Source organism: Carcharodon carcharias, chromosome 8, assembly GCF_017639515.1.
Source record: "Carcharodon carcharias isolate sCarCar2 chromosome 8, sCarCar2.pri, whole genome shotgun sequence".
NCBI classification, from domain to species: domain Eukaryota; kingdom Metazoa; phylum Chordata; class Chondrichthyes; order Lamniformes; family Lamnidae; genus Carcharodon; species Carcharodon carcharias.
This window is the reverse complement of record NC_054474.1, coordinates 99,575,635-99,863,992: the sequence shown is the minus strand read 5'-3', so window position 1 is coordinate 99,863,992 and position 288,358 is coordinate 99,575,635. Positions and strand designations below refer to the sequence as shown.

Sequence of the window (288,358 nt, the reverse complement as noted above, 5' to 3'; positions counted from 1 at the left end):
TGATAGTCCCTGTGTTAGAACCTTTTTTAGAACTGCACAATCTGTTTTAGAACTATAGAACCTGTGTAGAACCTTATTTAGAACTATAGAACCTGTGTTATAACCTGTTTTAGGACTATAGAACCTGTGTTTGAACAATAGAAGCTGTGTTAGAACTCTAGAACCTGTGTTGGAACCTGTCATAGAACAATAAAACCTGTGTTAGAACCTGTGTTGTAACCTGTGTTAGAACTGTAGAACCTGGATCGAACCTGTGGTAGAACTATAGAACCAGTGGTAGATCTGTAGAACCTGTATTAGAACCTGTTTTAGAACTAAAGAACCTGTGTTAGGACCTTTGTTAGAACTATAGAACCTGTGTTAGAACTATAGAACCTATGTTAGAACTATAGATCCGGTGTTAGAACCTTTGTTAGATCTTTAGAACCTGTGTTAGAACCTGTTTTAGATCTTTAGAACCTGTGTTAGAACCTGTGTTAGAACTATAGAATCTGTGTTAGAACCTGTGTTAGAACTATAGAACCTGTGATAGAACCGTTGTTAGAACTATAGAACCTGTGTTACAACCTGTGTTAGAATCTTTTTTAGAACTATAGAACCTGTGTTAGAACTATAGAACCTGTGTTAGAACCTGTTTCAGAACTATGTCACCTGTGTTAGAACCTGTTTTAGTCCATGGAACCAGTGTTAGAACTATAGAATCTGTGTAAGAACCTGTGTTAGAACTGCAGAACCTGTGTTACAACCTGTGTTAGAACTATAGCACTTTGTTAGAACCTGTGTTAGAACTATCGAACCTTTGTCAGAACCTGTTTTAGAACTATAGAACCTGTGTTATAACTATAGATCCTGTTTTAGAAATTGTGATAGTACCTGTGTTAGAACCTTTTTTAGAACTATACAACCTGTGTTAGAACTATAGAACCTGTGTTAGAACCTGTTTTAGAACTATAGAACCTGTTTTAGCACCTGTGTTAGATCCTGTTTTGTAACTATAGAACCTGTGTTAGACCCTGTGTTTGAACTATAGAACCTGTGTTAGAACCTGTTTCAGAACTATGTCACCTGTGTTATAACCTGTTTTAGTCCATAGAACCAGTGTTAGTACTATCGAACCTGTTTTAGTACCTGTTTCAGAAATATAGAACGTGTGTTGGAACCTGTGTTAGAACCTGTTTCAGTACTATGGAACCTGTGTTATAACCTGTTTTAGTCCATAGAACCAGTGTTAGAACTATAGAACCTGTGTTAGAACCTGTGTTTGAACTATAGAACCTGTGTTAGAACCTGCTTCAGAAATATGGAACCTGTGTTAGAACCTGTTTTAGTCCATAGAACCAGTGTTAGAACTATCGAACCTGTGTTAGAACCTGTTTCAGAAATTTAGAACGTGTGTTGCAACCTGTGTTAGAACTATGGAAATTGTGTTAGAACTATAGAATCTGTGCTGAACCTGTTTTAGAACTTTAGTACGTCTGTTAGAACCTTTGTTAGAACATGTGTTAGAACTATAGAATCTGTGTTACAACCTGTGTTAGAACAATAGAACCTGTGATAGAACCTGTGTTAGAACTACAGAACCTCTGTTAGAACCTGTGTTACAACTACAGAACCTGTGTTAGAACGTGTGTTAGAACCTGTGTTACAACAATACAACCTGTGTTAGAACTATAGAACCGGCATTAGAACCTGTGTTAGAACTATAGAACCAGTGTTAGACCCTGTGTTAGAATCTTTGTTACCACTATAGAACCTGTGTTAGAATTATAGAACCTGTGTCAGAACCTGTTTTAGAACTATGGAACCTGTGTTAGAACTATAGATCCTGTTTTAGAAACTGTGATAGTACCTGCGTAAGAACCTTTTTTAGAAATATACAACCTGTGTTAGAACTATAGAACCTGTGTTAGAACCTGTTTTAGAACTATAGAACCTGTGTTAGAACCTGTTTTAGGACTATAGAACCTGTGTTTGAACAATAGAACCTGTGTTAGAATTCTAGAACCGGTGTTGGAACCTGTCATAGAACAATAAAACCTGTGTTAGAACCTGTGTTAGATCCTGTGTTAGAACTATAGAACCTGTGTTAGAACTATAGAACCTGTTTTAGAAACTGTTTCAGAACCATGGAACCTGTGTTAGAACCTGTTTTAGTCCCTAGAACCTGTGTTAGAACTATAGAACCTGTGTTAGAACCTCTGTTAGAACTATAGCACTGTGTTAGAAACTGTGTTTGAACTATAGAAGCTGTGTCAGAACCTGTTTTAGAACTGTAGAACCTGTGTTATAACTATAGATCCTGTTTTAGAAACTGTGATAGTACCTGTGTAAGAACCTTATTTAGAACTATACAACCTGTGTTAGAACTATAGAAACTGTGTTAGAACCTGTTTTAGAACTATAGAACCTGTTTTAGCACCTGTGCTAGATCCTGTTTTGGACCTATATAACCTGTGTTAGAACCTGTGTTTGAACTATAGAACCTGTGTTAGAACCTGTTTCAGGACAATGGAACCTGTGTTATAACCTGTTTTAGTCCATAGAACCAGTGTTAGAACTATGGAATCTGTGTTAGAACCTGTGTTAGAACTATAGAACCTGTGTTGTAACCTGTGTTTGAACTGTAGAACCTGGATCGAACCTGTGGTAGAACTATAGAACCTGTGGTAGAACTGTAGAACCTGTATTAGAACCGGTTTTAGAACTATAGAACCTGTGTCAGTAACTTTGTTAGAACCAAAGAACCTGTGTTAGAACTATAGAACCTATGTTAGAACTATAGATCCGGTGATAGAACCTTTGTTAGATTATAGAACCTGTGTTAGATCCTGTTTTAGATCTTTAGAACCTGTGTTAGAACATGTGTTAGAACTATAGAATCTGTGTTAGAACCTGTGTTAGAACTATAGAACCTGTGATAGAACCGTTGTTAGAACTATAGAACCTGTGTTACGACCTGTGTTAGAATCTTTTTAAGAACTATAGAAACTGCGGTAGAACTATAGAACCTGTGTTAGATCCTGTTTCAGAACTATGTCACCTGTGTTAGAACCTGTTTTAGTCCATAGAACCAGTGTTAGAACTATAGAACCTGGGTAAGAACCAGTGTTAGAACTATCGAACCTGTTTTAGTACCTGTTTCAGAAATATAGAACATGTGTTGGAACCTGTGTTAGAACCTGTTTTAGGACTATAGAACCTGTGTTTGAACAATAGAACCTGTGTTAGAATTCTAGAACCGGTGTTGGAACCTGTCATAGAACAATAAAACCTGTGTTAGAACCTGTGTTAGATCCTGTGTTAGAACTATAGAACCTGTGTTAGAACTATAGAACCTGTTTTAGAAACTGTTTCAGAACCATGGAACCTGTGTTAGAACCTGTTTTAGTCCCTAGAACCTGTGTTAGAACTATAGAACCTGTGTTAGAACCTCTGTTAGAACTATAGCACTGTGTTAGAAACTGTGTTTGAACTATAGAAGCTGTGTCAGAACCTGTTTTAGAACTGTAGAACCTGTGTTATAACTATAGATCCTGTTTTAGAAACTGTGATAGTACCTGTGTAAGAACCTTATTTAGAACTATACAACCTGTGTTAGAACTATAGAAACTGTGTTAGAACCTGTTTTAGAACTATAGAACCTGTTTTAGCACCTGTGTTAGATCCTGTTTTGGACCTATATAACCTGTGTTAGAACCTGTGTTTGAACTATAGAACCTGTGTTAGAACCTGTTTCAGGACAATGGAACCTGTGTTATAACCTGTTTTAGTCCATAGAACCAGTGTTAGAACTATGGAATCTGTGTTAGAACCTGTGTTAGAACTATAGAACCTGTGTTGTAACCTGTGTTTGAACTGTAGAACCTGGATCGAACCTGTGGTAGAACTATAGAACCTGTGGTAGAACTGTAGAACCTGTATTAGAACCTGTTTTAGAACTATAGAACCTGTGTCAGTAACTTTGTTAGAACCAAAGAACCTGTGTTAGAACTATAGAACCTATGTTAGAACTATAGATCCGGTGATAGAACCTTTGTTAGATCTATAGAACCTGTGTTAGATCCTGTTTTAGATCTTTAGAACCTGTGTTAGAACATGTGTTAGAACTATAGAATCTGTGTTAGAACCTGTGTTAGAACTATAGAACCTGTGATAGAACCGTTGTTAGAACTATAGAACCTGTGTTAGAACCTGTGTTTGAACTATAGAACCTGTGTTAGAACCTGCTTCAGAAATATGGAACCTGTGTTAGAACCTGTTTTAGTCCATAGAAGCAGTGTAAAAACTATCGAACCTGTGTTAGAACCTGTTTCAAAAATTTAGAAAGTGTGTTGGAACCTGTGTTAGAACTATGGAAATTGTGTTAGAACTATAGAATCTGTGCTGAACCTGTTTTAGAACTTTAATACATCTGTTAGAACCTTTGTTAGAACATGTGTTAGAACTATAGAATCTGTGTTACAACCTGTGTTAGAACAATGGAACCTGTGATAGAACCTGTGTTAGAACTACAGAACCTCTGTTAGAACCTGTGTTACAACTACAGAACCTGTGTTAGAACGTGTGTTAGAACCTGTGTTACAACAATAGAACCTGTGTTAGAACTATAGAACCTGTGTTAGAACCTGTGTTAGAACTATAGAACCAGTGTTAGACCCTGGGTTAGAATCTTTGTTACCTCTATAGAACCTGTGTTAGAACTATAGAAACTGTGTCAGAACCTGTTTTAGATCTATAGAACCTGTGTTAGAACTATAGATCCTGTTTTAGAAACTGTGATAGTCCCTGTGTTAGAACCTTTTTTAGAACTGCACAATCTGTTTTAGAACTATAGAACCTGTGTAGAACCTTATTTAGAACTATAGAACCTGTGTTATAACCTGTTTTAGGACTATAGAACCTGTGTTTGAACAATAGAAGCTGTGTTAGAACTCTAGAACCTGTGTTGGAACCTGTCATAGAACAATAAAACCTGTGTTAGAACCTGTGTTGCAACCTGTGTTAGAACTGTAGAACCTGGATCGAACCTGTGGTAGAACTATAGAACCAGTGGTAGAACTGTAGAACCTGTATTAGAACCTGTTTTAGAACTAAAGAACCTGTGTTAGGACCTTTGTTAGAACTATAGAACCTGTGTTAGAACTATAGAACCTATGTTAGAACTATAGATCCGGTGTTAGAACCTTTGTTAGATCTTTAGAACCTGTGTTAGAACCTGTTTTAGATCTTTAGAACCTGTGTTAGAACCTGTGTTAGAACTATAGAATCTGTGTTAGAACCTGTGTTAGAACTATAGAACCTGTGATAGAACCGTTGTTAGAACTATAGAACCTGTGTTACAACCTGTGTTAGAATCTTTTTTAGAACTATAGAACCTGTGTTAGAACTATAGAACCTGTGTTAGAACCTGTTTCAGAACTATGTCACCTGTGTTAGAACCTGTTTTAGTCCATGGAACCAGTGTTAGAACGATAGAATCTGTGTAAGAACCTGTGTTAGAACTGCAGAACCTGTGTTACAACCTGTGTTAGAACTATAGCACTTTGTTAGAACCTGTGTTAGAACTATCGAACCTTTGTCAGAACCTGTTTTAGAACTATAGAACCTGTGTTATAACTATATATCCTGTTTTAGAAATTGTGATAGTACCTGTGTTAGAACCTTTTTTAGAACTATACAACCTGTGTTAGAACTATAGAACCTGTGTTAGAACCTGTTTTAGAACTATAGAACCTGTTTTAGCACCTGTGTTAGATCCTGTTTTGTAACTATAGAACCTGTGTTAGACCCTGTGTTTGAACTATAGAACCTGTGTTAGAACCTGTTTCAGAACTATGTCACCTGTGTTATAACCTGTTTTAGTCCATAGAACCAGTGTTAGTACTATCGAACCTGTTTTAGTACCTGTTTCAGAAATATAGAACGTGTGTTGGAAGCTGTGTTAGAACCTGTTTCAGTACTATGGAACCTGCGTTATAACCTGTTTTAGTCCATAGAACCAGTGTTAGAACTATAGGACCTGTGTTAGAACCTGTGTTTGAACTATAGAACCTGTATTAGAACCTGCTTCAGAAATATGGAACCTGTGTTAGAACCTGTTTTAGTCCATAGAACCAGTGTTAGAACTATCGAACCTGTGTTAGAACCTGTTTCAGAAATTTAGAACGTGTGTTGGAACCTGTGTTAGAACTATGGAAATTGTGTTAGAACTATAGAATCTGTGCTGAACCTGTTTTAGAACTTTAGTACGTCTGTTAGAACCTTTGTTAGAACATGTGTTAGAACTATAGAATCTGTGTTACAACCTGTGTTAGAACAATAGAACCTGTGTTAGAACTACAGAACCTCTGTTAGAACCTGTGTTACAACTACAGAACCTGTGTTAGAACGTCTGTTAGAACCTGTGTTACAACAATACAACCTGTGTTAGAACTATAGAACCGGCATTAGAACCTGTGTTAGAACTATAGAACCAGTGTTAGACCCTGTGTTAGAATCTTTGTTACCACTATAGAACCTGTGTTAGAATTATAGAACCTGTGTCAGAACCTGTTTTAGAACTATGGAACCTGTGTTAGAACTATAGATCATGTTTTAGAAACTGTGATAGTACCTGTGTAAGAACATTTTTTAGAAATATACAAGCTGTGTTAGAACTATAGAACCTGTGTTAGAACCTGTTTTAGAACTATAGAACCTGTGTTAGAACCTGTTTTAGGACTATAGAACCTGTGTTTGAACAATAGAACCTGTGTTAGAATTCTAGAACCGGTGTTGGAACCTGTCATAGAACAATAAAACCTGTGTTAGAACCTGTGTTAGATCCTGTGTTAGAACTATAGAACCTGTGTTAGAACTATAGAACCTGTTTTAGAAACTGTTTCAGAACCATGGAACCTGTGTTAGAACCTGTTTTAGTCCCTAGAACCTGTGTTAGAACTATAGAACCTGTGTTAGAACCTCTGTTAGAACTATAGCACTGTGTTAGAAACTGTGTTTGAACTATGGAAGCTGTGTCAGAACCTGTTTTAGAACTGTAGAACCTGTGTTATAACTATAGATCCTGTTTTAGAAACTGTGATAGTACCTGTGTAAGAACCTTATTTAGAACTATACAACCTGTGTTAGAACTATAGAAACTGTGTTAGAACCTGTTTTAGAACTATAGAACCTGTTTTAGCACCTGTGTTAGATCCTGTTTTGGACCTATATAACCTGTGTTAGAACCTGTGTTTGAACTATAGAACCTGTGTTAGAACCTGTTTCAGGACAATGGAACCTGTGTTATAACCTGTTTTAGTCCATAGAACCAGTGTTAGAACTATGGAATCTGTGTTAGAACCTGTGTTAGAACTATAGAACCTGTGTTGTAACCTGTGTTTGAACTGTAGAACCTGGATCGAACCTGTGGTAGAACTATAGAACCTGTGGTAGAACTGTAGAACCTGTATTAGAACCTGTTTTAGAACTATAGAACCTGTGTCAGTAACTTTGTTAGAACCAAAGAACCTGTGTTAGAACTATAGAACCTATGTTAGAACTATAGATCCGGTGATAGAACCTTTGTTAGATCTATAGAACCTGTGTTAGATCCTGTTTTAGATCTTTAGAACCTGTGTTAGAACATGTGTTAGAACTATAAAATCTGTGTTAGAACCTGTGTTAGAACTATAGAACCTGTGATAGAACCGTTGTTAGAACTATAGAACCTGTGTTACGACCTGTGTTAGAATCTTTTTTAGAACTATACAACCTGCGGTAGAACTATAGAACCTGTGTTAGATCCTGTTTCAGAACTATGTCACCTGTGTTAGAACCTGTTTTAGTCCATAGAACCAGTGTTAGAACTATTGAACCTGTGTTACAACCTGTGTTAGAACTATAGCACTTTGTTAGAACCTGTGTTAGAACTATCGAACCTTTGTCAGAACCAGTTTTAGAACTATAGAACCTGTGTTAGAACCTGTTTTAGGACTATAGAACCTGTGTTTGAACAATAGAACCTGTGTTAGAATTCTAGAACCGGTGTTGGAACCTGTCATAGAACAATAAAACCTGTGTTAGAACCTGTGTTAGATCCTGTGTTAGAACTATAGAACCTGTGTTAGAACTATAGAACCTGTTTTAGAAACTGTTTCAGAACCATGGAACCTGTATTAGAACCTGTTTTAGTCCCTAGAACCTGTGTTAGAACTATAGAACCTGTGTTAGAACCTCTGTTAGAACTATAGCACTGTGTTAGAAACTGTGTTTGAACTATAGAAGCTGTGTCAGAACCTGTTTTAGAACTGTAGAACCTGTGTTATAACTATAGATCCTGTTTTAGAAACTGTGATAGTACCTGTGTAAGAACCTTATTTAGAACTATACAACCTGTGTTAGAACTATAGAAACTGTGTTAGAACCTGTTTTAGAACTATAGAACCTGTTTTAGCACCTGTGTTAGATCCTGTTTTGGACCTATATAACCTGTGTTAGAACCTGTGTTTGAACTATAGAACCTGTGTTTAAACCTGTTTCAGGACAATGGAACCTGTGTTATAAGCTGTTTTAGTCCATAGAACCAGTGTTAGAACTATAGAATCTGTGTTAGAACCTGTGCTAGAACTATAGAACCTGTGTTAGAACCTGTGTTAGAACTATAGAACCTGTGTTAGTACCTGTGTTAGAAATTTAGAACCTGTGTTAGAACCTGTGTTAGAACTATAGAACCTCTGTTAGAACCTGTGCAAGATCCTGGATTAGAACTATAGAACATCTTATAGAACCTGTTTTAGAACTATAGAACCTGTGTGAGAACTGTTCAACATGTGTTAGAACCTGTGTTGTAACCTGTGTTTGAACTGTAGAACCTGGATCGAACCTGTGGTAGAACTATAGAACCTGTGGTAGAACTGTAGAACCTGTATTAGAACCTGTTTTAGAACTATAGAACCTGTGTCAGTAACTTTGTTAGAACTATAGAACCTGTGTTAGAACTATAGATCCTATGTTAGAACTATAGATCCGGTGTTAGAACCTTTGTTAGATCTATAGAACCTGTGTTAGATCCTGTTTTAGATCTTTAGAACCTGTGTTAGAACATGTGTTAGAACTATAGAATCTCTGTTAGAACCTGTGTTAGAACTATAGAACCTGTGATAGAACCGTTGTTAGAACTGTAGAACCTGTGTTACAACCTGTGTTAGATTTTTTGTTAGAACTATAGTACCTGCGGTAGAACTATAGAAACTGTGTTAGATCCTGTTTCAGAACTATGTCACCTGTGTTAGAACCTGTTTTAGTCCATAGAACCAGTGTTAGAACTATAGAACCTGTGTTAGAACCTGTGTTAGAACTGTAGAACCTGTGTTACAACCTGTGTTAGAACTATAGCACTTTGTTAGAAACTGTGTTAGAACTATCGAACCTTTGTCAGAACCAGTTTTAGAACTATAGAACCTGTGTTAGAACTATAGATCCTGTTTTAGAAACTGTGATAGTACCTGTGTTAGAACCTTTTTTAGAACTATACAACCTGTGTTAGAACTATAGAACCTTTGTTGGAACCTGTTTTAGAACTATAGAACCTGTTTTAGCACCTGTGTTAGATCCTGTTTTGTAACTAAAGAAACTGTGTTAGAACCTGTGTTAGAACTATATAACCTGTGTTAGAACCTGTTTCAGAACTATGTCACCTGTGTTAGAACCTGTTTTAGACCATAGAACCAGTGTTAGAACTATCGAACCTGTTTTAGTACCTGTTTCAGAAATGTAGAACGTGTGTTGGAACCTGTGTTAGAACCTGTTTCAGAACTATGGAACCTGTGTTAGAACATGTTTTAGTCAATAGAACCAGTGTTACAACTATAGAACCTGTGTTAGAACCTGTGTTTGAACTATACAACCTGTGTTAGAACCTGCTTCAGAAATATGGAACCTGTGTTAGAACCTGTTTTAGTCCATAGAAGCAGTGTAAAAACTATCGAACCTGTGTTAGAACCTGTTTCAAAAATTTAGAAAGTGTGTTGGAACCTGTGTTAGAACTATGGAAATTGTGTTAGAACTATAGAATCTGTGCTGAACCTGTTTTAGAACTTTAGTACGTCTGTTAGAACCTTTGTTAGAACATGTGTTAGAATTATAGAATCTGTGTTACAACCTGTGTTAGAACAATGGAACCTGTGATAGAACCTGTGTTAGAACTACAGAACCTCTGTTAGAACCTGTGTTACAACTACAGAACCTGTGTTAGAACGTGTGTTAGAACCTGTGTTACAACAATAGAACCTGTGTTAGAACTATAGAACCTGTGTTAGAACCTGTGTTAGAACTATAGAACCAGTGTTAGACCCTGTGTTAGAATCTTTGTTACCTCTATAGAACCTGTGTTAGAACTATACAAACTATGTCAGAACCTGTTTTAGAACTATAGAACCTTTGTCAGAACTATAGATCCTGTTTTAGAAACTGTGATAGTCCCTGTGTTAGAACCTTTTTTAGAACTACACAATCTGTTTTAGAACTATAGAACCTGTGTAGAACCTTATTTAGAACTATAGAACCTGTGTTATAACCTGTTTTAGGACTATAGAACCTGTGTTTGAACAATAGAAGCTGTGTTAGAACTCTAGAACCTGTGTTGGAACCTGTCATAGAACAATAAAACCTGTGTTAGAACCTGTGTTGTAACCTGTGTTAGAACTGTAGAACCTGGATGGAACCTGTGGTAGGACTATAGAACCTGTGGTAGAACTGTAGAACCTGTATTAGAACCTGTTTTAGAACTAAAGAACCTGTGTTAGGACCTTTGTTAGAACTATAGATCCTGTGTTAGAACTATAGAACCTGTGTTAGAACCTGTTTCAGAACTATGTCACCTGTGTTAGAACCTGTTTTGGTCCATGGAACCAGTGTTAGAACTATAGAATATGTGTAAGAACCTGTGTTAGAACTGCAGAACCTGTGTTACAACCTGTAACAGAACTATAGCACTTTGTTAGAATCTGTGTTAGAACTATCGAACCTTTGTCAGAACCTGTTTTAGAACTTTAGAACCTGTGTTATAACTATAGATCCTGTTTTAGAAATTGTGATAGTACCTGTGTTAGAACCTTTTTTAGAACTATACGACCTGTGTTAGAACTATAGAACCTGTGTTAGAACCTGTTTTAGAACTATAGAACCTGTTTTAGCACCTGTGTTAGATCCTGTTTTGTAACTATAGAACCTGTGTTAGACCCTGTGTTTGAACTATAGAACCTGTGTTAGAACCTGTTTCAGAACTATGCCACCTGTGTTATAACCTGTTTTAGTCCATAGAACCAGTGTTAGTACTATCGAACCTGTTTTAGTACCTGTTTCAGAAATATAGAACGTGTGTTGGAACCTGTGTTAGAACCTGTTTCAGTACGATGGAACCTGTGTTATAACCTGTTTTAGTCCATAGAACCAGTGTTAGAACTATAGAACCTGTGTTAGAACCTGTGTTTGAACTATAGAACCTGTGTTAGAACCTGCTTCAGAAATATGGAACCTGTGTTAGAACCTGTTTTAGTCCATAGAACCAGTGTTAGAACTATCGAACCTGTGTTAGAACCTGTTTCAGAAATTTAGAACGTGTGTTGGAACCTGTGTTAGAACTATGGAAATTGTGTTAGAACTATAGAATCTGTGCTGAACCTGTTTTAGAACTTTAGTACGTCTGTTAGAACCTTTGTTAGAACATGTGTTAGAACTATAGAATCTGTGTTACAACCTGTGTTAGAACAATAGAACCTGTGATAGAACCTGTGTTAGAACTACAGAACCTCTGTTAGAACCTGTGTTACAACTACAGAACCTGTGTTAGAACGTGTGTTAGAACCTGTGTTACAACAATACAACCTGTGTTAGAACTATAGAACCGGCATTAGAACCTGTGTTAGAACTATAGAACCAGTGTTAGACCCTGTGTTAGAATCTTTGTTACCACTATAGAACCTGTGTTAGAATTATAGAACCTGTGTCAGAACCTGTTTTAGAACTATGGAACCTGTGTTAGAACTATAGATCCTGTTTTAGAAACTGTGATAGTACCTGTGTAAGAACCATTTTTTAGAAATATACAAGCTGTGTTAGAACTATAGAACCTGTGTTAGAACCTGTTTTAGAACTATAGAACCTGTGTTATAACCTGTTTTAGGACTATAGAACCTGTGTTAGAACTATAGATCCTGTTTTAGAAACTGTGATAGTACCTGTGTTAGAACCTTTTTTAGAACTATACAACCTGTGTTAGAACTATAGAACCTGTGTTAGAACCTGGTTTAGAACTATAGAACCTGTTTTAGCACCTGTGTTAGATCCTGTTTTGTAACTATAGAACCTGTGTTAGACCCTGTGTTTGAACTATAGAACCTGTGTTAGAACCTGTTTCAGAACTATGTCACCTGTGTTATAACCTGTTTTAGTCCATAGAACCAGTGTTAGTACTATCGAACCTGTTTTAGTACCTGTTTCAGAAATATAGAACGTGTGTTGGAACCTGTGTTAGAACCTGTTTCAGTACTATGGAACCTGTGTTATAACCTGTTTTAGTCCATAGAACCAGTGTTAGAACTATAGAACCTGTGTTAGAACCTGTGTTTGAACTATAGAACCTGTGTTAGAACCTGCTTCAGAAATATGGAACCTGTGTTAGAACCTGTTTTAGTCCATAGAACCAGTGTTAGAACTATCGAACCTGTGTTAGAACCTGTTTCAGAAATTTAGAACGTGTGTTGGAACCTGTGTTAGAACTATGGAAATTGTGTTAGAACTATAGAATCTGTGCTGAACCTGTTTTAGAACTTTAGTACGTCTGTTAGAACCTTTGTTAGAACATGTGTTAGAACTATAGAATCTGTGTTACAACCTGTGTTAGAACAATAGAACCTGTGATAGAACCTGTGTTAGAACTACAGAACCTCTGTTAGAACCTGTGTTACAACTACAGAACCTGTGTTAGAACGTGTGTTAGAACCTGTGTTACAACAATAGAACCTGTGTTAGAACTATAGAAACGGCATTAGAACCTGTGTTAGAACTATAGAACCAGTGTTAGACCCTGTGTTAGAATCTTTGTTTTACACTATAGAACCTGTGTTAGAATTATAGAACCTGTGTCAGAACCTGTTTTAGAACTATGGAACCTGTGTTATAACTATAGATCCTGTTTTAGAAACTGTGATAGTACCTGTGTAAGAACCTTTTTTAGAAATATACAACCTGTGTTAGAACTATAGAACCTGTGTTAGAACCTGTTTTAGAACTATAGAACCTGTGTTAGAACCTGTTTTAGGACTATAGAACCTGTGTTTGAACAATAGAACCTGTGTTAGAATTCTAGAACCGGTGTTGGAACCTGTCATAGAACAATAAAACCTGTGTTAGAACCTGTGTTAGATCCTGTGTTAGAACTATAGAACCTGTGTTAGAACTATAGAACCTGTTTTAGAAACTGTTTCAGAACCATGGAACCTGTGTTAGAACCTGTTTTAGCCCCTAGAACCTGTGTTAGAACTATAGAACCTGTGTTAGAACCTCTGTTAGAACTATAGCACTGTGTTAGAAACTGTGTTTGAACTATAGAAGCTGTGTCAGAACCTGTCTTAGAACTGTAGAACCTGTGTTATAACTATAGATCCTGTTTTAGAAACTGTGATAGTACCTGTGTAAGAACCTTATTTAGAACTATACAACCTGTGTTAGAACTATAGAAACTGTGTTAGAACCTGTTTTAGAACTATAGAACCTGTTTTAGCACCTGTGTTAGATCCTGTTTTGGACCTATATAACCTGTGTTAGAACCTGTGTTTGAACTATAGAACCTGTGTTAGAACCTGTTTCAGGACAATGGAACCTGTGTTATAAGCTGTTTTAGTCCATAGAACCAGTGTTAGAACTATAGAATCTGTGTTAGAACCTGTGCTAGAACTATAGAACCTGTGTTAGAACCTGTGTTAGAACTATAGAACCTGTGTTAGAACCTGTGTTAGAACTATAGCACTGTGTTAGAACCTGTGTTAGAACTATAGAACCTGTGTTAGAACCTGTGTTAGAACTATAGCACTGTGTTAGAACCTGTGTTAGAACTATAGAACCTCTGTTAGAACCTGTTCAAGATCCTGGATTAGAACTATAGAACATCTTATAGAACCTGTTTTAGAACTATAGAACCTGTGTGAGAACTGTTCAACATGTGTTAGAACCTGTGTTGTAACCTGTGTTTGAACTGTAGAACCTGGATCGAACCTGTGGTAGAACTATAGAACCTGTGGTAGAACTGTAGAACCTGTATTAGAACCTGTTTTAGAACTATAGAACCTGTGTCAGTAACTTTGTTAGAACTATAGAACCTGTGTTAGAACTATAGAACCTATGTTAGAACTATAGATCCGGTGTTAGAACCTTTGTTAGATCGATAGAACCTGTGTTAGATCCTGTTTTAGATCTTTAGAACCTGTGTTAGAACATGTGTTAGAACTATAGAATCTGTGTTAGAACCTGTGTTAGAACTATAGAACCTGTGATAGAACCGTTGTTAGAACTATAGAACCTGTGTTACAACCTGTGTTAGATTTTTTTTTAGAACTATAGTACCTGCGGTAGAACTATAGAAACTGTGTTAGATCCTGTTTCAGAACTATGTCACCTGTGTTAGAACCTGTTTTAGTCCATAGAACCAGTGTTAGAACTATAGAACCTGTGTTAGAACCTGTGTTAGAACTGTAGAACCTGTGTTACAACCTGTGTTAGAACTATAGCACTTTGTTAGAAACTGTGTTAGAACTATCGAACCTTTGTCAGAACCAGTTTTAGAACTATAGAACCTGTGTTAGAACTATAGATCCTGTTTTAGAAACTGTGATAGTACCTGTGTTAGAACCTTTTTTAGAACTATACAACCTGTGTTAGAACTATAGAACCTTTGTTGGAACCTGTTTTAGAACTATAGAACCTGTTTTAGCACCTGTGTTAGATCCTGTTTTGTAACTAAAGAAACTGTGTTAGAACCTGTGTTAGAACTATATAACCTGTGTTAGAACCTGTTTCAGAACTATGTCACCTGTGTTAGAACCTGTTTTAGACCATAGAACCAGTGTTAGAACTATCGAACCTGTTTTAGTACCTGTTTCAGAAATGTAGAACGTGTGTTGGAACCTGTGTTAGAACCTGTTTCAGAACTATGGAACCTGTGTTAGAACATGTTTTAGTCAATAGAACCAGTGTTACAACTATAGAACCTGTTTTAGAACCTGTGTTTGAACTATAGAACCTGTGTTAGAACCTGCTTCAGAAATATGGAACCTGTGTTAGAACCTGTTTTAGTCCATAGAAGCAGTGTAAAAACTATCGAACCTGTGTTAGAACCTGTTTCAAAAATTTAGAAAGTGTGTTGGAACCTGTGTTAGAACTATGGAAATTGTGTTAGAACTATAGAATCTGTGCTGAACCTGTTTTAGAATTTTAGTACGTCTGTTAGAACCTTTGTTAGAACATGTGTTAGAATTATAGAATCTGTGTTACAACCTGTGTTAGAACAATGGAACCTGTGATAGAACCTGTGTTAGAACTACAGAACCTCTGTTAGAACCTGTGTTACAACTACAGAACCTGTGTTAGAACGTGTGTTAGAACCTGTGTTACAACAATAGAACCTGTGTTAGAACTATAGAACCTGTGTTAGAACCTGTGTTAGAACTATAGAACCAGTGTTAGACCCTGTGTTAGAATCTTTGTTACCTCTATAGAACCTGTGTTAGAACTATACAAACTATGTCAGAACCTGTTTTAGAACTATAGAACCTTTGTCAGAACTATAGATCCTGTTTTAGAAACTGTGATAGTCCCTGTGTTAGAACCTTTTTTAGAACTACACAATCTGTTTTAGAACTATAGAACCTGTGTAGAACCTTATTTAGAACTATAGAACCTGTGTTATAACCTGTTTTAGGACTATAGAACCTGTGTTTGAACAATAGAAGCTGTGTTAGAACTCTAGAACCTGTGTTGGAACCTGTCATAGAACAATAAAACCTGTGTTAGAACCTGTGTTGTAACCTGTGTTAGAACTGTAGAACCTGGATGGAACCTGTGGTAGGACTATAGAACCTGTGGTAGAACTGTAGAACCTGTATTAGAACCTGTTTTAGAACTAAAGAACCTGTGTTAGGACCTTTGTTAGAACTATAGAACCTGTGTTAGAACTATAGAACCTGTGTTAGAACCTGTTTCAGAACTATGTCACCTGTGTTAGAACCTGTTTTGGTCCATGGAACCAGTGTTAGAACTATAGAATATGTGTAAGAACCAGTGTTAGAACTGCAGAACCTGTGTTACAACCTGTGTTAGAACTATAGAACTTTGTTAGAATCTGTGTTAGAACTATCGAACCTTTGTCAGAACCTGTTTTAGAACTATAGAACCTGTGTTATAACTATAGATCCTGTTTTAGAAATTGTGATAGTACCTGTGTTAGAACCTTTTTTAGAACTATACAACCTGTGTTAGAACTATAGAACCTGTGTTAGAACCTGTTTTAGAACTATAGAACCTGTTTTAGCACCTGTGTTAGATCCTGTTTTGTAACTATAGAACCTGTGTTAGACCCTGTGTTTGAACTATAGAACCTGTGTTAGAACCTGTTTCAGAACTATGCCACCTGTGTTATAACCTGTTTTAGTCCATAGAACCAGTGTTAGTACTATCGAACCTGTTTTAGTACCTGTTTCAGAAATATAGAACGTGTGTTGGAACCTGTGTTAGAACCTGTTTCAGTACGATGGAACCTGTGTTATAACCTGTTTTAGTCCATAGAACCAATGTTAGAACTATAGAACCTGTGTTAGAACCTGTGTTTGAACTATAGAACCTGTGTTAGAACCTGCTTCAGAAATATGGAACCTGTGTTAGAACCTGTTTTAGTCCATAGAACCAGTGTTAGAACTATCGAACCTGTGTTAGAACCTGTTTCAGAAATTTAGAACGTGTGTTGGAACCTGTGTTAGAACTATGGAATTTGTGTTAGAACTATAGAATCTGTGCTGAACCTGTTTTAGAACTTTAGTACGTCTGTTAGAACCTTTGTTAGAACATGTGTTAGAACTATAGAATCTGTGTTACAACCTGTGTTAGAACAATAGAACCTGTGATAGAACCTGTGTTAGAACTACAGAACCTCTGTTAGAACCTGTGTTACAACAATACAACCTGTGTTAGAAGTATAGAACCGGCATTAGAACCTGTGTTAGAACTATAGAACCAGTGTTAGACCCTGTGTTAGAATCTTTGTTACCACTATAGAACCTGTGTTAGAATTATAGAACCTGTGTCAGAACCTGTTTTAGAACTATGGAACCTGTGTTAGAACTATAGATCCTGTTTTAGAAACTGTGATAGTACCTGTGTAAGAACCTTTTTTAGAAATATACAAGCTGTGTTAGAACTATAGAACCTGTGTTAGAACCTGTTTTAGAACTATAGAACCTGTGTTATAACCTGTTTTAGGACTATAGAACCTGTGTTAGAACTATAGATCCTGTTTTAGAAACTGTGATAGTACCTGTGTTAGAACCTTTTTTAGAACTATACAACCTGTGTTAGAACTATAGAACCTGTGTTAGAACCTGTTTTAGAACTATAGAACCTGTTTTAGCACCTGTGTTAGATCCTGTTTTGTAACTATAGAACCTGTGTTAGACCCTGTGTTTGAACTATAGAACCTGTGTTAGAACCTGTTTCAGAACTATGTCACCTGTGTTATAACCTGTTTTAGTCCATAGAACCAGTGTTAGTACTATCGAACCTGTTTTAGTACCTGTTTCAGAAATATAGAACGTGTGTTGGAACCTGTGTTAGAACCTGTTTCAGTACTATGGAACCTGTGTTATAACCTGTTTTAGTCCATAGAACCAGTGTTAGAACTATAGAACCTGTGTTAGAACCTGTGTTTGAACTATAGAACCTGTGTTAGAACCTGCTTCAGAAATATGGAACCTGTGTTAGAACCTGTTTTAGTCCATAGAACCAGTGTTAGAACTATCGAACCTGTGTTAGAACCTGTTTCAGAAATTTAGAACGTGTGTTGGAACCTGTGTTAGAACTATGGAAATTGTGTTAGAACTATAGAATCTGTGCTGAACCTGTTTTAGAACTTTAGTACGTCTGTTAGAACCTTTGTTAGAACATGTGTTAGAACTATAGAATCTGTGTTACAACCTGTGTTAGAACAATAGAACCTGTGATAGAACCTGTGTTAGAACTACAGAACCTCTGTTAGAACCTGTGTTACAACTACAGAACCTGTGTTAGAACGTGTGTTAGAACCTGTGTTACAACAATAGAACCTGTGTTAGAACTATAGAAACGGCATTAGAACCTGTGTTAGAACTATAGAACCAGTGTTAGACCCTGTGTTAGAATCTTTGTTACCACTATAGAACCTGTGTTAGAATTATAGAACCTGTGTCAGAACCTGTTTTAGAACTATGGAACCTGTGTTATAACTATAGATCCTGTTTTAGAAACTGTGATAGTACCTGTGTAAGAACCTTTTTTAGAAATATACAAGCTGTGTTAGAACTATAGAACCTGTGTTAGAACCTGTTTTAGAACTATAGAACCTGTGTTAGAACCTGTTTTAGGACTATAGAACCTGTGTTTGAACAATAGAACCTGTGTTAGAATTCTAGAACCGGTGTTGGAACCTGTCATAGAACAATAAAACCTGTGTTAGAACCTGTGTTAGATCCTGTGTTAGAACTATAGAACCTGTGTTAGAACTATAGAACCTGTTTTAGAAACTGTTTCAGAACCATGGAACCTGTGTTAGAACCTGTTTTAGCCCCTAGAACCTGTGTTAGAACTATAGAACCTGTGTTAGAACCTCTGTTAGAACTATAGCACTGTGTTAGAAACTGTGTTTGAACTATAGAAGCTGTGTCAGAACCTGTTTTAGAACTGTAGAACCTGTGTTATAACTATAGATCCTGTTTTAGAAACTGTGATAGTACCTGTGTAAGAACCTTATTTAGAACTATACAACCTGTGTTAGAACTATAGAAACTGTGTTAGAACCTGTTTTAGAACTATAGAACCTGTTTTAGCACCTGTGTTAGATCCTGTTTTGGACCTATATAACCTGTGTTAGAACCTGTGTTTGAACTATAGAACCTGTGTTAGAACCTGTTTCAGGACAATGGAACCTGTGTTATAAGCTGTTTTAGTCCATAGAACCAGTGTTAGAACTATAGAATCTGTGTTAGAACCTGTGTTAGAACTATAGCACTGTGTTAGAACCTGTGTTAGAACTATAGAACCTCTGTTAGAACCTGTGCAAGATCCTGGATTAGAACTATAGAACATCTTATAGAACCTGTTTTAGAACTATAGAACCTGTGTGAGAACTGTTCAACATGTGTTAGAACCTGTGTTGTAACCTGTGTTTGAACTGTAGAACCTGGTTCGAACCTGTGGTAGAACTATAGAACCTGTGGTAGAACTGTAGAACCTGTATTAGAACCTGTTTTAGAACTATAGAACCTGTGTCAGTAACTTTGTTAGAACTATAGAACCTGTGTTAGAACTATAGAACCTGTGTTAGAACCTGTGTTTGAACTATAGAACCTGTGTTAGAACCTGCTTCAGAAATATGGAACCTGTGTTAGAACCTGTTTTAGTCCATAGAACCAGTGTTAGAACTATCGAACCTGTGTTAGAACCTGTTTCAGAAATTTAGAACGTGTGTTGGAACCTGTGTTAGAACTATGGAAATTGTGTTAGAACTATAGAATCTGTGCTGAACCTGTTTTAGAACTTTAGTACGTCTGTTAGAACCTTTGTTAGAACATGTGTTAGAACTATAGAATCTGTGTTACAACCTGTGTTAGAACAATAGAACCTGTGATAGAACCTGTGTTAGAACTACAGAACCTCTGTTAGAACCTGTGTTACAACTACAGAACCTGTGTTAGAACGTGTGTTAGAACCTGTGTTACAACAATACAACCTGTGTTAGAACTATAGAACCGGCATTAGAACCTGTGTTAGAACTATAGAACCAGTGTTAGACCCTGTGTTAGAATCTTTGTTACCACTATAGAACCTGTGTTAGAATTATAGAACCTGTGTCAGAACCTGTTTTAGAACTATGGAACCTGTGTTAGAACTATAGATCCTGTTTTAGAAACTGTGATAGTACCTGTGTAAGAACCTTTTTTAGAAATATACAAGCTGTGTTAGAACTATAGAACCTGTGTTAGAACCTGTTTTAGAACTATAGAACCTGTGTTATAACCTGTTTTAGGACTATAGAACCTGTGTTAGAACTATAGATCCTGTTTTAGAAACTGTGATAGTACCTGTGTTAGAACCTTTTTTAGAACTATACAACCTGTGTTAGAACTATAGAACCTGTGTTAGAAACTGTTTTAGAACTATAGAACCTGTTTTAGCACCTGTGTTAGATCCTGTTTTGTAACTATAGAATCTGTGTTAGACCCTGTGTTTGAACTATAGAACCTGTGTTAGAACCTGGTTCAGAACTATGTCACCTTTGTTATAACCTGTTTTAGTCCATAGAACCAGTGTTAGTACTATCGAACCTGTTTTAGTACCTGTTTCAGAAATATAGAACGTGTGTTGGAACCTGTGTTAGAACCTGTTTCAGTACTATGGAACCTGTGTTATAACCTGTTTTAGTCCATAGAACCAGTGTTAGAACTATAGAACCTGTGTTAGAACCTGTGTTTGAACTATAGAACCTGTGTTAGAACCTGCTTCAGAAATATGGAACCTGTGTTAGAACCTGTTTTAGTCCATAGAACCAGTGTTAGAACTATCGAACCTGTGTTAGAACCTGTTTCAGAAATTTAGAACGTGTGTTGGAACCTGTGTTAGAACTATGGAAATTGTGTTAGAACTATAGAATCTGTGCTGAACCTGTTTTAGAACTTTAGTACGTCTGTTAGAACCTTTGTTAGAACATGTGTTAGAACTATAGAATCTGTGTTACAACCTGTTTCAGAACTATGTCACCTGTGTTATAACCTGTTTTAGTCCATAGAACCAGTGTTAGTACTATCGAACCTGTTTTAGTACCTGTTTCAGAACTATAGAACGTGTGTTGGAACCTGTGTTAGAACCTGTTTCAGTACTATGGAACCTGTGTTATAACCTGTTTTAGTCCATAGAACCAGTGTTAGAACTATAGAACCTGTGTTAGAACCTGTGTTTGAACTATAGAACCTGTGTTAGAACCTGCTTCAGAAATATGGAACCTGTGTTAGAACCTGTTTTAGTCCATAGAACCAGTGTTAGAACTATCGAACCTGTGTTAGAACCTGTTTCAGAAATTTAGAACGTGTGTTGGAACCTGTGTTAGAACTATGGAAATTGTGTTAGAACTATAGAATCTGTGCTGAACCTGTTTTAGAACTTTAGTACGTCTGTTAGAACCTTTGTTAGAACATGTGTTAGAACTATAGAATCTGTGTTACAACCTGTGTTAGAACAATAGAACCTGTGATAGAACCTGTGTTAGAACTACAGAACCTCTGTTAGAACCTGTGTTACAACTACAGAACCTGTGTTAGAACGTGTGTTAGAACCTGTGTTACAACAATACAACCTGTGTTAGAACTATAGAACCGGCATTAGAACCTGTGTTAGAACTATAGAACCAGTGTTAGACCCTGTGTTAGAATCTTTGTTACCACTATAGAACCTGTGTTAGAATTATAGAACCTGTGTCAGAACCTGTTTTAGAACTATGGAACCTGTGTTAGAACTATAGATCCTGTTTTAGAAACTGTGATAGTACCTGTGTAAGAACCTTTTTTAGAAATATACAAGCTGTGTTAGAACTATAGAACCTGTGTTAGAACCTGTTTTAGAACTATAGAACCTGTGTTATAACCTGTTTTAGGACTATAGAACCTGTGTTAGAACTATAGATCCTGTTTTAGAAACTGTGATAGTACCTGTGTTAGAACCTTTTTTAGAACTATACAACCTGTGTTAGAACTATAGAACCTGTGTTAGAAACTGTTTTAGAACTATAGAACCTGTTTTAGCACCTGTGTTAGATCCTGTTTTGTAACTATAGAATCTGTGTTAGACCCTGTGTTTGAACTATAGAACCTGTGTTAGAACCTGGTTCAGAACTATGTCACCTTTGTTATAACCTGTTTTAGTCCATAGAACCAGTGTTAGTACTATCGAACCTGTTTTAGTACCTGTTTCAGAAATATAGAACGTGTGTTGGAACCTGTGTTAGAACCTGTTTCAGTACTATGGAACCTGTGTTATAACCTGTTTTAGTCCATAGAACCAGTGTTAGAACTATAGAACCTGTGTTAGAACCTGTGTTTGAACTATAGAACCTGTGTTAGAACCTGCTTCAGAAATATGGAACCTGTGTTAGAACCTGTTTTAGTCCATAGAACCAGTGTTAGAACTATCGAACCTGTGTTAGAACCTGTTTCAGAAATTTAGAACGTGTGTTGGAACCTGTGTTAGAACTATGGAAATTGTGTTAGAACTATAGAATCTGTGCTGAACCTGTTTTAGAACTTTAGTACGTCTGTTAGAACCTTTGTTAGAACATGTGTTAGAACTATAGAATCTGTGTTACAACCTGTTTCAGAACTATGTCACCTGTGTTATAACCTGTTTTAGTCCATAGAACCAGTGTTAGTACTATCGAACCTGTTTTAGTACCTGTTTCAGAACTATAGAACGTGTGTTGGAACCTGTGTTAGAACCTGTTTCAGTACTATGGAACCTGTGTTATAACCTGTTTTAGTCCATAGAACCAGTGTTAGAACTATAGAACCTGTGTTAGAACCTGTGTTTGAACTATAGAACCTGTGTTAGAACCTGCTTCAGAAATATGGAACCTGTGTTAGAACCTGTTTTAGTCCATAGAACCAGTGTTAGAACTATCGAACCTGTGTTAGAACCTGTTTCAGAAATTTAGAACGTGTGTTGGAACCTGTGTTAGAACTATGGAAATTGTGTTAGAACTATAGAATCTGTGCTGAACCTGTTTTAGAACTTTAGTACGTCTGTTAGAACCTTTGTTAGAACATGTGTTAGAACTATAGAATCTGTGTTACAACCTGTGTTAGAACAATAGAACCTGTGATAGAACCTGTGTTAGAACTACAGAACCTCTGTTAGAACCTGTGTTACAACTACAGAACCTGTGTTAGAACGTGTGATAGAACCTGTGTTACAACAATACAACCTGTGTTAGAACTATAGAACCGGCATTAGAACCTGTGTTAGAACTATAGAACCAGTGTTAGACCCTGTGTTAGAATCTTTGTTACCACTATAGAACCTGTGTTAGAATTATAGAACCTGTGTCAGAACCTGTTTTAGAACTATGGAACCTGTGTTAGAACTATAGATCCTGTTTTAGAAACTGTGATAGTACCTGTGTAAGAACCTTTTTTAGAAATATACAAGCTGTGTTAGAACTATAGAACCTGTGTTAGAACCTGTGTTAGAACTATAGAACCTGTGTCAGAAAATGTTTTAGAACGATAGAACCTGTGTTAGAACTATAGATCCTGTTTTAGAAACTGTGATAGTACCTGTGTTAGAACCTTTTTTTAGTACTATACAACCTGTGTTAGAACTATAGAACCTGTGTTAGAACCTGTTTTAGAACTATAGAACCTGTTTTAGCACCTGTGTTAGATCCTGTTTTGTAACTATAGAACCTGTGTTAGAACCTGTGTTTGAACTATAGAACCTGTGTTAGAACCTGTTTCAGAACTATGTCACCTGTGTTAGAACCTGTTTTAGTCCATAGAACCAGTGTTAGTACTATCGAACCTGTTTTAGTACCTGTTTCAGAAATATAGAACGTGTGTTGGAAGCTGTGTTAGAACCTGTTTCAGTACTATGGAACCTGTGTTATAACCTGTTTTAGTCCATAGAACCAGTGTTAGAACTATAGAACCTGTGTTAGAACCTGTGTTTGAACTATAGAACCTGTGTTAGAACCTGCTTCAGAAATATGGAACCTGTGTTAGAACCTGTTTTAGTCCATAGAACCAGTGTTAGAACTATCGAACCTGTGTTAGAACCTGTTTCAGAAATTTAGAACGTGTGTTGGAACCTGTGTTAGAACTATGGAACTTGTGTTAGAACTATAGAACCTGCGTTAGAACCTGTTTTAGAACTTTAGTACGTCTGTTAGAACCTTTGTTAGAACATGTGTTAGAACTATAGAATCTGTGTTACAACCTGTGTTAGAACAATAGAACCTGTGATAGAACCTGTGTTAGAACTACAGAACCTCTGTTAGAACCTGTGTTACAACTACAGAACCTGTTTTAGAACGTGTGTTAGAACCTGTGTTACAACAATAGAACCTGTGTTAGAACTATAGAAACGGCATTAGAACCTGTGTTAGAACTATAGAACCAGTGTTAGACCCTGTGTTAGAATCTTTGTTACCACTATAGAACCTGTGTTAGAATTATAGAACCTGTGTCAGAACCTGTTTTAGAACTATGGAACCTGTGTTATAACTATAGATCCTGTTTTAGAAACTGTGATAGTACCTGTGTAAGAACCTTTTTTAGAAATATACAAGCTGTGTTAGAACTATAGAACCTGTGTTAGAACCTGTTTTAGAACTATAGAACCTGTGTTATAACCTGTTTTAGGACTATAGAACCTGTGTTAGAACTATAGATCCTGTTTTAGAAACTGTGATAGTACCTGTGTTAGAACCTTTTTTAGAACTATACAACCTGTGTTAGAACTATAGAACCTGTGTTAGAACCTGTTTTAGAACTATAGAACCTGTTTTAGCACCTGTGTTAGATCCTGTTTTGTAACTATAGAACCTGTGTTAGACCCTGTGTTTGAACTATAGAACCTGTGTTAGAACCTGTTTCAGAACTATGTCACCTGTGTTATAACCTGTTTTAGTCCATAGAACCAGTGTTAGTACTATCGAACCTGTTTTAGTACCTGTTTCAGAAATATAGAACGTGTGTTGGAAGCTGTGTTAGAACCTGTTTCAGTACTATGGAACCTGTGTTATAACCTGTTTTAGTCCATAGAACCAGTGTTAGAACTATAGAACCTGTGTTAGAACCTGTGTTTGAACTATAGAACCTGTGTTAGAACCTGCTTCAGAAATATGGAACCTGTGTTAGAACCTGTTTTAGTCCATAGAACCAGTGTTAGAACTATCGAACCTGTGTTAGAACCTGTTTCAGAAATTTAGAACGTGTGTTGGAACCTGTGTTAGAACTATGGAAATTGTGTTAGAACTATAGAATCTGTGCTGAACCTGTTTTAGAACTTTAGTACGTCTGTTAGAACCTTTGTTAGAACATGTGTTAGAACTATAGAATCTGTGTTACAACCTGTGTTAGAACAATAGAACCTGTGATAGAACCTGTGTTAGAACTACAGAACCTCTGTTAGAACCTGTGTTACAACTACAGAACCTGTTTTAGAACGTGTGTTAGAACCTGTGTTACAACAATAGAACCTGTGTTAGAACTATAGAAACGGCATTAGAACCTGTGTTAGAACTATAGAACCAGTGTTAGACCCTGTGTTAGAATCTTTGTTACCACTATAGAACCTGTGTTAGAATTATAGAACCTGTGTCAGAACCTGTTTTAGAACTATGGAACCTGTGTTATAACTATAGATCCTGTTTTAGAAACTGTGATAGTACCTGTGTAAGAACCTTTTTTAGAAATATACAAGCTGTGTTAGAACTATAGAACCTGTGTTAGAACCTGTTTTAGAACTATAGAACCTGTGTTAGAACCTGTTTTAGGACTATAGAACCTGTGTTTGAACAATAGAACCTGTGTTAGAATTCTAGAACCGGTGTTGGAACCTGTCATAGAACAATAAAACCTGTGTTAGAACCTGTGTTAGATCCTGTGTTAGAACTATAGAACCTGTGTTAGAACTATAGAACCTGTTTTAGAAACTGTTTCAGAACCATGGAACCTGTGTTAGAACCTGTTTTAGCCCCTAGAACCTGTGTTAGAACTATAGAACCTGTGTTAGAACCTCTGTTAGAACTATAGCACTGTGTTAGAAACTGTGTTTGAACTATAGAAGCTGTGTCAGAACCTGTTTTAGAACTGTAGAACCTGTGTTATAACTATAGATCCTGTTTTAGAAACTGTGATAGTACCTGTGTAAGAACCTTATTTAGAACTATACAACCTGTGTTAGAACTATAGAAACTGTGTTAGAACCTGTTTTAGAACTATAGAACCTGTTTTAGCACCTGTGTTAGATCCTGTTTTGGACCTATATAACCTGTGTTAGAACCTGTGTTTGAACTATAGAACCTGTGTTAGAACCTGTTTCAGGAAAATGGAACCTGTGTTATAAGCTGTTTTAGTCCATAGAACCAGTGTTAGAACTATAGAATCTGTGTTAGAACCTGTGCTAGAACTATAGAACCTGTGTTAGAACCTGTGTTAGAACTATAGAACCTGTGTTAGAACCTGTGTTAGAACTATAGCACTGTGTTAGAACCTGTGTTAGAACTATAGAACCTCTGTTAGAACCTGTGCAAGATCCTGGATTAGAACTATAGAACATCTTATAGAACCTGTTTTAGAACTATAGAACCTGTGTGAGAACTGTTCAACATGTGTTAGAACCTGTGTTGTAACCTGTGTTTGAACTGTAGAACCTGGATCGAACCTGTGGTAGAACTATAGAACCTGTGGTAGAACTGTAGAACCTGTATTAGAACCTGTTTTAGAACTATAGAACCTGTGTCAGTAACTTTGTTAGAACTATAGAACCTGTGTTAGAACTATAGAACCTGTGTTAGAACCTGTGTTTGAACTATAGAACCTGTGTTAGAACCTGCTTCAGAAATATGGAACCTGTGTTAGAACCTGTTTTAGTCCATAGAACCAGTGTTAGAACTATCGAACCTGTGTTAGAACCTGTTTCAGAAATTTAGAACGTGTGTTGGAACCTGTGTTAGAACTATGGAAATTGTGTTAGAACTATAGAATCTGTGCTGAACCTGTTTTAGAACTTTAGTACGTCTGTTAGAACCTTTGTTAGAACATGTGTTAGAACTATAGAATCTGTGTTACAACCTGTGTTAGAACAATAGAACCTGTGATAGAACCTGTGTTAGAACTACAGAACCTCTGTTAGAACCTGTGTTACAACTACAGAACCTGTGTTAGAACGTGTGTTAGAACCTGTGTTACAACAATAGAACCTGTGTTAGAACTATAGAACCGGCATTAGAACCTGTGTTAGAACTATAGAACCAGTGTTAGACCCTGTGTTAGAATCTTTGTTACCACTATAGAACCTGTGTTAGAATTATAGAACCTGTGTCAGAACCTGTTTTAGAACTATGGAACCTGTGTTAGAACTATAGATCCTGTTTTAGAAACTGTGATAGTACCTGTGTAAGAACCTTTTTTAGAAATATACAAGCTGTGTTAGAACTATAGAACCTGTGTTAGAACCTGTTTTAGAACTATAGAACCTGTGTTATAACCTGTTTTAGGACTATAGAACCTGTGTTAGAACTATAGATCCTGTTTTAGAAACTGTGATAGTACCTGTGTAAGAACCTTTTTTAGAAATATACAAGCTGTGTTAGAACTATAGAACCTGTGTTAGAACCTGTTTTAGAACTATAGAACCTGTGTTAGAACCTGTTTTAGGACTATAGAACCTGTGTTTGAACAATAGAACCTGTGTTAGAATTCTAGAACCGGTGTTGGAACCTGTCATAGAACAATAAAACCTGTGTTAGAACCTGTGTTAGATCCTGTGTTAGAACTATAGAACCTGTGTTAGAACTATAGAACCTGTTTTAGAAACTGTTTCAGAACCATGGAACCTGTGTTAGAACCTGTTTTAGCCCATAGAACCTGTGTTAGAACTATAGAACCTGTGTTAGAACCTCTGTTAGAACTATAGCACTGTGTTAGAAACTGTGTTTGAACTATAGAAGCTGTGTCAGAACCTGTTTTAGAACTGTAGAACCTGTGTTATAACTATAGATCCTGTTTTAGAAACTGTGATAGTACCTGTGTAAGAACCTTATTTAGAACTATACAACCTGTGTTAGAACTATAGAAACTGTGTTAGAACCTGTTTTAGAACTATAGAACCTGTTTTAGCACCTGTGTTAGATCCTGTTTTGGACCTATATAACCTGTGTTAGAACCTGTGTTTGAACTATAGAACCTGTGTTAGAACCTGTTTCAGGAAAATGGAACCTGTGTTATAAGCTGTTTTAGTCCATAGAACCAGTGTTAGAACTATAGAATCTGTGTTAGAACCTGTGCTAGAACTATAGAACCTGTGTTAGAACCTGTGTTAGAACTATAGAACCTGTGTTATAACCTGTTTTAGGACTATAGAACCTGTGTTTGAACAATAGAACCTGTGTTAGAATTCTAGAACCGGTGTTGGAACCTGTCATAGAACAATAAAACCTGTGTTAGAACCTGTGTTAGATCCTGTGTTAGAAATATAGAACCTGTGTTAGAACTATAGAACCTGTTTTAGAAACTGTTTCAGAACCATGGAACCTGTGTTAGAACCTGTTTTAGTCCCTAGAACCTGTGTTAGAACTATAGAACCTGTGTTAGAACCTCTGTTAGAACTAAAGCACTGTGTTAGAAACTGTGTTTGAACTATAGAAGCTGTGTCAGAACCTGTTTTAGAATTGTAGAACCTGTGTTATAACTATGGATCCTGTTTTAGAAACTGTGATAGTACCTGTGTAAGACCCTTATTTAGAACTATACAACCTGTGTTAGAACTATAGAAACTGTGTTAGAACCTGTTTTAGAACTATAGAACCTGTTTTAGCACCTGTGTTAGATCCTGTTTTGGACCTATATAACCTGTGTTAGAACCTGTGATTGAACTATAGAACCTGTGTTAGAACCTGTTTCAGGACAATGGAACCTGTGTTATAACCTGTTTTAGTCCATAGAACCAGTGTTAGAACTATAGAATCTGTGTTAGAACCTGTGCTAGAACTATAGAACCTGTGTTAGAACCTGTGTTAGAACTATAGAACATCTGTTAGAACCTGTTTTAGAACTATAGAACCTGTTTTAGCACCTGTGTTAGATCCTGTTTTGGAACTATTGAACCTGTGTTATAACCTGTTTTAGTCTACAGAACCAGTGTTAGAACTATAGAATCTGTGTTAGAACCTGTGCTAGAACTATAGAACCTGTGTTAGAACCTGTGTTAGAACTATAGAACCTGTGTTAGAACCTGTGTTAGAACTATAGCACTGTGTTAGAACCTGTGTTAGAACTATAGTACCTCTGTGAGAACCTGTGCAAGATCCTGGATTAGAACTATAGAACATCTTATAGAACCTGTTTTAGAACTATAGAGCCTGTGTGAGAACTGTTCAACATGTGTTAGAACCTCTGTTGTAACCTGTTTTAGAACTGTTGAATCTGTGATCGAACCTGTGCTAGAACTATAGAACCTGTGGTAGAACTGTAGAACCTGTGTTAGAACCTGTTTTAGAACTATAGAACCTGTGTTAGGACCTTTGTTAGAACTATAGAACCTGTGTTAGAAGCTGTGTTAGAACTATAGAACCTGTGTTAGAACCTCTGTTAGAACTATAGCACTGTGTCAGAACCTGTTTTACAACTGTAGAACCTGTGTTATAACTATAGATCCAGTTTTAGAAACTGTGATAGTACCTGTGTAAGAACCTTATTTAGAACTATACAACCTGTGTTAGAACTATAGAAACTGTGTTAGAACCTGTTTTAGAACTATAGAACCTGTTTTAGCACCTGTGTTAGATCCTGTTTTGGACCTATATAACCTGTGTTAGAACCTGTGTTTGAACTATAGAACCTGTGTTAGAACCTGTTTCAGAACAATGGAACCTGTGTTATAATCTGTTTTAGTCCATAGAAACAGTGTTAGAACTATAGAATCTGTGTTAGAACCTGTGCTCGAACTATAGAACCTGTGTTAGAACCTGTGTTAGAACTATAGAACTGTGTTAGAACCTGTGTTAGAACCTGTGTTAGAATCTTTTTTAGAACTATAGAACCTGCGGTAGAACTATAGAAACTGTGTTAGATCCTGTTTCAGAACTATGTCACCTGTGTTAGAACCTGTTTTAGTCCATAGAACCAGTGTTAGAACTATAGAACCTGTGTTAGAACCTGTTTTAGTCCATAGAACCAGTGTTAGAACTATAGAACCTGTGTTAGAACCTGTGTTAGAACTGTAGAACCTGTGTTACAACCTGTGTTAGAACTATAGCACTTTGTTAGAAACTGTGTTAGAACTATCGAACCTTTGTCAGAACCAGTTTTAGAACTATAGAACCTGTGTTAGAACTATAGACCCTGTTTTAGAAACTGTGATAGTACCTGTGTTAGAACATTTTTTAGAACTATACAACCTGTGTTAGAACTATAGAACCTGTGTTGGAACCTGTTTTAGAACTATAGAACCTGTTTTAGCACCTGTGTTAGATCCTGTTTTGTAACTAAAGAAACTGTGTTAGAACCTGTGTTAGAACTATATAACCTGTGTTAGAACCTGTTTCAGAACTATGTCACCTGTGTTAGAACCTGTTTTAGACCATAGAACCAGTGTTAGAACTATCGAACCTGTTTTAGTACCTGTTTCAGAAATGTAGAACGTGTGTTGGAACCTGTGTTAGAACCTGTTTCAGAACTATGGAACCTGTGTTAGAACATGTTTTAGTCAATAGAACCAGTGTTACAACTATGGAACCTGTGTTAGAACCTGTGTTTGAACTATAGAACCTGTGTTAGAACCTGCTTCAGAAATATGGAACCTGTGTTAGAACCTGTTTTAGTCCATAGAAGCAGTGTAAAAACTATCGAACCTGTGTTAGAACCTGTTTCAAAAATTTAGAAAGTGTGTTGGAACCTGTGTTAGAACTATGGAAATTGTGTTAGAACTACAGAATCTGTGCTGAACCTGTTTTAGAACTTTAGTACGTCTGTTAGAACCTTTGTTAGAACATGTGTTAGAATTATAGAATCCGTGTTACAACCTGTGTTAGAACAATGGAACCTGTGATAGAACCTGTGTTAGAACTACAGAACCTCTGTTAGAACCTGTGTTACAACTACAGAACCTGTGTTAGAACGTGTGTTAGAACCTGTGTTACAACAATAGAACCTGTGTTAGAACTATAGAACCTGTGTTAGAACCTGTGTTAGAACTATAGAACCAGTGTTAGACCCTGTGTTAGAATCTTTGTTACCTCTATAGAACCTGTGTTAGAACTATAGAAACTGTGTCAGAACCTGTTTTAGAATTATAGAACCTTTGTCAGAACTATAGATCCTGTTTTAGAAACTGTGATAGTACCTGTGTTAGAACCTTTTTTAGAACTACACAATCTGTTTTAGAACTATAGAACCTGTGTTAGAACCTGTTTTAGAACTATAGAACCTGTTTTAGCACCTGTGTTAGATCCTGTTTTGTAACTATAGAACCTGTGTTAGACCCTGTGTTTGAACTATAGAACCTGTGTTAGAAACTGTTTCAGAACTATGTCACCTGTGTTATAACCTGTTTTAGTCCATAGAACCAGTGTTAGAACTATCGAACCTGTTTTAGTACCTGTTTCAGAAATATAGAACGTGTGTTGGAACCTGTGTTAGAACCTGTTTCAGAACTATGGAACCTGTGTTATAACCTGTTTTAGTCCATAGAACCAGTGTTAGAACTATAGAACCTGTGTTAGAACCTGTGTTTGAACTATAGAACCTGTGTTAGAACCTGCTTCAGAAATATGGAACCTGTGTTAGAACCTGTTTTAGTCCATAGAACCAGTGTTAGAACTATTGAACCTGTGTTAGAACCTGTTTCAGAAATTTAGAACGTGTGTTGGAACCTGTGTTAGAACTATGGAAATTGTGTTAGAACTATAGAATCTGTGCTGAACCTGTTTTAGAACTTTAGTACGTCTGTTAGAACCTTTGTTAGAACATGTGTTAGAACTATAGAATCTGTGTTACAACCTGTGTTAGAACAATAGAACCTGTGATAGAACCTGTGTTAGAACTACAGAACCTCTGTTAGAACCTGTGTTACAACTACAGAACCTGTGTTAGAATGTGTGTTAGAACCTGTGTTACAACAATAGAACCTGTGTTAGAACTATAGAACCGGCATTAGAACCTGTGTTAGAACTATAGAACCAGTGTTAGACCCTGTGTTAGAATCTTTGTTACCACTATAGAACCTGTGTTAGAATTATAGAACCTGTGTCAGAACCTGTTTTAGAACTATGGAACCTGTGTTAGAACTATAGATCCTGTTTTAGAAACTGTGATAGTACCTGTGTAAGAACCTTTTTTAGAAATATACAACCTGTGTTAGAACTATAGAACCTATGTCAGAACCTGTGTTACAACAATAGAACCTGTGTTATAACCTGTTTTAGGACTATAGAACCTGTGTTAGAACTAAAGAACCTGTGATAGAACTCTAGAACCTGTGTTAGAACAGTCATAGAACAATAAATCCTGTGTTAGAACCTCTGTTAGATCCTGTGTTAGAAATATAGAACCTGTGGTAAAACTGTAGAACCTGTTTTAGAAACTGTTTCAGAACCATGGAACCTGTGTTAGAACCTGTTTTAGTCCCTAGAACCTGTGTTAGAACTATAGAACCTGTGTTAGAACCTCTGTTAGAACTATAGCACTGTGTTAGAAACTGTGTTTGAACTATAGAAGCTGTGTCAGAACCTGTTTTAGAATTGTAGAACCTGTGTTATAACTATAGATCCTGTTTTAGAAACTGTGATAGTACCTGTGTAAGACCCTTATTTAGAACTATACAACCTGTGTTAGAACTATAGAAACTGTGTTAGAACCTGTTTTAGAACTATAGAACCTGTTTTAGCACCTGTGTTAGATCCTGTTTTGGACCTATATAACCTGTGTTAGAACCTGTGATTGAACTATAGAACCTGTGTTAGAACCTGTTTCAGGACAATGGAACCTGTGTTATAACCTGTTTTAGTCCATAGAACCAGTGTTAGAACTATAGAATCTGTGTTAGAACCTGTGCCAGAACTATAGAACCTGTGTTAGAACCTGTGTTAGAACTATAGAACCTGTGTTAGAACCTGTGTTAGAACTATAGCACTGTGTTAGAACCTGTGTTAGAACTATAGTACCTCTGTGAGAACCTGTGCAAGATCCTGGATTAGAACTATAGAACATCTTATAGAACCTGTTTTAGAACTATAGAACCTGTGTGAGAACTGTTCAACATGTGTTAGAACCTCTGTTGTAACCTGTTTTAGAACTGTTGAATCTGTGATCGAACCTGTGCTAGAACTATAGAACCTGTGGTAGAACTGTAGAACCTGTGTTAGAACCTGTTTTAGAACTATAGAACCTGTGTTAGGACCTTTGTTAGAACTATAGAACCTGTGTTAGAAGCTGTGTTACAACTATAGAACCTGTGTTAGAACCTCTGTTAGAACTATAGCACTGTGTAAGAACCTGTTTTACAACTGTAGAACCTGTGTTATAACTATAGATCCAGTTTTAGAAACTGTGATAGTACCTGTGTAAGAACCTTATTTAGAACTATACAACCTGTGTTAGAACTATAGAAACTGTGTTAGAACCTGTTTTAGAACTATAGAACCTGTTTTAGCACCTGTGTTAGATCCTGTTTTGGACCTATATAACCTGTGTTAGAACCTGTGTTTGAACTATAGAACCTGTGTTAGAACCTGTTTCAGAACAATGGAACCTGTGTTATAATCTGTTTTAGTCCATAGAAACAGTGTTAGAACTATAGAATCTGTGTTAGAACCTGTGCTCGAACTATAGAACCTGTGTTAGAACCTGTGTTAGAACTATAGAACTGTGTTAGAACCTGTGTTAGAACTATAGCAATGTGTTAGAACCTGTGTTAGAACTATAGAACCTCTGTTAGAACCTGTGCTAGATCCTGGATCAGAACTATAGAAACTGTTATAGAACCTGTTTTAGAACTATAGAACCTGTGTGAGAACTGTTCAACATGTGTAAGAACCTTTGTTGTAACATGTATTAGAACTGTAGAACCTGGATCGAACCTGTGGTAGAACTATAGAACCTGTGGTAGAACTGTAGAACCTGTGTTAGGACCTGTTTTAAACTATAGAACCTGTGTTAGGACCTTTGTTAGAACTATAGAACCTGTGTTAGAACTATCGAACCTTTGTCAGAACCAGTTTTAGAACTATAGAACCTGTGTTAGAACTATAGATCCTGTTTTAGAAACTGTGATAGTACCTGTGTTAGAACCTTTTTTAGAACTATACAACCTGTGTTAGAACTATAGAACCTGTGTTGGAACCTGTTTTAGAACTATAGAACCTGTTTTAGCACCTGTGTTAGATCCTGTTTTGTAACTAAAGAAACTGTGTTAGAACCTGTGTTAGAACTATATAACCTGTGTTAGAACCTGTTTCAGAACTATGTCACCTGTGTTAGAACCTGTTTTAGACCATAGAACCAGTGTTAGAACTATCGAACCTGTTTTAGTACCTGTTTCAGAAATGTAGAACGTGTGTTGGAACCTGTGTTAGAACCTGTTTCAGAACTATGGAACCTGTGTTAGAACATGTTTTAGTCAATAGAACCAGTGTTACAACTATAGAACCTGTGTTAGAACCTGTGTTTGAACTATACAACCTGTGTTAGAACCTGCTTCAGAAATATGGAACCTGTGTTAGAACCTGTTTTAGTCCATAGAAGCAGTGTAAAAACTATCGAACCTGTGTTAGAACCTGTTTCAAAAATTTAGAAAGTGTGTTGGAACCTGTGTTAGAACTATGGAAATTGTGTTAGAACTATAGAATCTGTGCTGAACCTGTTTTAGAACTTTAGTACGTCTGTTAGAACCTTTGTTAGAACATGTGTTAGAATTATAGAATCTGTGTTACAACCTGTGTTAGAACAATGGAACCTGTGATAGAACCTGTGTTAGAACTACAGAACCTCTGTTAGAACCTGTGTTACAACTACAGAACCTGTGTTAGAACGTGTGTTAGAACCTGTGTTACAACAATAGAACCTGTGTTAGAACTATAGAACCTGTGTTAGAACCTGTGTTAGAACTATAGAACCAGTGTTAGACCCTGTGTTAGAATCTTTGTTACTTCTATAGAACCTGTGTTAGAACTATACAAACTGTGTCAGAACCTGTTTTAGAATTATAGAACCTTTGTCAGAACTATAGATCCTGTTTTAGAAACTGTGATAGTCCCTGTGTTAGAACCTTTTTTAGAACTACACAATCTGTTTTAGAACTATAGAACCTGTGTAGAATCTTATTTAGAACTATAGAACCTGTGTTATAACCTGTTTTAGGACTATAGAACCTGTGTTTGAACAATAGAAGCTGTGTTAGAACTCTAGAACCTGTGTTGGAACCTGTCATAGAACAATAAAACCTGTGTTAGAACGTGTGTTGTAACCTGTGTTAGAACTGTAGAACCTGGATCGAACCTGTGGTAGGACTATAGAACCTGTGGTAGAACTGTAGAACCTGTATTAGAACCTGTTTAAGAACTAAAGAACCTGTGTTAGGACCTTTGTTAGAACTATAGAACCTGTGTTAGAACTATAGAACCTATGTTAGAACTATAGATCCGGTGTTAGAACCTTTGTTAGATCTTTAGAACCTGTGTTAGAACCTGTTTTAGATCTTTAGAACCTGTGTTAGAACCTGTGTTAGAACTATAGAATCTGTGTTAGAACCTGTGTTAGAACTATAGAACCTGTAATAGAACCGTTGTTAGAACTATAGAACCTGTGTTACAACCTGTGTTAGAATCTTTTTTAGAACTATAGAACCTGTGTTAGAACTATAGAACCTGTGTTAGAACCTGTTTCAGAACTATGTCACCTGTGTTAGAACCTTGTTTTAGTCCATGGAACCAGTGTTAGAACTATAGAATCTGTGTAAGAACCTGTGTTAGAACTGCAGAACCTGTGTTACAACCTGTGTTAGAACTATAGCACTTTGTTAGAACCTGTGTTAGAACTATAGAACCTGTGTTAGAACCTGTTTTAGAACTATAGAACCTGTTTTAGCACCTGTGTTAGATCCTGTTTTGTAACTATAGAACCTGTGTTAGACCCTGTGTTTGAACTATAGAACCTGTGTTAGAACCTGTTTCAGAACTATGTCACCTGTGTTATAACCTGTTTTAGTCCATAGAACCAGTGTTAGTACTATCGAACCTGTTTTAGTACCTGTTTCAGAACTATAGAACGTGTGTTGGAACCTGTGTTAGAACCTGTTTCAGTACTATGGAACCTGTGTTATAACCTGTTTTAGTCCATAGAACCAGTGTTAGAACTATAGAACCTGTGTTAGAACCTGTGTTTGAACTATAGAACCTGTGTTAGAACCTGCTTCAGAAATATGGAACCTGTGTTAGAACCTGTTTTAGTCCATAGAACCAGTGTTAGAACTATCGAACCTGTGTTAGAACCTGTTTCAGAAATTTAGAACGTGTGTTGGAACCTGTGTTAGAACTATGGAAATTGTGTTAGAACTATAGAATCTGTGCTGAACCTGTTTTAGAACTTTAGTACGTCTGTTAGAACCTTTGTTAGAACATGTGTTAGAACTATAGAATCTGTGTTACAACCTGTGTTAGAACAATAGAACCTGTAATAGAACCTGTGTTAGAACTACAGAACCTCTGTTAGAACCTGTGTTACAACTACAGAACCTGTGTTAGAACGTGTGTTAGAACCTGTGTTACAACAATACAACCTGTGTTAGAACTATAGAACCGGCATTAGAACCTGTGTTAGAACTATAGAACCAGTGTTAGACCCTGTGTTAGAATCTTTGTTACCACTATAGAACCTGTGTTAGAATTATAGAACCTGTGTCAGAACCTGTTTTAGAACTATGGAACCTGTGTTAGAACTATAGATCCTGTTTTAGAAACTGTGATAGTACCTGTGTAAGAACCTTTTTTAGAAATATACAACCTGTGTTAGAACTATAGAACCTGTGTTAGAACCTGTTTTAGAACTATAGAACCTGTGTTATAACCTGTTTTAGGACTATAGAACCTGTGTTTGAACAATAGAACCTGTGTTAGAATTCTAGAACCGGTGTTGGAACCTGTCATAGAACAATAAAAGCTGTGTTAGAACCTGTGTTAGATCCTGTGTTAGAAATATAGAACCTGTGTTAGAACTATAGAACCTGTTTTAGAAACTGTTTCAGAACCATGGAACCTGTGTTAGAACCTGTTTTAGTCCCTAGAACCTGTGTTAGAACTATAGAACCTGTGTTAGAACCTCTGTTAGAACTATAGCACTGTGTTAGAAACTGTGTTTGAACTATAGAAGCTGTGTCAGAACCTGTTTTAGAATTGTAGAACCTGTGTTATAACTATAGATCCTGTTTTAGAAACTGTGATAGTACCTGTGTAAGACCCTTATTTAGAACTATACAACCTGTGTTAGAACTATAGAAACTGTGTTAGAACCTGTTTTAGAACTATAGAACCTGTTTTAGCACCTGTGTTAGATCCTGTTTTGGACCTATATAACCTGTGTTAGAACCTGTGATTGAACTATAGAACCTGTGTTAGAACCTGTTTCAGAACAATGGAACCTGTGTTATAACCTGTTTTAGTCCATAGAACCAGTGTTAGAACTATAGAATCTGTGTTAGAACCTGTGCTAGAACTATAGAACCTGTGTTAGAACCTGTGTTAGAACTATAGAACCTGTGTTAGAACCTGTGTTAGAACTATAGCACTGTGTTAGAACCTGTGTTAGAACTATAGTACCTCTGTGAGAACCTGTGCAAGATCCTGGATTAGAACTATAGAACATCTTATAGAACCTGTTTTAGAACTATAGAACCTGTGTGAGAACTGTTCAACATGTGTTAGAACCTCTGTTGTAACCTGTTTTAGAACTGTTGAATCTGTGATCGAACCTGTGCTAGAACTATAGAACCTGTGGTAGAACTGTAGAACCTGTGTTAGAACCTGTTTTAGAACTATAGAACCTGTGTTAGGACCTTTGTTAGAACTATAGAACCTGTGTTAGAAGCTGTGTTAGAACTATAGAACCTGTGTTAGAACCTCTGTTAGAACTATAGCACTGTGTCAGAACCTGTTTTACAACTGTAGAACCTGTGTTATAACTATAGATCCAGTTTTAGAAACTGTGATAGTACCTGTGTAAGAACCTTATTTAGAACTATACAACCTGTGTTAGAACTATAGAAACTGTGTTAGAACCTGTTTTAGAACTATAGAACCTTTTTTAGCACCTGTGTTAGATCCTGTTTTGGACCTATATAACCTGTGTTAGAACCTGTGTTTGAACTATAGAACCTGTGTTAGAACCTGTTTCAGAACAATGGAACCTGTGTTATAATCTGTTTTAGTCCATAGAAACAGTGTTAGAACTATAGAATCTGTGTTAGAACCTGTGCTCGAACTATAGAACCTGTGTTAGAACCTGTGTTAGAACTATAGAACTGTGTTAGAACCTTTGTTAGAACTATAGCAATGTGTTAGAACCTGTGTTTGAACTATAGAACCTCTGTTAGAACCTGTGCTAGATCCTGGATCAGAACTATAGAAACTGTTATAGAACCTGTTTTAGAACTATAGAACCTGTGTGAGAACTGTTCAACATGTGTAGGAACCTCTGTTGTAACATGTATTAGAACTGTAGAACCTGGATCGAACCTGTGGTAGAACTATAGAACCTGTGGTAGAACTGTAGAACCTGTGTTAGGACCTGTTTTAAACTATAGAACCTGTGTTAGGACCTTTGTTAGAACTATAGAACCTTTGTTAGATCTATAGAACCTATGTTAGAACTACAGATCCGGTGTTAGAACCTTTGTTGGATCGATGGAACCTGTGTTAGAACCTGTTTTAGATCTTTAGAACTTGTGTTAGAACCTGTGTTTGAACTATAGAATCTGTGTTAGAACCTGTGTTAGAACTATAGAACCTGTGATAGATCCGTTCTTAGAACTATAGAACCTGTGTTACAACCTGTGTTGGAATCTTTTTTAGAACTATGGAACCTGTGTTAGAACTATAGAACCTGTGTTAGAACCTGTTTCAGAACTATGTCACCTGTGTTAGAACCTGTTTTAATCCATAGAACCAGTGTTAGAACTATAGAACCTGTGTTAGAACCTGTGTTAGAACTGTAGAACCTGTGTTACAACCTTTGTTGGAACTATAGCACTTTGTTAGAACTTGTGTTAGAACTTTCGAACCTTTGTCAGAACCTGTTTTAGAACTATAGAACCTGTGTTATAACTATAGATCCTGTTTTAGAAACTGTGATAGTACCTGTGTTAGATCCTTTTTTAGAACTATACAACCTGTGTTAGAACTATAGAACCTGTGTTTGAACCTGTTTTAGAAATATAGAACCTGTTTTAGCACCTGTGTTAGATCCTGTTTTGTAACTATAGAACCTGTGTTAGAACCTGTGTTTGAACTATAGAACCTGTGTTAGAACCTGCTTCAGAAATATGGAACCTGCGTTAGAACCTGTTTTAGTCCATAGAACTAGTGTTAGAACTATCGAACCTGTGTTAGAACCTGTTTCAGAAATTTAGAACGTGTGTTGGAACCTGTGTTAGAACTATGGAAATTGTGTTAGAACTATAGAATCTGTGCTGAACCTGTTTTAGAACTTTAGTACGTCTGTTAGAACCTTTTTTAGAACATGTGTTAGAACTATAGAATCTGTGTTACAACCTGTGTTAGAACAATAGAACCTGTGATAGAACCTGTGTTAGAACTACAGAACCTCTGTTAGAACCTGTGTTACAACTACAGAACCTGTGTTAGAACGTGTGTTAGAACCTGTGTTACAACAATAGAACCTGTGTTAGAACTATAGAACCTGTGTTAGAACCTGTGTTAGAACTATAGAACCTGTGTTAGAACTATAGATCCTGTTTTAGAAACTGTGATAGTCCCTGTGTTAGAACCTTTTTTGGAACTATACAACCTGTGTTAGAACTATAGAACCTGTGTAGAACCTTATTTAGAACTATAGAACCTGTATTATAACCTGTTTTAGGACTATAGAACCTATGTTTGAAAAATAGAACCTGTGTTAGAACTCTAGAACCTATGTTGGAACCTGTCATAGAACAATAAAACCTGTGTTAGAACCTGTGTTAGATCCTGTGTTAGAACTATAGAACCTGTGGAAGAACTGTAGAACCTGTGTTAGAACGTGTTTTAGTACTATAGAACCTGTGTTAGGACCTGTGTTAAAACAATAGAACCTGTGTTAGAACTATAGAACCTATTTTATAACCTGTTTCAGAACTATGGAACCTGTGTTAGAAGCTGATCTAGTCCATAGAACCTGTGTTAGAACTATAGAACCTGTGTTAGAAGATGTGTTAGAACTGTAGAACCTGTGTTATAACTATAGATCCTGTTTTAGAAACTGTGATAGTACCTGTGTAAGAACCTTATTTAGAACTATACAACCTGTGTTAGAACTATAGAAACTGTGTTAGAACCTGTTTTAGAACTATAGAACCTGTTTTAGCACCTGTGTTAGATCCTGTTTTGGACCAATATAACCTGTGTTAGAAACTGTGTTTGAACTATAGAACCTGTGTTAGAAACTGTTTCAGAACCATGGAACCTGTGCTAGAACCTGTTTTAGTCCATAGAACCAGTGTTAGAACTATAGAACCTGTGTTAGAAGCTGTGTTAGAACTATAGAACCTGTGTTAGAACCTGTGTTAGAACTATAGCACTGTGTTAGAACCTGTGTTAGAACTATAGAACCTGTGTTAGACCCTGTGTTAGAATCTTTGTTACCACTAAAGAACCTGTGTTAGAATTATAGAACCTGTGTCAGAACCTGTTTTACAACTTTACAACCTGTGTTAGAACTATAGATCCTGTTTTAGAAACTGTGATAGTACCTGTGTAAGAACCTTTTTTAGAAATATACAACCTGTGTTAGAACTATAGAACCAGTGTTAGAACCAGTTTTAGAACTATAGAACCTTTGTTAGAACCTGTTTTAGAACTATAGAACCTGTGTTGGAACAATGGAACCTGTGTTAGAACTCTAGAACCTGTGTTGGAACCTGTCATAGAACAATAAAACCTGTGTTAGAACCTGTGTTAGATCCTGTGTTAGAACTATAGAACCTGTGTTAGAACTATAGAACCTGTTTTAGAATCTGTTTCAGAACCATGGAACCTGTGTTAGAACCTGTTTTAGTCCATAGAACCAGTGTTAGAACTATAGAACCTGTGTTAGAAGCTGTGTTAGAACTATAGAACCTGTGTTAGAACCTCTGTTAGAACTATGGCACTGTGTTAGAACCTGTGTTAGAGCTATAGAACCTGCATTGGAACCTGTGTTAGAACCTGTGTTAGATCCTGTGTTAGAACTATAGAACCTGTGTTAGAACTATAGAACCTGTTTTAGAAACTGTTTCAGAACCATGGAACCTGTGTTAGAACCTGTTTTAGTCCCTAGAACCTGTGTTAGAACTATAGAACCTGTGTTAGAACCTCTGTTAGAACTATAGCACTGTGTTAGAAACTGTGTTTGAACTATAGAAGTTGTGTCAGAACCTGTTTTAGAACTGTAGAACCTGTGTTATAACTATAGATCCTGTTTTAGAAACTGTGATAGTACCTGTGTAAGAACCTTATTTAGAACTATACAACCTGTGTTAGAACTATAGAAACTGTGTTAGAACCTGTTTTAGAACTATAGAACCTGTTTTAGCACCTGTGTTAGATCCTGTTTTGGACCTATATAACCTGTGTTAGAACCTGTGTTTGAACTATAGAACCTGTGTTAGAACCTGTTTCAGGACAATGGAACCTGTGTTATAACCTGTTTTAGTCCATAGAACCAGTGTTAGAACTATAGAATCTGTGTTAGAACCTGTGCTAGAACTATAGAACCTGTGTTAGAACCTGTGTTAGAACTATAGAACCTGTGTTAGAACCTGTGTCAGAATTACAACACTGTGTTAGAACCTGTGTTAGAACTATAGAACATCTGTTAGAACCTGTGCTAGATCCTGGATTAGAACTATAGAACCTCTTATAGAACCTGTTTTAGAACTATAGAACCTGTGTGAGAACTGTTCAACATTTGTTAGAACCTGTGTTGTAACCTGTGTTAGAACCGTAGAACCTTTGATCGAAACTTGTGGTAGAACTATAGAACCTGTGGTAGAACTGTAGAACCTGTGTTAGAACTATAGAACCTGTGTTTGAACCTGTGTTAGAACTATAAAACCTGTGTTAGAACCTGTTTTAGAACTATAGAACCTGTGTTAGGACCTTTGTTTGAACTATGGAACGTGTGTTAGATCTATAGAACGTGTGTTAGAACTACAGATCCGGTGTTAGAACCTTTGTTAGATCTATAGAACCTGTGTTAGAACCTGTGTTAGAACTATAGAATCTGTGTTAGAACCTGTGTCAGAACTATAGAACCTGTGATAGAACCTTTGTTAGAACTATAGAACCTGTGTTACAACCTGTGTTAGAATCATTTTTAGAACTATAGAACCTGTGTTAGAACTATAGAACCTGTGTCAGAACCTGTTTTAGATCTATAGAACCTGTGTTAGAACTATAGATCCTGTTATAGAAACTGTGATAGTACCATATGTTAGAACCTTTTTTTGAACTATATAACCTGTGTTAGAACTATAGAACCTGTGTTTGAACCTGTGTTAGAACTATAGAACCTGTGTTAGAACCTGTTTTAGAACTATAGAACCTGTGTTAGGACCTTTGTTAGAACTATGGAACGTGTGTTAGATCTATAGAACCTGTGTTACAACTACAGATCCAGTGTTAGAACCTTTGTTAGATCTATAGAACCTGTGTTAGAACCTGTTTTATTTCTTTGGAACCTGTGTTAGAACGTGTGTTAGAACTATAGAACCTGTGTTAGAACCTGTGTTAGAACTATCGAACCTGTGTCAGAACCTGTTTTAGAACTATAGAACCTGTGTTATAACTATAGATCCTGTTTTAGAAACTGTGATAGTACCTGTGTTAGAACATTTTTAGAACTATACAACGTGTGTTAGAACTATAGAACCTGTGTTAGAACCTTATTTAGAACTATAGAACCTGTATTATAACCTGTTTTAGGACTATAGAACCTGTGTTTGAAAAATAGAACCTGTGTTAGAACTCTAGAACCTATGTTGGAACCTGTCATAGAACAATAAAACCTGTGTTAGAACCTGTGTTAGATCCTGTGTTAGAACTATAGAACCTGTGGAAGAACTGTAGAACCTGTGTTAGAACGTGTTTTAGTACTATAGAACCTGTGTTAGGACCTGTGTTAAAACAATAGAACCTGTGTTAGAACTATAGAACCTATTTTATAACCTGTTTCAGAACTATGGAACCTGTGTTAGAAGCTGATCTAGTCCATAGAACCTGTGTTAGAACTATAGAACCTGTGTTAGAAGATGTGTTAGAACTGTAGAACCTGTGTTATAACTATAGATCCTGTTTTAGAAACTGTGATAGTACCTGTGTAAGAACCTTATTTAGAACTATACAACCTGTGTTAGAACTATAGAAACTGTGTTAGAACCTGTTTTAGAACTATAGAACCTGTTTTAGCACCTGTGTTAGATCCTGTTTTGGACCAATATAACCTGTGTTAGAAACTGTGTTTGAACTATAGAACCTGTGTTAGAAACTGTTTCAGAACCATGGAACCTGTGCTAGAACCTGTTTTAGTCCATAGAACCAGTGTTAGAACTATAGAACCTGTGTTAGAAGCTGTGTTAGAACTATAGAACCTGTGTTAGAACCTGTGTTAGAACTATAGCACTGTGTTAGAACCTGTGTTAGAACTATAGAACCTGTGTTAGACCCTGTGTTAGAATCTTTGTTACCACTAAAGAACCTGTGTTAGAATTATAGAACCTGTGTCAGAACCTGTTTTACAACTTTACAACCTGTGTTAGAACTATAGATCCTGTTTTAGAAACTGTGATAGTACCTGTGTAAGAACCTTTTTTAGAAATATACAACCTGTGTTAGAACTATAGAACCTGTGTTAGAACCTGTTTTAGAACTATAGAACCTTTGTTATAACCTGTTTTAGGACTATAGAACCTGTGTTGGAACAATGGAACCTGTGTTAGAACTCTAGAACCTGTGTTGGAACCTGTCATAGAACAATAAAACCTGTGTTAGAACCTGTGTTAGATCCTGTGTTAGAACTATAGAACCTGTGTTAGAACTATAGAACCTGTTTTAGAATCTGTTTCAGAACCATGGAACCTGTGTTAGAACCTGTTTTAGTCCATAGAACCAGTGTTAGAACTATAGAACCTGTGTTAGAAGCTGTGTTAGAACTATAGAACCTGTGTTAGAACCTCTGTTAGAACTATGGCACTGTGTTAGAACCTGTGTTAGAGCTATAGAACCTGCATTGGAACCTGTGTTAGAACCTGTGTTAGATCCTGTGTTAGAACTATAGAACCTGTGTTAGAACTATAGAACCTGTTTTAGAAACTGTTTCAGAACCATGGAACCTGTGTTAGAACCTGTTTTAGTCCCTAGAACCTGTGTTAGAACTATAGAACCTGTGTTAGAACCTCTGTTAGAACTATAGCACTGTGTTAGAAACTGTGTTTGAACTATAGAAGTTGTGTCAGAACCTGTTTTAGAACTGTAGAACCTGTGTTATAACTATAGATCCTGTTTTAGAAACTGTGATAGTACCTGTGTAAGAACCTTATTTAGAACTATACAACCTGTGTTAGAACTATAGAAACTGTGTTAGAACCTGTTTTAGAACTATAGAACCTGTTTTAGCACCTGTGTTAGATCCTGTTTTGGACCTATATAACCTGTGTTAGAACCTGTGTTTGAACTATAGAACCTGTGTTAGAACCTGTTTCAGGACAATGGAACCTGTGTTATAACCTGTTTTAGTCCATAGAACCAGTGTTAGAACTATAGAATCTGTGTTAGAACCTGTGCTAGAACTATAGAACCTGTGTTAGAACCTGTGTTAGAACTATAGAACCTGTGTTAGAACCTGTGTCAGAATTACAACACTGTGTTAGAACCTGTGTTAGAACTATAGAACATCTGTTAGAACCTGTGCTAGATCCTGGATTAGAACTATAGAACCTCTTATAGAACCTGTTTTAGAACTATAGAACCTGTGTGAGAACTGTTCAACATTTGTTAGAACCTGTGTTGTAACCTGTGTTAGAACCGTAGAACCTTTGATCGAAACTTGTGGTAGAACTATAGAACCTGTGGTAGAACTGTAGAACCTGTGTTAGAACTATAGAACCTGTGTTTGAACCTGTGTTAGAACTATAAAACCTGTGTTAGAACCTGTTTTAGAACTATAGAACCTGTGTTAGGACCTTTGTTTGAACTATGGAACGTGTGTTAGATCTATAGAACGTGTGTTAGAACTACAGATCCGGTGTTAGAACCTTTGTTAGATCTATAGAACCTGTGTTAGAACCTGTGTTAGAACTATAGAATCTGTGTTAGAACCTGTGTCAGAACTATAGAACCTGTGATAGAACCTTTGTTAGAACTATAGAACCTGTGTTACAACCTGTGTTAGAATCATTTTTAGAACTATAGAACCTGTGTTAGAACTATAGAACCTGTGTCAGAACCTGTTTTAGATCTATAGAACCTGTGTTAGAACTATAGATCCTGTTATAGAAACTGTGATAGTACCATATGTTAGAACCTTTTTTTGAACTATATAACCTGTGTTAGAACTATAGAACCTGTGTTTGAACCTGTGTTAGAACTATAGAACCTGTGTTAGAACCTGTTTTAGAACTATAGAACCTGTGTTAGGACCTTTGTTAGAACTATGGAACGTGTGTTAGATCTATAGAACCTGTGTTACAACTACAGATCCAGTGTTAGAACCTTTGTTAGATCTATAGAACCTGTGTTAGAACCTGTTTTATTTCTTTGGAACCTGTGTTAGAACGTGTGTTAGAACTATAGAACCTGTGTTAGAACCTGTGTTAGAACTATCGAACCTGTGTCAGAACCTGTTTTAGAACTATAGAACCTGTGTTATAACTATAGATCCTGTTTTAGAAACTGTGATAGTACCTGTGTTAGAACATTTTTAGAACTATACAACGTGTGTTAGAACTATAGAACCTGTGTTAGAACCTTATTTAGAACTATAGAACCTGTATTATAACCTGTTTTAGGACTATAGAACCTGTGTTTGAAAAATAGAACCTGTGTTAGAACTCTAGAACCTATGTTGGAACCTGTCATAGAACAATAAAACCTGTGTTAGAACCTGTGTTAGATCCTGTGTTAGAACTATAGAACCTGTGGAAGAACTGTAGAACCTGTGTTAGAACGTGTTTTAGTACTATAGAACCTGTGTTAGGACCTGTGTTAAAACAATAGAACCTGTGTTAGAACTATAGAACCTATTTTATAACCTGTTTCAGAACTATGGAACCTGTGTTAGAAGCTGATCTAGTCCATAGAACCTGTGTTAGAACTATAGAACCTGTGTTAGAAGATGTGTTAGAACTGTAGAACCTGTGTTATAACTATAGATCCTGTTTTAGAAACTGTGATAGTACCTGTGTAAGAACCTTATTTAGAACTATACAACCTGTGTTAGAACTATAGAAACTGTGTTAGAACCTGTTTTAGAACTATAGAACCTGTTTTAGCACCTGTGTTAGATCCTGTTTTGGACCAATATAACCTGTGTTAGAAACTGTGTTTGAACTATAGAACCTGTGTTAGAAACTGTTTCAGAACCATGGAACCTGTGCTAGAACCTGTTTTAGTATATAGAACCAGTGTTAGAACTATAGAATCTGTGTAAGATCCTGTGTTAGAACTATAGAACCTGTGTTAGAACCTGTGTTAGAACTATAGCACTGTGTTAGAACCTGTGTTAGAACTATAGAACCTGTGTTAGACCCTGTGTTAGAATCTTTGTTACCACTAAAGAACCTATGTTAGAATTATAGAACCTGTGTCAGAACCTGTTTTACAACTTTACAACCTGTGTTAGAACTATAGATCCTGTTTTAGAAACTGTGATAGTACCTGTGTTAGAACCTTTGTTATAAATACAGAACCTGTGTTAGAACTATAGAACCTGTGTTAAAACCTGTTTTAGAACTATAGAACCTGTGTTCTAACCTTTTTTAGCATTATAGAACCTGTGTTAGAACGACAGAACCTGTGATAGAACTCTAGAACCTGTGTTAGAACCAGTCATAGAACAATAAATCCTGTTTAGAACCTCTGTTAGATCCTTTGTTAGAACTATAGAACCTGTGGTAGAACTGTAGAACCTGTGTTAGAATCTGTGTTAGAACTATAGAACCTGTGTTAGAACCTGTTTTAGTCCATAGAACCAGTGTTAGAACTATAGAATCTGTGTTAGAACCTGTGTTAGAACTATAGATCCTGTGTTAGAACCTTTGTTAGAACTATGGCACTGTGTTAGAACCTGTGTTAGAGCTATAGAACCTGCATTGGAACCTATGTTAGAACCTGTGTTAGATCCTGTGTTAGAACTATAGAACCTGTGTTAGAACTATAGAACCTGTTTTAGAAACTGTTTCAGAACCATGGAACCTGTGTTAGAACCTGTTTTAGTCCCTAGAACCTGTGTTAGAACTATAGAACCTGTGTTAGAACCTCTGTTAGAACTATAGCACTGTGTTAGAAACTGTGTTTGAACTATAGAAGTTGTGTCAGAACCTGTTTTAGAACTGTAGAACCTGTGTTATAACTATAGATCCTGTTTTAGAAACTGTGATAGTACCTGTGTAAGAACCTTATTTAGAACTATACAACCTGTGTTAGAACTATAGAAACTGTGTTAGAACCTGTTTTAGAACTATAGAACCTGTTTTAGCACCTGTGTTAGATCCTGTTTTGGACCTATATAACCTGTGTTAGAACCTGTGTTTGAACTATAGAACCTGTGTTAGAACCTGTTTCAGGACAATGGAACCTGTGTTATAACCTGTTTTAGTCCATAGAACCAGTGTTAGAACTATAGAATCTGTGTTAGAACCTGTGCTAGAACTATAGAACCTGTGTTAGAACCTGTGTTAGAACTATAGAACCTGTGTTAGAACCTGTGTCAGAATTACAACACTGTGTTAGAACCTGTGTTAGAACTATAGAACATCTGTTAGAACCTGTGCTAGATCCTGGATTAGAACTATAGAACCTCTTATAGAACCTGTTTTAGAACTATAGAACCTGTGTGAGAACTGTTCAACATTTGTTAGAACCTGTGTTGTAACCTGTGTTAGAACCGTAGAACCTTTGATCGAAACTTGTGGTAGAACTATAGAACCTGTGGTAGAACTGTAGAACCTGTGTTAGAACTATAGAACCTGTGTTTGAACCTGTGTTAGAACTATAAAACCTGTGTTAGAACCTGTTTTAGAACTATAGAACCTGTGTTAGGACCTTTGTTTGAACTATGGAACGTGTGTTAGATCTATAGAACGTGTGTTAGAACTACAGATCCGGTGTTAGAACCTTTGTTAGATCTATAGAACCTGTGTTAGAACCTGTGTTAGAACTATAGAATCTGTGTTAGAACCTGTGTCAGAACTATAGAACCTGTGATAGAACCTTTGTTAGAACTATAGAACCTGTGTTACAACCTGTGTTAGAATCATTTTTAGAACTATAGAACCTGTGTTAGAACTATAGAACCTGTGTCAGAACCTGTTTTAGATCTATAGAACCTGTGTTAGAACTATAGATCCTGTTATAGAAACTGTGATAGTACCATATGTTAGAACCTTTTTTTGAACTATATAACCTGTGTTAGAACTATAGAACCTGTGTTTGAACCTGTGTTAGAACTATAGAACCTGTGTTAGAACCTGTTTTAGAACTATAGAACCTGTGTTAGGACCTTTGTTAGAACTATGGAACGTGTGTTAGATCTATAGAACCTGTGTTACAACTACAGATCCAGTGTTAGAACCTTTGTTAGATCTATAGAACCTGTGTTAGAACCTGTTTTATTTCTTTGGAACCTGTGTTAGAACGTGTGTTAGAACTATAGAACCTGTGTTAGAACCTGTGTTAGAACTATCGAACCTGTGTCAGAACCTGTTTTAGAACTATAGAACCTGTGTTATAACTATAGATCCTGTTTTAGAAACTGTGATAGTACCTGTGTTAGAACATTTTTAGAACTATACAACGTGTGTTAGAACTATAGAACCTGTGTTAGAACCTTATTTAGAACTATAGAACCTGTATTATAACCTGTTTTAGGACTATAGAACCTGTGTTTGAAAAATAGAACCTGTGTTAGAACTCTAGAACCTATGTTGGAACCTGTCATAGAACAATAAAACCTGTGTTAGAACCTGTGTTAGATCCTGTGTTAGAACTATAGAACCTGTGGAAGAACTGTAGAACCTGTGTTAGAACGTGTTTTAGTACTATAGAACCTGTGTTAGGACCTGTGTTAAAACAATAGAACCTGTGTTAGAACTATAGAACCTATTTTATAACCTGTTTCAGAACTATGGAACCTGTGTTAGAAGCTGATCTAGTCCATAGAACCTGTGTTAGAACTATAGAACCTGTGTTAGAAGATGTGTTAGAACTGTAGAACCTGTGTTATAACTATAGATCCTGTTTTAGAAACTGTGATAGTACCTGTGTAAGAACCTTATTTAGAACTATACAACCTGTGTTAGAACTATAGAAACTGTGTTAGAACCTGTTTTAGAACTATAGAACCTGTTTTAGCACCTGTGTTAGATCCTGTTTTGGACCAATATAACCTGTGTTAGAAACTGTGTTTGAACTATAGAACCTGTGTTAGAAACTGTTTCAGAACCATGGAACCTGTGCTAGAACCTGTTTTAGTCCATAGAACCAGTGTTAGAACTATAGAACCTGTGTTAGAAGCTGTGTTAGAACTATAGAACCTGTGTTAGAACCTGTGTTAGAACTATAGCACTGTGTTAGAACCTGTGTTAGAACTATAGAACCTGTGTTAGACCCTGTGTTAGAATCTTTGTTACCACTAAAGAACCTGTGTTAGAATTATAGAACCTGTGTCAGAACCTGTTTTACAACTTTACAACCTGTGTTAGAACTATAGATCCTGTTTTAGAAACTGTGATAGTACCTGTGTAAGAACCTTTTTTAGAAATATACAACCTGTGTTAGAACTATAGAACCTGTGTTAGAACCTGTTTTAGAACTATAGAACCTTTGTTATAACCTGTTTTAGGACTATAGAACCTGTGTTGGAACAATGGAACCTGTGTTAGAACTCTAGAACCTGTGTTGGAACCTGTCATAGAACAATAAAACCTGTGTTAGAACCTGTGTTAGATCCTGTGTTAGAACTATAGAACCTGTGTTAGAACTATAGAACCTGTTTTAGAATCTGTTTCAGAACCATGGAACCTGTGTTAGAACCTGTTTTAGTCCATAGAACCAGTGTTAGAACTATAGAACCTGTGTTAGAAGCTGTGTTAGAACTATAGAACCTGTGTTAGAACCTCTGTTAGAACTATGGCACTGTGTTAGAACCTGTGTTAGAGCTATAGAACCTGCATTGGAACCTGTGTTAGAACCTGTGTTAGATCCTGTGTTAGAACTATAGAACCTGTGTTAGAACTATAGAACCTGTTTTAGAAACTGTTTCAGAACCATGGAACCTGTGTTAGAACCTGTTTTAGTCCCTAGAACCTGTGTTAGAACTATAGAACCTGTGTTAGAACCTCTGTTAGAACTATAGCACTGTGTTAGAAACTGTGTTTGAACTATAGAAGTTGTGTCAGAACCTGTTTTAGAACTGTAGAACCTGTGTTATAACTATAGATCCTGTTTTAGAAACTGTGATAGTACCTGTGTAAGAACCTTATTTAGAACTATACAACCTGTGTTAGAACTATAGAAACTGTGTTAGAACCTGTTTTAGAACTATAGAACCTGTTTTAGCACCTGTGTTAGATCCTGTTTTGGACCTATATAACCTGTGTTAGAACCTGTGTTTGAACTATAGAACCTGTGTTAGAACCTGTTTCAGGACAATGGAACCTGTGTTATAACCTGTTTTAGTCCATAGAACCAGTGTTAGAACTATAGAATCTGTGTTAGAACCTGTGCTAGAACTATAGAACCTGTGTTAGAACCTGTGTTAGAACTATAGAACCTGTGTTAGAACCTGTGTCAGAATTACAACACTGTGTTAGAACCTGTGTTAGAACTATAGAACATCTGTTAGAACCTGTGCTAGATCCTGGATTAGAACTATAGAACCTCTTATAGAACCTGTTTTAGAACTATAGAACCTGTGTGAGAACTGTTCAACATTTGTTAGAACCTGTGTTGTAACCTGTGTTAGAACCGTAGAACCTTTGATCGAAACTTGTGGTAGAACTATAGAACCTGTGGTAGAACTGTAGAACCTGTGTTAGAACTATAGAACCTGTGTTTGAACCTGTGTTAGAACTATAAAACCTGTGTTAGAACCTGTTTTAGAACTATAGAACCTGTGTTAGGACCTTTGTTTGAACTATGGAACGTGTGTTAGATCTATAGAACGTGTGTTAGAACTACAGATCCGGTGTTAGAACCTTTGTTAGATCTATAGAACCTGTGTTAGAACCTGTGTTAGAACTATAGAATCTGTGTTAGAACCTGTGTCAGAACTATAGAACCTGTGATAGAACCTTTGTTAGAACTATAGAACCTGTGTTACAACCTGTGTTAGAATCATTTTTAGAACTATAGAACCTGTGTTAGAACTATAGAACCTGTGTCAGAACCTGTTTTAGATCTATAGAACCTGTGTTAGAACTATAGATCCTGTTATAGAAACTGTGATAGTACCATATGTTAGAACCTTTTTTTGAACTATATAACCTGTGTTAGAACTATAGAACCTGTGTTTGAACCTGTGTTAGAACTATAGAACCTGTGTTAGAACCTGTTTTAGAACTATAGAACCTGTGTTAGGACCTTTGTTAGAACTATGGAACGTGTGTTAGATCTATAGAACCTGTGTTACAACTACAGATCCAGTGTTAGAACCTTTGTTAGATCTATAGAACCTGTGTTAGAACCTGTTTTATTTCTTTGGAACCTGTGTTAGAACGTGTGTTAGAACTATAGAACCTGTGTTAGAACCTGTGTTAGAACTATCGAACCTGTGTCAGAACCTGTTTTAGAACTATAGAACCTGTGTTATAACTATAGATCCTGTTTTAGAAACTGTGATAGTACCTGTGTTAGAACATTTTTAGAACTATACAACGTGTGTTAGAACTATAGAACCTGTGTTAGAACCTTATTTAGAACTATAGAACCTGTATTATAACCTGTTTTAGGACTATAGAACCTGTGTTTGAAAAATAGAACCTGTGTTAGAACTCTAGAACCTATGTTGGAACCTGTCATAGAACAATAAAACCTGTGTTAGAACCTGTGTTAGATCCTGTGTTAGAACTATAGAACCTGTGGAAGAACTGTAGAACCTGTGTTAGAACGTGTTTTAGTACTATAGAACCTGTGTTAGGACCTGTGTTAAAACAATAGAACCTGTGTTAGAACTATAGAACCTATTTTATAACCTGTTTCAGAACTATGGAACCTGTGTTAGAAGCTGATCTAGTCCATAGAACCTGTGTTAGAACTATAGAACCTGTGTTAGAAGATGTGTTAGAACTGTAGAACCTGTGTTATAACTATAGATCCTGTTTTAGAAACTGTGATAGTACCTGTGTAAGAACCTTATTTAGAACTATACAACCTGTGTTAGAACTATAGAAACTGTGTTAGAACCTGTTTTAGAACTATAGAACCTGTTTTAGCACCTGTGTTAGATCCTGTTTTGGACCAATATAACCTGTGTTAGAAACTGTGTTTGAACTATAGAACCTGTGTTAGAAACTGTTTCAGAACCATGGAACCTGTGCTAGAACCTGTTTTAGTCCATAGAACCAGTGTTAGAACTATAAAACCTGTGTTAGAAGCTGTGTTAGAACTATAGAACCTGTGTTAGAACCTGTGTTAGAACTATAGCACTGTGTTAGAACCTGTGTTAGAACTATAGAACCTGTGTTAGACCCTGTGTTAGAATCTTTGTTACCACTAAAGAACCTATGTTAGAATTATAGAACCTGTGTCAGAACCTGTTTTACAACTTTACAACCTGTGTTAGAACTATAGATCCTGTTTTAGAAACTGTGATAGTACCTGTGTAAGAACCTTTTTTAGAAATATACAACCTGTGTTAGAACTATAGAACCTGTGTTAGAACCTGTTTTAGAACTATAGAACCTGTGTTATAACCTGTTTTAGGACTATAGAACCTGTGTTGGAACAATGGAACCTGTGTTAGAACTCTAGAACCTGTGTTGGAACCTGTCATAGAACAATAAAACCTGTGTTAGAACCTGTGTTAGATCCTGTGTTAGAACTATAGAACCTGTGTTAGAACTATAGAACCTGTTTTAGAATCTGTTTCAGAACCATGGAACCTGTGTTAGAACCTGTTTTAGTCCATAGAACCAGTGTTAGAACTATAGAACCTGTGTTAGAAGCTGTGTTAGAACTATAGAACCTGTGTTAGAACCTCTGTTAGAACTATGGCACTGTGTTAGAACCTGTGTTAGAGCTATAGAACCTGCATTGGAACCTATGTTAGAACCTGTGTTAGATCCTGTGTTAGAACTATAGAACCTGTGTTAGAACTATAGAACCTGTTTTAGAAACTGTTTCAGAACCATGGAACCTGTGTTAGAACCTGTTTTAGTCCCTAGAACCTGTGTTAGAACTATAGAACCTGTGTTAGAACCTCTGTTAGAACTATAGCACTGTGTTAGAAACTGTGTTTGAACTATAGAAGTTGTGTCAGAACCTGTTTTAGAACTGTAGAACCTGTGTTATAACTATAGATCCTGTTTTAGAAACTGTGATAGTACCTGTGTAAGAACCTTATTTAGAACTATACAACCTGTGTTAGAACTATAGAAACTGTGTTAGAACCTGTTTTAGAACTATAGAACCTGTTTTAGCACCTGTGTTAGATCCTGTTTTGGACCTATATAACCTGTGTTAGAACCTGTGTTTGAACTATAGAACCTGTGTTAGAACCTGTTTCAGGACAATGGAACCTGTGTTATAACCTGTTTTAGTCCATAGAACCAGTGTTAGAACTATAGAATCTGTGTTAGAACCTGTGCTAGAACTATAGAACCTGTGTTAGAACCTGTGTTAGAACTATAGAACCTGTGTTAGAACCTGTGTCAGAATTACAACACTGTGTTAGAACCTGTGTTAGAACTATAGAACATCTGTTAGAACCTGTGCTAGATCCTGGATTAGAACTATAGAACCTCTTATAGAACCTGTTTTAGAACTATAGAACCTGTGTGAGAACTGTTCAACATTTGTTAGAACCTGTGTTGTAACCTGTGTTAGAACCGTAGAACCTTTGATCGAAACTTGTGGTAGAACTATAGAACCTGTGGTAGAACTGTAGAACCTGTGTTAGAACTATAGAACCTGTGTTTGAACCTGTGTTAGAACTATAAAACCTGTGTTAGAACCTGTTTTAGAACTATAGAACCTGTGTTAGGACCTTTGTTTGAACTATGGAACGTGTGTTAGATCTATAGAACGTGTGTTAGAACTACAGATCCGGTGTTAGAACCTTTGTTAGATCTATAGAACCTGTGTTAGAACCTGTGTTAGAACTATAGAATCTGTGTTAGAACCTGTGTCAGAACTATAGAACCTGTGATAGAACCTTTGTTAGAACTATAGAACCTGTGTTACAACCTGTGTTAGAATCATTTTTAGAACTATAGAACCTGTGTTAGAACTATAGAACCTGTGTCAGAACCTGTTTTAGATCTATAGAACCTGTGTTAGAACTATAGATCCTGTTATAGAAACTGTGATAGTACCATATGTTAGAACCTTTTTTTGAACTATATAACCTGTGTTAGAACTATAGAACCTGTGTTTGAACCTGTGTTAGAACTATAGAACCTGTGTTAGAACCTGTTTTAGAACTATAGAACCTGTGTTAGGACCTTTGTTAGAACTATGGAACGTGTGTTAGATCTATAGAACCTGTGTTACAACTACAGATCCAGTGTTAGAACCTTTGTTAGATCTATAGAACCTGTGTTAGAACTTGTTTTATTTCTTTGGAACCTGTGTTAGAACCTGTGTTAGAACTATAGAACCTGTGTTAGAACCTGTGTTAGAACTATCGAACCTGTGTCAGAACCTGTTTTAGAACTATAGAACCTGTGTTATAACTATAGATCCTGTTTTAGAAACTGTGATAGTACCTGTGTTAGAACATTTTTAGAACTATACAACGTGTGTTAGAACTATAGAACCTATCTTAGAACCTGTGTTTGAACTATGGAACCTGTGTTAGAACCTGCTTCAGAAATATGGAACCTGTGTTAGAACCAGTTTTAGTCCATAGAACCAGTGTTAGCACTATCGACCCTGTGTTAGAACCTGTTTCAGAAATTTAGAACGTGTGTTGGAACCTGTGTTAGAACAATAGAACCTGTGTTAGAACTATAGAACCTGTGTCAGAACCTGTTTTAGAACTATAGAACCTATGTTACAACTATAGATCCTGTTTTAGAAACTGTGATAGTACCTGTGTTAGAACCTTTTTTAGAACTATACAACCTTTGTTAGAACTATAGAACCTGTGTTAGAACCTGTTTTAGAACTATAGAACCTTTGTTATAACCTGTTTAAGGACTATAGAACCAGTGTTTGAACAATAGAACCTGTGTTAGAACTCTAGAACCTGTGTTGGAACCTGTCATAGAACAATAAAACCTCTGTTAGAACCTGTGTTAGATCCTGTGTCAGAACTATAGAACCTGTGTTAGAACCTGTGTTTGAACTATGGAACCTGTGTTAGAACTTGCTTCAGAAATATGGAACCTGTGTTAGAACCAGTTTTAGTCCATAGAACCAGTGTTAGAACTATCGAACTTGTTTTAGTACCTGTTTCAGAAATTTAGAACGTGTGTTGGAACCTGTGTTAGAACCTGTTTCAGAACTATGGAACCTATGTTATAACCTGTTTTAGTCCATAGAACCAGTGTTAGAACTATAGAATCTGTGTTAGAACCTGTGCTAGAACTATAGAACCTGTGTTAAAACCTGTGTTAGAACTATAGATCCTGTGTTAGATCCTGTGTTAGAACTATAGCACTGTGTTAGAACCTGTGTTAGAACTATAGAACCTCTGTTAGAACCTGTGCTAGATCCTGGATTAGAACTATAGAACCTGTTATAGAACCTGTTTTAGAAACATAGAATCTGTGTTAGAACTGTTCAACATGTGTTACAACCTGTGTTGTAACCTGTGTTAGAACTGTAGAACCTGTGATCGAACCTTTGTTAGAACTATAGAACCTGTGTTAGAACCTTTGTTAAAACCTGTTTTAGAACCATAGAACCTGTGTTATAACCTGTTTTCGGACTATAGAACCTGTGTTTGAACAATAGAACTTCTGTTAGAACTCTAGAACCTTTGTTGGAACCTGTCATAGAACAATAAAACCTGTGTTAGCTCTTGTGTTAGAACTATAGAACCGGTGGTAGAACTGTAGAACCTGTGTTAGAACCTGTTTTAGAACTATAGAACCTGTGTTAGGACCTGTGTTAGAACAATAGAACCTGTGTTAGAACTATAGAACCTGTGTTAGAACTATGGATCCGGTGTTAGAACCTTTGTTAGAACTATAGAACCTGTGTTAGAACCTGTTTTAGATCTTTAGAACCTGTGTTAGAACCTGCGTTAGAACTGTAGAATCTATGATAGAACCTTTGTTAGAACTATAGAACCTGTGTTAGAATCTTTGTTAAAACCTGTTTTAGAACTATAGAACCTGTGTTATAACCTGCTTTAGGACTATAGAACCTGTGTTAGAACAATAAAACCTGTGTAAGAACCTATGTTAGATCCTGTGTTAGAACTATAGAACCTGTGGTAGAACTGTAGAATCTGTGTTAGAACCTGTTTTAGAACTATAGAACCTGTGTTAGGACATGTGTTAGAACTATAGAACCTGTGTTAGAACTATAGATCCAGTGTTAGAACCTTTGTTAGAACTACAGAACCTGTGTTAGAACCTGTTTTAGATCTTTAGAACCGGTGTTAGAACCTGTGTTAGAACGATAGAATCTGTGTTAGAATCTGTGTTAGAATCTTTGTTAAAACCTTTTTAAGAACCATAGATCCTGTGTTATAACCTGTTTTAGGACTATAGAACCTGTGTTTGAACAATAGAACCTTTGTTAGAACTCTAGAACCTGTGTTGGAACCTGTCATAGAACAATAAAACCTGTGTTAGAACCTATGTTAGCTCCTGTGTTAGATCTATAGAACCAGTGGTAGAACTGTGGAACCTGTGTTAGAACCTGTTTTAGAACTATAGAACCTATGTTAGGAGCTGTGTTAGAACAATAGAACCTGTGTTAGAACTATAGAACCTGTGTTAGAACTATAGTTCCGGTGTTAGAACCTTTGTTAAAACTATAGAACCTGTGTTAGAACCTGTTTTAGAACTTTAGAACCAGTGTTAGAACCTGTGTTAGAACTACAGAATCTGTGTTAGAACCTGGGTTAGAACTATAGAACCTGTGATAGAACCTTTGTTAGAACTATAGAACCTGTGTTAGAATCTTTGTTAAAAACTGTTTTAGAACTATAGAACCTGCGTTATAACCTGTTTTAGGACTATAGAACCTGTGTTAGAACAATAGAACCTGTGTTAGAACTATAGAACCTGTGTTAGAACTATAGATACTGTGTTATAACCTTTGTTAGAACTATAGAACCTGTGTTAGAACCTGTTTTAGATCTTTAGAACCTGTGTTAGAACCTTTGTTAGAACTATAGAATCTGTTAGAACCTCTGTTAGAACTATAGAAACTGTGATAGATCCTTTGTTAGAACTATAGAACCTGTGTTAGAATCTTTGTTAAAACCTGTTTTAGAACTATAGAACCTGTGTTATAACCTGGTTTAGAACTCTAGAACCTGTGTTAGAACCCGTCATAGAACAATAAAACCTGTGTTAGAACCTTTGTTAGATCCTCTGTTACAACTATAGAACCTGTGGTAGAACTGTAGAACCTGTGTTAGAACCTGTGTTAGAACTAGAGAACCTGTGTTAGATCTATAGATCCACTGTTAGAACCTTTGTTAGAACTATAGAACCTCTGTTAGAACCTGTTTTAGATCTTTAGAACCTGTGTTAGAACCTGTGTTAGATCTATAGAATCTGTGTTAGAACCTGTGTTAGAACTATAGAACCTGTGATAGAACCTTTGTTAGAACTATAGAACCTGTGTTAGAACCTGTGTTACAACAACAGAACCTGTGTTAGAACTTGTGTTACTACTATAGAACCTCTGTTAGAACCTGTGCTAGATCCTGGGTTGGAACTATATAACCTGTGTTAGAAGACTTTTTTGAACTCTAGAACCTGTGTTAGAACCCGTCATAGAACAATAAAACCTGTGTTAGAACCTTTGTTAGATCCTCTGTTACAACTATAGAACCTGTGGTAGAACTGTAGAACCTGTGTTAGAACCTGTTTTAGAACAATAGAACCTGTGTTTGGACCTGTGTTAGAACTAGAGAACCTTTGTTAGAACTACAGATCCAGTGTTAGAACATTTGTTAGAACTATAGAACCTGTGTTAGAACCTGTTTTAGATCTTTAGAACCTGTGTTAGAACCTGTGTTAGAACTATAGAATCTGTGTTAGAACCTGTGTTAGAACTATAGGACCTGTGATAGAACCTTTGTTAGAACTATAGAACCTGTGTTAGAACCTGTGTTACAACAACAGAACCTGTGTTAGAACCTGTGTTACTACTATAGAACCTCTGTTAGAACCTGCGCTAAATCCTGGGTTAGAACTATATAACCTGTGTTAGAAGCCTTTTTTGAACTATAGAACCTGTGTTAGAACTGTTCAACCTGTGTTAGAACCTGTGTTAGAACTATGGAACCTGTGTTAGAGCCTTTGTTAAAACCTGTTTTAGAACTATAGAACCAGTGTTAGAACCTGTGTTAGAACTATAGAACCTGTGTTAGAACCTGTCATAGAACAATAGAACCTGTATTAGAACCTCTGTTAGATCCTGTGTTAGATCTATAGAACCTGTGGTAGAACTGTAGATCCTGTGTTTGAACCTGTTTTAGAACTATAGAACGTGTGTTAGAACCTGTGTTAGAACTATAGAACCTGTGTTAGAACTATAGAACCTGTGTTAGAACTATAGAACCTGTTTTAGAACCGGTGTTAGAACTATAGATCCGTTGTTAGAACCTTTTTTAGAACTATAGAACCTGTGTTAGAACTTGTTTTAGATCTTTGGAACCTGTGTTAGCACTATAGAATCTCTGTTAGAGCCTGTGTTTGAACGATAGAACCTGTCTTAGAACCTCTGTTAGAACTATAGAACCTGTGTTAGAACCTATGTTGGAACTATAGATCCGGTGTTAGAACCTGTGTTAGAACAATAGAACCTGTGTTAGAACCTGTTTTAGAACTTTAGAACCTGTGTTAGAACCTGTGTTAGAACTATAGATTCTGTGTTAGAACCTGTATTTGAACTATAAAACCTGAGTTAGAACCTGTGTTAGAACTATGGAACCTCTGTTAGAACCTTTGTTAGAACTCTAGAACCAGTGTTGGAATCTGTGTTAGAATTACAGAACCTGTGTTAGAACCTGTGTTAGAACTATAAAACCTGTGTTAGAACCTGTGTTAGAGCTATAGAACCTGTGTTAGAACTATAGAACCTCTGTTAGAATCTTTGTTAGAACTCTAGAACCTGTGTTAGAACCTGTGTTCGAATTACAGAACCTGTGTTAGAACTTGTGTTAGAACTATAGAACCTGTGTTAGAACCTGTGTTAGAGCTATAGAACCTGTGTTAGAACCTGTGTTAGAATCTTTGTTAGAACTATAGAACCTGTGTTAGAACTATAGATCCTGTGTCAGAACCTATTTTAGAACTATAGAACCTGTGTTAGAACTATAGATCCTGTTTCAGAACCTGTGTTAGAACCTGTGTCAGAACCTTTTTTAGAACTATACTACCTGTGTTAGAACTATAGAACCTGTGTTAGAACCTGTGTTAGAACTATAGTACCTGTGTTATCACCTTTGTTAGATCCTGTTTTAGAACTGTAGAACCTGTGTTAGAATCTGTGTTTGAACTATAGAACCTGTGTTAGAACCTGTTTTAGAACTATAGAACCTGTGTTAGAACCTGTTTTAGTCTATAGAACCAGTGTTAGAACTATAGAATCTGTTTTAGAACCTGTGTTAGAACTGTAGAACCTTTGTTAGAACCTATGTTAGAACTATAGAACCTGTGTTAGAACCTGTGTTAGAGCTATAGAACCTGCATTGGAACCTGTGTTAGAATCTTTGTTAGAACTATAGAACCTGTGTTAGAACTATAGTACCTGTGTCAGAACCTGTTTTAGAACTGTAGAACCTGTGTTAGAACTATAGATCCTGTTTTAGAACCTGTGTTAGAACCTGTGTTAGAGCCTTTTTTAGAACTATACAACCTGTGTTAGAACTGTAGAACCTGTGTTAGAACCTGTGTTAGAACTATAGTACCTGTGTTATCACCTTTGTTAGATCCTGTTTTGGAACTATAGAACCTGTGTTTGAACTGTAGAACCTGTTTTAGAACCTGTTTTAGAACTATAGATCCTGTGTTAGAACCTGTTTTAGTCTATGGAACCAGTGTTAGCCCTATAGAATCTGTGTTAGAACCTGTGTTCGAACTATAGAACCTGTGTTAGAACCTGTGTTAGAACTGTAGCACTGTGTTAGAACCTGTGTTGGAACTATAGAACTTGTGTTAGAACCTGTGTTAGAACTATAGGACCTCTCTTAGAACCTGTGCTAGATCCTGTATTAGAACTATAGAACCTGTGTTAGAACCTGTTCTACAACTATAGAACCGATGTTTGAACTATAGAACCTGTTTTAGAACCTGTTTTAGAGCTATAGATCCTGTGTTAGAACCGGTTTTAGTCTATGGAACCAGTGTTAGCCCTATAGAATCTGTGTTAGAACCTGTGTTCGAACTATAGAACCTGTGTTAGAACCTGTGTTAGAACTGTAGCACTGTGTTAGAACCTGTGTTGGAACTATAGAACTTGTGTTAGAACCTGTGTTAGAACTATAGGACTTCTCTTAGAACCTGTGCTAGATCCTGTATTAGAACTATAGAACCTGTGTTAGAACCTGTTTTAGAACTATAGAACCTGTGTTAGAACTGTTCAACCTTTAGGAGAACCTGTGTTATAACCTGTGTTAGAACTATAGTACCTGTGTTATCACCTTTGTTAGATCCTGTTTTGGAACTATAGAACCTGTGTTTGAACTATAGAACCTGTTTTAGAACCTGTGTTAGAGCTATAGAACCTGCATTGGAACCTGTGTTAGAATCTTTGTTAGAACTATAGAACCTGTGTTAGAACTATAGAACCTGTGTTAGAACCTATGTTCGAACTATAGATCCGGTGTTAGAACCTGTGTTAGAACAATAGAACCTGTGTTAGAACCTGTTTTAGAATTTTAGAACCTGTGTTAGAACCTGTGTTAGAACTATCGATTCTGTGTTAGAACCTGTGTTTGAACTATAGAACCTGAGTTAGAACCTGTGTTAGAACTATAGAACCTCTGTTAGAACCTTTGTTAGAACTCTAGAACCAGTGTTGGAATCGGTGTTAGAATTACAGAACCTGTGTTAGAACCTGTGTTAGAACTATAAAACCTGTGTTAGAACCTGTGTTAGAGCTATAGAACCTGTGTTAGAACTATAGAACCTCTGTTAGAACCTTTGTTAGAACTCTAGAACCTGTGTTAGAACCTGTGTTTGAAATATAGAACCTGTGTTAGAACTTGTGTTAGAACTATAGAACCTGTGTTAGAATCTTTGTTAGAACTATAGAACCTGTGTTAGAACTATAGCACCTGTGTCAGAACCTATTTTAGAACTATAGAACCTGTGTTAGAACTATAGATCCTGTTTTAGAACCTGTGTTAGAACCTGTGTCAGAACCTTTTTTAGAACTATACTACCTGTGTTAGAACTATAGAACCTGTGTTAGAACCTGTGTTAGAACTATAGTACCTGTGTTATCACCTTTGTTAGATCCTGTTTTAGAACTGTAGAACCTGTGTTAGAATCTGTGTTTGAACTATAGAACCTGTGTTAGAACCTGTTTTAGAACTATAGAACCTGTGTTAGAACCTGTTTTAGTCTATAGAACCAGTGTTAGAACTATAGAATCTGTTTTAGAACCTGTCTTAGAACTATAGAACCTTTGTTAGAACCTATGTTAGAACTATAGAACCTGTGTTAGAACCTGTGTTAGAGCTATAGAACCTGCATTGGAACCTGTGTTAGAATCTTTGTTAGAACTATAGAACCTGTGTTAGAACTATAGTACCTGTGTCAGAACCTGTTTTAGAACTGTAGAACCTGTGTTAGAACTATAGATCCTGTTTTAGAACCTGTGTTAGAGCCTTTTTTAGAACTATACAACCTGTGTTAGAACTGTAGAACCTGTGTTAGAACCTGTGTTAGAACTATAGTACCTGTGTTATCACCTTTGTTAGATCCTGTTTTGGAACTATAGAACCTGTGTTTGAACTGTAGAACCTGTTTTAGAACCTGTTTTAGAACTATAGATCCTGTGTTAGAACCTGTTTTAGTCTATGGAACCAGTGTTAGCCCTATAGAATCTGTGTTAGAACCTGTGTTCGAACTATAGAACCTGTGTTAGAACCTGTGTTAGAACTGTAGCACTGTGTTAGAACCTGTGTTGGAACTATAGAACTTGTGTTAGAACCTGTGTTAGAACTATAGGACCTCTCTTAGAACCTGTGCTAGATCCTGTATTAGAACTATAGAACCTGTGTTAGAACCTGTTTTAGAACTATAGAACCGATGTTTGAACTATAGAACCTGTTTTAGAACCTGTTTTAGAGCTATAGATCCTGTGTTAGAACCGGTTTTAGTCTATGGAACCAGTGTTAGCCCTATAGAATCTGTGTTAGAACCTGTGTTCGAACTATAGAACCTGTGTTAGAACCTGTGTTAGAACTGTAGCACTGTGTTAGAACCTGTGTTGGAACTATAGAACTTGTGTTAGAACCTGTGTTAGAACTATAGGACTTCTCTTAGAACCTGTGCTAGATCCTGTATTAGAACTATAGAACCTGTGTTAGAACCTGTTTTAGAACTATAGAACCTGTGTTAGAACTGTTCAACCTTTAGGAGAACCTGTGTTATAACCTGTGTTAGAACTATAGTACCTGTGTTATCACCTTTGTTAGATCCTGTTTTGGAACTATAGAACCTGTGTTTGAACTATAGAACCTGTTTTAGAACCTGTGTTAGAGCTGTAGAACCTGTTCTGGACCCTGTGTTAGAACATTTGTTAGAATTATAGAACCTGTGATAGAACTATAGAACCTGTGTTATTACCAGTTTTAGAACTATAGATCCGGTGTTAGAACCTGTGTTAGAACTATAGAACCTGTGTTAGAACCTGTTTTAGAACTTAAGAACCTGTGTTAGAACCTGTGTTAGAACTATGAACTCTGTGTTAGAACCTCTGTTTGAACTATAGAACCTGTGTTAGAACCTGTGTTAGAACTATAGAACCTGTGTTAGAACCTTTGTTAGAACTCTAGAACCAGTGTTGGAATCGGTGTTAGAATTACAGAACCTGTGTTAGAACCTGTGTTAGAACTATAGAACCTGTGTTAGAACCTGTGTTAGAACTATAGAACCTGTGTTAGAACTATAGAACCTGTGTTAGAACCTTTGTTAGAACTCTAGAACCTGTGTTAGAACCTGTGTTCGAAGTACAGAACCTGTGTTAGAACATGTGTTAGAACTATAGAACCTGTGTTAGAATCTTTGTTAGAACTATAGAACCTGTGTTAGAACTATAGCACCTGTGTCAGAACCTATTTTAGAACTATAGAACCTGTGTTAGAACTATAGATCCTGTTTTAGAACCTGTGTTAGAACCTGTGTCAGAACCTTTTTTAGAACTATACTACCTGTGTTAGAACTATAGAACCTGTGTTAGAACCTGTGTTAGAACTATAGTACCTGTGTTATCACCTTTGTTAGATCCTGTTTTAGAACTGTAGAACCTGTGTTAGAATCTGTGTTTGAACTATAGAACCTGTGTTAGAACCTGTGTTAGAACTATAGAACCTGTGTCAGAAATTGTTTTAGTCTATAGAACCAGTGTTAGAACTATAGAATCTGTGTAAGATCCTGTGTTAGAACTATAGAACCTTTGTTAGAACCTATGTTAGAACAATAGAACCTGTGTTAGAACCTGTGTTAGAGCTATAGAACCTGCATTGGAACCTGTGTTAGAATCTTTGTTAGAACTATAGAACCTGTGTTAGAACTATAGTACCTGTGTCAGAACCTGTTTTAGAACTGTAGAACCTGTGTTAGAACTATAGATCCTGTTTTAGAACCTGTGTTAGAGCCTTTTTTAGAACTATACAACCTGTGTTAGAACTGTAGAACCTGTGTTAGAACCTGTGTTAGAACTATAGTACCTGTGTTATCACCTTTGTTAGATCCTGTTTTGGAACTATAGAACCTGTGTTTGAACTGTAGAACCTGTTTTAGAACCTGTTTTAGAACTATAGATCCTGTGTTAGAACCTGTTTTAGTCTATGGAACCAGTGTTAGCCCTATAGAATCTGTGTTAGAACCTGTGTTCGAACTATAGAACCTGTGTTAGAACCTGTGTTAGAACTGTAGCACTGTGTTAGAACCTGTGTTGGAACTATAGAACTTGTGTTAGAACCTGTTAGAACTATAGGACCTCTCTTAGAACCTGTGCTAGATCCTGTATTAGAACTATAGAACCTGTGTTAGAACCTGTTTTAGAACTATAGAACCTGTGTTAGAACTGTTCAACCTTTATGAGAACCTGTGTTATAACCTGTGGTAGAACTGTAGAACCTGTGTTAGAACCTGTGTTAGAACTATACAACCTTTGTTAGAACCTTTGTTAGAACCTGCTTTAGAACTATAGAACCTGTGTTAGAACCTGTTTTAGAACTATAGAACCTGTGTTAGAACCTGTGTTAGAACCTGTGTTCAAACTATAGAACCTCTGTTGGAACTATAGAACCTGTGTTAGAACCTGTCATAGAACAATAGAACCTGTGTTAGAACCTGTGTTAGATCCTGTGTTAGAACGATAGGACCTGTGGTAGAACCTGTTTTAGAACTATAGAACCTGTGTTAGAACCCTTGTTAGAACTATAGAACCTGTGTTAGATCTTGTTTTAGAACTATAAAACCTGTGTTAGAACCTGTGTTAGAACTATAGAACCTGTGTTATAACCTGTTTTTGAACAATAGAACCTCTGTTAGAACTATAGAACCTGTCTTAGAACCTTTGTTAGAACCTGTGTTTGGAGTATCTGTAATAACAATGTAATGCACTGAAGCACAAAGTGGGAAGGCAAGGGCTGAGCAGAAAAATAAACACTTGAAAGGACAGCTAACTGTCCTTCAAGATCAAATTCATAAACAATACATTGTCCTTCAGTAGCATGAAGCATTGTAAAGACTACCTTGAACAGCAGAATGGAGGAACAGCGGAACAAACTTGATGAGACTCTGCTAAATTACTAGAAAACTCAAGATGAAGTAATTGAGCTTTGTAAAGAACAGGAAAACCTGCTAAAGGACCTCTGTTTACTGCAAAGACCTCCAGGTCAAAGTGTGTTCCTCTGGAAAATTACAAAGTAAAGCCAAATGATTTAATGTCATTCTGAAAGAACTGAAGAACCAGTTGGCCAAGACTCAGCAATGTTCTATATTCCAGGAGAGCTGAAGAAAACGGTTAGATATTTGGAAGCAAACTTGGAAAAACATTACATTTCCGAAGAGATATACGAAGAAATGGAAATCAAGAACCTAGGATGCCAAGAAAAATGTAGAAGCTCTCACAAAAGGGTATAAAGAGTTTCAGAAACAATTGACAGAAGTGCAGTTACAGATTGTGAGCTTGAAGGATAGTGTATACTGTGGCAGGTGGGACCGGAAAATCCCAAACGTGGGAGGGTTATAAGGCTTCCAGACTGTTTGAACTTTTGATATGGGTAGATGGGTAATGATAATGTAGTAATAATAATGTAAAATTATGTTAGTAATAACAATGTAAGACATAAGAAAATCCATAATCACTTAAAATAAATTGGCTAAAGACTTGGGGATGTGTAGTATAGGATCTGGCACATAAGGGGTTAATATAGAGTGAGTATAGTACTGTCCACACAATAATGTAAGAGACCACATGACATGCACCCAGAGTTAGTTAAGTGTTGGACAGAGCCATGTATATGACAAGCATGGAAAGAGCTCCTAGCTTGTACCCTTTACTGTATATTTGTAAACAGTTCTAAGAGTCTAACTTGGAATATTGTGTGCAATTCTGGTCGCCACATTACCAGAAGGATATGGAGGCGTTGGAGAGGGTGCAGAGGTTTACCAGGATGTTGCCTGGTCTGAAGGTTATGCACTTCCAAGTATTCTGAAATCTCATCCTTAATAATGGACTCTAAAATCTTACCAACGACCGAGGTCAGGCTAATCAGCTTGTAATTTCCTGTCTTTTGCCTCACTCCCTTCTTAAACAGGGGGGTTACATTAGCAATTTTCCGGTCCTCTGGGACCCTCCCTGACTCAAGTGATTCCTGAAAGATTACTACTAACGCCTCCACTATCTATTCAGCTATCTTCTTCAGAACTCTGGGGTGTAATCCATCTGGTCCAGGTGATTTATCCACCTTCAGACCTTTCAGTTTTCCTAGCACCTTCTCCTTGGTAATGGCCACCATACTTACAACACGGCACTGCTGACAGTGCAGCACCTCCTAGGTTTGTCAGCTTGGATTTTCGTGTTCAAGTCGCTGGTGTGGGATTTAACCACACAATCTTTTTTTTATTCATTTCCGGGATGTGGGCATCACTGGCTGGGCCAGCAATTATTGCCCATCCCTAGTTGCCCTTGAGAAGGTGGTGGGGAGCTGTCTTCCTGAGCCACTGCAGTCCATGTGTTAGGTATATGCACTGTGCTGTTGGGGAGGGAGTCCCGGGATTTTGACACAGTGGCAGTGAAGGAACAGCGATATATTTCCAAATCAGGATGATGAGTGACTGGAGGGGAACTTGGTGATGGTGTTCCCATCTATCTGCTCATGGATTTCTTTGTCACTAAGATTTTTTTTTTTATTATTCATTTCATGGGATGTGGGCTTTACTGACTGAGCCATCAGGACTATCCAATCATTACCTCTGCTGTGTCACTAGCCTACAGGGACAAACTTCCCCTAAAGTTATCTCCTGCCCTAGCCCTGAACTCGCATGTTTCTCTAGTTTCTCCCTTCACTCCATCTCCAATCTCATCTTGTCCTGTTCCTCAGTCCTATTCCCACTAAACTCCTGTCCACCCAACATCTCCTCCTGACCTACATGTTAGCCAACGTTATTGATGGTTCTGCCTCTTTAGCCATTGTCTCTCTCCTTTAAATCTGCCATCATCACCCAATTCTCAAAAAAAAACCCTTGACCCCACCATTCTCGCAAATTGCCATCCTATCTCCAACCTCCCTTTCCTCTCCAAAGTCCTTGAAAACATTGTCACCTCCCAAATCCACTCCCATTTTTCCTGGAACTCCATGTTTGAATGCCTCCAGTTAGGTTTCCACCCCTCCCACCAGACCAAACCAGCTCTTAACACAGTCACAAATGACATCCTGTGTGACTGTGGCAAAGGGAAACTTTCCCTCCTCATCCTTCTCGACCTGTCTGCAGCCTTTGACACAGTGACCACCCCATCCTCCTCCAACATCTCTCCACTGTCGTCCGGCTGGGTAGGACTGCTCTCACCTGGTTCCAATCTTATCTCTCTAATCATAGCCAGGGAATCAATTGCAATGTCTTCTCTCCCTGTTCCCAAAATGTTACCGCTGGGGTCCACCAGGGATCTATCCCTGGCCCCTCCTATTTCTCATCTACAAGCTGTCCCTTGGCGATAGCATCCAAAGGCACAGCCTTCGTTTTCACACTGACAACAGTTCTAGCTCTACCTCACCAGCAACACTCTCTCTCGACTCCTCCACTGTATCTAAATTATCAGGCTCTTTATCCAACATCCAGTACTGGATGAGCAGAAATTTCCTCTAATTGGGAAGGCTGAAACTATTGTTATCAGCCACTATTTCAAACTTCATTTCCTAGCTACTGACTTCGTGCGTCTCCGGTGTAACAGTCTGAGTTTACGCCGGTCTTTTCGGAAACTTGGTTTTACATTCGATCCTGAGATTAGCTTCTGCCCTCATATTTATGCCACCACTAAGACTACCTATTTCCACCTGTTATGAACAATGTGTCATTTTTAAGTTGAATAAATACATGTGTGTGTATGTGGGTGTGTGAAGAAAGGTAACATGGTTTTAGTTTCCTTTAAGTTGTTTGTGAGTCTTGGTGCCTGGGGGTCTGGATAGACTCCTGAGTGAAAGGTCAGTTTTTTGGGTTTGTTTGTATACATACATTTTCAATGAGGTTTTACAACCTCTGAATTTAAAGATTTGGGTTAAAAGTTTAATGATTCTGGGGGCAGAATCTTGTCCTTGTCAGGCAGGCTTGGCAGGGGCGGTCAGGAAGCGGACCACTGTCCGCGACCAAGGCCGGAAGGCGATTTGTCCCCTTATGTGACAGAGTCACATGAACAGGGACATGTTATTAACTAAATTTTAAATTTTTTATTTTATTTTTATTTGCTTTAGGAAACATCATCCAGCCCATGGATGAGATTTCCTAAAAAGTGCAAAGGCCGTTTGGCCTTTTCGCCTGCGCGCCATCCGTAAGGTTTGCTGGGCAACGAAAAATTCAAGTTAATTGATCCTTTAATGGCCTTAACAGGCCTTTTAATTGTCGGTGGCACACTGCCAACTCTGGCGCATGCCTCCCAAACAAAATATCGCATGACTGTACATTGACGTTGGGACGCTCGTCTAGTGTCAATGCGTGTCATTTTACACTCGAACAGATCGAGCACACGCTTGCCCGCCGAGCAAAAACTTTTGCCCGGGGAAAATCACGAAGCATAGAGAAACATTACTGTTGTGTAGCGATAGGGACGCAGGGACACAGAGACAGAAAAAGACAGAAGTTGAGAGGGGGAAGAGTTCAGCATGCATCAGAGAGAGAAGACAGGAATTTTCAGCTCTCTGATAAGAAGAACTACAAGGGACAGTAGTTAACTGAATAGTCAGTTATCGAACTCAATAAAGTGATCAGTTTAGCAGAGGTACTACTGGAAGACTAAGTTTAGGGAACTCATTTTGTTTGCTCTGTAAGTGAAAAAACAGGGGGCTGAATTTTCACCTCAGCATACCGACGTGCAGCCAACATGCACGAGCGTGAAACTGCGCGCAATGATGTCAGGCGAGCATCCCAATGCAATCGCGCACTCATGCAATATTTCAGTTGGCGGGCACATGCGGAAGTCAGCAGAACACCCGCTGACAATTAAGAGGCTGTTAAGCCCTTTAATCGACCAATCAAATAGAACTTTTCCCAGCTCGTCCAACGTGTTGGTCGGCGGGCAGGCGAGAAGGCCAAGTGGCCTTTTGATTTTTGAGGAAACCTCATCGTTGGGTGGGATGTGGTTTCTGATGTTAATTAAAAATAAAATAAAGGTTTTCAGAATTCATTTGCAACATGTCCCTGCTCATTTGACAGAGTCACAGAGACAGAGACAGAGTCAGAGTTTTAATGTGAAATATTTTTAGCTCCCTGAGACAGCTCTGTGCCTTCAGGAAGCTTTCTGTGGGTGCACCCATGCACAAGCACAAACTTCCATGTTCGCCCTCCTCCACCCACCACCCCCCCCACCCCAGGCAGCACTGAGCATTTCAGTGTACAAGTCATTCTGGTTGGCCGGTAATTGGATCTGAGAGAACGGAGTCCAGCAAGTTCAGAAAGAGACAGGTTAGAGTGGGTGAGAGGAGCAGAGAAGTTGAGACAACTGATGTCACGCCGACAGTTCTCAATGAAAAGATCAAGAGCAGGTAAAAATCCAGAGGGAGGGGACCAGGTGGAGGGAGAATATTGGAGGCGGGTAAAAGGATTTGTTGAATGGGGAGAGGACTCCTGCCCAAAGAAGTGAGCATGGAGTGTGGATCTCAGGATGCGACGAGAACAGCAGTCTGAGGAGCGTTATTGGTCCCGGAGATACCCGTAATCCTGGGTGGGTTCGAAACATGACTGCCGCCTCTCTTCAAGGAATGTCTACCTTGAAGAAGTATTGCTATTCTCTCCGACAGGATTTCCGCCTTTCTCTTTTGCCCTGTTCACCTTCATTGCTTTCCATTTCTCTCCTGGTGTTTGGCAAGGTGATTACTAAAACTCGCTTTCACAGCCATATCTCCTTTCTCAGAGACTGTCTCCGTCTCCGACTTACCCCACGTGGATTCCAACTGAAGTTCCATCCCTCATGTTTCAAACCCACCCAAGATTACAGGTATCTCCGGGACATACAACACCCCTCGGACTGCTGTTCCCATCACTTTCTGAGATCCACACTCAGTGCCATGCGCCGCCATATGAACACACTCGACCTCTCCCTCCAGCAGCACCACCATACCCTATCTCTAAGCTGTCCTTGCCCCAGTTTCATTTTATTCTTCGTCTCATTTGACGCCTCAACAAGAAACTTTGTCTCTTTCTTTTAGGTGCAAAGGAACGCAAGCTCCAACAACTCAACACCAATGCCCTTCCAGGACCCTCCACCCCTGCCTGTCCCTCCGTCCCCATCCCATCTTCCAATCCCAGCCCCAGCCGTGTATTCACCATACCCTCTGACCTTCCCCTCTCTGACGCTGAATGTTCAGTGCTCAGCAAAGGACTTAGTTTCATACCCTTACACCCTCACCTCAATGAATTTCAGGCTCGACATGATGCTGAACTCTACTTCCGCCCCCTTCGTCTCCGTGCTCACTCCTTTGGGCAGGATTCCTCCCCCCCCGTTCAACGGATCCTTTCACCCACCTCCAATATTCTCCCTCCACCTGGACCCCTCCCTCTGGATTCTTACCTTCTCTTGATCTTTTCATTGAGAACTTTCGGCATGACATCAGTCATCTCAATTTCTCTGCTCCTCTCACCTACTCTAACCTGTCTCCTTCTGAACATGCCACACTCCGTTCACTCGGGTCCAACCCTCACATTGTCATCAAACCCCTGGTGGTGCTGTTGTTGCCTGGCACACTGACCTCTACCTCGCAGAGGCTCAGCGCCAGCTCACAGACACTTCCTCCTACCTCTCCCTGGACCATGACCCCACCACTCGACATCAAGCCATTGTTTTCAGGACAGTCACTGACCTCATCTCCTCTGGAGATCTTCACTCCACAGCTTCCAACCTCAGTCTCCCAACCTTGGACAGCCCGCTTCTACCTCCTACACAATATCCACAAACAGGACTGTCCCGGCAGACCATTCATGTCAGCCTGTTCCTGCCCCACGGAACTCATTTCTTGCTATCTTGACTCTTTTCTCTCTCTTCTTGTCCAGTCTCTTCCCACCTACATCCGTGGTTCCTCTCACGTCCTCCATCATATCAATAATTTCCAGTTCCCTGGCCCCAACCACCTCCTCTTCACCATGGATGTCCAATCCCTCTACACCTCCATCACCCAACGGGATGGTCTGAGCGCTCTCCACTTCTTCCTCGAACAGAGGCCTGAACAATCCCCATCCACCACTACTCTCCTCCGTCTGGCTGAAGTTGTTCTCACATTGAACAATTTCTCCTTAAACTCATCTCACTTCCACCAAGTAAAAGGTGTGGCTATGGGTACCCGCATAGGCCCCAGTTATGCCTGTCTCTTTATGGGGTATGTGGAACATTCCTCATTCCAGTTGTACTCAGGCCCCCTCCCACAACTCTTTCTGCGGTACATCGATGATTACTTCGGTGCTGCTTCATGCTCTCGTCTGGATCTGGAAAAATTTATTAATGTCACTTCTAATTTCCTCCGGTCCATCATTTTCACATGGTCCATCACTGACACTTCCTTGACCTCTCTGTCTCAATTTCTGGTGATAGAATGTCCACCAATACTCATTACAAGCCCACCAACTCTCACAGTGACCTCGATTACAGTTCCTCACACCCCGCTTCTTGTAAGGACTCCATCCCATTCTCTCAGTTCCTTTGCCTCCGTTGCATCTGTTCTGAAGATGCCACTTTCCAAAACAGTTCCTCTGACATGTCTTCCTTCTTCCTTAACAGAGGTTTTCCACCCACGGTGGTCGACAGGGCCCTCAACTGTGTCCAGCCCATCTCCTGCGCATCCGCGTTCACACCTTTGTCTCCCTCCCAGAACCATGATAGTGTCCCTATTGTCCTCACTTATCACCCCACCAGCCTCCGGGTTCAGAGGATCATCCTCCGCCATTTCCGCCTACTCCAGCATGATGCCACCACCAAACACATCTTCACTTCACCCCCCACCCCCCCCACCCCCCCCCACACCCCCCCCCCCCACACCCCCCCCCCCCCCCCCCCCCCCCACACACCCCCCCCCCCCCCCACCCCCGCCACGGCGGCATTCAGCAGGGATCATTCCCTCCGGGACACTCTGGTTCACTCCTCCATCATCATCTACACCTCAGCGCCTCCCACCTTCCATGCAACCGCAGAAGGTGCAACACCTGCCTGTTTACTTCCCCTCTCCTCAAAGTCCAAGGGCCAAAACACTCCTTTCAAGTGAAGCAGCATTTCACTTGCATTTCCCTCAATTTAGTCTACTGCATTCGTTGCTCCCAATGCGGTCTCCTCTACATTGGAGAGACCAACACAGACTGGGTGACTGCTTTGCGGAACACCTTCGGTCTGTCCACAAGCATGACCCAGACCTCCCTGTCGCTTGCCATTTCAACACATCACCCTGCTCTCATGCCCATTTGTCCGTCCTTGGCTTGCTGCATTGTTCCAGTGAAGCTCAACGCAAACTGGAGGAACAGCACCTCATCTTCCGACTAGGCACTTTACAGCCTTCCAGACTTAATACTGAGTTCAACAATTTCAGATCATGAACTCTCTCCTCCATCTCCACCCCCTTTCTGATCCCCATTTTTCCAATAATTTATAATTTTAAAAAAATATATATCTTTCTTTTCCCACCTATTTTTAAATTTATTTCGATCTATTGTTTCATCTTCACCTTTTAGCCCATTTCGATCCCTTCCCCCCACCCATGCCCACTAGGGCCATCTGCCACTAGCTTGTCCTGCTTGCTACCCTTAATGTCCCCATTAGCAAATTCCTTAGATAATATCACCACCCGTCAACACCCCTTTGTCCTTTTGTCTCTTCTTGGCCTCCACCTATCACTGGCCCCCTATCCAGCTTTACCTGTCCCATCCCCCTCTACCAGCTTATATTTCACCTCATTTCTCCATTTCCTTAGTTCTGATGAAGAGCCATACGGACTCGAAATGTCAACTATATTCTTCTCCGCAGATGCTGTCAGTCCTGTTGAGTTTTTCCAGGTACTTTTGTTTTCGTTCCAGTGGAAACAAGTCCAGTCTGCCCAACCTTTCCTTATAAGATAACCTGCTCATTCCAGGTATCAGTCCAATAAGCCTCCTCTGAACCATGTGGAACACATTTACATCCCTCCTTAAATAAAGAGACCAAAGCTGTACACTGTCTCACCAATGCCCTGTATACCTGAAGCATAACATCCTTACTCTTATAAAAGCAGAAAACTGCGGATGCTGGAAATCCAAAACAAAAACAAAAATACCTGGAAAAACTCAGCAGGTCTGGCAGCATCGGTGGAGAGGAACACAGTTAATGTTTCGAGTCCGAATGACCCTTCAACAGAACTAAGTAAAAGTAGAAGAGAGGTGAACTATAAGCTAACTTAAGGGGTGGGGGGGGGGGTGGTGGTAGGACAAGTAGAGCTGGATAGAGGGCCAGTGATAGGTGGAGATAACCAAAAGATGTCACAGACAAAGGACAAAGAGGTGTCGAAGGTGGTGATATTATCTAAGGAATGTGCTAATTAAGGGTAGAAAGCAAGACAAGCAAGGTACAGATAGCCCTAGTGGGGGTGGGGTGGGGTGAAGGGATCAAAAAAGGCTAAAAGGTAGAGATAAAACAGTGGATGGAAATACATTTAAAAATAATGGAAATAGGTGAGAAAAGAAAAATCTATATAAATTATTGGAAAAAAAGGAGGAGGGAATCGGAAAGGGCGTGGGGATGGAGGAAAGAGTTCATGATCTAAAATTGTTGAACTCAATGTTCAGTCCAGAAGGCTGTAAAGTGCCTAGTCAGAAGATGAATTGCTGTTCCTCCAATTTGCGCTGAGCTTCACTGGAACAATGCAGCAAGCCAAGGACGGACATGTGGGCATGAGAGCAGGGTGGGGTGTTGAAATGGCAAGCGACAGGGAGGTCTGGGTCATGCTTGTGGACAGACTGAAGGTGTTCTGCAAAGCGGTCACCCAATCTGCGTTTGGTCTCTCCAACATAGAGGAAACCACATTGGGAGCAACAAAAGCAGTAGACTAAATTGAGGGAAGTGCAAGTGAAATGCTGCTTCACTTGAAAGAAGTGTTTGGGCCCTTGGACGGTGAGGAGAGAAGTGAAGGGGCAGGTGTTGCACCTTCTGCAGTTGCATGGGAAGGTGCTGTGGGAGGGGGTTGAGGTGTAGGGGGTGATGGAGGAGTGGACCAGGGTATCCCGAAGGGAATGATCCCTGTGGAATACCGCCGGGGCGGGGGGGCGGGGTTGAAGGGAAGGTGTGTTTGGTGGTGGCATCATGCTGGAGTAGGCAGAAATGGCGGAGGATGATCCTTTGAATGTTGAGGCTGGTGGGGTGATAAGTGAGGACAATCCTTATTTATATGTTTGATTCCTCTGGCAATAAAGGATAGAATTCCATTGGCCTTCATAATTACTTGCTGTACCTGCATACTAACTTTTTTTGACTCATGCACCTATATCCCTCTGCAACTTGGAATTCTGCAGTTATTCTCCATTTAAGTAATACTCTGCTTTTTTCATTCTTTCTACCAAAGTGAACAACTTCACATTCTCCAACATTTTACTCCATCTGCCAGATTTTTTCCCATCCAATCAACCTATCTATATCCATCTGCAACCTCCTTGTCTTCTTCACAACCTATCTTTGTGTCATCTGCAAATTTAACTACCATGTCTTCACTCCCCTCATCTAAGTCATTGACGTAAATTGTAAAAAGTTTAAGCCCCAGCACAGACCCCTGTGGGACTCCACTTGTCACATCCTGCCAATCAGAAAAAGACCCATTCATGCATAATCTTTGTCTTCTGTCAACCAGCCAATCTTCTATCCATCCTAATATGTTACCCCCAACACCATGTGCTTTTATTTTCCGCAATAACCTTTGATATGACACCTTATCAAATGCCTCCTCAGAATCCAAGTACATCTACTGGCTCGCCTAATCCACAGCGCATGTTACTCCTTCAAAGAATTCTAATAAATTGGCTAAACATACTTTCCCTTTCATAAAACCATGCTGACTCTTCCCAATTACTTTGAGTTTTTCTAAGTGCCTAGCTATACCCTCTTTAATGATCATTTCTAACATCTTCCCCATGATAGACTTCTGGCTAACTGGCCTATAATTTCTTATTTTCTGCCTCCCTCTCTCCTTGAATAGAGGGGTTATATTTGATCCTTTCCAATCTGATGGAACCTTTCCAGAATCTAGAGAATTTTGGAAAATTAACACCAATACATCTACCTCAATAGCCACCTCTTTTAAGACCCTAGGGTGAAGTCCATCAGGAGCCTGAGACTTGTCAGCCCACAGCTTCAGCAATTTGCTTAGTACTGCTTCCCTAGTGTTTGTAATTTCACCAAGTTCCTCTCTCCCCTCCACCTCCTGATTTACAGCTATTACTGGAATGTTTTTTGTATCCTCTATAGTGAAGACAGAAGCAAAAACGTGTTCTTTTCAACTGCTATTTTTTATTATTTACGATTAACTCCCCATTCTCACTCTCTAGAGGATCAACACTGACTTTACCTACCGTTATCCTGTTTAAATACCTGTAGAAACTCTTGCTATCCACTTTTACATTTCTAGTTAGCTTCCTCTCATACTCTAATTTCTTTCTCTTGATTAACCTTTTCTTCATTCTCTGCTGTTCTTTATATTCTGACCAGTCAACTGACCTGCCACTCATCTTTGTGAATGTGAAGGGGCGATGGTTGGATTCTCTCATGTTGGAGATGGTCATTGCCTGACACTTCTGTGGTGCAAATGTTACTTGCCACTTGTCAGCCCAAGCCTGGATATTGAACAGGTCTTGCTGCATTCGGACATGGACAGATTCAGTATCTGAGGAATTGTGAATGGGGTTGAACATTGTGCAATCATCAGCAAACATCCCCACTTCTGACATTATGATGAAGGGAAGGTCATTGATGAAGCAGCTGAAGATGGTTGGGCCTAGGACACTACCCTGAGGAACTGCTGCAGTGAAGTCTGGGACTGAGGTGATTGACTTCCAACAACCACGGCCATCTCCCTTTGGGCTTGGTATGACTTCAACGGTGGAGAGCTTTCCCCTGATTCTGAATCCAATGTGAGAGGGCTATTAACTGAGCCATGGGAGACACCAGGAAGTAATGTCCTCCAATCACACTTATTCTGACACACATTGGGAACATATAAGATTTTCAACTGGGCACCTTTCTATTATTATTAAATGGCCTTTCCTTTATTTCCGGAACATGCCAGGTCCAGAATTCACTGCCATTCCAGCCTCAGTTTCAGTATCACCAGACAAACCTGTCTCCACCAAACAGACAAATCTGGCTCCACCAAACGGACAAATCTGGCTCCACCAAAAGGTCTTTGACTTGGGACGTTATCCCCAACTTCCTCTCTTTTCAGCCTGAACCTGCTCCTTGTTTCCAGGGTCCATTCTAATTTACATCCACTCCTTTGCGTTCCTCCACTCCAGACATGGTACAATTGACCTGAAACCTCTCTCCTCCAATTTAACAGCAGTTAAATACCCTTGCTGTGAATTTTTTGGCTATGTCCCAAATGCAGCCCCTCCCCGCCCAGTCACTTGGACTTTTGCACTAGGCACCGTACACCTCGGTGTCCACATCCCCATTGGGTTTTGCCCATTGAAGGAAACAGAAGCTGCTCCAGATTTGATTCTGAATGTTACTGGTGTTGCTAATTCAATTCCACCAAAACCAACCCATTTAAATAGAAAGTGTAAAGCCCCTTGAAATGAATTCCTTCTTCAAGCTAAACTAATCACTCCTTTGAGCTGCTAGGAACACACAGCAAGCTGTTAAAACCCCACTCTGTCTTAACAGTTAAGATGATTTGATAATATCCCTTGAAAATTGATAACTGCTATGTTGTCAATGATAATAACGTAAGGGCGGGCATGCTCAATATTCATAGTAGAGGAAGGAGTCAGCATGCCAGACATCCCAAGGAAATTATTACTGAATTAAGGACTGGGACTCAACACAATGAATGTAATTGCCATGATAATGAAGAAAGGCACTGAATTGTGTCCAGAAATATAGGACTTTAAAAATAAGAACTGAGTTTTTAAAAATGCACACAAGCCACTGGCTGGAATGCTGCAGGGTGACTCCTTAAGAGGTAATGGAATCCCACCCTGTTACCAGACATTGTACTGATAAAGACATCCAGAAACTAATTCCTCTCTCTGGTAGAGACAATGGGATATAATGGAAGATGAATATCACTTCATCAAGAAATCCAGTGAGCAATGACCAGGCAGATTTGTGAATTTGCTTCCCACTTGGAATATACAAAGGAGGGGTTAAAAGTGAGCTGAAAAGCTGCCCTGGTGTCTGTTGGTGAGTGTTCTGAGAGAGAGCAAGTTTGACTCAGAAGTAACAGTCACACACAGTACCCCTGCAAATCGCCATTTTGCAGGTATCCCTATCTCGCTCCCTCTCCACCAAATTCAACACTACCGGAGCCTCGAAACCAATTATTCATCTACCAAAATCAGCTCTACTGGAACTTCAAAACTGACTATTCATCTGCCAGAGTCAATTCTACTGGAATCTCGAATCACAATGGTCGCAACGCTCAATCACCTACTCCTCATGAGCCAAGAACTGTTCCATATACTTATTTTTTATACATATATATGTATTCATTTACAGCAAGCTAAATTCTTACTGTTAACCCAAATGACCATATATGCATGTGTTCATCCTTTCTTTCCTTTAATAGTTAATAAACTTACTCTTACCTTTAACTCAAGAAAATCTGATCAAATTGGCTCCTTCAAAATCAGAATGACTGGGTCTGGGAAAAGAGCATTCGCAAAAGGGATCCTTTTTAGATTAAATCTTGTGACCAACAGAAGGGGCGGCTGAATAAAGACAGGGAGCCAGTTCATCCCTCCTCACCCGGGGCATAACAATTTGGGGGCATCCCAGCCAGTCGGTGACAAATTGAGGGGTCTCGCCTGGATCAACAACTTTGGGGAACCTCACCTGGGAGTGGGTCATAACAAATTGGAGTGCTTGTCCAAGATTTGAACAAATTTGGGGTTTGGAGTCTGGAAAGTTTTTCCTACAGATGAAATAAATGAATTAGAGTGGGGAAAGTAAATTGTCCTTTTGAAATCAATTTTTTTGAAATTGCAAAACAACTTTCTTGAGTCTATACGACTGAAGTGTTAAAATGTCCACTTTCTAGCAGAACCAGAAGCAGTTATCTTTGAGGATCTAAAAGTTCTGTCCCTCAAAGTTAACGAGGCATTTAGGGTTAGGTATTTCGGCTGAAAGCCAGATAACCTGAAATTTTAAAAAGAGTGGCCAACGGTCGACAGGTGGAAATTGAGGACGATGAAATGTAATTGCAGTAGAGAGATTAAATTCGGAGAAGTGGAATTAGAATTTCAGAAGAGAGAAAAGGAAAGGGAATTTCAGGAAAGGGCACGAAGGGAAGAGAGAGAATTTCAGGAGAGAGGAAAGAGAAAGGAAAGGGAGTTAGAACTTATGCAGCTTGAACTGAGGAGCAGATATCCCGCTAGGTCCCTTGAAGATACCACGAGCTCGGACTTAAGGATTGAGGCAGCCCGGTTTGCTCATCCTGTCCCTAAGTTTGATGAAGCAGAGGTGAAAGACTTCTTTATATCTTTCGAGCAGTTAGCACAGGAGTTAAAGAGGCCAGTCCAACAGTGGTCCCTATTACTGCAGAGTAAGCTTCCAGGGAAGGCTCACGAGATTTACTCCTTCCTGCCTGAGGGAAGAGTCACTGACTATGAGGCAGCAAAAAGGGCTATTTTAAGTGTGTACCATCAGAAATTCTGCTCCCTCAGGAAACAGCCTGACCAGATGTACCTGGAATTTAAAAGGCTTAAGAAACTTGCTTTTGACCAGTGAGGGTGAGGGTGCTTAAAACAGAAGCCACTGACAAAACTCTCGGTGAAATAATTCTCTTTGAGCAGTGTAAAAAATCCCTACCCCTTCCACTAAGAACACACCTAGAGGAGCAGCAGGCGGTCACAGGGGCCAAGCAGGCAGCCACACTGGCTGACAATTCTGAGCTCATCCGCAAGAAGAGACCCTCCCCTAAGTCGCCCCCCCAACCAACTGGGAAGGATAGAGAGGGGGAGAGTGATAGGAAACTGAGCACCCATGGGAGAGAGGGAAATGCTGGGGGCCCTCCTCAGGACACAAAGGGTGGTGCTGAGATGAAAAGTGAAGCCAAGGAACCTGTGTTTTAACTGCCGGAAGGTAGGGCACCTCCCGGCCTACTGCCGGAAGTTACAGGGAAAGCCAGTGGGATTTTTCGGGGTACATACTCCCCGTGCAGAGAATGGGAGTCAATTAGAGAATATAGCAGACCAGGCCATGGCTCTGGCCCAGCTGCGAGTCCCTGTAAGGGCACCCCTGAGAGTGTGGATTAGGTTAAATGAATCCCTGAGCTTTACCAGGATTTTGTATTCGAAGGAAGGGTAGCCACGTTTCCCCAGGGTGAGGTGTGTAGGCCTGTAGTAATACTGAGGGACACAGGAACCAGCCAGACTCTAATGCTGGGAAAAGGCATGACCTTCCCACCAGAGAGTACCATAAATGCCAAGGTGTTGGTAAAGGGGATTGAAGGAGGGTGCATGCCCATTCCCCTATACCGGGTACATCTGGAGTGCAACCTTGTATCAGGGCCAGTGACTGAGGGAGTCGTCCCAATTTGCCTATGGAAAGGGTTGACCTGCTCCTTGGCAATGACCTGGTGGGTTCAAAGGTAATAGCATCTCCGGTGGCCTCAGAGAAGCCAACTGAGGCCAAGGAGATGGAACAGCTGCAGGAGAAGGTGCCTGGCACTTTCCCTAACTGTGTGGTAACCTGATCTATGGCCAGACAAACTCCATCGATGGAGGCTGAAGTAACACTGCAGACAGAAGACCCTATGGCCTGGTTATCTGAAACCCTTTTTGGGAGTCGAGAAGACCTTAAGGAGGTGATAAATAAATCTTCCTTGGTAGCGGCCCAGCAAGCTGACCCACTGTTAAAAACATTAGCTCAGGCTGCTCACAATGAGGCTGAGGCAGAAGCAGTCCCTAAATGTTACTACATTAAAAACGAGGTGCTGATGAGGAAATGGAGAGCCCTTCACTGACCTGCAAATGAGGAGTGGACAGTTATCCACCAGGTGGTAGTGCTGCCGAGGCACCGTGGGGAAATATTGCGGCTAGCTCACAAAATTCCAATGGCTGGGCCTGTCATTAAACGCAAAACCCAAGCCCGCGTCGGTCAGTATTTTTATTGGCCACATCTCCACAGGGATGTAGCAAGGTCTTCCAGAACCTGGCACACCTGCCAGCTTGCGGGAAAACCCCAACCTGCATCTAGGATTCCCATGCCGGTTTCTAGGGAACCATTCAGCAAGGTGTTAGTGGACTGTGTGGAGAGCCTGCCCAAAACAAAAGGGGGCTACAGGTATATCCTTACCATCATGGGCGTGATTACCCGTTTCCCACAGGCAGTTCCTCTGAGAACCATATCTGCCAAAACAGTGGTGAGGGAATTGACCCAATTCTTTACCGGGTATGGTCTTCCTACTGAGATCCAGTCAGATCAGGGCTCAAATTTTATGTCCAAGATATTCCAAGGAGTCATGGGTAACCTGGCCATGACCCAACTGAAGTCTTCAGTGTATCACCCGTTGTCCCAGGAGGCACTAGAATGGTACCACCAAACTCTAAAAACAATGATCAGGACATACTGCCACATGACTGGGATAAACAGAAGTTTCCTTCTGTTCTCTACCAGGGACCTACCTAATGAGTCCACTGGGTTTACTCCATTCAAATTAGTTTACAGGCACCAGATGCGAGGGCCTCTGAAACTAATCATGGAGAGGTTTTTAGAGCAGAAGGATGAGCTCTCCATGTTGGAGAGCTACAGTTAGGGGTTACAGCCTGCACCTTGGCAGCCCTGGAGCTCTCCATGTTGGATTATGTACAATGTTCTGGGAACGGCTCATGAGAGCCTGCGAGGCGGCCCGAGAGCATTTGAACGTCTTCCAGGTGGCTATGAGAGAACAGGCCAATTGACATACCGGGCCCAAACCTTTCAGCCAAGAGATTACGTGTTAGTATACCTACCAATACCAGGTGAACTTTTGCAAGTGTGGTGCAGTGGCCCATACAATGGCAAAGCAACTCAGGGAAGTGAACTATCTAATTGAGACCCCAGATTGGGGGGAAAAGCAGAGGCTGTGTCATGTCAACATGATAAAGCGATATCATAGTCGAGAAGGGGACAAGCAGGTAACAGTCTGTCCCATTGCCACTGACTTGGAGGAGGAGGGTAGCACTGGGGATGGATTGGAGGGAGACTTGCATTGAACACCTTACTACCCGGCTAACCAACACTAGCCAACTTAGGCTCCTTGTTCTCCCACCTAAATGCAGAACAGCAAGCAGACCCAACGAAGCTGCTCACTGCATTTAAAGGCTTATGCAGAGACAAGCCCGGCTGCACCACAATAGCTCGATATGATGTGGATGTGGGAGAGGTCCCTCCAGTAAGGCAACATCCTTTCATCTAGGCTCAGAGAAGCTGGCCCAGGTTCAGGGGCAGATTAACTACATGCTGGTGCACCAACTAATACAGCCTGGCAGCGGCAGTAGCTGGAGCTCCCCAGTTGTGCCCATGCCCAAGCCAGACAGCTCCACAAGGTTCTGCATTGTCTACTGAAAAGTTAATGCAGTGACCCAAGCCAACTGCTACCTGGTACTCTGGCTGGATGCATAGATAGGGGAAGTAAAACAGCCTACATTACAAAGTTGGATTTACTCAAGGGATACTGGCAGGTTACCTCAATGGCCTGCGTGAAGGATATCCCCACCTTCGTAACTCTAGATGGGCTTTACCAGTATAGGGTTATGCCCTTCAGCCTCCAAAATGCCCCAGCTATCTTCCAAAGGTTGATGAAGCAGGTAGTGGCAGGCTTGTCCAATTCCACCGTGTACCTGGACTACCTCCTAGTGTACAGCGACACCTGGGAAAATCACCGAGAGCAACTGGAAGCCCTCTTCCAGAGAGTACAGTCAGCTGTTCTAGTGGTCAATCTCACAAAGACGGAGTTCACTAAGGCTAAAGTAACATATCTAGTAGGTCAAGGACAGATACTGCCCAGGGTTGCCAAGGTACCAGCTGTAGCTTAGTTCCCCATTCCCACCACAAAACGGGAAAACATGAGGTTCTTGGGGATGTGTGGATTCTATCGCAAGTTCGTCCCAAACTTTAGCACAGCGGCCTCCCTGCTGACAGACCTACTACAGAAAAAAGCAAAGGTAGTATGAACTGAGCAATGCCAGAGAGCCTTCGAAAAGCTGAAGGCCATTTTAATAGGTGAGCCCATGCTTGCAGGCCCATACTTTAATCAGGAATTGAGGCGAGTGACATCGGGAAAGGGGCTGTTCTCCAACAGGAGGACGAATCCAGAATCGAGTTACTAATCAGGTACTTCTCTAAAAAGCTCAACAAGCATCAGAAACGGTACTCCACAGTAGAGAAAGAGACCCTCGGTTTACTGCTGGTCCTCAGACACTTTGAGATATATATCCGAAATGGACACAGTCTATACCGACTACAATCCGTTAACTTTTTTGGAAAAGTTTAAGATCCAAAATGCCGGGTTATTCCAACTGTACCACTTAAAAATCATCCACATTCCTGGGAAATCAAATGTGATTACTGACGCCCTGTCCAGAACTTAAAGAAGCCTAGTTAGAACCAGAAACAATAAATTGACCATTGCTAAGAGAATGAATGTGTGTATGAGAGTGTTCTGTTGTTTTTAAGTTTTTCCCTCTTTCGTAATGAAATGAGAATGAATCATTCCGGGGAAGAGGGGAAGTGTCATAATAATGAAGGGAGGTTTTGAAGGAAGTGGCTGCAGAGATAGTGGAGGCATTGGTCAAAATATTCCAGAACTCACTGGATTCCTGGAGGGCCCCAGTAGATTGGAAAACTGTTAACGTGACATGCCTGTTCAAGAAGGGAGGGAGACAAAAGGCAGGAAACTATAGGCCAGTCAGCCTAACATCTGTCGTTGGGAAAATGCTAGAGTCCATTATTAAGGAAGAAATAGCAGGACATCTAGAAAAGCTTAACACATCAAACAGAGTAAACATGGTTTTGTGAAAGACAGATGGTGGAATTTGAATTCAATAAAAATCTGGAATTAAAAGTCTGATGATGACCATGAAACTACTGCCGATTGTCACAAAAACCCCATCTGGTTCGCTAATGCCCTTTGGGGAAGGAAATCTGCCATCCTTGCCGGGTCTGGCCAAAATGTGATTCCAGACTCACAGCAATGCGGTTGCTCTTAAAATGCCCTCTGAACAAGGGCAATTAGGGATTGGCAATAAATGCTGGCCTAGCCAGCGATGCCCACATCCCATGAACAAATAAACTTTAAAAAAATCATGTTTGACAAATTTGCTAGAGTTCTTTGAGGATATAACAAGCAGAGTTGATAAAGGGGAACCGGTAAATATAGTGTATTTAGATTTCCAGAAGGCATTCGATAAGGTGCCACATAAAAGGTTATTGCACAAGATAGGAGCTCTTTTCTAACTAACTTTTCAGTAGACAATGCAGAACCTTGAGGAGCTGTCCAGCTTGGGCACGGGCACAACTGGGGAGCTCCAGCTACTGCTGCCGCCAGGCTTTACTACAGAAAGCTCTGGCTGGTAAAAGTAGGGAAAATCCCAAGATATTCTGTGAGTATATCAATGGGAAGAGGATAACCACGGAAATAGTAGGGGCCATTAGGGACCAAGGGGGCAATCTATGAGTGGAGCCAGAGGGCATCGGTAGAGTGTTGAACGAATACTTCACATCCGTCTTCAACCAAGAGAATAGAATGAAGGTATGGAACTCAGGGAGAGAGACTGCGAGGTTCTTGAGAAAATTTGTAAAGGGAGTGACAAGGTATTGGAGGTGTTGGCAGGTTTAAAAGTGGGCAAATCTCCAGGTCCAGATGATTTGTGTCCCAGACTGCTGAGGGAGGCAAGGGAGGAGATTGCAGGGGCTCTGACCCAAATTTTTAATGCATCTCTGGCCATGGGGGAGGTGCCAGAGGACTGGAGAACAGCTAATGTGGTTCCACTATTTAAGAAGGGTTGTAGAGATAAGCCAGGGAACTACAGGCCAGTGAGTCTCACGTCAATGGTAGGGAGACTATTGGAGAAAATTCTGAAGGATAGAATCTATCTCCAACTGGAGAGACAAGGTTTGATCAGGGATAGTCAGCATGGCTTTGTCAGGGGGAGGTCATGCCTAACAAATTTGATAGAATTTTTTTAGGAGGTAACCAGGTGTGTAGATGAGGGTAGTGTAGTTGATGTAGATGGATGTATATGGATTTCAGCAAAGCCTTTGACAAGGTCCCACATGGGAGACTTATAAAGAAGGCAAAGGCACTTGGAATACAGGGTAATTTGATAAGGTGGATTCAAAATTGGCTTAGTTGTAGGAGACGGAGGGTGATGACAGAAGGATGCTTTAGTGACTGGAAGCCAGTGTCCAGTGGTGTACCACAGGGATCTGTGCTAGGTCCCCTATTATTCATCATTTATATAGACGACATAGATGACTACGTGGGGGACAGGATTAGTAAGTTTGCGGATGACACAAAGGTTGGCTGGGTGGTTAACAGTGAGGTTGAGTGTCTTGGGCTACAGGAAGATATGGACAGGATGGTCAAATGGGCAGATAAGTGGCAGATTGAATTTAACCCTGAAAAGTGTGAGGTGGTACACTTTGGAAGGAGTAATTTGACAAAGCAGCATTCAATGAACGGCATGACACTAAGAAGTTCTGAGGAACAAAGGAACCTGGCGTATGTGTCCATAGATCTCTGAAGGCGGAGGGGCATGTTAGTGGGGTGGTGAAAAAGGCATATGGGACACTTGCCTTTATCAATTGAGGCATAGATTACAAAAGTAGGGAGGTCATGTTGGAGTTGTATAGAACCTTGGTGAGGCCACAGCTGGAGTACTGCGTGCAGTTCTGGTCACCACATTATAGGAAGGATGTGATTGCACTGGAGGGGGTGCAGAGGAGATTCACCAGGATGTTGCCTGGGATGAATCATTTAAGTTATGAAAAGAGGTTGCATAGACTTGGGTTGTTTCCGTTGGAGCAGAGAAGACTGAGGGGCAACCTGATTGAGGTGTACAAGATTATGAGGGGCATGGATAGGGTAAATAGGGAACAACTGTTCCCCCTTAGTTGAAGGGTCAGTCACGAGGGGACACGAATTCAAGGTGTGGGGCAGAAGGTTTAGGGGGGATGTGAGGAAAAACTTTTTTACCCAGAGGGTTGTGACAGTCTGGAATGCACTGCCTGGGAGGGTGGTGGAGGCAGGTTGCCTCACATCCTTTAAAGAGTACCTGGATGGGCAATTGGCACGTCATAACATTCAAGGCTATGGGCCAAGTGCTGGTAAATGGGATTAGGTAGGTAGGTCAGGTGTTTCTCATGTGTCGGTACAGATTTGATGGGCCGAAGGGTCTCTTCTGTACTGTGTGATTCTGTGATTCTGTGATAGGCGGGAAAATATGTTGTGATGAGGACATAAGGAATCTGCAAGGGGATATAGATAGGTTGAGTGAATGGGCAAAAACTTGGCAGATGGAGTTTAATGTAGGAAAGTGTGAGGTCATGAGTTTTTGAAGGAAGAATCAAAATGCAGGCTATTACTTAAATTGAAAGAGAGTCAAAAAAAGTGCAGCACAGAGGGATCTGGGTGTTCTTGAACATGAAACATAAAAAGTTAGCATGCAGGTGCAGCAAGTAATTAAGAAAGCAAATGGAATTTGGGCCTGTATTGCTATGGGTTTGGAGTTTAAAAATAGGGAAATCTTATTACAACTGTACAGGGTGCTTTTGAGGCCACACCTCGAGTACTGTGTACAGTTTTGGTCCCCGTATTTATAAAGGATATACTGGCATTGGAGGCAGTTCAATAGAGATTCACTAGGCTGATTCCTGGGAAGAAAGGGCTGACTTATCAAGAATGGCTAAACAGGTTAAGCCTTTATTCATTAGTGTTTAGAAGGATGAGGGATGATCTTATTGAGACGTATAAGATCCTGAGGGGGCTTGACAGAGTAGAAAATGAGAAGATGTTTCTACCAGTGGCGAAATCTCGAACTGGGGTCATAGTTACAGAATAAGGGGACGCTCATTTAAAACTGAGATGTGAAGGATTTTCTTCTCTCTGAGGGCAGTGAATGTCTGGAATTCTCTACCCCAGAGTGTTGTGGAGGCTAGATCGCTGAAAGTATTAAAGAAGAGGTAGATAGATTTTTGAAATATCGGGGAGTTGAGGGCTATGAGGAGCTGGCGCGAAAGAGGAGTTGAGGCCTGGGGCAGATCAGCCATGATCTTATTGAATGGTGGAGCAGGCTTGAGGGGCCAAATGACCTACTCCTGCTCCTCCTTCTTATATTCTTATGTTCTTAAAACACTGAACTGCGTTCAGAAATATTGTACTTTAAAAATAAGACCTGAGTTTTTAGAAATACACACAAGCCAGTGGCTGCAATGCTGCAGGGTGACTCCTTAAGAGGTAATGGAACCTCACCCCGTTTTTTTTAAATTCATTCATGGGATGTAGGTGTCACTGGCTGGGCCAGCTTTTATTGCCCATCCCTAGTTGCCCTTGAGAAGGTGGCGGTGAGTTGCCTTCTTGAACCGCTGCAGTCCATGTGGTGTATGTACACACCCACAGTGCTATTAGGGAGGGAGTTCCAGGATTTTGACCCAATGACAGTGAAGGAACGGCAATATATTTCCAAGTCAGGATGATGAGTGACTTGGAGGGGAACTTCCAGGAGGTGGTGTTTCCATCTATCTGCTACCCTTGTCCTTCTAGATGGTAGTGATCACGAGTTTGGAAGGTGCTGTTGAAGGAGCCTTGGTGAGATTCTGCAGTGCATCTTATAGATGCTACACACTGCTGCCACTGTGCGTAGTTGGTGGAGGGAGTGAATGTTTGTGGATGTGGTGCCAATCAAGTGGGCTGCTTTGACCTAGGTGGTGTCAAGCTTCTTGGATGTTGTGGGAGCTGCACTCATCTAGGCAAGTGGGGAGTATTCCATCACACTCCTGACTTGTGCCTTGTAGATGGCTGACAGCTTTTGGGGAGTCAGGAGGTGAGTTACTCATTGCACGATTCCTAGCCTCTGACCTGCTCTTGTAGCCACAATATTTCTATGGTTAGTCCAGTTCAGCTTCTGGTCAATTTTAACCCCCAGGATGCTGATAGTGGGGGGTTCAGTGATGGTAATGCCATTGAACATCATGGGGCAATGGTACTTCTAAAGACATCCAGAAACTAATTGCTCCCTTCGGTAGAGACAATGGAACATAATGGAAGATGAATATCACCTCATCAAGAAATCCTGTGAGCAATGACCCGACATATTTGTGAATTTGCTTCCAACTTGGAATATACAAAGTAGGGGTTAAAAGTGAGCTGAAAAGCTGCCCTGGTGTCTGTCTGTTGGTGGGTGTTTTGAGAGAGAGCAAATGCTGGAAGTTTGAATCAGAAGTAACATCCACACACAGTACCCCTGCAAATCGCCATTTTGTGGGTATCCTGATCTCTCTCCTTCCCTACCAAATTCAATACTACTGGAACCTCAAAACTGACTATTCATCTACCAGAGTCAATTCGATTGGAATCTCGACTCGTAATGGCCACAACGCTCAATCACCTACTCCCCACCAGTCAAAGACTGTTCCGTATGCCTTTTATTATGCATATATATGTTCATTTACTTCAAGCTAATTTCTTACTTTTGACCATATGATTGTATATGCATGTGTTTTATCATTTCTTGCCTTTAGCAGTTAATAAACTTACTCTTACCTTTAACTCAAGAAAGTCTGATCAAATTGGTTCCTTCAAAACCAGAATGATTAGGTCTGGGACAAAGGTATCCGTGAAAGGGATCCATTTTAGATTAAATCTTGTTATGACTGACAGAAGGGGTCGGGGGCCGAATAAAGACAGGAGCCAGTTCATCCCTCTTCACCTGGGGTATAACGGTCCTTGAATCCGGCTGTGTGGTGCAGTTGGTGATCGGAGCAGACATGCCGGCCTTCATGCTGAACACAAACCTGAGCCGATCCGCCATCCCAGACGAGTTGGTGGAGGAGTTGACGGTGGTACTGTCCAAGGAGCTGGGCAAACCCAAGCAGTACATCACTGTGCACATTGTGCCCGACCAGATCCTTCACTTCGGGGATCGTCTGAGCCCTGCACTTTCGGGAGCCTCCCCATCAGCAAAATCAGCAACAAGCAGAACAAAAACTACTCCAAGGTGCTGCCCAATCTGGTAAAAAAGCACCTACATATTTCTCTGGACAGGGTGTTCATCGTCTTCCATGACCTGGAGGCTGTTAATCTTGGCTGGAATAGCAATACCTTTGCTTAGGTTCTGGTCCAGAACATTCCTGAATGATCACTGTGTTAAATTTGTGGCTTGTGTCTTCATTAGTATTAATGGCCACTGAGCTAGAGAGAAGACTCATGAAATGATGTCTCATTTCTGTTTTAACAATAAAGTAGATTCAACAAAAAAAACAGTTTGGTGGTGTCCCAGCCAGACAGTGACATATTGAGGGGTCTCACCTGGAACAACAACTTTGGGGAACCTCACCTGGGGATGGGTCATAACATAATCAAGGTATTAGGATTGGGGGAAATAATTCTGCAAATGGCACTTGATACTAGGTCAACTGTAAATTTCAAAACTGAGGTTGTTAGAGTTCTGTTAACCAAAGGTATTGAGGGATATGGGACAAATGTGTTTATGGAGTTATAGAGCATAAGATCATAAGAAATAGGAGCGGGAGTAGGCAATTTGGCCCCTTGAGCCTGCTCCATCATTCGATAAGTTCATGGCTGATCCGATTGTGGCCTCAACTACACTTTCCTACCTGCTCCCCGATAACCTTTGACTCCCTTGTAGATCAAAAATCTGTCTAACTCAGCCTTTAATATATGCAATGATCCAGCCTCCACTGCTTTCTAGGAAGAGAATTCTGAAGGTTAATGACCCTCAGAGAGAAGAAATTCCTCTTCATCACAGTTTTACATAGGACGCTTCTTATTTTGAAACAGGCCCCTTGTTTTGGATTCCCGCACGACTGGAAACATCTTCTCAGCATCAACCCTGTCAAGTGTCCTCAGAATCTTAAACAAAAACAAAAATACCTGGAAAAACTCAGCAGGTCTGACAGCATCTGCGGAGAGGAACACAGTTAACGTTTCACATCCGTATGACTTAAGATTTCCAGCATCTGCAGTTTTTTGCTTTCATCCTCAAAATCTTATATGTTTTAATAATATAGTCTCTCAGTCTTTAAACTCCAAAAGGTCCAACCTGCTCAACATTTCCTCACATAACAACCCTTCATACAAACCAGGAGCAGGAGCAGACCACTTGACCCCTTGAGCTTGCTCTGCCATTCAATAAGATCATGGCTGATCTGATTGTAACCCCAACCCCATATTCCTGCCTACCCTGATAACCTTTCATCCTCTGGTTAATCAAGAATCTATCTAGCTCTGCCTTAAAAATATTCAAAGACTCTGTTTCCCTTGCATTTTGAGGAAGAGAATTCCAAAGACTCACAACCCTCTGAGAGGAAAGGTTTCTCCTCATCTCTGTCTTAAATGAGTGACTCCTTATTTTTAACAAGTGACCCTTAGTTCTAGATTCTCCCACAAAAGGAAACATCCTCTCCACATCCACTCTCTCAAGACCCCTCAGGATCTTTAAGGTTTCAATTAAGTCGCCTCTTACTCTTCTAAGTTCCAGTGCATATAAACCGAGCCTGTCCAACCATTCCTTATAAGACAACCTGCCCATTCCTGCTACTAGTCTAGTAAATCTTCTAATGCATTTACATCTTTCTTTAAATAAGGAGACCAGTACTGTAGACAATACTCCAGATATGGTCTCACCAATGCCCTGTACAACTGAAACACAACCTCCCTACTTTTGTAATCAATTCCTCTCACAATAAATGATAACATTCTATTAGCTTTCCTAATTACCTGCTGTACCTGCATACGAGTCTTTTGTGATTCATTCACTAGGACACCCAGATCTCTCTGAATCTCAGAGCTCTGCAATCTCTCATTATTTAGATAATAAGCTTCTTTTTTATTCTTCCAGCCAAAATGGACAATTTCATATTTGTCCATATTATACTCCATTTGCCAGATCTTTGCCCACTCACTTCACCTATATCACTTTCTAGCCTCCTTACATCCTATCCATAATTTATTTTCCTACTTATATGTGTTGTCAGCAAATTTAGCTAACATTCCTTCAGTCCCTTCATCCAAGTCATTTATGCCAACTCTCTGCTTCTTGTTGGCTAGCCAACTTCTATCCATGCCAATATGTTACCCTCTACACCATGAGCTTTTATTTTTCACAATAAGCTTTAATGTGGCACTTTATCAAATGCCTTCTGGAAATGTAAGTACGGTACATCCACCTTTATGCACAGCACATGTGACTCCTTCAAAGAACTCCAGTAAATTGGTTGAACATGATTTCCCTTTTACAAAACCATGTTGACTCTGCCTGAATGCCTTGAATTTTTCTAAGTTCCTTGTTATAACATCTTTAGTAATAGCTTCTAACATTTTCCCTATGACAGGATGTTAGGCTAACTGACCTATAGTTTCCTGCTTTCTGTCCCCCTCCCTTTTTGAATAAAGAAGTTACATTTGCTATTTTCCAATTTAATGGAACTTTCTCTGAATCTAGGAACTTCGGAAAATTAAAACCAACTATCTCACTAGCTACTCCTTTTGAGACTTTAGGGTGAAGTCCATCTGGACCTGGTGATTTGTCAGCCTGCAGCCCCAACAAGTTGCTGAATACCACTTGCCTGGTGGCTGTAATTTTCCCGAGTTCCTCCCTCCCTCCCATTTCCTGATATACAGCTATTTTCGGGATGTTACTTGTGTCCTCTATAGTGAAGACCGAAGCAAAATATTTGTTTAATTAATTCGCTATCTCCCTACTTTCCATTATCAAGTCCCCAGATGCACTTTCCATAGGAGCAACACTCACTTTGTTAACCCTTTTCTTATTTAAATATCTATAGAAACTCTTACTCTCCGTCTTTATGTTACCAGCTAGTTTTCTCACGTGCTCTAATTTTTCCGTCCTTATTAATCTTTTTGTCATTCTTTGCTGTTCTTTATATTCTTTCCAATCCTCTGACCTGCCGCCTGCCTTTTATTCATTTATGGGATGTGAGCATCGCTGGCTGGGCCAGCGTTTATTGACCATCCCTAATTGCCCTTGAGAAGGTGGTGGTGAGCTGCCTTCTTGAATCACTGCAGTTCATGTGATGTAGGTACACCCACAGTGCTGTTAGGGAGGGAGTTCCAGGATTTCAACTCAGTGACAGTGAAGGAATGGCAATATATTTCCTAGTCAGGATGACGAGTGTCTTGGAAGGGAACTTCTAGGTGGTGATGTTCCCATCTATCTGCTGCCCTTGTCCTTCTAGGCGGTAGAGGTCGTGGGTTTGGAAGGTGCTGTCTAAGGAGACTTGGTGAGCTCCTGCAGTGCATTTTGCACATGGTACACACTGGATGGTGTCAAACTTCTTGAGTGTTGTGGGAGCTGCACTCGTCTAAACAAGTGGGGCGTATTTCGTCACAATCATAACTTGTGCCTTGTAGTTGGTGGAGAGGCTTTAGGGAGTAGGGAGGTGAGTTACTGGCTGCAGGATTCCTACCCTCTGACCTGCTCTGGTAGCCAAAGTATTTATACGTCTAGTCCTGTTCAGTTTCTGGTCAATGGTAACCCCCCAGGATGTTTTTAGTGGGGGATTCAGCAATGGTAATGCCATTGACTGCCAGTTGGCACTTGTGTGTCTTCAATGTTACTTGCCACGGGGTATTGTCCAGGTCTTGCTGAATTTGGACATGGACTGCTTCTATATCTGAGGAGTCGCAAGTGGTGCTGAACATTGTGCAATCATCAGTGAACATCCCCACTTCTGATTTTATGATGGAAGGAAGGTCATTGATGAAGCAGCTGAAGATGGTTGGGCCTAGGACACTATCCCGAGGAACTCCCACAGTGATGTCCTGGGACTGAGATGATTGACTTCCAACAACCACAACCATCTTCCTTTGTGCTAGGTATGACACCATCCAGTGGAGCATTTTTCCCCTGATTCCCATTGACTCCAGTTTTGCTAGGGCTCCTTGATGCCACACTTGGTCAAGTGCTGCCTTGATGTCAAAAGCAGTCACTCTCACCTCACCTCACCTCAGGATTTCAGCTGTCGTGTCCATGTTTGAACCAAGGCTGTAATGAGGTCAGGAGCTGAGTGACCCTGGCAGAACCTAAACTGAGCATCAGTGGGTTGGCTTTGCCCTGCTTTTTGTGTACAGGACATATCTGGGCAATTTTCCAGATGTCAGTGTTGTAGCTGTACTGGAATAGCTTGGCTAAGAGCGCAGCAAGTTCTGGAACGCAAGTCTGCTGGAATATTATCAGAGCCCATTGTGCTCTCAGCCGTTACTTGATATCACGTGGAGTGAATCGAATTGGCTGAAGACTGGCATCTGTGATGCTGGGGACCTCTGGAGGAGGCCAAGATGGATCGGCACTTCTGGCTGAAGATTGTTGTGAATGCTTTAGCCTTATCTTTTGCACTGATGTGCTGGGCTCCATCATCATTGAGGATGGGGATGTTTATGGAGCCTCCTCCTCCAGTGAGTTTTTTAAATTGTTCACCAGCTTTCATGACTGGATGTGACAGGACTGCAGAGCTGATCTGTTAGTTGTGGAATTGCTCAGTTCCATCTATCGTTTGCTGCTTATGTTGTTTGGCACGCAAGTAGTCTTGTGTTATAGCTTCATCAGGTTGACACTAGGTATGCCTGGTGCTACTCCTGGCATGCCCTCTTGCACTCTTCATTGAGCCAGTGTTGATGGTAATGGTAAAGTGGGGGATATGGCAGGCCATGAGGTTACAGATTGTGTTCGAGTACAATTCTGCTGCTGCTGCTGATAGCCCACAGTGCCTCACGGATGCCCAGTCTTTCAACTCTATCTTTCATAGTAGCTCTACACAACATGATGTTAGCCCATTGTAGGGGCAGGACTTTATCTCCCCAAGGACTGTGCCATGTTCACTCCTACCGATACTGTAATGGACAGGTGCATTTGTGGCAGAGTCATATGTAGGCCAACAAATTTCTTTCTGTAAAGGATATTAGTGAGCCAGATTTTTTTTTTACAACAATTGTCTCATGGTCACCATTAGATTTTTAATTCCAGGTTTAATTCCAGGTTTCTAATTGAATCGTCTGCCATTGTTGGATTTGAACCCAGGTCCCCAGAGGATTACCTTGGGTCTTTGGATTACCAGTCCAGTGATAACACAATTACGCCACCGCCTCCCTGTTGCATAATTTTATGCTTTTTCTTTAAGCCTGATACTATCTTTAACTATTTTAGTTAATCAAGGATGGTAGGCCCTCCCCTTGGAATTTTTGTTTCTAATTGGAGTGCATTCATTCTATTTATTCTGAAATATCCCTTTAAATGCCTGCCACTGAACCTCTATTGCCCTATCCCTTAGCCTCATTTGCCTGTTCACTTTAGCTCGCTCTGTTTTCATGCCTTCATAATTGCCCATATTTAAGTTTAAAATACTAGTTTGGGACGCATTTGTTTCTTCCTCAAACTGAATGTAAAATTCAGTCATATTATGATTGCTGCTACCTAGGTGTGTCTTCACTAGGAGGTTATCAATTAATCCTCTCTCATTGCTCGATACCAGGTCTAGTATAGCCTGCTCTCTAGTTGGCTCCAGAATGCGCTATTCGAAGAAACTGTCCTAAAAACATTTTATGAACTCCTCATCTACGCTACCTTTGCCCATCTGATTTTTCCAGTCTATATGTAGATTAAAATCCCCCATGATTATTGCTGCGCCTTTCTGGCAAGCTCACATTATCTCTTCTTTTATACTCTGTCCTACTGTGTAGTTACAATTAGGGGGCCTGTACACCACGCCCTCAAGTGATTTCTTGCCTTCATCATTCATCATTCCAACCCAAACCACTTTTATATCCTGGTTTCCTGAATTTAGGTCATCCCTCTCTAATGTGCTAATACCATCATTAATTAACAGAGCCACCCCTCCACCTTTTCCTAACTTCCTGTCCTTCCTAAATGTCACATACCCTTCAATATTCAGGTCCCAAACTATGTCATCCTGTAGCCATGTCTCTGTAATGGCTATCAGATCATATGTATTTATTTCTATTTACGCTCAGTTCATCTGTTATCTTTGGAATGCTACGTGTGTTTAGATACAGAGCCTAGTGAAGGCATCCCTAGGTAGCAGCGATCATAATATGATTGAATTTTACATTCTTACAGTTCTTTTATTATTTTTGTAGTGTCTAGCCTTATCTGCTGATTTACTCTTAGATTTGTACTCTGTCCCTTCCTATCATGGTCTTTTTTTATCATTTTCCATATTAATACCTGCCTCTCTTGCCTTGTCTCTACTCTTTGGTTTACCACATCCCCAAATTTGATCCCTTGCCTCCACTATTCAGTTTAAAACCCTCTCAACTTCCCTATTTATGTGGCATGTGAGGACACCAGCCCCAGCAGAGTTCAGGTGTAGATAATCCCAATGGTACAGATCCCACTTTCCCAAATACTGGTGCCAGTGCCCTATAAACTGAAATCTACTTCTCCCACACCTGTCTTTAAGCCACACATTCTGTTCTCTAATCTTATTCATGCTATGCCAGTTTGCATGTGGCTCAGGTAATAATCCAAAAATTATTCCCTAGAAGTTTGGCATCTTAATTTGGTGCCAAGCTCCTCATGCTGACTATGCAGGGCCTCCTTCCTCATCCTGCCTATGTTATTAGTACCTACAAGGACCACAACCCCTGTATCCTCCCCCTCTCACTGCAAGTTCCTTCCCAGGACTGAGCTGATGTCCTGAACCCTGACACCGGGCAGGCAACAAATCCGCCTGGACTCTTGCTCTTTGCTACAGAGAACAGTGTCAACCACCCTCACTATACTGTCCCCTACTACCACTACATTCCTTTTTGCTCCCTCCTACTTGAATGACTTCCTGTACCACGGTGCCATGGTCAGTTAGCTCATCCATCCTGCAGCCCCCACTGTCATCCAAACAAGCTGAGAGAAACTCAAACCTGCTGGACAATTGCAGAGGCTCACACTCCAACACTCCTGTCCTTTGGTCTCCTTACCTGCCTCACTCGCAGTCACAGCCTCCTCTCCCTGGCCACTGACCAAATCAGAAGACTCTATCCTAAGTGGTGTGACTGCCTCCTGTCTACAGTACTCCAGATGAGGTCTCACCAATGCCCTGTACAGTTGTAACAAGACTTCCTTACTTTTATATGCCATCTCCCTTGCAACATTCCATTTACCTTCCCAATCATGTGCTGTACCTGCAAATTAACTTTTTGTGATTCATGTACGAGATAACCAGATCCAGATCCTTCTATACTCCAGCATTCTGCAGTCTCACTTCACTTAAATAGCATTCTGCTTTTCTATTCTTTCTGCTGAAGTGGAGAACCTCACATTCCCACATTCTACTCCATCTGCCAAATTTTTGCACTCTCACTTAACCTAGTTATCCGGGAGAGGGGGGGGGGGGGGTGGCGGTGCAGAAAGTGCCAAACACCAAGGTCCAGGGCTAGGGGGGCCTGTGTCTTAAACAGAGTTTCTCGTTGTCCTGATTGCTGATTAGGCAGAGCCGCTGACCGGCTAAAAAAATCAGAACCGGAGAGTTGTGATCTTTCTAAAGCCGGCCTGTCAGTGTCAGTCTCAGTTTCACTCAGTTGCTGCACTGCTGCTTCTGGTCTTCGGGCAGCTTCGTGGGTCCGATTTTTGCTCTTTTTGAAAAGCCCACCAGAAAACCAAAGGTCAACAGCAGTGCAGCAACCATCAGGGGAGTGTTTTTGTTTAAAAAATGGTAAATGAAATCCCTGAAATTTGAGAACCAATTGGTTGGTTGTGTGTGATGGGGGTGTTGTGGGGAGGAGGGCTGTGGGGTTTGAAGGGGGTTGGGGAGGTTGGGAGGGGCTTGGAGGGATGTGGAAGGAGGGGGACAAGGAATGGGGGGTGTTGGGGAGAGGTTGGTGTGCACAATGGGACGGAGGTTGTTGAGGAGATTAAAGAGGGGAGTTGGACATGAGGTTAGAGAGGGGGTGGAGGGAGATTGAATTTAGAAGGGGAATGGGGAGATGTTGGAGGTGGCATGGGGAGAGTTGAGGGAGGTTGGAGAGGGGTTGGAGGGGAAGTTAGAGAAGGGATGGGGGATTGGAGGTGAGATTAGTTACAGAGTTGTTTGTAAATGTAGTGATTTTTTTGTAGCCACTTTCCTGTTTCTTTGTGATTAATTATCCTGAGAGAACCAGCCTCCAATGTCACTCTGCCTACTGCATGTAGGTGTAATGAAAGGAAGACAAAACATCCATTTATACAGAACTTTTCACAATGGCCCAAATCACTTTACAGTCAATTAAATGCTTTTGAGTTGTAGTCACTGTTATACACTAGGCAATGTCATCAAATGGCGAAGCAGGCTCGAGGGGCTGAATGGCCTACTCCTGCTCATTACACTGGGATGGATGAAACGAACTGGGCAAGAGGGCCTTTGCCATCCACTGTTGGGAGGCGGCGCCTGGGAAGAGGGGGCGGGTCTGTATGGGGCCGGGGTTTGTACAGAGGGGGCGAGTCTGTTTGGGGCCGGGGTTTGTACAGAGGGGGCGGGTTTGTATGGGGCCGGGGTTTGTACAGAGGGGGCGGGTCTGTACGGGGGCGGGGTTTGTACAGAGTGGGAGGGACTGTTTCGGGGGTGTTTCTGGGTCCAGTTCTGTTGAAGGGTCATGAGGACTCGAAACGTCAACTTGTGCTCTTCTCCGCCGATGCTGCCAGACCTGCTGAGTTTTTCCAGGTACTTCTGTTTCTGATTTTGTTTGGGAGGGTATGTGTTGGGGGTGGGGTCTGTACTGAATGGGCGGGTCTGTGTAGGGGCGGGCTCTGTAAATAGTGGGCGGTTCTGCGTGGGGGCGGTGACCGAGAGCGCGGCCATGGCTGTGGGGGCGGGGTAGGTAAAGAGCGGGACAGACCCGAAAGGTCGCTGTTACCGAACATTGACGTCAGACGCAGGTGACGTTACAATAAATAGGCGGATCCGCGCTGCAGCGTGATTGCGTCAGACGTTGGTCTAGGATCAGTTTGGATTGGGGCCGGGCCCAGGCCCGGGGGGGGGAAAGTGAAGAGAGAGCGAGAGATCGGGGGGCCTGGGGAGGGGGGAAATCAGAAGGCAGCCAACCTCACTGTGATCGATATGGAGGCGGACTCAGTGATCGAGGATAAAACTATCGAGCTGATGGTGAGTAAGGGACAGGCGGCGGGGCTGAGAGCGCGGAGCCTGGCCGGGTCGGACCGGGAGAGAGGCTGCGGGGCCCGCACTCGGCCTCTGCCGGCATCAGGCCCGGCGCTGGGGCGGCCAGGGGACCGGCACAGGCCTCAGGTCCTGCGGGAGGGGCCAAATATGTTTCCTTCTGATCTTCTCTGGTTCTCACAGACAGTAGGGAAAACTCACTGAACCTGGGAGACGGAAGGGGCGGCGGGGGTTGGGGGGGGGGGGGCGGCTTACAGGAAGGGGCAGCTGGGGTGGGGGGGGTTACAGGAAGGGGCGGCGGGGGTTGGGGGGGGGCGGCTTACAGGAAGGGGCAGCTGGGGTGGGGGGGGTTACAGGAAGGGGCGGCGGGGGTTGGGGGGGGGCGGCTTACAGGAAGGGGCAGCTGGGGTGGGGGGGGTTACAGGAAGGGGCAGCTGGGGTAGGGGGGGTTACAGGAAGGGGCAGCTGGGGTAGGGGGGGTTACAGGAAGGGGCAGCTGGGGTAGGGGGGGGGTTACAGGAAGGGGCAGCTGGGGTGGGGGGGGTTACAGGAAGGGGCAGCTGAGGTGGGGGGCTACAGGAAGGGGTAGGGGGTACAGGAAGAGATGGGGCTATAGAGGGGGTACAGAGGTTGGGGGGGCTACAGGGGGGGTGGGGTACAGGTAGCAGCTGGAGTGGGGGGGTACAGGAAGGGCAGTGGGGGTGGGGCTACAGGAAGGGGCAGCGGGGCTGGGGTGTGGGGGATACAGAAAGTGGCGGAGGGAGTGGGGCTACAGGAAGGGGCAGCGGGGCTGGGGTGGGGGGTACAGGAAGGGGCGGAGGGGGTGGGGCTACAGAAAGGGGCAGCAGGGTTGGCGTGGGGGGTACAGGAATGGGCGGCAAGGCTGGAGTGGGGGGGGTTACAGGAAGGGGCGGCAGGGCTGGAGTGGGGGGTACAAGAAGGTGCAGGGGGTACAGGATGGGGCTGTGGGGCAGGGGTGGGGGGGTACAGGAAGGAGTGGCGTGGCTGGGGTGGGGGGGATACAGGAAGCGGCAGGGCTGGTGTGGGGTAGATACAGGAAGCGGCAGGGCTGGTGTGGGGTAGATACAGGAAGCGGCAAGGCTGGTGTGGGGTAGATACAGGAAGCGGCAGGGCTGGTGTGGGGGAGGTACAGGAAGCGGCAGGGCTGGTGTGGGGGGAGGTACAGGAAGCGGCAGGGCTGGGGTGGGGGGATACAGGAAGCGGCTGGGGTGGGTGGATACAGGAAGCGGTGGCGGGGCACTGAAGGGTTGGCTGGGGCTGGGTGTACAGGAAGGGGCGGTTGAGATGGGGGGTGGGTACAGGAAGTGGCAGGGGGGTGGGGGGATACAGGAAGGGATTGCGGGGCTGTGTTGGGGTACAGGAAGGGGTGGTGGGTACAAGAAGGGAGGGGGTACAGGATGGGGTTGTGGGGCAGGGGTGGGGGTGTACAGGAATGGACGGCAGGGCTGGAGTGAGGGGTACAAGAAGGGGCGGGGGTACAGGATGGTGTTGTGGGGCGGGGGTGGGGGTTACAGGAAGGGGCGGCAGGGCTGGGGTGGGGGGAACAGGAAGGGGCGATGGGGCTGGGGTGGGGGGAACAGGAAGGGGCGACGGGGCTGGGGTGGGGGGCATATGAAGAGTTTGAACAGTGAAGAAGTTCTAGTATCCTGGTTGACTGTTTTCTCTCAACCAACACCTATTTATCTGGTCTTTATCACAGTTTGTGGGACCTTGCTGTGCAAATCGACTACTGTTTCTTATATTACCACAGTGATTAACCTTCAAAAGGCCTTAAATGTCTGTGAAGCACTTTGGGATGTCCTGAGGTATTCGTCCCTATACAAATGCAAGTTCTTTACTGGCTGTTGGGTTGCAGTTGAACAAAGTCAGCAGTGGCTCATGCTGGAGGTGCTCTTGGCTGATTTCAGGGTGCTTTTTTAGTACTAGCCAGTTGCAGGTCTCCCATTGACGTTGCTTTCTTGTGTAAGCAAGTGCAATGTTTATTGCTGTGGCTTTGTGGATGTGAAAAGCCTAGGTGCGTACCACTGTGCTGCAGGGAAAGGGGACATGGCTTTGGTTATGGACTCCTGGGGGCCTGTACTATGTGTTTCTGTGCAGAAGCAGAGCTAGCTGGCCTAAGTTGGGATGGAGGCACCTCAAACCAAATGTAAAAACAAAACTGCTGCCAAAGTATGTTTACATATCCTGTGCAAAGGTAGAAGCTTTTAATGTTCCAGTGCCGCAATTCAAACCCAGGCTAGGGTGTTGGAGGAAGGGAGGAACCCAAACGGGTTCCTGGTGGGACATATAGTCAAGTATGACCAGAATTGGGCCTGGCTGTGAAGCTTTGCGTAAAGCACTCGTGATTAAAAAGAGACATGTTGGCAAAGGAATGCTGCAGGAGTGCTTATCCTTGTGGATAAGCCAGGATCTTCAGCAATGAAGAATCTCCTCACTGACAAGCCAATGTCGCTAGGCTGATCAGTACAGACACACCATAGCCTAAAATGTAGTGAGTTAACACTCATTTTCGTTTTATCTACATTATAATGGTGAATGCAGTTTGACTAATTTATTAGGTTTCTTAGAAGAAGTACTGGGCAATGTGGATAAAGGGAACCTGTAGATGTGGCGTAATTGGATTTCCAGAAGGCATTTGTTAAGGTGCTGCGTAAAAAGTTACTGCACAAGAGCTCATGGTGTAGGGGAGTAGCATATTAGCATGGCTGGAGGATTAGTTAGCTAACAGGAGGCAGAGTAAGGATTAATGGGTCATTTTTGGGTTGGTAAGATGTGGAGTGCCACAGAGATCAGTTCTGGGGCCTCTACTATTTACAATCTATATCTATTACTTTAAGGGACTGGATGTATGGTTCCTAAATTTGCTAGTGACATAGATAGGAGAGTAAGTTGTGAAGAGGGCATAAGGAGTCTGCAAAGGGATATAGTGGGCAAAAAGTTAAGTGAGTGGGCAAAAATTTGGCAGTTGGAGTATTATGGGGGAAAAATGTGAACTTGACCAGTTTGGCAGGAAGAATAGAAAAGCAGCATGCTATTTAAATGGAGAGAGATTGCATAGCTCTGAGGGACAGAGGGATCTGGGTGCCATGGTACATGGAATGAAAAGTTAGGATGCAGGTACAGCAATAGATTAGGAAGGCAAATGCAATGTTGCCATTTATTGCAAGGGAATGGAATATAAGAGGTATGTTTTGCTACGGTTGGCCAAGGCGCTGGTGAGGCCACGCCTGCAGTACTGTGTACAGTTTTGATCTCCTTAATTAAGAAAGGATATATTTGCATTAGAAGCAGTTCAGAGAAGGTTCACTCAGCCCCTTCATCACAGGAATCAGTCATCTTACGAAGAAAGGTTGGGCCTGTATCCATTAGAGTTTAAAAGAATGAGGGGGTGATCTTATTAAAACATATATGATACTGAGGGGTCTTGACAGGGTGCATGCTGAAAGGATGCTCCCCCTAGTGGGAGAGACTAGAACAAGGGAACATAGCTTAAAAATAAGAGGTCTCCCATTTAAGAGGGAGATGAGAATTTTTCTCTGAGGCTCCATTAGTCTTTGGAATTCTCTTCACCAGAGAGCAGTGGAGGCTGAGTTAGATAGATTCTTGATTGACAAGGAAGTCAAAGGATGTAGCGGGTAAACAGGAAAGTAGAGTTGAGACCACAGTCAGATCAATCATGAGATTACCAAAGAGCAGAGCAGGCTCGAGGGGCCAAATGGCCTAGTCCTAACTTGTATGTTTGTATGACCACCTTCAATCGAACTTTATTGGCTGTAAAGCACATTGAGACATTGTGGTCATGGAAAACACTATACAAATGGAAATGCACAATACAAGTCTTTTTTTCTCTGTGGGAAGCTCAACTTGTGCTTTCTCAGAGGTTTTTCCCTCAGTGTTGGAACCTGGTAGGTTCTATCAGAAACGGTTATCCAAGTGCAAACCATAAAAAGTTTTGAAAGGGAATTGGATGATTAACGCACGTATTGGGCAAGGGTAGGGAGATGGGGCTTAAATGGATGGTTCTTTTCGAGAGTTGGTACAGATGATTTGGGCTGAATTGCCTCCTTGTCAAATGCAATGCTGGTCTCCTCTCTACTTAAAACTAAACCCTTGTTTCCTATCTCTGCACATTTTGATTTTCCATTGGTTGTTCATTTGTATTAATTCTACTAGTATAGTCTTTCCTATTTTTCTGTGAATGTTTTGAACTATTAATCTCCTAATGTGTGGTGTTGAAGGTGTCAGGTTGAGCTGAAATGACTCAATGTCCCAGGTTTGATTCCAGATCTGTGCTGAGTTTTCTGGGATGGTAATGAGTAGAGTCATTTATGGTGTCCTCACCTACAGAATCATCAGAGTTTACAGTGTGAGAGTGAGGATATTTTTGATAAATAGACACAAGAGGGTGAAGCTGGTCTATCCGGCAACCTACTTAAAGGAGAGTCCACTATTGAATGCTTGCTGCTTAAAGTTCCTGTTTTTAATGACCTGTAGTCCAGAGGCCTTAATGCCAATAATAGTCTTCCATCTAATTTGTAAAGGGCTTTTCCTGTTCTGTTCTGCACCCAAGAGGCTTAGTTACTTTCTCAGCCAGAATCTTTGGAACAACCCTATTCTGTGCCTTTAGGGCATGAGAAGAGGAAGGCAGCAAAAAAAAACCCTGAAGAGAATTCAGTTTCATGATGATTTAATTAGTGTTTCAGAAACTCTCCACCCAAGGAAAGCTGAGTATCTGGAGGGAATTGTACTGATATTGAGCTGCATATATTAATGAATCACGTCACATGATTCTGAATCTCCTCGGAACTATTGTTGGTGTTTTACAAATGTGCTCGCACTTGTACAAATGGTGTTTTTTTTCCTGAGGTATCGATTTACTATGCCTGTGGTCTTTGCGCTGTAGGGCAGGAATGCATCACAGATTAGAAATTCCTGCTTCATCTGAAGCACTTTGAATTTGGTTCAAAATGAAGAGAGAGTAGTAGAATGTTTACTGCTCATCAGTTGGGGCAAGAGGACATTTTTTGGAGAGGAAGGGAGAGTGCACAAGGAATTAGGAAAAGCATGGGATTGTACTTGCATTTTATATAGTTTCTTAACATGTCTCAATGTCTTTAAGTGCTTTGTATAATGAATCATTTCTAAGTGCATCATTGTTATGTAGGCAAATGTGGTAACCATTCTATACAAGCAATGACAGACAAGTGGCAGTGAGTTGTAGGAATTGTTACCTTTTTGGGGTGGTGATTGAGGGAGGAATGTTGGCCACGACATTGGGAGAACTCGCTGCTGTGAGCGGTGACATGAGATTTTCAAAGCCCATCACTGCAGGCAGGCTACATTTTGTATTTAATATATGGCCAGGAGGATGGTATCCTCATTTGAAGTCTTCAAAATTAGAAAAGGATTCAATAAGGTACAGAGGGCACATTCTGAAAAAAAAGCTGGGCTATTTGAATTGAACAGTGGAACATTCCAGAGACAGCATGCGTCCTGTGACAACGCAGAAACCTGTAGACACTGCATTGATAGCCAGCCAAGATTATGTACTCATGCTTGGGGCTTGAACCTACACATCTGGAGCCAGAGGCTCAGTTCCTGCCATGTTGATAGAAAGGGACATCCTGGTGGCTTTGTTTTTACATCAGCTAGTGTGGTCCTGAGCCTGACAGACCAGTGAACTCCCAGGTTTGAGTAATGGTTGTATTTCATCAGCCAGGCCAATGTGAAGGGAATGACAGTCCTCAGCCGATGGCACAGAGGCTGAGGACAGTTTGCTAGAGTTCTTTGTCCTGATTGCTATCCAGTCATCGCTGCTGGTAAGTACATAGGTAGGAAGGTATTGAATGCAGGCAGAAATTGGACTTTACTCAAGTGTACAGGGCATTAAAGCAACCTTCCATTGCTCTGTTCACACGTGGATGAGGCTGACACCATGTAAAACAGAACTCCATCCATGGGAAGTAAACTGGAAACTAAAATGCAAAGGCCTGAAGGATTTCAAGATAACAAAGTTTGCAAAAGGATATTGTGCTAGAGGATTTTTTATAAAAATGCAGGCCAGCAGTGTTACCAGTTTGCTTCCTGAGAACAGTACACACCTGTAGACTTACCTTACCCCTCTTCCAGAGCTCCCTAGGAGAACTTGGGAATATTGAAAGCTGCGAGAGAGCATCAAGAAAGATTATTTTGATCGTTACAGCTTCATACTGTGACTGCTGTTAATGGGTTAACACAGCCTGATCCTCCTCCTAACAAGCACCTTGCGACAGCAGAGATCAGATACTGTAGCATATTTACATTTCATCTCCTGATACATCTGTCATTGACACAAGCACATAGAAATAACCTCTTGTAGTCTCCAGACCCAGATAAATGCAAGACGACAGTGATGGTAGGTCACTGTAAAACCTGTTTTAAAATAACACGCTTGTATTGTAGATTAGTTCTGCCTGTTACATGTGGGAAGCTTCAGTTAATTCTTGGTGGAGCTAACTGAACTCTGGCTTGTTGCAATTGACTTTATTATCCTTGGTCACTTTCTGAGGAGACCTACTGGAACCTCCTTGTGTCTGGGCATTGGGCAAAGACAGAATCGTCACATGCTGATGCTCAAATGAACAAGGACAACTTCAAATGCTGGGGAGATGGATGTGGAACTGTACCCAATCAAGAGTCAGCACTTTGGAGAAACCGAAGGGAATGAAAGAAACCTGGGTATGCACTTAGAATGAGAATAGCACAGATGAAGGCCATTAGGCCCATCATGTCTGTGCTGGCTCTTTGATAGAGCTATCCAGTTAATCCCAGTCTTTCTTTCCCTGTAGCCATATAAATTTTTTCTGCTTTAAGTACTTAACCAACTTGCATTTGAATATTATGATTGAATCCACTTTGACCACCCTTTCTGGCAATTTATTTCTGATCACAACAACTGGCTTTGAGTTGAAAAAAAGTTTCCTTATATTGTTTCTGGTGATTTAGCAATCACCTTCAATCTTTGTCCTCTGGTAACCAACCCGCCTATCACTGGAAACAGTTTCTCTTTTTTTACTGGTTCAACATGATTCATGATTTTTAATATCTCTATCAAATGCTGCCTTAGCCCACTCTGCTGTATGGAGAGCAGCCTCAGCTTCTCCAGTCTCTCATGTATCTGCAGCCCTTCATCCTGGTAGCTTGCTGGGGATCTCTTCTCCCTATCTGAGCCCTTGCCATCCTTCTTAAGCTATGGTGTCCAGAATTAACACATTACTCCAGTTGAGGCCTAACCAGTGATTTATAAAAGCATAACTTCATGCTTTAGTACGCTATGTTTCTGCTAATAGAGCCAAGGCTGCTATATGCCTTTTAACAGTTTTATGAATAGTTCCTGCTACTATCAAGGATTTTGGTACAGACGCCGCAGGTCTGTAAGTTCACTCTCTTTAAAATTGTACCATTTAGTTCATCTTGCTGAGCTGTTTTGTTCTTACCAAAATGTATCACTTCTCTTCTCTACGTTAAATTTCAACTGCCATGTGTATGCCCAATTCACCAGAATAGGGATTGTGACTGGCACTGTCTGCTCTGTAGGTTTTGCTACTACACTGTTTTCCCATGTGGCTATCAGGGAAACTGAGACCACTGCTTTGAGGGAAGTGTTATATTTATACAATACCACATATTAAACAGCAGTTTCCACAGAAATGACCACTTTTGGCAGTTGTGTTTTTGGTGTGGCAGTTAGGGACATCAGGGGTGCTTTCTGCTCTTACTGAAATGGCTGCAACAGGATCTTTTAATGGACAGGCTGCTTTAACGTCTCATCTGAAGGATTGCATCTGTCTCAATGCAGTGCTGCCTTGGTCTCGATATTGTGTGCTCAAGTCCTGGAGCTTCCTGCTTTCTGACTGTGCCACATCTATTCCTGTCCAAAAGATGAATCCTGCAAGCAATACTATTCAGGACTGTACAGGCAATAATCACTATCTTGGAGTTGCTTCTTTTTATTCATTGTTGGGAGGTGGGCGTCACTGGCTGGGCCAGCATTTATTGCCATCCCTAATTGCCCATGAGAAGGTGGTGGTGAGCTGCCACCTTGATGTAGGTACACTCAGTTAAAGGATTTGGACCCAGCGACAGTGGAGGAATAACAATATATTTCCAAGTCAAGATGGTGAGTGGCTTGGAGGGGAACTTGCAAGTTGTGGTGTTCCTATGCATATGTTGTCCTTGTCCTCCTAGGTGGTAGAGGTTGCAGGTTTGAAAGGTGTTGTCAAAGGAAGCTTGGTGAGTTGCTGCAGTGCATTGTGTAGATGGTACATACTGCTGCCACTGTGCATCGCTAGTGGAGGGAGTGTGTGTTGAAGGTGGTGGATAGGGTGCCAGTCAGGTGGGTTGCCTTATCCTAGATGATGTTGAGCTTCTTGTGTGTTGCTGGAGCAACACTCCAGGCAAGTGGAGAGTATTCCATCATACTTCTGACTTGTGCCTTATTGATGGTGGACAGGCTGTGGAGAGTCAAGAGGTGAGTTACTCACTGTAAAACGAGAAATGAATTGAATTGGCTGAGTCTGTGATCCTGGGGATCTCAGGAGGCTGAGATGGATCATCCACTTGGCACATCTGACTGAAGATAGTGGCAAATGTGTCAGTTAGCTTTGTCTTTTGCACTGATGTGTTGGACTCTGCTATCATTTTTAATGATGATGTATGTGGATCTACTTCCTCCTGTTTCTTTAAATGTCCCCCACCATTCACAGCCAGAGGTGGCAGTACTGCAGAGCTTAGATCTCCGTTGGCTGTAGGATTGCTTGGTTTTGTCTATTGCATGCTGCTTTCTATGCTTGGTATGCAATAGTCCTGTGTTGTAGCTTCACCAGGTTGGCACTTCATTTTTAGGTATGCCTGGTGTTGCTCCTGGTATGCCCTCCTGCACTTTTCTGTCGTGGTTTGATACAACTGAGTGGCTTGCTCGGCCATTTCAGAGGCTGAATAAGAGTCAACCACATTGCTGTGGGCCTGGAGTAACAAGTAGGCCAGGCCAAGTAAGAACAGAGAGATCCTTACCTGGAGGACATTAGTGCCAGTTTGTTAATTTCATGATCGTTACTGTTCCAGATTTATTAATTAACGGAATTTAAATTTTCCCAGCTGTCCTGGTGGGATTAGAACGACTGTCTCTGGAGTATTAGTCTAGGCCTCTGGATTACTGGTTCAGTAACATTACTAAATTGCTAACATCCCCACCACACCCTGTTTCATTCTGAAATAAAAATGCTGGAAAAACTCAGGTCTGACAGCAACAGTTAACGTTTCAAATACAAATGTCTCTTCAGAGCTCTGATATTGTTTTGAATATAAAGCCATAGCATCTTGAAGAATCAGGATTTAAATGTTTTGTTAAATAGTTTTGGCTAATATTGAGTGTTTACCAGCTGAAGAAACTTCCAGCTACAGTTGCAGCTTCCATTCAGGGCATGACTGATGAACCAGATTAATTTTTGTATGCCTTGCGCACAGAAGCCATAATTCATGAAATTTTTAAAAATTCATTCAGGGGTGTGGGCGTTGCTGACTGGGCCAACATTCCCCATCCCTAGTTGCCCTTGGTGGTGGTGAGCTGCCTTCTTGAACCGCTGCAGTCCATGTGGAGTAGGTCCACCCACAGTGCTGTTAGGGAGGGAATTCCAGGATTTTGACTCTGGATTGGTGGGATATCTGCAGTCATTCCACTTGGGACACTGAGCTGAGGTTGTCGTGGGGGTAGGAGGTAGAAGATAGGGTCCAAAATTAGGGGACGTAAATATATGATAGCCACAAACCCAATAGGGAATTCAGAGAAATGTTGTTACCCAGAATGTGGGACACTGCCACAGAGTCGGTGAGACGAATCACAGATGTGTTTGGGAGAAAGGATATTCTGACAAGGTGATCCGAGGTAAATAGAGTGGAAGGAAGCTCGCGTGGAGCATATAAACAGGCGCAGACTAATTGTGCTAGATAGCCTATTTCTGATCTGTAAATTCTATGTAAACTTGGTGGAAACTGAAGATGGTGACTGTGACAATTCCATTGAGTAATTGGAGAAACTCGCCCTGAGATGTGTTTATTTGGAATGCCTGAAACTCCTCCCTCCTGTAATCCTGTAAGAACAGGAGTAATGAGCAGTAAAAGCAGGCAGATCATTGAAATAATGAAAGGATGCTGTGAATAAGAAAAGAATGTCTGTTCAAAGGCTGAAAGTAGAGGGCATGGCTGCGAGGCTGTTTGTTGTCAGTGGGTGTTATTCTGCTGCCGTTCACACATTGTCGACTGATATAACCAGGGGATCTTGTCTCATTGCGGGACATAGCCCTGTGCTTTTCAGCTGGTAAACTCCTGCTGGCAAGATCAAGCTCTGCTCAAGGCTAGGGTAAGCATCTTCTCTGGCACTCTGCTGGGCTGAGATATGGCTAACTGTGGCTTCATCATTTCTTCTTTAAACTGTTCTATTTAAAAAAAAAAGATATAATTTAATTACCCATAAAAAGGCAAGTATGTGAACCAGGCAGGTAGTCAGCAATGTCTGTAATATCAACCCTTGTATTGGCTGGGAAATAGGGGTATTTTTTGCGTGACTATATAGTGTGTATATTTTTCCAGTTAAAAGGCTTGAAATGGCAGCTTTTCACCCTTCGAAGATTTGTATAAATGACTGGGGCTCTTGTTTAAAGCAAATCACCTTGATAGATCAGGAAGGTGCCAGGTTCAGTCTTAGATGGAGGGTTGTAATAGATTTACAGAGAGGATAATTGTGATCACTCCATTGAATGCTACGCAGATAGGGATCTGGTAAGAAGCATGTCAGGTTTCACTGTCATGGTCGCACAGTTAAAGCATCTACATTTCCTCACTTTCCACAGGAAGAATGACCACTTGGGGAGTTATTGGAGGGTCACTGGGTCCACTTGAGATTGAGACCTCAATAACAAAGGATATGGCAGGGAAATGGAGTTGAGGTATAAATCAGCTGTGATTAATTGAATGGTGGAATGGGCTTTGATCTAATGGCCTACCCCTGTTCCCACGTTCCACAGAGGTGTGAAAATTGAGAATGAATTTTAAAGAAACTTTTTTTGGGAGTTGTGGGAACCTCTGTGCATTTAATTACTTTGTAATATTTTTCTGATGCTGTGCGATCTGGTGTCCATTCTCTATTTTATTTATTTTCTATTTCCACATTTTTAATTCTGTTTAATTTTATGATGCTATCTTTATTTTTGGCCCTTTGCTAGCTGACTTGGTTTAAGGTTCAAAGGGTGGAAGCAGGGTGCCACGCTTATCAACAACTTTAATCCAATGTGTCTTCCCTACTGAAAACTGCAGGCTTGAATCAGCTTTGACTGGCAGTTTACAGGAGCTGCAATTAGTCCTCAACGTAGTCCTAAAGCTCGCTATGTTTACATTGTCTCCGTGCTTGCAAATGTTTTATCTACTCCAACATGTCATGTTGTCTAGTTTTGTCTCAAAACCTTAAGCAAAATTTGTCTAATGGTCCTTCATCCAGACCAGCAGTCAGTAGACAATCTCAGAAAACCTTTAATCCAATCTTTGTGATAATTAGAATGGAGTGAGAAATGATGACTGACAAACTATTTTAACAAGATTAAAGTTATGATTAAAGACTAGAATTCAAGATTCATGTCTAACATTAAAATTATTTTTGGAGTATTGCTTACTCGTATCATTTGAAAATAAATTTACACAAACAACTTGCCCAGAATTAACGAATTCAATATTTAAAATCTACATCCTGAAAGCTTTTGAAGGAAGAACAGAAATGCACAATTTTAGATGCTGACAGATTTCTTTAGTGAAGGGTTTATTTTGGGCCTTCACTAAAGTATTTGGTAGGTTTTTATGTTGTTTTTCTTCCAAGGAGTCTTTGAATACGTTGTGCTTCAATGTCCTTTATAATAGTTGCGCAAACTACGCCTTGTCCAATTGGTTATTCTTCGTCTGAGAATCCAGACAATAGGTTCAACCCTTAAGTGCACCATAGCTGAGCCTTTTCCATTCTTGCCCAGCCTCTATGTGCAAATACTTTCCATCAGGGTCACCAGATAGCCATCAAGAGTAGGGATTCAGCCATACCCTTCAACCATTCCTCCTCAAAACAGAAGGTGCCGACTGCTGCCTTCTGAATTCATCCAGATCAGGAAAGCAGGGACAAAAACGCAGAAACCTTCTGTCTGTCAGTCTGTCTGTCTGTCAGCCTACTTCAAGAAATCTCTTTAGTCACATGATAATGATAAGTGCTCTGTATGGAAATATTTGGTGGATGTATTGGACAAGTTAGGAATCATAAGCTGTTGATTTTCTGTGCACTGTCTTGTACTGGAATCCATTGCTGTGTGATATCAGGATTGACAAGCCAGATGATGCAGAAGGAGACTTCCAAAGAGATTCTTTGTTTTGTCGCCACCAATTCTGTAAAAACTTGGGTGTGGGGACAGTGTTATTAATTGCATAGAAATACATAGAATGCAACGACATGGAATCAGGGCATTTCATCCAACCAGTCCATGTCAGAGTTCACCCTGCAAGTTAACCACCTTCCTTTTTCCTAATATCCCTTTTCTTTCCTGTTGCCACCAGCGCTGCCTAGACTTGCCTTCAGAGCATTTTGTTTTCTTCTTGTCAATGCCTCCTTATGGTGTCAAAGTTCAAGGGCTGAGATGCACACACACATGCTTGCTTTCGGGCGCGCTTTCTCTCTGTGGTGACCTAACCTGATGGCGCACTCCATCAGACATGGAGCTCTGGAAATGATCAATCAAGCTCTAGGAGCTTGCAGTAAATCATATATGAATAGTTCCAGCTCCTCTCACAGCTTATTGTGTTTTGGATTCCAACTAAGTCTCAAACTCTTTTAACCTCTTCATCTCTACCTGACTAATTGTTCTGAAATTGCCTACTTTGAATGGCTTGAATGAAAGGGAGATGGCAAGAGTTGAGGTCAATACTCACCTGTACAAACAGTTCACTTGTGCTGTTTATCTTACTGTCTGGCACCTTCTGGCACCTCCCTGACCAAACAGTCAGGTGGACTGAAAGCAGAGGTTTATTTAGTTAGTTTGAGTTGGAAGGGCAGGTATCACATCCTCCTGCAGAGATTACTCAAGTGTTGAGAAGAGGTATCTGAAAAAATTCTTGGCTTCTGGTAAGTAAAGCAAAAACTAACTTAAAGCAAACATTTATGGTGTGTTTTATAAATATTTTCCACAAGTAAGAAGTATTTTAAGTCTCTTATTTTTGTTTTTAAAAAAGCAATTTTTATTTTTCCGTTTTCTGATTAAATGCTCTGCATTATATAGTTTTGCACGCACCACAGTTTAACAGTTACCAGGCTGAGTATTAGTGAACCCTTGAACTTGGAGTCAAAAAGAAATCTTTCCTGAAAGAGATAGTTGAAGGATAGACATAGTGAGAAGGTGGGATTGAAGGGTATGGCGACCATATAGGGAGCTGGGGAGGAGGGGAGCCAGGATGGGGGAATTGTGTGGAGAACAGGAGTTTTGGGGGTGGGGGGCTGGTGGGTTCATAGAGAGCCAAAATGGGTAGGATGGGGGAGGTGGGTGAGGAATAGGGCATGAGGAGCCAAGGTGGCGGGTGGGGGCATGTGCAGTGGGACGTGGGGAGAGGGGGTGCGGGTATGTCTGGGAGGGAGCAGGCCACAGTGGGGCGTGGGGAGCCAGGGTGGTTGGGGGTGGGGAAAGGGGTAAAGTGTGGCATGGGAAGCTGGGTTTGGCAGGGGTATATGCATGGGGAGATGGGTTTCGGAAGTGCAATAAAGTGGGGTGTGGAGGGGGAAGGGTGAGGAGCTGATGGGGGAAGGGGAGTAGTGGGAAGCTGGGATGGGGTGTTGAGTGCTGGGGTGGAAGGTGGGATGGCGTGTGGGGAGCCAGTGTGGGGTATTGGGGGGGTGAGGGATAGTCAAAGTGGGTGGGAGGGGGGGATGAAAGAACCAAGGTAACTGGGAGGGGGTGGGGAACGGAACTGGGCTGGTTGAGGTCCAAGTGGGGTGTGGGGAGCTAGGGTGGTTGTGGGGGGTGGGGGGAAGGGGAGGGTGAGGCATAGGGAACTGGTGTGGTTGGGGCAGGTGCAAAGTGGGGTGTGGGGAGCTGGCGTTGGGGGGGTTGTGGGGCTTGTGGAGAATGGGGTGTGGGGAGCTGGGGAAGGGCGGGAGGGGCACATTAGAAGTGGGGCACGGTAGGCGGTGTGGTTGGTGAGGAGGGTGTAGGGGCTGGGCCTCAAGGGGAGGGGTAGCTGAAGGTTGGTGGTTGAGATTACAGAAAGCAAATGGTTAGCAATGCGAACTGGTCATGAAGTACTCAGTTGAAATGCCCCAGTGACAGCAGTTTAACTTGCTGTGTGCGAATGTCTGGTTTAAACTCAGGTTCAAAGCATTATTGAAACAGCTCTGCTTTACACCTTAAAGCCACCGCCCTATGGATGCTGTAATCTATTGCATGACCATGACAATGGAAGTGTGATTATATATCTGTTAGAAACCAGTTTCAATAGGGATAGAAATGGACATAAACTTCTCTAAGTAACAGAGTCCCAGAACAAAACTGTCCTGAGCACTGTTCTTGCTATTAACGTGCTCTGTGTATAGATTTTGCTTGAGCCACATGTTTATAGCAGTTCACTCTTCCTTGGCCTAGTGTGAGCATTAGTCAGCCTGATTTAGAAAAACATGACTGATTTTTGGTTGCTTGGATCAACTTTTAATTTGTTTGAGTACCATGGGGTAATTTGGAAATGACTAATTTCTCTGTAGTTCTCATTTTTTTTCAAAGTGAAATGTTGCATGTTCAGTGACAGTAGCAATCCTTGCATATTCGGTGGGGGGTGGGGGGTTGGGGGGTGGGTGGGGGAGTGGTAGTGTGGAGTGCCGGAGGGAGAAAATAACCATAGAAGTTTATCAAATGAAAGAGGCCTTTTCGCCCAACCAGTCTGTGTCAGCTTTTACTCATTGTGTGAGGAAATAGTTCTAATGACATTTATTCACCTTGTTCCCATACCCCAAATGCTGGAAATCAAGTGCTGTAATTACTTAGAAGGTCAGCAGCATCTGTAGAGAGAGAAAGAGTTAACGTTTCAGGTTGATGACTTTTCATCAGAACTGCAGAAAGATAAAAATGCAAGACTTTTAAGCCAGTAGAAGTGGGGAGTGGGTTGGAAGAACAAAATAGAAACTCTGTGATAAGGTTGAGGGTAGGAGAGATTAAATAACAAAAGATTTCACAATGTAAAAGCTAAAGAGTGGGTTATTGGGGTAATGGGTATAGTAAAGAAACGAAGGTTGTGTCCAGATAAGGTGTGACTGGCTACAAAGCAGCCATCTGAATGTAACATGAAGGGTTAAAGAAAGAAACAAGCCAGCAATAAGAAACATAGAGCAAGATAGAGACAGAGGTTATGATCTAAAGTTGTTGAACTCACTACTTGAGTCCTTAAGTCCGGAAGGGGAGTGCTGAGTTGAAAGATTGATGCCTCTTGAGCTTGGTTGAGCTTCATTGGAACTTTGTAGCAGGCCATGGACACAGGTCAGAGTGGGATAAGGTGGAAAATTAAAATGTCAAGCAGCCACCCAGCCTACGTTTGGTATCCCCATTGTAGAGGAGACCGTGTTGTGAACAGTGAATAAAGTTTACTAAACTAAGTATAGGTAAATCCTTCCAAGTGAAATAATGAGAGTTTTGTGGCCTTGGATGGTGAGAAGGGAGGAGTGAAAAGACAGGTGTTGCAACTCCTGTGCTTGCGCACAAAGGTGCCATTGGGAAGGGAGGGGGTGTGAGGGGTGACTGAAGAGTGGACCAGGGTATTGCAGAGGGAATGATCTCTCCAGAATGTGGGAGTGGAGGGGAAGATGTGTTTGATGGTGGCCAAAATGGTGGAGGAAATGATCCTGGTTTCAGTGAGAAATTACAGCATCTCACAATATCTGTCACCTGTGCTAATTTCATTAGATAATGCACTTTTCAGTTGTGATATGCATAATTGAGCAGACAAGCTGGCCTTGGTACTTTTGGTGCATAACAATAAATTTGCCATCTTTAAGCTGAGACTCAAGAGATGGAGGTGAGTAGAGAATGGGAACGCAAGTATAAACAGAGATTTGTTGGTCAAACTCATTAAGCACTAGAATCTCTGTCTAATACATTAAAAATTGTGTGCATGCCTTGTCATCTTTTGATTGTAAGTTCAGTTCTCTACGCATAATGTTTATCTGTATAAAATTGTCGCATTGTAATTATGTCCTCCACCATTGGCAGGAGGGTGTAATTACAGTGTAACAGATCTACTTAAGCAGTTTCTGTTTTAACAAGGATATAGTTTATAATGGAAATATTAAAATGAGGTAAAAAATGTGTGACTTTAAAATGGAGATTGAATTACATCATGCACTTTGGTCCAATTTTTGCTCCAGTTCTCCTGAAGATTATATTTGGCCTCTACACCCTGTATTACAGCATTCTGGTGGGGGCAAGACACTGGGACTTCAGCTTGCATCTCTGGACTGCTCACCTCACAATGTTCACTATTATACCTCTCCATAACAGGACAGCACATGAAATCAATAATCAAATGTGAAATGAAAAAAAATCAATGCATAAAAATAATTTGAGAAGTGATGGCTAATGCAGCTTTTTTAAAAAAAAAAGTGCATAGTTTTTTGTAGGGAGATGGGAAAAGCGGTAGGATATGCACCCCAGCTTTAAACACTTTTGATGAAGTACTGCATGATAATACAGAGACAATACACATTTGGGTAGACAGTGCTGTACTGGTAACATTACTGGACTAGTAACCCAGAGGCCCAGGTGACTGCTTTTGGGACATGGCTTCAAATTCCACCCAGGCAACTGGTGGAATTTAAATTCAATTAATAAATCTGAAATTGAAAGCTAGTCTTAGCAATAGTGACCATGAAACTATCATCGAATATTGTAAGAACTATTCTGGTTCACGAATGCCTTTTTAGGGAAGGAAATCTGCTATCCTTACCTGGTCTGGCCTGCATGCGACTCTCCACTGCCCTCTGAAATAGCCTAGCAAGCCATTCAGTTCAAGGGCATTTAGGGATGGGTAAAAACTGCTGGTCCTGGCAGTGACACCCACACCCCATGAAAGAATTTAAAAAGAATCCTGACCAGAAAAGGCTACGTACAGCGGTTGGTGCTGGTCCTTGCATTTTCCTTGAATTTGTCATGCAGTGAAGGTCATATCTGTGGTGCCTCTTGATAGGCGAAAAACAGCACTGTGACTGTAGGAGGAGGGGGCCAAGAACTTCCCTGTGGCGGATAGCAGGGAAACTCCTCTGTAGTTAATTGCAGTCAGACTTGACTCCCTTGTTTAATATATTCACGATCACAGTGTCCCCAAGACCACCCCCCTCCCCCCAAGCATGCACTCCTCTTCCCAGATGAGGGATATGGAGATTCTGTAGCTGTGCCAAACACGTATCTCCGTCATGTTTCAGAATTTCAGCAGGGATTCCATCTGCTCCAGGCGCTTTTTTGATTTTCAGCTGTCGAATGGCTTTTTTAACTTCACTCCTGGGGTAGAGCTGAGACGCTGCCTGACGGGATATTGAGGAATGGAGCCGAAGGCTTTTGAATTGAAGGCAGTGTCTCAGTCGAGGTTTTCAAAATGCATTGACTTGCCTCCCTATCCTCGATGAGCTCCCCTCCATTCTTGGCTGTGAGGTTGGCCCTTGATTGCTTGAGTAATAGATTGTTTCGACAGTGCTGAGGAAACCACGCGTGTTGTCGGTGTCCGTGAGTTGTTAGATCTTCCGTGTTCTTTCTACCCACCGTTTCTTTATCGGGTTTTAGGCTGTATCACTGCCTTCAGCCACCTGTAGGACTGCTGCTTTTCCCTTGAGCTTTTGTAAAGTTTCCATCAATGAAGGCTTTGTGCTTGTGCTCAATTAGGTCCTGTAACTCTTGGTGACTGGTTTGATAAAAACAACCATGTTTCCTGGTAGAGAGACCAAGGACCACTTTGCAGGTGCTTGTTATGGTGGACTTTATGGGACTATTGACTCCTGGTGGCTGGAGGTTGAGAGTTTGACAGTGAGGCGCTGACTGAAAAGGGCCATCTTGATAGGATCTTTGAGGTCTCTGATAATTTTTCTGCAGCATTGATTCTGTTGCCTCTGCAATTTGGGTGTCAGGCTGTCGAGGTGGTAAATCGGTTAAGACAGTGATCGGTGCAGCAGCCGTCAGTACCTGTTGTAGTGTGGATCATATGGACATCTCTGCGACCCCTTGCTCGAACGATGATGTAGTGGAGCCAATGCCAGTGTTTGGACTGTGGGTGATGCCATGAGGTCTAGTGCTTGTCTCACTGGCATAACAGGGTGTTGGTTAAGACAAGGTCATGTTCTAGATAGGAGGAGGACTCTGTTGGAGTTTGCTTTCCATACACCTTCCTTGCCTGTCACATATTTTCAGAGATTCATATCCTTCCTGACTCTGGCATGGAAATCTCCGTGGAGGATCAGTTGTTTGCTTGATGGGACGTGAGCTAGGGATTGCTCAAGGTTAGTGTAGAATCCCTTTTTGGCATCGTGGCCTTAAGTGCAAGAGCGTATGTGTTGATGACAGTGGCATGTTGATTCATCATTGGGGTGAGCTGGGCAGTCACGAGGCATTTGCTTTTCCCATGAGGAATCACTGAGTTGCCAGACAAACTTAGGTGTGTTATAAAAATAGAAAATGCTAGAAAAACTCCGGTCTGGCAGCATCTGTGGAGAGAGAAACAGAGTTAATGTTTCAAGTCCATATTACTCTTCTTCAGAGCTGGACTTGAAACATTAACTTTCTTTCTCTCCAGATGCTGCTGGAGCTGCTGAGTTTTTCCAGCATTTTCTGTTTTTATTTCAGATTTCCAGCATCTGCAGTATTTTACTTTTAAGCTTGTGTGTACGTGTTAGTTGACTTGTAAGATAGTATTCTGTTTTTTTAATTGCTATGTTAAGTTGTCAAATTAGTTGAGTTCAAATACCCAGTCTGGCTAGTCATGATAAAGCTGTAAGGTGTTTTGTTCAGCCTGTACTTGTATGTAATATTGCTTAATCCTGTTCAATGTTATAAAGGGCTATCCAGGTCTTAGAGCTGATGTAGTGATGTCATTGAAGAGATATAAACAATAGTTCTCCAGCCTCCAAGACCTCTGAGGTCATCCTAGACGCCATATAAAGTACTTTAATGTGCTAGAAAATATAAATCCAAAGCAATATGTTCAGGCATGCCAGGGCAAGAGACAGAGGTTTGGGGTTGTGACATGTAGGTTTAGAGCTGGTGCCAGGAGATACTGCTTCACAGATTGGACAGTCAACTACTGTGGTGGATTGTAAAGAGGGGTAATTAAGGTCAGCCATTGATTTCATTTAAGGCATTAGATATTTTGATAGAAAGCTGGCAGGATTGGTGCTCTGGAAAGATGAGACCAAATGAGCTAAATGGCTAATCTGTGGAAAAAGGGGACAGACTTTTTGAGTCTGATGCCCTTCTCATGTTCCTGAAAACATTACACTAATTCTAGTTTGCAAAAGTATTCCAATGACAGTTTTCATGTGAGCCTAGACAGCGTGGAGCGCTGTTCTATGGAGAATTTCAAGTCTGAGTGCACTATTCCTCCACCACGTACATGCACACTCTGCTCTCGTGCATCCTCGTGCTCTTCTTCTGCGTAATTTCTTGTCTCTTCCCTAGTCTAGAGGTGCTGAGGTCATCACAGCTGCTGCCGGTTATTTAAGTTGCTCAGCCCAGCGTGATTGAAGTGTAGGACCTCATGAAGTGTGAGATTTGATCATAGCTGCAGCAGGGGTTTTACTTATTCACTATGCCATTGGTAGACTTGACTATGTTTAATTTTTAGATAGTTGTAGCTGTTTTTAGAAGAGGAGTTTCCAACCCTGTGATGGCAGTTTTGTTTTTTTTAATCAGAACTTTATTGTGCATCTGTATAGTTATCTATATGTTCACAAATACAGGCACTTTCAAAAGGGGAGTTGATGGTATTTATATAAAGCTTGTTTTCCATATAAAGTCATTCCAGTGCAGTGCTAGTTTGTAATAAAATGATTACTATGGGGGTTATTTGGTTAAAAAAATAGAAATGAGAAGAGAAATCATTTCAAATCTTACTTGTTTAACCACGTGTGTTGAGCAGCTGTGAAATCTCGAAACTGGAATTGAAGAGCTTGAGAAATTTGGGAAGGAGGGTGCATCTCCGGAAAAGGAACACACTTGTTGGGAACGCACTTGTTGGGTTTAATGGCCTTTTGCTATTCCTAATAGTTCTGCATGATGATTCTGCTAGCACTGCACTTTTCTTAGCTAATTTGTTCCTGCATAGCTTTCAAAGAAACAATTTGAGAGTCATTGCTATTAAATTTCAACTTCTTCTCTGAATGGAACCTAAGCTTTGTGCTTATAGTTACTAACAAATTAAGCTGTCTACTTCAATATGATCGTGTCTGGCTTCTAACTGCTTCTCTTCCTTCCTTTTGTTATCCTGCAGTGTTCTGTGCCCAGGTCTTTGTGGCTAGGCTGCTCCAACCTGGTAGAGAGCATGTGCGCACTGAGATGCCTGCAGAGCATGCCCAGTGTCAGATGTCTCCAGGTGCCTTATCTTCTTTACTTACTGTGTTTTTATTTTTTGCTCCGGTTCTGTGACTGTATTTGTAACCCTCTGAGTACTGACCAATTCGACTTGCAGTCTGTCTCTGGTGAGGTTGGATAGTGTTGAGGTGGGGTGGCGGGGGGTGGGTGGGCTGGTTACTTGTATATATGCTAATGAGCTTCTTTAAAGCTTGAAACATATGTCAGCCTGTGCTGCATTAGCTATTCTCACCCACAGTGGAAATAAAGACACGACGGCTGTCTCAGCACCCTTGGCCTGGGGCCCTTAAGCACCATTCTGTTACTATTGCTGGAAAGTGGTGCTTATGTAAACCCTAGGTGACTGTATGACTGGGGGATCAGCCGTGATGCCCTCTTTGGCCACATTACGTGTTGACTCTTCCATTGTCCAGGCTCGCATGATGAATTGCCACTGTGGCGTTGTGTTGGAAGGCTGCCTGTGCCTGTCGAACTGTACCCTTTGTGCCTCCAAGGCTGAAGGGAAGAATCATGGAGCTGTGCATGCCACTGGGCTGGTTGCTGGGGTGGGGTGGACAGTCTGTGTGTGGGTGCTTCCAGGTCAGTTCCAGGAGCTATATTTGTTGTCGGGATGGTTGCCCGGTTGCTATGGGTTCTGTTGAGGTGGTTGCTGGGTTGGGGGTGGGAGAGAGATCTGTGGGTGTTGCTGGGGTTGTTGCAGGGAATCTGTGGTTGTTGCCAGGATTGTTGCTGGAGGATTTGTGGGTGTTGCCTGGGGAATCTGTGGGTGTTGCTGGGGTTGTTGGTTTTTGTGCAGCTGGGGGTGGGGGTGGGCTTGCTGTAGGTGTTGCCAGGGCGATTACGCATGGCTTTTGGGGTGGTTGCCGGGGGCTACGGGTGTTGCTGGAACTCTTGCATGTCTCATTGAGCTCCATGCTCTGAGCTGTTTGATACCTTGCTGCCTTTCCCACTGTTTCTTGTGACTGGCTGTATGAGTAGGGTAATGATCTGTGGTTTGTGACAGAGACTGTGTATCTTTTCTCTGCTTTTCCCTCCTCATCAAACTAAGGTGGAAGTGGTTTTGAATATCTTGGGGAGGGGGAAAATTATCTCCAGTACCGTTTGCAGGGGTCCTGATAGAAACCAGGGAGGAGAAGGAGCCATCTATGCTCATCTGTTCCTTAAAGAACTAGCGTAAGCTTCTCTTTCACGGACAAAGTTCACCAAAGAAAATTGTAAAGAGCGCGAGCATTCAGTTTAGGATTTGAAATACTTCACTTGCTTAGGCCATTGCATCAGGGAAGAACAAGATTGGAAAATAAATTTAGAATACAGAGAGGTTATAAGTTTACAAAGCTCTGCTGTTAAAATCCAAGGAATTGAGACTATTTAGTCTAAATTGGCATCCCATCACTTCAGCATTGAAGTCTGATTATATATGCTCACCTTTTATAGACCTGCAGCACTCAGAGGGTTAAATTTATTTTGATTAAATCCCTTTTGGTTTTGCTTGTACAGCTTAGTGTTTGTGTGTGCTAATGTAAATTTGTCATGTTCTAGAACAATATTAAATGTTAAATTTTGAATGTCTTTGCATGTGGCATGTTTTGATGTCATTCAATGTGTAGCTGGTGGCATTTAGCTTCTAGGTTGGTGCAGTGTGTACCAGTTAGCCTTTACATACTGTGTTGCCTGGAAGAATTGATATAAGCTCATTGTGCATTCTTAGACCAGTAATGTTGAGAACCTGGATTGACAAAAAATGCTATGGATCAGAAATGTTTGCTAAATTGCATCCAATTTTGGAACTAGTCTCCTTAGGGTTGTTGGAATAAGTTGGGAACTGACCAGTTTTTGTATTCTTGATCAATCAGCTAACCAGTGAACTAATTCTAGGGTGAAGCCACTTAATGTCTCAGCTGGAAAAAGCTGTGTGCAATAAACTATAAGTTGCATTTAGCTTTTTAAAAAAAAATAGTGCCTTTCACAATTTCAGGGCACCCCATAGCATTTTACAACCAGTGACGTTCTCTTGCACTGTAGTCATTGCTGTAATATGACAGGCAGTTTACACAGCAAGATCCCACAAACAGAAATGGCAAGGTAATCAGTTTGTGATGTTAGCTGAGGAACAATTATAAACCAGGACACAGAAGAATTCCCCTGCTGCTCTTCAAAGCAATGCCTTGGAATCTTTTACAGCTACGTGAGAAAGTGGGTGGGGCCTTGGTTTGATGTCTTATCTGAAAGATGGCATCCTTGACAGTGCAACACTCCTGCAATACTGCACTGGAATGTCAGTCTAGGTCTTGTCTACTAACTGAGCCATGTGGGGTGGTGGGGTTGCTGTAGGTGTTGCTGGGGCAATTATGCATGGTTTTTGGGGTGGTTGCCGGGGGCTATAGGTGTTGCAGGAACTCTTGCATGTCTCATTAAGCTCTATGCTCTGAGCTGTTTGATACCTTGCTGCCTCTCAAGTTCCCAAGTCTGTGTTGTTAACAAAGTGACTAGGGGAACTACAAATGACCTGAATGCTATGGCCATTGCATTAAGGAATAACTAGAGAGGAAAGAGAGAGAAAGAAAGAGGACCAAACACTCAGTATTCCTGCTCCTGCTAGAGTTCAGTGATTCCTTTTGGGAAGGAGTGTGAGCATATACACTGTCAGAGGACGTTATTGCTGTTGACTGCAATGCCCTTCATCGTCAAACTGATTGCTGCATTCACTCTGCTTGCACATGAATGTCTGCAGAAGCACCCCCTGCTGGGCCCACGGAGTCGTGTCCTAGTCAGAGTTAGCACCTTCAGGAGAGTAGCAGGATGGGGAGAGGAAATCTGGCCTTAAGAGTTCCCAAATGGGCTTAGTGTGCATGTAGCGTTCTTCATTCTATAAGTATGATTTGAAAGTTCCCATGTGCCTGGAAGAATAGTGTACTTCAGTTTCAAGGGGTTTCAGTTCCCCTTACTGAGCATGTGATTTCTCCCAAGCCTTTCTTTTTTTAATCAGCGGTCAGTTTAAATAGAGTGCACCAGAGCATAGTTCCTGTTCAGAAGATGTGGCGTTCAAATCTTAAAGTTTGAAGATACAATTGTAGGTTTGGTGTGGCCTTGAAGGGAACATGTTTACTTAGTCAGAAGGTTCTGATCTCACTCCTCCCTCAGCCCCCAGAAAAGGAAACGCAGAAATCAGTTCATCGACTATGTTTAGATTCCTGATGGTTTCATCCTAAGCGGTCTCCTGCCTTCCATCGCCCCTCCCAGTCAAATAGTCTTCTTCCCCCCACCTCCGCCCAATCTCCAGTATTTTTTAAATCTAATCGACAGAAGTCTTCAAAGAACAATATTTTTTTCTTCCCCAGTGCCTCTATTTTTCTTTCTCTTGGGTTGCTAGCAACAGTGTCCAGGCGGTTGATTTTTCATTTCTGGAAGCTTGGTAACCTTATCCTGACTCCTGGGTATCTCACATTGTAGCTCCCCAATGAAATGCAGATTATTGATGAAGAAATCTGCTTTTGTGTGGGTCTTGGTTAGCAGCAGTTTGAAATGAGGAAACTGGTAATGTCAACTTTCTGATGTTCTGATTTATTTTTGGAGAACTCTGGTGCTCTGAATCTCTCAATTTGAAGCTTCTATGGCACATTCCACCTTGCGGTTCCATTGTGATGTTTCATTGATGTACAGTCAGGGTGGGGAAGAATCAACTGTGTGAAAGAATAATTTATTTGAAGGTGCTCTGTTGGAAGGCTGCTGTCAAAGCAGGTTGCATAAATCAGAAGGGCTGACTTTCAGACCTCAGCCTGTGCTGAGCAGGTAGGCCTCTGTGCTCTTGGTAAAATCAGCCAGCCATTCCTGCTCCTGGTTACTGTGCAGCGACCCCTGTGGCATCTAGCTCAGCTGTGATACATAAATTGCTGACATTCACAGCCTGGGCTCAAATCTAAAGGGTGGGCACTTACCAGATTAAGCATGAAACTACCAAAGAGGAGCAGGAGAAAATGGGTACATTCTGTCCTGTGCTGGCCCTTGGCATGTTCAATTAAGTAAATAAGTTGCATAGTCTTGTACTTATGTTGGGATAGTTGTTTTGGTCAGTTCTGGAAGGTGGGCATGCTAATGTATTGTGATCAGATCACCAGTGTATATACCTTGGTCACGCAGAGAAATCAGAGTGTTTTCCAACTTTGCTTTCAGTTCTTCAAGCTGGTGCAGAGGTTTGACTTCTATTCAGACCCTGGAGTTTGTACACATGTTAAACCAGTTGGTGAAAGTGCTGCCATTAAACAGATGCTGCTAGTCTGCTTGGTTGTGCAATTTGGTGGTGGTGGTAAATGTGAAATGAGCTTCCCTGGTTCTTGGATTTAGTGTCTATTCTAAGATGGGTTTCATCTATGACTACTGAATCATGTTAGTATATCTGCAGCCTTGTACTCTGCTAACATGTTGCAAGATTTCAGATGTAATGAAAGATATATGCTGTTCTTATCAGTTTTGGTTTTCCTCTTCCTGAAGATGCTGATTCATACTGCACTGCAGCCCTGCCTATTCTGCCTGTTCCTTGCTACCAGGCCTCAGCTGGATAGGAACTCAGAATAGCGATATAAACTCTTGTTCACCAGAGCCCTGCAGGAGTCACCGGTTTGCAATCAATTGAAAAGACCCTGAGGTTTCAAACTTCTCATCCTTGTGTTTAAATCCCTTCCTGACCTTGCCTCCCTATCTCTAACCACCCACAGTCTTACAGCCCTCTGAGTCCTCTGTGTGCTTCAATTCCAGCCTCGTTTAATCCTAGGCATTAAGTTCTGGAATTCCTCACTAAGCCTCTCTGTCTCATCATCTCTTTCCTCCTTTAAGATGCTTCTTAAAATCTACTCCTGACCAAGCTTTTAGTCATTTGTCCCAAGACATATATGTGACTAGGATGTTTGTGAAACCCTGTGAAGTATTTTGGGATGTTTTCATGATATTGGAGACAATACATTATAGGATATGGTAGCATAGTGGTTAAATTCTTGGACTTGTAATCCAGAGACATGAATTGGTGATCCAGAGAGACAAGTTCAAATCCAACTATGGCACCTGGAGAATTTAAATTCAGTTAATTAAATGAATCTGCAATTAAATGAATCTGCAATTAAAAAGCTAGTATTAGTAATGATGACCCTGAAGTTACCAGATTGTCATAGAAAACCCATCTGATTCATTAATATCTAATAGGGAAGGAAGTCTGCCATCTTACCTACTAATCAGTGATGTGATTGACTCTTAACTGCACTCTGAAATGGCCTAGCAAGCCCCACACAGTTGTATCAAAACCTCTGAAAAACTATATCAAAACCTAACAGACTAACTAGCATTGACCAAGGCAGTAGATTTGGATACGACAAAGGCATAACTGGTCTGGTCAACCTTGCAAAGTCATTTTCACAAACATTTGGGGACTTGTGGTAAGATTGAGAGAGCTATCCCAGAGACATAGCCAAATTCTCAGAATAATACCTTTCAACCAATCCAAACCCCGAGTATGCCCTGTCCCATTGTGGTATATAGTCGGGAGGGAGTAACCCCAGGGGAGGCCTCAACATTCACTCCAGACCCCATGAAGTCTCATGGCACTAGGTCAAACCTGAGCAAGGAAACATCCTGCTGATTATCACCTACTCACCCTCCCCCCAGCACTCTCCCTGCCAGCTCAGTTGACGAATCAGTACTCCTCCATGTTGAACACCATTTGGAAGAAACACTGAGGATAGCAAAGGCCCAGAATGTGCTCTGGGTGGTGGTGGGGTGGGTGGTGGTTGATGTCTATCACTGAAAGTGGCTCAGTAGCACAACTACTGACTGAGCTGGCTGAGCCCTACCAGACTGGGCCTGCAGCAGATCGTGAGAGAACCAACATGAGGGAAAAACCAACTTGACCTTGTTCTAATCAATCTACTGAGTAAAACAGACCTGACACTTGACCCGGCTGCAGTGCTGAAGACTTGTGCTCTAGAAATAGCCGCACCCCTATCTAAGTTATTCCAGTACAGCTACAACATTGACACCTAAATGATAATGTGGAGAATGGCCTGTGTGTGTCCAGTCCACAAAAAGCAGGACGAATCCAATCCAGCCAATTACCGCCCTGTCGGTCTACCCTCTGCCATCAGTAGAGTGATGGGAGGAGCCCGACAGTGCTATTGACTGGCATGTACCAATGCAAATTGATGCTCAGTTTGGGTTCTGCCTGGACTACTCTGTTCTAGGCCCCATTGCAGCCTTGATGAAGCATGGGCAAAAGAGGTGAGGTGAGAGTGACTGCCCTTGACATCAAGGCAGCATTTGACCAAGTATTAGATCAAGGAGCCTTAGCAAAACTGAACCCAGTAGGAATTGGAAAAAACTTTCCACTGGTTGGCATCATATCTAGCACAAAGGGAGATGGTTGTGGTTGTTGGAGGTTAGTCATCTCAATTCCAGGATGTCATTGCAGGAGTTCCTCAGGGTAGAGTCCTTGGCCCAGCCATCTTCAGCTGCTTCATCGATGTCATTTTATCCATCATAAGGTCAGAAGTGGGGATGTTTGCTGATGTTAGCACAATGTTCAGTTTTATTCACAATTCCTCAGATACTGAAGCAGTCTGTGCCCTCATGCAGAAAGACCTGGACAACATTCCAATTTGGCCTAATAAGGGACCATATAAGTTCCTGCCACACACATGCCAGGCAATGACCATCTCAACAAGAGAGAATCTGATCATCTTTCCATGACATTCACTGGCATTACCATTGATGAATCTCCCACCATTCTGGGCTGGGGGGGGATTACCATTAACCTGCAACTTTAACTGGACCAGTGGTATAAATACTGGGGCAACAAGAGCAACTGAGGCTGGGATTTTTGTGGTAAGTGACTCCCTAAAACCTTTCCACCATCTACAAGGCACAAGTCACGAGTGTGATGGAATACTCTCTGGGAGATGGTGGTATAGTGGTATTGTCACTGGACTAGTTTTCCAGATACCCAAGGTAATGCTCTGGGGACCTGGGTTTGAATCCCACCATGGCAGATGGTGAAATTTGAACTAAAATCTGGAATTAAAAGTCTGATGATCATGAAACCATTGCCGATAGTTGTAAAAACCCAACTGGTTCAATAATGTCCTTAAGAGAAGGAATTCGGCTGTCCTTACCTTGTGTGGCCTACATGTAACTCCAGACCTGCAGCAATGTGGTTGACTCTTAAATTCCCTCTGAACATGGGCAATTAGGAATGGGCAATAAATGCTGGCCTAGCCAGCGATGCCCACATACCATGTATAAATTTAAAAAAGCTCAACACCAGCCAGGACTAAGCAGCCCATTTTTATTAGCACCCCATCCACTTCCTGCACCACCGATGCACAGTAGCAGCAGTGTGTACCATCTACAAGATGCACTGCAGCGACTCACCAAGGCTCCTTAGACAGCACCTCCCAAACCTGTGCTCTCTGCCTCAGGCAGCAGATGCACGAGAACACCAGCACCTGCAAGTTCCCCTCCCAAGTCTCTCACCTTTCTCCCTTGGAACAATGTTACTATTCTTTCACTGTCACTGGGTTAAATCCTGGAACTCTCCCTAACAGCACTCTGGGTGCACGTACACCACCTGGTTCAAAAAGACAACTCAGCACCATTACTGCCACCTCTAGGACGGTTGGAGAGGGGCAGCAAATGTTGGATTTGCTCATGATGCCAGTATTCTGTGAATAGATTTAAAAAATGTGAAAATTGTTGCCTAATTTTGAAATAAAAACAGAAAATGCTGGAAATATTCAGCAGGACAGGCAGCATCTGTGGAGAAAGAAACTGAGTTAACATCAACTTGGTGATGACCCTTCATCAGAACCTAATTTTTGTTCTTTTGCCTCATTTAAGAGTACAGGGGCCAATTGTAACATTTGAGGAGCTACTTCAGCACAAATGGGTCTGAATACCTGGAACACACTGCTCTGTGAAACTCATCCATGCAGTTCCATTGCCAACTGAGCTTTCAATCAGCATTTCCTCTTAAACTAGGGTACTATTAAAATCTTTGTCAGCTTGACTCCGAAAATGTTGCATTTGCAACTTAATTGAGCCCATTTGCACTGAAAGCCTGATCTCGTCTGACTTTTATTGGTCTGCACAATTTTTTAACAAAATATCTTCATTGCTGTTTTAATTCATTGTTTAAATATCAGATTGTACTTTCTCATAAAATAGCTGAAAGCTGTTAAGTGGTCCTTCTGTGCATTGATGATACAGGCCACAAATATTTACTTGGAAAGTGGTAATTCCCTATTCCCCAGATGTATTCCTGCTCTATTACATTGAACTACACGTTGCTTTTTAGGCAGTGGTAGAAACCAGTTGTGTTTCTTTTGTTCACATTCATGGAGCACAGTTGTGTGCTGTAGGCCATTTGTGTTAAGTTGTATCATGCACAATTCCTCCATATGGGCTTTCTGATCTAGGTAAGGCAGCGGAGTTGCTGGGAAAGATCTTCCTGAGCTCTGCATTGACGTATGTCCCAAAGGCTGGTTAAACAAAAGTGATTGTAGCAGGGGTTGCGGGAGAGTGTGTAGGTTCAAGAAGCATCATTATTGGTTAGTGTGAAATAAGAGTGCAAACAAAAAGAATGCTTTTCACTTTTTATTTGAACTAAGCATATTCTCTCTCGAGCAGTGAGTGCTTGGCTCTGAGGTACAATACACTGGGTGCCTTCTGTGTGTTCCTCATGTCTTGGGGAGAGACTCAGCCAATCATGCTTGCATGTTTGTGACAGCCATCAGAGGTCCCTGGGTAAGAGGAGAAATCCTGACGGCTTTTCCTACTAGACGAGATGATCGAGTCAGTGACCCTGAGCCACATTCCAGCACAATTATTTTGGGAGTGGCAGAGGGGTGCATATGTGTGCAGGGTTATTCTCTCTCCCATTTGCAAGGTGTGTCACTAGAATTGTAGTCCTAATGTCGCTGATAGAGGAGAGAGGAATTTCCATTTATCATTGCAACTTCCAATGTTTAAAAATGGCTCAGAGGAATGTGTAGATTTTCTTTCACTTGTTTCTCCATGCCCAGGCTTTTTCCTTTCGTCTCCTAAAATGTCTGTCCTTTCTGTGGGTATGGTTGTACATGTGCTGTAACCATTTGGACATCTTGTTCAAGTGATCATAAGTAACCTGCTGAACCATGAGGGGTGGGGGGCCTCATTCTCTGGCCTGTTCCTGTCGGCCCTCAGTGTCCCCGTACATGCACTTGCTTTTACTGGCAGCAGTTACTGGAAGGTGTTCAGCTGGCTGAAATGCAAATGTTGGAATTTGTTGTACAACTTTGCAAACACAAGCCAGATTTGATCTCATTGGCAGCCTGGCCTGTTGGGAGTTGTGTTCATGGATCAGGTGGTTTTGAAGCAGTCAGTCAGTTTGATCTCACTGGTTTAATAAGAGCTTCCTCGAATCTGCCATCTACAGGAGAAATCTTCAGCTTGTGATTCAATGACTAGTACAGTTTACATACAGTTTAACATTTGCAGTGTTCTGTCATACTCAAATTTGTGTATTGTGTATGTGAAACAAGCCAGAGTTCAAACTATCAAATGTGCTTTGTTTTTGGATACATGTGTGGAAATTAGGCAGCAGAAATAGAGTCATAGAGGGCTACAGCACAGAAAAAGGCCCTTCGGCCCATCGAGTCTACGCCAGTCAAACTAGTACCTAAATATTCTAATCCCATTTTCCTGCACTAGGCCCATAGCCTTGTAGGCCATGGCATCACAAGTGCACATCTAAATACTACTTAAATGTTATGAGGGTTTCTGCCTCTACCACCCTTTTAGGCAGTGAGTTCCAGATTCCCACCACCATAAGAGTATAATTTTTAAAAATCATGGAACCTTAACCCAAGCCAGACCCTGCCTTTGATATGCAGCTGGGCAAGAATTTTGACATTACTTAGAAACTTGGGATGTGTCTGGCGAGTGTATTTTGAAGAACTTATTAGTAGCCTATTTTGCTGCTGATAACAGTGGGAGCAATTTGAGGTGACTTGCAAATCATAAGCAAGAATGATGTGCTTGCATTTTTAAGGCCCTCTTTGTGTGTCACAGGATGTCCCAAAGATCTTGATGTATAGTAAAGTGCAGTCACTGGTGCTATGTGGATGAAACTCCAGCAGCCAGTGTGCACATTGTCAGATCCCACAAGTAACAGAAATAAATGATGATTTGCATTATATTAAGTCGCACGTCAGCAGTGCCTCAGTGGTAGCACTTTTACCACTCCAGAGACTGGAGCACATAATCCAGGCTGGCATTTCACTGCAGTACTGAAGGAGGGCTGCACTGCTGGAGGTGCTATCTTTCAGGTAAATTAAGCTGGTTAAAGTAAAAGATGCCATGGTAGTATTTTGGAGAAGAGATGTGGATTTCTGTCCAGTGTCCAGGCAAATATTTATCCCACAACAAACATCGCTAAAACAGATCATCTGGTCATTATCACGTTGCTGTTTGTGGGACATTGCAAATTGGTTGCTGAAATTCTGACATTACAATGGTGATTACCTAACAAAAGTACTGCATTGGCTGTAAAGCTCTTCGGGGCATCCTGAGGTCATGAAAGGAGTTATATAAATATAAAGCTTTCTTTATAGGTGTGTGACTTTCATGTACAGTGTAGTCCATCAGTGGAGTAAAATGTACCTAATTTTAAGCTTTTAATTTTAATGCCAGAAGGCTCAGACTTTGTAGACAGCAGCAGACCCAACCCCAAACACAAACACGTGCATGCACACACAATTTAAGATTTAGTTGCCCAGTATATGCTTTGCTACACTTATGCATACATTCTCTGAAAAGGGGGTCTTTTCTTGGGGTTTTTGGTATGGTTTCCTGTATGTAGTCTGCATCTGCTAAACTGTAAGAGTTCATGATAATCCTCTGGTCAGAGCTTTTTATTCTAGCATCGTTTCTGGATTTTATCTAAACAGAATTGGATGTGAAAGACTTTGTCCAGGAATGGATTGGGGTTAAAACCTGGTGTCTGCTTTCAGGATCACCGCTGTGTCCACTGATCAGATGTTCATTTTGGACAAGATCTCCGCTCAACACTTTGGGTTTCCTGGCAGTTGTGTGAATGTTTTGTGGCTTTAACTTTTTTAAACGGTGAGATGCAGGTTGTAAACTGGAAGCCACAACTTGAACTTGAAAAAAATACTTGCTTTATGTGAATGTTACCAAATTCAATATAAGCAGCAAAGTTTAAAATCTTTGGATGGGTGTATTCAGTTGCCTTCCATGAAGACTGACCTAGTGTTTATTTGGGTTGTGTGCGAGCTTGGAATATTGGGGTCTTTCATTTTTGTTGTCATTTGTGCTTCAGTGGATAGAAGGTTGTGGGTTCAAGCCCAGCTCAAGACCCTTGATCACATAATCCAGGCTAGCACTTCACTGCAATACTAAGGAAGTGCTGTATTGTCAAAGGCGCTCATTTCAGATGAGTGGTTAAACCTTCTTTCCTCTTGAGTGATATAAAATATTATAATGCACTATTTGACAAAGAGTAGGGGTGTTCTCCTGGTGTCCTAGCAAATATTTATCCCACAGCCGTCATCATTACAATTGTCTTGTTGCTGTTGGCAGGAGTTTGATGTGCACAAGTTGGCTGCAGCGTTCCTGTGATCCTGCAGCATGACTACATTTCCAAAGTATTCTATTAGCTGTGAAGTATTTTGAGATATACCGAGATTCTTAAATCTAGTTTAGTAGCAGTGCACTCTGAAAATTTTTTTGATGCTTTGCCCCTTAGGTATCTGGGAGTAGTTGAAGCAGGTAGCCTGATGGTGGAATTTTGTGCAAAGGAGGTTAGAAGTTGTGGATGGAATCATTTAGTCTTTGTGACCTTAGTTTAGGGTATGACTGAAATTCTCTCTTTGACAGAAGTGATATTATGGGCTTTCCTCATTTGAAAAATGCACATCCAATGAGGCAAGTGACAATTGCTGGGAAGTGTCAAGTGACGACAGGCTCAAGCTGTGGTATAATGCTTCTTCGCATTTGAATACTTTGTGCACGTTTAGTGTTTAGGCTAACAAAGGAGGAATGGGCAATACAGGAGGGCGGCTCGTCGATAGAATTGCACCCCAGCAAAAGTCCACACTTCCAGTGGACTGGAATTGAATGTTGCGGAAAGTCCACTGGAAGGAATTGATGATGTAGTCAGTTAGCATGCTCACCTCTGGGCCAAGTTTGAATCAGCCCCAACGAATGAGCTGAAAATGGCCCTTCAGCTTCAAGGAATTGTTAATTTAGATACTGAATCTAGATAAAAGACCTGAGTTTAAAGCACAAACTGCCCACAAAGGGCACTTGGTCAGAATGCTAGATGATGTTGGAAATGGTGGATGGAGGCAGCATCATTACCAGCTCCTGCTGAGTGGAAAAAATAGGAGCAGTGATGCAATCGGGAATGCTTGTTTGAGGTTGGTGTTAATCTTATTGACAGAGAATAGAAGGATCTTTGTTTCTCTGTGCAGATAGAGCTAACATTTCAGAGAGCAGGCATGGTCTGTTCTGATGTAAGACCATCGGCCTGAAACGTTAACTCTGTTTCCCCTTCACAGACACTACCAGACCTGAACATTTGCAACAAGTTTATTTTTATTTTTTCAGATTTCTAGCATCAGCAGCATTTTGCTTTTGTATTTGTCCTTATCTGATTAAGCACTCCAAAGGCACAATGCTAACACTCTTGTGGGAATTGAAAACTGTCTTCTGTTAACTCAGAACTAGCATCTTGCATTTTATAAAGGCAAAAAACTTTGGATGCTGGAAATCTCAGAAGAAAAAAAGTCATAAAGAAAATAAGAACAAAGTCCTGGAAATACTTAGCAGGTCCGATTGCATCTGTGGAGTGATAAACAGAGTTAACGTTTCAGGCTGTTTCCCTTTGGTCGCAACTGGAAAATGTTAAATTTAGTGAATTTTAAGCAAGCAAAGGCTGGAGGAGAAAGAACGGGAAGAAAGACATACCTGCATTTATATAGTGCCTTTACAACCTTGGGATATTAATGACTTGCACGCAGAGCTGGCCTCGAGCCATGTTTGCTGACGATAGAAATGTAAGTAGGATATTAAGTTGTAAAAATATAGACAGGTTATGTGAGTGGGCAAAACTTTGGCTGAGGAGTATGATTTTGGAAAATGTGAGGCTGTCCAGTTTGGCAGGAAGAATCGAAAAGTAGAATATTAACATGTAGCGAAACTGCAGAATGCTGCAGTACAGAGGGATCTGGGTGTTCTTGTACATGAATTACAAAAAGTCAGCATACAGGTACAGCAAGTAATTAGGAAGGCAAATGGAATGTTGGCCTACCTTGCAAGAGGGATGGAGCATAAAAGTAGAGATGTCTTACAACAATTGTACAGTAATGGGTGAGACCAAACCTGGTGTATTGTGTGCAGTTTTGGTCTCCTTACTTAAGGAAGGCTATATTTGTATTGGAAGCAATGCAGAGAAAGTTCACTATGCTGATTCCTAGAATGAAACGGTTGTCTTATGATGAAAGATTGAGCAGGAACTTGCAGAATGAGAGGTGATCTTACTGAAACATATAACGTTCTGAGGAGGCTTGACAAGGTAGATGCTGGGAGGATGTTTCCCCATGTTGGGGAACCTAGAACTAGGGGAGCAGAGTTTTAAAAGTATGAGGTCGCCCATTTAAAACAGATGAAGAAGCATTTCTTCTCTGAGGGTTGTTAGTCTTTGGAATTCTGCTCCATAGAGAGCAGTGGAGGCTGGATCGTTGAATATATCCAAGGCTGAGTTTCAGATTTCTGATCTACAAGGGAGTCGAGGGTTATTGGGATCAGGCAGGAGCGTGGAGTTTAGGCACAACCTGATCATCTATGATCTTATTGAATGGCGGAGCAGGTGCAAGGAGCCGAAAGGCCAGCTCCTGCTCCCAATTCATATTCTATATTCTTAGGATGTTCCAAAGTGCTTTACAGCCACAGAAACACTTGGAAGTATAGTCACTATTGTAATGTAGGGAGTGCAGCAGCCAATTTATGCATGGCAGGAATCTACAAGTTTCTACAAAGAGCAATGTGATCTTGTGATGATGACCGTCTGTGATTGGGTGGAAGGCTGGAAGGATTAAGAGAGCAGCAGAACCATTACAATACCCACTGTCGGAAAAAATAGGTGTTGTGGTTATGATCTGAAATGGTTGAACTTGGTGTTGAGGTTGGCATACTGTCTAGTGCCTAACCAAATGATGGGGCTCTGTTCCTTGAGCTTTATTTGAATAGTGTAGGATTATGAGGGCAAAGGTCAGAGTTGAGATGCAGGTGGAGAATTAAAATGGCAGGTGACTGGAGATTTATGGTGGTAGTTTGCTGAAGCTATACTGGAGAGTGTATGTAGGGTGATGGAGCCTTCAGGAAGGGAGAGAGAAGGGAAAAAGACTTGGATTTATAGTGTGTCTTTCACAAGCTCAGGATGTTCCTGAAGTGCAATAAAAGCATGAGGAATTGGGTGGTGCAGTAGGCGAGCACTTTGTCTTGTCCCTTGAGGGCTCTATTGCCATCTAAAACTAATATGGGTAAGATTGGCAGACTCATCTGGGCACTAAAAATGGGTGGTGTGAAAAGTGTGCAGTTGAAATGCTTTCTTGAGCTAGAAATTTAAGACACAGTGTGGTAACTTCGGATGTTTGAACCATTGCCATTACTTTACTGAACACTAGTGACTATTTCAAATGGCCATGCTTCATATTCAGCAGCCACTTCTGAGGAATTGGCTGTCGGCCATTTTATATGGAATGACATTCAGCCTTTGCGAGGCTCAAATGTCTAATTTCCCTAGCATAAATAAAAGCAAAATACTGTGCTGGAAATCTGAAATAAAAATAAAGTACTGGAACAACTCCATACGTATTTTATTATATAAGTGTGTGTAGAATTGACTATTGCACCTGGTACATGTGATTGGATTTCTGTTCTGCCTAAATATCAGTGGGTGGAGATGGATCTTCACCCCACCCTCCCCTTTTTTAACCACCTCCTTGGTATTCCAAGCCTGTTTCACAAAAGCTTGGAGTGGCTGAAGTAGTTTGGAATGATGCCTTTAGGAGGAGGCTTGATGTGTACTTGACGGAAAAGGGAATAGAGGAATAAGGATCAGGGTGGGGGGAGGTAATTAAAATGGGATGAGGCTGTTATGCAGTATAGACCAGTTGGCCTGTTTCCGTTCTGTAGATTGTGTAATTCAGAATTGTGCCAATTTTTCTGCAACCTATTCAGGCTATCTTTGACTCAACATTTTGGTTTACTGATATATCAGCTGTTGTTTTCTTGAGTTTTATTGGAGGAGACCATACCAGTATCCCCAAATAACTCAACGTGAACATGGAGACTTGCTGCTGCTCCTCAACACACGCACCTCATTGAAGTTCCACTCCCTGAGAAGGTCGCTGAGCTGCTGCTAACTCAGGAAGCGTAGTTACTTTGGGGGAAGAGGAAGCAGTGTCAAGCTATTTAAAGAGGGTGTGGAATTAGATACTGAAACCACCATACAACACAAGCTGCTATTTTGCTTCTCTATTCTATGGATACCAGCACTGCAGAGCGCCATATTGAAACTAGTCACCACAGTTCCTCTGTCCTGGGGTTACTATCTCATTGAAATCTTTTGGTGCTCAATACATGGGGCCAAGTGATTGCAAAAATGTTTAGCTGACCAATTTTACCGTTTTGAATCTATTTGTCAGGTTAGACTGTATGGAACTGATGGCATGATTGAATTGATCTGGTGTGAAAGTAGTCCAATGAAAAACTTCAACCTTTTGCATAAATTGAAAGAAGTTCTTGTATAGAAACTCTGTTGCATGCACTCTTGGAGTAATGTGGACACTGGGTGTGTGCAAGACCCCCCCCCCCCCCCCCCAGTGACTCTTCAGGGGAACTTGAAGGATGACACAAATCATCTTTAATCTTGTATGTAGCAATTCTTTTTGTACCTAATTTGGAAGTTTTTATGTCCTGATACTGTTCAATTTCCTTGTTGTAAATTACCATGAGCACGTGTGGCCTTTGCGGTTATAATCTGTGAATTCCTTGAATTGTCTATATTGTCCTTGAACAATATAGAAACACTTTGTCATACTGTTCTAGGCGACCTTATTTTGAAATTCTAGCTAATTACGTGAAGGCATTATCCAGTGTCTCACTAAGCCTTGTGGACCAGAAGGTTCCAGATATGATTCCTTGTCTATGTTGAACAAGCTAACTTCAGCTGGGGCAACACTTGGGCACAACATATTGCCCCAGTGTCCTTAAGCAGGGGTTGAAATGAAACCAGAGTTTCCTGTTCCTGATGAGGCTCCCTGATGGAGAGTGAAGCCAGCTTCATGTTTGTGTTGTAGCCAGCAGAGTACACGGATATTCACTGTCTATGATCCCATGTAAAAAGTGGGCAATTGGGTTAAATGGCCTTCCGCACTTTTGTAAAAATCATTTATGGGATGTGGGCATTGCTGGCTAGGCCAGCATTTATTGCCCTTCTCCGGTTGCCCTTGAGAAGGTAGTGGTGAGCTGCCATCTTGAATTGCTGCAGTCCATGTGGTGTAGGTACATCCATAGTGCTGTTAGGAAGGGAGTTCCAGGTTTTTGACCCAGCAACAGTGAAGGAATGGTGGGATATTTCCAAGTCAGGATGGTAAGCGACTTAGAGGGGAACTTCACCTGGTGGTGTTCCCATGTATCTGTTGCCCTTCTCCTTCTAGATGGTAGAGGTCTTGGGTTTGGAAGGTGCTGCCTAAGGAGCCTTGATGAGTTTCTGCACCGCATCTTGTAGATGGTACATACTGCTGCCACTGTTTGTCAGTGGTGGAGGGAGTGGATGTGGGCTGCTTTGTCCTGGATGGTGTCAAGCTTCTTGTGTTATAGAAGCTGCACTCATCCAGCCAAGTGGAGAGTATTCCGTCACACTCCTGACTTGTACCTTGGAGATGGTGGACAGGCTTTGGGGAGTCAGGAGGTGAGATACTTGCCGCACGATTCCTAGCCTCTGACCTGCTATAGCAGCCACGGTATTTATGTGGCTAGTCCAGTTCAGTTTCTGGTCAATGGTAACCCCCAGGATGTTGATAGTGGGGGATTCAGTGATAGTAATGCCTTTTGAACATCAAGAGGCAATGGTTAGTTTCTTTGTTGTTGGAGATGGCCATTGCCTGGCGCTTGTGTGGCTTGAATGTTACTTGCCACTTGTCAGCCCAAGTCTGGATATTGCCCAGGCCTTGCTGTATTTAGACATGGACTGCTTTAGTATCTCAGAATTCGCGGATGGTGCTAAACATTGTGCAATTGTTAGCGAACATCTCCACTTATGACCTTATGATGGAAGGTAGGTCATTGATGAAGCAGCTGAAGATGGTTGGGCCTAGGACACTGCCCTGAGGAACTCCTGCAGTGATGCCCTTGGTTGGAAATGATTGACTTCCAACAACCAAGTTTCCCCTCGATTCCCATTGACTCCAGTTTTGTTTGGGCTCCTTGATGCCACACTCTGATCAAATGCAGCCTTGATGTCAAGGGCAGTCACCTTCATCTCACCTCTGGAGTTCAGCTCTTTTGTCCATGTTTGAACCAAGGATGTAATACGGTCAGAATCTGAGTGACCCTGACAGAACCCAAACTGGGCATCAGTGAGCAGGTTATTGCTAAGCAAGTGGCACTTGTTAGCACTGTTGTTGACCTCTTCCATCACTTTACTGATGACTGAGAGTAGACTGATGGGACGGCAACTGGCCAGTTTGGATTTGCCCTGCTTTTTGTGTACAGGACATACCTGGGCTATTTTCCACATAGCCTGGTAGATGCCAGTGTTGTAGCTGTACTGAAACACCTTGGCTGGGGGCATGGCAAGTTCTGGAGCACAAGTCTTCAGTGCTATTGCTGGAATATTGTTAGGGCCCATAGCCTTTGCAGTATCCAGTTCCTTCAGCTGTTTCTTGATATCGAACTGGTTGAAAAACCGGCATCTATGGTGCTGGGGACCTCTGGAGGAGGCTGAGATGGATCATCCACTCGGCACTTCTGGCTGAAGATTATTGTGACTGCATTAGCCTTATTGTTTGCACGGATGTTCTGGTCTTCCCCATCATTGAGAATGGGGATACTTGTGGAGCCTCCTCATCCAGTGAGTTGTTTAATTGTCCACCACCATACAGGACTGGATGTGACAGGACTGTAGAGCTTAGATCTGATCCATGGTTGTGGAATTGCTTAGTTGTACCTATCACTTGCTGCTTCTGTTGTTTGACATGCAAGTAGTCCTGTGTTATAACTTCACCAGGTTGACATCTCATTTTTAGGTGCCCTCCTGCACTCTTCATTGAATTAGGGTTGACTTGGCTTGATGGTAATGGTAGAGTTGGGGGATATGCTGGGCCATGAGGTTACAGATTGTGTTAGAGTACAATTCTGTTACTGCTGATGGCTCACAGTGCCCCATGGGTGCCCAGTCTTGAGTTGCTAGATCTGTTCGAAATCTATCCCATTTAGCATGGTGGTAGTGCCACACAACATGATAGAGAGTATCCTCAATGTGAAGGTGGGACTTAGTCTGCACAAGGGCTGTGCGGTGGACACTCCTACCGATACTGTCATGGACTGATGCATCTGCAGCAGGCAGGTTGGTGAGGGTGAGGTAAAGTATCTTTTTCCCTCTTGTTGATTCCCTCACTACTCGGCCAGCTCAGTCTGTGATGGTGCTCCTGAGCCACTCTTGGTGATAGACATTGAAGCCCCCCAGCCAGAGTATTTTCTGCGCCCTTGATTTATTTTGTGAAAGTCTTTCCCTGGTATCACAGTAGCTTGGCACATGTTACTGTATGCATGCACATACACAGATGTGTTTAGGAATTGAACAATATTCCTGACTAAATTATGCATTGAAACAGGAAGGACTGTTTTAGCCCCTTTGGGCCTGTTTTGCCCATTCAGTGGATTCATAGCTGATTTACGAATTAACTCCATATATCCACTTCCACCCCATATCCCTTAATATCTTCTGTCAAAAAAATCCATCAATCTCAGTTTTAACGTTACCAATTGATCTAGCATCGATTGCTGCTTGTGGAAAAGAGTTCCAACTCCTTTCACCCTTTTTGTGAAGAAGTGTTTCTTAATTTCACTCCTAAAATGTTGAAATTTGCATGCAGTGTGAAGTTGGTTGTTCCCACTGTAGGATTCATAGTGCGTCTTTATATTGAGCATTGGTTGATGAGAATGGTTAAGCAGCTTCTGTGTTCTGATTTATCCCTTCTTGCCATTCCATTCATGATAGTATACAATATTTCGTATTTGCACTTACCACATCATTACATCGAATGTTCAGTTGGTAATAGCATCATCTGGTACTTCGCTTGATCCGTAGCTCGTGCAGGTTCAAGGTTTGTCCTCTGCTTTGTTCTGAGCTAGCTGCTCTCAATCAGGCAGCAGGAGGGACACTAATAGCTGACCCCTCTATCTCTGGGCAAAGGAAGGATAAAAAGAAAGTTGTGTTTAGATAGCTTATTTCATGACCACCAGCCTGAAAGCACTTTTAGCTAATGAAGTACTTTTTAAAGTGTAGTCACTGTTGTAAAATAGGAAACGGGGCAGCAAATATATACACAGCAAGCTCCCATAAACAGCAGTGTAATGATCAGATAACTTATTATCTGTAATGTTGATTGAGTGATAAATATTGGCCAGGACACCAGGGATATTCCTCCCTCCCCCACCCACTTTTCTTCAAACCAGTGCTATGGGACCTTTACATCCGAGGTTTAACATCTCATCTGAAAGGGAACACCTCTGACAGTGCAGCAGTCCCTCAGTTTGGCACTGGAGTAGTCAGCCAAATGCACCATCCTACGCTCCACTGATATCTATCAAAGTGCATTAGATGTGGGCATTGGCTGTGACGCCTTCCTTGGTCTCACAGCCTGCAGACATAGTCCATATTTACAAGTGAAGGTTGGTGACATAGGTGAGGTAACTGGAAAGCAGCTTTGAACCCATGGAGCTCTACCTGAGGACCAGCCAGAGAGGAGCTAAACAAATATGGCCTCAGCAAAAAGGAAAAGACCTTGAGAATTTTTGCTGTCCTTTGTATTGATGATCGTTCTTAGAACTTATTTTTTGCTTCATTGTTATAGTCAACTCCTGAATGAGGAGTTTTAATTCTGAGGAAATTTGTTAAATATTTTTATTTTATTTTATTAGTGGAGCTCTCTTCTATTATCCCAAGCTGGTCCCTGAATTCCTGGCAAATTTTGTGAATTCAGTCAAACATTTTGATGATGCTTGTGTGATGAAATCTAAGATGGCTGATGCGGTGATATCTGGCAAAACCTTGATGCTAGGTATAAAAAAAATGTTTTGGTTCTGCTCTATTAGATCAGTGCTTCTGTTGTTTCACTTCTGCTTTGAGGCAAATGCAAAGTAAGCAGTAAGATAACTTCTAAAGGAGAATTGAGATTTTCAAATAGATTGGAGGGTTGGTGCTATGATGGGGTAGTTTACAGTTGCTATCCAGCCTTCTAATAGCTTGTACAGAAGGTAATTTGTTTTATTTTTCCGTTCAGAGGATGTGGGTGGCGCTGGCTAGGCCAGCATTTATTGTCCATCCTTAATTGCCCTTGAGAAGGGCAATTGAATTTAGTGTACTGGAAGCCATACTTGCATTTATACAGCATCTTTAATATTTGCTGGGCATTCCAAACAGCATCACAATTAATTATAGTTTCTCAGCTGCTGCTTCCAATTCTATCACCTTTTTCAACTTGGTATTGTCAACAAATTTGATCACTTTGCATTGAGTTTGAGTTCATGCATTTATATAAACAAATAGTAGTGGCCCCAGCAGTGACCGGAACCCCCCCCCCCCCACCCCGGCACCGTGCTCCGTACTCCCTTCATAATTTAAGTCTTCTCATGCATGCTCATTGTTTTCCACCCTTCAGCGAGATTCTCATCCATTCTTTGGGGATTGCTGAGTTTGATTGATGGCCTTTTTGTGGGACTTTGTCAAATTCCTTTTGGATTTCTAGGTACACTGCCGCAGGGCTCTCCACAATCTACTTGTGATATTACTTCCTCAAGCACCATGCTTAGATGTGATCATCTCCTTCTGATTCCATGCTGACTGTTAGGCTATTATGGCACAGATGCTCCAGATTATTCCTGATGATTCCTTTATTATATATGAAATGAAGCAAATGTAATTTGTCTGCTGTTACTGTTTGCATTAACTCCCAGTTCTGAATATGAGAGTCACATTGGCCTGTTCCACTATAGTGATGTCATCTGAGTGTGCAGTGAGGCAGTGTCTCTTGTAATGTTTGTCGGTGCCTAACAAATCTTATCCCAAGTATCAAATTCAGTTTTGTGGACTTAACCACCTGTCCTGCATACGGCAGCTTGAAAAATAATTTTCAACATCCAAATTTGTTGACCACTGAATGAGCTGTAGTGACAGTGAATGGAAACAATTCCATCTAAGTGACCACAAGGTGCTCCTTGCTTGGGGACTCGACACAGCCACACAAGGATGACCTGCATCTTTTTATGGAGCAGGTGGTTGCAGTGTCCGTGTGAAGTTCTGATGCAATTTGCAGTCACCCATATTTTAGGTGGTGTGGTGAAGCCGGGTGACTGATACTCCTGGGTCCTGGTTCATCGTGAAGCCGGGTGACTGATACCCCTGGCTCCTGGTTCATGGTGAAGCCGGGTGACTGATTCCCCTGGGTCCTGGTTCATGGTGAAGCCGGGTGACTGATTCCCCTGGGTCCTGGTTCATGGTGAAGCTGGGTGACTGATCTCCAGGATTGTGGTTCGTGGTGAAACCGGGTGACTGATACCCTGTGTCCTGGTTCATGGTGAAGCTGGGTGACTGATCTCCAGGGTTGTGGTTTGTGGTGAAGCCGGGTGACTGATCCTCCTGGGCCCTGGTTCGTGGTGAAGCCGGGTGACTGATCTCCAGGGTTGTGATTCGTGGTGAAACCATGTGACTGATCTCCAGGGTTGTGGTTTGTGGTGAAGCTGGGTGACTCAAAGGCTTTCTATGGGGCACTTTACAGCCTCCTGGACTAAATATTGAGTTCAACAACTTCAGAACATAAACACTTCCATTTTTGTTTCTTTTCCTTTGCTTATATTGGAATTTCTCTTTCACTCAGTAGCACTTGGTCTTGGCACATCTTTTGTTTCTTTGTTTCTTTTCTTGCCCCATCTCCATTCCCTTGGCCTTGGATGACTAACTCTTCTGCCATTCAGTCTCTTCTGTCTTTCACCCTGTCACGGACCTTTATTTTGTCCTTGTCCCACTCACCCCTTGTTCAAAACCTATTATGTCTCTAACTTTCCCCAGTTCTGATGAAAGTCACAGACCTAAGACGTTGTCTCTGTTGCTCTTTGCACAGATGCTGTCATTACCTGCTGAGTTTTTTTTCAGCGTTATCTGCTTTTATTTCAGATTTCCAGCATCCGCCGTATTCTACTTTTCGACAAGTATTTTGGTCTAACGTTTTGACGTTGCATGTATATTAAATTTTATCTTTGAAGTATCATTTAAGCAACAATAGACCAAAATATAAACATTCAATACTCTTGACTACACATGATCACGTAATTAACTAGAATAGCTTTAGAATACTGCAGCTTTATTTTTTTCCCCAATGAGTTGGTTTGTGCAGTCATACTAATGGCTTGTATTGAATATTGTACTGAATGAAGTTTCTGGTTTATAAAGTTCATTTTGAGCTGCAAGATTAGATTAGTCTTGCTAAAGTTGCTAGAGAAAGTGGCAAGCCTGAGGATTGGGAGCAGTTTAGAATTTAGCAAAGGAGGACCAAGAGATTGATTAGGATGGGAAAAATAGAGTATGAGAGTAAACTTGCAAGGAGCAGAAAAGTGGACTGTAAAAGCTTCTATAAGTATGTAAAAAGAGGGGAAAAAAAGAGTGAAGACAAATGTAGGTCCCTTACAGCCTGAAATGGGAGAATTTATAATGGAAAACAAGGAAATGGCAGAGCAATTAAACAACTACTTCAGTTCTGTCTTCATGGAGGAAGACACAAATAACTTCCCAGAAATACTAGGGAACCAAGGGTCTAGTGAGGAGGAGGAATTGAAAGAAATTAGCATTACTAAAAAAACAGTGCTGGAGAAATTAATGGGACTGAAAGCCAATAAATCCCCAGGCCCTGATAATCTACATCCCAGTGTACTAAAGGAGGTGGCCATGGAAATAGTGGAAAAGTTGGTTACTGTCATCAAAGATTCTGTAGATTCTGGAACAGTCCCAGCAGATTGGAGGGTGGCAAATGTAATCCTGCTATTTAAAAAAGGAGGGAGGAAGAAATCAGAAATTACAGACTGCTTAGCCTAACATCAGTAGTAGCAAAAATGCTAGAGTCTATTATAAAGGATGTGATAACAGGACAGTTAGAAAATATCATTGGGATTAGAAAAAGTCAACATGGATTTATGAAAGGGAAATCATGTTTGACAAACCTACTGGAGTTTTTTGAGGATGTAACTAGCAAAATAGATGAGGGAGAACCAGTATATGTGCTGTATTTGGATTTTCAGAAAGCTTTTGATAAAGCCTCACATAAGAGTCCCATATGTAAAATTAAAGCACATGGGATTGGGGGCAATATATTGGCATGGATTGAGAATCGGTTAGCAGACAGGAAACAGGAATAAATAGGTCTTTTTTGGAGTGGATGGTGGTGACTAGTGGGTTACCGCAGGGATCAGTGCTTGGGTCCCAGCTATTCACAATATATCTCAATGATTTGGATGAGGGAACCAAATGTAATATTTTCAAGTTTGCTGACGACACAAAACTTGGTGGGAATGTGAGTGATGAGGGTGTTAAGAGGCTTCAAGGCAATTTAGAGAGGTTGAGTGAGTGGGCAAATACATGGCAGATGCAGTATAACGTGGCTAAGTGTGAAGTTATCCACTATGGTAGGAAAAACAGAACGGCAGAGTATTATTTAGATGGTGATAGATTGGAAAATGTTGATGTACAAAGGGACCTGAATGTCTCTGTACACCAATCACTGAAAGCAAGCATGCAGGTGTAGCATGTAGTTAAGGTGGCAAATGGTATGTTGGCCTTCATTGCGAGAGGACTTGAGTACAGGAGCAAGGATGTCTTAATGCAGCTATACGGGGCCTTGGTGAGACCACACCTGGAGTATTGTGTGCAGTTTGGCCTCCTTACTTAAAGGATATACTTTCCATAGAGGGAGTGCAGCGAAGGTTCACCAAACTGATTCCTGGGATGGCAAGATTGGGCCGACTTGGCCTGTATTCACTGGAGTTTAGAAGAATGAGTGATCATCTCATGAATGAGAAGAGAGAGGATGATGACGATTATGGAGACGTGGCTGCAGGAGGCAAAGATTGGGTCCTTTAATATTGAGGGGTATGTGACATTCAAGAAGAATAAGAAGCTAGGTAAAGGTGGAGTGTCGGCACTGTCAATCAAAGAGGGCATTGGCGCAATAGTTAGAGATGATCTTGGTTCAGGATATCAGGATGTAGAATTGGTTTGGGTGAAGATGAGGAATAGTAGGGGAAAAATGTCATTAGTGAGAGTGGTCTACAAGCCCCCTAACAGTAGCCACAGTGTAGGACAAAGTATTCAAGAGAAAATATTGTATGCTTGTGATAAAGGGTCGGCAATAATCATGGGTGATTTTAATCTATATGTAAACAGGGAAAAAATCAGATTGGCATGAGGAGTTCTTAGAATGTTTTCGAGAGTTTCTTAGAGCAGTGTGTTCTGGAACCAACCAGAGAGCAGATTATAATAGACTTGGTATTGTGTAATGTGACGGGATTAATTAATGACCTCAGAGTAAAGACACCCCTAGTTAGCAGTGACCACAATATGATTGAATTTTCCATCCAGTTTGAAAGGGAGAAAAGTGGGTTTAAGACTAGCATTTTAAACTTAAATAAGGGCAACAATGTGTGCATGAAAGCTGAGCTAGCTGAAGTGGCCTGGGATACTAGGCTAGGGGATAGATCAATAGAGAAGCAGTGGCAGACGTTTATGTGGATATTTGAGTATTCAGAATAAGTACGTTCCTATTATAAAGAAGAATTCTAAGGTGAGGACCCACCATCCGTGGTTAACTAAAGAAGTTAAGGAAAGCGTCAAACTTAAGGAAAAAGCATATAACTCCGCAAAGGCAGGACAGATGATTGGACAGAATATAAAGAACTTCAGAGAATGACTAAAAGGAGAAAGAAATTAGAGTGAGAGGAAGCTGGCTAGAAATGTAAAAAAAACGGATAGCAAGAGTTTTCAAGTAAAGTGAGTGTTGGTCCTCTAGAGAGTGACAGTGGGGAGTTAATAGTAGATAATAAGGAAATGGTAGAAGGAATGAACAAATATTTTGCCTCTGTGTTCACAGTAATAGCTGCAAATGAAGACACAAAGACAGGTAGGAAAGTATGTTGTGAAGAGGACATGAAGTTGCAGATGGATATAGATAGGTTGAGTGAGTGGGCAAGGATCTGGTAAATGGAGTTTAATGTGGAAAAATGTGAAGTTGTTCACTTTGGCAGGAAGAACAAAAAACAATATTACTTAAATGGAGAATGGCTGCATAATTGAGGCGCAGAGGGATCTAGGTGTTCTCGTACAAGTCACAAAATGTTAATATGCAGGTACAGCAGTATTTAAGGCAAATGGAATTCTATCCTTTATTACGAGAGGGATTGAACATAAAAATAAAGGAGTTATGCTTCAGTTATACAGGGCATTGGTGAGACTGCACCTCAAATACAGTGTGCAGTTTTGGTCTCCTTATTTAAGGAAGATGTAAATGCTTTGGAGATGGTTCAGAGGAAGTTTACTAGATTGATACCTGGATTGAGTAGGTTGTCTTATGAGGAAAGGTTGGACAGACTGGGCTTGTTTCCACTGGAGTGTAGAAGAGTGAGGGGTGATTTGATTGAAGGTATACAAGCAGAGTCATGCGGACTTGAAACGTTCACTCTGTTTCTCTCTCCACAGATGCTGCCAGACCTGCTGAGTTTTTTAGCATTTTCTGTTTTTATTTCGTATTTCCAGCATCTGCAGTATTTTGCTTTTATCTAGGTATATTAGCTATTAGCCACATGCGGCCAATTGGGAATTCAAATGTGGCAAATTGTATTTGGGTAGTGACTAAGACATGAGAAATATGCCGTTGTTGCCATGTATTCTCAATATTCATATTCACATGGTCTATTTATGTGAACTTTAATCTTGTTTGTATGTTTGTTGGTAAATAGTAAGATGAAAAGCACAGTGAGTGTTTTTTTATTTGATTAGGTGCTTTAACCTCCTTGGGGTTATGGGACAGTGGGAGCTGTTTAAGAAATATATACGTGAAGTACATTTACCGATACTGCGATTTGAAGGAACAGGTTTCTACTAAAATTAGTACATGTGGCTGAAGCAGTGTCACTGGTCACAGGTAGCTGATCAGAATTTCCACTGAAAAAAAAATGGGCTCCAGTTCACAGTGAACATAAGCACAGACCACATTTGTGTAAAAGTCACATCTAATTTTTCCCTCAATTAATTCAGTGGCACAAAATTATACAAGTAAAACCCATAGGGCAGAAAAACATTCAATCACATGGAAGCTCAGAACCAGATGTTCTTTTTTAATTGAAAGAGGAAGCCATGAAACTAAAGCCTTGCATGCGGTAATGTTATGATCAGCTTATTGTGTTGAATAACTGGAATCTTCTCCCATCATTTTGAGTGAAGTACAATGATGGGCGGGTAAAATATTTAAGTGTCTCAGGACCCCTGGAAGTACAATTATGAATTTCTTTTTGATTTTTCCAAGCTCTCGTTGTTGAATCTGGATTTCGTATTTAATCCTTGCACTCAGGTGCAGTACTGATAGGCAGCTTCAGATCCCGAATGCATTACAAATTTTAGTGTGTTTGGTCAGCAGAGTGATCGCAGAACCGAGTGCATTGTAAACGGAGCAAAAGTTGGGCATTTAGTGTAAGTGGCTATTCGAGGCAGTATGTTTCTTAAAAATTGTCCAGTGTTTTTGTTGACTAGCCACAGATAGTGTGTAGAAAAATAAAGATAATTAAAATTAAAAAGTGGATCTAAATAAACTAGATTAAGATGTGACAGAGTAGATTCTGTGTCTGGATTGCAGTATCTGGGCAGTGAGATGACCCAGAGTGTGCACACCTATGGGAGATGTCTCTATTTCACATGTGAGCTAGAGATACTCTGACATGTAAAGAGCAGTATCTGGGCAGTTTTCTCCAGATCTTCTGGCATCTTGTAGAGAATTACAGTTCAAAATGGGGTTGATGTGACCGACTAATTGAAAAGAGTAAAGGGAATCTAGGTAAGGGAGAGAACAAGGATCTGCAGAAACTGATACTCTTCAACAGGTAAAATGTACTTGGTACTTGTGAGGATATGGATGAAGGCTGTGGGCAGGACAAGTAGAGTGTGGACCATGGGACCTTGGAATAGGAGGCTATCCATAGGGGGACAAGAGGAGGGGAAGCGTACTGTGTTAGCTGCAGAGGATTCAATAATTTGGAGACAGATAGTATCCTTTGCAAGCGCTATTGAGAGTCCCACAGAGTTTTGGTGCCAGGGCGAGGGACATCCAGAGCCAGCTTGAAATAATATTGGAAAGAGGGGCTGGGTGGGGGAAAGAGGATCCAGGGGACTAGCATATGGAAGTGTAGGCAAGAGGTCCTGCTCGGAGAGTATCGGGAACTAAAAACTAAATTAAAGAATAGGATATCCAGGACTACGATCTCTGGATTATTATCCCAATCATGTGCAAATTGTCATAGGGATAAGAAGATTAGAGAGGGTGAACATGTGGCTGAAAGTGCTGTGGGAATGAGGGGTTCCATTTCATAAGGACATTGGCACCAGCATTGAGACTGGTAGGAAGTGTAACATAGGGTTGGACTCCATCTGAACCAGGCTAGGGCCCAGAATTTTCATGGAAAGGGTAAACAAGGTGGTCACAAGGACTTCAAACAAGTAAGTTGGTCAGGAGGGCGGGTGAAGAGATATTATCAGCAATTGTTCAAAAATGAAAAGAAAAAGAGTAGAGTGTCGGTCAGAAGTTGTGCTTTGTGATTCAGGTAAAAGGAAAGTTAGAAGATGTGAAGTAATTAAACCGGGGAGAGAAATAAGAAGCATGAATAAAACATTAGAGTAGAAGGACAGGTTAGGGTGTGTGGTCCAAGTAAGCTGCTTTATACAAATAGAGTATAGGGAACAAATCAAATGAATTACAGGCACAAATTCAACTTGGAGGGTATGACATTAATGAGTCATGGTTGCAAGGCAGTCAGGACTGGGAACTAAATATATCAGGTAGTAAAGTCAATAGGGAAGATGAAGATAGATGTTGAGAGGGGAGCGGGGCGAGTCACCATAATGATTATGGAGGAAATTATTTCAATGATGAGAGAGGGCGTAATGAGAGGTAAGCAGGCAGTGAGACTTTGAGTAGAATTAAGAAACAATTTAAAGTTGTATTGGGAGTTGTGCATAGGCCCCCTCAGTAACAGCTGTGAAATGGTAGAATATATAAATGCCGAGGTTAGACAAGCATGTAGCAAAGGCAGTGATTTTCTTGGAGGCTTTTAATTTTCACATAGATTGGGATAAAAAGACTAGCACATGTCAAAAAGATAATGAATTTCCTGTGCCCAACATAGTTTTCTGTAACATTATATTCTCGTACCAACATGGCATCATACCATTTTTGATTTAGTAATGAGCAATGAACCAGATTTAGGTAACAGACTAGCAGAGTGTGCAGATTTATCTAATAGCGAAGATAGTAATGAATTTAATGCAGTGTTTGAAATAGAAAAACGCAAAACAACTACAAAGATTGTAGATTAAGGACAAGTCTGTTAATGGGTAAAATAACAAAACGTCAGTGGGAATGCTCAAGAAATAACTTAATATGATAGAACCAGTTTATACACTAAAGGGACAAGACTTGCCAAAAAGAGAACCATGGACAACGAGAGAGCTAAGAGAGAACCTAAAAATAAAAGAAAATCTTATAAAAAGTGCAAAAAAACCACAGCAAATGGAAGTGTTACAAAGAACAGCAAAGAATGATAGAACAGGAGGAGCTACAGAAAGGGAGTATGAAAATAAACTTGTAAGGGGATATCAAAATCATCACACACTTTTACAATTCTACTCCGAAAGAGGATGATCAGCAGCAAATTGATGACACTGATATTGGCAATGAAAATAAGAAAATGGCTGACACTGAATAATTAGAGAAAGAGGTCAAAATGCCAAAATTCCCAAGGAAAGTAATATTAAAACAGGGACAGGGACTCACCCAAATTAACATCAAGAAGGTGACAGTAATTAAGAAAATGGCACTAAAGAGTGACATTTTGGAGACCATATAATTTCCATCCCAGAGTTTTAACATACAAACATATGAATAAGGGGCAGGAGTAGACCATTCAGCCCCTCGAGCCTGTTCTACCATTTAATAAGATCATGGCTGACCTGACAGTAACCTGAAATCTGCATCCCACCTACCGCCGATAACCTATCACTTCCCTTGCTTACCAAGAATCTATCCATCTCCGCCTTAAAAATATTTAAAGACTCCGCTTCCACCACCTTTTCAGGAAGTGAATTCCAAAGATTTACGACCCTGAGAACGAAAAAATTTCGCTGCTTCTCTGTTTTATATGGGCAACCCTTACTTTAAACAGTGACCCCTAGTTCTAGATTCTCCCACAACAGAAAACATCCTCTCCACATCCACCCTGTCAAGACCTCTCAGGATCTTGTATGTTTTAATCAAGTTGCCTCTGACTCTTCTAAAGTCCAGCAGATACGAGCCTAGTCTGTCCAGCCTTTCCTCATAAGACAACTCACCCGTTCCAGGTATTAGCCTGGTAAACCTATGAGCTGCTTCTAATGCATTTACATACTTCCTTAAATAAGATGACAAATACTGTACACAGTACTCCAAATGTGGTCTCACCAATACCCTGTACAACTGAAGCATGACCTCCCTACTTGTATTCAATTCCCCTCGTGATAAATGATATTCTAATTACTTGCTGTACCTGCATACTAGCCTTTTGTGATTCATGTACTGGGACACCCAGATCCCTTTGAATCTGAGCTCTGCAATCTCTCGCCATTTAGATAATTCTTTCCCTCTTCCTGTCAAAATGGACAATTTCACATTCTCCCACATTCTACTCTGTTTTCCAGATCTTTGCCCACTTACTTAACCTATCCCCTAAAGGAATTAGGTCAGCACATTGCAGATGCCTTGAAAGTTTTCAGTTTATCAGAGAGAACTAGTAAACATTTGTAAAGTGTAGGCCATGGCTAATGAGTCTGATTGACTTTATTTTGAAGAGGTAACTAAAGTAGTAGACGGGAATGTGAGGAGATGTTATTAATATAGACTTTCAGAAGTCCACATAAAATTTGATAAAAATCCCTGATAAGAGAATGTGAGCTAAAGTTGAACCTCATGGAACTGAAGGCAAATTGTTCACCTGATTCAGAAATTGGCTGAGCGGAAGGAGACTAGGCTTGTAGGGATAATTGGTAGGATCTGACGAGTGTCTTGCAAGGATCTGTGTTGGGACCTCAATTATCCACAATATTCATTGACTCCAATGAGATAGAAAGCGACATATCCAAATTTGCCAATGATAAAAAGATAGGTTGCATTGTAAGCCATGCAGCTGTAAAGATAAAATCACAGCGGTATTGATGGATTAAGTGAATGAGAAAAACTATGGCAAATGGATTTCAATGTAGGCAAATGTGATGTTATCCACTTGGGACCTAAAAGGGATAGAACAGAATACTTACTAAATGGTGTAAAGCTAGAAACACTGGAGGCCCACAGAGCATTGGGAATCCAGGTACACCGATCATAAAAAAATTCATGAATAGGCACAGAAAATTAATCAATGGTGTTCATGAAATGCTGGCTTTTATATCTATGGGACTAGAATACAAGGGGGCAGAATCCCTGCTTCATCTGTACAAAGCCCTGGTGAGACCATACCTGGTGTACTGAGAGCAGTTTTGGACACTTTAGGAAGAGCAAATTGGGAAGTCAGCTTGGGTTTACCAGAATGATACCTGGACTCAGAGGGCTAATTGACAAGCTGAGATTACACAAACTAGGGTTGTATTCCCTAGAATTTGAGGTTGTGGTGATTTGATTGAAGTTTTCAAGATATTAAGGGTAATTAAGCTTTATTTAAGTTTTCAAAGTATTAAGGGTAAAGATAGGATAGTTGGTGCTGAATGGGGACTGGGGACAGTATCTGAAACTTCGAGTCAAGTCTTTCAGGAGTAAAATTAGGAAGCTGTTCTACAGATGTTTGGAGCATTTTTCTGCAAAGGGCAGTTGATGAGGTGGTTATGTTCTTGTTAACCAAAGATATTAAGAGATATTGGACAAAGGCGCGTTGATGGATTTAGGGCACTGATTAGTCATGATCTGATTGAATGGCAGAACAGATTTAAGGGGCTGAATGGTCTCCTCTTGCTCCTGTTTCTAGATTGCAGCTGTTAGACCAAGTGTAGTTTTTCTTGTAGCCGATTGCACTGAACTATCACCACTGCTGGCTGCTTAAAATTCTGCAACTTTGGAAACTATTCAATTCATGTAGAAAATTTTTAAAAATGAAATGTGCTGTAAGCTTGGGTGAAATGTCAGTGATTTATATAATTTGGTAGATTGATCATGGTGTGAAGATTTTTGTGAATTTTGAAGCTTGTGATTTAAACCTCCAGTAAAAGCTAGAGATTAACTTACTGCTAATAACTCACCATCAATTATTGCTTTTATGGTGTATGCATAGATTTGTTCTAATTATTCTAATCTCACAAGCAAGATATCCAACTAGTGAGCTATTTACCAGTATGTAATAATCAGTGTTAACTGGCTCCATTTCCTCAATAGAGTGAGATGTAGCTGCCCAATATAATGGGTCAGTACTAGATTTGACAAATGTTAAATGGAAAAATGATGAATGGTTTCCCTTCATTAGTGATTAGTCTCGATAGGTATGAATGGTATAATTAAACAGACATTAGACTTGTTCACCTCTGCAACCAATCCAGTGTTCTCCTGCCTGGCTGCTGATCCTCTGAGTTTCCCTAAACTCTACTGCTGCCATCTTAATTAGAATTTGCCTATCACCTCTGTCCTTGCTGACCTATATTCACTCCTGATCCCCCAACATCTCAAATTTAACATTCTCATCCTCTTGTTTAACTCCCTTCAGACTCGCCCTTCCCTGCCTCTAACATTCTCTTACAATCTGCATCCCTCTGAGAACTGTTCCTCTGACTCTGATCTCTTGTCACCTCCCCAGCCTTGGTGACTGTGCCTCTGAAACTCTCCATCACCCTCTCCTCTGTTAACACCCTCTTTAAAACTCACCTCTTACCCAGCTTTTGGTCACCCCTCCTGATAGCTCCACCTTTCCTTTTTTTTTGTGTGGTTACCCTTTTGTAAAAAGTCGTGTGGTGTTTTCTATATTAAATGCACTATGCAGAGACAGGTTGTTGCAACCAGGATTCCATCCCACCTTTGACTTGGTAATTCTTGTCTTCCTGGCTCAGAGTCCTTAATGAAATGAATTTGTGCAATCTCAACTAACTTACTCCTAGGTGCAAGCCCACAGTCTAAACCTGTACTCTTGAGAGGATGACTGGTGTGGGAAATAGAGGGCTAAAGTATGATATGGAGGCAGAACTTTACTCTGCATCTAACTGCAGGCTGTAAGCTGGGAATGCTTGATGCCAGGTAACCCAAATAGTGTTCTCAAACACTAACTTCCCTCACCTCAAATTAGCACAAATTTTACAAAAAAAAACTTGTGCTAAAATAAGTGAAAAATATGTAACTTTTCTAAATTAGGATTGCATTTATACAGCACTTTTTAATACTTAGGAAGTCCCAAAATAGTTCACCAAGAAGTACTTAAGTGTAGTTACTGGTATCAGGTAAGCAAACATGGCCACCATTTGTACACATCAAAGTCCGACAAATAACAAAGTGACAAACATAGGTAATCTGTTTTTGGAGGTGTTCGTTGAGACATCAGTGAATGACAAAACATATATTTTTGCTCTGAAGAAGTCATACGGACTCGAAACGTTAACTCTGTTTCTCTCTCCACAGATGCTGTCAGACCTGCTGAGTTTTTCCAGCATTTTCTGTTTTTATTTCAGATTTCCAACAACCACAGTATTTTGCTTTTATTTATATATTATATATTTTTCTGTCTATTTCAAAACAGATGGCTAACTTGAAACTTGCCAAAGTCTAAGGATTGTAAATCTAAGGAAATATTTAAGGGAGGGAAGGTGTTCCACAGTTTTTGATGCTCTGGACAAGAGGGATGTACAGATTTACAGCTGTGCAGTAAACCTTGATTTCAACTTTATGGGGTATAAATAAGCAGGAGAAACAACTTGTAGGCTGGAGTGGTAGGAGTTTGAATTGAAACATGCCAGAAGTTCAGGGGGTAGTAACCTTGCCATGTTAAGATAGAAAAAGACAATTCATTGTCAGGCAGAGCAAGATTGGAGGCCGTTAGCTGAGAGAAGGATCGGACAGTTAGCTTTTTTTTTGGATGTTTAGAATAAGAACACCTTTCCAGGTGTGAAATCAGAGTTTAAGTCTCAGACTTAACTGCAGAGTTAGATACATAGGACACAAAATTGAGAATGGAGAGATTTGAAGGCAGATTTAGCAATGGAGGCTGCATGGGAGTCCCATTTGAAGATAGAAGGATAGAAAGATGTGGATTGGTGGAGAAAGATCTAAAGATGGAGCCTTGAAGGAAAAACACTCTGGCTGCCAGACACTGTCTTTTAACAATTGGAGACTTTTTCACTGGACACATGTATTTAAATGGGGCAATCACAGTGTCATGATTCAGCCATTGTTCAGTGAGAGGGCTGTAAACTGAAGTAAGTTGAATGTACACTGCAGTTGAGCAAAAACAGGGTAGGGTTGGAGGATGTTTGATGGAAATTGATGCAGGAACAGAGGAAGAAGACACAGAGACCCAGGGAATAAAGGGAGGCAGAGATAAGGCAGTTTGTAAGGCAGTAAGATGGCTTTGTTGTGAAAATACAGCAGTGCACAGTGTTAGACCTTGTCAGAATGAATTGATAACCGGATGATAAATAATTTGCTAAAGTATTAAGAACTGAATTCATTAAGTGAATCTTGGGAAGTATACTGACGGTAAAGGGTCATTAGCAAGTTATTGGCCAGGACCAGCAAAGTTGCTGAATAATGTGTGTTACTGGCACCTTTCTGGTTAGATTACTAATTGTACATTTGTTCCCTGGCTTTCAACTTTCCTGTCCCTGTGTAGACTTGTGCTAGGGACAGGGAAAGAGACCAGGTGAGATCATACCAATCTGATCTAGGCCTTACAGGTTATACAGTCTTGAGAAATCATTTATCCAGTATATGATGCATACTGGTATAAGGTTATTTGCCCATGAAATGCATGGTACAGAACAACACTTCTTCCAGCAGAGGAAGAGGCCAGATAACTGGCTGAATGATCCGACGTTGAATTAAGTCATACAGCCCCAAGGTAACAAGTTTGATTCCTGGGCAATACCCCGTTAGCTAATCTCATTCAGGGCTCTGATTAACCCCTGTGTCCCTGGGTTCTGACGGGGGAACTCAATCCGGGCTTTTGGCCTTGTTTGCTGCCAGTGATTGCTGTTGGAGTCTGGTGATGTAGTTATGGAGTTGTGACCCAGGCATTCTGTCTGAGCAGAAACAGAGAATTGTTACAGTACAGAAGGAGGCCATTTGCCCCATCCTGTCTGCACTGGCTCTGAGTGAGCAATTCATCTAGTGCCATTCTTCTGCTTTCCTCCTGTAACCTTACACATTGTTCCTTTTCAAATAACAGTCTAAATCCCTTTTGAATATCCTGATTGACCCTGCCTCCACCACATTCTCAGGCAGTGCATTCCAGAGCCTAACCACTTGCTGAGAAAACGTTTTTATCTCATATTACTTTTGCTTGTTTTGCCAATTACTTTAAACCTGTGACCCCTTGTTCTCAATCTTTGCACCAGTGGGAACAGTTTCTCTCTATCTACTCTTCCAGACCCCTTTTGGTTTTGAATACCTCTATCAGATTTCCTCTCAACATTTTCCAAGGAAAACAGTCCTAACTTCTCCAGTCTGTCTTCATAACTGAAGTTCCTCATCCCTGGAATCATTCTCGTGAATCTTTCCTACACTCTCTCCAATACCTTCACATCCTTCCTAAAGTGCGGTGCCCAGAACTGGGCATGATACTCCAGCTGAGACTAAACTAGTTCCTTATACAAGCTCAACATGACTCCTTGCTCTTGTACTCAATGCCCCTATCGATAAAGCCAAAATACCGTATGCTTTATTAACTGCTCTCTCAACCTGTTCTGCCACCCTTAATGACTTATGCACATTTACACCCAGGTCCCTCTGCTCCTGCACCCACTTTAGAGTTGTACCGTTTATTTTATGTTGTGTCTCCATGTTCTTCCTACCAACATGAATTGCCTCAGATTTCTCTGAATTGAACTTCATCTGCCACCTGTCCACCCATTACACCGACCTATCAGTGTCCTTTTTGAAGTTCTACACTATCCGTGTCTCAGTCCACAATGCTTCCAGATTTCGTATCATCCGCAAATTTTGAAATTGCCCCTTGTATACCAAGGTTGAGGTCACTTTTATAAAGCAGGAAAAGCAAGGGTCCCAATACTGACCCCTAGAGAACTCCACTACAAACCTTCCTCTCAAATCTGTTGTGCAGCACTGTATCAAATGCCTTTTGGAAGCCCATGTACACCACGTCAACAACATTACCCTCGGCAACCCTCTCTGTTACCTCTTCAAAAAATCCAGCAAGTTAGTTAAACACTATTTTCCCTTAAGAAATCCATGCTGGCTTTCTTTAATTAACTGGGATTTGTCCATGTGACTATTAATTTGGTCCCAAGTTATTGTTTCTAGAAGTGTCACCACCACTTGGAGTTAAACTGATTGACCTGTAGTTGATGGGCTTATCTTTACACCTTTTTTTGAACAAGGGACTAATGCTCGCAATTCTCCAGGCCTATGGCATCACTCCAAGTCCAAGGAAGACTGAAAAATTATAGCCATTGCCTCCACAATTTCCACCCTCACTTCCCCCAGTATCCTTGGATGCATCTCATCCAGTCCTGGTGTCTTATCAACTTTAAGTACAGGCAGCCTATCCAATACCACCACTTTTTCAGTTGTAAACCCTTCTAGTTCCTCACCATGGCCTGAGTAGCATCATCTTCCTTGGTAAAGGCAGATACAAAGTATTCATTTAATACCTCAGCTATGCCCCCTGCTTCTACTTCTTTGGTCCGTAATTGGCTCTATGCCTCCTCTTACATTCTTTTACTATTTATATGCCTGTAGAAGACTTTGGGATTCCCTTTTATGTTAGCTGCTAGTCTTTTCAGCCTCTCTCTTTGCTTCTCTTTTTCACCTCCCCTCTTTATTCAGCTTGTTCCTCTATTGTATTTTCTACCTGACAACTGTAATAAGCACATTTTTTCCTCTTAATATCTATCTCTTTTACTATCCAGGGAGCTCTAGATTTGTTAGTATATTCCCTTTCGAGGGAATATACCTTGACTGTGCCCAGACTATCTCTTCTTTGAAGGTAGTCATTGTTCAGCTACCATTTTTCCTACCAATCTTTGACTCCAATTTATTTGGCCCAGATCCATTCTTACCCCATCGAAGTTGGCTTTCCCCCAATTAATTATTCTTACTAGGATTGTTCTTTGTCCTTTCCAGAATCAGCATAAACCTTATTATACCAAGACCATTGTTCCCTAAGTGTTCTCCTACTGACACCAGATCTATTTGGCCCACCTCATTCCCAAGCACCAGGTGCAGCATTGCCTCCTTTCTTGTTGGACTGGAAACATACTGCGATAGAAAGTTTTCCTGACACACTCTAGAAATTCTTGCCCCTCTCTGCCCTTTATACTGTTGCTATCCCAGTCTATGTTTCGATAACTAAAGTCTAAGGCCTATGGCACCACCCCAAGTAAACCATTATAAGTACTCTAATTTTTGACTACTCTGTATTTCCTTTGTAAAATTGTTCATCTACATTATTCCCACTAGTTGGTGGCCTATAGACTATATTGAGCAATATAATCGCACCTTTGTTGTTTCTTAGCCTAGACAGGTTCTGTCCTTGACCCTTTGGACATCCTCTTTCTCCAGCATTGCAATGTTCTCCATAATCAGTACAGCCACCCTTTCCCCTTTTCTTTCTTTCCTGAACACCTTGTATCCAGGAATATTTAATACCCAGTCCTGCCTTTTTTTTGAGCCCAGCCCTTGTTATAGTCACCGCATCATATTTCCACATGGCAATCTATGCCACACTCTGTGCATTCATTTGCATGCAGTTACCCTGGTTTAAATATTATTACTTTTTCCCTTATGCTGACGCCACCCATTAACAATATACTGCCCCTCCCAGTATATTGTGCACCTTGGTATTCCTCCCTGATATTTCCTGGTCCCCATACCACTGCCAAGTTAGTTTAAATCCTCCCCATTAGCACAATCACAGAATCTCTCAGTGCAGAAGAGGCCCTTCGGCCCATCGAGTCTGTACCGACAAGTGAGAAACACCTGACCTACCTAACTAATCCCATTTACCTGCACTTGGCCCATAGCCTTGAATGTTATGACATGCCAAGTGCTCATCCAGGTACTTTTTAAATGATGTGAGGCAACCTGCCTCTACCACCCTCCCAGGCAGTGCATTCCAGACCGTCACCACCCTCTGGGTAAAAAAGTTTTTCCTCACATCCCCCCTAAACCTCCTGCCCCTCACCTTGAACTTGTGTCCCCTCATGACTGACCCTTCAACTAAGGGGAACAGCTGCTCCCTATCCACACTGTCCATGCCCCTCATAATCTTGTACACCTCGATCAGGTCGCCTCTCAGTCTCCTCTGCTCCAACGAAAACAACCCAAGTCTATCCAACCTCTCTTCGTAACTTAAATGTTTCATCCCAGGCAACATCCTGGGGAATCTCCTCTGCACCCCCTCCAGTACTTCACATCACTAGTAAGGAACTCAGTCCCTGCTCTGTTTAGGTGCAACCTGTCTGACCTGTACAGGCTCCATCTCCCCCAGAGCAGGTCCCAATGTCTAAGAAACTAAAGCCCTCCCTCCTGCACCATATCTCTGCCACACATTCATCTGCTTTATTCTCCTTTTCCTGTAGTTGCGTGTGGCACTGGGAGTAATCTGGAGATGAGTACTTTTGAGATCCTGCTTGCTAATTTTTTACCTAGCTCCCTAAATTCTGACTGCAGGACCACATCCCTCTTTCTACCTTGTTGATACTGATGTGGACCACAACTGCTTGCTGTTCACCCTCTTTCCACTGCCCCCCCCCCCCCCCCCAAACCCCTGCAGCTGCTCAGTGACACCTCTGGCACCAGGGAGTAGGCACACCATTCTGGATAATAGCATTTTGCCGTTAAATTGTGCAAAATTTTAGTCAAGGGCCTAGTAACATCAAGAATACATTCACTGCTCTGTATTATGAAATTAATATACTTCATATATTTTTAAAAATTGGATAAAAAGGAGAAGCCCTCCCCCAGCCCTCAGAATAAGTCCTTGTGAGGATGGTTGTATGAATGTCCATTTGTACTTTGATATTTGAGTGTGCAGAATCCTGTGTTTGAAATGAGCATTTATTCTGCAGCACAGAGGCTGCTCAAACTCTTCATAAAGATAATTGAAGATATCAAAAACTAATATCTATTAACTGTCCTTGAGTTAGATAGTATTTCTGCTTGGGGCAATAAGAGCTGTTAGCTACTGGTCTAGGACATGTATTATCCCCAGTATGTGTACATACCTATTATAGATCAGTAGTTCTCAGACGTTGGCCCTGTCTCCAGCATTAGTGAATACAGGTTTTTCACTGCCATGTTGACTCAGCCTTTTTTCTCACCTTCGATTTGCAGTTCAAGGCAGACAGCCATCAGTGTAGCAAAGCTTGGAATGAGTGCTAATCTCTCACTCTAGGTTTCCAGTGGATTGCAGTAAGTAATTGCTATATTTGTGGTAGAAGGAGATGGGAAGTTTTTTTCCTCCTTCTCGTTGCTATAGGAATAGCTTTTGCAGTACTAAGGGCAGAGAAGCCAGCCAGGAAGCAGTATTTCTGCTCAGAGGCTTTACGCCGAGCTATGTCTACTGCTGAATTACATTTAGAAGCAGAATCCTAATAAATTCAACATTGTGTAGCTGTGAAGTTCGTCATTATGGGAGAATGTATTGAAATCATTGACTTGTTACGGCACTTTCTACCAGGGTTCGTCACTGTGATGGATGCCGGATGTAAAAAATAAATCTCCCTCCTTTCCATGCACTTGTTTCTTGTAACTGAAATCTCTGGGGTACAAAGGGCAGGGTTCATTGATTAATTTTTTAGTTGACTGAAGTAAAAGGTTACAGGAAGATGATTATTGGAGGCTTGCAGCCCAGTGCTTGCAAATTCAACCATTGCAAAATCTGTTTCACAGACAGCCTGTCTAACAGTCTACCTGCCTGTACTGTCCATCAGTCTCTCTTGCTCGCTCTTTTACTTCTCTCTACCTCCCACCCTCTTTCTTTCTTACTGACTCCCTCCCCCTCTCCCTTCCCACCAATTCCTCCTCTCGCTGCCTGTCTCCAACTGTTCTTTCCTGCTCATGCTTTCTTCCCCACTGCCTCCCCCATGGCCTCCCTTGCATATGTCGTGCTCCCTCCCTCATTTTCCCTCCCCATTGCCTGCCTCACATACTCCCTTCCCCCCTCCCCACCCCCACCTCCATCCTGCAGCTCTATTGAGAAACCATTTGTGTTCAGTGTTGTCATTTGAGCCGTTTTACAGTGGGATATCCCAGAGCAGTCACTGGCAAAAGGCAATTGTCATTTTGACAATTTGATAGTAGCGAGTGTTGGCTAGCATCTCTGCCTTATAACTGAAATAGACTGGGATTTGAATTCTCCTGGAGTGTATACTGCGAGAACCATATCTTCTAAATCGAATCAACATAAAAATGCAGTGTACTTGTATCCATTTAAATAAAAACCTTGTTCCTCATGTTATCATTCAGATATCTGTCTGAGGTTCACAATATACCAGAATTCAACTGTAATCATTGTGTTGCCTTTTTTAGCCGATATACTGAATATGTAGAAATTTCAAATCTTCATTTGGTGTTATCACTTAACGTGGAAATCTCTTGGCCTGTCTCTCCTCCTGCCCCCCAAACACTTCCATTCAATAGTTATCATGTGTGTCTCCCAGAGGAATGATGTTTAGTAACTTTTTTTTAAAGAAGGTAGATTTATTAAACATAAAGTACAAAATTGGAAACCAAAAAGGCATTTGAGGTAGTGCCACAAACTTGCCAGAGGGAGCTGGAGGTTTGCTGACAGGCTATCTGATGGAGAGGGGACTGCTCACAGGTTTGATCTCCTCGCTCGATTCCCACATGTGAACACATGTGAACTTGTGACTCTGTAGGTTGCACGCTTGTCTCTGAGTGGGAAAGCTGTGTGTTCAAGTCTCACTCCAGAGACTTAGGCAAAAAAGTCTAGCCTGATGCTTACTCGAGTGCAGTACTGAGAGGGTGCCGTCATTTGGATGATATGTTAAACCAAGGCCCCATCTGCACACCCAAGTTCCATGGCACTATTTTTTAGAAGAGCAGGGAAGTTCTATCCAGTGTGCTGCCAATATTTATCCCTCAATCAACATCATTAAACTATTATCTGGTCATTATTGCATTTTTACTGTTTGTAGGAGCTTGCTGTGCAAACATTGTCTACAATTTTTTTTAACACCTCCTGCAATTCAAAAGTGCTTGACTGGTGGTAAAGTGCTTTGGGACATTCCAAGGTCCTGGAAGGAGTTTTAGAAATGCAAGTCTTTTTCCAATGGAACAAAACCTGGAAAACAGCCTATTTTCCAGTGGTTTATGATGAGGAGTGAAGAGCCCCATGCTTATATTTACCTTCCCTTGTTGTAAGATGCTAGGCCAATTTTAGCCCCAGCCGTTATTGATTAACTCTATGCTGACCAATAATTGAACTTTGGACCTTTTGGTCTGTATGGCTCAGTAATTCGCGCACACAGTGCTATTATCAATTTTCAAATCTCCTTTCTAAAATTTGAAAATTCCTGCTTCCATGCAAATCAATAATTAATCTATTAAGCACTTCAAATGCACATGGATTTCCTGTGACACAATCTAATTAGTTCATGTTCTGGCTAGAAGGAATTAAGGTAATGTTTCCTGTGTACACGCTGTAACAGTACCCCAGTCTTGGTCCAGTCAGATGCCAGTTTTCAGCCAATTTGATTCACTCCATGTGATATCAAATGGCTGAAGGCACTGGATACTGCAAAGTCTATAGGCACTGACAATATTCCGGCAATAGTACTGAAGACTTGTGCGCCTGAACTTGCCGTGCTCTGAGCAAAGCTGTTCCAGTACACAACACTGGCATCTACCCAACAATGTAGAAAATTGCCCAGGTAAGTCCTGTGAACACAAAGCAGGACAAATCCAACCTGCCAATTACCGCCCCATCAGTAAAGTGATGGAAGGTGTCATCAACAGTGCTATCATCTGGCACTTGCTTAGCAATAACCTGCTCAATGACGCTCAGTTTGGGTTCCGCCAGGGTCGCTCAACTTCTGACCTCATTACAGCCTTGGTTCAAACATGGGCAAGAGAACTGAACTCCAGAAGTGACGTGAAACTAACTGCCTTTAACATCAAGGCAGCATTTGATCGAGAGTGGCATCAAGGAGCCGTAGCAAAACTGGAGTATCAGGAAGAAAGCTCTCCACTGATTGGAGTTATATCTAGCACAAAGGAAAGTGGTTGTGGTTGTTGGAGGTCGGTCATCTCAGCTCCAGGATATTGCTGCAGGAGTTCCTCAGGGTAGTGTCCTCGGCCCAACCACCTTCAGCTGCTTCATCAATGTGACCTCCCTTCCGTCATTAAGTCAGAAGTGGGGATGTTCGCTGATGATTGCACAATGTTCAGCATCATTCATGTCTCCTCAGATACTGAAGCAGCAAGACCCGGACAATATCCAGGCTTGGGCTGACAAGTGGCAAGTAACATTTGTGTCACAAGTGCTAAGCAATGACCATCTCCAACAAGAGAGAATCTAGCCATCACCCCTTGATGTTTAATGGCATTACTATCACTGAATCCCCCACTATCAACATCCTGGGGGTTACCATTGATCATAAACTGAACTGGACTAGCCATATACATACTGTGGCTACAAGAGCAGGTTAGAAGCTAGAAATGCTGTGGCGAGTAACTCACCACCTAACTCCCCAAAGCCTGTCCACCATCTTCAAGGCACAAATTGGGAATGTGAAGGAATACTCCCCACTTGCCTGATGAGTGCAGCTTCAGAAGCTTGACACCATCGGGGCAAAGCAGCCCACTTGATTAGCACCACATCCACAAACATTCACTCCCTCCACCACCGACGTACAGAGGCAGCAGTGTGTACCATCTACAAGATGCACTGCAGGAATTCACCAAGGCTCCTTCGACAGCACCTCCCAAACCCACGACCGCTACCATCTAGAAGGATAGAGGCAGCAGATAGATGGGAACGCCACTACCTGGAAGTTCCCCTCCAAGTCACCCACCATCCTGACTTGGAAATATATCGCCGTTCCTTCACTGTCACTGGGTCAAAATTCTGGAACTCCCTCCCTAACAGCACTATGGGTGCACCTACGCCCCATGGACTGCAGCGATTGAAGAAGACAGCTCACTGCCACCTTTGCATGGGTAATTACGGATGGGCAACAAATGCTGGCCTTGTCAGCGATGCCTGCATCCCATGAAAGGATAAAGGAGGTGCGTTTACCCCAGAACCACTGGGAGAAGTGTGGGATTATCTGTTAATTTTGTAAGTTTCTAGTGTTGAGTTTGCACAGGTGGTACTGTACCTGAACAGTGACTCATGCTAAGCTGTTTTACTGCTTTGCTTTTCCTGATGTCTTTAAAGTATCCTGAGAATGTGGACGGAGGCTGCGCAGGACTTGGTGCTGTGTTACACAGCAGACCAGTGTTTAATCCTGAACGTGACAATACTGATATCTCAGCACCTGATGGAGAATATCTGTGCCATTTAAAGACTGTGTAGTTATGATCAGGAATTAGCTCCAAGCAGAATCGCAGACCCAAACCTACACCCGATGCAACCTTTGACTGATCATTACAGTTCTTATATTTTGGATTGAAATTTTTTTTTTTGTTAGATAAGACATTAATAAGCTTGTGGAATGGGTATATGATTGGAAAATGACCTTTAGTATTATAATAGTGAGGCAGTGCTTTTTGGTAGGGAGAGTAAGGTTGGGGACTCACTTAGTCCTTGGAAAGCAAGTGTCAAATTGGGCGGAGGAGCTAAGGGATTGGAGGATACAGATGCTCAAATCATTACAATTAATGGCTCTGGTTAATAAGGCCATAAAAAGACAGGTTATGCCTATCAAGAAAGACTGAACAGGCTCTTTTCTCTAGAAAAGAGAAGACTGATTGAGATCTTTAAAATTAGAAAAGAGTTGGATAGGGTAGATGTAGAGAAGATGTTTCCACTTGTGGGGGAATACTAATAAATGCAATAGGGAATTCGGGATAAAGTACTTTACTCAGACGGGGTAAAATGTGGCACTGTCTACCACAGAATATTTGAAGCAAATAGCACAGATGCATTGAAGGGGAAGTTAGATAAATTCTGGTGGAGAAAAGATTAGAAAGATATGTTGATGAGGTTAGATGATGTAGGGTGGGAGTAGACTTGTATGGAGCACAGACACTGGCATTGTCTTTTTGGGATGCACTGGAAATCCTATAATACCAGTGGCAAATGAGGCCATGTCTTTATTCCTACATAATGCTTGTACAGGCAGCGAGTATTGGACTGGGACTGTAGGATAAGTTCACAAATATATATCGCATGCACTTGCATTGTGATTTCCTCCCTTAACATGACACCAGCATATTGACTGAATGTCAAGTCCTAGGGTATCAGCTGTGGCTCAGTGGATTGCGACCTCAACTTTGGATCAGGGCTGTGGGTTCACTTCCCACTCCAGAGGCTTGAGCAGAAAATCTAATTTAGACCTAGCACTGAGGGAGTGCAGCACTGTCAGGACTGCTGCTTTTAGGATGAGACATTAAACCGAGGCTCCATCTGCCCTCAGGTGAACTTAAAAGATCCTACAACAGCATTTCGAAGAACAAGAGAGTTCTCTCTGGTGTTCTGGCCAATATTTATTCCTTAACCAATGTCACGTAGATTATCTACAGCAGACTCGGGCATGTTAATTGTATAACTATGGGTAAGTATACAAGTGGAGAGCGTTGATGGGGTGATTGCTTGAACACATATAAAGAGACACTCATTGACACTGGAGGAGTAGAGTTAAGCTTGTAATGTATGCTTGTAATATTTTACTCTGAATAAACCTAAAACTGAGTAAAGATTGGCTTCTGGTCTCCTTCACCAACTCGCTGTTGGGAGGCATGCAATGGGGGAAAACTGCCAGTGATAAAAATATTTTGGGAATTATAGGTCCTTTCACTTCAGAATGTGTTGTGCCAGAAATCTCATTAGCATTTACACGAATCAGTACTTCCGACACGTGCACACAAAAATCTCCGTCACCTCAGCATGAATGACGGCCACATGAGGGATGGGTTTTGTCAGGGTTGTACCTTGGTGCAGGGCTGTCAGTTAGTTGTGGTGAGTTCAGTTCTTGCATGAGCTGTTAAATTACTTTCTAGAAATAGAGCCTTTTGCGAAGAGATTGGAGGTGAGAAAGGAGTGTTCACCTGAAAGCTCTTTCAATCAGTTGTTGAAGACACTCGCACTAATCCCCATAGCCACAAGTCAGGCTCTGAAAATGACCTGCACTTACTTATATAGTGTTTTTCACAAACACTGGACATCTCAAAGTACTCCACAGCCAACAAAGTCTTTTCTAAAATGTAGTCAGTATTGCAATGTAGAAAATGCAGCAGCCAGTATGCACTCAGCAAACTCCCACATACAGCAAAGTGATAATGAGTGGCTAATCTGTTTTTTGTGATATTGATCGAGGGGCTAATATTGTCAGGACACCAGGGATAACTCCCCTGCTCTTTGAAAAAGTGCCATGGGATCCTTTGCTTGCACCTGAGCAGGCAGATGGGGCCTCAGTTAACATCTCATCTGAAAGGCAGCATCTTTGATGGTGTACTGCTCCCTCAGTACTGCACTGGAGTGTCAGCCTTGATTTTTGTGCTCAAGGCCTGAAGTGGGATTTGAACCTGGAACCTTGAGACTTCGAGGTCAATGTGCTATTAATTGAGCCATGGCTGACATGCTGGTTTGGAATTATTCTGTCAAATGCCTTGTGTGTATTGTTCTACTAAACTCCAGAATCCATTGAGAGGGGGCAGGGAAGAACCTTTGGAACATAGTCCGATAACCAGGATGATGTTCAAAATTGCAGTTTGCTAGCGCTCCGGTTCTAGAGGATGCTTTGAAACTACTTGTAATTTTGTAATTCTATTTCTCTTTTTTTTTCTCTCTCTCTCTCTCTCTCTGATTACTGTTATTACATGCTGAAAGCTATGCTAATAGTATAGTGCAGACACACTGATTGTATATTTGGTTGTCTCTTGGAGGAGGGGACCTTCTTACCCTAATCTCCCATTTGTGCTGTGGACAGTGACAGGCCGCAGGTTTCTCCCCATTGAGTCAGTTTTCTAAAGCCTGTAATCTGGTGGATCTTTCCTGTCTCTTACTGCTCAGTAAGTCATTAACTTCCCATTAGCAAGCTTCACAACATACACTACCAGGACTCTGTTATTCAGCACCTCCATCAGGCCTGTTAACATGGAATGAGGTTTGTACAGATTGGTTTGGATTCTGTATTGTCTGCATCTGTGGAATGCAAACGCCCCTGAAGCATTTAAACATGTTTCCCTGAGCAACTCCCTACCGTTTACACATTCTGCATCTTGTATTGCAGAATACATCTGGTATGGAGGATCAGAATGAAGACGAGTCTCCCAAGAAGAATACAGTATGGCAGGTAAGAGTGTGCAGAAAGCTGAGCACCATGGATGTGAGTAACATCAAGTAGACCAGGGACCTTGCTTTTTAATGAGCATTTTCATTGTGGCTGGCAGAAAATCAGCAGCACTCCCCATCAGTGTCACCATCAAGCTTATTTAGCCTGAGAAATGGTCATCGACCTAAAATGTTAACTCTGTTTCTCTTTCCATAGGTGCTGATTGACCTGTTGAGTACTTCCAGCAATCTCCCTTTACTTTAGGCTCATTTAGTGTTTGGTTTAAGAGCTGTCCAGCATTAAAATGTACTGGCTTAAGAATCATCAGCACTTTCCACTTGTATGGCACTGTAGGAAAAGTTGGATTCAAGGGTTCTGGCAATATGCTCTTAATTAATCTCAATTGCCCCCACTGCTGGGGCAGATCTGTTCCATGAGCACTTCATTGTAAGAGTTGTACAATTCCAGGTGTTTTTCCAGATCGGTCAGAATTTGTAGTTGTATTCTTGTCTCTTGACTATTTTACACAACCACCAGTACTGAAGTAAAAACAAAAAAACTGCGGATGCTGGAAATCCAAAACAAATACAGAATTACCTGGAAAAACTCAGCAGGTCTGGCAGCATCGGCGGAGAAGAAAAGAGTTGACGTTTCGAGTCCTCATGACCCTTCATGAGGACTCGAAACGTCAACTCTTCTCTTCTCCGCCGATGCTGCCAGACCTGCTGAGTTTTCCCAGGTAATTCTGTTTTTGTCACCAGTACTGAAATTCTATTGGCATTCGCAAGCTGGGAGACATTCTGTCTTTCTAAACTTGGTCTGTAGTTGAAGCTGTGTAACAGTTGGGTGGGATTCTGGTGGCAGCAGCAGTATTGGGAGTAATATGATGTGGTAAATTAAGAACTGAGTACTGGATTAAGTACAATTTTACCAGCAGCATTTATATAGTGCCTCCAACACGATAAAACCATTCAAGAAGACTCCAGACAAAAATAACCTGGGCACAGTGAGAGAAGAGTTAATGTTGATAGTCGAATGCATGGTCAAAATAAGGGGGCTTGAGCAGGCTTTTGAGGGAGAAGAATTTAGGAATAATATCGCACAGTATGAGGCTAAGGCAGCTGAAGGTAGAGCAGAGCCGGTGGGGGTGAAAGAAGCTAGGGGAGAGGGTAAGGCCATGGCCTTGGTGGGCCTTGCAGATGAAGGATGAGGATTCTGAAGTTGAAAGTGAAATGTGTCTAAGAAAGTAAAGCTGCAGGAAGGGGCTGTGTCTACGCCAGTGTGTCTCATGGGTAACGAGCAAGGCCAAAAGCCTGCTGGAAGAAATCTTAAAATATCACCAGGCTGCCCCTTCTCTCCCAGCACTAAGCCAAAACTATTGACAGGGAGAAAATCTCAGGATCTGATTGTATATGAAAAGATTCCAGAGTCTTATTGAAGTAGAGAAAAGCCTGAGGCCTAGTACTATTGAGACATGGCCCACAGCTTGGTTGGCTGCTTCCTAATCCAGGTAAAGACCAGGTATCTTGCTGGAGATCAAGGCCCAGAGCCAATAGTATATTGGCGGCAACACTAAATAAGCCCACTACTGGAACTGAAATGCACTTTACCATGTTAGATTTTGATAAGAGTATGCTGTAGTATGTGTTGAAAATGGACCTTCACAATAGCAACTGCAGATGGAGTGTAAACTGTTCATTTTGGATTGAATATGTAGCTTTAATTGGAGTGATTCATTCCTAATTGAGTGACGCTAACATTTTCGCTGCTTGGACTAATCACTAGTGCTGCCTGGAAGCATCTCCCTTTTGTTTGTGTTATGTGTTTAGCATTTATGTCAGACATTTGGTCTCCGTTATTTAAGCACAGTTATGCTAGTAGGTTGAAGCACTGTAACTTCAGTTCAATAATGTAAAGTGCTCAAACCATTGTGGAGTTTGATCATTTAAATGTTCCTTGGAAAATGGCTGCAAACTTAAGTGCAGTCATGTTGACAGCCGCCATGTTGTAGCAATTCAGCACTTAAAAACCTGGATTTGAATGAAAATTAACTCCATTCAAGAAGGCTTCATTCATATCTGCCAGTATGGAAATCTCAATAATATTTTTAATTAATGGTGGCATTTTTTGCTCAAGGTAAGGAATGTTGATAATTTCAGATTTCCAGCAATCACTTTTAAGTCCTGGGGGTATCAGGAGGACTAGTACTATCTGAAGAGATTAATGGCTGGGTTAGATACAGTAAAACCCCCTCTACACTTACCCACCAAACACTCCCAGGGCAGGTACAGCACAAATTAAATGCAGAGTGAAGCTCCTTCTGCATTCCAGTGTTTCATCAAACACTCCCAGCCAATGCGACATCACTCAGTTCAGTAAATAAGACCTGTGCTTCTCACTAATTGCCCTCTGTTACCTTTCCTGCTCCATTGTGCAGTTGGTGTGATGTGATAATGGCCCGTGGCTTCTTTGACAGCAGCCTCCACCAAACTTCCCAATCTCTAGCACCTAGTCAGACAAGGCCATCAAACACGTTGGAACATCAGCCCTTCCAAGTTGTTTACTGTGCTGACTTAGAAATAGATCACCATTTTTCCATCATCTCTAGATCAAAATCTAGGAACTCCCTGCTTAACAATGTGGGAGCACCTTCACCACACATTAGAGGTTCCAAAGGAAGGCCCACTGCCATCTTCAAGAACAAGTATGAATTGGTAATAAATGTTGAGCTAATCAGGGATACCCACATCCTAAGAATGAACCTCCGTTCTCTTAGTTTGTTACAGAAAATTAGCCAAGTTTTACATTGTTTGAGCTAAGTGCACCACTTCTTCCCACCTCTGTTTGCTCTTGTTTTCTTTGTACTTTAGCCTGACTTCCCCATTGGAACACCAACCACAGACCTGTCTGTCCCAAGCCTATGGTCGGTGCTGCTCTGCACTTGCTGCTAGATGTTGTTTGTGAGAGAGAGTGGGGACCTGGTGGTGCTAGAGCACATAATCTTCATTTGACGCTTACCCAGATGCTTACCATGTAGGTTCAGATTGAGATCTAAGCAGTGTTGGTGAAATGACAGCCATGTTTTTTCATTATCTGCATGGAATTGCTGATTTACCCCATAGCTGTGGGGGAGGCAGAAGCCACTTGAAGGTTCTGTTCTGTTCTGTTTAGAAATTTGCACATTCAATTGTTTGTGACCTTTTTGTGTCCCCTGCTTTTTACCTGCTCACTTCCCTGTAAACCTAGGAAGTGGGAAGTTTTCTTCTTAACTTTCTCTGTGCAGAAGGTGAGGGTTGGTGACATTGGCATAGAATTCTTCCCATTTTAGGTCCCCCAGCCTCGACTGCATCAAACTTTTTAAGGGGAGGCGGTGGCGATGGTATTGTCACTGGACTAATACTCCAGATACCCAGAGTAATGCTCTGGGGACCCAGGTTCGAATCCCACCGCAGCAGATGGTGAAATTTGAATTCAGTAAAAAAAAAAATCTGGTATTAAAAATCTGATAATGACCATGAAACTATTGTTGATTAATATAAAAACCCATCTGGTTCACTAATGCCCTTTAGGGAAGGAAATCTGCCATCCAGCTATGGGCCCCAGCTATGCCTGTCTCTTTATGGGGTATGTGGAACATTCCTTGTTCCAGTCCTACTCCGGCCCCCTCCCACAACTCTTTCTCCGGTGCATCAATGATTACTTCGGTGCTGCTTCATGCTCTTGTCGGGACTTGGAAAAATTTATTAATTTTGCTTCCAATCTCCACCCTCCATCTTTTTCACATGGTCCATCTTTGACACTTCCCTTCCCTTCCTTGACCTCTCTGCCTCAATTTCTGGTGATAGACTGTCCACCAATATCCATTACAAGCCTACCGACTCCCACAGCTACCTCAACTACAGCTGCTCACACCTCGCTTCCTGTAAGGACTCCATCACATTCTCTCAGTTCCTTCGCCTCCGTTGCATCTGTTCTGATGATGCTACCTTCAAAAGCAGTTCCTCTGACATGTCCTCCTTCTTCCTTCACCGAGGTTTTTCACCCACGGTCGTTGACAGGGCCCTCAACCGTGTCCAGCCCATCTCCTGTGCGTCCGCCCTCACGCCTTCTCCTCCCTCCCAGAAACATGATAGGGTCCCCCTTGTCCTCACTTATCACCCCACCAGCCTCCGCATTCAAAGGATCATCCTCCGCTATTTCCGCCAACTCCAGCATAATGCCACCACCAAACACATCTTCCCTTTACCCCCCCCAGCGGCATTCCGTAGGGATCGTTCCCTCCAGGACACACTGCTCCACTCCTCCATCACCCCCTACTCCTCAACCCCCTCCTATGACACCTCCCCATGCCCACGCAAAAGATGCAACACTTGCCCCTTCACTTCCTCTCTCCTCACCGTCCAAGGACCCAAACACTCCTTTCAAGTGAAGCATTTCACTCGCATTTCCCCCAACTTAGTCTACTGCATTCGTTGCTCCCAATGCGGTCTCCTCTACATTGGAGAGACCAAACGTAAACTGGGTGACCGCTTTGCAGAACACCTGCGGTCTGTCCGCAAGGATGACCCAAACCTCCCTGTCGCTTGCCATTTTAACACCTCACCCTGCTCTCTTGCCCACATGTCTGTCCTTGGCTTGCTGCATTGTTCCAGTGAAGCCCAATGCAAACTGGAGGAACAGCACCTCATCTTCCGATTAGGCACTTTACAGCCTTCCAGGCTGAATATTGAATTCAACAACTTTAGATCTTGAACTCCCTCCTCCATCCACACCCCCTTTCTGTTTCTTCCCCCTTCCTTTTGTTTTTTCCAATACTTAATATAGATTTTTCTTTCCCCACCTACTTCCATTATTTTTAAATCTTGTATGCCCTGCTAGTCCTTCCACCCCACTCCCACTAGAGCTGTACCTTGAGTGTCCTGCCATCCGTTCTTAATTAGCACATTCGTTTAAATAATATCACCACCTTCAACACTTCTTTGTTCCATTGTCTGTGACATCTTTTGATTATCTGCTCCTATCACTGCTTGCTTGTCCCTACAACCACACCACCACCACCACCACCACCACCACCACCCCCCCCACCTTAAACCAGCTTATATTTCACCCCTCTTCTAATATTCAATCAGTTCTGCTGAAGGGTCATGAGGACTCGAAACGTCAACTCTTTTCTTCTCCGCCGATGCTGCCAGACCTGCTGAGTTTTTCCAGGTAATTCTGTTTTTGTTTTGGATTTCCAGCATCCGCAGTTTTTTGTTTTAATCTGCCATCCTTACCTGGTCTGGTCTACATGTGACTCCAACCCACAGCAACGTGATTGACTCTTAAATACTCTCTGAAATGGCCTAGCAAGCCACTCAGTTCTCAAGGACAGTTAGGGATGGGCAATAGATGCTGGCCTGGGCAATAGATGCTGGCCCAGCCAGTGACGCCCACGTCCCATGAACGAATAAAAATAAACTCAGCCAAGCTGCATACCGATCTGCCTCAATGGTGTGTCTCCATCCCCAGCCTCAGTAGAGCACTACCTCCAGCCATAATTATACCACTGAGACCACTGCAACTAAACCTTCTGGTTTTCTGTTCAGTCCTTCATTATCTATAACTGGTTAAATGAGTGAGTCTGTGTTCATTGCTCAAGCTGATACACTCTGCAGGTTGGCTGTCTCTTGATAACTCTGACAATACTGATTGCAGGTTGGAGGAACCTCTATGAAAAGGGTTCCATGCAGCTCCTAGAAGATAAACTCATAACATGAGCAATCTGGTTGACCATTTTGTTCAGAGTTTGAACATGGAAAGGCAGCACCAACGGTTGTAAGATAAATGGGGGACTTGGTGTGGGCATCTTGGGAACAGAAGTAGATTGTTCAGTCCTTTGAGCCTTTCCAGCATTCATGGCCGATCTGTACCGGAACACCCTCTACCTCATTTCTCCAAATCCCTTAACTTTCTTACCTATCAAAAATTTATCTATCCCAATCTTGGGAGCTCAAATTGGCCCAGCATCAGCAGCCTTTTGAGAGGGGGGGGGGGCGGGGAGGGGCGGAGAAGGGTTCCAGATTTCCATTACCCTTTGTGAAAAGTGCTTTTTGATTTCACTCCTCAATAGCCTGGCTCTATTTTGAGATATCGCCCCCCCCGTTCTTGATACCTCCATCAGTGGAAATATTTTATCTGTATCTACTCGAATCTTTTTATCTTTATGAAGGTGAAGTAGATCATCTCACGACTTTAAGCTCTCACTGCCACCTACCCATGTAAATCCACACTGTTACTGTCTCATGTCGAACTGTTCGTTGTGGAGGAACACTCGCTGTTATTTCTTTCAATGATCTTGGTTTTCTGCCCCCTGCTCCCCCCTCCCCCCGGGGCCTGGTTCCATGAGTATGAGAAGTCCTCCATGTATGAGTGTGCCGTGTCGGCAGGTTACTAGACCAGAGTTGACTCTGACCCTGTCCTCACTTAATGTTCACACATGCACATTTGCTGCAGGGGGCAGCTGGGTAGCACTATTGCTTCTTAATGACCAGCCCCATTCCAGATGCGTGAGTGTGTTGGGATATTCTGAAGTCGTGGAGCATGTCTTTCTTTCTCTAATTCAGAAATGGATGAGATAATTATGGTGCCCTGACTGAGATTAGCTAACTCAGTGATTCTGAAATTTCAATCTCATTTTCTGTGCTGAGCTGTCCTGCCTCTCCTGCTGCTTGACCTAGTTTCCCAGTATAACACTATGGAGAGATATACATGACCAGATCAATACCATGTCGGTCTCCTTGCCTCACTTAGGATGATCTCTTTGATGATCTGCTGCTGTCATGATTTTTTTAAGTTAATACCTATAAGGCACCAAATATAAATATAGGTAGGATTTAATTTTTTTGCTTAAAGCTTATGTAGGCCAAGATAGCAGAGCTGATTTAAAAACAATTTAAGCTTCGGATATATTGCACCTATTTAATTTGTGCTGCCTCTTGTGATGTGCATGCTTTCTGTCAAGTAAATGTTTTGCAAAAAAAATTGCTGATTTATTGAGCTCAGTAGTCCTTGAGATGTCTAGAATATTTCCTAAAAGCCTGTGTGCTTTGATCTGAATGCTGCTTTCTTGCTTCTTTTCTCTTTCTCTCTCCTCCCACCCCATCACCCTTCCCAGCTTAGTGCAGAAAGTCTGCTGCAGTCTTTAAACTGTTTAGCATTGAAGCATCTGTATTGATTTGGTCTGGAACTTGAATTTAAGTGTCCATAATGTTTTTGTTTCTTTTATTTCCTTTTCTGATTAATGAACCCAGATCACTAATGGACCCCCTTCTATGATCGTCTCCAGAAAGCGACCTTCAGGAAATTACGAGAAAGAGAAGGATTTGTGTATTAAATATTTTGACCAGTGGTCTGAATCTGACCAGGTGGAATTTGTGGAGCACCTAATCTCCCGGATGTGCCATTACCAGCATGGACATATTAACTCCTATCTGAAGCCCATGTTGCAGCGAGACTTCATCACTGCTTTACCAGGTAGGGGGCGATAGCATTTGTAAATGTGAATGGTGTGAGAGCTTCCCTGGGTGTGGTCTTATTGGTCGACTTTTTAAATTAGAGAAAACAAGATGAAGGACAAAAACCCAGTGTGTGTAATGTATGATCAAAGTTGCAAAGCGTTCACTAGGAAGGCCTGGTTAAGTTAATGATCTCACAGGATGAAGTTTGGGTTTTACAAGGGAGAGGCTCATAGGAGGAAGGGCTGACAGAAGGAGGTAAGTAGGTTAATCATTTTGAGAACCTGGGAATGAATGAATTTGAGAAACAGATGGTGTAATCAGTGTTTGGAGGAAATGACAGGAAGAACAGAACGGCAATGCATGGCAAAAGCAGGAAGTGGGAAGGGGACTGTGGGAAGAATAACTTCAAGGATGAATATTACCTGGTTACTTACGAGCATTCAGATGTGTTTGCTGCTGGCACTGGAATGACACAATGGTAATATACACTTAGTTCTAGTCTGTCACATTGATAAATTGATCTAGGATGCTTTTAAAAGTATGTGTGAGCCTCATTTTTAAAAAAAAAAACAAATGGCATCTCCCCTGAAACATCCGTTATAAGATTGTGGTGGGCATAAGCTCTCTGTTAATCCTTTTTGTAATGGCTTATGATGACTACCATTTTTATGAAATTGGCAGCTATAGGATGAGGTGAATGAAGCTGTGGTTAGGTGAAGCTGCATCTTGGTTTGAAAAGTCTGAAGATTATAATGAGAGAATATTTTGTATTTCATAATATTTAAACAGTCGTGCAGACACATCATTCAGCCCATCATGCCTGTGCTGGTGCTAGCCCTTCAATTGTAGCTGTCTACTTTAGCACCATTTCACTGCTCTTTGCTGTATCTTTTTATATTCCTTTTCAAATACCTACCGTTTGAATTTTATTATAGTCTTTACCTCTAACCACTTGTGGTAAAGCTTCTAGGAATCCCCTGTGAAAGAATTCTTCCTTCTTTCTCCCATTTTGTTTTAATAATGGTGCTTAAGGATATTTACAGGTAATTAGTGATTTAAGATCAGTTTTTAATGTACCTTGTAATGCTCAACCTTGCAGTAATACCCCTCAAATTATGAGCCTGATTTGGTCTTTGCACTTTATTATTGAGTTGTCTTTCTCCATGATTGTGTTGTCTGGGGAAGATGTCCGCTCTCTGAACAGAGCTTTGTGGCATCTGATAGTTCCGGAATCATTACAAAATTACCCAGCAGTTTGTATTTTGATTGAGAAACTTTTCTCCAAGTGGTTGTGATACTAAATCCAGCAGGCTGGCAACAGACCTGCAGGCCCACTAATCTAAGCAATGACAGCATCAGTATAATAAGTGGCTTAAAGGGTTTTTTACATTACTTTCTTTTTTAAAGCTCATCAAAGTGAGTACTATCATTGCAAAGCAAGACTTTTTCCCATTCCAGATCCATTGTCAGCCCCAAGCAGTGCCAGGTCAGGTACAGTACAGGTTAAAATTTCCCAAGCACTGACCACTGTGAGATATCTCACACCTATTGTCTGCGGGCCTGTTGGGATCAGGGAGAGGTTTGTGCCCTATGTTCATGCCTATGAGAAACTGGACTGTCTCTGCGCAAACTCATTTCACGTGTAGCTAACAGGTAAGCAGATGTTCCTCCCATCAGCCTGGGTTTGATTGGCTCCAGTTTCCAGAGATGAAATGCTGCTGACTAAGCCAGCCATAGCACCACCCAGTTCCTCAAGGTTTACTTTTAACTGACTGTGGGTGTGGTTCTGATGACATGGCTGACATCAGTGCAAGATCAGTGTCATTAGATAATCTCTCAATTCCTGAAAGTTGGATTATTTTTCTGCTAAAACACTCTCCAGCAGTATCCTGTTGTGGCTGTTGTATATTTATTTAACAGTTGTGTTGTCACAGGTTATTTAAAGTATTAGTTTCAATACAAATTCCACTTTGCCTAAAATTCCTGAATGCTATACGATGTTCATCAAATGGTTCTCATAATTTAGCCCCTCAAATTGCTTCCAGTATGTGCAGTAACCACCTGCCCAGTACAGACCAGTAACCATCTGTCCTTTACTGGTCTTACACAGTTCACAATGCTCCCTCCAGTCACAATTCTGCTTTTTAATAACAATAGTTAACTCTACTGTGGGATGTTTGTACACTATCCATTGTGTGTAAATTTCATACCCCTGTTAAAGTCCCAGTGACAACTGACTGGAACTGTGGACATGATGACCAGAGAGCTTGTGCAGTGGTTGATGCATTTTGCCAAATAACCAGGAGATGGCAGCATTAGCTAAGAGTTCCCACAGAACCAGCTTTTAAAACTCCTATTCATCTCATGCCATGGAAACTGTAGTGATCTGGCAGGGCTTGAGCTTAAACTGGTATGCAAGATGGAACCTCCAAAACCCTCCAGTTTAATATTCACCGCAACACATGGGATTCCTGTACTGCAAGGAGCTCTGTCGAAATATCTTCGTTCAGAGTGTAGCGTGAGGCTAGTTAGTGCTTTGACTGGACATGGCTGGAATAACAGATGGAAGCCACATTTGAGCCGATAGTAGCACACCCACATCTGGATTCAACTGGCTTCTTTATCCCTTCCCCACCTATATGAAAACAAATTAAATCTTTCATAAAAGTGCTCTCAGCTCAGGCAGTCAGCCTCTAGAGGGTGCTGTTTACAGCATTGAAAAGGATCAAGTCCTTGATTTTAATGAGAAAAGTTGCATTTTATGAGATTAATTTCTTTGCTTGTATCTTTTTCCTCACCTCTCCTCTCCTTCCCAAAATATAAATACTTTTTAATCACCAAGGTTCTTTGCTGGTCAGTGGCATAGCGCTGATTGAGTGTGTGAAGATGCCTTCAGTTTTCTCACCTTGCAAAGGTGACTTGAGGATTTAGCATTTATCACCACATGAAACCAGGCTGCTCCTCATTAACCTCGTGTCAGCCAGACATTTTCTATTATGGGTGAGAAGTTAGCCCTATGGGCATGGGGACAGAGTACCCAGTACAAAGCAAGGTGCATTGCAGCCTGCTTATGTTCCCGAATGGCGGCGCACGCACACCTAGCAGGGATTTGTGTTTGGGCTTGTGGAACATTTATTTCAATGTGTTGGAGCATTAACATTAAACAAATATTCTTGAAGGAAAACGGGTGACCAGCCAGAATAAGCATCCACATTTGAAATATTTTGTATCAATGGAAACGTTTCTGATGTTGAATATTAAGAGTGGGACTAGAGAAACATTTAGAACCATAGAACATTTCTTAAATTGCTACATTTCCTGTATATAGAAAGTGAAATATTACTAACTGTTTTCTTGGGTAGGGGAAAGACATGCTGCTGCTGTGTCCACAGGGCTTTTCTTTAGCCTGCACATTTTTGTTCCTTAAAAAAAGAACTTTCTATTGCACCAATCAAAAATTGGGAAGTTAAGAATGAGCAAGGAAGCTGAAGGGAGTGTTTTTAACCCCCAGTGAGCTGAGGGGCAGTTATTGAAGTGGACACCATAAAATGGGTCGGGTATGACAGTGTAGTGATAATGCACTGGTAATTCAGAGGCCTGGGCTAATAATCCAAAGAACATCAATTCAGATCCCTCTGTGGTATACTGAGAACCTCAATTAAGCTATTAAAAATATAAATAAATCTGGAAATAAAAAGTTGATATCAGTAAAAGTGACACTGAAGCTCTGGATTATCATGAAAACCCCACTGGTTGAAAAAATGTCCTTTAGCGAAGGAAGCCTTCCTTTCTTTTCCAGGTCTGGCCTACATGTGACTGTCATTGCACACCAATGTAGTTGATTCTTAGCTGCCCTATGAAGTGTCATAGCAAGTCAAATTTAGAACTAGAGACAGCAATAAATGTTATCCTTGCCTGTGATGTCCACCTCCTGAGAGTAAGTGAATGGGGAGAAAAGAGGCCATTAGATGCATTTCCTGAAAGGAGAGAAATGGGATTAATCTGTTGAAAGAGAGGGAAAATTGCATTTTCCTGTTCTTAGAAATGTTTTTATTACATGCAAACTTTCCATCTAGATTAAGCTCAGGATTTTTTTGTAAAGCTTTATTCAAAGTACTTTCAGTAGCTGCCTGAGATTTTAAGAAATATGTGTGACAGTAGATGACCTTTGTAGTGAGTTGCTTTACTTAGGGGATGTTGCATCATACAGAGGCCAGACTGGATTGACAACCATCTGCTTGCATTTTTTCTGAAATGAAAACATTTTGGATTCAAGCGGGCATAGCTTAATCTGAAGCTGCCGCATAATTGGCATCAAAATTTGAGGAGCTTTATTCTGTGTGCACTATATCTAGGTTGGGAGTGCATCAGATCAACACCCAAAATAGAAAATTGTTCCACTTTCTGCTGTGGCATTTCTCTGCTTCTAGCCATAACACGGCTGTTTAATCTTCCTGACCCACGTAGCTAGGCATTTTACAGTGAGTACTGCAGTAGTGAGGATTCTCAGTCTCATTTCTTTCTGCTGACTGTGGCTTGAGTGCATCAAAGAATGCAGTGCCAGGATGAAACAATGCTTCCGCTGCAGTTCACCAGTTAATATGAGCAGCATCAGGCAAAGATATCTAAGCTGCAGTCCCATGGCTATGACATTAGTCCTCAAAACTCATGCCTTGGTCTTATTTCTTAGTTTGTCCTGTTCTTGAATTTTATGGACTTTGGGTTTTGGAAAGGACTGACTCTAGTGATAATTCATTGTTTGGATTTAGAAATTATACACCATAAAATGCTTGCAGGTGGATGTAAAAGACCCCATGGCTCTATTTCAAAGAAGAGAAAGGGGGATTTCTCTGGTGTCCTGGCCAATATTTATCCCTTAATCAACATCACCAAAAAAATTAAATTATCTGGCCTTTATCATATTGCTATTACTGGGAGCTTGCTGTGCATAAATTAACTGCTGCATTTCCAAAATTGCAACAAGAGGCTACACTTCAAAAGCACCTCATTGGCTGTAAAGCGCTTTGAGATGTCCGGTGGTCATGAAAGGCAGTACATAAATGCAAGTCTTTTTTTTCTGCTGGTGTCGGCAGCTTGAGACATCTGTTATTAATGGAAACAAGAATTTAAACTTTATATGCTGCTCTTGGGAGGATACCCATTCTTGTGGTCCATGGCAACAAAGTTTTAGGGATGCCATGTTTAAGGCAGTGGAATGTAAGCGAAGGGCTTTACATAACTTCTTAAAAAAGCATCGTGATACCTCAGTATGGTCAAAATAACATGGTTTCTGTTGGTATGTTTGTTCCCTTTGCTGCAGTACATCTGTTATCAGTTAGAGATTTGCCTTAATAGTTGGTTCCCATAATGTGGTACAGCTTATGCTATGACCTATGCAGGATTTAAAAGAAACCTTCAGTGGGTTATTGCAGATGGTGACTTTCCTACAGGTCACTAAATCATCTCCAAGGCAAGTACATCATTCCGTAGATATTGAGACTAAAACAGCAGCTACCTCTTTGGAACCTGAGGGTGTAGGCCATTGGGTCCTGGGAATTTGTCAGCTTTCAGTCCTTTAAGTTTCTCTAGTACTTTCTCTGGTAGTAATTACCTTACGTTCCTCACTCTTAGTAGCCCCTTGGTTACCACCTTTATTTGAAACCTAGCTTGCTTCCTTCAGTGTGAAAACAGGCACAAAATAATTTGTTCAATCTCTTTGCCAATGACCTTTCCTGTCTCCGCCTCTAAGGGACCATCATTTACTTCAGCTACTCTCCTTTTTATATACTTGTAAAAGCTTTTACAATCTACTTTTATGTTCCTGGCTAGTATACTGTCTTTTTCCTTTTTTTTTAAACCAACCTTTTGGCCATCTTTTACTGGTTTCCAAAACTCTCCCAATCCTCAGGCTGATGACTATTCTTTGCAATATTATAAATAAGCCTCTTTTAAGACAGTACAACCCTGAATTGCCTGGAAAGCCATGGATGAATCTTTCCTGTGGCTTTGTTTTTGAGTGGAAAGTATTCTTGTTGAACATTTTGACTTTTTTTACTGTCACATCTTTTAGTCTATTTACTCAACGACCATAGCCAGCTTTCTCCCCATACCTTTGTAATTGACTTTGTTTAAGTTTAGGATTCTTGTTTGGGACTGGAATACATCGCTCTTAATCTTAATCTGGAATTTAAGTGAAATTTTGATCACTTTTTCCCAGAGTATTGTTTACTATGAGATTACTAATTAAACCGGCTTCATTGCACAAAACTAGATCGAAAATATCTTGCCCCTAGTTTCAATGTGTTGTTCTAGAAAGCTGTCACCAAAGCATTCTACAAACACATCTTCTACGCCACCTTTGCCAATTTTATTTGTCCAGTCTATATGAAGGTTATATGATTATTGCAATACATTTGTTTCAAACTCCAATTATTTCTTGCTAATTCTCTGTCCAATGGTATAACTACTTTTAGGGGACCTATAAACTACTCCCACCAATGTGTTTGAATTCCTGCCCTCTGTATGTGATGCCTCCTGTTGTTAAATACCAATGACCTGTCCAGGCCCCACACAAGCAGTGACCATTTGGGTGAGGTGCTGCATGGTGACCTGTACTGCAATAAGAGGCAATAACTTAAGGAGTGGAGGACCATCTCATGGTCAGTTTGGACATGATCGAAGCCTGATTTACAGCATTGTTTAAGTGAGTGAATAAAGGTGCAGTAATGGAGTCAGCCTTGTTTGAAATTCAAATTCTACAGCCAGTAGATGGAGTTATTGTGATGTGATATGGTATTGTAACCTATGTAAAGAGAAGCTCTAAATGAGTGACACTTCCTTAGGGAGTTTCGGCCAATTTCTCCAGTCCCTGGTTGAGTCACTGGCCAATTATATTTATCCTTCAAACATACCTTCTGCTTGATTGACCAATGATCCACGACCCTGAACAACAGCCAATATGAAGACGCCATTGAAGATTTTTTGACTCCAATGTTTCTAAATGGGTTCCCACTGTACTTCCAGAAGTAACCTGGGGAGTTTCTGATATTCTAAATAGCCACAAACCTTTGTGACACTTCCAAAACTTGGGGGGATGGGGCCACTTGGGTCAGGAGCTAAGTAAACTCAACAGTTAGATTGTAATTAACTTGTATGTCTGCATTGTCCCTTATATAAAGAAAAATGTGCAGAAATGGTCCTTCAGCTGGAGAGTGTTTAAGTTTAAAGTTTATTTCTCTTAATTTAATAGTATAATAATAAAACAGGGCATCTCCGTCCCACATAATGCAATAGGGGATTTAATAGTTAGGAGAACAGATGAGATGTGGTTCCAGGATTATATATTTGCCTCCCTGGTGCCAGGGTTGAGAATATCACTGAGTGGCTGCACAGGTTGAGGTGGTGTCGAAAAGTCAGATGTCATGGCCCATGTTGGTGCCAGCAACATAGGTGGAAGGAGAAATGTGGTCCCACAGGTAGATTTTAGGGAGCTAGGAAAGCGACCAGCAAGTAGGACATCACTGGTAGTTAAGCCTGGGACCACACAATGAGTATACAAATCAGAGATTAGAACATATGAATACCTGGCTGGAAAGGTGGGACATTGGGACCGGTTCTAGGGGAAGTGGGACCTGTACAGGTTGAATGAATTGTATTTTAACAGAGCCAGTACTGATGCCTTTGTTACTGCTGTTGGGGAAATTTAAACTAACTAGGCTGAGGGTTGGGAACCAGGATATAGCATTGGAAAGGAGAAACAAGGTACATGGAGGATTGAAGAAGACATTAGAAATAGTAAAGTATTGTGGGATCAGACTGAGGGAATGCAGGAAGGTCTAAATTAGTTTTACAGTGCATGTTTGTGCATGCTGCAAGTATGATTAATAAGGTCGGTGAGCTGCAGACACAACCACATGGAAATATGATGTTATGGTGATATCCTGGAGGAGGCCAGGACAGAATCTGTTTGAATAGAGCTAAACGATAGAGATGCAATTACACAATGGGGTGTGTGCAAAAGCCACCAAATAGTGGAAAGGATAGAGAGGAGCAAATTTGCAGAGAAACTAGGTACAAAAACTATAAAGCAGTGATAATAGAGGGCTTTAATATACAGTTGGATAGTGAGTTCGAGGGAATATTTTTAGGAGAATTTTCTTGGGTTGGTATGTTTTTGCTGCAATGAGGAAAGTGGCATTGCTGATTCTGGTTCTGGGAAGTGAGGTGGTTCAACCATTAGGAGCACTTAGGGAACAGTGATCATAGTATCGTAACTCCTAGGTTAGCTATAGAAAAAGATAAAGCAATTGATTGGAGGAGGGCCAATTTCAGTGGTGTGGGAATGGATCCGGTCCAGGTAAATTGGAGTCAAAGATTGGCAGGCAAAGCTCGAATGGAACAATTGGCTGCCTTTAAAAAGGAGATGGTTTAGGTACCATCAAGATACATTGCTATGAGGAGAAGGCTAGAGCAACCCAAATCAGAGTGCCTGAGATGATGATTATGATAGAGAGTAAGATGAAGCAGAAAAAACAGATGTCAGGCTGATTAATAGTGAGAAGCAGGCTGAATATAGAAAGCTCAGAGGGGAACTGAAAAGGCAACGAGAGACAAATAGTGCATGAAAGAGACTGAAAGCTAAGAAATTAATCTAGAAGTCGTCTGTTGGCATATAAATAGTAAAAGGATGATAAGATGAAAGGTGGGAGCCACTTAGAGATCAAAAAGGTGACCTGTGCATTGAGGCAGAGGGCATGGCTGAGGTACTAAATGAGTATCTATTTACCATACTGCCAAACTCATGTTGGAAGGGGAGGTAGTTGAGACACTGTGCTAAAAATTGCTGAAGCAGGTGGTGTTAGAAAGGCTGGCTATACTCGCAAGTTGATAACTAACTAGGACTGCATGGGATACGTTTAGGGATGCTGTGGGAATTAAGGGTCAGGATCGCATGAGCACTGTCCTTGATCATCCATTTCTCCACAGGTATGGATGTGATGCCAGAGGACTGGAGAATTGCAAATCCACCCTTGTTCGGAAAAGGATGTAACTGTAAACCCAGGCCAGTCAGTTTAACTTCAGTGGTGGGATTTGATAGATATGTTCAAAATCATGAGGGGTCTAGACAGAGTAGATAGAAAGTGTTCCCATTCGTAGGAGGCTCAAGGACCAAAGCACACTGATTTAAGGTGATTGACAAAAGAATCAACAGTGGATCAGGAATGCCTTGCCTGAAGAGTGTGCTGGAGGCTTGCAGAAATGAATTGGATAAGCACCTCCTGAAAGAATTTGCAGAGCCAGGGAGGAAGGCTGGGGATGTGAGACTAGGGCTAGCTAAGTTGCTCTGAAGAATGGAAGGAATACGATGGCTGAATGAGAGTGGAGGGGGTTGTTGCCTTGCTCTGATGCTGAACTGGGGTTGGGTGGGTGACACCTTGCTCTGATTACTGCATCGGGGGTGTGCGATCACCCTGCTCTATAGCTGGTTTGGGGGGCCAAGGGGGTTGCTGTGCTGCTCTGACGCTGGTCTGGGCCATCGAGCGGGGGCCTCGCCCTGCTCAGCAGGCCATCGAGTGGGGGTGTGGTGTCTGCTCAGTTAAAAAGCAGACCCTCAAAGGCAATAATCTCTGGTTATTACCTGAGCCACTTGAAAATTAGCACAAGGCATATAAGATTAGGGAAATGAATGCGTGGCTCAAGGACTGATGTGGGATAAGTGAGTTCCAGTTTGTGAGGCAATTGTAGTGGGCAAAGTGGGACCTGTACCATCCAGACGGTCTACACATGAACCATGCTGGGACTGATGTTTTAGCGAGCTGCATAACTAGGGAAGTAGAGAAGACTTTAAACTAATTAGTTGGAGTAAGAGATCAAATTTGGGAAAATGTGGTAATCCAAGGAATAGAGGTAAGGAAAAAGGGAAAGGTGTTAATATGGGAAATCATAAACAGGATGTGACAGGAAGGGATAGAGAGTACAAATCTAAGAATAAATCAGTCAAGGCTAGAGGTTATAAAAATAACAAAAGGGCAAAACTAAAGGCTCCGTAGCTGAATGCAAGTAGTGTTTGAAGCAAAAGAGATGAACTGATATCATACTTATTTATTCCAATTTGCCTCTGTAATGGCTATCAGAATGCAATGCTGCAGGGTGACATAGATTGGGACCTGAATATTGAAGGGTATGTGACACTTAGGAAGGGCAGGAAAAGCTGGAGGGGCAGCTCTAGAAATTAATGATGGTGTCAGCACATCAGAGAAGGATGACCTAAGTTCAGGAAACCAGGATGTAGAAGTGGTTTGGGATGAGATGAGGAATTATAAAGGCAAGAAGTCACTTGTGGGAGTGGTGTAAAGGCCCCCTAATTGTAATTACATAGTAGGACAGAGTATAAAAGAAGAGATAATGGGAGCTTGCCAGAAAGGCACAGCAATAATCGTGGGGGATTTTAATCTACATATAGACTGGAATAATCAGATAGGCAAAGGTCGCCGAAATGAAGAGTTCAAAAAATGTTTTCTGTATAGTTTCTTAGAACGGCACGTCCTGGAACCAACTAGAGAGTAGGCTATGTTAGATCTGCTTTTGTGCAATGAGATGGGATTAATTAATCTCATAGTGAAGATGCCCCTAAATAGCAGCATATGATTGAATTTTTCATTCAGTTTGAAGGAGGGAGAATGGTTCCAAGACTAGTATTTTAAACTTAAATAAGGGCAATTATGTCGGAATGAAAGCAGAGCTAGCTCAAGTGAACTGGCAAATGAAGTCAAGGTATAGGTCATTAGAGATGCAGTGGCAAGATGTTTAAAGAGGTATTTCAGAATCTCAGAATAGATTATTTCCAATGAAGAAAAATTCCAAGAGGAAGACCCACTATCCGTTAACTAAAAAAGTTAGACAGTATCAAACTTAAGGAAAAAGCATATACTTGTGCAAAGTTGGGTGGCAGGTCAGAAGATTGGACAGACGGGTGTGTTTTTGGTGTGTGTGTGTGTGGACGCTGACGGGTGTGTTTCTGGTGTGTGTTTGTGCGCAGGCGCTGACGGGTGTGTTTCTGGTGTGTGTTTGTGCGCAGGCGCTGATGGGTGTGTTTCTGGATGCTGACAGGTGTGTTTTCGGTGTGTGTTTGTGTGCAGACGCTGACTGGTGTGTTTTTTGTGTGTGTGTGGACGCTGACGGGTGTGTTTTTGGTGTGTGTGTGTGGACGCTGACGGGTGTGTTTTTGGTGTGTGTGTGTGGACGCTGACGGGTGTGTTTTTGGTGTGTGTGTGTGGACGCTGACGGGTGTGTTTTTGGTGTGTGTGTGTGTGAACGCTGACGGGTGTGTTTTTGGTGTGTGTGTGTGAACGCTGACGGGTGTGTTTTTGGTGTGTGTGTGTGTGGACGCTGACGGGTGTCTTTTTGGTGTGTGTGTGTGGACGCTGACGGGTGTCTTTTTGGTCTGTGTGTGGGGACGCTGGCGGGTGTGTATTTGGTGTGCGTGTGCGCGGACGCTGATGGGTGTGTTTTTGGTGTGTGTGTGTGGACGCTGACGGGTGTGTTTCTGGTGTTTGTGCGCAGACGCTGACGGGTGTGTTTTTGGTGTGTGTGTGGATGCTGACTGGTGTGTTTTCGGTGTGTGTTTCTGTGCAGACACTGGGTGTGTTTTTTGTGTGTGTGTGTTGATGCTGACAGGTGTGTTTTTGGTGTGCGTGGACGCTGACGGGTGTCTTTGGTGTTTGTGTGGGGACGCTGACGGGTGTCTTTTTGGTGTGTGTGTGTGGACGCTGACGGGTGTCTTTTTGGTCTGTGTGTGGGGACGCTGGCGGGTGTCTTTTTGGTGTGTATGTGTGGACGCTGACGGGTGTGTTTGTGGTGTGTGTGTGTGTGGGTGCTGACGGGTGTGTTTTTGGTGTGTGTGTGTGGACGCTGACGGGTGTGTTTCTGGTGTTTGTGCGCAGACACTGATGGGTGTGTTTTTTGTGTGTGTGTTGATGCTGACAGGTGTGTTTTTGGTGTGTGTGGACGCTGATGGGTGTCTTTTTGGTGTTTGTGTGTGTGGACACTGACGGGTGTGTTTCTGGTGTTTGTGCGCAGACGCTGACGGGTGTGTTTCTGGTGTGTGTGTGGACGCTGACGGGTGTGTTTTTGGTGTGCGTGTGTGTGGACGCTGATGGGTGTGTTTTTGGTGTGTGTGTGTGTGGACACTGACGGGTGTGTTTCCGGTGTTTGTGTGCAGACACTGACGGGTGTGTTTCTGGTGTGTGTGTGGATGCTGACGGGTGTGTGTGGATGCTGACGGGTGTCTTTTTGATGTTTGTGTGGGGACGCTGGCAGGTGTCTTTCTGGTGTGCATGTGCGCGGACGCTGATGGGTGTGTTTTTGGTGTGTGTGTGAACGCTGGCGGGTGTGTTTTTGGTGTGCGTGTGTGCAGACGCTGATGGGTGTGTTTTTGGTGTGTGTGTGCGCAGATGCTGATGGGTGTGTTTTTGGTGAGTGTGTGGATGCTGACGGGTGTGTTTCTGGTACGTGTGCGGATGCTGACGGGTGTGTTTTCGGTGTGTGTTTGTGCGCAGACACTGACGGGTGTGTTTTTGGTGTGTGTGTTGATGCTGACAGGTGTGTTTTTGGTGTGCGTATGCGCGGACGCTGATGGGTGTGTTTTTGGTGTGTGTGGATGCTGACGGGTGTCTTTTTGATGTTTGTGTGGGGACGCTGGCAGGTGTCTTTCTGGTGTGCATGTGCGCGGACGCTGATGGGTGTGTTTTTGGTGTGTGTGTGAACGCTGGCGGGTGTGTTTTTGGTGTGCGTGTGTGCAGACGCTGATGGGTGTGTTTTTGGTGTGTGTGTGCGCAGATGCTGATGGGTGTGTTTTTGGTGAGTGTGTGGATGCTGACGGGTGTGTTTCTGGTATGTGTGCGGATGCTGACGGGTGTGTTTTCGGTGTGTGTTTGTGCGCAGACACTGACGGGTGTGTTTTTGGTGTGTGTGTTGATGCTGACAGGTGTGTTTTTGGTGTGCGTATGCGCGGACGCTGATGGGTGTGTTTTTGGTGTGCGTGTGTGTGGACGCTGACGGGTGTGTTTTTGGTGTGCGTGTGCGCGGATGCTGGCAGGTGTGTTTTTGGTGTGTGTGTGTACGCTGACTGGATTGATTTGTGTGTATTTGTGGAGGCTGACGGGTGTCTTTTTGGTGTGTGTGTGTGTGGACGCTGACGGGTGTGTTTTTGGTGAGCGTGTGCACGGACGCTGATGGGTGTGTTTTTGGTTTGTGTGTGTGTGGACGCTGATGGATGTGTTTTTGGTGTTTTCATGTGGATGCTGACGGGTGTGTTTGTTGTGTGTGTGTGGACACTGACGGGTGTGTTTCTGGTGTGTGTGTGTGTGTGGACACTGACGGGAGTGTTTCTGGTGTGTGTTTGTGCGCAGGCGCTGACTGGTGTGTTTGTGGTGTGTGTGTGTGGATGCTGACGGGTTTGTTTGTGGTGTGTATGTGGATGCTGACGGGTGTGTTTCTGGTGTGTGTGTGGATGCTGACAGCTGTGTTTTTGGTGTGTGTGTGGATGCTGACGGGTGTGTTTTCGGTGTGTGTTTGTGCGCAGACGCTGACGGGTGTGTTTTTTGTGTGTGTATTGATGCTGACAGGTGTGTTTTTGGTGTGTGTGGACACTGACGGGTGTGTTTTTGGTGTGCGTGTGCGCGGACGCTGACGGGTGTGGTTCTGGTGTGTGTGTGTGGACGCTGACAGTTGTGTTTCTGGTGTGTGTGTGGACACTGACGGGTGTGTTTCAGGTGTGTGTGTGGACACTGACGGGTATGTTTTTGGTGTGTGTGGACACTGACAGGTATGTTTTTGGTGTGTGTGGACACTGACGGGTATGTTTTTGGTGTGTGTGGACACTGACGGGTATGTTTTTGGTGTGTGTGGACACTGACAGGTATGTTTTTGGTGTGTGTGGACACTGACAGGTATGTTTTTGGTGTGTGTGGACACGGACGGGTATGTTTTTGGTGTGTGTGGACGCTGACGGGTGTGTATTTGGTGTGTGTGTGTACGCTGACAGTTGTGTTTCTGGTGTGTGTTTGTGCTCAGACACTGAAGGGATCTGTTTCTGGTGTGTGTGTGGATGCTGATGGGTGTGTTTTCGATGTGTGTTTGTGTGCAGACACTGAACGGTGTGTTTTTGGTGTGTGTGTGTGGACGCTGACGGGTGTGTTTCTGGTGTTTGTGCGCAGACGCTGACGGGTGTGTTTCTGGTGTGTGTGTGGATGCTGACTGGTGTGTTTTCGGTGTGTGTTTCTGTGCAGACACTGATGGGTGTGTTTTTTGTGTGTGTGTTGATGCTGACAGGTGTGTTTTTGGTGTGCGTGGACGCTGACGGGTGTCTTTGGTGTTTGTGTGGGGACGCTGACGGGTGTCTTTTTGGTGTGTGTGTGTGGACGCTGACGGGTGTCTTTTTGGTCTGTGTGTGGGGACGCTGGCGGGTGTCTTTTTGGTGTGTATGTGTGGACGCTGACTGGTGTGTTTGTGGTGTGTGTGTGGGTGCTGACGGGTGTGTTTTTGGTGTGTGTGTGTGGACGCTGACGGGTGTGTTTCTGGTGTTTGTGCGCAGACACTGATGGGTGTGTTTTTTGTGTGTGTGTGTTGATGCTGACAGGTGTGTTTTTGGTGTGTGTGGACGCTGATGGGTGTCTTTTTGGTGTTTGTGTGTGGACGCTGACGGGTGTGTTTTTGGTGTGCGTGTGTGTGGACGCTGATGGGTGTGTTTTTGGTGTGTGTGTGTGGACACTGACGGGTGTGTTTCTGGTGTTTGTGCGCAGACGCTGACGGGTGTGTTTCTGGTGTGTGTGTGGATGCTGACGGGTGTGTTTTCGGTGTGTATTTCTGCGCAGACACTGATGGGTGTGTTTTTTGTGTGTGTGTGTCGATGCTGGCAGGTGTGTTTTTGGTGTGTGTGGATGCTGACGGGTGTCTTTTTGGTGTTTGTGTGGGGACGCTGGCAGGTGTCTTTCTGGTGTGCATGTGCGCGGACGCTGATGGGTGTGTTTTTGGTGTGTGTGTGAACGCTGGCGGGTGTGTTTTTGGTATGCGTGTGTGCAGACGCTGATGGGTGTGTTTTTGGTGTGTGTGTGTGCGCAGACGCTGATGGGTGTGTTTTTGGTGAGTGTGTGGATGCTGACGGGTGTGTTTCTGGTGTTTGTTTGTGAGCAGACGCTGACGGGTGTGTTTCTGGTATGTGTGTGGATGCTGACGGGTGTGTTTTCGGTGTGTGTTTGTGCGCAGACACTGACGGGTGTGTTTTTGGTGTGTGTGTTGATGCTGACAGGTGTGTTTTTGGTGTGTGTATGCGCGGACGCTGATGGGTGTGTTTTTGGTGTCTGTGTGTGTGGACGCTGACGGGTGTGTTTTTGGTGTGCGTGTGCGTGGATGCTGGCAGGTGTGTTTTTGGTGTGTGTGTGTACGCTGACTGGATTGATTTGTGTGTATTTGTGGAGGCTGACGGGTGTCTTTTTGGTGTGTGTGTGTGTGGACGCTGACGGGTGTGGTTTTGGTGTGCGTGTGCACGGACGCTGATGGGTGTGTTTTTGGTTTGTGTGTGTGTGGACGCTGATGGATGTGTTTTTGGTGTTTTCATGTGGATGCTGACGGGTGTGTTTGTTGTGTGTGTGTGTGGACACTGACGGGTGTGTTTCTGGTGTGTGTGTGTGTGGACACTGACGGGTGTGTTTCTGGTGTGTGTTTGTGCGCAGGCGCTGACTGGCGTGTTTGTGGTGTGTGTGTGGATGCTGACGGGTGTGTTTCTGGTGTGTGTGTGGATGCTGATGGGTGTGTTTCTGGTGTGTGTGTGGATGCTGATGGGTGTGTTTCTGGTGTGTGTGTGGATGCTGACGGGTGTGTTTCTGGTGTGTGTGTGGATGCTGACGGGTGTGTTTCTGGTGTGTGTGTGGATGCTGACGGGTGTGTTTCTGGTGTGTGTGTGGATGCTGACGGGTGTGTTTCTGGTGTGTGTGTGGATGCTGACGGGTGTGTTTCTGGTGTGTGTGTGGATGCTGACAGCTGTGTTTTTGGTGTGTGTGTGTGGATGCTGACGGGTGTGTTTTCGGTGTGTGTTTGTGTGCAGACGCTGACGGGTGTGTTTTTTGTGTGTGTGTTGATGCTGACAGGTGTGTTTTTGGTGTGTGTGGACACTGACGGGTGTGTTTTTGGTGTGCGTGTGTGCGGACGCTGACGGGTGTGATTCTGGTGTGTGTGTGTGGACGCTGACAGTTGTGTTTCTGGTGTGTGTGTGGACACTGACGGGTGTGTTTCAGGTGTGTGTGTGGACACTGAAGGGTATGTTTTTGGTGTGTGTGGACACTGACAGGTATGTTTTTGGTGTGTGTGGACACTGACGGGTATGTTTTTGGTGTGTGTGGACACTGACGGGTATGTTTTTGGTGTGTGTGGACACTGACGGGTATGTTTTTGGTGTGTGTGGACACTGACAGGTATGTTTTTGGTGTGTGTGGACACTGACGGGTATGTTTTTGGTGCGTGTGGACACTGACGGGTATGTTTTTGGTGCGTGTGGACGCTGACGGGTGTGTGTGTGTGGACGCTGACAGTTGTGTTTCTGGTGTGTGTTTGTGCTCAGACACTGAAGGGATCTGTTTCTGGTGTGTGTGTGGATGCTGATGGGTGTGTTTTCGATGTGTGTTTGTGTGTAGACACTGAACGGTGTGTTTTTGGTGTGTGTGTGGACGCTGACTGGAGTGATTTTGGTATATGTGTGGACGTTGACGGGTGTGTTTTTGGTGTGTGTGTGTGTGGACGTTGACGGGTGTGTTTTTGGTGTGCGTGTGCGCGGACGCTGATGGGTGTGTTTTTGGTTTGTGTGTGTGTGGACGCTGATGGATGTGTTTTCGTGTGGATGCTGACGGGTGTGTTTGTTGTGTGTGTGTGGACACTGACGGGTGTGTTTCTGGTGTGTGTGTGTGTGGACACTGACGGGTGTGTTTCTGGTGTGTGTGTGTGTGGACACAGACGGGTGTGTTTCTGGTGTGTGTGTGTGTGTGTGTGGACACTGACGTGTGTGTTTCTGGTGTGTGTTTGTGCGCAGGCGCTGACTGGTGTGTTTGTGGTGTGTGTGTGGATGCTGACGGGTGTGTTTCTGGTGTGTGTTTGTGCGCAGGCACTGACGGGTGTGTTTCTGGTGTGTGTGTGTGGATGCTGACAGCTGTGTTTTTGGTTTGTGTGTGTGTGGATGCTGACGGGTGTGTTTTTGGTTTGTGTGTGTGTGGATGCTGACGGGTGTGTTTTTGGTTTGTGTGTGTGTGGATGCTGACGGGTGTGTTTTTGGTTTGTGTGTGTGTGGATGCTGACGGGTGTGTTTGTTGTATGTGTGTGGACACTGACGGGTGTGTTTCTGGTGTGTGTGTGTGTGGACACTGACGTGTGTGTTTCTGGTGTGTGTTTGTGCGCAGGCGCTGACTGGTGTGTTTCTGGTGTGTGTGTGGATGCTGACAGCTGTGTTTTTGGTGTGTGTGTGTGTGTGTGGATGCTGACAGCTGTGTTTTTGGTGTGTGTGTGTGTGGATGCTGACAGCTGTGTTTTTGGTGTGTGTGTGTGTGGATGCTGACAGCTGTGTTTTTGGGGTGTGTGTGTGTGTGGATGCTGACAGCTGTGTTTTTGGGGGGTGTGTGTGGATGCTGACAGCTGTGTTTTTGGGGTGTGTGTGGATGCTGACAGCTGTGTTTTTGGTGTGTGTGTGTGGATGCTGACGGGTGTGTTTTCGGTGTGTGTTTGTGTGCAGACGCTGACGGGTGTGTTTTTTGTGTGTGTGTTGATGCTGACAGGTGTGTTTTTGGTGTGTGTGGACACTGACGGGTGTGTTTTTGGTGTGCGTGTGCGCGGACGCTGACGGGTGTGATTCTGGTGTGTGTGTGTGGACGCTGACAGTTGTGTTTCTGGTGTGTGTGGACACTGACGGGTGTGTTTCAGGTGTGTGTGTGGACACTGAAGGGTATGTTTTTGGTGTGTGTGGACACTGACAGGTATGTTTTTGGTGTGTGTGGACACTGACGGGTATGTTTTTGGTGTGTGTGGACACTGACGGGTATGTTTTTGGTGTGTGTGGACACTGACGGGTATGTTTTTGGTGTGTGTGGACACTGACGGGTATGTTTTTGGTGTGTGTGGACACTGACGGGTATGTTTTTGGTGTGTGTGGACACTGACGGGTATGTTTTTGGTGTGTGTGGACACTGACGGGTATGTTTTTGGTGCGTGTGGACACTGACGGGTATGTTTTTGGTGCGTGTGGACGCTGACGGGTGTGTGTGTGTGGACGCTGACAGTTGTGTTTCTGGTGTGTGTTTGTGCTCAGACACTGAAGGGATCTGTTTCTGGTGTGTGTGTGGATGCTGATGGGTGTGTTTTCGATGTGTGTTTGTGTGTAGACACTGAACGGTGTGTTTTTGGTGTGTGTGTGGACGCTGACTGGAGTGATTTTGGTATATGTGTGGACGTTGACGGGTGTGTTTTTGGTGTGTGTGTGTGTGGACGTTGACGGGTGTGTTTTTGGTGTGCGTGTGCGCGGACGCTGATGGGTGTGTTTTTGGTTTGTGTGTGTGTGGACGCTGATGGATGTGTTTTCGTGTGGATGCTGACGGGTGTGTTTGTTGTGTGTGTGTGGACACTGACGGGTGTGTTTCTGGTGTGTGTGTGTGTGGACACTGACGGGTGTGTTTCTGGTGTGTGTGTGTGTGGACACAGACGGGTGTGTTTCTGGTGTGTGTGTGTGTGTGTGTGGACACTGACGTGTGTGTTTCTGGTGTGTGTTTGTGCGCAGGCGCTGACTGGTGTGTTTCTGGTGTGTGTGTGGATGCTGACGGGTGTGTTTCTGGTGTGTGTTTGTGCGCAGGCACTGACGGGTGTGTTTCTGGTATGTGTGTGTGGATGCTGACAGCTGTGTTTTTGGTGTGTGTGTGTGTGGATGCTGACGGGTGTGTTTTTGGTTTGTGTGTGTGTGGATGCTGACGGGTGTGTTTTTGGTTTGTGTGTGTGTGGATGCTGACGGGTGTGTTTGTTGTATGTGTGTGGACACTGACGTGTGTGTTTCTGGTGTGTGTTTGTGCGCAGGCGCTGACTGGTGTGTTTCTGGTGTGTGTGTGGATGCTGACAGCTGTGTTTTTGGTGTGTGTGTGTGTGTGTGTGGATGCTGACAGCTGTGTTTTTGGTGTGTGTGTGTGTGGATGCTGACAGCTGTGTTTTTGGTGTGTGTGTGTGTGGATGCTGACAGCTGTGTTTTTGGGGTGTGTGTGTGTGTGGATGCTGACAGCTGTGTTTTTGGGGGGTGTGTGTGGATGCTGACAGCTGTGTTTTTGGGGTGTGTGTGGATGCTGACGGGTGTGTTTTCAGTGTGTGTTTGTGCGCAGACGCTGACGGGTATGTTTTTGGTGTGTGTGGACACTGACGGGTGTGTTTTTGGTGTGTGTGTGTGTGGACGCTGACGGGTGTGTATTTGGTGTGTGTGTGTGGATGCTGACAGGTGTTTTCGGTGTGTGTGTGCGCGCAGTCGCTGACGGGTGTGTTTTTTGTGTGCGTGCGCAGGATACTGACTGATTTGTTTTTGGTGTGTGTTGATGCTGACAGGTGTGTTTTTGATGTGTGTGGACGCTGACGGGTGTGTTTTTGGTGTGCGTGTGCACGGACGCTGACGGGTGTGTTTTTGGTGTGTGTGTGTACGCTGACAGTTGTGTTTCTGGTGTTTGTTTGTGCTCAGACGCTGAAGGGATCTGTTTCTGGCGTGTGTGTGGATGCTGATGGGTGTGTTTTCGATGTGTGTTTGTGCGCAGACACTGACGGGTGTGTTTTTGGTGTGTGTGTGTGTGGATGTTGACGGGTATGTTTTTGGTGTGTGTGGACACTGACGGGTATGTTTTTGGTGTGTGTGGATGCTGACGGGTGTGTTTTCGGTGTATGTGTGTGCGTGCAGTCGCTGACGGGTGTGTTTTTTGTGTGCGTGCGCAGGATACTGACTGATTTGTTTTTGGTGTGTGTGTGTGTGGAGGCTGATGAGTGTGTTTTTGGTGTGTGTATGTGTGGACGCTGACGGTATCTTTTTGGTGTGTGTGTGGAGGCTGACGAATGTGTTTTTGGTGTGCGTGTGTGTGGACGCTGACAGGTGTTTTTGGTGTGTGCGCGCACGCGGACACTGACGAGTGTGTTTCTGGTGTGTGTGCGTGTGCGCGCGGATGCTGACAGGTGTGTTTTTGTTGTGTATGTGAACGCTGGTGGGTGTGTTTTTGAGGTGTGTGCGCGGATGCTGACTGATGTGTTTTTGGTGTGTGTGGACGCTGATGGATGTGTTTTTGGTGTGTGTGTGTGTGGACGCTGACGGGTGTGTTTATGGTGTGCGTGTGCGCGGACGCTGATAGGATCTGTTTCTGGTGTGCGTGGATGCTGACGGGTGTGTTTTCGGTGTGTGTTTGTGCGCAGACACTGACGGGTGTGTTTTTTGCGTGTGCGCAAGGATGCTGACGGATTTGTTTTTGGTGTGTGTGTGTGGATGCTGACGGGTATGTTTTTGGTGTGTGTGTGTGTGGACACTGACGGGTATGTTTTTGGTGTGTGTGGATGCTGACTGGTGTGTATTTGGTGTGTGTGTGGACGCTGACGGGTGTGTATTTGGTGTGTGTGTGGATGCTGAAGGATGTGTTTTCGGTGTGTGTGTGGACACTGACTTGTATGTTTTCGGTGTGTGCAGTCGCTGATGGGTGTGTTTTTGTGTGCGCGCGCGGATGCTGACTGATTTATTTTTGGTGTGTGTGTGGAAGCTGATGGGCGTTTTTTTGGTGTGTGTGTGTGGAGGCTGACGGGTGTGTTTTTGGTGTGCGTGTGCGTGGACGCTGACGGATGTGTTTTTGGTGTGTGTATGTGTGGACGCTGACGGGTATGTTTTTGGTGTGTGTGTGGACACTGACAGGTGTTTTTCTGGTGTGTGTGAGGACACTGACAGGTGTTTTTCTGGTGTGAGTGTGGACACTGACAGGTGTTTTTCTGGTGTGTGTGTGGACACTGACAGGTGTTTTTCTGGTGTGTGTGTGGACACTGACAGGTGTTTTTCTGGTGTGTGTGTGGACACTGACAGGTGTTTTTCTGGTGTGTGTGTGGACACTGACAGGTGTTTTTCTGGTGTGTGTTTGGACACTGACAGGTGTTTTTCTGGTGTGTGTGTGTGGAGGCTGACGGGTGTGTTTTTGGTGTGTGTATGTGTGGACGCTGACGGGTATGTTTTTGGTGTGTGTGTGGACACTGACAGGTGTTTTTCTGGTGTGTGTGTGGACACTGACAGGTGTTTTTCTGGTGTGTGTGTGGACACTGACAGGTGTTTTTCTGGTGTGTGTGTGGACACTGACAGGTGTTTTTCTGGTGTGTGTGTGGACACTGACAGGTGTTTTTCTGGTGTGTGTGTGGACACTGACAGGTGTTTTTCTGGTGTGTGTGTGGACACTGACAGGTGTTTTTCTGGTGTGTGTGTGGACACTGACAGGTGTTTTTCTGGTGTGTGTGTGGACACTGACAGGTGTTTTTCTGGTGTGTGTGTGGACACTGACAGGTGTTTTTCTGGTGTGTGTGTGGACACTGACAGGTGTTTTTCTGGTGTGTGTGTGTTTGGACACTGACAGGTGTTTTTCTGGTGTGTGTGTGTGGAGGCTGACGGGTGTGTTTGTGGTGTGTGTGTGCGTGGACGCTGACGGATGTGTTTGTGGTGTGTGTGTGTGTGGGTGCTGACGGGTGTGTTTTTGGTGTGTGTGTGTGGACGCTGACGGGTGCTTTTGGTGCGCGCGCGGATGCTGACAGGTGTGTTTTTGTGTATGAGGACGCTGATGGGTGTGTTTTTGCTGTTTGTGTGCGGATGCTGACTGATGTGTTTTTGGTGTGTGCACGCGCGCGGATGCTGACAAGTGTGTTTTTGGTGTGTGTGTGCGCGCGCGGATGCTGACAGGTGTGTTTTTGTTGTGTATGTGTGCGCTGATGGGTGTGTTTTTGATGTGTGTGTGCGGATGCTGACCGATGTGTTTTTGGTGTGTGTGGACACTGACGGGTGTGATTTTGGCGTGTGTATGTGGACGGTGAAGGGTGTTCTTTTGGTGTCTGTGTGTGTGGACGCTGACGGTTGTGTTTTTGGTGTGCGTGTGTGGACGCTGACGGGTGTGTTTCTCGTGTTTGTGTGCAGACGCTGACGGGTGTGTTTCTGGTGTATGTGTGGATGCTGACGGGAGTGTTTTCAGCGTGTGTGTGTGCGCTGATGCTGATGGGTGTGTTTTTTGTGTGCGTGTTGATGCTGACAGGTGTGTTTTCGGTGTGTTTGTGTGTGGACGCCGACGGGTGTCTTTTTGGTGTTTGTGTGTGGACGCTGACGGGTGTGTTTGTGGTGTGTGTGTGTGGATGCTGACGGGTGTGTTTTTGGTGTGTGTGTGCGCACGCGGATGCTGACAGGTGTGTTTTTGTTGTGTATGTGGACGCTGATGGGTGTGTTTTTGATGTGTGTGTGCGGATGCTGACTGATGTGTTTTTGGTGTGTGTGGACACTGACGGGTGTGATTTTGGTGTGTGTATGTGGACGGTGAAGGGTGTTTTTTTGGTGTTTTTGTGTGGACGCTGACAGGAGAGTTTTTGGTGTGCGTGTGCGCGGAAGCTGATGGGGGTGTTTTCGGTGTGTGTGTGTGTGTGTGCGCAGTCGCTGACGGGTGTGTTTTTTGTGTGTGCACACAGATGCTGACAGATGTGTTTTTGGTGTGTGTATGTGTGGAAGCTGACGGGTATGTTTTTGGTGTGTGTGTGGATGCTGACGGGTGTGTTTCTGGTGTGTGTGGACACTGACAGGTGTTTTTCTGCTGTGTGTGTGGACACTGGCAGGTGTTTTTCTGGTGTGTGTGTGGACACTGGCAGGTGTTTTTCTGGTGTGTGTGTGGACACTGGCAGGTGTTTTTCTGGTGTGTGTGTGGACACTGGCAGGTGTTTTTCTGGTGTGTGTGTGGACACTGACAGGTGTTTTTCTGGTGTGTGTGTGAGGACACTGACGGGTATGTTTTTGGTGTGTGTGTGTGGATGCTGATGGGTGTGTTTTCGGTGTGTGTGTGGACACTGACGTGTATGTTTTCAGTGTTTGTGTGTGCAGTCGCTGGCGGGTGTGTTTTTGGTGTGTGGACGCTGACGGGTGTCTTTTTGGTGTGTGTGTGTGGAGGCTGACAGTTGTTTTTGGTGTGTGCACGCGCGCGGACGCTGACGAGTGTGTTTTTGGTGTGTATGTGTGTGCGCGCGGATGCAGACAGGTGTGTTTTTGGTGTGTGTGTGGACGCTGACGGGTGTGTTTCTGGTGTTTGTGCGCAGACGCTGACGGGTGTGTTTCGGGTGTGTGTGGATGCTGACGGGTGTGTTTTCGGTGTGTGTTTGTGCGCAGACGCTGATGGGTGTGTTTTTGGTGTGTGTGTGGGGACGCTGACAGGTGTGTTTTTGGTGAGTGTGTGGATGCTGACGGGTGTGTTTCTGGTGTTTGTTTGTGCGCAGACGCTGACGGGTGTGTGTGGATGCTGACGGGTGTGTTTTCGGTGTGTGTTTGTGCGCAGACGCTGACAGGTGTGTTTTTTGTGTGTGTGGACTCTGACTGGTGTCTTTGGTGTGTGTGTGTGGACTCTGACGGGTGTCTTTGGTGTGTGTGTGTGGACGCTGACTGGTGTCTTTTTGGTGTGTGTGTGGGGGTGCTGGCGTGTGTCTTTTTGGTGTGTATGTGTGGACGCTGACGGGTGTGTTTGTGGTGTGTGTGTGTGGACGCTGACGGGTGTGTTTTTGGACTGTATGTTTGGACACTGACGGGTGTGTGCGCGGACGCTGACGGGTGTGTTTCTGGTGTGTGTGTGGACACTGACGGGTGTTTTTCTGGTGTGTGTGTGTGTGTGTGGACACGGACAGGTGTTTTTCTGGTGTGTGCGTGGATGCTGATGGGTGTGTTTTCGGTGTGTGTGTGCGCGCAGTCGCTGAAGGGTGTTTTTCTTGTGTGTGTGTGAGGACACTGATGGGTATATTTTTGGTGTGTGTGTGGACGCTGACGGGTGTGTTTCTGGTGTGCGTGTGGATGCTGACGGGTGTGTTATTGGTGTGTGTGTGTGTGTGTGCAGTTGCTGACGGGTGTGTTTTTTGTGTGCGCGCGCTGATGCTGACTGTTTTTGGTGTGTGTGTGTGGAAGCTGATGGGCGTTTTTTTTGGTGTGTGTGTGTGTGGAGGCTGACAAGTGTGTTATTGGTGTGTGTGTGTTTGGAGGCTGACGGGTGTGTTTTTGGTGTGCGTGTGCGTGGACGCTGACGGATGTGTTTTTGGTGTGTGTATGTGTGGATGCTGACAGGTGTCTTTTTGGTGTGTGTGTGTGGAGGCTGATGGGTGTGTTTTTGGTGTGTGTGCGTGGACGCTGACGGGTGTGTTTTTGGTGTGTGTGTGTGTGTGTGTGTGTGGACACTGACGGGTGCTTTTGGTGTGTGCACGCGCGCGGACGCTGACAAGTGTGTTTTTGGTATGTGTGTGTGCGCGCGTGGATGCTGACAGGTGTGTTTTTGTTGTGTATGTGGACGCTGATGGGTGTGTTTTTGATGTTTGTGTGCACGGTCGCTGATGGCTGTGTTTCTGGTGTGTGCGTGGATGCTGACGGGTGTGTTTTCGTTGTGTGTGTGTGTGTGTGTGCGCAGTCGCTGACGGGTGTGTTTTTTGTTGTGCGCACAGATGCTGACAGATGTGTTTTTGGTGTGTGTATATGTGGACGCTGACGGGTATGTTTTTGGTGTGTATGTGTGGATGCTGACAGGTGTTTTTCTGGTGTGTGTGTGAGGACACTGACGGGTATGTTTTTGGTGTTTGTGTGGGGACACTGATGGATGTGTTTTGGTGTGTGTATGTGTGGAGGCTGACGGGTGTGTTTTTGGTGTGCGTGTGCGTGGACGCTGACGGGTGTGTTTTTGGTGTGCGTGTGTGTGGACGCTGACGGGTGTGTTTTTGGTGTGCGTGGACGCTGACGCGTGTGTTTTTGGTGTGCGTGTGTGTGGACGCTGACGGGTGTGTTTTTGGTGTGCGTGGACGCTGATGGGTGTGTTTTTGGTGTGTGCGTGGACGCTGATAGGTGTGTTTTTGGTGTGTGTGTGGATGCTGACGGGTGTGTTTTTGGTGTGTGTGTGTGGACGCTGATGGGTGCTTTTGGTGTGTGCGCGCACGCGCGGATGCTGACAGGTGTGTTTTTGTTGTGTGTGTGTGGCGCTAACGGCTGTGTTTTTGGTGTGTTTAGGTGGACGCTGAAGGGTGTGTTTTTGGTGTGTGTGCGTGCGTGGATGCTGACAGGTGTGTTCTTGTGTATATGGACGCTGACGGGTGTGTTTCTGGTGTGTGTGTGGACGCTGACGTATGTGTTTCTGGTGTGTGTGTGGATGCTGTTGGGTGTGTTTTCGGTGTGTGTGTGCGCGCAGACGCTGACGGGTGTGTTTTTTGTGTGTGTGCGGATGCTGACTGTTTTTTTGATGTCTGTGGACACTGACGGGTGTGATTTTGCTGTGTGTGTGTATGTGGACGCTGACAGGTGTGTTTTTGGTGTGTGTGTTTGTGCGGATGCTGACTGATGTGTTTTTGGTGTGTGTGTGTGGATGCTGACGGGTGTGTTTTTGGCGTGTGTGTGTGTGGATGCTGACGCGTGTGTTTTTGGTGTGTTTGTGCGCGGACGCTGACGGGTGTGTTTCTGGTGTGTGTGTGGACGCTTGCGGGAGTGTTTTTTGTGTGTGTGTGCACGCGCATGCTGACTGGTGTGTTTTTGGTGTGTGCGTGCGGATACTGACGGGTGAGTTTTTGGTGTGTGTGTGTGCGGATGCTGACTGATGTGTTTTTGGTGTGTGTGGACACTGATGGGTATGTTTTTGGTGTGTGTGTGTGGATGCTGCGTGTATGTTTCTGGTGTGTGTGTGGATGCTGATGGCTGTGTTTTCGGTGTGTGTGTGCGCAGACGCTGACGGGTGTGTTTTTTGTGTGTGTGCGCGCGGATGCTGACGGATGTGTTTTTGGTGTGTGTGTGTGGATGCTGACAGGCATTTTCTTTGGTGGGTGTGTGTGTGTGTGTGGTCGTTGGCGGGTGTGTTTTTGGTATGTGTGCATGTGCGCCGATGGTGCTGGGTGTGTTTCTGGTGCATCTGTGTGTGGACGTTGACGGGTGTGTTTCTGGTGCGTGTGTTTGTGGACACTGACGGGTGTGTTTCTGGTGCGTGTGTGTGTGGACGCTGATGGGTATGTTTCTGGTGCGTGTGTGTGTGTGGACGCTGATGGGTGTGTTTCTGGTGCGTGTGTGGACATTGACTGATTTGCTCTGTAATTTTTGCTCTTTTATTTCTCCACGTATGAATCACCTTGAATATTTTTTATTCTCCTCAGTCACCTAAGCAGAGGGCACACTGAAAAAGGACATGTGTATATTGTAGTTTTAGTAGTTAAGTAAATGGTTACACTACTGTTGGAAGATTTAAGCCTAAGGATAATAGGCAAGCTACAAAGTGCTATTGCCAGCTGCAGAGGGGCATTAAGCCCCCTGACTCCAAGCTGCCAGACAGTACAATTTTCTCTGATTATAACAGCTGCTGAAGGTGGTATTGATCTCATCTCTGTAGTAATCAATATTTTTTCTTTTTCTCTCTCTCGCGCTCTCTCTCTCTCTCTATTCCCCTCCCCCTTGCCCGCCAGCTGACATTTTATCATTCTAGCTTTTGTAAGTAGGATTCACTGCCCACTGACCACTCAAGATAGGGCACTGAATTAAGGGATACGGTTTCATGTCACTTTCAGATTTCATGAAGTACTGTGATGATACTGTGGTTATGTCTTTGTTGAAAGGATCCAGTGCTAATTGTTGGTATGAAAGTTTGAAAAGTCTGGGGGTAGTACTTCAAATCTAATTACCACCTCAGAGGTGAAGAGGAAGTTCATGGGAAGGACATTTTTGTTCCACATTCTTTTTAGAATTTGGGCTAGGAACTCCTTATCTAACACCCCTTTGGAAGTACTTTCATCACACGTGCTGTGGCAGTTCAAGAAGGAGTCTCAGTGTAAGGCTATTCAGCCCCTCAAACCTGTTCAACCATTCCATTTGATAATGGCTAGATCGTATCTTAACTCTACCTAGCAACCTGCCTCCATCTCCCTTAATACCCTTGCCCAACAAAAACCCATCGATCTAAGTTTTGAAATGTCACTAGAACCAGAACCCACAGCCTTTTTAGAGGAGCAAATTCCAGCTGGATGAAATGTTTACTTCTTGGACATTGAGCTTATGGGTGATTTGGTGATATCGATGTGTACTGTACATACACAGCTGGTACTGTGGTTTCCTGGGGTGGGCTGGCTTTACATGGAGCTGCTCTGATCCAGAGCTGCCAGACCATTGGGAAGATATGCTGCATGCTGGGTTTACTATGTACACACCAGAGAGGCTACAGACTGACTCATCTACAAGGACATCCAACTAGAATATGTTTGACTGTTTAAAGGAGGGAATCTGTATCTTTTCTATGTGCAGTGAAGGGATAATTTGAATAAAAAATTACTCCTGCTTTGATCTTAATGAAATGTTTTTTTAAACTTTGAAAATGTATGTTTGATTTCTGTATGAGTTGATACCCCTTCGACAGATGGCTATGGGAGCATTATATAGCTCCTGGGGCACCTTCCCAGTTAACTGGTGTCATACTTTCTTTTACAGATCCCTCCCATTCCCTTTCAAATATTCTGGGACAAGCCTTCATTACAAATTTCAGTGGAGTAAGAGTCATTTCAGTGTATCCTGACTGTCATTGGTTTATTAAGGTTAATTAAAATATAGGATTTGGTGACAATAGTCACAGGGCCATTCCTCAATCCATCGACAGTGAAAGAAGTTCACAAGTTAAGGTGTGAGTGTGTCACATTGGTAGTTTGGACAACCATCTTGCTTGCTGTTGTCCAAGTGAACTGAGTCTCAGAGAATGCTCTCAGAACATACGAATTATAGGCATACCAATTAGGAACCACTGTAGGCCATTTGGACCCTCGAGCCTGCTCTGCCATTCAGTAAGATGATGGCTGATCTAATTGCGGCCTGAACTCCACTTTCCTCCCTACTCCTTATACCCTTAGATTTTTGATTGACGAGAATCAATCTAATTCAGTCTTAAGAATATTCAATGACCCTGCCTCCTCCACTCTAGGGAAGAGAGCTCCAAAGACTCGGAGAAAAAATATTCTGATCATCTCTGTCTTAAATGGGAGACCCCATAATTTTAAACTATATCCCCTGGGTCCAGTCTTTCCCACAAGGGGCAACATCCTTTCAGTATCCACGCTGGCAAGTCCTCTCAGGCTCTTATGTTTCAATAAGATCACCTCTCAATCCTCTAAACTCCAATAGATGCTGTTTGGAGCCTTTGTGCAATATGGCTATAGGCTTGCCATAGTCATGTCACCTCTGGTGTCATCCTTGGTGTGTAAAGGCTTGAGAGCAGAATCCATTTCATGCACCGCTTGGAGCATGGTGTCAACTGAAATTGAGCAGATTTTGATAACTGTAAGAAACCGAATCATTAAAATTTCAGCCTTAACTTTGTAAGGGCTAGGAAGGCAGATTTGAGAATAAATTGGAAATGCTTCCAGTCTCAATAACATAACTATGAAATTGCCACAATTAGACAAGAAAGCTGAACAAATAGAGAGTAGCATCTCTGTTATCAGTGCTGGGGAAAGAGTGCTACAAGCTGTACTGTACCCTGGACCTCACTGAGGAGCAGAAAAGCCAGGCTTGTGAAATTTCAGGGGCCTTAAAGACCCACCTTGAGCCCTCTGCTGATGTTAATTATGAATGTGACGTATTCAACACCAGAGCTCAGGAAGTGGGGGAGACCATTGATCAGTATGTGTCTGCACTGAGACGTCTAGCTGAATCTTGAGCTTGAGCAACTGAAGGATAATCTGATCAGTGATAGGATTGTCTTGGAGGCAAACGATCCTGCCGTGAGAGCATGTCTGCTGAGCAAAAAGAAACTTGTTCTCAAGAAAGCTATTGACATGTGCAGAGGCTTAATCATCAGAGTAGCTGCAGAGTGTTGATGGGAGAACTGATGAAGCTTTGCCCTCTTCTGAGAGGCAGCTCAAGCCTTACCTGCACACAATAGCGAGAAGGAAGAACTATTTGCAGAAGGGCCAGCAGAAAGATCAAGGCCAGAGTACTGGATGTTAATATTGCAGAGGACATGACATAAAAGAAAAGGAAGCATGCCAGGTGTGGGGAAAGTAGTGATCTAACTGCGGGAAGCTAAACCATTTTGCATGCAGGTGTTTTGCTGGAAAGAAGAAAAGCAAGCCTATAAAGATGGTGGCTGGAGAGATGTGGGATGTAGAACCTGAATCACTGTATACCTAGAACAAACAGGTTGGCGTCATCAAATCTCAAGGGAAAAAATGTTTTGTGAGTATTGGAATGATGACTGCAGAAGGAGAACATCAAGTTGATGGGAAAGTGACAGATGGGATGCAATGTGTAATCATGAGCTTCGTAGACCTGTGTGAAGTTGCTCAAAATAGTGATTCAAAAATGAAGCTACTGAACGTAAAGTTGAGGCTGCATGATGGAACAATGTTCGCCCCAAGAGGAGGCTAACTAAGCTGAGAGCCCAATGCAATAGGAAGAAAGATCACATACAATTCCAGATAGTAAACACTAAGTAAAATCCACTCCTCTCAGCTGAATCAAGTCAAAAGCTTGGACTGGTAACCTTCCATGTGTCAGGAGAGATTTGCAACATTTTGCACTGCACAAAACCATTGACTGTTGGACAAATCCTAAAAAAAATTCTGGGTCTTGGATGTCTTCCTGGTGAACATCATCTTGAAGTAGATGAGAGTGAGAGACCTACTCAGCATCTTCCGCGGAAAGTTCCATCTGTTCTCAAGTCCAACCTGAAAGACGAGATAGAGGAGCTTGAAAAGATGGGAGGAGTGAAGAAAGTGACAACTCCTACTGGCTGGATTAGCAGCATGGAAAACTGAGAGTCTGTATAAATCCAAAGGACCTTAATAAAGCTTTGAAGGGACCTCACTGCCACATGCCACCAATTAAATTTTGTTGCAACTTTCCAAGGTAAAGGTTTTTTAACACCCTAAATGCAAAAGATGGGTGCTGGCAAGTGAAGCTGGATGAAAGCAGCAGTTTCTGAAAGCCATTTGAGAGGTACAGATGGTTGTGTATGCTGTGTGGCATTTCTTCTGCTCCAGAACAGTATCAACACCAACAGCATGAGATAGTTAAAGGTCTTCCAGGAGTGGAAGTGATCGCGGATGATCTGCTAGTCTATGGATGTGGAGATACGATGGAAGAAGCCATTGCAGACCATGATCAGAATCCAGTAAGCCTGCTCGAAAGAGCTCGCCAGATGGACCTGAAGCTGAATAAGAAGAAACTAATGACAGAAATAAAGTACATAGGTCATGTACTGACAGAGAAAGAAGTTTGCCCTGATCCTGATGAGGGATGAGCTGTAGCAGAGATGCAGTAACCAACAGATGTGAAGGCAGTGCAATGATTTGTTGGATTTGTGAGCTACCTAGCAAAGCTCTTGCCCAATTTGTCATCGGAGTGTGAACCTCTATGCAACCTCACTGCAAAGGATGTTCAACGATATTGAGGCACAGAACAAGAAGCAACTTCACTCGCACCGGACGCCTAGTGACAACAATGCTAGTTTTGCGGTACTATGATGTCAATGATGAAGTCACTCTGCAGTGATGCCAGCAAAACAGGACTTGGAGCTATCCTCATGCAGTTGTGTTTGCATCCAGAGTGTTAATGCAAAAGGACTCTATGCACAGATTGAGAAAGTGCCTGGCTATTTTTGCTTGTGAACATTTTAATCAGTATGGGAGAGACAAAGTGATGGTAGAGTCTGACCACAAGCCACTTCAAAGCATCTTTCTCAAACTGCTATCAGTTCCAAAGCGTCTGCGAAGGATGTTATTTTGTTTGCAGAGATATAATTTGGAAGTGAAATACACTGAGGAGAAGCAGATGTACATCGCCGACGTGCTGTCAAGAGCTGCACTCCCTTTGAAGAAAGTTGCTGATGCTAAAACAAAATGTGAAAACTTCCAGATTCAACAAGAATCAACAGCACGACATGCTCTGAAAGTCATCAACCTGCCGGAGACATTGCAACTGACAGACAAGCATCTTGCTCAGATCAAGCAAACTATGCAACGAGATGCAATTCTCCAAGTGCTACAGGAAGTTGTAATGAAAAGATGGCCTGAAACCATTAAGGACAAATGTGTTGCTGGAAGAGAATATTGGACATAGAATTGAAGTCTAAGATGGCACCCTGCAAAAAGGAGTCGTCATCCCTAAGGGGATGAGGAAAGAGATGCTAAAGCATACCCATGCAAGCCAGTAAGGAATCTAATCTAGTCTGAGGAAGGCAAGAGAAATGCTCTACTGGCCAAACATGAGCAAGGAGATCAAGGATCCCAGTGCAGTGTTTGTAACGAGCATCAAGTTAAACTGCCATCATGACTCGTGACATCCCAGACAGACCATGGATAAAGCTTGGAGTAGATTTCTTCACTCTCTCTGAGGAACTGTTTATCTCGTCACTGTTGACTATTATCATACTACTGGGAGTTAGACAAGCTGATGTTAATGACCACAAGAGATTGTAGAATGCTGGAAAGCATGCTTAAGTCGCCATGGCATTCCTGACATTGTGATGAGTGACAATGGCCCTCAGTACATGAATAATGAATTCAGTGCATCATAAATGATTGCAAAATTCAGCATTACACATCTCCACACCAACCCCAGTCAAATGAAAAGGCTGAGGCAGCAGTGTAAATTGCCAAAGGGATCATCAAAAAAAATCAGTGCATCCAGCACAGATGTATACAAGGCAATCCTACAGTGGAGAAACACGCCTACTGAAGGCATGGAAAGCAGCCCAGCTCAGCATCCAATGTCACACCACACAAAAAATACTCCTCCAATAGCTAAAAACACTACTGAAGTCAGAAGTAGTAACAGGAGTGAATGACAAAATCAAAGTGAAATTTACCTGTTGTTTCACTTGGATAAAGTTGCCAAATGGTTACCAGAGCTGAGAATTGGAGAACTGGCAGAGTGCAAACATTCAACAAAAATCAGCCCACTTAGCAACTTGGGACCTGTGCTGAGAAATTGTCACCTCAGTCATACACAGTGAAAATGAATAACTAAGTTGTCATAACTGCAGACATATACATACAACTGGAGAAGCTGCTCCTTCACAGCTGATAGCTGATGAGGAAGATGAGAGTTCATCAATGGCGCAGGATCAACGGATCAGCAGCAACAACGGAGCGGCAACATCACCCCAGGAATGAGCAGACACCAGATGAATGGCCAATAACAACCCACATGTGCACCATTAGAAGACTTGAACGTTTTAAAGATTATATGCAATGTGTATGTAGGGACAGATGAAAGTGGGCCACACTAAAATGACCAGTTTTCTGTACGTGCGTGATGATTGTCATTGTTGACCATGTATGTGCCTGACCTACAACTGCAAATGATAGTGTATGCAGGTTTTTTTAAGATGAAAAGAAGGATGTTTGGAGAAGTGCCTTTATGCAATGGGGCTGTAGGTTTGCTGTAATCATGTGACCTCATGTCATTCTTGGTCTATAAAGGCTTGAGAGCAGGAGCCATTTTATGCACTACTTGGAGCAGATACAAGCTCAACCTGCCCAATCTTTCCTCATAGGATAACCCTCTCATTCCGACCTTCTCTGAACTACTTATGCAGCTATGTCCTTCCTTAAATAAGAAAACCAGGACTGTACACAGTATTCTAGACGTGGTCTCACCAATACTCTATACAACTGTAACAAAACTTCCCTTTTTATATTCCATCCCCCTTGCAATAAACAACATTCCATTTGCCTTCCTTATCACCTTCTGTGCCTGCATCCTAACTTGTTGTGATTCATGTACCAGGACACCCAGGTCATTTTGTACCTCTAAGAGTTCTGCAATCTCTCCCCATTTAAATAAAATGCTCCTTTTTTTTATTCTTCCTGACAAAGTGAACGAGTTCACATTTTCCCATATTATACAGCAAGCAAGCAGACTTCCATTTCTGTAACACTTCATCAGGTTATTTTAAGGCCACTCTGAACAGCAAGCTTACACTAACAGCAATGAGGCTTGTGACCAGTAAATATGTTTCTGATGGGGTTGGTTAATGGAGAAATCTTGACTTGAGGTCCAGCAGGTCATTTCTGAATAGTGCCATGGGATCTTTGACATCGACCTGAAAGGCAGGCAACACCACAGTTCAACATCATAACTCTGGCAAGGCAGCATTCCCTTCTGAGGGCACAGTCTCAGTTAATGAGCACGTGTTTTCCTTTTGCACTGGGCGCCCTTAAAAAAAAAACCTTTTAATTTTCTATTATTCGTTCATGGTATATGAGGGTACCTGGCAAGGCTAGCATTTTTTGTGTTTCCAGTTTCCCTTGAGAGCGTGGTGGTGAGCTACCATCTCAATCGGTGTGAAGTGGTTCCTCCCATTGTTGGGTAGGAAATTCCAAGATTTTGGCCCAAAATCTTGACTTGAGGTCCAGCAGGTCATCTCTGAATAGTGCCATGGGATCAGACAATATGTGTCCAAGTCTGGATGGTCTGTAACTTAGAGGTGGTGGTGTTTCTGCCACCCTTATCCTTCTAGATGTTAGAGGTCATGGGCTTAGAAGGTGTTAAAGGAGCCTTGGTGAGTTGCTGCAGTGTGTCTTGTAGATGGTACACATAGCTGTCACTGTGTGCCGGTGGTGGAGGGACTGAGTGTTTCAGGTAGTGAATGGGGTGCCACTCAAGTGGGCTGCTTTGTCCTGGATGGTGTCAAGCTTCTTGTGTTGCTGGATCTGCACTCATCCAGGCAAGTGGAGAGTATTCCATAACACTCCTGACTTGTGCCTTCTTGATGGTGGGCAGGCTTTGGAGAGTCAGGAGGTGTTACTCACCACAGAATATAATTCCCAGCTTCTAACCTCCCCTTGTAGCCACAGTTTTTGTGTGTCTGGTCCAGCTACATTTCTGGTCAATGGTGACCTCCAGAATATTGATGATGAGGCTTGTAATGCAATTAGACTCCTCTTGTTGGAGATGGTCATTGCCTGACACTTGTGTGGCATGAATGTTACTTGCCATTATTAGCCCAAGGCTGATTGTTGTCCACGCCTTGATGCATGTCGATACAGACTGCTTCAGTATCTGAGGTGTTACTAATGGAGCTGAACACTGTAGCTATATAATCCTCAGCAAACATTCCCTCTTCTGATCTTATGATAGAGGGAAGGTTATTGAAGGAACTGAATATGTATGGGCCTAGGGCAGCTCCCTGAGAAACTCCTGTAGTGATGTCCTGGGACAGAGATTAATGGCCTGAAGCAGCCACAACCATCTTCCTTTGAGCTCGGTATGACTCCAGCAGCGGAGAGTTTTCCCCCAGTCCATATTGATTTCAGTTTTACATTGCTGTTTGTTGCACGCTTGATCAAATACTGCCCTGATGTCAACAGCAGTCACACTCGCCTTGCCTCTTGTACCGTTGATGGTCAGGTTTCAAGTTGCAAGCTCTGCCTGGCAGCTCGGACCTCTGGACCCAGTCAGCTCACTCAGTGGTGGTGCTACTGAGCCATTCTTGGTGCTGGACATTGAAGTCTCTCATGCAGAGCACATTCTGTACCTTTGCTACACTCAGTGCTTTTTCCAAGTGCTGTTCAGAATGGGGGAGCACTGATTCATGAGTTGTGGGAGGGCAGTAGGTAGTAGTCAGCTAGAGGTTTCCTTATCTGATTGATTTGCTATGAGGCTTCATGGGGAGTCTCCCTCCCAATTGTGGCCACCTGTGGTGGGTCTATCTTGCCTGTGGTTGTGTTACACTTCAGTTATTTAAACTACACTGTATTCCTACAAATTCATCAATCCTACTCAGCTCAGAATATTCTCTCTGGGTTTCCAGGCATTGTCAATTGGTAATGGAGGATGCATTACCAATGAAACAGTAATTGTAAGATTAGAAATGTTTTTTCCAATCAGTATTACTGCTGGGGTATATGCCGTCATACCTCTGGTGATTCTGGTCACAGCAAGAGCTTGTTCCTTCATATGGATGGGGTTCCTCAATCTAGTCCACTCTGCTGGGTTCTGAATCACTCTCTTCACTGGGGTTGCTTCACTACTCGTTTGGTGCCAGTAAGACTTGTGCACCAACATCACTACAAAGTGGAGCCTGGGGGCTCCTGTTATTCTGGCTACGAATCCGCTCCCCCACCCCACGTTGGCAAGGTGACGTGCATCAGAAGTAACAAAGCTGTGTCCATGGACCAAACCTCCCCACACCACAGCCAGAGAAAGTGGAGCCTTGCATAGTCTGTCAGCGCAGCTTTGAGTGCAATGTGAAGTTTTGTTTCTGAAGCTACTTGATAGAATGCCCCATGCAAATCAAACCTGGGACTCTAGTTATGTCTGTGTGGCTGTGTTCCATAGTGGCCAGCAGTACGTTTCTTCCAGCTGAACCATTGTTTAAAGACCCAGCCTAGCAACCAAATGCCTGGTGGTTCTCCTGGCACTGAGATGAGCAGCGATAACCTAGTCAAGCTGCCTATAAGTGTAATATATCTGGTGTACACGTTCATCTGTTAAAGTGTTGTACACTTGGAGTGGCCATGAGATTCTGAGATTATCTTGAACATGAAAGAAAAACAAAAAATGCTGGAAAAACTCAGCAGTTCTGACAGCATCTGTGGAGAGAAAGACAAGAGTTAACGTTTCAAGTCCGTATGACTCTTCAGAGCTCTTGTTATTCTGGCTGCCATATTTCCTCCATTAGAACAGTCATAGAAGAGTCATACGGACTTGAAACGTTAACTTTGCCTTTTTCCCCACAGATGCTGTCAGACCTGCTGAGTTTTTCCAGTATTTTTTGATTCTGTTTCAGATTTCCAGCATCCGCAGTATTTTGCTTTTATCTTGAACATGACTGGCTATAACTATCAGTGTATTGTCAGTGGGATTTTAATGAAGTGTAGTGGTGGACGGGTTATTATTCATCATATGACCTATGAAAAATATTTGACAATATTTGGAAACTTGGCTTGCTTCTGGAGAGAGTACCTTGAGCTGAATAGGATGGAGTGCTGGTGGTGACAGGTACTGTACTGCTGTTGGAATTACAGGAATAATTCATGTTGAAATAAGTGTATTAATAATCAAAATGTTTTCATTTAATTAAAAGTTTTCTTAGAATGCATTACTGTCAACAGACGGTGCCATAACTCAAATAGAAGCTAATTAGATCAAAAAGAGTGGAAATGTTCAGCTCATAAAGCTGCCTGTTCAGTCTGTGATATACAGTGACAATCCTCACTGAGATCACTGCACAGCTTTAAAGGAAATACAAGCCCGATTAATAATTCAGGAAATTTGTTGGTGCTGGCATAACAACACAAGAGAAAAGGAGTTGCATTTATATTGCAATGTTCACAACCTCAGACCGTTCCAAAGTGCTTTACAGCCAAAAAAGTACTTTTGAAATGTAGACTCTGTTCTAATGGAGGAAATATGGCAGCCAATTTATTCACATCATGGTCCCATAAACAGCATGAGATAATGACTAGATCATCTGTTCTTTTTTAGTTCAGTATTGTTGGTTATGGTATAGTTCTTATCTAGGACACCGGGATAACTCTCCTCTTTAGTTGCGTGTTATGGGATCTTTTATGTCTGCCTGAGGGCGGACATAGCCTCGGTTAACATCTCACACAAGATGGCACTTCCAACAGTCCAACACCCCCTCAGTACTGAACAGAACATCTGTCTAGATCACATGCTCACGTTTCTGGTGTGGGTTTGAACTCACGACCTTCTGAACCCATGGCAAGAGTGGTATCACTAAACCATGACTGACACCTAAGGCAGTTGCTAATGCAATCTTAATGCATCTGGAACATTAGGGACATCCTTGTATTGCTAAACTTGTTAGACTGTGTTAAACTTAAAATTCCAACTTGCTCCATCCACATATCATTGGAACTGCTGTATCACAAAAGACAAGGCACTACTGCTGAAGTGACATGTTACAGGGAGATCAGTATTTATGCTTGATTCTATTGCATAGTATTTACAGCACAGAAACAGGCTGTTCAAATCAACAGGTCTGTGCTGATGCTTAAGGTCCACTTGAACCCATCATTAAGCCCCATCCTGCTATTCCTCTAGCTTCTCCTAAATACATTTATGCTGATCACCAACTGTTCCTTGTGATAGCAGGTTCCACATTCTAACTGCTCCCTCTCGCATTCATGTGCCCGAAGTTTCCCAGTGGTCATATATTTATGCCTCTAGTTCTGGCTTCCCCCGCAGGTGGAAACATCTTTACATCTACTCTATCAAATTTTTTCATCTTAAAGGCCTCGGGATCAAGTCACCCCTCAGTCTCCTCTTTTCTAGAGAAAAGGGCTCCAGTCTATTAAATCCTCTCAGTTCTGTTATAATTCTGGTAATTTTTTTTTTGCACCTTCTCCAGTATATCCTTTTTATAATATGGATATCATAAATGTGATTTGAACTGTGGTTCTATACAGGTTTAACGTAACCTCGACTACAGCTCCTCACACCCTGCTTCCTGTAAGGACTCCATCCCATCTTCCCAGTTCCTTCGCCTCCATTGCATTTGTTCTGAGGATGCCACTTTCAAAAACAGTTCCTCTGACATGTCTTCCTTCTTCGTTAACCGAGGTTTTCCACCCACGGTGGTTGACAGGGCCCTCAACCATGTCCGGCCCATCTCCCGCGCATCCGCCCTCACACCTTTCTCTCCCTCCCAGAACCATGATAGGGTCCCCCTTGTCCTCACTTATCACCCCACCAGCCTCCGTGTTCAAAGGATCATCCTCCGCCATTTCCGCCAACTCCAGCATGATGCCATCACCAAACACATCTTCACTTCACCCCCCCTGGCAGCTTTCCGCAGGGATCGTTCCCTCCAGGACATCCTGGTCCACTCCTCCATCATCCCCTACACCTCAACCCCCTCCCACGGCACCTTCCCATGCAACGGCAGAAGGTGCAACACCTGCCCCTTTACTTCCCCCCCCCTCCTCAACATCCAAGGGCCCAAACACTCCTTTCAAGTGAAGCAGCTCTTCACTTGCACTTCCCTCAATTTAGCCTACTGCATTCGCTGCTCCCAGTGTGTTCTCCTCTACATTGGAGAGATCAAACGTAGACTGGGTGACCGCTTTGCGGAACACCTTCAGTCTGTCCGCAAGCAGGACCCAGACCTCCCTGTCGCTTGCCATTTCAACACACCACCCTGCTCTCATGCTCACATGTCCGTCCTTGGCCTGCTGCAGTGTTCCAGTGAAGCTCAACGCAAACTGGAGGAACAGCACCTCATCTTCCGACTAGGCACTTTACAGCCTTCCGGACTTAATATTGAGTTCAACAATTTCAGATCATGAACTCTCTCCTCCTTCCCCACCCCCTTTCTGATCCCCCCTTTTCCAATAATTTATAATTTTTTTTACAAATATATTTTTCTTTACCCTCCTATTTTTAAATTTATTTCGATCTATTGTTTCATCTTCTTTTAGCTCATTTTGATCCCTTCCCCCACCCCACCCGCACTAGAACCATTTCCCACTTGCTTGTCCTGCTTGCTTCCCTTAATGTCCCCATTAGCACATCCTTTAGATAATATCACCACCATCAACGCCCCTTTGCCCTTTTGTCTATGACATATTTGGCAGTCTCTTCTTGGCCTCCACCTATCACTGGTCCCCTAACGAGCTCTACCTGTCCCACCCACCCCCCTCTACCAGCTTATATTTCATATCATTTCTATATGTCTTAGTTCTGATGAAGGATCATAAGGACTCAAACATCAACTGTATCCCTCTCCACAGATGCTGTCAGAGCTGCTAAGTTTTTCCAGGTTTTTTGTTTTTGTTTAACATAACAGCCCTGCTCTTCAATTCTACCCCTCTAGAAATGCACCTCAGTGTTTGGTTTTCTTTTTCTAATGACCTTATTTGACCCAGGCACTTTATGATTTGTGTATCTATCTCCCAGATCCCCCTGTCCCTCTGACAATTAATTTTGTAAGGAGTAAGTGCTTGCTTCCTGCCAAAATGCACCCCACACCACACCTCAGGGACATTTGGAGCACTAAGTATGATCTTGTATGAGAAGTCTGCACTTTGAACCTGTCTGGATACAGGTCCAGGCACCATCAAATTGGGAAGTGGAGGACCTCTACATGCATATAGATTTTTTTTTATATATGCAACATTGAAAGTTTATGACTAGTTTCACAAGGCTGTAAGGGAAGTGTTAGGAACTAAGACTAGGACAATTAAGTACAAGCCTCCAAACACAGTACTTGTCCTGTCCATGGCTTTGGAGTGGACACATCTAGAATACTATCCAGTTTGGATGGGTTGAGTTGTTGATGTATGTAGGCAGCACAGTGACTGGATGTGATGGGCTGGACAGACTCTTATACCAGTTCACCTTGCATGTCTGCATTATATGTAATATTATTTTTCAAGACTTTTCACTCTGCGTTAATTCAATGGTTTGTTGATAGACAAATTCTTGAATGCCCATGCGACATGCTGAACAAGCACCGCAGAATCACCAGGAACACAGGGCAGTTAAATTTTATTTTTAAATGGGCGGGTGGGGCCATTCATCCATTATTGCTGCCAAGCTGTGACTGGACCCCACAGTGAAATCTGGCAGGAACCATTTGAAGGTATAAACCAGGTAATGCCATACTCGGGGAGAATATTCATTCAAATTCACCCCAATTTAAAGAGGCAACTGATATGAATAAGGATTTGGCAACTGATGAAATACAAATGACCTAGTTTAGAGGGGCGAAGAACCACAGGCCTGAAACAGGAACAGTAAGTCCATCAACAGCTGGAAAATGCAGAAAGAAAATGCTTCACATTTGGAAAATGAAGAATTGAAAAGTATTTTAGTAGGGTTGTATGGAGAAATGAAAAAGTGGATGTGCGGAAGATCTCCTGGGAAAGGAGATTAAATAGCCTGTGAACTGCTTAATAGCAAAATAATTGAAGTTAGTTTGATTCAGAGCTTATATTGTGAGTCACAATCTCTTTTAGTTCATGTCATGCTGAAGCTTTGGAGGCTGATGTACAGTCAAAATGCAAACTCTTTTTTATACAAGTCTTTGTTCAAATTAAAAATGATACCTGCCTCCCCAACATCCACCTTCCCTAGTTGACGGTGTTCCTTGCTGACGAATTATATTCAGAGTAGTTGGTTGAAAAATGAAACAAGATTTCTCCCTTTTCTTGGGAGTCTTTTGGCAGGGACTCTTGCTTGAATGGTTACTTTCTGATCTAGGCAAGGAGCAGCAGCAGGCTGTGGTGGGAAGAGAGCAGAATCATGGTTGAGCCTGACCCCAAAGTCAAGACTTAGATGTTCCAGTAGGGCCTACTAGTTAGCGAGCTGGCACACGGGTTGACCTTTGTTCCTTGCACCAGGAATGCTGAGGTGAATTTTAGTGCTTGAGCTGGGATCAGCAAAACCCGTGCAATTCAAGGATTGAAGCTGGATATTTCTTGTCAGTGGAAGGTTGGGTGTTATGTCCCCTGCTATATTTACCCACAAGATCATCAGGGGTGGGGATAGCAGTGGAGAATAACAATGGTTTTAAAAGGAATTCACTGCTTATGTTAGATAATGGGTTACTATGTAATGCCCTGTGATGAGAGGTGTTAAGTACTGGATAACCTATTAATGGATGCACTTGTCTCAAATGTGCTTCTGTATTCACAGCCCAAGGATTGGACCACATAGCAGAGAACATCCTATCATACCTGGATGCCAAGTCACTGTGTGCTGCTGAGGTGGTGTGTAAAGAATGGCAGCGGGTGATTGGCGAGGGCATGCTGTGGAAAAAGTTGATTGAGCGGATGGTGCGCACCGACCCGCTGTGGAGGGGGCTTGCAGAGAGGAGGGGCTGGTGAGTTACATAGATGACATGGTGAATTATTTTACAGTGCATCAATTGAAATAGGCCAATCTCAATTCCCACAAGGAGTGCCTGCTATTTCTATAAAGAGAATCTCAGGTAGTCAGCTAAACTCTGGGTGCAGTGACTTCTGTAAGCTCTGGAATTCCTTCCCTAAATCTCCCTCTCCATCCCCTTTAAGATTGTTCTTAAAAGCCCACCTCATCGACAGAGCTTTTGATTACCTCTACTATTATCCCTTTCATTGGCTTATTGTCCATTTTTTTGATTGTCTCTATGAAACAATTGGGATTTTTTAACTGTAAATATGCTATATTGCATCTGAACCCTTTTGCTTTTGAAGTATGTCCCAGGTAATGAAGGGTGCTAGGGTCTCTGGGTGTTCTGTGTTGTGCTCTATCTCTGATAGCTACGTTTGAAACTGGGGCACAGATTAATTCTTCAGTCCCAACCACCACTCTCCCCTTCCTCTCCAGCCTCAGATTAACCCATCAATCTAACATCATTCCAGCTGAGAGTAACTAATCCAACTGATACTTTGGGGGCTAAGTCCAGTTTGTAGATTGAACCAGTGAATTGGTTTGTACCCTGTTGGCTCAGAGTATGTAATCTGCTTGTTCCCTTTACAGAGACTCATGTTTAAAAGGACATTTGTTCTTTCCAGAAGAACAAATGGGCTCGCCTTCTACTGTATAGGAATGCAGCAGAAATGTGAAAATATTGCATGGAAAGCTGAGGTGGTGATTGGGAGGGAAGAACAACGTATAGAGTAATATTTTGAGGCAATTTATGTCTGCCTCCCCATCAGTAATGTCATGGAGTAGCAGAGTGACAAAGATTTCACCTGCAGAGTTTAAAGATTTGAATAAGCAATTCAGTATTTGTGTAAATATTTTATCTGTAATCTTGCCTTTTATGTTTTTGTACATTGTAATTGATATGGTTTCATTGGTACTTGCAAGTTATGTGACTAGCATGGCCCAACCAGAACATAATGCTAAATGCTACAATCATTTGCTATAAATGCTACAAATTTGTATATTTGTAAAGGAAGTGAACGCACAATAATGTATATTTCTAATTAAAGTGTTTCCCATAGAATGTCCTTCAATGTTTGAGGATTGTGCTTGGCTCCTTCGGCTGTTCTTTTAGTTCCACATACCAGAGGAAAATATATTGACTAGATTAATTAGTTATCAAGGTAAGAGTCATGATGCAGTGAGGTGACACCAAATGATATCACTAGTGATGCCAAGCTGTTAAAAACATTTAAGGTGCTGTCAGCTGTCTGGTGGCATCCATATGTAATGTTTACTTCCTCTGACGCTTTGGGTTCTGGTAATGCTGAGAGTAGGGCCCGTGGGGAAGGCACAAGACTTGAGAGCTATGTTGCCAGTGTGATCAGTATAATTATTTACTCCGGCACACCTTGACTCCAAATTCCTCCTCCCTTTATTAACTGGGCAAATACTCTTAACAAGAAAAATGTTGAAGTTGGCACCAATGTTTAGTGTGTTTTCACCACTATTTACACGTATCTGTGCCCTTCCTTCCTAGGGAACAATATCTGTTTAAAAATAGGCCTGCTGATGGCCCGCCAAATTCATTTTACAGAGGATTGTACCCAAAGATTATTCAGGATATAGAGGTAAGTACAGTTTACCTAAACTCAGGATCGCATATGAAGACAGTACTGATGCCCTCAGTTTATGCATTGAATTTACAATAGGCTGCTGAATTTTGAAGTGTTTTACAATCCCTGTTTGCTTGGTTTGTTACGAGATGTCCCAGTTCTTCTCATTCTGTCACCATCCCCAACACTCTTGAGTGATATGTGTAATGTTGAAAACTTATTGCTACTGCAGGATGGCACTACTTGCCAACAGTATTACGTGTTTGACTACAAAGTATTAAGATAGCTGAACATCCATCTGTTTCAGTGTTGTACTTTTAAACATTAAAAACACAAATTTTTTAGCGCAGGAGGTCATTGTGTCCTGCCCAGCTGTAAAAGAACTGTCCATTCTAATCTCAGCTCCATAGCCCTGTAGGTTATGGCAGTGCAGTTTTTTTTTAAAAGTGTCTTCCTTTTGAGAAGTTGATTCTATTTGACTGAGAGATTTACTGTATTAAGCCTCCCGATGATTGATTGATTGGTTAAAGCTAATGTTGCATTAAGTCACCAACACCTTTTGCCATGTGGTAAAATACTCATTTTGCCAAGCAGAATATTTTTCATTAAAATGTGGCACCTTTTTTATGTATTTTTCTTCTGCAAAAAAGCTGCTGAAAATCTCTCGGAGGTGGGGGGGAAAAAGAAATCTTTTCACAAAGTAATGTAATCTTTGCTAAGCAATTACAGATCTGTTCTCAGCAAAGTTCCCAAAGGTTTCATTTTTGGCTGAAATTTTGTGGCCTTGACATTCTTCCTAAAGTGGGACACCCAAAACTAGATGCACTATTCTAACCAGTCCGGATTTTACTAAATTTACCTCAACTCAGTCTCAACACTAGGGATCAACCTCGTCATCCTTCACTGAGCAGCATTCCATGTTTCCCGCGTCCACATGGCCAGAACTGGATGCGATATCCAGCATTTATACAATTTCAGCGCAATAGCTTTGCATTGAAGCTCTACTGATTGAATGGTATTGCTCATTGTTCTACTTCACTTCTATTCTGCAATTACTGAACATCACTAGTGTGAAGTCTGTGATCGCCCATATGCCTCTTCTGGCTTCTCCCGAGCGCACAGCAATGTTCATTGAGTAACAGTGTCCCTCTCCACCTCCCTCTGCCCTTCCCTCTCATCCAGTTTTTCTTCCAACCTATTGTACCTTCCACTTAGCCTGTATGAGTTTAATTTGCCACAGCCCTAGCCCACTTGCTAATATTGTCCAAAGAAATTATGTAATGCCATAAATATCCATTTTGGTGTCACTACACAGTTTAGAGTTATCTGTAAATTTGACTTCGCATTGAGTTCCTAAATCCACTCCTTACCAGCTCTCCAGGACAATCCACTTAATATGTTTCCATCTAGCACTGATATCCAAAACTCTCCACTCAGTGCATCTCCCCAGCCCTGATACTTGAGACACTCCACCTCCCCCAACTCAGTCCATCTCCCACAGCACAGATATCTGAGACTCTCCACTCAGTCCATCTCCCACAGCACTGATATCTGAGACTCTCCACTCAGTCCATCTCCCCAGCACTGATATCCGACACTCTCCACTCAATCCATCTCCCCCAGCACTGATATCCAACATTCTCCACTCAGTCCATCTCCCCCAGCAATGATATCCGACAGTCTCCACTCAATCCATCTCCCCCAGCACTGATATCCGACACTGTCCACTCAGTCCATCTCACCCACACACAGATCTCCATGACACTATCAATGTCGCCATCAGCCACCTGGGCCAGAGAGGGATGGTTGTTGATGCCTGATTGACATTTTGTTGCTAGAGGCCCAATTAATCATTGTTTAGCCTACCTGCGTAGGGTCTTATGGTACCCTCCCCAGTTCTTCAACTGCAAAAGGAACCTTGAGAGATTCCAAGCAGTGCAGGAGTTGGTTTCAGTCAATAAAAGGCTGATAGCGGGCATTCCATAAAACCCTTCATCTCTGTTTGTCATCAGCTTGATTTTATTGTTTTAATTTTAAAAAACGGCTATAGTCTGAATTGCGACGTGGACTTTATTGTTCTGTCATAGTGAGTTGGCTTCACCATACACTTCAACAACAAGTGAACATATTTCATCCATAAAGACACACCTTGTTTAAAAAAAAACATCTTTTATGATGTGGATAAGCCCGTAAACTCTTGATGTGGTTCAGAAATATTAACTAAGGTCTTTTTGGCTGCTGAACAGACATTCCATCCGTTCAGAAGAAAAATGTATTACGTAAAGAGCTATGTTTTTCTTTTCAAAGGCAAGTTATACAATTTTTCCAGCTGCTTTGGATGTTTTTGAAGCCCAGCTGTGGGTGTGTCTGTGTATGCTAGGGTTGCATTATCAGGACTAAAGTCTATTCTTTATTTGATTAAACTCCCATCTTACATAGGCATAATTCTGTTTCTATGCATTCTCACAAAAGCTGTGCAAGCAATCTCAAATCTTTGAACAGATTGTTGTGTATCTATCTGACAATATTATGACTTTCAATATGGATCAGTGGTCATGTTCTCACCTCTGAATCAGAGATGGTGTGCTCAAGTTCCATAGCAGAAATTTGAGCACAAAACCTAGGATGACCCTTCAGTGCAGTATTGAAGGAGTGCTGCACTGTTAAAGGTGCCACCTTTCGGTTGAGATGTTAAGTACAGTCACCCTTGCCCCCTCAGTTGGACATGTGATCTCACAGTACTAGTTCATAGAGTAAGGGTATTCTCCCCGGTGTCCTGCTCAATCTTTGTCCCTCAACTAATACTGGTAAAACAGATCATAGGAGTTATCCCAGTATCCTGGCCACCCTCACTGAACCAGATATGGAATCATTTATATAATTGCTGGCTGACGGACTATTGTTTTGGAGCTGCACTGATCAGGTGCTGTCTCTCAGGCAGCATGCTAAACATCCCATGGCATGTATAATCTTCTTCAACCAACATCACACATATGTATATCAAATGGTAATTCAACTCTTTTTATTTGTGGAATTTTGCAGTGTTTTACATTTGTGTTTACAACACAACTACACTTCAGAGTAACTCATTGTATGCGAAGTGATTTCACACAGTTGTCAGTCATGATGAGCTGTTCTACACAAGGTTCAGAAAAAGCATTCTACTGCAAACCTTTTCTGGGAGATGGTAAAAATGATGAAAGCAAATAATTTTCTTTTAAAACCTCACCAATTTACATCCCTTCCCATTCATCCACAGTGTGGACTCTTGGTGATTCCAGTTTGAGGGATGCCTGAGTCCTCTAGTACTATGATCAGCTGGCCACTCTTGGTGTGTGAGCATAAGGCAGTAAATATTGGCAGGTTTTTCAACTACATGGCCTATCATAATTGGGCACAACTCTTTCCTTGCCTGACCTCCCTCCACACTTACTTCAAGCCCGTGTAATTCCACAGCTTGTTGACTGAAACCAAATCTCTATTGCTATACCGTGGTCTTGGCTTTCCTGCTGACTAGCTGTATCCTGTCAGAAGAATAACGGGCTTAGACTTTTTGACCTTGGTACCAGGAACTCCATGTGAAAGTGGCCAGTAGTTTCTGTACCTCAGGTGCAGCTCCTCTTCCATGCAGTGGAGCAATTGTTGTGTAGAGATTTACTACAATCATGAAAAGGAGTTTCTCTTTGGTTGTTTTTGGGGAAGGAGGTTTGTTTAATTGTCAGTGGACAGCTGTAATTGGGGTGTCTATGGTGAGTGTTTTCAGACTCTGTTCTCCTTTGGTGTACAAAATAAAAGATATGTCTGTCTTTTGCTCATGGATATTGAACTAATGGAAACGTCCAGGTCCTGTATTGCAGGGCATGCTTTGCACCTTTGAGCCCTTGGGTATGCCATAGAATTATTACAGCAAAAGGAATCTTGAGAGACGTCTGAGGTTTGGATGGTTGCGATCTATCCGTTTCAATCCTGCCCACCCAGGATTGATTTCTTTAACCTAAACTAATGTTATTTCTTTGTTCTAACATCTGTGTTCTTTCCCTTGCCAATCTAAATTCAGCTTGACAGAAAAAAATACTCTCTCCTCCTTTGTGAAACATGGGCTCTCTTCCCATTGCTGTGTTAATTTACAGTGCAGTGGGATTTTTTTGGTTGCGCAAAACTTCATGAAATTTCCTACAATGCTTGAAACTAAATGATGGCTAAATAGAATTACATCCAGTCATGAGATTGAAATGTGCACCTGCATCTCCCTGTTTGCAGATAATTCCTGAATATAGGAGGAGATTTATGTTATTCATTCAGTAAGCTATTACTGTCCAGTTATTTTAAAGTAGATGTGTGTGTGTGTGTGTGTGTGGGTGGGTCAAAGAGCAGTCAGTGGTATTTGGAACAGCCTGCTTCATATGCAAAAGGAAAAACAGTACAAAAACCTATTTGTTAAAACAGTTTTTGATGTCAATTTTTCAATTGCTGTACTGCCTTATCGATAACTTGCTGAATATACTAGGTTGGTCTCCATACTTCTGAAGAGTCTACATTTCATGGAATGCACTCATGCAGTCTCAGGCTGTCCTTCTGAATCTCTGGACTGGACATCTAACAAACTGAGGAGTATGACTTGGTGTTGCTTTTTACAGGCAGAAATTACTAGTGTAATTATACCAGATTGTAATATGGCTGTGGGCTGCATGGGCCACCTGCTCTGGTTGAAGTTTTTAATTCTAGCTTCAATATTCACCATAACAGCACATATAAAAAGGTGTTGATTATGGTTCAGAGAGTAGAATGGCAATGCTGCAATTGAGGTGTGGGTGTCTGTGTGTGAGAAAGAGATGGGCAGTAGTCTCATACCAACTCTTTCACTCCACTTGTGCTGCTTGATAATTGCACATAAGTGCAGCCAATACAGTGTGTTGTATTGAGAATTATAAACTGATAAGTTTAAAGATTTTAAGAGTTTTTTTTTCAAATGCAGCATGAATTTCTTCACTTTCAGTTAAAGGCAGTGACATCAATCACATTCGATAGTTTACTCCTTTGATATCTTAAGGGCCATCAGTTGGAGGTTCTTGATTAATTCTGCCTCCCAAATTCATAATACACCCTTTGAGAAGCCTGCCAAGATGGACAATGATTCCTAGTTGCAGTGTAATATGCATCCTTAGCTTCACAGTATGTCACTTAATGTGAGCATTTAGTAAAGAAAATGGTTTTCGACCAACCATCAAATGATAACAAGCAACCATTCTTAACCTTTACAACTCTTTCGCCCACCATTAATATGATGCTATAACCTTCATTACATATATAATAACAACATGGATTGCTACTTTTGAAATTATTAGATTTCTGTCTGTATAGCAGTTAAATGTGGATTAACGCATAAGCAAGTACATGGTTGTGGGATTAATGTTATCTGTGGGCATAGCCAGAATAATGGGAAACATGTAATGAGCTTGCTACAGCCCCCATGCCCCATTGAAGAGTCCTTGTTCTCAGTCTCTAATCTACCTCTAATCTGATTTCTGGTTCAACATTTTGGATTCACTTTTTCTACTCACTCTTTTAGCTGGTGTAACTTTGTTTTCTCTCTTCCATTGCCCCCTCTCCCTTTGTCCTGAAGATTTCGACTTTGCCAGAGTGTGAATGCTGCAACCCTCTGGAACCTTACCTAACTAGCCATAGATGGTGGATGTTGACCGGCTATTTGACGATGGAGAGAGGGGGATCTAGGACAATCAAGTTCGATCATCATCTTGTTCAATATTTACATGGAGAACAACCAGGGATAGTAGCCAGGCTGGTTTTTCTCTTTGCTCCCCTTCTCACCATTCCTGCACTCAGATCCTGAGGCTAAATCATTGAACCCTAGTGAGACCACATTTGGAGTACTGTGTACAGTATTGGTCACCTTATTTAAGGAAGGATGTAAATACATTGGAAGCAGTTCAGAGAAGATTTACCAGCCTAATACCTGGAGTGGGTGTGTTGTCTTATGAGGATAGTGTTGGACTGACTAGGATTGTATCCACTGGAGTTTAAAAGAGTTAAAAGCAACTCGATTGAAACATATAAGATCCTGAGGGGACCTGGCAGGGTGGATATGGAGAGGATGTTTCCTCATGTGAGAGTATATAGAATTAGGGATCATTGATTAAAAATAAGGGTTACCCATTTAAAATGGAGATGATTTTTTTCTGAGGGCCGTGAGTCTTTGGAACTCTCTTCCTGAAAAGGCGGTGGAAGCAGAGTCTTTGAATATTTTTAAGGCAGAGGTGGATCGATTCTTGGTAAGCAAGGGGTTTATAGGTTATCAGAGGTAGGTGGGATACAGATTTGAGGCTATTATCAGATCAGCCATGATTTTATTAAATGGCGGAGCAGGCTCGAGGGGCCGAATGGCCTACTCTTCCTTTTTCATATCAACCATTGACCTGGTGAGGTGATCTAGATTGGGAATCTGCTCTGACACCTTCAGAGCTTTTATAACTTGAGCTGCCTTTGGCCATCAGGAATTGTTCATTTTATATCACTGGCTGCAGAGAGCTCTGAAATTCACTTACGGACCTACCGTTCACAGTACATTCTAGGTCATGCTGCCTCTCTTTGCAATCCCAAATATGGCAATTAATGTTGATCTGACTGGCCCAAGTACCTTCATTCTAGTCCACATTGATGATCCTGTTTTATCTCAGTGTAATACTGCAAAAGAATGTCCTTGGCTAGTTAGAGCTCATTTCCCAGTGGAGACTAGTCAATGGCACACAACTGACTGCAATGTGGCACCAGATTGCTAATATTACATGATTGGCAGATGTGAGGACCAAAGGATTCTGGCCATTTATCTGATTTTTATAGTGGACAGTCTGGTTTTCAGCTGCTCTGTCCACTGTGCAGTATTTGGATGCCTTATGTCCAGTATTTTTTATTTTGGGGTCACTGACAATGCAGACGGTTGGTGCCTTGAACAGGATCGTGTCCGTCTCTGTCTCTGTCTCTGATTGCCATGCTACAATGAAGCACTGGCAGGGCCTATGCTTGTTCCTTTCCTCATTGTTATTTGCATGGTCATTGTTATTTAGTTGAGGGCTGCACACAGACTTGTGGCTGGGGGGCCAGTGATGACCATCTCTGATGATGTCTTTTCCCCTACACTTGCAGCGCTGTGGGTCTGGTGTTCGCTGTACTTGGCCTCTGTCTGTGGCCACTTTAGGGAGTGGTTAGTATCCTATATAAATACACAATTACTTTATATTCTTCATAGAGTTACTTTCATCTAACTGGTGCTGTACCTGACCCCAACTCCAATTCGGAGGTGTAAGAAAATGATTCTTTTACCCCAAGAAATAGCAGTAAAAGCCAAAAGGGAAAAGAAAATGTTTGGTTCTTCAAGCAGAGCTTCAGTCGTTAGTCAACTATGAACCTAAAACCAAATTGGGTTGGCAATCCAGATGTGATCTGCTCCCGATCCATTGCTACTTGGTTGCTTTTTTCGAATGAGTCACATTTTACTGCTGTTAAATGTCAGAATTGGAATGGTGAAATACCAGCCTCCAGTAATTTCTCAAGTCCATTCTGTAACAAGTAAATGTTTCTTTTTTAAAACATTATTGGGAGGACAGCTTAACATGCCAGGACAGTGTTCATACCTCAGTGAGAAAATTCTGGGCTACCTCTGCCAGATTAATGCCAAACCAGTGCCAAATGTTTAATGCCAACAAGTCAGTGGATCCAGAACAAAAGGAAACAAAAAATACACTTAGCCAGCATCTCAGAGGGAAAAGATAAGGTTGTGCTTTAGGTCATATGTTTGACACCTAAAATATTGATCTCTCTCCTCTTGGGTGCTGACAAATGCTTTATTTGTTCCTAGCAATTTCCCAGCTCTTTCAGGAACATAAGAAATAGGTGCAGGAATAGGCCATTCAGCCCCTCGAGCCTGCTGCACCATTCAACTTGATAATGGCTGATCATTTACCTCAATGCCATTTTCCCACACTGTCCTTATATCCCTTTGGTGTCATTATCCAGAAATCGTCCCATCTCTGTCTTGAACATACTCAATGACTGAGCTTCCACAGCCCTTTGGGGTAAAGAATTCCAAAAATTCACTGCTCTGAGAGTGAAGAAATTCCTCCTCATCTCAGTCCTAAATAGCTTGCCCCTTGTTCTTAGACTGTGTCCCCTCGTCCAGGACTTACCCCAACCATTCCGCTCCCCACCCCCCCCCCCCCCCCACCACCAACCAAGCCAGGGGAAACATCCTTTCTGCATCTAGCCCCTTAAGAATTTTGTAAGTTTCAATTAGATCACCTCATTTTTCTAAATTCTAGAGGATGCAGGCCGAATCTCCTGAATCTCTCCTCATAGGACAGTCCCGCCATCCTAGAAATTAGTCTGGTGAACTTCCACTGTACTTGCTGTATGGAAAGTATATCCTTCCTTAGGTAAGGGGACCTAAACTGTCCACAATACTCCAGGTGTGGTCTCACCGAGGTTTTATACAATTGAAGCAATACATTTTTACTCCTGTATTCAAATCTTCTTGTAGTAAAGGCCAAAATATAATTTGCCGTCCTAATTGCTTGCTGCACCTGCATGTTAGCTTTGTGACTTATGAACAAGGACACAACACTTCCCAATCTCACCATTTAAGAAATATTTTGCACCTCTGTTCCTCTGACTAAAGTGAGTAACCTCGCACTTATCCACATGATAATCCATCTGCCATGTTCTTGCCCACTCACTAAACCTGTCCAAATTTCCTTGAAGCCCCTTTCCATCCTCCTCACAACTCAGTCCAAATTAGTTTTGTGTCATCAGAAAACTTGGAAGTATTGCATTTTCCCCCCACATCCAAATCATTGATATATATTGTGAACAGCTGGCACCCAAGTACTGATCCTTGCTGTACCGCACTAGTCACAGTCTGCCAATAAGAGAATGACCCATTTATTCCTACTCTGTTTTCTGTCCATTAACTGGTCCTCATTCCATAAAAATAAAAACAAAAAAACTGCGGATGCTGGAAATCCAAAACAAAAACAGAATTACCTGGAAAAACTCAGCAGGTCTGACAGCATTGGTGGAGAAGAGAAGAGTTGACGTTTCGAGTCCTCATGACCCTTCGACAGAACTAGGTGAATCCCAGGGAGGGTTGAAATATAAGCTGGTTTAAGGTGGTTGAGGGGGGTGGGGTGGCGGGGGGAGGTTGGGTGGGGAGAGAAGTTCTCTCCCCCCACCCAACCTCCCCACCACCACCACCACCTTAAACCAGCTTATATTTCAACCCTCCTTGGGATTCACCTAGTTCTGTCAAAGGGTCATGAGGACTCGAAACGTCAACTCTTTTCTCCGCCGATGCTGCCAGACCTGCTGAGTTTTTCCAGGTAATCCTGTTTTCCTTTGTTAGCCTTGGTTGACTCATTTTTCCTAATGGCTTTCTGTGCTATAAAAGAGTGTATATTTGTGTAAACCATGTAATAGTTCTTTAAATACTAGCAACTGCCTGTCTACTGTCGTATCTTTTAGTGTGTTTTCTGAATCCACCAAGGCCAACTTGCCCCTCACACCTTTGTAGTTTCCTTTGTTTGCATTTAAGACCCTGGTTTCAGATTGAACTACATTGTGTTCAAATGTGGTGTAAAATTCTATCATATTATGGCCAGTCTTCCCCAAGGTTTTTCTTTAACATAGAGACATAGACATAGAAACTAGGAGCAGGAGTAGGCCATTCGGCCCTGCAAGCCTGCTCTGCCATTCAGTATGATCATGGCTGATCGTCTATCTCAAAGCCATATTCCCGCTTTCTCTCCATACCTCTTGATGCCCCTAATATCCAAAAATTTATCAATTTCTTTTTTGAATTACTCAGTGACCTGGCCTCCACAACCTTCTGTAAGAGAGAATTCCAGAGGTTGACCACTCTCCGAGTGAAGAAGGTTTTTCCTCATTTCAGTCCTAAATGGCCTGCCCCGTATCCTGAGACTGTGGCCTCTGGTTCTAGACTCCCCCAACCAGGGGAAACATCCTCCCTGCATCCAGTTTGTCTATCCCTGTTAGAATTTTATCCGTTTCAAACAGATCCCCTCTCATTCTTCTAAACTCTAGTGAATACAGGCCCAGTCGAACCAATCTCTCCTCACAAGATAGTCCTGCCATCCCCAGTATCAGCCCAGTGAACCTTTGCTGTGCTCCCTTGGTGGCAAGTATATCCTCTCCTATTAGGTAGGGAGATCAAAACTGCATGCAATACTCCAGGCATGGTCTCACCAAGACCCTGTATAACTGCGAGAAGACATTCTGAATTCAAATCCTCTTGCAATGAAGGCCAACATACCATTTGCCTTCCTAATTGCTTGCTGCACCTGCCTATTTACTTTCATTGACTGGTGTACAAGGACACCCAGATCCCTTTGTACATCCATATTTCCCAATATATCACCATTTAAAAAATACTCTGCCTTTCTGTTTTGCACACTGAAGTGTATAACTTCACACTTGTCTACGTTATACTGCAGCTGCCATGTGTTTGCCCACAGACACAACTTGTCTAAATCACTCTGAAGCCTTCCTGCATCCCGTTACAATCCCACCCAGTTTTTGTGTCGTCAGCAAACTTGGAAATATTGCATTTGGTTCCCACATCCAAGTCATTTATACACATCATGAATAGCTGGGACCCATACACTGATCCTTGCGGTACACCACTAGTCACCGCCTGCCACCTGGAAAAAGACCCATTTATTCCCACCTTCTGTTTCCGGTCTGTCAACCAATTCTCAACCCATGCTAGTATATTACCCCCAATCCCATGTGCTTTAATTTTGACCACTAGCCTCTTATGTGGGATCTTATCAAAAACCTTCTTGAAGTCCAAATACACCACATTCACTGGTTCTCCCTTATCTATTCTACTAGTTACGCCCTCAAAAAACTCCAGTAGATTAGTTAAGCATGATTTCATAAACCCATACTGATTTTGTCTAATCTGATTAATGCTTCCCAAGTGGTCTTTTACCACATCTTTTATAATAGACTCTAGCATTTTCCCCACTACTGATGTTAGGCTAACTGCTCTGTAATTCTCCTTTCCCTCCTTTTTTAAATAGTGGTGTTACATTTGCCATCCTCCAATCTGTAGTAGAAACTGCTCCAGAATCTATAGAATTTTGGAAGATGACCACTAATGCATCTAATATTTCCAGGGCCACTTCCTTTCATACTCTGGGGTGTAGATTATCAGGCCCTGGGGATTTTTCAGCCTTTAACCCCGTTAATTTTCCTAGCATCATTTTTTTTACTAATACTGCTTTTCTTCAATTCCTCCCTCTCACTAGACCCTTGGTCCACTGACATTTCTGGGAAATTATTTGTGTCCTCTTTTGTGAAGCCAGAATCAAAATGTGTGTTCAATTCTTCTGCCATTTCTTTGTTCCCCATTATAATTTCCCCCATTTCTGACAGGAAGGGATCTACATTTGCCTTTGCTAACCTTTTTCTCTTCACATATTTATAGAAGCTTTTACCGTCAGTTTTTATGTTCTTTGCCAGTTTACTCTCGTACTCCATTTTCCCCTTCTTGGTCAACTTTTGTCCACTTTTGCTGAATTGTAAACTGCTCCCAGTCCTCAGACTTGCTGCTTTTTTTGGGAAATTTTAGAAATCTCCTCTTTGTATCTAATACTATCGCTAATTTATTTTGTAAGCTATGGTTGAGCTACCTCTCTCGTTTTACTTTTGCGCCAGACAGGAATGAATAATTCATGCATATGTTCCTTAAATATTAGCCATAGTCTATCCACTGTCAACCCTTTTAGTAGTGTTCCCCAATCCATCATTGCCAACTTGTACCTCATACCCTCGTTCCCTTTATTGAGATTGAGGACCCTAGTTTCAGATTCAACTTCTTCGCTTTCCATCCTAATGAACAATTCTATCATTTTATGGTCATTTTTCCCCAAGGGACCCTGCACAACCAGATTGTTAATTAATCCTTTCTCATTGCACAATACCCAGTCTAGGATAGCCTGCTCTCTAGTTGGTTGCTCAATGTATTAGTTTAAAAAAACCATCACATACACACTCCAGGAAATCCTCCTCCACAGTATTATTGCTAGTTTGGTTTGTCCAAGCTGTATGTAGATTAACGTCACCCATGATTACAGTTGTACCCTTATTGAATGTGTCTCTAATTTCCTGCTTAATGCCTTCCTTTACATCTCCATTACTGTTTGGGGGCCTATAGACAATCCCCACCAATGTTTTCTGCCTCTTGGTGTTTCTTATCTCCACCCAAACAGATTCCACGTCATGATTTTCCAAACCAATATCCTTGCTCACTGTTGCATTGATTTCCTCCTATACTAGCAATGCAACTCCACCTCCTTTCCCTATTTGTCTGTCCTCCCTAAATATTGGATACCCCTAGATGTTCAGTTCCTATCCTTGGTCACCCTACAGCCATGTCTCCGTAATTGCAACCATATAACCGTTTATATCTATTTGCGCTGTTAATTCATCTACCTTATTGTGAATGCTCCATGCATTAAGATACAATGCCTTTAGACTTGTCTTTTTAACCTTGTTAGTTGTCTTAGTTTTATTTGGCACTATGACCCCATTTGTTTCTCGTCCTTGTTTTTCTGCCTTCCATTTTTGCTTCTTACTTTTCTGTCTGTCGTTTCTATCCTTGTTTCCCCCTCCTCTGCCTCCCTGCTCAGGTTCCCATCCCCCTGCCATTCTAGTTTAAACCCTCCCCAATCGCACTAGCAAACACCCCCACCCACCCACTGCCCAGGACATTGGTCCCGGTCCTGCCCAGATGCAACCTGTACTGGTTGTACTGGTCCCACGTTCTCCAGAACCGGTCCCAGTGTCCCAGGAATCTGAATCCCTCCCCCCTACACTATTTCTTCAGCCACATATTCATCTGATATATCCTGTTATTTCTACTTTCACTAAGCACGTGGCACTGGTCATAATCCTGAGATTACTACCTTTTGAGGTCCTACTCTTAATTTATGTCCTAACTCCTTATATTTAGCTTGTAGGACCTCATCCCTTTTTTAACAACAAGATTATTAATTAGTATTCCCATTGCATAATACTAGATCTAAAATAGATCTGTTCCCTAGTAGGTTCCTCCACATACTGCACTAGAAAACTATCTCGTACACATTCCAAGAATTTGTCCTCCACAGCATTAGTGCTTATTAGATTTACCCAATCTATATGTAGTTTGGAGCCTCCCATGATTAATGCATTACTTTTGTTACATGCACCTCTTTCCTGGTTTATACTGTGTCCTACATTATCTCTACTGTTTGCCTTATAAACAGCTGCCAATGTTGGCTGCCTTTGCTGTTTTTTTTGCCCCACCCAAACATATTCTACATCTTGTTCTTTCAATCCAAGGTCCTCTCTCACTAATGTATGGATCTCATCCCTTATTATCAATGCTTCCCCAAATCCTTTTCCTTTTTGCCTGTCCTTTCTAAATGTCAAATATCTTTGAATAGTTAGTCCCCAGCCTTGGTCACCCTGCAGCCATGTCTCCGTAATGGCAAGTAGATCATACCTGTGTACTTCTATTTGTGCCACCAGTTCACCTACCTTATTCCGAACGCTGCATGCATTCAGATAGAGTGCCTTTAATTCTGCCTTTTTAACATTATTCTGCATTTTGGCTCTATTTGATGCTGGCCTTTGTTTCTGCTGCCCTTCTTCTTTCCCTTACTACTTTTCTGCTTCCCATTACCAGCTTTGTTTTTCTCCTATCTGAATTCCCTCTAGGGTTCCTATTCCCTTGACAAGCTAGTGTAAACCCTTCCCAAAAGCACTAGCAAAACTCCCCGCAAGGATACTCGGCCCAGTCCTGCTAAGGTATAACCTGTCCTCCTTGCCAGGTCCCACTAGTCCCAATGCCCGAGAAACCTAAAGAATTCCCTCTTATACTATTTCTCCAGTCATGTGTCATTCGTTCAATCCTCCTATTACTGTACTTACTAGGATAATACTGAGATTATTACCTTGGAGGTCCTGCTTTTCAATTTCTTTCCTAGCTCCCTAAATCTACTTTCAGAACCTCACCCTTCTTTCCACCTACATTGCTGGTACCAGTGTGGACCATGACCCCTGGCTGTTTATCCCCCCAAAAGAATTTCCTGCAACTGCTTAGTGACATCCTTGACCCTGGCACCAGGCAGTCAAGATACCATCCTGGAGTCACATCTACGGCCGCAGAAATGCCTATCTGTTGGCCTAACTGTGGAACCTGCTACCGCTATTGCTCTTCCAGTCACCTTCCTCCCCACCTGTGCAGCTGAACCACCTGTGATGCCATGGACTTGGCTCTTGCTGCACTGCCCTGAGGAATTATTGTCCTTACCAGTACCCAAAATGGAATACTGATTTGAGAGAGATGGACTTGGGGGACTCTTGCACTACCTTCCTGGTCCCCTAGACTGTCTGGCGATCATCCATTCCCCCTCTGCCTGCATGCTTCAAACCTGCGGTGTGACCACCTCCTCAATCGTGCTATCCATGTGGATCTAAGTCCTGTGGATGCAACACAGCAACTTCAGCCGTCACTTGAGTTCTGAAATCTGATGCTGGTGATACTTCCTGCACACATGTTCATCTAGGCCACGTGAAACATCAATGACTCCCCACATGTCACAGGATGAACATTCCATGTGGCTGAGCTTCCCTGCCATGTCTTTACTTTATGGACTATTTATCATAAACTGGAGAGTAGAAAATAAAATTATTGACCAGCTACTCTCAAATCAGCTCTTTCCCCATGCCGACGTCACTTTTCAGGTCTATTCTTTTATTTCAAGTGATGAAAGCAATTTTAAATCAGATTGTGTTTGATTGAATTCACACTGACAGAACTGCTTTATTACATAAAGCACAGTTGTGTATCTGTTAAGAATGATAGTGTTTTGCACTCGTGCAACATAGTGAGTTGCACACTAAGGGCCTAATTCTTGTAATGCATTGCATTGTGTAAATAGCTGCTATTTATTTTGGACATCCTCCCTCCTCCTGATGCCTGTGCCCATAGTCTGCATGTTACCAGCCCCCACTTTCCACCCTCCATAAACTTGATCCCATCTAAAAAAAAAAATCTGTTTCTCACATCCTAACTCACACCAAGTCCAGTTCACCCATTGCCCCTTTGGTTTTAAAAATTCTCATCCTTATGTTTAAACCTCTCAATGGCCTTGCCCCTCCAAATCTCTTTAACTGCCTCTTGCCTCTGCACTCCATCCATTCTGGCTTCTTGCCCTTCTAGAAGATAGAGAAGCACTGGGGTAGCATAGTGGTAATTGTTTTGGACTGGTAATTTAGATCCACTAGATTGATATTCCAGAGAAATGATTTCTCAATCCACCATCGCAGCTGAGGGGATTTAAATTCAATTACTTTTGGAATAAAAAATCTAGTTTCAGTGGTGACGATTGTCATAAAACCCATCTGGTTCTCTAAAGCCCTTCAAGGAAGGTAATCTGGTCTCCTTACCTGGTCTGGCCTACATGTGACTCCAGACTCACAGCAATGTGGCAAACTCTCACCTGGCTTCTGAAATGGCCTAGCAAGCGACTCAGTTGCATCAAACAGTTACAGAAAAATCAAATCAGAAGGCTGGATAAATCAGTTTGCATCAACCTTGGCACCAGAAACTACAAAGGCACACTCTGCCCAGTCAACGTCCTCCTCGCTAATATCTGGGGTGTGTGCCAAAATTGGGAGAGCTGTCCCACAGACTAGTCGAGCAACAGCCTGATATTGTCATGCTCACAGAATCATACTTTACAGACAAGGTCCCAGACACCACCATCACCACTCTGATTATGTTCTGTTCCACGGACAGGACAGGCCCAACAGAAGTGGCGGCATTGTGGTATACAGTCGGGAGGGAGTTGCCCTGGGAATTCTCAACATTGACTGTGACCCCCATGACCCCATGAAGTCTAATCGCACCAGGTAAAATATAGGCAAAGAAACCTCTTGTTCATTACCACCTACCACCCTGCCTCCGGGTTGAACACTACTTGGAAGAAGTAGCAAGGGCACAGAATTTATTCTGGGTAGAGGAATTCAGTGCCCATCACAATAGTGGTTTGGTAGCACCACGACTGACCGAGCTGACCAAGTCCTGAAGGACAAAGCTCCCAGACTGGGCCTGCAGCAGGTGGTGAGAAAACCAACAAACAGAAGAACAGACTTGACCTCATCCCAAGCAATCTACCTGTCGCAGATGCACCTGTCAATGACAGTATTGATAGGAGTGACCGCTGCACAGTCCTTGAGACAAAGTTCTGTCTTCACACTGAGGATACTGTCCATCATGTTGTGTGGAACTACCGCTGTGCTAAATGGGATAGATTCAGAACCAATCTAGCAGCTCAAAACTGGGTATCCATTAGGATTGTCTTACCCACTGCATATTACCAAGGTATGTGTCATCAGTTTCGTTTGTTGGAAGATGGCCTTTTCTCGCATGTGTAGAGTCATCTGTTGTGCATTCTAATATGGCTGTGGACCTGCATGGCTCTCCACAGCGCAGACAAAGATGAATTGTCTGATTTTGTTGGGTCTGCCCAGTCTTTCTAGCTTGCCTTTTGTCCTTAGCTGCCCGTATTCTTTGCTGTTCAAAGGAAACAACACTGCTACTTGAGACAGAACCACCTGGGGAGCAATCTAGTGCATTCTTCTCAGACTTGCCACATTTCCTGAGGTTCACCTTCAAGGAACCCTTGAACCTTAATCTCTGCCTATTTCTAAGGTGGTGTCCAAGTTTAGGTTGTGAATACATGACTACCTTCGGGATTTTATCATTAGTCATCAGTACTACATGTCCCTTCCATCTGAGCTGGGCTCCAATCATGAGTGCTTCAATTCCAGACATTTCTACTCTTTGAGTTACCTCAGAGTTAGGCACTTTGTCCTTCCATTTGATCCCATGATGTTGCGATGCTTAATATGTCTGGAGTAGTTAGCCCACGTCTCACAGGCATATAGGAGGGTAGATGTTACCACACTTTTGTACACAGCAGGTTTTGTTGTAAGTTTGATACCTCGTTTCCTCAACAGTCTTTTGTGTAAACAGGCAAATGCTGAGCCTACTCTGGCAATTCTCACCTTGCTGTCAGTGCAGACCATTTTGGTGACTGTGCTTCTGAGATAGGTGAAGTAATCTGTTCTGGTAAAGAGTCATACGGACTCGAAACATTAACCGTATTCCTCCCCGCAGATGCTGTCAGACCTTCTGAGTTTTTCCAGGTATTTTTGTTTTTGTTTTGGATTTCCAGCATCTGCAGTTTTTTGCTTTTAAAAGAACAGTCCATGATCCTTTGAAGATCATGCTCACAGTGTGACACAAAGGCACAGTCATCAGCAAACAGCAGCTCCTGTATCATCATCTCTGATACCTTAAGGATTTCAGTCATCTCGGACTGAAGAGATTGCCATCTGTTCTGAGTTCGATGTATATTCCATCAACATTTCCATCAAGCGCCTCAGAAACATGGCAGCAAAGAATGTACTGAAAAGCACAGGGTCGATGAGATACCCCTACCTTCATACCACTTGTTACGTCAAAGGGTTCAGTGAAGTCGGCACAGTCAGTGACTCTGGCCATCATTCCATTGTCAAACTGCTGTATCAGATTTACAGCTCTATTAAGACATCTAAGTTTGGCTAAGACTTTCCACAAGACCTCTATATTTATTGTGTCAAAGCCTTCGTCAGGTCAACAAAGGCAAAGAAGAGTCCTGTGTGCTGATTATGGCATTTCTCGTATTTGCCGAAGGGTGAAGATTATGTTACAAGTGCCTCTGCCTTTCCTGAACCCAGTTGGACTTTCTGGCACTACCTGTTCTGCTGACCAGTTTGTTGAGTAGAACTTTTGCTAGAATCTTAGCAGCTATCACAAACAGTGAGATTCCTGTGTGGTTGTCACACACCAAATGTTGTCCTTTTCCTTGGTACAAGTGAACAAACAACCTGGAACTTCTGAGGAATGGTTAGTTGATCCCATTTTCTGTGAGAGTTTGATGGCTAGTTGGAGCCCCCTAGATTTGAAAATTTCTCCTGGGATCTTGTCCAAGTCTGGAGCTTTCCTTGAGGGTAGGGAGCTGAAGGATTTATCAGCCTCCACAACAGAGGGTTTATTGTCCAGGTTTTCACATTTGGACCAGTCCAGAAACTTGTCTATTTACCCCATTTACAGTGGATGGGTGATTCAACACCCCTAAAGTGCTTGGCACAGTGCTCTTTGATAACTGTTTGTCAGGAGAGGTTCCCTGTCAGTGCTGAGTAGCTGCATGGGGGAAGACTGTGCACAGAGCTTTGTAGAAAGTCCTAGACTTGAAACACTCAGGCTTGTTTGGCCCACAAAGCATCTTGCATCCTACACAGCTTCTGTTGCAGGTTTCATTTCCTCTGCTGAATTATTTCTTAGCAGTGGATGTATCTTTGTTTCTCTGCCATGCTGCATATGCTGCACTTTTCTCCTGTAGCAATTTCTTCATTTTGATCATTGTCTCTGTGTTACCAGGACATCATTGGCAGCTTCCAGAGCTGCTGATTTGAAGGTTGACCATGCTCCTTCAGCATCATCACTTAGATTTTCTTGAGATACCAGTTTCTGCACATCTAGCTTTCTTGGGGGTCTGGTGCACACTGTTCTTCTCAGCACGATAGTAAATTTCACCTTGGAGTGTAACATCCTGTGGTCTGTAGAGCACTCCACTCCTCTCATAACCCTGCTAATCGTCTTTTTATGTTGCACTGACAGGTGGTGATAGAGTCAGTCTGATGCCAGTGTTTAGCTCTTATGTACATCTGAGTGTTGTTTGCACTTTACCTGTGGCACTGACCTTCACACACCTGGACCGGATACTCCCCTCTCAGTGTATAGAGATACTGCGTAGTGTAATACTGATCCTGACACACCAGGACCGAACACTCTTTTTCCCCAGTGAAGGTGGGAGAAGGGAGGTACCATCCAACTCAACAGGAAGAGAGGAATCTGAGTAGATGCCAAAAATGGGTTGAATTTAATTCTTAAAATAAAAACAAAGAGCTGCATAGTTGGCTTTCGTACTATCACCCGATAGCCATGGTTTCACCCTATCCACTTGTTTGTATCCAGCTGGCTTTGCTCCTATAGGAATAAGTACAGAAATCTTCACAAAATTAAATCCATTGTTGGATTTTGTGATTCCTGGCATGGCTAATGTTGGGTAGCTGGGTCATATTAAGCTTCAAGGCACAGATAAATTAATGCCAAGCTGTTCTATAAGCCACTGCAGACTTCAGTGCTTACAATGGTCATGTTGTGATTTGTTTGCTGATTGCAGTGCAGATCATTCTGCTTTGTTGAGCCAATAAACCAAGCCTGTGAGCAGGATACAGAACAGGTAGTCCCACTTTGAACCTGTTTTGTGTAAGTTCTGCGGGGACTGGAGATTGGTGTTGATAAAACCATGTTACTTACCAATGTGGTGGTAATGTTGAGGCATTGATGATTGGCTGAAACATGTGGACGCTTTGGCAAAGTGTACTGGTGAGGATGTAGAATTTCCATTTTAAAAGGAAATACCCAGCAATGCAATGAGAGATTCTGCCCTTTTTAAGAACAGTGTCATTTTAGTTGAACTTGCAAGGTACAATGGTGTGAGTGATTTGAGGTAGCAATGAGCTATCATGTATCAGTAAGACTGCAGACTAATTGCATCCAGTGGCAGCACTGGACTCCATCTACATGTAGCGACTAAAATTCAGAGCTTCACTCAATCATTCTTGTCTGTATTCCTGGCAAAAAAAAAGCCTTATTTACTCCAAAGCTGGTTCTGCCATGAGCAGGAGCCTGTGTTCTTGAGTTTGGGATTATCTGCCAGGCCAGTGACACCCATCAACTAATTGTGATGTTTGACATAATGGCATTGATGTTGGGTACTTTGCTCTGAAAGAAGGAACCTTCCACACTATTGAGCCTAAATGTTCAGGCTACATCTGATGGGTTTCTATGCTACTCGAGCAAGACTTCACAAGATACTGAAAATACTATAAATAAAGAGAAGAATGTGCAAAGTTTTAAAAAAAAATCCTACTGGAAAGACATTCTTGCAGAAGTTAGACTGAACTGTTGCATGAAGCAGTCCTATACAGATATGAAGTTGTATAGATGGGTGGTACAAATTTCAAATTCAAACTTCAGATCTCCAAATGGAACTCAAGTGAAATAACAAGGTTTATGATGTGCCACAGGACTACTTTTGTGTTCTAACCATGCCTTGAAACCTGCACCTTGTGAAGTTGGACGTTAATGCCTTGGCGCTGCCCTTTTTCCTGCCAATTTTCACTTCTTCAGTGAATAAGCAGCCAGATTAATTAATTTATTTCCCAATCTGTTAAGCAGCATGCATTCCCATTTCAAGCAGTCCATTTCTGAACCAGCAATGACACACATGGCCAATATCCAATTAGGGTGCACATCTTCAATTGCCACGGTAACTCTGCAGTCAGTTGTTTATAAGGCCATCATTGATAAAGAAGTAATGGATTCACCCAGATTTAAAAATAGCCATTTTTATATCGTACTTTGCTGACTATTGAAAATCATATGACCACAGAAATCTCTCATTTTGGCATAATTGCCAATGCTTTTCCAACATTGATCCTGAGTAGTTTATGCTGATTTTGTTCACTCATTGTTTCTCTCTACAGACCATAGAATCCAACTGGAGGTGTGGGCGACATAACCTTCAAAGAATCCAGTGTCGATCAGAGAATAGCAAAGGAGTTTACTGTCTACAATATGACGACGAGAAAATAATCAGTGGTCTGAGAGATAACTCAATCAAAGTAAGTAATGAAAGTGACAGAATAACCTGTTTCACCATTGAGTTCTCTTGTATTGCAGAATGGTGACTCCCCACATACAAAATGGTGTGCTTGGTTCAGAATTTTCTAAATGTAATTTGTATATAAACGTTAATAAAATGCAAATTGTTATTTTGTTTTCCCCTGCATGTGCTGCACATGAACACTGTCATATACTGTCTTCATTGTGGACTTTTAATTTCATTTCAGTTGCTCACTTGAGTTGTTTTAATTGCCTGGTGTATTGAGGTGATAGAGTTTGAGTTTTAGTATAAGTCGAATTGGTTTGCACTGTGCTGTTGAGGTTTGCCCAAAGGCACAGAATCTCTTGGATGGAGATGGCGGCTGATAAGAAAAGTTATGATCGAGAGATTAGAAGCTGGAGGTGAGAGAAGGAGCATTGAGAATGCTGGATATTGGTATACTGACACATACATGCTGAAGAATTCATGTACATGCTCACACTAGAGTTGCCAACTCTGGCTGTATCAAATTCTGGAAGGTTTCATCACAAGACTTCCTGCAATTATTCTGTCGTTGATCACATGACATGTGGATCCTTGTGGCAGTCAGTAATGGTGGTTTTGGTACTCAGTCTAGAAACTGTTCCCTGCGCTGTCTGTTTGTTTCTAACTGTGTGTGGGCCTCCTGGGTTTGTGTGGCCCTGCTGTGTGCATGAAATGTTCCTATGACTTTTCCCCCAGACTACTGAGTGTTCTGGAGATTAGCCTTTCATTCTGGGAGACTTGGACAATTAGGGAGGACCCAAACCTATGCCCTGGGATCACTAGGCAGTGATGAAGAATAACACCCCGAGTCATTGTTCCCCTGACCTGGAATGCTGAAGCCAATTATATTACTGGATGGGATCAGTTAACTCAGCAATAAACTTAATCATTCTTAAAAACAAAAAATTGCGGATGCTGGAAATCCAAAACAAAAACAGAATTACCTGGAAAAACTCAGCAGGTCTGGCAGCATCGGTGGAGAAGAACAAAGTTGACGTTTCGAGTCCTCATGACCCTTCAACAGAACTGAGTAAAATTAGGAGATGGGTGAAATATAAGCTGGTTTAAGGTGGTGGTGGTGGGGGGAGACAAACCCCCCCCCCCCCCACCAACTTCTCTCCCCTCACGCACCCCCCCCCAAACCAGCTTATATTTCACCCCTCTCCTAATTTTACTTAGTTCTGTTGAAGGGTCATGAGGACTTGAAACGTCAACTTTGTTCTTCTCCGCCAATGCTGCCAGACCTGCTGATTGTTTCCAGGTAATTCTGTTTTTGTTTTTAATCATTCTTAACCTGCTCAGGAATAAATTCTCTGAGCTGTTGGTGGAGCTGATGGTTTTGTCTGGAGGAGAATATCTTAAGCTGGATAAGGTCAGATGGAAGCAATTTGAGATGGAGTTAAGAGTATGAGTGTATCATTAAAACATGTCGATTTGTGTGATTATTTTTCTGTTCCCTTTTAGTGTATGGTTGGAAAAATAAGTTGAATAGCCACAAGAGCTTTTATTATGCTGCAAGAACAGTAGTAAAGAGGATAGGTCAACTCATTTTGGTTTTGTTTGTCTGCTGTAGATTTGGGACAAACAGTCGCTGGAGTGTTTGAAGATACTAACGGGTCACACAGGCTCTGTGCTGTGTCTGCAGTATGATGAGCGAGTCATTGTTACTGGGTCTTCAGACTCTACTGTAAGGTAAGATGCAGGAACCCAGTGGCCAATTAAGGAGGTACCATCCTGATAACTAAATGTTTGGTGACCAAGAAACTACCACTGACTGTCTTAAAAACCCATCTAGTTCACTAATGTTCTTTAGGGAGGGAAATCTGCCAACCTTACATGGCCTATATATGGCTTCAGATCCACAGTAATGTGGTTGACTCTTAACTGCCGTCTGAAATGGCTGAGCAAACCACTCAGTTCAAGGGCAATCAGGGATGTGCAATAAATGCTGGTCTTGCCCTCGGCGCCCAAATCCCATGAAAGAATAAAAGAAAAAAAGCTCGGCCCGCATGATTCTGTTCCTCTTGCTAATGACTAAGAAGTAGGGTAAGTGCACTGGGCTGAAAGGTGATCCCCATTTCAATGGTAGAACAGACTGTCAACCCTTACTGCATAGCCTAACACATGAAGAATGGCCACTGAGAGGAGATAACTGACCGAACAGGTGGTGCCGGTGGAACTGTATACCATCAGGAGAAGGTGCTTTCTATAGAAGCAGAGGAAAAATCTTGATGTATTGATTTTGTTCGTTTAGACTTTTTCATGATTCAGTCCAGTGTTAGAGTATGCCCATTGTGAAATTGTAATTCAGTGACAGCCCTTAACTAGATTGATTTATTTCCTAGGGTCTGGGATGTTAATACGGCAGAGGTTTTGAACACGCTAATTCATCACAATGAGGCAGTGTTGCACCTTCGTTTCAGTAATGGACTGATGGTCACATGCTCAAAGGACAGATCTATAGCTGTGTGGGACATGGCCTCTCCGACTGACATCACTCTGCGGAGGGTGTTAGTTGGCCATCGGGCAGCAGTCAATGTGGTAGACTTCGATGACAAATACATTGTATCAGCGTCAGGTGATCGAACTATTAAAGTGAGTTTAAATTTTTCTCCTATCTCCCACTCTGTTTTAATCTCTCTCTCTCATTTGTTTGTAAGTGTGTACTTCTCACGGTATTTGTGTGTCTGCTCTATCTGGCCTCTGTGTCCCCACCATTCCTCTCCAGCTTGGAGCATTTACCACGGAATGAACTTTATTTCAGCTCTGAAAGAGGACCTACACTCCAAACATTAACTGTTTCCTCCAACAATTCTGCCTGACCTCCAGTGTTTCCAACCCTTTGTTTTTGATCTTGTTTCACATTTCCAACATCTGCAGTTTTTGCTTTTATTCTTGTAGTGTATGTTTACTGCATCACTCTGCTTTTGTGTGTGTAAATGCATGACTAATGTTCATGCTTTAAATAGCTGTAGTCTTCTGTGAAAAGAAGCCTGGATCCTTTACTACTTATAATTTATTCTATTTTTATCCCCAGGTTGCCCTCTAATTATATTTTCCCCTTGCCTGCCTGACCTGATGCAAGGTTGGTTATACAGACGCTGCCAGGATTTCTGCCGGTACCCCTTGTAGACATTAACTCAGCCGGACAACATGCAATTCTCCCTACCCACTCCTGGTTGTGCAGAACTGTCCTTGGCGCCTGTCTGGCTCAATCTGATTCAGATCAGGGGCTGAACAGTGTGAGACTGAAACCGGTGCCCTTTTGTGCCCTGGAGACCCACTAATGCCTGTTGCTTAGGGTGCCTTGACTTTTTGTCTAGATTTACTTGTTGCAGAATGCTGTTTAAATGACATGAGGCACGTATTTGTTGCAATGAAAACGGCCCTTCTCAAAATGTTTCTTTCCGATACTGATTGATCTGTTGATTATTTGCAACATCTTCTGTTTCATATTTCCTGTGGCTTTTCTTTAATCTCTCTGGAGTGTTTGAACTGTAAAGCAGCAAAACATATAGATTCTGATCACATATTCAGTCTTCATTGTACATTTAGTACCCCGAGCTTCCCAGCCTTCCATGGCTTTGTGTTGTATTCTCCAGTTTTTGTCCCTCTTTATCTCCTCGGATGGAGTGGCCTTAACAACATCTGCCCTCTGATACCTCCGCAAATGGTGATACTTTGAGTAACAGTTGTAACGGTTGTCAGTGAATGTTGGCAAGCTATGGGATGATATGGCATGTCACTAGCAAACTCCTTTCCACTAGGAGGCTCTTGATTGCAATGAGGACTGGGTCTCTTTGCTGCATTTTCCTTCCCTCTCCCCAGCCTAGCAGAGTGGAGGCCAATTTGTAGCATCCTTATGCTGAGGCAGTTTAAATTAATTTTAACAGCCCAAACTGGGGATCAAGGTGGTGTGTGAGGTCCATGTAGCTTAATAATACATTGGGCAGGGCCTATTTCCTAGTGGTTTTTTTCTGGCGTCGTTATGTTCAGAAGCTTAGGGCTTTGGCTGCTATTTTGATCAGTTTTGAGCCTTGTGGTGGAAAGTAGAGATTTTTTTTTTGAAGTTTGTTTCCTGATGTGAGACATCTTTTGTGTTTATCCTTGCAGGTGTGGAGCACAAGCACTTGTGAATTTGTACGTACTTTGAATGGCCATAAGCGTGGAATAGCGTGCCTTCAGTATCGAGACCGACTGGTTGTCAGTGGCTCCTCAGACAACACTATCAGGTCGAGTCCATGTGCTGTTGAATCTCTGCATATATCAGTATATAATGATTAACACATTACAAGACTTTAGGGATAAAACAGACAGTGGGACCATTTAGATAACTTTAAAAGAGCTGGCACAGGAACAGTGGGCCAAATGTCTGGTGTCAGGTCCTATACCATTCAAGGTATGGGATGATAACCACATAACCATTTATCATAACTCCACTCTATCCAATAGACTGGCCACTTTGTAAAAACGGATTTGTCGTTGTGTAATATTTCTGGTAGTTTTGTAATATGCTGAAACTATTAATTAAGAATCTAATGCAGTTATCTGATCTCTTCTTTCCATCCAGACCTGTATTGAGGTAACACTCCACCAGGCACTTGGCATCCCCTGGTGTCTTGTTGAGATAATTATTCTTCATTTGGGAGCTTAAGACCCAATACTGCTGAGCTATTTATTCAAGGAAGGCATCACATTTGAGCCAACTGCTCCCGCCTTCCTGGCATCCACACATGAAGGTTGTTGGTTAACGATTAGGTACCTTGGCTGTGGAAAAGTGCCCAGCCTCTACTTGGTAGTTTCCTGTAGTCATGTCACCTCTGATTCAACTTGTCCAATCCATTGTGATTGTCGTGCTTAAGAAATGGTGAGTAAGAATTATGGAGAATGGGTGAGGGGAAGATCAGTGTTTGAGGGGAAGGAAGGGTTTAGATAATGAGGAGCGGTTATGTAAATTTGGGCATGTCAGTGAAAAAGAGATTGGGAATTAATATGATGTTTTGAGAATTGTAGTAGGACTAGATCATGTAGGCAAAGTTGAGCTGTTTCATCTTAGAAATGGGACAAGGATTGCATTTCAAGGGGGGCAAACTCAAAACTAATTTGCAGAAATGTTTGGCGGTATTTTCAGCCCTGCCTCTGCTGGCATTGCTCTGTCCTGTCAAATGGTCAATGGACTTTTGGCTGGGCTGCTGAATCTCCCACAGTGGGCCCTGCTACAACAGCGGCAGGAAATCCTGGTCATTACTTCACTAAATGAGTTTTCAATTGTAAAACAGATTCCCTAGAAAGATATTAGAAGCTGTTAGCATTTTAATGAATTAATATGTATTAGATTTATTTCATAAAATAACATTTTGTGATATGGGTAGTTTGAGATAGGATGTGGTTCAGTTTAGTGTGCTTGGGAGGAACAGGTGTTTTGGACCAATGGTTCCTGAAGCTCCCTACCACTGAAGTTCCCTTTGCATTATGTTTCGGTCTGTTGCTTAAAAAAAAAATCCAGGTTGATCATGAGTGCATCATGCAACTCCTCGGATGGTAGAAGGAGAACTGGATGGACTTTGATCTTTTTTCATCTGAAAATCTTCATGTTCCTAATATGCACAAGCCATTAGGCTAAGTAAGATAAAACTCAATAGCAGGATACATGAAAGCAAGGGGCAGTGTAACTTTGCGTACATTTGTTCCTCCTGTTTTTTACTATGTCCAGTGTAAGGATACCCCTAAGTTTGACCGTGTACAAATGTCAGTTTTATTGTTGATGTGGAAACGCTCGAAGCTTTTGTGGCTTGGCTTCCTAGACATCACTGCACAGGCTCTGTAGGAAACTGTGGGGGATGCTCACTGGCTTGGACCAGCCCAAGAGCTGACCCTGAACTCTGGACTAATCGCTGGGGGGTGGGGAGGGGTTGGGGGAAGCATATTTCCTGTTACTGACTGGGTGTGATGTTGGTACTGACACTGAGGGAAGTACCAAATGGAAAATAGTTCCATTCACCACACTGACACCTTCCACCTTTTGATGAGAATAGAATTTAGAGAAACAGATCCGTTCACTGATATAGCTCAAATATCAGTCAAATTCCTTTGTAATGTAAGAATGTTGAAATTGTCTGTAATGTCAGTGTTCCCTTTTGCAGGTTGTGGGACATCGAATGTGGTGCCTGTCTGCGGGTCTTAGAAGGGCATGAGGAATTAGTCCGATGCATTCGATTTGACAACAAAAGGATTGTTAGTGGAGCTTACGATGGGTATGTGGTCCTAATTGTGGACAATACTTGGGGAATAATCTGGAAAGAAAGGCTTTGCATCTATATAGTGCATCCAATGACCATGGGGCGCCCCAAAACTCTCTACAGCCAATGAGATACTTTTGAAGTGCAGTCATTGTTGTAATGTTGGAAAACATCCCATGGGACACATACAAATCCTGCCTATTTGCTCCTGCACTTCTATTTACCTTTTTTGAATTGCACAGGCCTGGAGTTCAGCAAGTGCTGCACACTCATTGGTGGATAAATCCCAAAGGTGAATATCAAAATCTGTTGCTATTGGCAATCTACAGTGCACAGAGGAAGAACAAGTGAAAGCTATGATATGGTGAAGGCACGTGCACCACCCTTCCTCTTTTACCAGGTTACACAATTATCTGGGAAAGGCAAAAAGATCTGAGAGCAAACTCCAGGAAATTCCCCTCTAATTCTCTCATGAAATCAAATGGAGAACTAGAAACCCTGCTAATCTTTGACTCACCCTCCCCATCTGGAAATGTCATCTTCTTTCAAATCTGTCCAGCTTCTTTTTTAAAGACTGTATGGAATCCATGCTTACCACAAACATAGGTAACCTGTTCCAGAGGGAGATAGTTGCCTGGCAAAATAAATAGTTCCTAACTTCTAATCTAACTCTCTGGCACCTTATTTTGGAATCATTTTAACTATCTATCTCAAATACCCAAAATGGTGGCAAAGACTTGGGCTCAGAAGATTTATAATGGAGGTTTATAACCCTGTATTTCTCAATTTTTAAATATGTTATTTAATATAGTCCAATTTATGTTGTTATTGATGAGGATAGTTACTACATGTAGAAAATAAACAATTTGATCCAATCAGTCTGCATTGGTATTTATCCTCCACATGATGTCCTAATCAGCCCTGTTCCCACAGCCCTTTAGGCCCCTTCCTTTCTTGTGTAACCTTTAACACTGTCCCTGCATTGTAAATATATGCCCTGAAGCTTCCCAGAACCAAATGCACAAACAAGAGCTTGCATTTTGTTTAACATCTTTCGTGGCTTTATTACGTCCATGTTGTGTACAGCAACATTCCACAACCAGCAGTGAGATAAATGATACACTAATCTGTTTTGGTGATGTTGGTAGAGGGATAAATATTGGCCATGGCACCAGAGAGATCTCCCCTGCTGCTCTTCCAATGGTGCAATGAGACCTTTTACGCCTACCTGAGAGGCCAGACGTGGCCCCGGTTCAAAGTCTGATCCGAAAGACTTCAGTAGTGTCAGCCTAGATTTTGTGCTCAAGTCTCTGGAGTGGCCTTAACCCATGACCTTCTGACTCAGGGGCCGTGACTGGCATTTTACATTGTGCTTGGTACATCGGCAGGCGTCTGCCTCACCCAAGTACGTTCCACTAATTTGTGAAACTTATCCGGTGATGAGTAAATTAATGGGTAGAAGGGGTAGGTATGCACCTACGTAGCTGTCGGAATTAAAATCTTGCAGTCCTTAGTGCATTGTGGCCGAGTTTGGCACTTCATTGCTCAGTGTTCCCTAGGGCTATATAATATTTCTCAGGATAATATATATTTATTTGTGTTTCTCCCTCCAGCAAAATCAAAGTATGGGACTTGCAAGCTGCTCTCGATCCTCGAGCTCCTGCAAGTACTTTATGTCTACGCACTTTGGTGGTACGTATCCACGCTTCAGAGTTACCAACCTAGGAATATTCCGCCTATGGGGAGGCTTGCTCCAAGCTGTCAATGTTCAGTCATGGGGAAAACAATTCCTGGCACATGTGGAATAATTGAACTCTTTTTTTAGAGAAGAGTTGTTGTGATTTCGAGTACAGTGCCTAAAATGATGATGGAAACAAATTCAATTTGTGCCTTTCAAAAAGGAATTGTATAAATACTTTAAAGGGAAAAAGTTGTATGGCTCTGGGGAAAGAGTGGGGCAGTGGGACCAGACAATAGCCCTCTTGCAGGTCAGGCACAGGCGCAATGAGCAGAATGGCCAGCTCCTGTGATGTATGATTTGATGACAGTTTAAGGTTGAACAAAACCATTTGAACTGCGGAACTATGCAATCTAGATTATGGGTTGGGTAGTGCAGTGGTTATTATACTGAAATTGTAGCCCAGAGACTTGGAGTAATCATGCAGAGAATGAGTTCAAATCCCACCATTTTGAGGCTGTTTGAGAACTTGATTTCTCTTCAACAGCAAAAATAAAAAACAGTGAAAGTGACTGCGAGGCTGCCAGACAATCCCAACTGATATACTTTTGGGGAAAAAGCCCTGCCAATCTTACCCAATCTGGTCTTAATTCCAGTCCCACAGAAATGAGTGAATTTGGAACTTTCCTAGTCTACCTTGTTACTTGTATATTAATTGTCTGCAGGTGGTGGGTATTAACTGGGGATTCACTTGTGCCCCTTGGTAACTTTTCATATGAACAGCGAGGAGGTTTCCGTGGAGGCAGAGGTCGGGGCTGGGGCGGATGAGGAAATCGTAGCAGGGGACGCCTTTATTAAACCTAAAAGGCTCCTTCACCATTGTCCATTGTGCAGTGGTTACTGTGTATTATAATCTTGAGATCGCTACAGAGCATCTGCAAGAACCGTTAGGAGCCTTCAAAGGAGAATTCTGTATTTAAGCAAACCTAATTTCTAGAAGATACCTTTGTACATTTCAACTTATATTTATATGTGGGAATGTGAAGCTGTTTTCCAAACCCACACACCTGTTCCAAAATGTGCTTTTTATTTCCTTTTCTTTGTTTTATACTGTTGATCCAACATTTTATAATAATTATAGGCTGGGAAAAATTTTCAAAAACAAAAAGCACAGCAGCAATTGACATTCCAAAATCCATCTTAGCACCAGGGTAAAATTAGAACACGGTAGAGAAGTTTGAGAGTAGCTCCCACTCCCTGTGCGTTCTCCAATTGACTGTTTCCCACAAATGTGAAGTAAAACCTGCATTCAGGGCAACATTTAAAACTGGTCTTTTTGGGATCTACGGCCAGAATGGGAACTTTCAAGCCACTGTGGGTTCCCCTAGTGCCAGTGCATCATTTCAAATGAAAATGTGCCACCAGAAGAAGTAACATCACTGTAACACTGTTCATGATGGATTCTTGCAGCGCTGACACTTCCAAATTTTGGGTTTCATTCTTCCTTTATTGAAATGCGTAACCGTTTAAATTGCCTTCAATAGGTTCCTAGACTGAATAGCAGATAAGCAATGTCTTTCAAGGGATGGCATCTGGATTAACAACTGACGGGGGCCTCAACTTTTTTCCTCCACATCCCTCACTGGATAATATTTTGCCTTTTCCTAGTAGTGCACAGCTTCCCAATTGAGATTGGTAGATTTAATTGTGTGGAAATTGTGGCTAGAAATACACTTATGTAGTGGTGTATTAATGTGCAGTGTGCGACTCGGGCCAAAAGTCCCTCCTTTCTGAAGCTAGGCAAATGCGAACCAATCTCAATTCAACATATGTCCTTCAACACACTGATGGCACTATCCCTATTGATGAATATAAAGCTACATGCTGTGATAACATTTCTTAGTGCTATGCAGTATTTATGTAACCTGTTGCATTTTTATGATCTATGTAGATTAACTGTTGAGTGCTATAGTACTGTATTCGAAGAGTACTTGTAGCTTAAAAAAATGATAATTAGGAACAGACTGAAACTATGTTGGGTGAGGAGTTGCATGCTTGTGATGTGTAACTCTGTAAATAAACACTTATAAAAGTGTGTAAGGATTGGCTCTGATTCTATCCTTCTCCTGGTTTTCTGCAGTATAGCATACCTGACTTAGCTACTCAATCTATAACCCATTGAGTTGTTAGGGAAGTCATACGCACAACGTGTTATGCAAGTTAATTTGTCTCCTTACAGTGGTCCAGATTGGGCATTGTACAGTGAGATGCAGTGTAAAGGCCTTTGGTACCCCACCAATCCCGGCCTTAGAATAGCAGCCCGACTGTGACAGACTGACTTGTGTGTTTATATCTCTGGCTGTCACCTCTGAGCAAAGTTGCTCATTTAATTTGTGAATTGGTGATGATTTTGGGTGACGGTTGCACTCCTAAATAAGCTCTGATTGGCCTTACTCTTGCATGTAAGGCCCTTACACAAAGCTGAGAGAAGCAGTTTGCGTTCCTTTCGCCCGGGCTCGATTCAAACCTCAAAACCCAGCAGCAAAAAATTAGTGTCTGCATCACTCCTCTGATCGATTCTCTCCACCACTGTCGAAATAAATGTTTGTAAAAGCGAGTCATGTAGATGCAGTTTAGAATTTTAAACAAAAGCTTGCAGTATGTTTTTTTTATAAAGCCGAGAGTTGTTGGAAGTGGTGATTGCTCTTTAGCAAAATATTATAGCCATGTTGACAGGTTAAAGACTAACACTTGCTCAAGGGTTTGGAGCAATCCAAATAAATTATGATCACTGGTTGGAAGATGATGGTTTGTTTCATGCCAGAGCCTATCCAGCATTGGAACGATGTGGAGAACCCATCACTTGTTAAGAAAAGCACCACAAGAGCTGTCGGAGCTTCCTGCTAATAACAGGAGAGTTGCTGTGACTGCACCTCGCCGTTCTGTATCTAGAGAGGCTTCACACACAACTCCTGTGCAACTTTGTCCAACCATGCATCAGTACCTCTATTCCTCTCTGCTTAAATACCAGTACCCATCAAAGTAGTGAAATGCCTATTGGACCAGAGGGAAGCATCAGAATCGCATTAAGTCATCAGGAGAGCTGCATCAAGGAGAAACGCCTAACTGATGCTTGACAGTGTAGCAGTTGCCTCCACTGGGGACTGAATGGAAGGGACAAGTACGACAGACCTTGTGATCCATGAAAGTTGGTTTTGAAAAATAAGGAACTTTTTTTCGCTGTCGGGAGAGTTGGTAACCAAAGGCAACGCCTTTAAGATAATTGGCAAAACGACCTGAGGTGAGATGAGGAGAGTTGTTGTAAGCAGTGATTTCTGATGACTTGATATGCATTGTTTGAAACAGATTCAGTAGTGACTTTAAAAGAGCATTGGATATGTACTTGAAAAGGAAAATTTGCAATGCCACAGGGAAAGAGCAAGGGGGTGGGGCTATCTGGATAGACACAGGTACAAAAGTCTGCATGGCTGTCTTCTGTGCAATAAAATTCTAACCTCTGGAGCCTGCGTTTCTGTATTTACAAGTGATGTTGGCAACCTGAGTATTATCAGTGGTATATTCTCACTCTTAAAATGTCCTGAAAGGATTAGGTCACAATATCAATCAGATGTCAAGTAGAAGATAGTCCTATTTCATCAGAATATCCCTGAATACTGTATGGGAGAAACCTCTTTCATTTCCAGCAGTGATTGTTTCTGTATATTGACGTGTCATTGACTTTGATTGCAGGAGCACTCTGGCCGGGTATTTCGACTGCAGTTCGATGAGTTTCAGATCATCAGTAGTTCTCATGACGATACCATTCTGATCTGGGATTTCCTGAATGTGCCATCAAGTAACCAGAACGAAACACGTTCTCCATCGAGGACGTACACATACATCTCCAGATAACGGAATACGTGGCCACTACCTGGAGCAGGTACTCCCGATTTCAGTTTTTCACTTGCCAGATCTTTTTCACTGCTCCCTCTCTTGGTTGCCCACTGAACAGGAGCCTGCACCCCTGTCCCCCTTGTCCCAAGCAGCTGTACCTGTGTTGCTCTGGAATTAGGCAGTGTTTATGCAAGGGATGCTCCGAGATGGCTGTTTCTCAAGAATTGTGTGCACCTTATCTGAGTTCCACAGCACCCATTAACAGCTAAACTTGGGTTCACATCTGGCTATGCTGAGAATGATCCAACCTCCTCCTGACTCCCTGCCAACATTGCTGTGATAGCATTGAGTATTTCCTGTTTACTATGCACTACAGGAGTAAAATACCAATTTGAAGAATATATAAAGAAATAAACTAAGGTACTGAATATTCTCAAGTTAGAGGAACATCCTTTTTAGGATTAACGCATAAAGAAAGTATCTTCAATGTTCTGGCTAAGAATTACTGAGCCTGACTGAGAAATTAGTGAAGCCGGTAACACAGAATAGTACTGGGAGAGGTGTCTGAGAAAGCTTGGATTAACATCAGTAAAGATACAGTCAGTAACAAAGGGTGCTGGAGGAGAAGAGTTACTGAGTGACAGTGAAAGAGATTAACATCAATGGAGATACAGTCAGTAGCACAGGGCATTGGGGAGATGGGTTACTGAGTGACAGTGTGAAGGAGCTGAATTAACATCAGTAGAGATACTGTCGGTAACACAGGATACTGGGAGAGGTGTTACTGAGTGACTGAGAAAGCTTGGATTAACATCAATAGAGATACAGTCAGTAACACGGTGTAGTTGTCGGGGGGGAAGAGGGAAGAGGGGTTACTGAGTGACAGTGTGAGGGGGCCGGATTAACATCAGTAGGGATACAGTCAGTAGCACAGTGCTGAGGAGAGAGGGGTTACTAAGTGACAGTGTGAGGGAGCTGGATGAACATCAGTAGAGTATGTGCTGGGGAGGATGTTATTGCAGGGAGGGATTACTCAGTGATAGTGTGAGAATCTATATTAACACCAGTAGAATTACAGTTGGTAACATGAGGTGGGGTAGTGAGTGATAATGTGAATGAGTTGGATTAACATCAGTTGAGAGATGTTGGATCATTGATTAACTTGTGTGCTTGAGTGAGTGGTTAATTGTTGGATGGTGCAGACTGGTCTTTGAGTCTGCTCTAAAGGCATGCCCACAGCAGTAAATCTCTGCTGCTTCTTGCAGCTTGTGATCTTTTGTACCAATACAACAATTGGGTGATAAAATTTAATTGTACTGCAGCAGCTCCAAACTGAAAGGCTGGCAGCTTTGCAAGTGAAATGAGGTGGTCAACATCTGACCTTATATTTTGCAGGCATGTTTGCTACATACCTTGTTAGAAAGCTTCTGTCTTTTATTACCCTTGGGCATTATAGAGTTCCAAATAGGAAGTTGTATTGATTCTGTTTGCTGTCAGGCATACACACTGCATTTTACAAGGCTTCCTTAAACACCAAAGCAGTTTGGACCCGCTTCATACATTGGCCGAGTCTTGGGGATGTCTATCTGTAGCTTGCCTTCACAGACCCCAGAATTAACTAACCCAAAACTGAGGCAAGTCTTGTAGCTTGTTTAAGATATACAACTGCATCCCTGATGAGGTGAGCTGCAGTATGCCAGAAACACTTGCTATGAGTAAATTCATGGCATGATCTGAATGTAGAATTGCTGAAACAGGCCAACTCATGGACAAAAGCCAAATTTTGATCTTTGGGGTAGATAACAGGTTCTATATTATGCAACAATCTTGATTTCAGTATTTTTTTCATTTTTAATCTTGTTTTTGTTCATGGGATGTGGGTGTTGCTGGATGGGCCAGCATTTATTGCCCTTGAGAAGGTGGTGATGAGCTGCCTCTTGAACCATTGCAGTCCTTGTGGTGTAGGCACACCCACAGTGCTGTTAGGGAGGGAGTTCCAGCATTTTGACCCAGCGACAGTGAAGGAACGGCGATATATTTCCAAGTCAGGATGGTGAGTGTTCCCATGTGTCTGCTGCCCTTGTCCTTCTAGGTGGTAGAGGTCATGGGTTTGGAAGGTGCTGTCGAAGGAGCCTAGATGAATTGCTGCAGCATATCTTGTAGGTGGTGCATATTGCTGCAATTGTGCATCGGTGGTGAAGGGAGTGAATGTTTAACATGGTAGATGAGGTGCCAATCAATGGCTGCTTTGTCCTGGATGGTGTCGAGCTTCTTCGAGTGTTGTTGGAGCTGGACTCATTAGGCAAGTGGATAGTATTCCATCATACTCCTGACTAGTGCCTTGTAGATGGTGGACACGATTTGGGATTCAGGAGGTGAATTACGCTCTGCAGAATTCCCAGCCTCTGACCTGCTCTTGTAGCCACAGTATTTAAATGGCTGGTCCAGTTCAGTTGCTGGCCAATGGTAACCCTCGGGATGTTGATGGGGGGGATTCGGCGATGGAAATGTTATTGAATGTCAAGGGGCGATGGTTAGATTCTCTCTTGTTGGAGACGGACATTGCCTGGCACTTGTGTGGCATTAATGTTACTTGCCACTTGTCAGCCCAAGCCTGGATGTTGTTCAGGTCTTGCTGGATATGGACACGGACTGCTTCAGTATCTGAGGAGTCACGAATGGTGCCAAACGTTGTGCAATCATCAGTGAACATCCCCACTTCTGACCTTATGATGGAAGGAAGGTCATTGATGAAGTAACTGAAAATGGTCGGGCCGAGGACACTGCCCTGAGGAACTCCTGCAGTGATGTCCTGGGACTGAGATGATTGACCTCCAACAACCACAACCATCTTCCTTTGTGCTAGGTATGACTCCCAACCAGCAGAGAGGTTTCTTCCTGATTCCCATTGACTGTCAACAACCCCTTCCATCGCTTGGCTGAAGATAGAGAGTAGACAGATGGAGCAGTAATTGGCCGGATTGGATTTGTCCTGCTTTTTGGGACAGGATGTATCTGGGCAATTTTCCATATTGCTGGATAGATGACAGTGTTGTAGCTGTACTGGAACAGCTCGGCTCGGGGTGCGGCAAGTTCTGGAACACGAGCCTTCAGTACTATTGCTGGAATGTTGTCAGGACCCATAGCCTTTGCATATCCAGTGCCTTCATCAGGTTGACACCTGATTTTTGGGTATGCCTGGTTCTGCTCCTGGCATGCACTCCTGCACTCTTTATTGAACTAGGGCTGAACCTGGCTTGGTGATAATGGTAGAGTGGAGCATATGCCAGGCCATGAAGTTTCAGATTATAGTTGAATGCAATTCTGCTGCTGCTGATGGCCGTCAGCACCTCATGGATGGCCTGTTTTGAGTTGCTAGATCTGTTTGAAATCATTTAGCATGGTGGTAGTGCCATTCAACATGAGTTAGGGCATCTCCAATGTGAAAACCATAAGATGTAGGAGCAAAAGTAGGCCATTCAGCCCATTGAGTCGGCTCTGCCATTCAATGAGATCACGGCTGATCTGATAATCCTCAACTCCACTTTCCCGCCTTTTCCCCATAATCCTTGATTCCCTCACTGATTAAAAATCTGTCTATCTCAGCCTTGAATATACTTAATGACCCAGCCCCTACAGCCCTCTGTGATAAAGAATTCCACAAATTCACTACCCTCTAAGAGAAGTAATTCCTCCTAATCTTTGTTTTAAATGGGTGCCCTCTTACTCTGAGGTTATGCCCTCTGGTCCTAGACTGTCCCACAAGGGGAAACAACCTCTCAGCATTTGCCCTATCAAACCCCCTAAGAACCTTATGTGTTTCAATAAGAACGCCTCTCATTCTTCTAAACTCCAATGAGTGCAGGCCCAACCTACTCAACCTCTCCTCATAAGAAAATCCTTCCATACCTGTGATCAGCCTAGTGAGCCTTCTCTGGACTGTCTCCAATGCCAGTGTATATTTCCTTAGGTAAGGGGACCTTTGTCTCCACAAGGACTGTGTGGTGGTCACCCCTATCAATATTGTCATAGACACATGCGTCTGTGACAGGTAGATTGGTGAGGATGACATCAAGTAGGTTTTCCCCCTTGGTTCCCTCCCCACTTGCTGTTAGACCCAGTCTAGCAACTATGTCCTTTGGAATTTGGCCAACTTGATCAATAGTGGTGCTACTGAGCCACTCTCAGTGCCTCCCCCAAGTGATGTTCAACATGGAGGAGCACTGATTCATCAGCTGAGGGGTTGGGTGTTAGGGGCGGTAAGTGGTAATCAGCAGGAGGTTTCCTTGCCCATATTTGACCCAATGCCATGAAACTTCACTGGGTCCAGGGTCGATGTTGAGTCCCAGGGCTTATCCCTGCTGACTGTGTACCACTGCGCAGCCACCTCTGTTCGGTCTGTCCAACCAGTGGGACAGGACATACCGGGGGATGGCGATGGTGGTGTCTAGGACATAGTAATACCCACCAAGTCGTATCTTACAGTGAGACAGCTTTCCCACTTTTGGCAGAAGACTTCCCCGCCCCCAGTGTTAATAAGGAGGACTTTACAGGGTCGACAGGACTGGGTTTGCTTGTCGTTTCCGGTGCCTAGGTAGATGTTGGGTGGTCTGTCTGGTTTAATTCCTTTTTGACATTACTGTAGCAGATAGATTTAACTGAGTCACTTGCTAGACCGTTAAGAGTCACATATAGGTCAGACTAGAATGGCAGATTCCCTCCCCTAAAGGACATTAATGAACCAGATGAGTTTTATGATGGGCAGTTGTTTCATGATTACCATTACTGAGACTAGCTTTCTATCCCAGATTTATTAATCTGAATTTAACTTCAACTAGCTTTTGTGGTGGGATTTGAACCCATGTCACCAGCATATTATCTGGGCCTCTAGATTGCGGATCCAATGACATTACCACCAGCAACACCCCCCCGCCACCGCCACCGCCACCACCCCCACTCCCAACTGTGGTTACGTGTGTGTGGCTCTTGGGCGTTTCAGGGTGTGAACTTACACAACTCTTTAAACAAAGAACGCATCGGAGCGGGGAGGTCAGGAGGGCCATTTGGCCTTTCAAGCCTGCTCTGCCATTCAATAAGATCATGGCTGATCTGTTTGTGTTTTGAATTCCAAATTCCCATCTACTTCTAATAACCTTAGATTCTTGTTAGGCAAGGGAATCTATCTACCACCGCCTTAAAAATTTTCAATGACCCTGCCTCCACAGAACAGAGTGTTTCAAAGTTACACAACCCTCAGAGAAAATAAATTCACCTCATTCTCTGTCCTAAAAGGGGAACTCCTCGTTGTAAAACAGTGCCCCTTAGTCCTGGACTCACCCACAAGAGGAAACATCCTTTTCATGTCCACCTTGTCAAACTGTTCAGGATCTTAAATACTTCAATCAAGTCACACCTCGCTCTTTTAAACTCCATGGAAACAAGCCCAGTCTATCTAAACTTACCCCATTCCAGGTATCAGTCTAGTAAACCTCCTCTGAACTGCCTCTGACACATTTATATCCTTCCTTAAATAAGAAGAGCAAAGCTGCACACACTATTTGAGATGTGGTCTCACCAGTGCCCTGTATAACTGAAGCATAACATCCTTACTTTATGTTCAATTCCTCTCTGAATAAAGGATAGCATCCCATTAGCCTTAGTTCAATTCCTCTCTGAATAAAGGATAGCATCCCATTAGCCTTAGTTCAATTCCTCTCTGAATAAAGGATAGCATCCATTAGCCTTAGTATGCAGCTACAGCAAATATCTAATTTTTAGGACCCATGTACTAATACACCTAGATCTTGCTGCAGCTTAGAATTCTACAGTCGTCTCCATTTATGTAATGTTCTGCTTTTTTTTATTCTTCCTGCCAAAGTGAGCAACTTCACATTTTCCCACATTACACGTCATCTGCCAGATTTTTACCCACCCACTCAACCAATCTTTATCCATCTACAACCTCCCTATGTCCTCTTCACAACATGCTTTCCTACCTATCTTAGTGTCATCTGCAAATTTAGCTACCATGTCTTCACTCCCTTGATCTTAAGTCATTGATATAAATTGTAAAAAAATTGAGGTCCCAGCACAGACCCCTGTGTGATTCCACTCGTCACATCCTACCAATCCGCAAAAAATCCATTTATGTGTACATTCTATTTTCTGCTGCCTGCCAGCCAGCCAATCTTATCATTGCTAATATGTTAACCCCTACACCATGAGCTTTTATTTTCCACAATAACCTTTTCTGTGGCACCTTATCAAATGCCTTCTGGAAATCCAAGTACAGTACATCTATAGGCTCCCCTCTATCCACAACATGTTACTCCTTCAAAGCACTCCGATAAATTGGTTCAACATGATTCCCCTTTCATAAAACCATGCAGACGCTTCTCGATTATCTGGAATTTTTCTAATGCCCAGCTATGACCTCCTTAATGATCGTTTCTAACACTTGCCCCACTACTGACATTAAGCTAACTGGCCTATAGTTTCCTGTTCTCTGCCTCCCTCCCTTCTTGAATAAAGTGTTTATGTTTGCTACTATCCAGTCTGATGGAACCTTTCCAGAATCTAGCGAATTTTGAAAAATTAACACCAACGCATCTGCTACCTCATTAACCACCATTTTTAAGACCCTAGGATGAAGTCCATCAGGACCCGGAGACTTGGCAACCCACAGCTCCATCAGTTTGCTCAGTACTGCTTTCCTAGTGATTTGTAATTTCACCAAGTTCCCCTCTCCCCTCTGCCTCCTGATTTACAGCTATTACTGGAATGTTTTTTGTGTCCTCTATAATGAAGACAAGCAAAATATTTGTTCATTTAATTATTACTATTAACCCTCCATTCTCTCTCTAGAGGACCAACACTCACTCTACTTACACTTTTCCTGTTTAAATACTCTTGATACCCATTTTTATATTTCTAGCTAGCTTTCCTCTCATACTCTAATTTCTCTCTCCTGATTAACCTTTTAGTCATTCTCTGCCGTTCTTTATATTCTGACCAATCGTCTGACCTGCCACTCATCTTAAGTTTGATGCTTGAGGGGATTACCCTCATGCATTGACACTGTCCTGGTCCAGATTAAGCCAAACATCACCTGCTCAGGCCAATGGACTTCAGTTGCCTCCAGGACTTTTCTATATTTTCAAAGCAAATGCAAACCAACTACATGAAGTAGTATCTGTATAACCTGCTCTTCCTCCTTCCCAATGACACTCCAAAAGCCCTTTCCATCCTCCACTCTACTCCACCGGCCTTCAACCTCATGGAACTGAGATCCAGGGTGCCCACTGTTGTCTGCTCTGTTATGAATGTTACCTGCATTAATTCTGGTTCCTGACAGCCTAGCTCCGAAGTGATTCCAGACCTTAATTACTGCCCATCTTCTGGTCGTGTCTTCATCTATACCTTTGCTGTCTGGAGGACAGCAAGACCATGTGTGACCTATAAATTCACATGAATATAGTCACAACATACATGTTCACCTTATTCTCAGAAGAACAAAGACCTCTATAGCAAACATGTGATTGAAATGTTTGCTAACAGTAAGTAGATATATACCCTAACTGTAATTCAGTTATCCTCTTAAAATGCTTGCTCTCTAGCCCATGTGCCTGTTATTTTGGTCTTGTAAAGAAACAAAGTGGAAGAACACAACATGCCAGTCTGCATGGTACTGTTTGATGTCACCTCCTCTCCATCGACTCCAAACCACCCAGGAATGGCCCATTATTTGGTGGCACTCTCAACCTCACCCCCTTTCCCCAAGCGCATACCACCCCCATAGATCTCTATCAGGAAACCAAACTTATACTGAGGCCCTGAAACTCCCTAAGCAGCAGGACTACAAGCAGCCTGGGCTGCTACATGTATTTCAGTGAATGGAGATATGGGCACTAGAATCCCCTGTGCATCCTCACAGTCCTATAGTGGCACACAAGTGAATTCAGGACCTGGAGCAGGAAGGATACCACTGCAAGCTGATAGAGGTTCTAAGGATACTCTCGCATCACTTGGGATATAAACTCTGCCAATACTATCTGTACCCAATGGAGCAACTCCACTTTATTCATTTGCCTCCTTCCAAGAAGTTGCCATAGTATTGTACAACGATGTATATTAATGCATAAGAACAGCTCAAGTTTTACTTGATACAAGATGTATGTTTTTAAAGAGTTCAATGCTTTTTCATATCTTCACAGACCTCAAACTGAATTTTGGCCTATAGAATGTTCTGAAATTTCTTAATCTTATATGCTAACAAACCAAGCTTCTGAGCGTAGTGCCTCATAGTGATAGGCAAACTAAAGCAGATTGGAAATCAAAAAATAACAATTACAGAAAATGGAACAGTTTCATAAAAAGAATTTCTAGTTGTTCAAAGGTGAGCTGCTTTGAACTTAGCTTGGCACATTTCTTAGAGCCACTGAATTCATCCACTAGAATTCTTTACGTAGCCTGTGTGAAATCAATGCCATAGCCCAAATGTGTTAAACTGACAAATACAAATGTTGATTTATCAGCCCTCCTGTGTTCATGCTAGAGTGCAGATCCACAAGCCCTGGTGACCCTGTCATCTGTCCCAGTTGACCATCCTTTCTGTGTGAAGGCAGTGGGCAGCTGAGTCTGCTTCCGTCCTCCACTGATGTCCATGCAGTACTTCCAGACAGAATTTATTGGATAACAAGGGAGAATGGAAAATTTGGCTGATTCCCCTCCAGTTGACCACAATCGGCTAACTCCATACAACTCCACCTGCTCTGTTACACTTTGCCTTTACTAAATGAGCTCTTGAATGTATTTCTTTTTCCAATGGAGCAAGCTGAACTGATGGCTCTGATAGTTTCCCACACCTATGGCTGCATTCGGTATGCCACTTGGAAACTTATGTACAGTCTTTTTCTTTGGCCAGATGAACTTTAATCTTGTTAAGGATATGGGTAGTAGTTCTGCACAGCGCATTGCATTCCAACAGAAACCGATGTGGGCCTTGGTTGCAATTATATACATTTTCATGGAAAGTGAAGCTTCAGTTTTAGCAGTCCCAATTCAGCACTATTGCCTGCACTCCACACTCCTCTCTCAGCTGTCAAAGGAAATAGTATGCAGTTCAGAACATAATTCGTGACAGCTTTTGGCCAAGAACGAATTTTTCATTCCTTGCTGTTGAATTCATTTTCATTGCTGTAACCTGATTAAAATTGTTCCCATATGATAACCTGCCACTCCTGAATTGTGCTGAAACTGGAAAACATCGAAAAAGCTTTGCATTTTGGTTTCTCTGACTGCAAATAGTTGTTCTTCAACTAAGTTAATTCATTAACCAGTGAACCCCAGGAGATGTGATTGGTCAGACATCAGTGCCTTTCATTACCTGGTTTGATGCCTTAAACACTCCTGAACCAGATGGAAGGGCCACTGTAGCGATTCTATTTGGCAAATATGCCAAGTATGGTTGAGCTTCTCCCTATCATAGAGGCAGATGTGGTTACATGTCTGTAGCCTGAGGTTATTCCATGTGTGGTGAACACCATTCAATGTGTTTGTTATCTTTATTGCAAGTTTTTGTGCATTTGCAGTTGTCTTTATAGCACATATTCAAAATCACCACTCACACTATGGAAGCTCCAATGAAAACAGTACACAATAGACAAAGGACTATGCCAGAACATATTGTGCCTTTGGATGAAAAAAAATTATTTTTTCATTCTTGATAATCTGCACACTGAGAATAGGTAAAGCTGATGCAACGTTCTGCAAACCAGGGAAAGGTCAGAGAGAAGTGGAATTGCAAAGGACAAGGTGTTCTTCCATGGGTGACTGTTCCCTTTGATCTTTTAAGTTGCTCTGATGTCATCAGCATGAGGCTTCCCAGCCTTGTAATGGATAATGGAAGCGTTCTGACATTAAAGCAGCAGTTTGTCTTTGCCCCTATTTGGTAACGTTTTTATTGTGTTTTCATTGAAGGCTTGTCCACTTTTATGTCATTTGTTTGTATCATTTCGTAGGTAAAATTAATGGTTAAAACAGTCTCAGGTTTCAAAAACTGCACCAAGTGAAGATGTAAGCTAACCATGGTCAATGCCTTTAATGTTCTTCCAAGTACAATGTGGTATTGTATCACTTTCAACCATGCTTCTCAGCCCATGCCTTTTGGAAAGAGCCTCGTGCAGCTCGGTTTTCATTACAAACTCACTACGTTTCACAGGACTTGTTGGTCAGACCAGCGTAGTATTGGTCTTGAAGAGACTAGGTCTTTGACATCGATTGTCTCTTACATTTTGAGCCAGCCGTCTATTTCTTGCAGTGATATGATAACTTACATTTATATAGCACCTTTAACAGTAAATAGCCCTAAGGTGCTTCACAGGAGCATTATCAAAGAACAAAATGACACTGAGCTGCATAAGGAGATATTAAGTTAGATTTATTTTTAAAATTTGGGTTAAAGAACTAGGTTTTAAGGAGAGTCTTAATGGAGGATAGCGAGTGAAAGGTTTAGGGAGGCAATTCCAGAGCTTAGGATTTGGCACCTTAAACCAAGACTGCCAAAAGATGAACAATGAAAATAGAGGATGCCCAAAAGACTAGAGTTAGAGGAGTGCACAGATCTTGAAGGGTTATAGGAGGGGGGGGAGATCATTTTTGTTGATCAGGAAAGGAAGGATTATGTTTGTACTATTTTGTGGCCCCCTAAAGGTTTAGCAGTATCTCTCTGATAGGAATCAGATTCCTAAGCAGACTTCTTAAAGAAATAAAGTTCCAGTTGACAACATTGCTTCAATTTGATCAGGCAATTTACTGAGAGAGGGTAGCCTCGTACAAGTCATGAGCTTACTTTGATGCAGACAAGTGGCTCCATGAATGATTCAGACTCCAGGGTTGTAAATACCAGTGCACAGTGTTCTCTTTTGGTCTTCCTTTACTTTCAGGTGCTCACAATCATGTCTGTTGATGCAGCCAAATATTGCAGGACCCTCTTCATACACACAGTCTAGAGGCATGGCTTACGTGACAGTCCAGTCAGTGTTGTCATATTCTACCAGCTCAGGGTTCTTGTCAACACAAAAACCTCAACTTGAGCCAAGTGAAAACTTTCGTCGACGTCCTTTTGGAGACATAGCCAATAAAGGGCTACACTGCCAGCAGTTTTCCATATTTCTGGAGTTTGCCCTACGTAAAGAAAAAGATTGGATAACAGCAGTTACTTGTGGAACACCCAATATAAGATTTGTTAGTGAGAATTCCCTGCACATAAACCAACTTTACTATTGCTTTCCTCATAATTCTCTCCTTATTGTTCAATAAGCCTCAGGCCGAGATCTGAGGTTTGAGGAATAAAATGGTCTTTAGGATATTTATCTGCAAACAGGAAGCTCTTTTTCTGTCTCCTGCTTCCTGTATGGTGGAGAATGCACGATGAGCAGGAAAATGATATCCAGAGCTTAGGAAGCACAGGAGCCTGCCTGGCACACCACATCTAAGCTTCGAGATAAAGTTAATTTGTGGTCCAATTTCAATCTCTTCCTGACTATTTTTGGCAGATAATGCAACCGTTTCTCAGAACAACCTGAGCAGAGCCCCCTCTTGTCCTTTGCATTATTGGTAACCCTGTCTCCAGACATAGACTTTTCCAGGTTGCTAATAGAATGTATTTTCCAAGCCACAATCTTAACCACAAGTTTCACCTCTCTCAAAGTTGAAGCAGGCTCCATTTGACATCCCTCCCAAAACTACCATGGAAAACTTAGACATTTCTCCAAGACCATCCTGCTTTGAGTCTTTACTTAAAGACCTGAGCCACACAGAGCTGTAGGGCTCCTCCTGAGGGCCATCTTGTGCTGCCTGTAATAAGTGCTAAAATGAAGAAAGGCAAACTGCACATCATTGACCTGAGGCCTTCTCCAAGCACTGAGCCTGCCCCCTCTTTGCCATTGCTTACAAGATTAACAATATGGTCCCTTATAAAAATAAACTTCAATTTATTTTAAAATCTCACTGCTGAAACACTGGGACAGTATTTTCTCTCTCTTTGAGTATATTCTTTAGGATATGGATTCTTGCCCAATTAACTACCAGCCAAAAATAAGTTCAAAGGATAAAGCATAGCCAATAAAAATAATAGTAAAAGGCATTATTTTATCACAGGCCTGCAAAAATGTAGTTCTTATCCCACCTTGCATCTCGACTTTGATCTTTTAGTGCAGAATTTCATAGCCAGCAATAAATGAGTACATTTTCCATCGCATCATCTTCAAAGCTGATCTAGTGCCAGGCTGGCCATTATAGCATAGGCCTTAACAGTTGCATTCATAAGTGGGTAAGGAGAGGGCTGGGTTTGTCTGCTAGCAGTGTGCAGATAGTACAGGTAGTGTCTGCAGTGTTACCACAGACTTGTTAATTCCACTTGGGGGATGATTTCAGTCAAATTTCATGATTTTGAAAAGCCCTTATTCTCTTAAAAGTTGCACTTGGAGCCGTATTAATGAGCGCTGTTGGCCCTTTTGAAATGTTAGAGGCAAGGGCAGTTCACTGAAGCGGCACCAATACATTTGCTGAATAAAATAGTCAAGTCTTGGACTGTTCAAAATATGGAATGATTCACAAAAGCAATGTTTCACAAATTGAAGACTCAACTGTGTGGACTGCTTTCTTTTACCTTAGAATAGATCAAAGCTTCCAGGTGGTAAAGAGAGAGCTTACATTTTTATATTACCTTTCAAAGGTCAGCTATGGGCCTCTAAGCCAGAAGGTTGTGGGTTCAAGCCCCACTTCAGAGACTTAAGCATATAATTTAAGTGACACTCCAGCACAGTACTGAGGGAGTGCTGCATTGTTGGGAGGTGCTGTGCTTGGATGAGAGGTTAAACGTGATGCCGTCTGTCTTCTCAGGTAGACGTAAAAGATCCTATGACACTATTTGAAGATGAGAAAGGGGAGTTTTTCCAGTGTCCTGCCTGATATTTGTCCCTCAACTAACATTCGCTGAAACCGATGGTAGTTATTCTCACATGGCAGTTTGAGAGAGCTTGTTGTTCACAAATTAGCTGCTTTGTTTTTTGAGTTAAACCAATGACTACCCTTCAAAAGTATTTAATTGGCTTTCATGTACTTTGGAATGTCCTCCAGTCATGAAAAGCGCTCTAAAAATGCAAGTCTTTCAGGAAATCTCCAAGTGCCTTACAGCAGATAAAATAGTTTTAAAGTGTAGTCACTGTTGTAGGAAACATGGCAGCCAAATTGCACACAGCAAGCTCCCACAAGCAGCGTTAAGATAATGAGTGGATAATTTGTTTTTGTGATGTCGATTGAGGGAAAAAACATCTTTAAAAAGTGCACTGGCATCTTTCCTGAGGTGTCAGATGGTCTCGGTGCAGCACCTCCTCTGAAAGACAGCAGCTCTGATAGCGCAGCACTCCTTCAGTACTGCACTGAAGTATCAGCCTAGGATATGTGACCAAGTATCGAGTGGGATTTGAGCCCACAACATTTGAGTCAGGCAAAAATGCTAATGCTGAAATGTTGCTGAGGGTACAGGTATGAAGGCATTAGTTGTTAGTGTTGTACTGTTCGGAAGAGGTTGGTATTTCTGGGATGTTATTAATATAATTGTTGGACTTCACTTTTATGGGCATCAGCTGACGTTCTGGATGTGCAAATCTCAGCAACAATTGGTTAGAAATTTTACTGTATGGGGCACCCAATCTGACACGTTTCCATTAGGAGGCCCCTGAAGTTTGGAAGCCTTGGCTGAGTTCCACCTTTTCCCTCCTTCCCACCCCCCATTTTTTTTTAACCTAGTGCAAGGAAATGGTCTGAGGCATCCCTACTGCTACCCTGGCTGCGAATAGTTGGGACCAGGGTCTTTTCAACTCTGTGCAGTTCATTACCAGGTCATACATTTGCCAGCTGAGCTAATAGGGAGTTCTCAAACCATGAATTTATAAAGAGACCCACCTGGAGGATGTAACCTTTTGTGGTTTTGTGTTGTACGCAACCTCCAGTGCCGTGAATGAGGGATGTCAGTGTTAGTGGCAGCTGTATTTGAAAATGGTGAAGGTGTAAAACTACACAGGGTTTCATCTGTCAGCAAACAGAAAGGTTCTTTGTTCACTGTGTGAGTTCTGGGATGAATTTTTAAAAGAAAACCTTGAGAGGAGTTGACGTTCTGATACAAGGATCATGTGCCCTTGTTTCAATGCTCTCAGCCAGCCTGCTGCTCATCCATTCAGCCCTAACTCCTAAGCTGGCAAAAGACCTCAACATCAAAATCATCAATTAGGAAACTTGAATTTAGGAACGTGGCATTCCAGATGTATTAGATCTGGGAAAAGAAATCTTTTTTTCTAAAAGAGCACTCCTCATTTATCAGCTTGATGCACTAATACTGGCTATTTGAAGCAGCTGGGAACAGTGTGTGTGGGACCCTGAATACCTCAGGCCCAAACTATTTTGTTTAGTATTAGTTTTCATTTATTACAAATTTCAAAATTTGCAGTTGGCTATGTTTTTGGTTTGAATAAGTTCAAAACATTTTGCTTGCTGAAGCTAGTTTCTGTTGTTACTTATAAGCAGTTTGTGTGGTTAGTGCCCCAGGCTTCCTAAACATGGTATATCATAGTTCCCCCTCTTGCTCTCTTGCCCTTTACACTCAGCCCCAAACACTCTGCATAGAACTGGCACAGCCCATTTGCTCCATCGACAGCAGCTTGTCTATAGTGCCTTTAACGTAGTAAAACATCCCACAGTGCTTCACTGGAGCATCATCAAACAAAATTCACACCAAGCCACATATTAGAGCAGATGCTTGGTCAAAGAGGTAGGTTGGGACCCAGGCAGCTGAAGGTACGGCTGAAAAAGGTAGAGTGATTAAAATCAGGGATAAGCAAAGGGCTGAAATTAGAGGAGCATGGAGATGGTAGGGTTGTAGAACAGGAGGAGGCTAGAGATGGAAAATGGGAAAGACCTTGGAGGGATTTGAAAACAAGGGATGAGAATTTTAAAATAGAGGCACTAAGTGGGAACCAATGTAGGTCAGCATGTATTTGGTTGATGGGTGAACAAGATCCAGTGTGCTTAGGATATTGGTAGTCAGGAGTTTTGGACATGGTCAAGTTTATGAAGGGTGGAGGACGGAAACCAGCCAGGAGAGCATTGGTATATTCAAGTCTAGAGTTAATAGGCATAGCTGAGGGCTTCAGTGGGAGATGAGATGAGCTAGGACAGAGATTGATGATGCTACATAGGTGAAAGTAGACAGCACATGTGATAACACATATGTAGTCAGAAGCTCATCTCAAGGTCAGATGTGACCCCAAGATTCGAATGTCTGTTTCAGTCTCAGACGGTGACTAGGGAGAAGGATGGAGTTGGTGGCAAGAGAACAGTGTTTGTTACAGGGACCAAAGACAGTGGCTTCAGTCTTAATATTTAGTTGGTGGAAATTTCTGGTTATCCAGTATTTGATGTTGGACAAAGAGTGATGAATCAAGGATTGAGAGAGATGTTGGTGAGATGGAACTGGGTGTTGTCAGTGCACATGTGGAGCTTGATGTCATGTATTTGGATGATGTCACCAAGGAGCAACATGTGGGTGAGGAATAGGGGGTCAAGGAGAGACTTTTGGGACACCAGAGCTAACGATGCCGGGAGTAGGAAGAGAAGCCATTACAAGTAATACTCTGGCTACTGCTGGATAAATAGAAATGGAAGCAGGCGAGTGCAGTCCCTCCCAGCTGGATGATGGTGGAGAGGAACTAGAGAAGGATGATGTGGTCAATCTGTCAAAAACTGTAGTCAGGCCACGAAGAACAAGGCATAGTTTAATACAGTCACATAGGATGTCATTTGTGACTTGGGAGGCTATTTCATTGCAGTGATGAGTGAATCCTGATGGGTTCAAAAATAGAGCAGCAGGAAAGCCGAAAACAGATTTGAGGCAACAGCGCGTTCAAGGGCTTTGGAGAGGAAAGTGAGATTGGAGATGGGGCGATAGTTTATAAGGACAAGGTGGGTTGAGGGGGTGATGGTTGAAGGGGAGGAGGACAGTAACTGAAGGGAGGGAGCTGTTAATAACTAATATTGAGGTCAGGATGGTTAGCAGTTCATGGGAGAAGGGTCAAGGGAGTAGGAGGTGAGTCTGGGAGGGAATAAGGGTGGATAAGAGAGAAAATTGAGAAATTTGATGATTCAGCAGCTACAGTGGGGGAATCTTATGGGTGCTGAGGATATTTATGTTCAGCTTTGCTTTGGGGTAGAGGTTGTGGCAACTTCACACCAGTACTACATTGTAAATGGAGAGTGATTCTGCAGTGTGAGTGGAATGGGACTTCTGGTGGCAACAGTCTCAAACAACTTCCAAAAGAGTAGAAATATAAAATTTCATTGTAAGCCTGAGAGAGCAAAGATGCTACTGTCTCCACTCTCTAAACATTTGGGTCATGTATCTAAGGCAAGTACAGGGTTCTCTGCTAATCAGGCAGCAACCAATCATCAAGATAAAAGCAAAATACTGCAGATGCTGGAAATCGAAAATAAAAACACAAAATGTTAGAAAAACTCAGCAGGCCTGGTAGCACCTGTGGAGAGAGAAACAGAGTTATTGTATGACTGTTTCTCTCTCCATAGATGCTGCCAGACCTGCTGAGTTTTTCTATCGTTTTCTGTTGTCTCAGCAACCAATCATCTGTGGGTTTGTTTCCAGGCAGAGAACGTAGTTCAATCTTCTGAAAGATGTAAGCATTTGGTGATATATCCCCTAACTTCCTGTAAATAAGTACAGAGACTAGGGTTTTCTTGGCTCCCAGAATGTTTACCCAGTGTACTCTGCTTCATAAGAGATCTGAGGTCTGCTTACAGGAAATATGCCCACTGCTGAATCCAAAAACATAGCAGGATCTTTTAACTTCCCCTGATCATCTGACCATGCAGAGCTCCTACATTCCAAACTAAAGTGTTAGCCTAGATTATGGAACTTGAACCCTCTCGACTTGGGCACTTAGGGATGAGCAGCAAATATTGGCCTTGTCGGCGACACTGACACCCCATGAAAGAATACAAACAAACACTGGGAGTCTTACCAGGTGACTGTGGGCTGACACCTCAATTTATCATGTATATACCTGTGTTAATATGATTTTAACTGCACAAATCCAGCCAACTGTGTGGAATAAAACAGTGCAGCAATTCTCTTTTAGGAATTCCATTGAATTTAATGCTGTTATAGTTCCTGTTAGCGATTTTGGGATATAGGATGGGGAGTGGAGATGCTGGTCAGGAGAATCTCTGCTGGGGAGAATTAAGAAATTTGAGTGTTACAATTTGTGCAAAGTGAAAGTGGCGCACCCATGTTCGCATATCTCCATCCATCATACTTATCAGATTGTCCAAACAGGGCCTATGGCATGTCCAATCCATTCGCTACACTATTTCACAAAGACCAATACAACTATGTGGGTGTATGGGACCGCACAGATGCACCCTTGCTCACATGCTCATTTGTGTATGCTTTCGCACACTTGCTCGTGAACATACTGTGCAGTGCTTTTGACTTCGACCTCATAAACACACTGCTTTGTACATTAAACACGTTGGTTTTTTTATAGACCTGCAATTATTTGAAATAGAGAGACTTGCGCCTTTCACAAATTCAAGACATCCCAAAGTGCTATGCAGCCAATGAAGTACTTTTTGAAGCCTAGCCACTGTTGTAATGTAGCAAAAACAATAGCCTGTCTGTGCACAGCAAGATCCCACAAACAGCAATGTGAAAGTGACCAGATAATTTGTTTTTGTGTTGTTGAACGAGAGATAAATATTGGCCAGCACGCCTGGGAGAACTCGCAAGCTCTTCTTCCAAATACTATCATGGGATCTTTTACATCCACCTGAAAGGGCGAATGGGAACTCAATTTGTCTCATCTGAAAGACAGCATCTCTGACAATGCAGCACTCACTCAGTGTGACACTGGAGTGCCCAGTTAGATTTTGCACTCGGGAATGGAAAGAAATAAAACATGGGGAGAGGGGTTGATCAATTGAAACCAAATACTCACAATCTGTACTTATGTTTGTTCCACAGGGGCTGGAATTACTACTGGATATTGGCTATATGGAGCCTGAAGATGACTATGCTCAAAGAGCCATGTTTAGTTGTGGTGACCTGGTTTCTGTGGATGTGGATAGATTGAAGCCAGCAAGCTATCAGTACAGTACATTATGCGTTCCCCCCCTCATCCCCCCCACCAACACCCCAAGAATCTATCTCTCTTGCTCGCACACTCTTCCCCTGCCCCATCGCGTGCTCTCCCCCTGCCCCATCGTGCGCTCTCCCCCTCTCTCTGCCCCTGTGTTTCCTTTACTCAGAGGATTCTGAAATGACATTTACAGCAGAACTTGCATTTGAGGAGCCTAGCCATCTGCCATACTATGTACAGAAAAGAAGAGCAGTCTCTGTTTCCCAAAGCTAAGTGTTTCACAAATGGGTTCTTCTAAATGGACAGGCTGCCAAACCTTTGATTGGAGGAAGGATTTGGCTCATTCAGTATCGCTTTGCACTTTGCCCTGAGGAAAGGGGATGAAGAAGTCATTTTGTTGGGACATTTGTTTCTTTGTTTAGGTGCCATATTATTCCAGAACAACAAGCAGAATTTCTCAAAGCTTTGGTATGTATTAGGAAGCATCATTCTCTCAAAACCTGTGAAGAGGCCTCTCAGTTTGGTTGCCTTTCTCACTTTCATTCAGATTACAAATGGATGCACGTTCTATACAAGGAAACAGTGCATTGAATGAATTCCTAAAGTTTGAGCTTTTTGGAAAAGGGGGTTTCTTTTTTAATATATATACATATATATATATATATATATATAAAATATTTATATATATATATACAAATATATATATTATTAACAGTAAATAGAAGTGTTAGCTGCTTATATACAAAGATTACATGCAATTCGAGCTGTGTCGAATGTAGCTAGTTGTATATAACGTCGTGTGTTGATTGTATAGTAACCTATTTGAACCTTCTCATGGGATTTTTGTTTTCTTTCCCCAAATGTTCTTGAAACTAATGGAGGGCTATATTGCACTAACTGTGAAAAGCATGTATTTATGCATAATTGCTGTGTCCCTTCCCCTTTCAAACCAATGTCACTACTGTGATTTAAAGCAAAATGCATTCTCATCCCAGGTCATTAACATTACTTCTCTGATCCTTTCAAAGATTTTTTTAAAGCAGAATAGCCCTGTTGAAATTTTAATTTATGTAACACAGCCAGTGAATTTTGAAGACAACTTGATTTAATAAGAGAGGCTGTTTCTGGGGAACCCCCCCCACCCACCTATTGGTATATAGTTAGGTGCAGTTCTTGGCCCAATTATTTGTTGAATAACTTGTGTTTTTGTACATATTCCATATCCTTGTGTTTTAACCAGACGTGGTCATCTGCTACCTATCTGCCAAGACAAGCTTCAGATTATATAGAAATGTTTCTTCCTCTTCCCCACATCCTTCAAACAAAAAGAAACATGATTTACTGGAGCACACATTTTGTAAAAGTGAAAGCTTTGTTTTAAGACATCTCAACTAACAGTATCTTTGCACAAGCAGTTACCTGTAAGTATTGCCTCTATGGTTTATGTGTATATCGAAAACTGGCATCTAGGATATAACATTGTCACAGCCAAAGCTGAGATTCTGTAGTGTGTTTTTTCTCTATCCCTCCCCCTGAGAAAGGGGTTCAGCTGCTTGTGTTTTACACGTTGAGACACAAGGCATGCAGTCACACAGAGTTGGTGTCTTCTTTGTGTTTAGGTGTATATTTTGTAATGCTTTAATTTAAAGACCTGTTTAAAAGTCCTGTGCCCAGTATGTCACTGCAAAGGAATTTTTTCAGTTGTCAGCTGCAGAACCATGTAGCAGGAATGCGAGGATCTGAGGATTAAGGAGCTCTTTTGACATTGGCTGTACTCTGCGAGTATGCTTACTGCTCACAGCTGTGGACCCTATTAAGGGACAGTACGACTGCTCTGGAAGCGCTGGGATGCGATGATTATATCATGTAATTATGTTTGAAACCTCTGAACCCTGCCTACTTTCCAGTGGAAATAAGTACGTGTGTCTCGACAGTTCATAAAGACTGTTATAAATGTACAGAAAATTGTTTATCAGTTTAAGCTTTTAACGTGGAATGTGCTTAATAAATTACTTCAGTTACAAAATATGAAGCCTGTTGTAGATCATCACTTAAGACATAGCCTGGGCACTCAGGGTGACAAACGTGGGCACAGTAGTCTGTGTGTTTCATAAGGCAGAAAGCATGCAAGCGCTCTGGTGATGTGCTGGCACTCTCCCTCTCAGTTGCATGTTGTCAGTAATACAGAAGAAGTATAAAGATTAAAGTATTAAATAAAACTCTGACTTTTATTCCTTTGAGTAAAGATGATTAAGAAATGATCTAATTAAGGTATTGAAGGTGATTAAAGCAGTCAGTAGGATAGACAGAGAGAAACTATTTCCTCTGGGGAAATCCAGAACCATGTGTACTGCATAACCTTAAAATTTGAGCAGGCCCATTTGGGGGTAGTGTCCGGAAACACTTTTTACACAAAGGGGAATGGAAATCTGGAAAACACTGATCAAAATATTTTTGTTAGGAAACGATTTTGGAGATTATGGAACCAGGAAGGACAAAGATACAGATCAGCCAAGATCTGATTGAATGGTTGAAACAAGCTTGAAGGGCTGAATGATTGCAGTCCTCAACTTGAATCTTTTACTGTACATCTGAGAGTAGACCATCCAGCTACTATCCAAGGCAATGGAAAGTTCTTGTGCTAATATGGGTGAAAATCCCAATTGTAAGGAACCTGTGTGCATTGAATTATAGTGAGCTTTGTCCAATTCCTTGCTCAGACTAACATGGCAAATTGAAGACTTCAGGCACTTTTTCGAGGTTGGCAGTTTCGGGGCTGTGTTAGAGGGAACTTCACTCTGTATCTAATCCCGTGCTCGACCTGTCCTGGGAGTGTTTGATGGGACAGTGTAGAGGGAGCTTTACTTTGTATCTAACCTCGTGCTGTTCCTGCCCTGGGAGTTTTTGATGGGACAGTGTAGAGGGAGCTTTACTTTGTATCTAACCTCGTGCTGTTCCTGCCCTGGGAGTTTTTGACAGGACAGTGTAGAGGGAGCTTTACTCTGTATCTAATCTCGTGCTGTTCTTACCCTGGGAGTGTTTGAGAGTTTATGCTGAATGTCTCAGTGGAAAATACGTGATTCTCTGTACAAGAATTCAGGCTTCTAAAACAGCAGTTGACATGTTCTTGCACTGGATGATCAAGTTCTAAAAGGCTTTCCAATTCATTGAGCATTATTGGAAAGAGAAGAGTTAACATTTCAGCCATAAGCCTTCATGATGACCACAGCTGGTGAAGTTGTCTCTTGGCTTTTGGATGCTGGTGAACTGTGATGTATTTCCAACATTCCCTATTTTTTCTTTTAAATTTCAAGTCACTGGCATTCACAGTTTTCACTTTATCTCCATGAAAACGCTTGTGAGTTGAAATAATAAGTTCTTGAGATTTTTTAAAGACTCAGGTTAATCGGGGCCGAGTTGGAAAGGATGTGTCTGGGGCCAACATTAGGCAAGTTCCAAAAGCTGCTATCCATTATCAGCCTATCTTGGCTGTGGTCTATGCATCATCTGTTCAGTGACTTTTGGTCCAGTGAGTAATTTGATGAGGAGTTGGGCCTTGATCTATCAGCAATGAGAGGCCTGCAACTTACTAAAGATGCATCTGAGACTGTCAGAATTCAGCAGCATGACCAAGGGTCACGAGGACAGATCAATAGCTCCACGGGGCCCAATTCATGGTCTTTCAACAGCTGAGAGAAATTCCAACTCAGTCACTGTGCTTCACCACAAATTTCAGGGTCATTCCAGAACCAAAGCCAACATTTAAAATAAAATAGTTTGCTCAAACCCATTCCAATCCATTGTATAAATTTAGGGTTTTACGCTAGATATTTTTTCATGTGTTGCTACCCACTTGCATTCCCAATGTTCTGGTATCACGTAATTATTGGTTGCAGTGTGTGCTATTTACAGGATAAAGCAACTCTAAGGCTGCTTCAGTAATGCCTTCCGAACTCGCAACATTCATCACCTGGAGGGACAAGGGCAATAGGTGCTTGAGACTCCATCATCACCACTAAGTTCCTGAGCACCTGGCTTGAGCATATATCACTGTTCCTTAATTGCCGTTTGGTCAAAATGGAAAACTCCACTTAACAACCCTTTGGGAATACTTTTGCTGCTGCAATTTGCATTTCCCTAACACCTTTTACATAGCCCTATGAAGCAGCTTGGGTCATTTCCAAAGATAATTTGATATTCAACCCTATAAGAAGAACAGAAGATGGGTGACCAAAAGCTTGATCAAAGTGGCAGGTTATAAGGACCGTCATAAGAGGAGAGAGCTCTGGGGAAATAAATTCCAAAGCTTGGGCCCAGGCAGCTGAAGACACAGCCACCAATAATGGAGCAGGGATTCACACGGCCAGATTGGGAGGGACACAACTGTTGGGCTGTTGTAGAGAAGGAGGTCGTTACAGAGTTGAAAAGTGGCAAGGCCTATGGAGGAATTTGAACACGTGAATTTTTAATTATTTTTAAAAACTTAAAAACCACACACTGCAGCGGTACAAAAAAGTTCACTTTCTCAAAGACAACTAGGGATGGGCAATAAATGCCAGCCTTGCCAGCAAGACCCACATCCTGTGAATTATTTTAAAAGGAGACGGTTTGAAAAGAGAACTCTTATTCCAGCTTATTGGAATGTATCACATGCCACACATGATCTCTTCATCCTCATCTGAGTCATCTGCAAACTTTGGAATGATGCCCAGTATACCCAAGTCCAATGATTCAAGATGGAGGGTGTTGCCTCCTGCTGGAGGAGGAGATATGTGATACCACCCCCACCTAACCAGCATGTAACACAGCTCTGGATACATTCCTGTCAGTAAGTAATGTATGGCTTCTGGCTGATGAGGGAGAAACACTTAGGGACATGGGCACTTCCTGAAGGAGTAGGTAATGATCAGATAATCATCTCTCTCCACCCCATCTAGAAGCAAACATATTCCCATGAAAGTAGACTGGGATGATCTGGGAGAGCCACACACCCCCATGGCACCCCAGAGATGGCATAGCACCCAAGCCAGCACTGTACCATGCAGTACTCTTGCAGCCATTTTTTCTACTTGACTCCTTCCTCAATTCTGAAATAATATAGATCATCCAACTATGGACTACTATCACCAACAGTAGTGGATCAACTCATTGTACACCGTGCTAAGAACATAGCAAGAGGAGGCCATTTAGGGCCTCAAGCTCTTCTGCCACTCAATGCAATCATGGCTAATGTGCAACCTAACTCCCATCTGCCCACTTTTTCCCCATATTACTAAATACCTTGGATATCAAAAATCTATGAACTTTATTTTTAAAATTAACAATTGATCTCGCATCAATTTTCATTTGAGATAGTGTTCCAAATTTAACGTACCTTTTTTTGTTCGGTCCTGCTTTTTAGATTGTACTACTCCACCCCCAAACCCCAACCATGCCCCAAACTAGGGGAAATATTTTCTCTCTATCTTTTCACCTTAATATCTTGAAAACTTTGATCAAATCACATGTTAATCTTCTATATTCCAGAGAATACAGCAGTAGGTTTGTTTTCCAGTCCCTGTAATTTAACCTGTAAGTTAAATCATAACTTGTAGTATTTGAGGGGGGGCGGGGTGGTTGGTGGATAGTGAAAGACCTACATTCAACCCCTTGCAAAATGGATATTAAGATAGTTGAGTGATTGCACCACTGTAAAATATTCTAGATTCAGGTAAAAACTGAAAACAAAATACTGCCGATGCTGGAAATCTGAAATAAAAACAAAAATGCTGGAAAAACGCAGCAGGTCTGGCAGTTTCTATGGAGGGAGCAACAGAGTTAACGTTTTGCGTCTGTATGACCCTCCAGCTTTGAAGAAGTCATTCAGACTTGAAATGTTAATTAGATTTAGGTGGTAAGGCTGAAATTGATGAGGTGAGACTGGGCAAATCCATTATTGGATAAAACAATAGAAGATCAGTGGGAAATGTTCAAAAATGAATCTTGTGATGCGGAATCCATTTATACCCCTAAGGAACAAGAACTCTGTCAGAAAAGGCAACTATGGGCGACTAAAGAGTTAAGAAACAGAAGAAAAGTGGAAAAAAAACATAAGAATGAAAATAGCACCAATCCTGACAAATGGGAACTGCAAAAAGTAACGATACACATGGTAAAAGCTGCAGAAAGAAACTTGTAAGGTATGTCAGGATTGACACAAACATTTTTACAATTACATTTGGAGAAACGAGGGTGTCAGGAGCAACGTGGACCCTTCACAACTGATGGTGGTGAAATTACAATGAAAATAAGGAATGGCAGACATTCTGAATGACCTTGTATACAGTGTTTACAGATGAGGAAGAGGTCAGCATGCTGAAATCCCATGGGAACTAATATTGAATCAGGGACTTGACAAAATTAGTGTAACTAAAATAGCAGTAATGGAGCAATGCATGGCACTAAAGAGTGACAAATCTCCAGAACTTTCCATCTCAAGGTTTCAAAGGAAGGAGGTATGTACGTTCCTTTAGATTGCAAAATTGCAGATGTCAATCTTATTCGAAAAAAGGTGAGAGTAACCAGGGAATTTTTGCTGGAAAATTACTGGAGTCCATAATTAAGGATAGGGTGACTAAACACCTTGAAAATGTTCAGATGATCAAAGAGGTCCAGCCTGGATTTGGAACAAATCTGATTGATTGATTGAGTTTTTTAAAGAGGTGATTGAAGTAGTGATCAGGGAAATGTCAATGGATGTTATTTATATGAACTTCCTGAAGGCTTTTGATAAAGTCCCTCATCAAAGACTGTCAGCAAAAGTTGAAGCTCATGGAATTGAAGGAATATTACTGACTCAGCTAGGAAACTGGCTGAGCGGATGGACAGTTGGGGATAATGAACAGGCATTCTAATTGGCAAAGAGATTTTTCACTATTCAACTATTCACCCTATTTATTAGATGATGGAATAGAGAGTTTTTATCTTTTTGTTTTTATCTTGCCGCTTATCCAAACTTGCCAATGAAACAAAGATAGTTGGCATTGTAACACATGATGAAAGTATATAATTATGAAGAGATATTAATAGACTAAGTGAATGGGCAAAACTGTGGTGACTGGATTTCACTGAGGGCAGATATGAGGTATATCTTAAGTCTCTATCCACAGGTCCTTTGGGTTAAATGTTCCAAGGCATTATCTGGAAGCACAGGCTCAGCTTCCCGTGTGCCAGTAATCCCTCACTCTATCCCTTTCCCTTCTCTTCCTTCTCTCTGATCACAAAGCAGTTGAGGTCTTGACGGTGCTGAAAGGCTTGAAACCATGACATCTTGACTAAGAAACCAGAGTGCTATCAACTGAGCTGAACGAACAGTTTCACAAAAGACTAAGAACTTCAACTGTACCCCATCAGTATTACATGGTACCAAAGAAAGAAAAACATGGATTTATAAAGGCCATCACAAAGCACTTTACAACAAATTAAGTACTTTTGAAGTGTAGTCACTATTGTCATGTAGGAAAAGCAGCTGCTAATTTACACACAAGCTCTCACATTAATGAGTTAATGACCAGATTGTCATCATTGGACTTTTGTCAGATTGTTGTAAAAACCCATCTGGTTCATTAAGGAAATCTGCCATCCTTACCTGGTCTGGTCTACATGTGACTCCAGACCAACAACAATGTGGTTGACTCTAAATTGCCCTCTGAAATGGCCCAGCAAGCCACTCCGTTATAGCAAACCAGTAAAAAGCCTAAAAGGAATGGACCGAATAGGCCACCCGGGATCGACCTAGGCACCGGAAATATCAACTTCAAACTCTGTCCTGTCGACCCTGCAAAGCCTTCCTTACGAACATCTGGGGGCAAGTGCCAAAGTTGGTAGAGCAGTCTCACAAACTAGTCAAGCAACAGCCTCATGGAATCAAACCTTACAGATAATGTCCCAAACACCATCCCTGGGTATGTCCTGTCCCACCGGCAGAACAGATCCAGCAGAGGTGGTAGTACAGTGGTATACAGTCGAAAGGGAGTTGCCCTGGGAGCTCTCAACATTGACTCCAGACCACATGAAGTCTCATGGCATCAGGTCAAACATGGGCAAGGAAACCTCCTGCTGATTACCATGTACCACCCTCCCTCAGCTGATGAATCAGTGCTCCTCCATGTTGAACATCACTTGGAAGAAGCACTGAGAGTGGCAAGGTTGCAGAATGTACTCTGGGTGGGGGACTTCAATGTCCATCACCAAGAGTGGCTCGGTAGCACCACTACTGACTGAGCTGGCTGAGTCCTAAATGACATAGCTGCCAGACTGGGTCTGCGGCAGGTGGTGAGGGAACCAGCAAGATGGAAATATGTACTTCATCGTCAGCAACCTGCCTGTCGCACATGCATCTGTCCATGACAGTAGGAGTGACCACCACACAGTCGTTATGGAGATGAAGCCCTGCCTTCACATTGAGGACACCCTCCATCGTGTTGTGTGCACTACCACCGTGCTAAATGGGATAGGTTTTGAACAGATCTAGCAACTCATGACTGGGTACCCATGAGGTGATGTGGGCCATCAGCAGCAGCAGAATTGTACTCCAACACAATCTGTAACCTCATGGCCCGGTATATCCTCCAATCTACCATTATCATCAAGCCAGGGGATCAACCCTGGTTCAATGAAGAGTGCAGGAGGGCATGCCTGGAGCAGCACCAGGCATACCTAAAAATGAAGTGTGAACCTGGTGAAGATATAACATTGGAATACTTGTGTGCCAAACAGCATGAGCAGCAAATGACAGATAGAGTTAAGAGATCCCACAACCAATGGATCAGATCTAAGCTCTGCAGTCCTGCCACATCCAGTCATGAATGGTGGTGGACAATTGAACAACTCACTGGAGGAGGAGGCTCCACAAATATCCCCATCCTCAATGATGGAGGAGCCTAGCACTTCAGTACAAAAGATAAGGCTGAAGTATTTGCTGCAATCTTCAGCCAAAAGTGCCAAGTGGATGATCCATCTCAGCCTCCTCCAAAGGCCCCCAGCATCACAGATGCCAGTCTTCAGCCAATTCAATTCATTCCACGTAATATCAAGAAATGGCTGAAGGCACTGGATAGTGCAAAGACTATGGGCCCTGACAATATTCCGGCAGTAGTCTGAAGACTTGTGCTCCAGAACTTGCTGCGCCCCCAGCCAAGCTGTTCCCATACAGCTACAACACTGGCATCTACCCGGTTATGTGGAAAATTGCCCAGGTATGTCCTGTCCACAAAAAGCAGGACAAATTCAACCCGGCCACTGCAGGAATTCACCAAGGTTTCTTAGACAGCATCTTCCAAACCCTTGACCACTACCATCTAGAAGGACAAGAGCAATAGATAAATGGGAACACCACCACCTGGAAGTTCCCCTCCAAGTCACTCATCATCCTGACTTGGAAATGTATCGCTGTTCCTTCGCTGTTGCTAGGTCAAAATCCTGGAACTCCCTCCCCAACCGCACTGTGGATGTGCCTACGCCATGTGGGACTGCAGCGGTTCAAGAAGGCAGCTCACCACTACCTTCTCAAGGGCAACTAGGGGCAGACAATAAATGCTGGCCAACCAGCTATGTCCACGTCCAATGAATGAATAAAAAATGATACTAATGAGAACTTTGTGGGGTTGACAGGGCTGAATTTGCCATTGTCGTTTCCTGTGTCTAGGTCGATGCTGGTGTGGTCTGTCCAGTTTCATTCCTTATCCAATTTTCTGTAGTGGTTTGATACAACTGGCATGCCTTTTCAGAGTCAACCACATTGCTGTGGGTCTGGAGTCACATGTAGGTCAGACCATGTAAAGATGGCAGATTTAGTGAGCCAGAGGAGTTTTTACAACAATGGTTTCCTGGTCATCATTAGACTTTTAATTCCAGATTTTCCTTTGTTGAATTCCAGTTCCACCATTTGAACCTGGGTCCCCAGAGCATTATCCTGGGTCTCTGGATTACGAGTCCACTGACAAGTCCACTATGCCACCACATTCCCTTAACTATCACTCGATTCCTGGGGGAGACTGATACCTGCTGGACAGATTGTAGCCTTGTTCAATCGGTGATGAGCGTCTTCGTAGAGCAAGACATTGCAAGGTCCAAAAGTCCAAGAGGAAGAAGGTCAATGTCTCAGTCCTAAAGCAGCCTGATTGAAGAGAGGAATTCCAAGTGCAGCTCACAACCAATTTGGAAAATCTTCACACATCAAACTTACTTTAATTGATCTTACTGTTCTGGAGTTAAATTGTACTGGACACCTGTATTCAGATCATTGGGTTCGAGCATCATCATCACCAGGGATGGTTCGATGTACATGATGCTGGAATAAAATGAACAGCCTTCATTGCCTGGCAGAACAACCCAAGACTGCAAGTAAAGGCAGCATTTCAATAGCTTAATGCTGACACCCAAAGACAAACCCAGAAGGTAAAATGCATGTGGTGGGAAGACAGAGCCTAGAGATCCAACAATATGCTGACCATCATGACATGCAAAGCTTTTTTGAAGCCACCAGGGCCATCTATAGACCAAAGTCAAATGGTCAAAATCTCTGTTCCTCACAGGATCGTGTTTCTTTTCATGAGGATGACAATGACACCTGACAATTCTGGAAAGAACAGCCATGAATGCACAGTGGCAGCTGGCACCCTCCAGGCCACTCCAGTATACCAGTACCCTCTGGTATGAACCTGCTGGGTAAACTACAATCAATGGGAGAGCTGCAGCAAGCAATCAAACGGATGAAAAACAACAAAGCCTGTGGTCCTGATGGTATTCCAGCAGAGGTGGACTTTTGTTCACATCAAGACTCCGTGTACTCATTCTGCAAATGGGAGGAAAATGAACTCTCCACCACCACCACAACCACAACCACCCACCAATTTCAGGATGTGAGAATAGTAACTATCTCCAAGCAGGGAGATAAATCACACTGTGGAAATTATCACAGTATTTCCCTCTTGTCTGTAGCAGGGAAATCCTAACACACATTCTCCTGATTTGCTTACTTCCTGGGGTAATCCTCCCAGAGACACAATGCGGCTTTAGACCTTCCAGAGGAACCTCCGACACTGCCTTTGTTGCCAGACAAATTGAAGAAAAATGCCAAGAGCAATACCAGGAACCCTTCATTACAATGATTGATCTGACCAAAGCATTGACGCAGTAAATTGCGAGACTCTGTGGATTGTGCTTCAGAGATTTGGATGTCCAAGAAACTTCATCATAATCCTGCAATTGCTTCATGATGATATGACTGCAGCTGTCTTGAGTGGGAGATCTGAAACAGACACCTCCAAAATCTGAACAGGGATCAAGTAAAGTTGTGTAATAGCCCCCACACTATTTACAATCTACCTGACAGTGGCTATTCACTTCATCAAAGATCAACTGCCCTCTGGTATCAGTATTAAATGCTGTCTAGATGGAAAGCTTTTTAACCTCAGTTGCCTCCATGTCAAAACTAAACAGGCCACTGTAGACATACATGATGTACAGTTCGCGGATGACTGCAGAATGGGGAGGCAGTGGTGAAGTCATAATGTCACTGGACTAGCAATCCAGAGAACCAGGCTAATGCTCTAGGGACACGGATCCCACCAGAGCAGCTGGTAGAATTTCAATTCAATTAATAAATCTCGAATTAAAAGATAGTCTCAGTAATGGTGATCATGAAACTATTGTTGACTGATGTAAAAACACATCTGATTCACTGAAATCCCCTTTAGGGCAGGAAACCCGCCATCCTTACCTTGTCTGACTTACATGAGACTCCAGACCTACAGTAATGTGGCTGACTCTTAACTGCCCTCTGAAATGCCTAGCTCAAACTGCTACAAAGTCTAAAAGGAATGAAACCATAAGGACCACCCAGCATCGACCTAGGCACTGGAAACGACAATGGCAGTCGCAGACCTGTCAACACTGCAAAGTCCTCCTGACTAACATCTGGGGGCTAGTGCCAAAATTAGGGGAGCTGTCCCATAGACTAGTCAACCAACAGCCTGACATAGTCATACTCATGGAATCATATCTTACAGACAATGTCCCAGACACCACCATCACCATCCCTGGGTATGTCCTGTCCTTCCGGCATGGGGGCCAGGTCAAGTAAGGATAGCAGATTTCCAACTTCCCTAAATGAACCAGGTGAGTTCTTACAACAATCGATAGTTTATTTGTGACTAGCTTTTAGTTCCAGATTTATCCAAATTCCACCAGCTGCCATGATGGGATTTGAACCCTTGTTTTTTTCATCCATTCATGGGACACGGGCATTGCTGACTAGGCCAGCATTTATTACCCATCCCTAATTGCCTTTGTTCAGAGGGCATTTTTTTTAAGAGTCAACCACATTGCTATCAAGTTACATGTAAGCCAGTCCAGGTAAGGACAGCAGATTTCTTTTCCCAAAGGGCTTTAGTGAACCAGATGGGTTTTTACAACAATCAGCAATGTTTCATGGTTGTCGTCATCAGACTTTTCATTCCAGATTTTTATTGAACTCAAATTTCTGCTGTGGTGGGATTCAAAACCAGAACATTACCCTGGGTTTCTGGAATACTAGTCCAGTGACAATACCACTATGCCCCCACCTCCCCCCATTTCTCCAGAACATTAGCCTGGGCCTCCAAATTACTACAAGTAGCCCAGAGACATTACATTACCTCAACACTGCCATATCCCCTGACACCACTTGGATACACAGCAATGACTGTAACTCTTTCGAGTACAAACCCGTTTCCATCTGTTTCAGATGAAGTTACATTGTTTCATAGTTTGCCATTGTGAGATTTGAACTCTTGATCTAGGGGTTGCAAACCCAGTACCATAACCACTTAGCTATTTAGGCCAAGCGCAATGACTGTAAAGTGAAGGCGGCTATCTATTTCCCTCATTATCCAAACTCCCACAACAACCCTGCTGAATGCAATCAAAAGCAGGAAACATTAATTGAATTGTTCTTGGCACCATTCCCTAGATGACTATGATTGTAGGATTTAATTCTGGGAAGTATCGATTGGGCTAATAGTGAGGCAAGTGTAGGAGTACAGTTGGGGGAAAAGCACTTGGTAATATTAAGACTTGCAATGCATCTTCAGTTCTATCAACTTCCACAAGAGGATATCAGACACTTAAAGTACCAGAGCTTCACCTGGTCCTGTTCTCACCTGATATCCACCATATACCATATAAACAGAGGTGAGAACTAACTGGATTGCAATCAACTGCCATGTTCCTGGATACTCCCCCACCATTGTGAGCCCATGAGGGTCCTGAGGCCAATTGTAATCTCATCATTACAAGAAAGAAGAAGGAATTTGTAATTATACAGCACCTTATACAATCCCAATAAACCCTTCAGTGTTCTACAGTCAATTAAGTACTTGTAAAATGTAGTCACAGTTATGACGTGGGAAACACGGTGGCTGATTTGCACACAAACCACCACAAACAGCAGTAGAATAATGATCAATCATAGAATCATAAAATAATACCTGTGGAAGGAGGCCATTCATCCCATCAATTGTTTTTTCTATTATTCATTTACGGGATATGGGTGTCACTGACAAGGCCAGCATTTTATTGCCCACCCCTAGTTACCCTTGAGAAGGTGGTGGTGAGCTGCCTTCTTGAACCGCTGCAATCCATGTGGTGTAGGTACACCCACTGTGCTGTTAGGGAGGGAGGTCCATGATTTTAACCCAGTGAGAGTGAAGGAACAGTGATATATTTCCAAGTCAGGGTGGTGAGCGACTTGGAGGGGAACTTCCAGGTGGTGGTGTTCCCATCTATCTGCTGCCCATGTCCATCTAGATAGTAGTGGATTTGGGTTTGGAAGTTGCTGTCTAAGGAACCTTGGTGAATTCATGCAGTGCATCTTGTAAATGGTACACACTACTGCTACTGTGCGTCAATGGTGGACGGAGTGAATATTTGTGGAAGGGGTGCCAATCAAGTGGGAAGCTTTGTCTTGGATGGTGTCAAGCTTCTTGAGTGTTGCTGGGAATGCTGTCCAGGCAAGTGGAGAGTATTCGATCACACTCCTGACTTGTGCCTTGTAGATGGTGGACAGGCTTTGGGGAGTCAGGAGGTGAGTTACTTGTCAAGGATTCCTAGCCTCTGACCTGACCACAGTATTTACTTGGCTAGTTCAGTTTCTAGTCAGTGGTAACCCCCAGGATGTTGATAGTGGGGGGGTTCAGTGATGGTAATGCCATTGCATGTCAAGGGGCGATGGTTAGATTCTCTCTTGTTGGAGATGGTCTATATCTGGCACTTATGTGGCGTGAATGTTACTTGCCACTTGTCAGCCCAAGGCTGGATATTGTCCAGGTCCTGCTGCATTTGGGCACAGACTGCTTCAGAATCTGAGGGGTCATGAATGGTGCTGAACTTTGTGCAATCATCAGCGAACTTCTGGCCTTATGATGGAAGGAAGGTCATTGGTGAAGAAGCTGAAGACACTACTCTGAGGAGCTCCTGCAGTGATGTCCTGGAGCTGAGATGGCTGACCTCCAACAACCATAACCATCTTCCTTTGTGCTAGGCATGATTCCAACCAGAGGCGAGTTTTCCCCCGATTCCTATTGACTCCAGTTTTGCTAGGGCTCCTTGATGCCACACTCGGTCAAATGCTGTCTTGATGTCAAAGGCTGCCACTCTCACCTTACCACTGGAATTCAGCTCTTTGTCCATGTTTGAACCAAGGCTGTAATGAGGTCAGGAGCTGAGTGGCCCTGGCGGAACCCAAACTGGGCATCAGTGAGCAGGTGACTGCAAAGCTTGAAAGCACTGCTGAAGACCCCTTCCATCACTTTACTGATGAGAGTTGACTGGGGCGATAATTGGCCGAGTTGGACATATCTGGACAATTTTCCACATAGCCGGGTAGATTCCAGTGTTGTAACTGTACTGGAACAGCTTGGCTAGTGGTGCGGCAAGTTCTGGAGCACAACTCTTCAGTACTATTGCCAGAATATTGTCAGAGCCCATAATCTTTGCAATATCCAGTGCGTTCAGCCATTTCTTGATATCACGTGGAGTGAATTGCAATAGCTGAAGACTGGTATCTGTGATGCCGGGGACCTCTGGATGGATCACCTGCTCGGCACTTCTGGCTGAAGATTGTTTTGAATGCTTCAGCCTTATATTTTGCACTGATGTGCTGGGCTCCTCCATCATTGAGGATGGGGATATTTGTAGAGCCTCCTCCTCAAGTGAGTTGTTTAATTGTCCACCACCATTCACAACTGGATGTGGCAGGACTGCAGCGTTTAGATCTGATCTGTTGGTTGTGGGATCGTTTAGCTCTGTCTATCACTTGCTGCTTTTGCTGTTTGGCACGCAAATAGCCCTGTGTTATAGCTTCACCAGGTTTACACCTCATTTTCAGGTTTGCCTGGCACTGCTCCTGGCATGCCCTCCTGCACTCTTCACTGAACCAGGGTTGTGCCCCTGGCTTGATGGTAATGGTAGAGTAGGGGATATGCTGGGCCATGAGGTTGCAGATTGTGTTCGAGTACAATTCTGCTGCTGCTGCTGATGGCCCACAGTGCCTCATGGATGCTCAATCTTGAGTTGCTAGATTTGTTAGAAATCTATCCCATTTAGCACGGTGGTAGTGCCACAGAAGTTGACGTAGTGTGTCCGCAATGTGAAGACTGTTTTCGTCTCCACAAGAGCTGTGTGGTGGCCACTCCTTCCGATACTGTCATGGACAGATGCATCTGTGGCAGGCAGGTTGGTGAGGATGAGGTCAAGTATATTTTGCTCTCTTATTGGTTCCCTTACCACCTGCCGCAGACTCAATCTAATGATGTCCTTTAGGACTTGGCCATCTTAGTCAGTAGTGGTGCTACTGAGCCACTCTTGGTGATGGACATTGAAGTCCCCCACCCAGAGGACATTCTGCACCCTTGCCACCCTCAGTGCTTCCTCCAAGTGGTCAACATGGAGGAGCACTGATTCATCAGCTGAGAGACGTGGTAATCAGCAGGAGGTTCCCTTGCCCATGTTTGACCTGATGCCATGAGTCTTCATGGTGTCCTAAGTTGATGTTGAGGACTCACTTCCAGGGCAACTCCCTCCCAACTGTATACCACTGTGCCACCACCTCTGCTGGGTCTGTCCTGCTGGTTGGACAGGACATATCCAGGGATGGTAATGGTGGTGTCTGGTGGTATCTGTAAGCTATGATTTGGTGAGTATGACTGTCAGGCTGTTGCTTGACTAGTCTGTGAGGCAGCTCTCCCAATTTTGACTCTAGCCCCCTGATGTTAGTAAGGAGGACATTGTAGGGGCGACAGGGCTGAGGTTGCTGTTGTCATTTCCAGTGCCTAGGGATTTATGGGGGGTGGAGTCCTGACTGCTTTCATTCCTTGTTGGTTTTTTAGCAGCTTAATACAACTAGCTGACTTGCTAGGCCATTTCAGGGGGCATTTAAGCGTCAAACACATTGCTGCAGGCCTGGCATGACATATGGGCCAGACTGATCAATGGCAGCAGATTTCCTTCACAGGTGGATTTTTACAACAGTCAGCAGTCTCATGGTAAGAAAACAGGAAATGCTGGTAATACTCAGCAGCCCTGACAGTATCTGTGGAGATGTTAACGTTGTTAATGTTTTGAGTCCATATGGCTCTGAAGAAGTTTTCTCTCCACAGATGCTGTGAAACCTGCTGAGCTTTTCTAGCATTTTCTGTTTTTATTTCAGATTTCTGGTATCCCCAGTTCTTGCTTTTACAATAGTTTCATGGTCATCATTAGACTTTAGTTCCTGATTCTAATTGAATTCAAATTCCACTATCTGCTGTGATGGGATTCAAACCCAGGTCTCTAGAGCATCGCTTGGGGTTTCTGGACTACTAGTCCAGCGACAATACCACTGCACCATCACCTACCCAAACCCGTGACAGTACCACTGCATCATCACTTCCCCAAACCTGTGACAGTACCACTGCATCATCACTTCCCCAAACCTGTGACAATACCACTGCACTATCGCCTCATCATTTCTGTGACAATACCACTGCACCATCACCTCCCCATATCTGTGACAATACCACTGCACCATCACCTACCCAAACCCGTGACAGTACCACTGCATCATCACTTCCCCAAACCTATGACAATACCACTGCACTATCGCCTCATCATTTCTGTGACAATACCACTGCACCATCGCCTCCCCAAACCTGTGACAATACCACTGCACCATCGCCTCCCCATATCTGTGATAATACCACTGCACCATCGCCTCCCCAAACCTGTGACAATACCACTGCACCATCGCCTCCCCAAACCTGTGACAATACCACTGCACCATCACCTCCCCATATCTGTGACAATACCACTGCACCATCGCCTCCCCAAACCTGTGACAATACCACAGCACCATCGCCTCCCCATATCTGTGACATTACCACTGCACCATCGCCTCCCCATATCTGTGACAATACCACTGCACAATCACCTCCCCAAACCTGTAACAATACCACCGCACAATCGCCTCCCCATATCTGTGACAATACCACTGCACCATCACCTCCCCAAACCTGTGACAATACCACTGGACCATCACCTCCCCATGTCTGTGACAATACCACTGCACCATCGCCTCCTCATATCTGTGACATTACCACTGCACCATCGCCTCCCCATATCTGTGACAATACCACTGCACAATCACCTCCCCAAACCTGTAACAATACCACCGCACAATCGCCTCCCCATATCTGTGACAATACCACTGCACCATCACCTCCCCAAACCTGTGACAATACCACTGCACCATCACCTCCCCAAACCTGTAACAATACCACTGCACCATCGCCTCCCCATATCTGTGACAATACCACTGCATCATCGCCTCACCATGTCTGTGACAATACCACTGCACCATCACCTCCCCAAACCTGTGACAATACCACTGCACCATCACCTCCCCTTATCTGTGACAATACCACTGCACCATCGCCTCCCCATATCTGTGACAATACCACTGCACCATCGCCTCCCCAAACCTGTAACAATACCACAGCACCATTGCCTCCCCATATCTGTGACATTACCACTGCACCATCGCCTCCCCAAACCTGTAACAATACCACAGCACCATTGCCTCCCCATATCTGTGACAATACCACTGCACCATCACCTCCCCAAACCTGTGACAAAACCACTGCACCATCGCCTCCCCATATCTGTGACAATACCACTGCATCATCGCCTCACCATGACTGTGACAATACCACTGCACCATCGCCTCCCCATATCTGTGACAATACCACTGCACCATCGCCTCCCCAAACCTGTGACAATACCACAGCACCATCGCCTCCCCATATCTGTGACATTACCACTGCACCATCACCTCCCCATATCTGTGACAATACCACTGCACCATCACCTCCCCAAACCTGTAACAATACCACTGCACCATCGCCTCCCCAAACCTGTGACAATACCACTGCACCATCAGCTCCCCTTATCCGTGACAATACCACTGCACCATCGCCTCCCCATATCTGTGACAATACCACTGCACCACCACCTCCCCATATCTGTGACAATACCACTGCACCATCGCTTCCCCATATCTGTGACAATATCACTGCACCATCGCTTCCCCATATCTGTGACAATACCACTGCACCATCTCCTCCCCAAACCTGTGACAATACCACTGCACCATCACCTCCCCAAACCTGTGACAATACCACTGCACCATCGCTTCCCCATATCTGTGACAATACCACTGCACCATCACTTCCCCAAACCTGTAACAATACCACAGCACCATTGCCTCCCCATATCTGTGACATTACCACTGCACCATCGCCTCCCCGTATCTGTGACAATACCACTGCACCATCACCTCCCCAAACCTGTGACAAAACCACTGCACCATCGCCTCCCCATATCTGTGACAATACCACTGCATCATCGCCTCACCATGACTGTGACAATACCACTGCACCATCGCCTCCCCATATCTGTGACAATACCACTGCACCATCGCCTCCCCAAACCTGTGACAATACCACAGCACCATCGCCTCCCCATATCTGTGACATTACCACTGCACCATCACCTCCCCATATCTGTGACAATACCACTGCACCATCACCTCCCCATATCTGTGACAATACCACTGCACCATCACCTCCCCAAACCTTTAACAATACCACTGCACCATCGCCTCCCCAAACCTGTGACAATACCACTGCACCATCAGCTCCCCTTATCTGTGACAATACCACTGCACCATCGCCTCCCCATATCTGTGACAATACCACTGCACCATCACCTCCCCATATCTGTGACAATACCACTGCGCCATCGCTTCCCCATATCTGTGACAATATCACTGCACCATCGCTTCCCCATATCTGTGACAATACCACTGCACCATCTCCTCCCCAAACCTGTGACAATACCACTGCACCATCACCTCCCCAAACCTGTGACAATACCACTGCACCATCGCTTCCCCATATCTGTGACAATACCACTGCACCATCACTTCCCCATATCTGTGACAATACCACTGCACCATCTCATCCCCAAACCTGTGACAATACCATTGCACCATCGCCTCCCCAAACCTGTGACAATACCACTGCACCATCGCCTCCCCATATCTGTGACAATACCACTGCACCATCTCCTCCCCGTATCTGTGACAATACCACTGCACCATCGCCTCCCCATGTCTGTGACAATACCACTGCACCATCGCCTCCTCATATCTGTGACAATACCACTGCACCATCGCCTCCCCATATCTGTGACAATACCACAGCACCATCACCTCCCCAACCCTGTGACAATACCACTGCACCATCGCCTCCCCATATATGTGACAATACCACTGTACCATCGCCTCCCCAAACCTGTGACAATACCACTGCACCATCGCCTCCCCAAACCTGTGACAATACCACTGCAGCATCGCCTCCCCAAACCTGTGACAATACCACTGCACCATCGCCTCCCCATATCTGTGCTGGGTATTTCAAAGAAAAACCTGTTAGTCCCAGATTACTGCAGCTATTCTCAAGTATTTCTCCATTTCCTTTTTGAAGCTGTTAGTGAATCTGTGTCCACCATTCTGTCAGGCTGTGTATTCCAAATCTCAATCACTCTTTGCATGAAAAGGGTTTTCATTATGTTTCCTCTGGTTCTTTTACAATCATCTTTAACCTGTGCCCTCCTTGTTATCAATCCTACAGTCGTTGGAAGCAGTTTCTGTTTATTTGCTTTATCTAAACACTTCGTGATTTTGAACACCTATATCAAATCCTCTCAGCCTTCTCTGCCCTAAAGAGAACAATCCCAGCTTCTCCATGTACCTGTATTCCCTCATTTCTCAAGCTTCTAGTAAATCTTACTGCATCCTCTCCAAAGCTTTCATATCCTTCCTAACGTGTGGTGTTCAGAATTGGGCACAACGCTCTAACTAGGGCAGAACTAGTGTTTTAAATAGGTTTAGCATCACTTCCTCTTTTTATGCCTCTCTTTATAAAGCCTAGACCCCCACATACTTTAGTAGTTGCTTTCTTAACCTGTTCTGCCACCTTCAGAGATTTGTGTGAGAGCACCCCCAGGTCCTTCTCTGCTTTCAACCTCTCTAAAATGGTCCCATTGAGGATATGTTGTCTCTCGAGCTGTTGCTGGCCTTTTATCCAATGGATTTCAATTTTACTAACAAGCCTAATTAATATGTGGTACTTTATCAAATATCTTTTGAAAGTCCATCAGCTGCATTGCCCTTATCCACCCTCTAGGCTACCTCATCAAAAAGCTCAATCAGGTTAGTCAAAGACAAATCCAGCTGATTCTCTTTTATTAGTGCAAGCTTTTCAAAGTGGTTGTTAATTTTCTCCCTGATTATCATTTCTAAAATCTTCCCCACTACAGAAGTTAAACTGACTGGCCTGTGGTTGTTGGGCTTATCATTACCCCCTTTTTTGAACAAGGGTGTAACATTTGCAATTCTCCAATCCTCTGGCACAAGTCCGATGTTTAAGGAAGACTTGAACCCACAACTTTCAGACTCAGAGGCAAGAGCGCCATCATTGTCGCTGCCAATGTGACAGCTCAGCTTTTGGCTGACTGAAGAAAAAATCTTTTGAGGAGAAGGATCTCCAACCCAAAACTAAGGCCATGGTTTACCAGGCAGCTGTGATCCCGCAGTCCTGTATGTTTTGGAGACCTGGACAACCTACAGCAGGCGCCTCAACACACTTGAGAAGTACCACCAGTAGTGCCTTCACAAGATCCTCCAAAACGGCCCAACAGCACCATCCTCTTCCCAAGCCAAAAGCCCAGCATTGAAGTGTTAATCACCCAAAACCATTTGTATCTCTGACACCAGGCTCCTGAAGCAATTGGTCTATCTGGAACTCGGTCGCAGCAGGAGACTCCCAGAAGGACAGCAGGAACGTTCAAATCATCCCTTAAGAGATCAAACATCTCTGCTGATTCATGGGAGACCCTGGCTTGTGACTGACCAAAATGGAGAAGTTCATGTAGGAGGGAACCAAACATCGTCAGGAATGTGCATAGGTGACGTCGAGAGGTCAGAGGGAACACACAAACCTCCAAACAATCCATCTACCCCACCCTTCAAGCACCACCTGCCCCACATGCAGATCACACATTGGACTTATCAGTCATCTCAGAACCCATCGAACTGGAGTGGAGCAAGTCATCCTCAATGCTGAGAGAGTCATAGCTGACATTACAGGCACACGAGATGAACTCACTATCAATCTGATGATCTTCTGCATTCAAAGAGGTGTGGACCATGTGACCCGGAGTAGCTGATTCTACTTGGATATATTCTGGGACGTTTCAGCTAGGATCTTTCAGTTCCAACACACAATTCTTGCAGTCATGGCAACTGGAAATCAAACA

General features: G+C 42.4%; 1 protein-coding gene and 1 pseudogene across 2 annotated transcripts; both read left to right on the top strand.

Annotated features, from left to right (window-relative positions):
• The first annotated feature begins 88,930 nt into the window (after positions 1-88,930).
• Positions 88,931-89,274, top strand: LOC121281381 (annotated as a pseudogene).
• Positions 89,275-98,199: 8,925 nt separating this feature from the next.
• Positions 98,200-268,453, top strand: LOC121281130 (F-box/WD repeat-containing protein 11). Of its 2 annotated transcripts, XM_041193836.1 has the most exons (14): positions 98,242-98,293; positions 118,892-118,993; positions 165,221-165,283; positions 172,555-172,777; positions 213,674-213,860; positions 215,427-215,517; positions 236,245-236,382; positions 237,982-238,100; positions 238,754-239,003; positions 240,522-240,640; positions 242,552-242,662; positions 244,261-244,339; positions 248,076-248,265; positions 266,311-268,453. In XM_041193836.1, the coding sequence occupies exons 1-13, from the start codon at positions 98,249-98,251 to the stop codon at positions 248,235-248,237; spliced, it is 1,689 nt and encodes a 562-aa protein (XP_041049770.1). In that variant the 5' UTR covers positions 98,242-98,248; the 3' UTR covers positions 248,238-248,265; positions 266,311-268,453. The 2 variants fall into 2 exon arrangements, with proteins under 2 accessions (XP_041049771.1, XP_041049770.1); XM_041193837.1 differs by lacking the exon at positions 118,892-118,993 and having other exon boundaries at positions 98,200-98,293.
• The last annotated feature ends 19,905 nt before the right edge of the window (positions 268,454-288,358 follow it).

What these genes read in the sequence shown, in the direction of transcription:
- LOC121281130 (XM_041193836.1), top strand. Translation starts at nt 98,249, where the DNA reads ATGGAGGCGGACTCAGTGATCGAGGATAAAACTATCGAGCTGATG. An exon ending in AGAAGAATACAGTATGGCAG is followed by an intron (nt 165,284 to 172,554) that starts GTAAGAGTGTGC and finishes TAATGAACCCAG; the next exon opens with ATCACTAATGGACCCCCTTC. An exon ending in TCCTCAGACAACACTATCAG is followed by an intron (nt 240,641 to 242,551) that starts GTCGAGTCCATG and finishes TCCCTTTTGCAG; the next exon opens with GTTGTGGGACATCGAATGTG.